The sequence below is a fragment of the Osmerus mordax genome, chromosome 5 (genome assembly GCF_038355195.1).
Source record: "Osmerus mordax isolate fOsmMor3 chromosome 5, fOsmMor3.pri, whole genome shotgun sequence".
Lineage (NCBI taxonomy): Eukaryota > Metazoa > Chordata > Actinopteri > Osmeriformes > Osmeridae > Osmerus > Osmerus mordax.
In genome coordinates, this window is record NC_090054.1 from 19,012,084 (window position 1) to 19,260,645 (window position 248,562).

Here is a 248,562-nt window from a genome sequence, read left to right on the forward strand (position 1 = left end):
AACACACACGCTCTCGCACACACACAACACCGAATCCCTGAACACGCGTCACACACACACGCGACGTGAGAAGCGTCAGAAACGTGTTGGCCTCACCTCGGGCTATAAGGACATCCAGCTGTGCTGCGATGACAGACACACTGTAGCCTAACCAGATCAAGCAGATGTCAGGCCTTATATCATGACAAGCTTTCACGCATCCAAAGAGTCTTACTCAAGGAACGATTAGCTAATAAGCATTTTAGCAACAACAACTTTAAAGAGGCCCATCTCTTGTCCTCTTTTGTATTAGCCAGCTAAGTATGTCACATGTTGGAACAGCACACAAGGGCACCAAAGCGTCGTTGGGGGGGAAGGGGTCTGTTAACTAAAGTGAGGAAAAATCTAATAATTGTATCTGTCTGGGGGGGGGGTATTATTGGAGGGTATTATTACTCTTTCTTTCTTTCATTTTGCCCTCTAATTCTGCAGAGAAGGAAACCTTTTTCTACAGAAGAAAAGAGAATGGTGGGGGAGAAAGAGAGAGAGAGCTAGCTTGCTAAAGTATGTCTTTGTAATTACCACAGTATTACTGCTCTCACAAAGCAGGGGTGCTGGGCAGGTCTGTCTGTGGACCCTTCATTTCCTGCCTCTAATCCTCCTGCTCATTGGCAACGCTTAGCTTTCAGCACCCCCTGTCTAGCGCTTGACCACCTACACTGGTGACACGGCCAGAAGAGAGCCAGCCTACAGCCAGGTCCCCTATTCCTAGGTCCCTATTGTATTCATAGGCTACTTAACACTGGGTTGGACTGGTGGTGTGTGTGTGTGTGTGTGTGTGTGTGTGGTGTGTGTGTCTGAATGTGTTTTGGTTAGCCTATAGGATGACAGAATCTGGGGAAACCTAAACATCGTAACACTTCCTAGGATCTCTGAGGTAATATCACCTTTCCTCCTCGAGGGACCGAGATGAGGGGCCGGGAAGTAGACCAATTACCTTCAGTTAAGTCAACTGGCAAGTCTTCCTCTGCCCCTTGAGGGCAGCCGACTCCAGCACCTCCCTCAGTGGCATCAGGCACAGCCAGGGGAACACACATAGCACAACACACACATCACCACCGTCACTACCACTGGATATTGTCTGGGGTTTGCCTAATCAAGTGCATTGTGTTTATAGACGCCACTCCCAAGACAACACCGATGCTACTGGCTAATTGCTTCATCCTCCCATGAGTCCAAGTCGTGGTGTGTACTGTTTGGCTGCAAGAGTCTGTAATAGGCTGCGACAACACACACTTTATTCAGCCACCTTCTACAACCAGTGTTAAAGGAGTGAGGCCTTATATTTAGCAGTGCAGGCGCCATTTAAAAGAGGCTTGCCGACTAGCTGGTTGAACAGTTTGCCGGAGCAGTTTACGATCCATGTTGAGTGTTAGGGAGGCCTGTCACACAGCGGAGAGTATAGGCTATAAACAGAACAGGGGGGACCTTAATTACTGTCACCGACACAAGAGTTAAGAGTTGCTGAGTGGCAGAACTGCAGCCCCCAGCCCTGCTTAGGCCCCATGCACCACCATTGTCTACCAGGCTATAATTAGCACTATGGCAGAGGAAATTAGCATAATTATGCAAACAGGGGCAGCTAAAGGGTTGGCACAAGGAAGGCTCCGGGTGGTGGAGGGGAGGGTGTGGGGGGGGGGGGTGGAGGGGGCACTTCTTAAAGCACACACACACACACACAAGTGTCTGTAAGCACGCAAGAATACCGTTCCGTAAAACACACATTTATAGTATGTAGACCTACATCTCTCAGATGTCATCTAAAAAAACACAAACACAAACTTCCCTTTGGCGTGTGTGTGTGTGTGTGTGTGCGTGTGTGTGTGGTGTGTGTGTGTGTGGTGTGTAAGCTCTTGGCTTTTGGAGACGGCAGGAGGGGTTGGTGTCAGTGGGAGATAATGAGGATGATTGAGAGACTAACAGAGTTGTAGCCACAACTGACAATGCCTGGCGTTGTAAAGAGGCCCTATTAAAGGTCGTGTCTCTCCAGACCCTGCCGTGTCACAGGGAGCTTCTCTCTGAATGGACCTTCCACCCCAGGGTCCTCCACCCCACCTGCCCCCCTGCCAGTGTCACCATACCATCGCACAGACACAAGCTACTCCCCCCCGCCCCTGCCGCCCAAGGCTGCAGTCAGGTGAAACACTAACAGTTTTGGAAAGGAGAGGAATGTGCTGATTAGAGCTGGTGTAAAAGACTCTTTGGGGCTGGTTCTGTCTGCCACGTTTCTATGGTTGCATTGTGTGTACTGTCGCACTCTTGCGAACCACCGTCTGGTTTGTCTTTGGGTTAGGGGTGGGGAGGGGAGGAGAGGGGGCGATCTTTCAATCTTTCAATCTCCAATACACACACACAAACACATGACTAAGTGAACGCAGCAGTTGAGCTGACGGTCTGAGAGCATCCGCCACCTCTCCAGAGCATGTGTCAACAAGGCTCTCGTCTCGCGGCTAAACCCTCTTCAGCCCTCCCTGCCCCGGAGGCTTGCATTGTGCCCTGAACCCTGATCCTCGAGGGCAACAAGGGCCTTTAAGCCCCCGGTATTCTGAGCCCCCCATGCAAGCCCCCCCCGCCCCCTCCAGCTACAGAACAGTCAGGGACACCTACGTCCACACATTTGGGGTACTAATCCTGTCCAGCGTTTTTGGGGGACCATTCAGAAAGAGAAGGAGTCGTAGGATTTAGGCTTGTACTCACCTCAGGGGGCGGTCAAGGGATTTAGGGATGTTCGATGTGAGGGGACGGGGGGTGGGGAGGGGGAGTGTAAGGGGCACCCCTCCACCCTGTCGATCTCTCTCTCTTTAGACAATGAGCTAACCCCTTATTTCTCTCCCCGGTCTTCCTGACAGGGACTTTGGGGGAGATGTTTGGGCTAGCAATGCGTGAGATCAATTAGGACTAGGTTGAGAGGAGGGATTGAAAGGCACAGAGGTGACCCTGTCAAAGCCCGAGGGGGGGGAACAGAGAAAGCTCTCTCCTTACACATAGACCAAGGGAGCACACACACACATGCACACGATCGCATACGCACATACAACACGCATGCACGCGCGCACACACACACACACACTTCTGTCCTATACACACACACACACAGGAATATCTCTGACATATCCATCCCCATCTCCTCTGCGTCTTCTGTCTCCGGCTAATCCAGCGGTAACAGATCCACACATCCATCTGGACTAGGACGGAACCAGAGCACCAGCTGGGAGCTTCCAGAACCCTGTTGCTTCCTTAAGGTCACCTGACCGGGGTCAGGGAGCCGGGTCAACAGGGGCTAGTTAGCTGGGGGTCAGGTCAGACTCATATCTGGACCCCTACATTCCTTACAAAACCGAAGGGGGGGGGAGGCCTTGGTGTTAGGTATATCCTCAATTATAAACCAACTAGGCTTTCCAGTGCTAATGCTAATACCCCCATTGAGCTGGGCTGTGCCTGCAGGAGTCTGGAGACCCACTGGGTCAGTCTTTAGGCTGAGGAGAAACTGCTTATTTCTGGATACATGCTTCCATCGTTATGAGGATTAGCTTTTCAGACAGAGATGACCAGCTGGGTCATGATCTACCCTAATAATGCTGTGGGGCCGCTCAGAGCTGGTTCAGAGCCAGCGGTGGCCTCGACCTCAACTGTGACCCCAGCCGTGACGCCTGAGCAGCCACCTGGGTCACGCTCACACACCTGTCACCTCCCTCACCATGACGCCGTCACCATGACGCCGTCACCCGGGAGCGAGGCTGTGATGAGGGCTCGGCAAATCATCAAACATGACTTCATCAAACATTCAAGAAGAAATCCTTTAGCAATCTAGATCAGGTGTAATGCAATTAGGCTGCCTATGTTTAAAATACGACCTTTGTGTTACAATGTCACAAACCACGGATGTAAACCAATAAGGGGAAAACCCTGTTCATGTGGAGGGAAAAATCCCCTCCTGCCTCATATCCAGGCAGGCAAGAGTAAAGCCTCGTTGTACCTGAAACTATATCAAATACTGCTGGAGCCAGGCTGGTTTGCTCCCCAGTGCTGCCTGCTAGTGGAGAATAACAACACACACAGGGTTTTTTTTTTCTTTCTGGAGGATGCCTCTGTGACACACCTACTCTCTGAATGACCAATCAGCGGCCTTACATTAGAGGAAATAAAGAGGCCGTCCCCGTGGCAACTGAAGACGCACTTGTTTCGGTCACCGTGACAACGGCTGACACCGGTAAACGTTGACCTTTGTCCCCACTTCTCGTCTCCTTAGAAACGTGTGTTTGATCTGTTTTATAGTGACTTCCGGTTTAACAAAAGAGAATTGTGCCGCATGAAAGGACGTTAAATCCATCACATTAGAGGTATTTTCCCATTTGCAAAGCAGGTAGAAATAACCGTTTCTTTCTCTTTCGGAGAAACTGAATCGCTCAATACAAGTGGGATAACAACAGTGCAATAGAGGTTTATGCAGTGGGTATACACACACACACACACTCACACACACACACACAGCTAAGATACTGAAGAGATGCACTTACAGACATTTCCGGTGTTATCAAAACTGGTGAGGACCTCGTCCACTCTGATGGGCCCAAGGTTGTCTCTGTGGAAACAAGAGAGGAACATTGATGTTAGTTAATGTGAGTGTCCGTGAGTGTGTGTGTGTGTGTGTGTGTGTGTGTGTGTGTGTGTGTGTGTGTGTGTGTGTGTGTGTGTGTGTGTGTGTGTGTGTGTGTGTGTGTGTGTGTGTGTGTGTGTGTGTGTGTTTGTGTGACTTACCTCAGTAAGGCACTGAACTCAGGGAAGGAGGTACTTCTGTATTCAACCCACTGGTCCTCAGAGGGCAGGTGTGTCCCTGTCAGGTGTTTCCCTGTCAGGTGTTTCCCTGTCAGGTGTGTCCCTGTCAGGGGGTCAGTGATGAGGCTCCTGGTCCTGGTGAAGAGGTTAAAGGTGGAGAACCTGCGGACCGACACCTGCTTGACCTCAGAGCTCACCACCTGCTTCTGTCTCAGCACCTGAGCCACACAAGAGAAGAAGAAACATATCTGAGCCACACAAGAGAAGAAGAAACATATCTTGATCATGCGATGACACACCCACACACACACAGGCTCGAGTGTCCAGCGATGACATGTCCTCTCTGCTTTTTCTCCCATCCTGTTGTTCTTCTTCTGAGGTTAACCAGGAGCAGTGGTCAGGCATGTCAAGGTGGCAAACATAGCTTAAACAGCCTACCCAACTCATAGTGAATGACATGGATAGGGCTTCTTGTCAATACAAAGGGTATTTAGAAGAGGAAGGAAAAGGCTATCTGATCACACTGCATTGTGTTGCCCCTGAAACTGATCTTCACAGTTCCTTGGGTAACTCTTAGCTTGTCACAGGACACCTCTTTGAACAACTTACATTTCCCTCTTGTCAAATACAACGTTAATTATTTAATATTGACAGTGTCCTTCAAATGTTCGTTCATGTCAGAAGTTGCGTCACGCCTGTTTCATATGCATATGCAAATACCTTTTATTAAGTCAGGAGTTTGCATATCAGTACATAGGACAGTACTATGGGGATATGTCAAGTTGCAGGGGAGCCGGGGGGCTGGGGGAAATGTCCTTTCCAGCCAAGTGAGTCATTGGAATGCTGCCCATATATGGAAAATTCTTCGAGAAGCTAGCTGGTGCCCAGAATAAAGTTCAACCGTAAAATCTGATTTGTACACGTTATATCACAAGCATGAGTGTGTGGTGGTTTCCATTAGATTATAGTGAATGTAATGTCAATGTAAAAGATAGATAACGGTAGGAACAGACAGGCCAAATATCGATGAGGCTTAAATTGTTTTGACGGCACATTTACCTGTCGCAATAGAGTCCATCTCGCACGAGCAACATCGGTGCCACAGCTTGGAGTGTCCCGGTCGGGTTGGTGGTTTGTGGTGGTCTCTTGTTCATCCTTTCTGGTAGAAGAAGATGATGCCGGTTGGTGTTGATCTTCGTCTCTGCTATCTGTCACCTTCCTTTCCATTTTATCTTCACAGCTTTTGGCACCCTCTATAATTTGCAATCACAGTGTGTAAAGGCCACTACCTGATAATTTAAGTGATGCAGCGGTTGTCACATGAGAGACCAAAAGTGTATCCGGGAGAGGCAAAAGAATGGATCACTCGAATCTGATACCGCTGGAATCTGCTTAGGAGAAGCACGCTCCTTCCGTACACTATTGTTATTCGAGACGTTGCAATTCATTGCCAACATAATCGAACTCCGTATACGGTTACGAGCTCATTGGGGGCAGATTGGGGATTGATTTATTATGTCTGGCCGACCATTCTTACGCAATCAAAAAGCGCCCTACATCTTTGTTTTGACAAGCACGTTGAATTAAGTTGAAGCTGGCTGTTTGGTGTCACCACAAACGATGTGTGGAATGATACGAAATATGACAGTAATTAGATATGTATATAAAGGACGGGCTTTCATATTGGGATTTTCAGTCTTTATATGAAGAGATGACTAGGCTAGGCTACGAGAGAAACGTGCTTCAAAATGAACATTCTTCTGACGTTTGTTGTCCGGTTTCATCCGCTGTTCCTCGGGAAAGCCAGAGCATGGACTGGTTTATCAGCTGCCCGCTGTTACACAGGGGTAAGGGTGTTGATATCCGCCGTTCTCGACCAACCCGGACACAGGACCTTCGCTCCTTAATGGCATTCATCTATAATGTAGCTGGCTAGGCTCTGTGGGTATCTTACCTCCTCTACAAAACTAGTAATGTAACTTAGATACTAAAGATAAGAGTGCGGATAACCCAACCTCACTGGTAACTTGATAAACTTTAGCTTCAAGAGTGTTTTCTAGGAATTTGATTATTAACTCACACACAACAACAACGTTGAAGTTCAAATATGAAAAGTTACGCAGGAACTAAATCATTGGTTTCCAACAACTATATTGCTCCAACCTACAGACAAAAATGTAAAACAACACCATGTTTTTTTCCTAGAGCCCTTTTAAGTCTGATATTCAGAAATACAGGGACTTGGAGAGATACTTCAAGAGAAGATTAAGAGCGATATATTCCAAGTACGCCGACGTTCCTCAAAAGACGACGGTAAAGCTGTAGGCTACTATCACTAACCACACCTACATCTGTAAATGCATTCATTTAGACTTAAATGCGACTGTCAAGATGTAGCGCATAATGAGTGAAGAGGAGATTATATGATGTACATCACTGATTCCTATCTCTTCTCAGGTCCATGGGCGTAATCATGTGTATTCAATGGAATCAGAAGGCATCTACAGAATAGATACCAAACATGGTAGGCCCACATGCTGCTACTATGCAATACACAATACAAATGTTTCCAGATGTACCTAATAATAATTTCAGCACAATTAATAGGAGGTGGGGGGCATTGCTAGTTTATGAATCACTGTCATGTGTTACATCCTCAATAAAATAGTCCACTGTGACCCTGTGTGCAGGTCAGTCCTGCCCAGAGGAAGTGCTGCGTTTGGGGCTTGGCTCCTCTCTGGATGGGGCCTGGAGGCTCCAGAGGGTCCGCCTGTCCCCCGGGGAGAAGAGGCTGGCTGCCACGGTGAAGACCCCCCAGAGGGAGGAGGCCAGGTGTGTGGTGGTGAGGCTGGGAAACGCTCCTCTGCACCCCCCTGAGCCAGTCCTCCTCCTGGAGGACGTCTTCAGCTTCGGTGAGGGACTGCTCAAGTCCCTGTTACTGTACCGCTGCCAGTGTGATGGAACTACAGACTCTAACTGGTGTGTGGGTGTGGGTTTATTTGTGTGTGTGTGTGTGTGTGTGTAGAGTGGGCCACAGATGATGTCCTATTCTACACCAGTCAAGAGGGACTCCAGTGTCGCTGTGTGTTTCGTGTGGAGCTGACTGCCTCAGGGCCCAGGACCACGCTAGTGTACAAGGAGGAACACCCCGAGTAAGCCGACACGCATCACTTCCTGTCTGTGGGCGTGTGCGTGCTTGTCAGTAGGCGTTTCTACCTACGGGGGCGTGTCTCCCCATAGGTCGACACCACGGCTTTTCCTTTAGTCTTTCCCCGTCTGTTTACCTGTGTCGTGTATTCACCTCTCCCGTGTTCCTGTGGCTCCAGTGTGTTCGTGGAGGTCAGCCTATCAAGAGACCGCAAGCTGCTCGCGCTCAACTGCAGCAGCAAGCACAGCTCAGAGGTGTGGCTCGTTGACACGGCAACACCCCTGACGGATCCCGCCCTCCTCCAGCCCCGCCTCCCCGGTCTCCTGTACCACGTGGAACACTCGTTGGGTCAGCTGATCATTCTGGCCAATACCGGCCCAGGTCAGGAGTACCAGGTAGCTTGCTTGCAGAGTGATCACACACTCCAACACACACACACACGCACACCTGATTTAACATTCGTCCTCCTGTGTAGGTGTTAAGCGCCCCTCTGGGGGCCTCGTCTCTGGAGGAGTGGGTGCCGGTGTGTACCCCTGGGCCTGGGACAGCTGTGAAGGACCTGGAGGTGGTTGTGGATCAGTGTGTGCTGGTTACCAGGGAGCTGTCTGGCCGGCTGGCTCTGCTGCTGGTCCCGCTGGGCCATCCAGCCTGCAGCCGCACTGTACAGGTCAGAGAGACGGCTCACTGTTTATCTCTCCAAGTCTTCCTGTCAGTGTGCCTATTTCTTTTGTATTTCGCACGTCTAATGTGTGTGTGTGTGTGTGTGTGTGTGTGTCCCAGCTCCCCCACTGGGTCTGCAGTATAGAGACCAGGAGGGCTGGTCTGAGGGAGAGCGGTTACTTGGATCTCCTCCTGTCATCCCCGGTCCACCCCCCGGTCCCTTACCTCTGCTCCCCCAGGGAGGGGCTCCTCATACGGGGAGAGGAGGAGAAGGACTGGGCCCCCCGGGACCTCTACCACACCACACGCCTGGAGGCCCCCAGCCAGGTAGGCTTGAACTGGAGGAGACGAGCTGTCCTACACGCGCACACAGTCACACACAGTGCCTCCCTGAAAGGATATCGAAGGGGAAAGAGTGATAGTGATCTGAGGTGTGTGTGTGTGTGTGTGTGTGTGCCTCTAAGCCTCTGGTGACAGCTCAGCCTCCAGGCCTGTGGTTTCAGTAAGCCAGGCCAGGTTTCATTACAGGGTTCTAAAGTGACATGGGGATGTTTACCTTAAAGGTTACAATTCTGTTCATTTGCCCCCCCCTCTCTCCCCCCTCCTCTCTAGGATGGGACCATGGTGCCTGTCACCCTCCTCCACGCAGCTCCCCTGGAGGGTCTGAAGGGGGCGCCACTCCTGGTGCACGTGTACGGAGCCTACGGCCAGCACCTCAACATGGACTTCAGCCCAGACAAGAGGCTCCTGCTGGAGCAGGGCTGGGCGCTGGCCTACTGCCATGTCAGGTAGATGACTACAACTCCCAGAAGCCTTTGCAGCATGCAGGTCATTTGTGTACTGTTGTCGTGTCTGTACAAAGTGTGTGTGTGTGTGTGTGTGTGTGTGTGGTAGGGGGGGTGGGGAGCATGGTCTGGGCTGGCACAGGCAGGGTCGTCTAGGGGGGAAGCAGAGGGGTGTGGAGGACTTGTGTGCCTGCATCCTCTTGCTGTTTGACCAGGGGGTCTCCAGTCCCCGTCTCTGCGCCCTCACTGCCCGCAGCGCCGGGGCCATCCTCGTGGGGGCGCTGTGCAACCAACACCCTCACCTGCTCCGGGCAGTCACCCTGCAGGTGAGTTAGCTCAGGCATGGGCCTGTTGTTTATCATTGACTACACACACCTCAGAGACTCAGGGACACAAACAGACAGTGTAAACAGACTCCAGTGGAACAGAGCTGGGTTTGTTGAGCTCTGTTCTCGCGCCAAGGCCATAAAAGGGCTTTACAACTGTCCGGCGTGTAGCATGTCACGTGTTTGTGTGTAAACGAGGCGACCCTGGAAAGTTCCCTGTGAGGGGGGGGGGAGACACCTGTGAAACTAGCACATCATATTACCTCTCTCCCTAGCGTGTGGCATTGAGCCAATCTCTCTCTGTTTGGCTCACCCTCTCTTCCCTTTTCTCTCTCCCCTCTCTCTCCTCTCACTTTCCCTCTTTCCCCTCTCTCTCTCCATCTCTCTCCCCTCCCATCTCTCTCCTCTTATCTTCCCTCTGTCTTTCCCCTCTCCCCTCTCTCTTCTCTCTCTCCAACAGGCTCCATTCCTGGATGTGCTAGGCAGCATGCAGGACCCCGGTCTGCCCCTGACCGTGGAGGAGAGGGGCGAATGGGGCGACCCTCTGGCTGAGCCCCTCCTCCGACACGCCATCGCCTCCTACTGCCCCAGCCACAACATCACACCCCAGGTGAGCTCCCTGGCTGTGTACCAGCCAGGAGGGGCGCTAGGACAGTTACACTTAGGAGCAGAATACCAAGCTCACAGTACACTGTGTGTGTGTGTGTGACAGCGGTACCCGTCCATGCTGATCACAGCCTACAGGGAAGATTCCAGAGTGCCCGTGGCCGGGGTGCACAAATACGTGGACCGACTGAGGACTGCCATACACACACACCTCAGCTACCACCCCGAACCTGGTAAACACACACACACAACCCTGACACCTCCTAACATAGTCTTATATAGAAAGATGTCATGCCAGACTTACCAGAAACAACATAAAGCTTTGTTTTAAGATGATGGGGGGGGGGGGGGGCCTGGTGGAGGTGTATCTCAGGAAACTCCCAGGTGATGGATCATGGGGGGGATGGTCCAGAGCAGAGCACAGGTCACCTTGTAGCTGGGATCTCTCTCTCTGTGAGGCTCTGTCAGCAAATCAACCTCTTATCACTTACCCCCCCCCCCCTCCCCCTCCCGTCAGAGACTTGAGTCTGAGCACTGTCTCTCTCACTCACACACATTCTCATTTATAATCTCAGTTTCACACATTGGCTCTGTATCCCTCTTTCTCCCACACAAACACACTTTCACACTCTTTGTCTCTTAACACACTGTATTATCTGTCAGATTTCCCTAGTAACACCCCACCACACACACACACACACACACACATTTAGACAGCGAGTGTCGCTAATCTCTACCTTCTCGTCCGTCTTCGATAAAGTGCTGATGGCACCCACCACCCCCACACACACACAGCTGGGCCCATTAGCATGTTTGTCAGATAGGGTATCAGCCGGAGAGATAAGGAACACAGCGCAGGGATCTGTCAAGGTCAGGGCCCTCCTTGTGAAACACTGCACAGAGACAGGAGAGAGAAGAGGGGGGAGAGAGAGGAGAGAGATAACAGGCAGGGGGGAGGAGAGATGGGGAAGGGGGGGCGAAGGGAGGGATGAGGGGGAAAGGGAATGAGCGGAGAGCGAGCAGGCCTTGGAGAGCAGAGATAAGTGAGACATGACGGAGGGCTTCCGAGGATTACAGTTGCTCTTGGTTCTTCTGCTGAAGTCTGGATCCCTGTAGGAGGAGAGAAGCCTTTAGCACTGAACCAAAGGCGCTAGACTGCTGCAACGCAGCGCTGGCAGGCTGGGTCACGGCCTCTGAGGTGTCTCTGTGTCTCCAGATCCCGTGCCGGTTCCTACTGTGGTTCTGGACCTGCAGCCCGGGGGCGACCACTTTGGACCCGAGGACCAAGAGCTTGTCTTGGCTGAGGTATCAGCCACACTACAGCCATACTGTTTATAAATAACACCAGTTCCCTATCATTAACTTTATGGACTCATAAAAGACAGATCAGAGATATTGAGCTATGGACTCAAGTGACTATATTAGTCATATAGCATGTCGTTGTGTTATGTAAGGACGTCTCCACATTGGGGTTGTGTAACGACATCTCCAGCCTCAAGACCCAGTCCTGACTCTCCTCTCTCCCCCAACAGAGCGCCCGCCAGCTGGCCTTCCTCCACGCTGAGCTTGGCCTGGGCCTGGATCACCTGACGCCACGGCGGAAGAGGAGGAGGTAGCAGGATGCTAAGGACCGGCGCTAACAATGTTACACAACCGGACACATTACCTCGGTTGGATAGACTGTTTGAGACAGGAATGCATAGTGACAGTTAGGAGCTTAACAAGTGTCAACGTTGTAAATATTAAAATGACATCACATGAGACTATGTACAATTGCTTAATACATGTATTTATTTGAATGGATGTATTGGATTATTGTAAATATTTTTAATATTCTTGTAAAAAAACAAATCAAATAGATTAATTGTAAGCAGCAGATTACATTTGGTCATTTAGCAGACGCTCTTGTCCAGAGCGATGCTGTGCTGACTGGTGTGGTGGTAGGTCAGGGCCGTCAGCACTTATACAGCAGGTCCAGCGCTCCCAAGTAGCACGTCTTCTCTGACACATAGCACTGTGTCGGGTGGGCGGGGTTATACCGGACATGCGTGGAGTATTCCAGAAGAAGCCCCTCCCCTGCTGCCGTGGCGATGTTCGACTTCCGCACCACCTTTCCCTCGCTGGCGAGGTCGGTGCTCATGTGCACTGTCAGCTGTTCCGGTAGCTCCGCGACGGCAGAGAGGTCCGTCACGGTGTCCTGCCCGAAGTTGAGCAGGACCAGGAAGGCTCGGCCCAGGCCGTCGAGCTCCCGCAGGAAGGCGAAGACGTTGGCGTCGCTCCAGATGTGGCACATCCAGCCGCGATGGAGCGGCAGCTGGGTCTGGCGGAGCCGGCTCAGGGTCTTGTACTGGAACATAACCGAGCCTGGGTCACCCTGCTGGGCCTGGGGAGGGAGCGACGAGTCACGGGGCTTAGCACGGATATTATTACATAACGTTTCTCTCGTTCTGTGAGTGTTAAAAAATATATTCAAAAAATTTTTAAAAAATATCTAAGAAAAAAACAATTCAAACCCTTACCCGAGTTGAAAAAAAGTTTCGAAAAGTTGTAAAAATATTTTCTAAGAGTTTTGAAAGGTTGCCAAAAAACTAGTTTAGAAAAACAAAGTTTAGAAAGGTTAAAAAATTTAATAATTAAAAAGTTACCTTAACGTTGACTGTCTGGAAATCTGGGTGGAGAGGTAGCCAGGTTCCGTTAAGGCTGTTACTGAAGCCTGCGTTCAGACCTTCTTCCCACTGCATGGGGGACCTGCTGGGATCACGAGTGGAGTTCTGGAGAAAGAACACAACTGCCACGTCAGGTTTCTATTATTAGGATCTTACTTTACATAACTTCTCTTTCTCATTTTAGTCGTTTAGCCAGGAGCTTTTATCCAGCGCGACTTACAGTAAGTACAGGGACATTCCCCGAGGCAAGTAGGGTGAAGTGCCTTGCCCAAGGACACGTCATTTGCACGGCCGGGAATCGAACCGGCAACCTTCTGATTTATAGCCCGATTCCCTAACCGCTCAGCCATCTGAACCCCCAACTTACAGGGTCAAATTTGCCGAAGGGGTCCTGGATGTCGGAGATGTTGACCTGGATGTTCTCCATGCCGATCTCCTCTCCGTAGTACGTGGTGGGCGTGCCCGGGAGGGTCAGCAGAAGCATGTTAATCACACGCTTGTAGCCCGGCCCCGCGCTGGAAGTTATACGAGGTTTGTCGTGGTTCCCTACCTGGTGACCAACACAGAGCTCGGTAGGGCGCTTTGGTGTCCAAAATGTACAACACAAAAGGAGTCCTTCCTAATATTAAACTGTATATTTACGATGGGTGAGATAAAAGGTGCTTCACACTCCAAGGCAAAATATAAACTCCAAACCTACCAACATTTCAGTCGTGAGCTGTCTTTGTCACATTTAAATGTCCCTGTCAGCACCTCTCAACTGCGTGTGAGCCTTTCAGGTCCTTAGAGTCAATCTAAGGACCTCTAATATATGACTTAGAGTCATATGACAACCATAAAAGAAGTAATTACAAAAACACCTCTCTTGACTCACCACCCAGTTTGGCCACTTGCCCTCAGGCATGTTGGTCATCCACAGGTTCACCAGGTCTCTGACCCAGTCCCCAGACATGTTTTTGGGCAGATCTAACAGGTAGAAATTGAAGGGGAAGTCACCCTCCTTAACCTGGGGCGTCCCATAGTACATCATGGTCTTATCTATCTCCTCATAGTCATACGACTCAGTGACCATGAACCTGTCAGGGGAAACACCAAAACAGATCCAAAATCATAAGCGATACCTTATCCCTAGAACCCTATAGTGTAGTCTCCATTAATACACCTGTCATCTCAGATCCCCACAGGTGCACAAATAACAGGGACAAGATGTGGATTTTATCCTTCGCCCCCTTGTTTCATCTTGGTATTACGCGATAATGTACGTTAACATTAACATACTGGCGACACCAGTATACCAGCCCTGGTCTCAGCCCTGGCGACTGCAGTCAGAGGGAGTACTGGGAGAGGGGGTGGTCTGCAGTACCTGTATCGCCCAGGCTCTCTGCTGAACTGGTCCAACACAGCCCTCCATTCCCTCATGATGTCATGCAGGCCCAGCTGGGTGGTGGTGTAGTCGTGGTGCAGTTCAAACTCTGTGTCCACTGCCTCCTAGGGAGGGGACACAGGGAAAGAGAGATTTAAAAAATGAACAGAGATGGAGAGAGAGAGAGGGATAGAAAGACAATATACAATATATTTATTTTGCGCTTTAGAAGGGTTAGGGGGGAATTGAACCTGCGACCTCTGAATGCTCGACCCACTGGGCTATACCCTCCCCTGAAAGAGTGGTTGTGGTATCAGTGCACTCCCTGACCCGTCTTCACAAGGCTCAGACTGGGTGTAATTGAGTAGCATTAGGAAAAATCACAGTAACACACAAATCCACAGAAGTATGCCAGATGTAATCCCTTCTCTTTGAGTGTGTTAGAAGCCCCCGCCCCTCTCCCTCTTCTCTAAGGGTTCACTACCTATGAACCGATCACTGCCACTAAATACTTCTGCTCCAGTCAAGCAGTGGTAGAGTTATGGATGATAGAGGGAGAGGAGAGAGGGTGTGAGAAGAGGAGAGAGGTGGTGAGGAGAGGAGAGATCAGGAAAGGAGAGAGGTGGTGAGGAGAGGAGAGATCAGGAAAGGAGAGAGGTGGTGAGGAGAGGAGAGATCAGGAAAGGAGAGAGGTGGTAAGGAAAGAGCTGGTGAGGAGAGGAGAGAGGCGGTGAGAAGAGGAGAGAGGAGAGATCAGGAAAGGAGAGATCAGTATAGGAGAGATCAGAAGAGGCGACACTCACAGGAGGTTGGTTTGGATCGACCTGGGGTTCGCTCCTCAGGTGTTTGGCCTCCAGCATGTGCTTGACTGCATCCATGCGGAACCCATCCACTCCCTTCTCCAGCCAGAAACGAATAATGTCCTGAGAGAGAGAGAGAGAGAGAGAGAGAGAGAGAGAGAGAGAGAGAGAGAGAGAGAGAGAGAGAGAGAGAGAGAGGGCTTGAGCACGTATAATAACACATGGATTAAGCTTTCAAAGGATCACAGCCACACTGCGTTTGGCTTTTGTTTTGGCAACATTTGACATGAATTTGTATGTGAAACATTACAACCGCTTTTTTAAGCAACAATCTGATATAATCTCAATGTCCACCAACTCTCATCTACTGTATATCTCACACAACCACATGCAGCCTCTTTAGACAGGTCCTTCTCCTGCACTTTGGGCTCTGGGTGTCCAGTTGTAAATGCTTGACAACCAGATTAACGACTCAGGGATAATGTCTAACCTAGCCATCAAGACAAGGGTATCAAACATCAACCAATATCAACAGCAACCCTAGCAACACATGACTGTAACACCTGGTATTGTCTATTAGGCGTCTGTTTACTGAATTTGATCCCTGTGCATACACCAGAAACCTTTTCTGAAACAGAATTTATGAGACATGAGTAAAAAAAAATGACAGTTTACGTACCCTTATCTGATTAGCACCTATTCAGGGCCACCAAGATTACATAATTCACCTGTTTTGCTCTGGCTTCTACCAGAGCTTCTCTATGACTTTTATGAATATACTGTATATTGAAATGGTCCAGATGAACATTGAGCAGTTACTGCATGTGAGACCAGCCTTGGAGAGCACCAGAGAGAGAGACCAGCTGGCTGTGGGTGAGGGAGGGGAGAGGGGTTTATCAGGAGGTGTTAGGTGGGGCCGGAACCTCTGCAGCTCTGGGCAGAGAGCCAGGCCAAGCCTCCATGCCAGCTACTTGGGTATAAAGGATTCTCTGTGAAATGTGTGAGACACCAGGCAGTGTCCGTAGACAAGCCACCCGCCCGCCCCTTCTCTCTGCCCAACCAGGTAATACAAACTGCATGAGAAGAGAAACCGGAGGAGAACGGGTCTTTCGCTCTCCGGCTTTTCATCACTCTCTCTCTCTTGACTCTCAGTCTATCCATCATCGCCTGTAGCAGTGGGCCTCGCCATCATTTTGTTTGTGTGTGTGCCAGCCATTGTGTGTTATTTGAGTGTGTGTCTGTGTGTGTTACCGAATGCATAGGTGACACCAGTATCTTACAATCATCTCTTTCTGGACTTGTGGGTTGCGGAAGTTAAGGTCTGGCTGCTCTTTGAGGAACTGGTGGTAGAAGCACTGACCTCTGACCTCGTCGTACGTCCACGAAGAGTTCCCAAAGATGCTCACCTGCAGGGACAGGAAGGGGCCAGGCTCGGGTCAACACACCGGACAAACAGGTCACTAAGTTCACAAATCATTCAAATCCACCCAGAATGTCATGTTGCATGTGCCCCCCACACTCAACACACACACACACAATTGTTTATGTCTGAGCTGTGAATTTACACTCAATCAACTTCCTGATTGAATATTCTGGAATCCGTTCTTCTCCTTACCCAGTTGTTGGGGGGAGTGATTCCGTCGCAGTCCACCCAGATGTAATAGTCTTTATATTTCTCCTCTCTGGCCTGGCTCCTCTGGAACCACTGATGCTTGTCGCTGGTGTGGTTGGGGATGAAGTCCATTATCAGCTTCAGACCTGAGTTGGAAAGAGAGGAGGCGAGAGAAAGAGAAGGGGGGAATTGTTGCAGGTTTATGTTATTTATCATGGGGTTTTAGACACTGTCAAGAGCTGAACCAAAGAATTCCAATGTCACTATACCCTTACTTGTTAAAAAATGGCAATTAACTTAAATCTTAAACTCGAAATGTTGACATAGGGCCTACATAACCTTGAATGGCAACAGACTTGCAGAAATGATTCCTTCCTTATAGTCAACTGTAGCTTTTGACTCACCCATGTCATGCATTTTGTTGAGGAGGTCGTCAAAGTCTTGCATGGTGCCAAAGAGAGGGTCCACAGACCGGAAGTCTTCCACATCGTAGCCAAAGTCAATCATGGGGGATTTGTAGAAGGGGCTTATCCAGACAGCTTTAATGTTCAGGTCCACGAAGTGTTGCAGTTTCTCTGTGATACCTGGACAGAAGGTAGGAGAAAGATCTGCATCCTTCAGGAGAGGGACAACTATTTTGTCGGCCCCCACGGGACGATCAATTGAAACTTGCCCTTTGACACTATCTTAAGGCCCTAACGAGAACAGTGCTCTTCTTCACTGTGCATACTGAGCGCAGTCTGTTTATGACTGTAGACAAACACGAATCCCATATTCATGTGGACATTTAGGTATCATTTATAGCATGGTTGCCCATATGAAAGGAAGGTAAATTCTGGTTTAAAAGCATAATATGGACACAATCTGAACAATAAACGACACCTGGTATTTGTCACAGAAGTGCTATGCACTGTATTATTTTATCAAACCTTTCAGGTCTCCGACGCCATCGCCGTTGGAGTCCTTGAAGGAACGCGGGTAAATCTGGTACACAGGAGATGATTGCCACCAGCTAAGACACCGCGGCGAAAGGGCTATCACCGTGATGGTTAGCGCCACCAGAGCCAACGTGCACAGGATCGTAAGCCAGAACAGAATTTCTCGTGGAACCCGGTAACATGCTTGGCGAGAATACAGTAACAGGACGTCTTTGGGCATTCCTGCGTACGGCTTGATTTGGGTATAGGCACCATCCGATGACAAGTCGACTTCTGAATCCTTGTTCTCGGTTCGGGCTCTCGTGGCATCTTCCGCCTCGCCATCCTCCTGAAAACCGATATTTTTGATGCCCTCCACCAGCTCCACACTGGTGCCATTTGATACCTTTCCTAAAGTCATGACTAGGACTTTTTTTCTTAGAGTGCAGGGATCGGAGCGAAGCGAGGTCGAGCGACACTTGGGTATAATCATTTGTTTTAACAGCTTTTTATAGGTAGGTTTCCGAGTCCATAGTACAACCTCAAACTCCCCCCCCCCCCCTCCCTCCCCCTCCTACCCCCACTTACTCTGTGGAATGTGGGAAACTGGAGAGTTTTAACCGCATGGTTAGAGATTATCACTTGGCTCTGGATTTAAACATATTTGAGCCTAAAGGTGAGTCTGACCTAATACTCTACAAAACAGTCAATTTGGGAGACTGGGGAGTGATACCTCATAGATTCATAAATTCTTCCACAATGACAAATGGGTGGTTAGGTGTGTGTGTGTGATAACATAACAATGACAGCTAAATGTATCCATCATTTATTGAATATTATGTTCACTGTATGGTCTGAAACATCACAATATCATACTGGGAACTATCAGTACAAGGAGGTGTGGCCAAACCCTAGATGACCCCTGAACCCTCTGTGGCCCTGTCAATCTCACAGATGACCCTGCAGAAGATATGGGATTTATAGACACCATAACCCACACACATCATAATCTCATACCGCTCAAAATAAAGCACTTCTCTTTTAAAAAAGGCTAAAATCAGGAATAAATAAAACTGTTACTATAATAGACTATAGTAAAATACTCGTACAAATTCCTAAGGAAATTTATTTTACTAGTTCACTAAAATCACTTGGGTTAAAATCCTACCTCAAAGCTTGCAGAATCATTCTTATCACAAATCTCGTTTGCAGTCAAGCAAATGGTTACAGTTGGGGAATAATGAGGAGGTTCATTAATGTCTTCATATCAACACAAGTTGGACTTAAATATACACCCAAAACAATAAAATGCATTGGGAAATTTTATGTATCCATACATATTTGGCATTTACACTGAGCACCAAAAGTCCTTGTACAGTTACACTTTCTGTGCCAATTTCGGCTACCATCATGTTGTACTTGGCATGCAATGACTATGAGGTTAAAGTGCGAACACTGCCGAGTTTAATATGGAAAACCAAGTAAGATATAATATACAAATACTATGTTTTTATATTACTATAGTGAAGTGTTCACAAGCAGAGACCCAGACGGTACACTTCAGGTTGGAAGCCACAAGTTAACCTAAAAATAGATTATGGTTACCCAAAAAGTATTGTATTTGACATATTGTTGTAGTAGTCTTGTAAACTGTACCTACATGGTGTTTTTACAAAGTTGCACTTCAGATGTTTATTGTTATGACTGCAGTGTCATAGCGGAGCAGAAACGTGTGCACCGTCTTGTTCACCAAATCCAGACAGTTCCATGGCACTGAACACGGAAATACTGTTAGAATAGTGCACTTCTGGTTCTTGATTATCTGTTGAACTTACTATATTTACCATTTGTATGTGGCTTTGGATAAAAGTGTCAGTTAAATGAATAAAATGGAAATGGAAACAAGCCTGGAGAGTTTAGGAACTAAACATGGTTCCAGTAAAGGCTTGAAAGAGAGTAATTGCATAATGTGTCTTATGACTATGGATTGCAAACTTCAGGTAGCTCTTGCATGCAGAGAATATACACCATTACTTTTCTTGACATTTTAAAAGGATACAGAGCTAAAAATGGATGGACTACGTAAAGATGTGCTATTTTTATATAATTTCTAAATGCTTCATAGATATTTATTGACATACCCTTAAATGACACACATTTAAACTGGCACTTTATTGTACCCTATCAAACTCAAATTGCTCCAGTAGAGAACCAAAATAACAGTGAATCAGTCAAAGGACATTTGGTGCTCATTGTGTATTTCAAACAACTAAATGAATGCCAGGAAAGGTTGTCATTGAATGACCACAGGGGGGGAAAAAAGCATCTATTTTCAGTCTATGCAGCATAGTAGTGTATGAAGGTGAATTACATTCAAATAAAGCTCCCCCTCCCCCCCCTCCCATCCCTCCCCCCCTCCCTCCCAGTGTCTGCTATAGCTTAAACATCCCCATGAATATGGAGTACCCCTTCCGCATCACCCCTACATCACCCTCCTGCATCACCCGCCTGCATCACCCTCCTGCATCACCCGCCTGCATCACCCGCCTGCATCACCCGCCTGCATCACCCCTACATCACCCTCCTGCATCACCCTACTGCATCACCCCTACATCACCCGCCTGCATCACCCGCCTGCATCACCCTCCTGCATCACCCTCCTGCATCACCCGCCTGCATCACCCTCCTGCATCACCCTCCTGCATCACCCGCCTGCACTCCAACACAATACATGCACACTACAAAAAAATATACAAAACCTCATGAAAAGCAAAGCTGTTGCTGCAAAAGAAAGCACAAAAAATAATAATAATACATACACAACATTCAAGTACCTAATGGTCATATGGCACCAGAGGCTTGTGTGCCAGCAGAACTGTGCTAGGCAGGGTCAGGTACCTAACCACAGTTCGCCCACTCTACCCCCTCCTCCCACTGGCACAAAAAGCCTATTTGTTTTCAGGCCCTGGATCCAAGTGGGGTTTGAGCGCTTCATTGTCTGGTCAATAGTTTGCAAATGTTAAGAGGGAACGCGGGCGTGTCTGTCAGCATACTAAGCGTTGTACTTTTGAGGCTCCTGAACTCTGGAATAATGGTTCTCTGGAGCGGACTGGCGTGAGGCAGACTGGTGTGGAACACAGTGCTTTAGGACATTCCCCTCCGAGACACTTTGCCGACAAACGGGCTCAGTGGATCCATGACCTTCAGACTACTTTGACCTCTTCAAAGCATTTAATCATGACAGATTTATATATATATATATATATATATATATATATGAAAGATTTTAGAATGTGAAAGAATGCAAATGGAACAGCAATTATACACTATTAAAGTTACACAGCATTTGAAAAATAAAACTGTTCATCGTCATTGCCTAGACTTTTTTCCCCCCCGCTAAAACAAAAACCACGCTTACATAAAATATTGTCTGAGAAAGAAAAAGGCAAGTTGTAGAGTCTGTGTCTGTACTGATTAAGGATAGAAGGTGAGGAAGAGGAGAGGGAGGGAGAGAGGGGTGCGGTTAGAGCTTTGGTGGTTCATTAGAATCCCTTTAACCCAGACTTCCATCCGTCTCCACGGTGATGGTGTGTGCATGTGCACACACTCACAAGCACACCAACAAGCCCTCTTCTTCACTCCTCTTCTTCAAGTCCTCCTTAACACCACCCTCCTGTTCGTACACACATCAGGCAACTTCTTTTTTTTTTTTTTTACACCAGGAATGGAAAAACTGAAATAAAAAATGTATGAATTTATAGATTGATCTTCTCATGACGAGTCTACTGAATGTTATACGCCGAGAGAGCAAGTTATAAGAAACTATCACTCCCGAAACCCTTCTCCTCATCCAGGTAGCTAATGCCATGATGTAGCCAGCCAGTCTTGTCCATATTTCACACAAATGTTCGTCCCAAGGCCAAAACTGATCCCTGCCACAGCCAAGCCCCCTGACCCACCCCTGACCAAGCTCTGACCCAGCCCTGACCCAGCCCTGACCCAGCCCTGACCAAGCTCTGACCCAGCCCTGACCCAGCCCTGACCCAGCCTGTGTCCCCACCATCCCCTTGTGTCTGGAAGGAGGGACTGGGGGACCAGGTTGGGGGCGAGGCCGAAGGTCTGGACAGGGCCCTGGTGGCTGAGACCTCCTAGAAGCCTGGTGGGTCTAGCGGGGTGTGGATCTGGATCTGAGGCCCAGGGGCTGGGGCGGAAGGGGCCTGGGTCCAGGGGTCTGGATCTGGATCTGAGGCCCAGGGGCTGGGGCGGAAGGGGCCTGGGTCCAGGGGTCTGGATCTGGATCTGAGGCCCAGGGGCTGAGGCGGAAGGGGCCTGGGTCCAGGGGTCTGAAAAGAAAGGCATGCTGGCTAGCTGCTTGGAGGCTGAGGGTCTGGGATCCTGGGCAGGAAGGGTTGGTGTCCCAGACCTCTTACTGGCTGGCTGCCTGCTAGATCCTCCATCCTCAGCCAATGGGAGAAAGGCACCACAAAGTTTGACAGGGACGGCCAGAAATATCCAAACTAGGGTCTCTTCACTGGCCCATAAAAACAACGACCACAAATAAAGCAACACAAAGGAAATAAGGTCTCGGTTTCTCGAGTAGATATTTTGTTTCGATTCAAGACTACTGTTGTAGTTCCTATTCTTTAGCCAGCTTACTGTTGGTTTGTGTGTGGTGGGAGGTTGTAAATCAGTTTTTTAAGATGGGTACAATTGATCTCTTGGTATCAAGGGGGGGTGAAGGAAGGTGTAGTGAGTATAATGATCTTGTGTATAAAGGAGTCCTGGGTTTAGATCAGGCGACCTGCAGGGCGGCTACCAGGGTTCCTCCAGGTCTGCTCCGTTCTACAGGGCGAGACAGGAAGGAGAGAGGGGATAAGAAGAGAGGTGAAAAAGAAAATCAAAAAACCATTGTGAGATACAACGATACTCTTATAAACAGATGTTTAGTCTCCAATCATATCCGACTGGAAGCTGTAAATGATGACAGGACCCATAGCCACTCCCCCCACTCCACGGAGCCAATCAGGGAGCTTGTGAGAGTGAGAGCCTGCCCCATTCCCCACATGAATCAGAGAGAGAGAGAGAGAGAGAGACAGAGCAAGGTGACTATGTTAATTCTATTCATTTTTTCAGACCAGTCAAATACAAATTCTCATTCAAAAGGTGCTGAGTGTGTACGTGTACTGTGAGAAACAGTTTTTGGCTCTTTTGAGTCATAATCCACAAGCAGCCTTAACATGTCCTGTACCAGCCAGTCAGTCAGTCAGTCAGTCAGTGAACAGCTAAAATCAAAGCTCTGCACATGCTTCAGAGCAGCTAATTCCACTGACGGGGAGGAGAGAGGGAACATGGGTGGAGATATAGAAATATGGACATGTAGAGTTATATGTCAACTTACCAAATGAAACAGGAGGGCTGCGTTAATCAGAGGGGTGAACACACAGTTAGACAGGCAGGGCTCAACTCTACACCAGCTTACCCGCATCGCTTGTGTGTGTGTGGATCTTTGTTGAGATTATTAATCTAATTTTATGTGTGTTCAAGTGTGCATAAAGACCTTAACATATTGCTTAAAGGTCCTGTAATGTCAAATTAGTTTTTTTGTCCAATTTGGAAATATTAAGCCAAATTGAGTCGGTCAAGAATGATGAATGAAGATTGGCTCTAATTACTTTATACAAATCTTGAGCTCTGCCTTTACCCCTGTGTAAATAAAAAAGTGTTGTAATCGGAAATTTGTATGTAAATCATAATTTATTCGATATTTCTGTTGTTTCAAGAACTTAAACTCAGGTAAAAAAGGCCGGTTTGGCACAGTTCCAGCACTAAGACGGATTCTTTGCACCTTAAAAGTTGCAATACAAAATTCACCTAAGACCCATCAGCATTTAAGAAAGAGAACAAGGTGACAAAGCAAGACCTTTAAACAATACAAACAACATCACTTAATTAGTTACCATGTTTGGTTCAGTCAGTCGACTGCAAGTGTGTGGACAGAAATGTGTGTGAGAAGAGACACAGAAACACACTGTTCACGGACACACACAGAGAGAGAATACGTGGCTACACTTGGGCTGGACGACTGGACAGACTCCCTCGAAGACACAGACGGCACAACACATTCCAGGGTCCCAGATCCAGACCCCATGCAGCTATTGCAGACTACAGGACAGTCCAGCCCACACAAACACAAACACGCTAGTGGCCCTGTCACCCTCATGGGACTGGCATGGGACGCCAGCTAACTCCAGCTGCTTTTTACAGCTTTTCTGTGTTCATCTTCTGAACAATCCCATGATGCCGACACTCCAGGGCCAGCAGTCATGCCCCCCCCCCCACAATGCACCTCAACTCCACACCATCAAAGGAAGTGACATAATCCTCACTGGGAGACCAGGCCATAGATATATAAAGACTAGATGTCTTACGGCGGAGTCTAGAACGTCCGCACATGGCGGCAATCTTGCTACAGTCAACTCGCTCACCCATAACATTGTGTTGATGCTCCATTTTAAAAATCGGTTGAAAATTTAGCAAGTTATGGTAATTTAAAAAGTACATGTAGCATCAACACAATGTTATGGGTGAGTGAGTTGACTGTAGCAAGATGGCCGCCATGTGCGGACTTTCGACTCCGAAAGACATCTACCCTTTATATATATCTATGGACCAGGCTAACGAGGCTTTATGTTCAGCACAGCGGGCCCCACTGGGCCGGTGCGTGTTCACGCTGCAGGGTAAGGCATGCAGAGAGCCTGGGCCCTGCGGCTCCAAGGCTCTGGGGCAGGGGAGCGGCCGGAGCAGGCCCAGACCGGAGGATGAGACCCCAGCTCCGGACCAGAGAGAGGGGTCAGGACAGACAACGGCTAAACCGCACGGCCAGCAGAGCGGCCCTGGCTCCGGCTAGCCTGGCTCCCAGCTAGCCTGGCTCCCAGCTAGCCTGGCTCCCAGCTAGCCTGGCTCCCAGCTAGCCTGGCTCCCAGCTAGCCTGGCTCCCAGCTAGCCTGGCTCCCAGCTAGCCTGGCTCCCAGCTAGCCTGTTCTGTGGCGTCTTAAAGGGCCAGCTGCCCTTCCTGACAGTCCATCCCTGAGAGCTGCAGCATGCACAGACTACAGGAGGACACATGAGATGAGGAAGAGGGTCAAGCTGGTCCAATCTGTGACTGGTAGGGTTAGAAGTGGACAGGGAGCATAGAGAGCTCACACCAGAGTCCACTCCTCGAGACATGTGTTGGTGACATGTAGGCCTATTGGTCAATGCAGGTGGAGCGGGAATACCAAAAGGGGTTTGTACGGTAAGGGAGGCCATGCAGCGTGCAAACTGGATGTCATGAAGGGATTTGTGGAGAGAACATGGAAAAGGTAGGGGAAGAGGAGCCTGCTCACTAGCACACACACTAGCACACACACTAGCACACACACACACTTGTAGTACATGTCGAGGGATACATTTGAAAGGGAGACAGTCAGAGAGAGAGAGACAAAGACAGTATACTAACTAGGGCTGCACAATTAATCGAATTTTAATCACGATTACGATTTTGGCTTCCCACGATCAAATTCGCGTGATCGAGCGATATTTAAAATGCGTCATTCCATTCATAGAACGCTCCGTATCAAAGTTTTTTTTTTTTTTTTTGCTTCCTAAAATATATTTACACAATGGAAAAAGGAAAATAGTGCCCGTTTGAAGTTTTGCTACATTTTCTTTATTGTTTGATTTATTTGTATTTATTCTTTAAGGAGATGCACTGATTTTTTGTGAATAAGAGGACCTAATTTATTTTGATGCACATATTTGTACATTAGCAGGAATGTAGCACAATATGGATGTGAAAGCAGTTATAATTAGCCTATGTGACAATAACATTTGTTTTGGTTAAAATCAACAAATAATCGTGATAATTAATCTCAATATTGATCCAAATAATCGTGATGATCATTTTGGCCATAATGGTGCAGCCCTAATACTCACCCCATCCTCTTCCCTGTGTGGGTTCAGGCGGTGGTACACTGCTTCTACAACACTGCGTCTGAGCGGCAAACAGACACACACAGTCAGAAGTGCAGAGTCATATTCTCCAATATAATACACAATGGGCATGTAAAGCAGTGGGGACAGGTGGATGAAGGTGAGGAATGTGTGCGTGTGTGTGTGTGTGTGTGTGTGTGTCTTACTTGCTGGCGAGGCCTCCCCCAGGTGGCAGGTTAGGGATGCTCTCTGTGGAGAGGTGCCTGATGACAGTAACCAGGTCTGGAATCCCCTCATCCCCCGACTTCTCTATCATCTCTGAAACACAGGAGGGACAGGAGTGAGACAGGGGAGGGAGAGAGAGAGCAGGAGGCAGGGGGGAGAGAGAAGGGGGGGGAAGAGAGGAGGGGGGGAGAGAGAGGAAGGGGAGGAGAGAGAGCAGGAGGGGGGAGGAGAGAGTGTAAGGGGGAGGAGAGAGTAGGGGGGAGGAGAGAGTAGGGGGGAGGAGAGAGAGTAAGGGGGAGGAGAGAGTAGGGGGGAGGAGAGAGAGTAAGGGGGAGGAGAGAGAGTAAGGGGGAGGAGAGAGTAGGGGGGAGGAGAGAGAGTAAGGGGGAGGGGGAGAACTGAGGAGAAGAAAGAGAATAGAAAGAGAGGTCGACAGAGGGGTGGAGGAGCAAAGAAAAATGCATCAAAGGTTGGCTAAATACCACCTGCCCATCACCAGGCTCATAGAGTCATGTCAAAAGCATGAGAGGAAGAGAAGAGAGAGAAAGATGGCAGTAGGAAGAGGGAGAGAACGCCTAGGCAGTGCAGCCTAGCTGGACACTGGGCCCAGAGCCAGTCAGATGTTCAGCCAGCGCATTCCTCACTGGAGTGGCGCTGCTGGCGGCTTTCTCAGAGCCCAGCGGAAACCTCCATGCGACGTTAGCGCAACCTTGGCTCAACGTTACCTCAACCTCCTTATGGAGCAGGTTATGCAACCCCCAAAGGCTCATAGCACTCACACGCTCGTCAGATGACCCCCCCCCCCCCCCAAAAATAAATAAATAAATTACTTGGAAAGAAAAAAAGAAAAGAAAGGTAGGAAGAAGTAGTATGAAAATAAACAGACTCCAGGTCTTAAAGACACAGTGAGACAACATGTTTTATATCATGGAGAAAAAGAACTGACAGGAGAGGAGAGACACACTCAGGGATAGAGATGGATCAAGAAGGAGTGCCAGGCCAAAGAGTTCTTAACTCTGTTCTTAGCTGCTATAACCGTGGCTATGATGAGAGGATTATGGATGAGAGGACCCCTGTATGTACTGTCCATATCCTAACCTTAAATCATCTCCGGCTCCCTTCAGGGATAACCAGGCCTACGTGAGGACAGAGCCTTGGAAAGGGTGGTATACGTCTCACCTTCCACGCGAGCCTCCAGGAAGGTGTCCAGCTCTGCGTCTCTCCTCACAGCCTCCTCCGACACCGTGGGAGCGTTGGGCATACACACCAGAACCACGCTCATGTTGTCCCTGCTTCCCTGGGAGAGGGACAGACGGGCGCCAGAACAACAGTTATTGTGTGTGTGTGTGTGTGTGTGTGGGATGTTTACACCCAGGAACTGAGAAGGGAAGAAAAAAAATGGTGTGACAAGATATAGAATCAGGACTTGGTTAAAGCAAGTTTCAACAGATCCACTTTTACATCCACTGAAATGCGGAAGAACACCGAAACAAGACAAACACACCCACCTCCGACACCCTCCCTCCCGTACCTTGTGCAGGCAGGTGTCCACCACCTCGTTGCAGACCCTCTCCAGGTCGTCCGACACCTCCAGACGGGAGCGCACAAAGTCGCACAGCTCCTCGTTGCTCATCACGTCCCAGATCCCGTCGCAGGCCAGCACCACGAACTGGTCCTCCGGGGCGCGCGCTATCTCAAACACCTCCGGCTCGGGGCTGACCAGCTGCTCCGTGGGGCCCTTGCCCTCCACGCACTTGTAGTCGTAGTCGCCCAGGGCGCGGGACACGGCCAGCGAGCCGTTGACCCTCTGGATCATGACGGAGCCGCCGGCGTTCTGGATGCGCTCCTTCTCGCGGGGGTTGCAGGGCTTGTGGTCCAGCGTGGAGAAGCAGACGTGGGAGTTGCGGTAGAGGACGCCGCGCGAGTCGCCGCAGTTGACGAAGAAGATGTGGGCGGGGGAGACGAGGACGCCCACCGCCGTGGAGCCGCTGCGGTCCATGCCGTTGCGCAGGTCCGAGAAGCTGCGCATGTGCTCGTCGATCTTCAGGAAGCCCGCACGGATGCCCGCCTTCACCGCCTCCACGGTGGGGGCGGGGCCCGACAAGCCCGCCTCGGGGGTGGGCGCGGTCGAGGGGGAGGCGGCGGCGGGGGGGTTGAGGCTGGCGCTGATGATGTGCTCCAGCAGGTGTTTGGAGCAGTAGTTGGCCACGCGCGAGCCGGCGTGGCCGTCGTACACGGCGAAGAAGGACCAGTCCGGGAGGCCGTGGGGCAGCCCCAGCACGGCCGTGTGGGCGTCCTCCATCTCCACCCGCCAGCCCTGCATGGAGCTCAGGCCGAAGCGCAGGCTGTTGCCTGCCCCGTGGGCGTTGTGTTTCTCCGTCTTGGGCTTGTCAAGGAAAGCCCCCATGGCTCAGGCCACGCCTTGGGGGGAGGGAGATGGGAGAGTGGGGGGGGGGGGGGGGGTTAGAGAGAGACAGGGGAAGGAAGGGGTCATGAGGTAAGTCTATTAGACACAGAACTGTAATCTGGAACAGGAATCTTAAGTCGTAGGAACTAGCGTGTTTCAGTTGGTTTCCAGGTAAAAACACAGTGCCTGACGCAGGCTTGTCAGTTGGGGGAAACATGAAGCCATATTAAAAGAGAGAGAGAGAGAGAGAGAGAGAGAGAGAGAGAGAGAGAGGCCGTTGGAATCGCACAACATTTGTGTACACTTGGGTGTCAATGGCCTCAATCAAACACATCGCTGTGACCGATGAACTGATTTAACCACCGGGACGACAGGAGAACAGGAGAGAGGGACTGAATGGGAGAAAGTGTGTGTGTCTCCTTAAAGTCTGCGTCTGGAGCAGACAGCAGAGCTGCTGCAGGCCACCAGGGGGCTAGGTTGTGTGGCCTTTGACCTTCCAGTGCTCTAACCTCTACCTCACCACTTTTCATTCCCCCCCGGCTGAAAGCAGAAGCAGGACTAAAGTTCTGGACACGTCCTCTACTGTTAGTGAGCTGCGGCAACACTGGGTCACTCTGGCAATCACACACTCTCTCTCTCTCTCTCTCACACACACACACACACACACACACACACACACACACACACACACACACACACACACAAACACCCCACCTTCCATTGTGACAACAGTGATCACTCATCACATCCACAGATAGCAGCCACTCTGTCCAGGAAGCGATCTAGGATCACAGACAATGGAGCAGCTCTAAGCTTCTTTGGGAGAAACCACAGGGTTAAGAGCATTACCCACACACAGGAATAGACCTGGTTGTGGACGGGGCCTGGTCCACATCTGAATCAGGTGGGGTGACACTAAATAAAGAGCTGAGGCATTCATCACTTTACATAGGTTAGGCTGGGCTGAAACGGTGTGGGCTTGGGCCGGGCCTGGGCTGGGCTTGCACTACTCCCTACTCCATTGTGTGGATCCGCCAGGGCAACTGTACGGTGTTGCAGCGAGAGCGGCATGAGAGTGAAATGCCTGTCTGTGTGCGACACTACGTCTCCCTCACACCATCCCTATAAATAGGTAGCAGCTAGGGTTACACTCTCACTCACACACACACACACGCACACACCACACACACACTTCACCCAGGCCAAGGTAAGACAGCCACAGAGAGACAAGCCAGACCCAACCTTCACACTCATATACAGATACTCAAGATACATGTCATGCAGCCTCTTTGATCCACACACATAGCAGAGTCCAGGGCCAAGGCATTAGGCTACACTAGGGAGGCTATAGTGGTCGTAGACAAACAGTCGTAAGAGTTTTGTTAAAACGTACACAAATAACCTAACGGGTCAATGCTTCCGACAGGGCTTGATGTCTCTCCTCATTAAAACGTAGGGCCTTAATGTTACACTACCATTAGCATGACAGTACTCCAACTGGACCCATCTCACTGCATATGGATTCGAGTGTTTTGTGTTGCGTGATGCCAAACCAACACAAATCCCATGCAGTCAGGCCACTGCCTAACCCTGCCAGCCATTGTGGCCGGCAGGATGTGAGGCTGCCCGTTTGAAGTATAGTTACCCTGGCGACGGGGAAGCTTGGGTTTAGAACCCTCTGATGCCTCTCAGGGAGAACCGCCCACCTTGCCTTTGTTCCCCGGGCCTAGTCACTGAGGTTCATCCTCCCTCGGCTTATTACATTAAAGCCAGCGCTTTTCAACCGAATCCTGACGCCAATTAATTACAACAAAGCTTCCGCTCAGTGTTGCAGTCCCCCTGGCCTGTACGCGCACACACACGAGTAGGAACAGACAACCACCTATGGTCGGTGTCGCTGACTCTGCCGTGATGCAACAACAGGGCTGATGTCATGCCTTTTCCGGACGTCTCCATGGTTACAGAGCTGGAGTGGCAGTCGAGTTGTTTCTATAGCGACGGAGCTCATGCCACTGTAGGGGTACTGTGTGTGTAGTAGCGTACCGTGTACCTGATCATGTCTCTCCTCTTTCTGAAGTACATCAACTCTGAGGGCAAAGTCAGGTGTAGCAGCAGGACATACACAAAAGTATTTCGAAAAACAAGGCGGGTGCTAAACAAAAAAGATATTAATAAACTCCTGAAAGTGTGGTTGTGCAGGCATGTGTATGAGCGCACTGGTGTGTATGTGCATGTTTTGCCATCTCTCTCCGGTGCACTGTTAGCAGCATTCAGAGGAACTGGGGTCACGATCTGGCAACCAGGTGTCAATACAAACAAGTCAGTGATGATGGCCATTCTGTACCTCCACAGCAGTACGTACCTCCCCCTCTGGGTGACAAGTCGGTGACAAACTCAAATGAACAGTGTCCTCTTCCACCGGAGACACGGTGACCACGTACGGAGCACAGCATAAACAAGCTATTTTGCACGACAGAACACATGTACCAGTACCCCCTTGGAAAAACCAACCTCACAGAACCTGGTATACGCACTACAGGCCTTCGAGGCTATCGGCATGGCCTATGACAAACGATTCGTTGCTGATTTCGTTTCAAAACTGACACATTTTCAGTATGATTTCAGAAAAGGTCACGGTTGATTTAATTTCAGCTAGCTTGCTTGCTATATAGAAACTTGGGCGACTTTCGTCTTGCTGTCTTATGTTATGCGCTTAGAAACTAACTAATTAACTATCTATGGCCAGATCAACTATTTAACGGCGTTGGCTAGTAATTAAGTTTGAACCAAGTTGAAATATCATGTTCTCCCTCCTTACTAGCATAATGGTGTCAAGTTAACCACATACACCTGTAGCTAGCTCGCTACATTCCCAAGTCAGCTTGCTAGCTACAGTAGTTTACTAAACATTTTGTTTTGTTTTCAGTAAACACGTTGGCACAAGCAAACTAGCTAGCTAGAGTAGTTCTTAACAATCATTTAATACAGTCTGCATATTTCTAACACGTCTTGTTACCTTACTCATTGTCATGTCTGCCTACTGTAGATGTCAAACTTGTGATTAATAAGATCACAGTGTCTTGGTACTCGGCCTACAAACTGAACTAGTTAGTCTAGCTGATAGTTGTATTACTAGCTCGATACTCGATAGTTTGTTTCATGCACTAGTGTTTGTTACAAATTATGGTTAGCAATAACAATCTGACTCACTTTGACTTATTACAGCCTAGCCAGACAGGCTAGCTGTCTAGCTAATATCAACTAGTATCCAGTCGTGAGTACTTACGTTCTTGAAGGAAACCAAATTGCCACTTAACGTGTGTCCTTGTTGTAGACTCGAAGTTACCTAGGTGTATCTGCCTTGTTCAAATGTGGTATTTAACGAATCAGCTGTCAGTGGACGATTCTAGCTTTGCTAGTTAGCTAGCTAGCACTAGCTACTTTAGTGTTGACTAGCCAGCTAAAATAGCCACTTCACACGATCCCCTTTAAGCATTTTCCAGCACCGACTGTGTGTTTTTTGAAGCATGATTGGCACCCTAAACGATGTAGCACTATGAATAGCTCGGGCTGTTTGAGAACAAATGTTTTAGCTAATTTAGATATAATTGCTCGCTGGCTACTGATCGGGCTAACCAGCTAGCTACCTTAGCTAGTTCAATGCATAAAACAGATGACGTTCTCCCCCTCATTGACCGAACGCAGCATCTCTTTGCTGAACGTCCAGCACAGGGGGCGGGATATTTTCTTTTGTCAACCGTATTGGCTATAGTCTATTACATAGACGAGCAGGATTGTTTCTCGTGTATGTCACTCAAAACGACACTGCATTGACAAAATATTGTAGGCCAGAATGGTTTTAGTTGGTTTAGAGCTGAATGGCAAAGCCTTTTATAACATGCGGGGATGTACCATGACCGACACATATAAATATTAGCGGATATCATGACAGTTGTGAATGTGTTTTTTCCTTTACCGATAAATAATCATTATCTGCCACCCAGAACAGTCCTGTCTTCCTCTTGATACATGCGATGAATGTATGCGATTCTCATTGACAGTGGATTGACAATGAAAGGCTATCATACTTACTGCTATGACTGTGTATGTATATAATAGGCCTTCGATTTTCAATCTTGGATGAATCATATGATGAACTCTTGCAGAAATAATTCCGCTCTGTGCCCTACCCTTAGAAACTAAAACGCGGCCAAGTGATTGTCTTTCAGCTGTGGGAATGAGAAGAGCCCATACACAAGTTAAGGGCCACTTTTGGGGGAAAATAAAGATCTACACTACACTCCACAGTTTCCATGGCAATGAAAGGCTCTTACTCCATGGTCTCCATAGTGATGACTGTTTAATGATGGTCGCTGAGCATTGGTCTTGATGGAACTACTGTCCGGTGTCTATCCCCTTACTGACAGAGGGAGGTGTGTGTGTGTGTGTTGGTCTAGAGAGGGGCACAAGAGGAGGCATAGTGGGTGAATGATGAGATGAGGTAGCCTTGTTTACGTTCTCAATTGAGTTTCTGTCCTGTTTTCCGTTCCTACAAAATAAGTGTGTGTGTGTGTGTGCGCGCGTGTGTGTGCATAGACTGTACAAGCGCGTGTTGAGAGAGGGGCCAAGCTGCTCACCCTCTTTAATGGGATTACACTCATTAAACAGCTGTTTGTTAAACGGCAGAGGACCTCTGCCTGTGCCATTCCCAGGATTTATCCAGACCTTTTTGATCTGTAATCAGCAGGCCCGAGTGTAAGTGCTGCGGGGGTGAACATGAACGAGCACAGCTGCCCAATGCGGATTACTCAAAGGGGCGGAGCTCTCTGTGACAAATCTGTTGCCAGATAGTTACATGTGTCCATGGACATATGTCCAGGCACACCCTCTCCTTCAAACGTGGGATTCTAACGTGTGTGTCTCTTTCCTCTGTATCTTTGTTGTGGTAGCATGCCTTGTTGCCATATGTTGACAGCTGAGAGAACATAACTGGCTCTGACTACTGTATAAAACAGCAAAGTACTCACTATAATGTAATTATGTGCAGAGAAAATTAGGTGCAATTTAGGTGTAGGAACATCTGGTAAACTCCTAACTAGGATCCTGCTTCAATAGCTTTTCCCAGTTGAGACGATCTGGAAGGAGATACAGAGATCCACAATCTGCTGTACACTAATGGATTTTAATACAGTCTTTTCTGAGCGTGGATAAGTAGGCTAGGAGATAATTGCTATTCTGACTGTCAGCCTGAGTGCAGTGAGAGATGGGGAACCCAAGTTCCGAGTGACCTCACAGTGGCATGGCATCGCCATCTAGTGGCAGGGAAAAGTACTACCATGCACAACACCGCATACAGTTTTTTTGGTGAGGAAAAAGAGGCAGGGGGAGATTTTGATGTTCAAGAAATCGGAATGTTAGACCTTCCTTGTGAAAAATACTTACATTATTTAGTATGTACTCTAGGTTTGCTCAAACACTCTGACACACAGGCAGGCAGTAGCCGCTGTTATTTAGACATTATGTCATCACACTAGACATCCAAAAGCTTCATGTGGTGTCCATCCATCTAGGCTACAGCAGATATATCCACATGAAGAAGATAATCTGGGCCAAAGGAGGGAGAGAAGCACAGAGGAAGACAAACAATAAAGATGAGGATGCAAGAACTGGTTTGTCTCCTGATTCCCCCCCTACCCAGTGATTCTTCTATTTTATAAAATTAGGCTTTAGCTAGCACCTACGGGGTCCAGGTTGTGTTACTGGTTATCATTAGTACACAATTCAAATTCAACTGATTGATTGAGCTTGCTGCAAGGTGACCCCAGAAACTCTCTGGAGTGTCTCTCTGTGACTCTGACCCGTGTCCCTGCGGCTCTCTCCGACTGGTGGAGAGTTCAGCTGGAAGAAATCGTTTAACAAAGCAAGGACAGCCTTTTCCCTGAGCATGCAAAAGCCAGCCTCTGTCTCAACTTGACATTTGAATGAGCATCGATTCCTGGCAGGAAAACAAGACAGATTTGTTTGTCTGCAGATGGAGAGATGTTCAGAGTCTTCAGAGAGAGAGAGAGGTGAGAGAGATAAAGAGAGAGGGGGTAGGATGAAGTAAGAAAGAGATGAGAGAGGAGTAAAGTTCCAGGAAGTGGCATAAGTAATGGAGTGGGAGAGACGGATATAAAGAAAGAGTGGTCTCAGAGGAGTAGGGCTCGTCTCTGATCTCTCCTTCGCTTCACTCTCCCCTTCCTCCTCTGTCTTTCCTCGCTCTCCTGTCGAGCTGAGAGCTTACAGACCTATGGATAATATTAAGACCTGGAGAAGCACAGCTTCAATGTGAAACATCCACTCGTTCACAATCTTGGTTCGCTAAATGTAACGACTTAATGAGCTTCAAAACTGCAGCCGACATGACAATCATGCCACTGACCAACCTGCTTCAGTTGAAGGATTGAAGCTCACACGATGTATTTGCTTGTAAATTTTTTATGATTTTATTAAACATTCAAAAGGTTTAGTATCTCACTGCGTCACCCAGTCCTTGAAACCCCGAGTGGCAAGCTTGGTGCACTGAGCGGTGCTTCCCAGGGTGCACTGCATAGAGGGTCGTTAGCTAGCGAGGCAAACAAGGCTAACGAGCTGGCGTGGTAATTAAAGATTCAGTCTGCAGTCTGACCCACATAGTTGTATCTGAGATGCTGGCTGCACTCTGATGTCAGCCTGCTCTGCCACTGATAGGGCTCCGTCCATTATTGATGATGTCATTTAAATATGCACAAGGACAAAACAGCCCAGCTGACACAGCAAACCCCACTTCTGACTCTCTCCCTCACAGATCAAAAGGTGAGAACTGAAACAGGAGATGATGAGAGACTCTGACAACTCCAGGAAAAAAAAGTTCATGCGAGTCCTGTTGATGATTTGATCGTTGGAACAAAAAGTTTTTGCGTGTCCATGTGTTTGATGTCAGTGTGTGTGCAGTGTACATTTCTTTGTCAGAGTGTGTGTGTGTGTTTGTGGGTGTGTGTGGAGGGTGCACAACTGTGACACATGCCCATGGACGGGGCTGTGATCTAACAGCAGCTGACAGGCAGGTTTGAAGGCATTCTCTGGGGTCCCAGCTCAGTGTGGTGGCTGGAGCACTCTGTTCCACCCTCCGCCAGCACCACCGCCCGTCCTGCTGAGCTTCCAATTAGCACACACATCACTAGAGCAGCCTCCAGACGCCAACACCACAGTCTGCCCAAGACTCCTCAATACTCACCCAGAGACCAGGGCACCGGCCTGGGCCGCGGTCTGCTCAGTTAGCCCTTCTACATTTAACATGAGGCCCAGTCTGCAGCGTCTTTATTTATTCATCCTCTGCTCTGCTTTGGCCCCCCTCTCATCCTGGATAACGTGAAACGACAGCTGTGCATCTCCTTGGACTCGGTCTACACAAACACACACACACACACATGCTCGGACACACACTCGGGCACACACACATCCACATACCATAACCCCCACCGCCATCGCCCTGCAGTGTCTTTGATGTCGATATGCAGTGATAACACACAGGCCCCTCGTGGGATGTGTGTGTTTTTGACAGAGGGGGAATGGGGGGGGGGGTCGATGGTGGTGGGGGAAGGGGGGAGGGGGGGGGTCGATGCCATGATCACTGGTGTGTGAATCTGTTATCCAGCAGTGACCCCTCTACCTGGATCAGGGGCCTCACCGTGAGAGAGGTAAGGGAGGAAGAGAGAGACCACACACACCAGAGACAACAGCAAGGGTTTTCTCTCCCTGCCTCGTCCTCCATGCTGTTTCCTGAAGTGAGCACTTGTTTAATGCATTTCTGCATGTGTGCTCTCCTCCACAAGGAAAGGGCAGGGGCTAGACATGCCGAGCGGGAGAAGGTGGACAATTTTGGTGCATATCTGGTTGCTCTAATGGAACGTAGCAATCTGAACGCTCCTCTTCACTCGGGGAGTATCAATGTGTGAGTTCCACAGGGCACCGCGGCGATGGTTTTCCCAGGGTGTGTGTTAGGGTGTGAACGTGTCAAGCAGCGTGTGTTTTTTCGGGTGTATAAATGTGTTAGCTGGTGTGTTCTGTAGGGATATGATGCTGCGAGGGCTGGGGAGGGGACGGGGGAGGAGGGCTGGTGTGGAGATACACGGGTGACACCCAGCATATGATCCTGAAATGGCGTGACAGCTTCCTTCACACTCCCTCCACACCCTCTCTGACAGGCCGTCCAGCCCGTCAAAGACCCGCCCTGCAGTGCCACCGGGCCTTCCGACAGAGGGAGGGAAGGAGGGCTGGACAGAGAGAGTGTCTGTAGGCTACGGAGTCGACAGATATGGATACAGGGGTGGACAGGCACCAAAGGGCAGGTGAATGGAGGGATGGGTGGATGGATGGGCCAATGACAAACGGCCGGTTGGTCGGACAGAAAAATAAAACAATGCGATAATACCACCTCGTATCACGATACGAATGATGTTGAGCTTTCTTAGACAGGTGCATGATGGGATCACATGCAAAGCAGGAATGTTTGAAAGACAGAGAGAGAGCAAGAGGCAGATCGTGGGAATGAAAAAAGAGAAAAAAAGAAAGAAGGGAGAATGAAAGGAAACCCTTTCCTGAAAAGAGGGAGAATGTGAAAAGACTCACAGAGCCGATGAGGGGTAAAGGATGAGCTGAGTGACACAAACTCAGGGTATTGTCTGTGTTAGACTGGGAGCAATACTGGAGAACAACACATTTCCTCACCTCGTCCCTCCCCAAAAAGAAAAATACATTTCTCACTACCTCTCCATGATCTCCTGAAAACACAACCCCACCCCATTCCGGCCCGCCCCAACCCGAACCCCTCCTCATCCTCCCAAACGCCCCAGGGCTCTGTTTTCACAGGCCAGCAGAATACAGAGGCCGTGCGACAGTAATCTTCCTCCCCCCGGGAACGCAGACTCTAACTGATAAGTGCCAGAGAGAGAGGGGGGACCGATTCTGTCAGGGCGTCTTCAGCGGAGCGCGATGGCACACGGAGTCTCCTCACCGCGGCAGCGAGTAATGCGAGACGACACGGCTGACATTACACACCACCACAAATCACAGAGAGGGCTTCACACACGTCGAAACTGATGCACTGATGGAGAGAGATAGAGATAGAGAAAGTAGGGAGAGCGACAGAAAGAGAGAGTAACGATAGAGAAAGCGAGAGAAAGAGAGAGAAAGAAAGTAAAGAGAAAGACAGAGAGTAGAGAGAGAGAGAGTGGAGAGGGAGAGAGATGGATGGAGAGGGAAGTAGGATCTGAGTCCGGGCCTTGTGCATCTCTGAGACACTGGGGAATCAGGTTGGGTGATATATCATCAGGTTCACCCTTGTTTACCTACTGTTTGTTTGTGTAACAATCCAATCACGCGCTTTGTTGTGCACACGTCTCCTCAGATGATGATGACAGCGCTGATAGATTTGTTTGTTTGTGTTGTCACCCACGCTCATTAGATGAGGAAAGCAGGGCTCAAACACTGGAAGTGAAGTCGAATAGAAACATTTTTAATGAGCAAGGAGGCCCAATCAACGCTTTTCCTCTAACAACTTCAAGAAGAGAATTGACCATGTTCTTCCACACAGCCAAGAAGCCTGGAAGAGGTAGAAAACCTTTCCACATGGATAAAAAGTACATGTGTCCCATCGGTGGCAATTGGGATTGAAGTCTGGGTTGGAATTGGTTGACGTGAGAGGTGCTGAAAGGTTAAGTCAGGTAGAGCCCTCCCACTTCAGCAATGTGTTTGCGAGAGGGGATACGAGGAGGCACCCACCAAAATAAGCGGAATTGGAAAAGGGCTACATAAAGGGGCAGTTCCAGTTTTTCAAATGTCATTTGGCTCAGGGCTGTGGGTGTCAAAGGTGTGAACAGAGGCGAGGAACCTTTGAGGAATTGTGTCTGCGAGAGAGAGGAGAGCATGAGAGAGACACGGAGAGGGGAGGACAGTGCCACTGTCAGGAGAAGGTCACCTTGTCGCCAGGATGAGACAGGATGAGTTCCCTGGGAGCCTCAGGCTTTTAGCTGGCCAGGTAAAATGGCCGCCACAGCTCAGTCTGGACTATTGGCCAAGCTGAGCACAGGAAACCAATTGATTGTCATAACTAAATGTCATACAGTTTAAAAGATTGTTTCTTTGAGTGAAAAGTGCAGGACCTGTTAAGTTTAGGATTCAACTGTTGCTCTTTCCATCACGTACTGTTCACCTTTGGTTTCATGCTAATCGACTGAAGTCGAGTTCGGTCTTTCATGAAGCATGCATGAGGCAGATCCATGCGAGTGGTGTGCAATGTATGTCATTAAATAAGCGGTTGTGCATGCATGCGAGAAACCCTGAGTGCTCGGCATGTAGATTTGAGTGTGTTGAGCCTTCAGGTCGAACCTCAGGACGTTTGTGTACGCGTGTGTGTTCGTGTTTGGGTGCGTCTCGCAATTGAGAGGTAAAAGTGTGTGTGCTGCAGCTCCAGTGAGTGTGCTGCACCCCCAGTAGGATGTGCTGCAACCCCAGTGTGTGTGCTGCACCCCCAGTAGGATGTGATGCACCCCCAGTGTGTGTGCTGCACCCCCAGTGTGTGTGCTGCAGCCCCAGTAGGATGTGCTGCACCCCCAGTGAGTGTGCTGCACCCCCAGTGTGTGTGCTGCACCCCCAGTGAGTGTGCTGCACCCCCAGTGTGTGTGCTGCACCCCCAGTGTGTGTGCTGCACCCCCAGTGAGTGTGCTGCACCCCCAGTGTGTGTGCTGCACCCCCAGTGTGTGTGCTGCACCCCCAGTGTGTGTGCTGCACCCCCAGTGTGTGTGCTGCACCCCCAGTGTGTGTGCTGCACCCCCAGTGAGTGTGCTGCACCCCCAGTGAGTGTGCTGCACCCCCAGTAGGACGGCCCCTAGGCTGTCTGGGGAAGATGTGAGTGTGCTTCTCCTCGTAGGGCCTTCTTCACACTGATGTCAGAGCACCCTGTCTGAATGTGCATGGCTGAGCACTGCTTCCCCCCTGGCCTGCCTCCCCTCTCCCAGCACACTCCCTCCAAACTAATGACTTATTAGTAATCAACACCATTACAATATTATGCTAATCGGCAGTGTGAAAGACTGGAGGTATGCGTGATTACTGCAAATGCACTGCTGTGTGTGTGTTCGTGAGTGTGTGTGAGTGCGTGTGTCCGTGTGCGTGTGTGTGTCAGAGCAAGCTGGAAAGGTTGTTATTTGGAATGGATTGATTCAAAGAAACTCCTGCAATATGTATACACAGTAGGATATATGCATTCAAGAAGAAAAGCAGGTTCATCAATAAGATGATTGCTATTGCGAGTTTCACAACATAATAAAATAGTATGTGTTTGAATTCAAACTAAATGAGAAACTAAATCCTGTTTGCTGGCACTAGCCTCGAGTGATGATATAATGCACCAGTGCTCATCAATAATAAACTGCACAAACAGCTGCCGTTTTCTGTTCCTGTACTGTAATCAAAAAGTGATATGTTTGAAATTATCTATATGGTTATATATATTGCAGAAGGTCACACACCTGGTTGCACATACACTCACATATGCATAAACACTAACCAACTAAATTATACACAACTTATGCTTGTGCTCTTGTGAAGACACTTAATGCTCAGCAGTATATAAGCCTGGTTCATGCACAGCTACATGCGCTGCATGTCAGCTTTTATGAAAATCTCTTTACATTTGACATTATCATATATACTTTTCATACTATCGTACTGAGAATTCAGCCGACCACTATTTTGTGTGTGTGTGTGTGTGTGTAGGCCAGCTACAGTGTGTGTGTAGGTCAGGTACAGTGTGTGTGTAGGCCAGCTACAGTGTGTGTGTAGGCCAGCTACAGTGTGTGTGTAGGCCAGCTACAGTGTGTGTGTAGGCCAGCTACAGTGTGTGTGTAGGCCAGCTACAGTGTGTGTTGAGTGGAAGCAGGTTTTCAGCAGCAAAGATATTCACAGTTTGACATTCCCCACTTGGTCTCCCTCCAGCTATCTGCCTTCCACATGGGGTATGTGTGTGTGTCGGGGGTTCAACGCATTGTCATGGTCTATAACGTTGACTCTCTCTCTCACACACATACACACACACACCAAAATAAATCTCCCCCCCTCTTGTTCACTTGCTGAGCCTGGGGGAAACGTCCAAATCTCCTTTTTGGCCGAACCTGTGTGGATGTGTTCCGTACCTCCACTGTCAGAGACTCTGCCAGGCTCTGCACACTGTCACGCCTGCTTCTTCTCAACCTACTCCAACTGCCACTAATAGATTGTGTAGGTGTGTATGTGTGTGTATAGGGGGGGGGGGGGGGGGGGGTAGGTGTGTGTGTGTGTGGGGGGCGGGGGCGGGGGAGTGGGTGTGTGTGCAGGGCCCACTTTCTTTTATATTTTTTGATGATCTTGAATGATGTTGTGTTGAATCTTCTATAGTCAGCATTAAACAGATCTTATTCCCTGTCCACTGTTTGGATGTGAAGGGGTGATATTCTACTCATGCAGGGTTGTATGTGTGTGTGTGTCTGTGTGTGTGTGAGTATACAGAATGTTTGGGTTGGGCAGCACAGTGCAGCTTATTCTTCAGATTCTGGCCTCAGTGATTCTAACAATACATATGGGGGTGAAAGGTGAGATGGTATGAGAGAGAGAGAGGGGGGAAAGAGAGAGAGAGAGAGGCAGAGAGAGAGAGAGAGAGAGAGAGAGAGAGAGAGAGAGAGAGAGAGAGAGAGAGAGAGAGAGAGAGAGAGAGAGAGAGAGAGAGAGAGAGAGAGAGAGAGAGAGAGAGAGAGCAAAAGGGCCTGACCAAGAAGGCAGACATAATCCTCAGGTGATTATATCCAAGCCAGAGGCATCATTAAAACATTCACATACAGACAGAAACAGCCCCCTTCATTCATCCCTCCCTCCTTTCACTCTCTTGATCTCCAGACCCACATTCCTGCACCGAGATCCGGCTACATCCATCGGGCCATCCACACACACACACACACACATACATCCACACACACACACACACGTCCACCCATCCACACACAGATCCACACACCGGTGGTTGACATTGTGAGGGTAGAGGTATGGGTAAAGATGCACCCCTTTCCCCCCCTCCACCGCCATCCGCCTTCGTGTCAGCACGCTCCAGCAGGCGTGCGTGCCGGCAGGGCGGGCGAGGGGGCGCTGGGAGGACCGTGATGAGGAGAGACGTGGCGGGAAGCGGACGACGCGCGGAGAGAGATCAAGGTGTTGGAGCGTGAGGGAGCTCGCCGCGCTAATATCAATATAACGATGGACCCCGTAATGATCCGAGCACGCAGGAGTCAGATGTCACCGTGTTGTCAGATCGCTGTAACAATGTCCCGTGCTGCCCTTGTCTGTTTGGACGGAGAGCTGTCTGACTCACGCTAGGCATCTCGTCGGCCGCTGTGGAAGATGGAAGCGGTTGATAACTATCGGAAGAGACACAGTGAAACAATACACTGCTTTGTTGTTGTCTGAATGTAAAAATAAATACTTGACAGCTTCTACGTGTGTGTGTGTGTGTGTGTGACATGTGTGTGTGGGAGGACGTGTAGATTTTGTGTAATTATGGTTATTTAATGAGAGGCAGGAAAACACAGAAGCGGATGCCAAGCGATGGTTGAGCCCTGAGGAGGGTTTACTGAGGGAAAGGGGGAATGGTTTTACACTGGAGCTCAGGTTCTGCCTTCTCAACATCGTTAGTAACACTCCTGTACAGTTGGTAGGGATCAACTCCAGCTTTCAGAAACGAGATTGAAGTGTATGTACGTGTGTGTATTTGTATAAATGTGAATGCATGTGTGTGTGTGTACGTGTGCATGTTTGTGTGTGTGCGTGTCACAGGTGTCTTTCCCAAGGCCATGCCTATCAGTACTGCTGCTCTTGGCAGAGCCTGGGGCATCTTAGATTAGAAACTACAGAAAGCCTGCAGTCCCGAACAAAGACACCGTTTCCACTTATCCCTGTTTCTGTCTCCATTTCCACATCCACCAAGCGGAGACAACATGCCTGCTGCACTTTAGAGTATCGTCTCACAGGAAATATGGTTTTCACACAAACATGCACGCACACACACAATATCCCAACACTGCCGTATCTCCCTGGTGTAAACCATCCCTGTTTGGAGTGTCTGCTTTAGTTGCCACCGGTGAAACCTGTGATCTTCACACATGTGACACTTGGGCTCACCAGGGTCCAGGGAGAACAACTGTCTTCACACCAGGGGAAGTTCTGCTGCTGCAGTCACCTCCCACTTCCTGATCCACACAGACAGGAACCGCTCCCCAGGGACACAAAATTCTGTCTTCCTCTCCCTCTCTCCAAGCATCCAGTCATCAACTCCCTCCCTCGCTCTCTCTGGGGCTGGGGGAGGGAGCGGGAGATGGGGGGGGGGGAGGGAGTCATGTGATATGGTGGTTTTGAGGTCTGGTCTCGGAGGGGTAGGGTTGTGGTGGTGTGTGATGGCGGGTGGAGAGGCTGGCTCTGACACCTGGCAGGTAGAAAGCGTTGGCGTAGGCAGGATGGGAGGGAGAGAGTGTCAACGTTGGATGAAAAGACAGGAGTGCTGTGACCACACCTGGACAGGAGTTCTGTCAACACATCCGTTAGGTCACTTAGAGGGTAGCTCTCCATCTACCTGAGCATATTTCACGCTGCGCTGGCTGCGGCAGAAAGCTCCGGTCTGGGTGGAAAGGGAGGAGGGAAGGAAGAACGTAAGGAAGGAAGAAAAGAGGGGTTTGTTTATATAGATCGACTGGGCAAGGTTATCAATTAAGAGGCGGGCGGGGGAATGGCAAAAGTCTTTTAGTAAAGAAGTGAAAATAATCAGTAAATAATAGATATATAGCGATGAATAATTGATGACTTACACAGATGCATTCATGCTGTGGAAAAATAGAACAGGGCCCTTTTCTGAGGTCATTCAGTTGGAGTGATAGAGATAAAGAAAAAGAAGTGGAAGAGAGAGAGAGAGAGAAAAGAGATGTACGGGGGTGGAGAGAAATGGAGAGAAGAAGAAAAAAAGAGGGAGGGGGGGAGGAGATTGAGAAAGAGTGAGCTTTGGAGAAGGAGTGACAGGAAGATAGTTGAAGAGAAAGAGAGTTAGAGAGACAAAAAGACAAGCGGGAGGGGGATCAGGGGCTTGATGGCACCCCTCGGCCCTGCCTCCCTCCTATATAATTCAGTCCGCTCCCCAAAGCATCCTACTTTTAGCTCACATGGCCACAGAAAAGGCTCAGTTCCCCTCGGACAGGATAGCCTGCCTTCTAGATGTCTCTACAGCCATCACACACACACACAAACCCACAAAATTAAAAAAGACCATGGAGGATGCTATGGTGGCAGCACTAGTGACATACGGTGGCAGTACCACAATACAGTAGATATTATTGCCGAAGGTTACTGACAGAATTGTTATAATCACTCCAGATTGTTGTGGTTGGCAGGCCAGTCCAATCTGCAGAGAAGACACTTCGACAGCAGTGGTTCTTTGGTTGACACCTCACGGGCGAACATACTGCACATCCCTATAGCCAGGGAAGAGGCTTGAATCGGATCTGTGTTCCCCATTCATGAGCTGCTGCTTGTCCAGATCAGACCTACTGCAAGCAGACAGGAGCACAGCTCCAGAATAGGAGAGAGAAAACAAACGCCCCCTCCCGCTTGTCTGCTGCCATTCTCACCCTGCTAAGGCAGTTAGAAACCAGAATGATCTTTAATGCATGATCAGGGGGAAGATTTTCTTAGGCTAAATTATAAAAGAGGGAGTGAGGGATGGTGAGACAGGGCGGACGTGAAGAGACAGCGGTGTTTGCTTGGAAGGCTGTTGTCTGTTATCTCACGGCTCAGTACTGATAGGGGACACGCGGGGAATATGGCAACGGAAAAAAAATGGAGCAAAACAGGGCTGGAGCTTCCAGGCTCTCCATGCTGTCATCCTGAGGTCTGGAGGCTGGGCTGAGGTAGCCGTGGTGGGGATGGGTCGTACTGTGGCACACAGGGAATAAGAAGCTCCGGGACAGTACAGGCATCATGTACTGCCATATTCATGAGAATGCGTGCCATCAAAGGCTGGTTGTATCTACCAGCCATGCCCATCCAGCCTTGCTCTCCCTGGTACCTCCTTTCCCTCCAGAGATGGGCAGTGGCACTGACAGGAACTCGACAGCCCCGGCCGGGGTGGAAGAGCCTGGGGGCGGTGGCCTCTGTTCCCTGTCAGTTGGTCCCAGTCACACAACAGGGTTGCATTTGTACATCATGGGGTGAGGTGTGGGATGTGTGTGTGTGTCTGTGTACAGTATGAATGTGTGTAGAGGCAGCATGCATCTATGTGTTTGTGTGTGTGCCCCGGAGAGAGGAGGGGAAAGACTTGACACACTTCGACCTTGCCGGACCTCCGCTGGCTGCTGATGCACCACAAGGGCGACGGCCCGCCGGGCGTCAACCCACGCCTGACAACACCCCACCTGGGTGACCTTTACCCTGCTTGACCCCCCAGCTGGACCCTATCAGCCTCTCCGTACAGCCCCACCGGGAGAGACGCCCCCTCCAAAGAACCAGAAGCAGCTTGTGGGGAAGGCCTGGTGGCGTTTGACAGACGGTTGAGGTCTGAGTGAGCCAAGTACTGGCGGATCCAAGGGGTGCAGCTGCAAAAGTATTTTTTGTTTACTTAAATATGCACATTACCTATCGGGATAAATAGTATAGACTAGTAGTACTAGTACTGGCAATGCTATGCTTTCAGTTTGTCTATCCAAAGGCTCTTCTTGACTTTCATTGTGCGTCTGTCCCATAATGTTGTTGTGTCAGTTTGACTGTCCTGTTTGATGTGCATGACCAGAGTGGTAGTCTGTGTGGCGTTGTTTGATTGGTCCAGGTAACGGTTTCGTTTCTTGATCAGTCTATTTACGGGCTGCACATTACTGGCCACGTGTCATTCGTGTTGTTAATTGACCAAATAAATAAGATTAACCAATTCTACACGTTTGTACGGGACAAGAGCGTCCCCACCAGGATTTCTATGGTAACGGCCTTTAACGAACATGAACATGTTTGTACAAGCGCCAACCGTATATTGTTATATGAATGTGATGTCGGCTAGCCTACCATAGGCTACTGTAGTCGCTGACCACTCGTTTCTTGGGGACTACATCTGTATACCTATCAAGAGACATACACTGACACCATCAACCGATCAATGTTACTATAAGTGTCGTCTTCCATCAGAATATGACGTGATTCTGTGGAGATCACGCCGGTCCAACTACACTATGTAATATCGCTTTAACGTATACACCAGCAACACAAGCAGCAGAATGAAAGCGAGTTCACGTGCGTCTATGAATTACAAAAAGTGTATTATGGGGCATTACAGTTACAACGACATAAGAGGTGTACCATGGAAAATGACTAGTTCAAATATGAATTTATAAGATATATATTTTTATTTTATTTACAATACTCACATATTCATAATTAAATATTTAAACACGAGAATACCTGAAAATAACGAGTTCAATAGTGACAACGGTTTGACTGGAAACGCTCACTGCACGCCCCCACGAGCTCAAATGTTTTCGTCTGACGCACTTTGACCTACCACGTGGTGCGGATGCCCTTCCTCTGTCGTCGTTCAGGTTAAACATGGCTGCGCTCTTGAGATCAACACGGTTACTTAAATTTTCGCCTTCGGGCTTGCTACAGATTACAGGAACAAACAGAAATGGACCGCCGCTTAGCCGGTTGTTCAGCGGAACCACCGGTGGAAAAGGACTCGGTGTGTGCCCGAGACAAGTGTCCCTTGGAAACAGCAGCTTATCCAGGTATCCCATGCAGTGATGCTTGTGGGCTAACTCGCCGGTCCATGCTTGCTTGTGTCGTCCTGCGGTTGTCATTGAGAGTCAATGTCAAACGAATGCAAAATTTCACAATAAAAATTTAAGCCACTTATAGGTTGATCATACACATGGTTATCAAATTGTACTAAGGTACATCATACGACAAAGATGGCTCCCTTTTTATATAATGTGCAAACTTGATGCTTGTGTAACCAAAACATTTGAATCGTTCATAGTGCATAAGACCTAACGTAGATCTTAGAAATCTTATAAGCCTGATCCGTATGCCACATTAACACTACTTAATAAAGGTGTTGGATGTCTAGCCACAGCTAGTCCATTTTGGATTGCTTGCTAGCATGCAGTGCTAACCTTAGTGAACGAAGGAGCCAGATGACTTCGAATAGGTATCCTCGACACCACACAAAGCACATAGCTAGCAAATCACATGGGAAGATAGTCGTCCAATACTACAGGAAACAAGGGCAGCCAATGTATCATCTGGAGCTTTCACATCAAGGTCATGATTGTGTAATGATGCCCAGTTGGGGAAGATCCACATAGTTTTTACACAATGAAACATAGCTCCCATGTACAGAGTAGGGCTCGATATGAAGTACATGTAAGTTATAGACTAGGTGTTCCAGGTACTTCATGTCTCACATAATACTTTGGGCTCTCTCCGTCTGGTCAGCTTCTAAACAGGGATTTAAAGGATGAACGAATTTGTGTTCCATCTTTCAAACCACCCATATTGTCTTACCAGGTGCTTGTTGCCATATGCCGGTGTGCGTCACTACACGGTGGTTCCAGAGCAGCGTGGGCCCCCGGGCGACGAGGCCAGTGTGGGGGTGCGCTCCAAGCAGATCAAGCAGTTCGACTGGGCCCTGGCCAAGCTGGACAACTCGGTGAGGAGGACCGGCCGCGTCACCAAGACTCTGCTGATGCGCGTGTTCCACGACCTCTGCAGGACAGGTACCGTGCTCCCGACACCACACACCAGGGTGCGAGTTACGGGGGGGGGGGGGGGGGGCTCTGACCCCCCTAATTAAGACTTGGACCCCCCCAAAAGTAGTAAAAACAACTGGTCGGGGGGGTTGATACACGCCCGGGAGAAGATGTTGACCCGATTGTCATTGTATGATTGGCACTCTGCCAGACACACCACACACCCCACACACTCTCTGATCAGCTTCCCTGCAGCCTCCACGTTCCCTGCAGCCTCGTTCTTTCAGTTCTGTTAGCATTCGCCATGTAGCAAAAAGTTGCAAAAAGTCACTCACCTTCAATGCTCTCTCCTCCCCCTCTCCAGGCTACCCTAGTGGCAACCAGGCCCTGCTGCTGTTACGAAGCTGTGGCTCCTTGTTACCAGAGATGCCCCTGGAAGAGCGCACCGAGCTGGCACACCGCATCTGGGACAAGCTCTTAGAGATGGGTAAGAGCTAGTTCCTCTGACGTGGTTGGGCCAGCCTGGATGGGTCTCTGTTTGCAGGAACATGGTCATAGCTGTCTTTCTTGGATTCGTCATGGAAACTATTTGGGAATTTCACTTTGTTTTTTCTATAACTGTGTTTGTACTTTCTTGGTCCAGGTGCCTCGTATGATGCCAGCCACTACAACGCTCTGCTGAAGGTCTACTTGCAGAACGAGTTCAAGTTCTCCCCCACTGAGTTCCTGGCTAAGATGGAGGCAGCCAACGTCCAGCCCAACAGGGTGAGTAACCAGGCTTCTGGATGGTTCAACTTAAAAAAAGGATTAGCAGGATTAAAACCTAGTAGACTAGCTGTGCTGATTTGCTATCATGATGGCAACTATTTATTGTGAGCCAGATCAGTCAATGTGAAATGTGAAATACTGTTTTGCCCCTTCTCAGGTAACCTTCCAGAGATTGATTGCTGCCTACTGCCAAGAGGGAAACATAGATGGAGCCAGGTATTATACCTTAAAGAACCTGACATCAGTATGACTTTAGAATCTCTGTATTCTTTAACTGTTGATATTGTGTTCACCTGACAGCACAATCCTGGGATTCATGAAGAGCAAGGATCTGCCAATCACAGAGGCTGTTTTCAACTCCCTAGTGACAGGTCATGCCCGTGCAGGGTAAGCAACACAAGATTCATATACTTCAATACCTAGGGTCTAAAAGGAGGGAACATGTCATGAGTGTCTTGTGATCATATTGCATAGTTTACTTACATTTACATTTAGTCATTTAGCAGACGCTCTTATCCAGAGCGACTTATAGTAAGTACAGGGTCATTCCCCCCGAGGCAAGTAGGGTGAAGTGCCTTGCCCAAGGACACAACGTCATTTGACACGGCCGGGAATCAAACTGGCAACCTTCAGATTACTAGCCCGACTCCCTCACCGCTCAGCCACCTGACTCCCCCTGACTCCCCACTTACAATTCATCTCAACCTTATTTTGTCTGTACATGGTTTTCACTGTGGTCGACCTATGTCGTGCAGTGATGTGGAGAGTGCAGAGAACATACTGCCAGTCATGAGGACTGCAGGCATCGAGCCAGGACCAGACACCTACATGGCACTTCTTACTGTCTATGCCGAGAAAGGAGACATGGCCAAGATCATACAGGTGAGAGTCCATACCTGATGTTACCAGACGTTCATCAGTTTCTTACCATCTGCTGATTGGACCATGGTCCATGTGTGTACTGCACTAGAGGGTGTCTACCAGACTCGAAATATGTCTCCCTCCCTCCCTGACTCCCTGACTCATTGCCTCCATACCTCCCTGACTCACTGCCTTCATACATCCCTGCTCCAGACCCTGGAGTCGGTGGAGGGGGCAGACTCCAGTCTCATGGACAGAGACTTGATGCAGGTGATCTTCAGCCTGTCCAAGGCTGGACACCAGCAGCACGTCCCTGCAGTGGCAGAACGCCTGCGTCACGAGAGGGGCTACATACCAGGTAGGAACCATCATCAGAATGGGTTTTATTCGCCATGAAAGTTTGCACAGACAAGGAATTTGCTTTGGCAGGAAGGTGCAAACATTAAACATATAGGAATCAAAAATTTTAATATGAGGACTAACTATACTAAGGGTACATAACTAGCAATACTAGGTGGAATTAGATTAAAATAAACTATACAATAAAATAGGTAAAATAAAATATGGTAGGAACCATCATACGATCCTACTCACTTACCAGATAGATAACATTAGTCCTCGTAGCTACTCTCTTGGTTTGCATGTACATCTAACACAGCCTCCTGACCCAAAGGGGCGATACTAGAACAATAATAATAATCAAAACAAATCTTTATTTCAATTCCACATGGTCTTTTATTATGTCGATAGTAATCATTCAGTCATAGGAAGTAAAGAGTTTGACTGTGAGATACACCTTTTGATTTTGTCCCCTCTTGCTCCCTGTAGATGCCATGAACCTTTGTCTGAGCCTGATCACACAGGGTCACGAGGACACGGCCTTCACCATGCTCAAGACCTTCCCCACCCTTCAGGCTGAAACCAGCAGCACGGACGTACCCAGTCAGGGCAATTTCTTCTTGCGCCATTGCGTCAACATGGACGTGGTGAGCACAGATGCTGAAAGATTAGGCATGTTCTGTCTTCATGGAATGCACTTGTATTTATTCTCTGTCCTTTCTCTCTCTCTCTCTCTCTCTTCTTCTTCTCTCTCTTGCAGCCTGTGGAGAAGTTGGCTGCCTTTTGCAAGGAGCTTCAAGATTCAAACCTGCACTCCACACCCCTGCAGTTCTCTCTCTACTGCTCCCTGGAGGCCAAGAAGACAGGTACACAAGAAGTACATGATGAAAATCGCCATTAGAGCTGTGTATTGGACTTCACTTCATTGCTTTAGAATAGACATATTTCTTGATATAAATACCTCTCTCTCCTTCTCTCTCTCTTGATCCTGATCTCTGGTCCTCTCCAGCTACCGCTATGGAGCTCATGAAGCTGATGAAGGAGCAGGGATTACCCATAAGGCCGCACTACTTCTGGCCGCTCCTCACACACCACCAGAAGGAAAAGAACACAGCAGGTGGGTCGGGGGGGGGGGGTGGAATGGGCTCCCACCAGACCTGAGAGTGTCTGAAGAGATTAGCTGCTCAAGTAGAGTACTGCTGGTCTGTTCCCTGTGTCAATCTGCAGACACATCCATGCCTAGTTGTACTGTGTGCACGTATGTCTGTCAGTACTGTCTAGAAGGCTGACACACTGCTAACTCCTTCACACTCTTCAGTGCGTAGGTATGCTTTCTAGACGGTCCTTGTGTCGGCCTTCACTCTAGCTGACCGACAGGCAGACGGACAAGGCCATCTCAGCAAGGACACCTGTCACTTATAGGGGATATGGACAGCGCTGTTGTCACCAGCACAGTCCACTTCTGTTTCTAGCGGGGGTTGTCGCTTTGATACGTAATCTTACCACAGGGCATTCATGGGACATGTCTGATGCTGGCTGTCTGAAGGGTCAATCAGATGATTGACAGGTAAGGGGTTTTCTTTCTTGGCTACGTGGCTCGCGTAACCACAGCAACCGAACCTGAAGTTACGGTTGCCTGTCAGAGGGATGAAGTTCTCTCTCCTCTCTGACCTCTTCCTGTTGAGCCCTCCACTCCACTTGGCTGCAAATGTCTCACTATGCTACCAGACAAACTATCTTGGAAATATACTTCTTTTAAGTGCTTCTGTAAGGAACGGTGGACCTGAAAGTTGATCTTTGAAGTTTGGGCGTACTGTTAGGTTTTTAGTCATTCTGCCAAAAAGTCGTTTTTTGAATGTTAGAGCTTAATGGGGGCTGTCATGCCCCGGGGGGGGTGTTATGAAGTATAGAAGGTAGGAGGGAGAGAGACACTAGGTGTGTGTGTGTGTGTGTTGGGGGGGTATAGAGCTGTGGTGTGGGAAGGTTATGACTCGACCAGACCTCCATCAACCCAGGGCTTTTAGAAGAACCGTCTGTAAAATATTAATGGGCATCTGAGTGGACCCACATAGAAGGATTTCACTGGAGCGGGGCAAGGGGAGGCGAATGCATTCGATCTGTGAGTAAGATGGAGTCGTAACAGAACTGATAACACACACACACCACACAGACAGACAGACAGGCTCACATCAGAGCCGTGAATTGGAAATGGATCTGTGAGACCATAGGAAAGAAGGATTGTGTCCTATGATCATACCTTCCCAAGGCCCATGTGGCTCCACAAGGGCCCTATGGAATACTTTTAAATTACTACAATACTTTTTTGGGGGACACATTCTTAAATTTCTCTTTTAAATTTGAGGGGTTGGTCCACATTTCGTATATATATATATATATATATAAAAAATGTTTTTCCATAAATAACACAATACACACTAGTCACACGGAGGACTTTGACAGTCCTTTCGCCGTGTTTGCTTCATCAAACATCAGATAGCCTGAGGGATGTTACTCCCCAACCTCCGTTCTTGGAGGCAAAGGATCAAAGGTCATTGTGCTTCCAGTGGTTCCTAGACTCTTACGGTCCAATCCCTACCCGGACAATCCTGGGGTGAGCTCAGATGGAGCCGGGGTCACGTAACGGTCGAGTATTAAAACGCGTCATCCTTGGGATCAATAGATTCTTATACCATTCTTGTTTTGTTCTTGTTGTTTTTTCGTGTAAAAATCTGTTGCGTTTTGAGAAGGATTTTTGTAACGTTCCTGAAAACACCTTGGAAAAAGAAAATCACAGATGGCTATCGTACCGAGTCTGTGTTAAAATTCATGAGAAACAGTAATACGGGCGCTGTCAAAGGAATTCAGTCATGTTTAATGCTCTAAGTGCAGATTAGGTGACAGAGTGCGTAATTTTGCTTAGCTCTCCCTTTTGCACCCCACCCCCGCCCCCACCTCTTTCTGAAGAGTTATTAAAAAGTAATATTTCCCTGTTGCTTAATTGACGGCATTTGAGCTGGCAGCTAGCCGGAGTCTCATCTGTAGACCAGCGGAGATGTTGCAGACTCGGCAAGCTGCACGCTAGCGGCCCCCAGTCTGAACACACCGGACATCCATTTAGTTGTCAAAGCGCTTAACGAGAGCGATGGGGAAACTTCTCTCTCTCTCCTGCACACACCCGTTCCCTGACTCCGTTGTTAGCCTTAACCCTCATGAATGATGCAGCCTCTCTCTCACTCGCTTTGTGTGTGGTGTGTGTGTGTGTGTGTGTGTGAGAGATTTGGCGGGCACCGTGGTGGAGGTGATGTGACTGATGCGGAGTGACTTGATTTCATGTAAATGCGAGCGCTCTGAGGGAATTCACTTTGGATTACGCGCACCACTGTGCACGGCCATGAAATATTAAGCGCCATGACACTTTCTGTCCACAGGTGTCACTGGCGGGCAGGACCACGGCCGAGGAAAAACTTTGCATTTTGATGAGGTGTGGATTTGGGCAGGCGAGTTTGAGGAAGCATATGCTTTTGCTTTTGTCCCACCAGCCGCGAGCCACGGCCGCTTGTCACTCCCGAGCAGGGAGCGCGCTCTTATCGCTTGTGACACAGCAGCATTAGAGAGGCGAGGGATGGAGGGAGGCAGACTGCCCTGTGTTTGGCTCCGCTACGAAGAGGCTTTTATGTTTAGGACGAGGAGATCTTAAGCTCCCGCCTGACCTCCTCATATACGCCTCCGCAATCGAATGTACACCCCCCCCCCCCCACACACACACACACACACAATTAATGGGGCAGAGACTAGGACCCCTCAGCACTGATTTCATCAGACGTCACAGCCACCTGAACATGCAGAGAGAGAGAGAAGGAGAGAAAACAGTGGAAGGGAAATAGAGATGTGACAGGCTCTCTCCAAGGACAAGAGGGGAGGGCAAGAACCAGTTCACTGTCAGGACACTGGGCCTCTTGGGCCTGCTTTTGAATCTTGTTTTTCTCTCTTTCGGTTTCTCCCCCTTGGTGTAGCTCTCTCGTGGTAGGCTACATCATGAGAATGACCTGTGTGTACGATGTCGGTTATCCTTGTCATTCAGATGTAGTAGTTTAGCCTGTAAATCAGAGGCGTAGGCCTGGGTAAGCAGAGGCCTATCCAAATTGTTCTAAGGCCGACCCAAAACCGAAAATATCAACGAAAAAATGTGTGCACCGGGTGCACATCGCAAAGTAAATAAGTAAAAAAAAAAAACTGAAAAGATGCCTATCCATATTTTTCTAGGCCTACCCAAAAGGACTATTCTGGCTACGTCCCTGCTGTAAATGGTAGGAGTAGCAAGGCGTTAAATGTGCTCTTATTGAAACAGTCTGATCCATACATTAGCACATTTTCTTCCCTCAACTACTGTTCATACGTCACATTCCACACTATGTAACTCATATCGTCAGTTTCCAAACATTGGTGAAATCAAGTGGAGCTCGCAAGAAACATTTGCTATCTAGCTCACTCTGCTGTTCCGCGGATATGAATGTTGAACCTCTGCAGATAGTTTATGAACTAAAGTTACTGAGACATGTTTACAGCGTCTCCCGAAATGGCGTTTACTGACCCAGCAATGCCGTTTTAAAAGCGGTCTCTCACGCGCTAGCTAACGCGTTCGCGGAAAAAGTGCTGACCGCGGAGTCTCACGTGAAAACGAGGACACGTATACATTTACCGGCGCCATTCACATGTTTCCTATCCGTCTGTCTTCTTCAGAAAATGGATCATGGATAATTCAACAGGAAAACAGGTGCGCTCTCTCTTTCATAAAAAAAGACTTGAGCGAAACCAGGATGGGGGACGATGCTCTCGGGCTCCATTGAGAAGAAAGAGGCAGATCGCCTGTTTACTTTTTCTTGAAAGCAAGAAGGGTAGTGAGCTGTGAAGGGAGCAAGAGGGATGAATGAATGAATGAGGAGAATGGAGATGGGAGTGATGTTGGGGGCTGCCTGCCTGGTTATTCAGGTGCTCTACCTGAGTACCTTAACCCCCAACCCCCCCTCGGTCCGGGGGTCCTAAGGAAGGTTTTAATGGCATATAAAAGCCTAGCTGATCTTTTATTCAGGTGCGTAGGGCCCGACGCAGGCTATTGCCAGGTGAACATAGACCTCCCTTGAGAACCAGGAAACTCAGCTGTGTGTTATGGCCTGAAAGAAGAGTAAACACTAAAACACACACACACACGTGTCTCTCTCCTTCTTGCTTTCTCTCTTGACATTGCAACACTTAGCTCCACCTTGCTAAAGAATGCAAAGGAACACGGTGTGCAGGTAAACAACGTAGCCACAAACGGCACACATATACACGTTCGCTTATCTCTGTGCGGTGGAACGGCGCAGAACCGGCTGTTCCATATGCATGGGGCTGTTGTGAGGCTCTGCCCAGGGCCGGACCCCAAGGGGTAGCTGCAAAACAGGGTGACAAGTCCCCCTTCAGCCTCTCCCCACAGCCAGCCACGACCAGACTGGTGTGGTGGCACATGCATTATTATTCTAATGGGGAGGTGTGTGAGAATGTGTGCCAGCTCATTTATTTTCTAAGACACAGATGTAAACAGCACAAACCAAGCTGTGTGTGTGTAAGGGGGTGTGTGTGTGACTGAAAGACAGGCTATAGCCTGGCACACATTTTTACGACTTACTATTTATGACACTGGACCACATCTGATTCTCTGTTGATGTAGACTATGCTAGAGTCTATATTCTTCGATGTTGTATTTTTCTATATTCTTGGCTTTTCTAGGCTCTCCTAGTGTATTGTACGTGGACTGTTTTCATACGAAGGCTTGTGTTATGTGGCGTTTTCTAGACTGTTCTGCCTCTTCTCCTCAGGAGTTTTGGAGGTGATAAAGGGCATGCAGATGCTGGGGGTGCCAACCGACACGACGACCTTCGACACCTACATCCTGCCTACCTTCCCCAACGTTGACAGCGCCGCTGCCGCTCTCAAGGTAGGGTGTGTGTGTGTGTGTGTGTGTGTGTGTGTGTGTGTGTGTGTGCGCGAGTGAGCGAGCGAGGGCTATTTTTCCAGCATTCCTATTGTACTTGAATAACTGTATGTGATTGTGTGTGTGTGTGTGTGTTGCAGGTAGATGAATAACTGTGTGTGTGTGTTGCAGGTAGAGGAATAACTATGTGATTGTGTGTGTTGCAGTTAGAGGAATAACTGTGTGTGTGAAGGTGTGTGTTGCAGGTAGAGGAATAACTATGTGATTGTGTGTTGCAGGAAGTGGGCTGCTCCATGGACTCTGACAACGTCCTGTGTTCTGAAGTGCGTTCCAAGGCGGCAAGTGGTGACCTGGTGGCCCTGTTGACCATGTGTAAGCACACGCCTCCTACGGTTCTCACAGGAATGTTAAAGGGTTCGAATCCCCCTCCTCTCGCCGCCCCCCTCCCAACACTGAAATGGCCTCCCTTTGCTCCAGAGAGCCATGATGCACTCTGGGAGTTCAAACGCCCATCATCAGCATCTGGCCACCGTTTCGCCTGAAGGCTAATTGCCCCGTCAGAGAGCTGTGTGGCTTCTTGTCTCTTCGAATGGGCCCCATGCGCGCGCACGCTCTCACTCACACACACACACACACTCCTCTCCACACTCATCAGGCCCTTTCAAGTGATTAGTGTGAGGGGGAGGAGGGAGGTGATGGGACACCTTGAGGAGGTAATTTTTTTAATAATGGAAGCCTCTTTTTCTACCCCCCCCAGTGTGCCCTCTCTTACTGCTGTCAAACCTTCCTCATGTTCTTTATCCCTCTCGCGGCTTTTAATAGTCGTGGAAGTTTTTCTTCACTTTCTTCACTTTACTTTTTGGTGCTCTACTGTTGGTTTAATGGTGTGAGTGTCTTGTAGAGTGTATGACCGTGTGTGTGTGTGTGTTCTCTCCAGTGTCAGACTCGTCCTTCCCTGCCATGGACCTGAGTCAATTCAGAGGAAATCTCATCAACGGCTTCAGAAAGTAAGTCTGCTTGCTGTGTGTGGGGGTGGGGGTGTGGCGTGTGTGTTTATTTCATGTTTATTGACCAGGGTTAAGGTAGGCCTAAAGCCAGTGTTATATTATGGTGATTGTGGCGTATGTGCAGTGTAGTGCACCGTGTGTGTGTGTGTCTCCTTGCTTGCAGCTGGCCACACAGTCCTGTGTGCCTCATACATATGGAGGCTGTCATCCTCCAGCCTCAAAGCATTGTGGGAGACATGCTAATGTAAATACACTCAGCCCCACCCCCAGGGGCAAGCACTGCCTCAGGACTGGCCTGCAGGCCCAAGTGAGGGGTGGCGGGTGGGGTGTGTGTAACTATTTACCATATTGTACATTTTCACACACACACACACACACACTAACATACATGCAGACAAGCAGACAAGCCCTGGGTTGGTAAGAAAGAGAACGGCTTGTCCTCCGTCTCTCTGAAGGATAACCTCTGAAGGATAACCACTAAAGGATAACCACTAAAGGATAACCACTGAAGGATAACCACTAAAGGATAACCTTAGGCTGCTTTTGCTACCTGGTGAGGCCTTAAGCCACGTCTGTTGAATGTTGAACTGAACTCCATAGTTCTGTCAGGGTGGGACACCCAGGAAGGCAGGTACAACCAAGCAGGCTTGTTGCTAAATTGTCAGTTTGTCTGTCTCCCCCTGCTGACTTGCGACATGATAGTTTCCTCCCTTATACTGCTGTCACCCCCACCCGCCCCGCACGCAGCTCTGAGGCACAGGCCCGACGATGCCAGTCGCCTTGACAGGGTCGTAATTGGTGTTGTCACTGAGGTGGGGGTTAGGAAAGGGGGGGGGTCTGTCACTAAGGAGGGTGGGTGCGTGGGCTGGCTGTGTCAAAGCCATGTCACTGTGAACTGGGACTTGCTCCTGTCAAAAGCAAGGTCAGGGGATAATTTAATCATTAAGCATTCCTCCTCTCTTAACGTCGCTCTTCCAACCAGCCGACAACACCATATATGTCATCCTTTATCCTGATTTGGGCAGTATTTTTGCTGTGTGAGTGTGTGTGTGTGGATGGATGGATGGGTGGTGATGCCTAGTGCAGCTGCTGTAGCTGTGCCTGTCTGCTAGATGATATTCTGTGTTTGTGTGCGTAGTGATTCAGATGTCTTGTCCTCTGCTGCCCCCTATAGGTCAGAGGATGTGGAGGCCAAGGCCAAGGTAAAGCTGCCCATCATTCCTCATCTAATCATCACACACATTTACTGTACAAAATATTAATTTATTGAGGTGAAATTGATTCAAGGAAATCAGTTTATTTACTATAAATTAATTACACTTTAATCTATGGACTTTACTCAAAGCAAATAGTCTTTTTGTGCTTGTGGAAAATTCCTGAAGTCTTTTGTTAACACTCACACACAATATTTTTATATTTCTTTGCTGAACTTTATATATATGTCCCACAGTCAAATGGATAGTAGTAACAATTTTAAATTATTTACAGCTAGATTCTGTAATTATATATTTGGGAATATTTGTTTCCTCATTTAATGTTAATTAAAAAAGTGGAAATAATACTTTGCCATCTCCAGTATGTGTGGGTGGGAAGGCAGTAAAAATTGAAATGTTAGGTTTATGTTAAGGTGCACTGAGACATAATATTCTGATTGTGGCTACAGATAACCGCCCTGCTGTTCAAAGACGAGCGTTTCACAAAAGAAGGTTCCAGACGTGGTAAGAGCTGATGTCAACACAACACACTCCCAACATGAGACCAACAATCATATCTGACAGTTGTGTGTGTGTGTGTGTGTGTGTGTGCGCGCGCGCACACATATACTGCAAATGCAGTCTTAGTAGCATTTGACTGCTGACAAGCTCACTCTGCGTTATGATGCCTGTGCCCAGTTTGTCGTGTATGTGCATATGTGTGTTTGGGAGAGCGAGCGAAAGGGCTGGTCAAAAAGACTGTCACAGGGAAATAGACTCTGGCTGTTGACACAGTGCTGAGTTGTTAAACAGCTCATGCAGAGCTGCGTGTGCGTGCGCGTGTGTGTGTGTGTGTGGTGCGGCCACGTCTCTCCATGTCAGTGTGTGTCAGCTACTGTCGTCTGACCCGGGCGTCAGCGCCGGTGTTTGTGCTGGTGGGAGAGATGGAGACGGTTACACGTGTCACATCCTGTTGCCCTCGCTCGCCCGGTCCCGCGTCACTGCAGCCCACCGCACATTACCTCACACTTCACTCACTGATCCGCCACAGAGCTGGCTCGGTCAGCAGAACACACACACACACAACTATACACACACAACTACACAGCAAAGAGAATATAAAATAGACACTCTAAGGACGGCAAGCAGCACAAGGACACTGCCTGGCCTGGGTGTCTGAGGTCTCCGCTCTCTCTCCTCAGAGGACACCGCCTACTTCCTGTACAACCTGATCAACGGCATGACTGCAGAGGAGGTGCAGGCTCAGGAGGCTCAGCTGAGGCACTTCTTCCACCTGCTCAAGAGTCTGGTACGCACACACACACACACACACACACACACACACACACACACACACACACACACACACTCACTCATATTAGACTATCAGATCCCCCGCCCCCTCCACGCACGCACGCACACACACACACGTGCATAAATTCAGACACACACATATATACACACTCATATTAGACATTAATATCCAGACAAGACCCCAAACACACACACACACATATATATTCAGACACACACACACGGATATTGAGTTCATTCATAGATGTTCAGCCAGGCCATAACCTTGGTTTACACAGTGCCGATCTGAGATTAGAGATGTGAAGCGTGTCGGGGAGTAATGAGAGCTAGAATACCCATGTTCTCAGTCTCTCTTTTCAGATTGGCAATCTGGGAGCCCAGTAGAACGATCAGGTTCAGGTGATGGAGACATGCTCGTCGGCGTGTAACAGATGATTAATCTCCATCTATCCTCTCTCTGACCCTCCCAGAATATCACCATCCCCATGAACATCTACAGAGGCATCCGGAACCTTCTGGATTCTTACCAAGCCCCAGAGCTCATCAAGGTGCTGCTTATTTTAGCCTAACCTATCTTAGTTTAGCCTAGTTTAGCCTGTCAGACCATTAAGCCATCCACGTAGTCCTATGTTAGGGTGTAAGCAATAGTAGGTATTTTATTCATCCCCGAAGGGGGAATTGCAGATGTGTTAAATGGTAGTGTTAACGTAACACCAATGTTATGATACATTGTTTCAATAATGTATAATTTATGTATAACAATTATAGCATATCATTGTGACCCTTCATTTGAGTCCACAGTCATGAACATGGGCAGAATGATACATTTCTTTAGGGTGAGGGGCCCCTTGCGTCTCTCCTCAATGTTGTCGTCTTGTTTTGTTTCAGGCTGTGTTGTTCCTGGCTGAGGGCCAAACTGACGGCCCAGAACAGTCCAGCCCCAAGCTCGCTGTAAGTGTGCATGTCATACATGCCAGGATTTGGAGGGAAGGCGAATGAGTGCGTGTGGAATATGATTGTTCACACACACACATTTTTCTTGTGTGTGTTTGTTTTGTACCAGGATGCGGAAGGCAAGGTGTCTGCGCTGGAGAGGAAGCTAGCAGAGTTGAAGGCAGAAGGGAAACCTGTGGGTCCCACTCTGAAAGCACTCGTCCTGACTCTCTGCAGTGAGGAGGTGGGCCCTAACCCTAACCTACACACCCTAACCCTAACCTACACACCCTAACCCTAACCTACACACCCTAACCCTAACCTACACACCCTAACCCTAACCTACACACCCTAACCCTAGCCCTAACCTACACACCCTAACCTACACACCCTAACCCACACACCCTAACCCTAACCTACACACCCTAACCCTAACCTACACACCCTAACCTACACACCCTAACCTATACACCCTAACCTACACACCCTAACCTACACACCCTAACCCACACACCCTAACCCTAACCTACACACCCTAACCCTAGCCCTAACCTACACACCCTAACCTACACACCCTAACCCACACACCCTAACCCTAACCTACACACCCTAACCCTAACCTACACACCCTAACCTACACACCCTAACCTATACACCCTAACCTACACACCCTAACCTACACACCCTAACCCACACACCCTAACCCTAACCTACACACCCTAACCTACACACCCTAACCCACACACCCTAACCCACACACCCTAACCCTAACCTACACACCCTAACCCACACACCCTAACCCACACACCCTAACCCACATACCCTAACCCTAACCTACACACCCTAACCCACACACCCTAACCTACACACCCTAACCCTAACCCACACACCCTAGCCCTAACCTACACACCCTAACCCTAACCTACACACCCTAACCCTAACCTACACACCCTAACCCTAACCTACACACCTTAACCTACTGACCCTAACCTACACATCCTGACCCTGCTACCACACCTCACCCTATCCCTGTAGTACGATCCTACCACAGGGTCAGGGTGAGGGTCTGTTGGTTCGACACTCTTGTGATTGGCATCTCTCCTGTCCAATCAGAAACTGGACAGGGCCCTAGAGCTCAAGCAGCAGCACGAGGAAGACATGGTTGCCGGGGGTTACGCCACCCTCATCAATCTCTGCTGTCGCCTTGACAATGTGGAGGAGGCGATGAACTTAAAGAGGGAAATGTGAGTTGACGAATGAACGTGTACAAACACACACACACACACACACACTCCCACGATGCATAACTGGGAGCTATTTGTATCTATTAAAAGTTGTTAAACACCTAAGTGTCTCTTCCTTCCCAGGAGCCGTCAAGATTCCTCTGTGGCCCTGGATCCCAGCAAGTACCTGGGTCTGGTGAAGCTGCTGTCGCTGCACGGCAGAGTGGAGGGTGAGTAGGCACTGTTGGGAGCTCAGACATCACTTTAAACGCCCCTTAGAAGTGGGCTAGCCTATTGGAAAATCCTCCTCGGCAGGGACGTAGGCCTAATGTAGGTGTTTGGAGACTTTTTCCATGCTTCTTGTAAAGTGTGTGAGAGAGAGCGAGAGAGAGAGAGAGAGCTGACATGCATCTCTCAGAATTCTCCACATTAATCAACCATTATCTGAATGCCACGGTGGATTTCTCTCAGCCTATCTACGTCCCAATTACAATAACGGTGTGTTTTTCACTGTCTGTGCTTTGTGCACACAGTGACAGCAAAAATGTCTACCCTGTCTCTACTCCCTTTCTCCTGCTACCTCTCTCTCTACCTCTCCTTGTAGAGGCACGTCACTCTCCTGCTCAGAGCCTCCCCTCCCTCCCTCCTTCCCTCACTCCCTCCCCACCTCACCCGTCAGTGGGAGTAGAGGGAAATTACAGGACTCACGCTACTTTAACAGAATTACAGAAATCGGTCCTGATACTAATGGCGTATCATATTGGTAGAAAGTGCTTGAACATTTCACACACAGATTTGCATGTGAATTCAAGCAGAGGTGTGGTGGGGGGCTGGGGGGGGGGGGGGATTAGGAATTGAGGGTGGTATGTTGAAGGTGGGCTGGGGGTGGGGGCAAGGGTGGGGGGGGGAGCGGCCATTAGCCAGAGTGAGTGCGGGGGGCTTGTCATCCACATTAGCACAGCTGGCTGGTCAGGGAGCTAGCCCGCGCTCTTCGACAGCACGGCCTCCTTGAAGATCATGCCTCCTGGCACGACCGCTCTCTGGCTCTCCGCCTTTTTAATGGCTCTGTTGTTTTCCTTCCTTATTTTACCTCCATCCGCCCCCCGCCCCCCCCCCCCCACCCCCCCTCAGAGAACACCTTGCCCCAGCGAGCAGCCGCCCTCGAGGGCAGAGCCGACTGGGTCTGCCCCTAGCGCTGGTGGTGGAATGGGCTGGGATGGGCTCGTGGAAATTAGAAGGATTAATGGCCTGTGTGATGTTTGTTTACCTGGATGGAGGATAGTGGGGGGATATAGGATGCTATCTGTCCGTCAGGGAGTTCCCCTAGCCAGGCTATCAGCCTCGGCTGGCTGGGCTGATCTGCAGGCTTGGGCTCCATTTGTTCCCATCACATCCAGACCAGTGGCCATGCTGATTAGCCGTGCTGTCAGGGAAGGGAAGAGAGGAGGAGATGATCTGTCGCGCCTCTCCCCAATATTCATGCTGATGCTTTCGCATCGCTAGCTGCCTAAAATCTCGCTCTGGCCATCTGCCTTACCAGGTTGCTAATTTACATGGGGTAGCTGGCTAACAGAGATGCTAGCTTACACTGAGTACTTGGATAACAGGTCGCTAACAAGCTAACAGGTTATCATCTTGGCTAGTCAGCTAATGAGCTGTTACATTTATGCTTGTAGCGCTAATCTATAGCGCTAGCCCTCAACACGGACTGTGATAACCAGGCAAGCTTACTTGCTTGTGTTTTTCCCATCCTTGGCCTGTCACAGTGTTGTGGTGGTCTGGAGATGCAGAGATTCACCACCGTTGTCACACTGTCAGATGGGATTCAAATCCAAAACCCAGAGAGGAATAAAACATGCCAACTGTAAGAACTTGACAACCCAGGAGTCCAAAAACCACAACCAAGAAATAGCAAAAAAATAAAAAAAATAATAATAATTGCCAGCCACTTTCCCTCACCCCCCTATAACCTCTCTCCTTCCAAACTCCCCCTCGTTTTCCTCCCAGCCCTTACCCTCTCACACACGATCACAGCCCCACCTCCCAGCCCTTACCCTCTCACACACGATCACAGCCCCACCTCCCAGCCCTTACCCTCTCACACACGATCACAGCCCCACCTCCCAGCCCTTACCCTCTCACACACGATCACAGCCCCACCTCCCAGCCCTCACCCTCTCACACACGATCACAGCCCCACCTCCCAGCCCTCACCCTCTCACACACAATCACAGCCCCACCTCCCAGCCCTCACCCTCTCACACACGATCACAGCCCCACCTCCCAGCCCTCACCCTCTCACACACGATCACAGCCCCACCTCCCAGCCCTCACCCTCTCACACACGATCACAGCCCCACCTCCCAGCCCTCACCCTCTCACACACGATCACAGCCCCACCTCCCAGCCCTTACCCTCACACACGATCACAGCCCCACCTCCCAGCCCTTACCCTCTCACACACGATCACAGCCCCACCTCCCAGCCCTTACCCTCTCACACACGATCACAGCCCCACCTCCCAGCCCTTACCCTCTCACACACGATCACAGCCCCACCTCCCAGCCCTTACCCTCTCACACACGATCACAGCCCCACCTCCCAGCCCTTACCCTCTCACACACGATCACAGCCCCACCTCCCAGCCCTCACCCTCTCACACACGGTCACAGCCCCACCTCCCAGCCCTCACCCTCTCACACACGATCACAGCCCCACCTCCCAGCCCTCACCCTCTCACACACGGTCACAGCCCCACCTCCCAGCCCTCACCCTCTCACACACGATCACAGCCCCACCTCCCAGCCCTCACCCTCTCACACACGGTCACAGCCCCACCTCCCAGCCCTCACCCTCTCACACACGATCACAGCCCCACCTCCCAGCCCTCACCCTCTCACACACGATCACAGCCCCACCTCCCAGCCCTCACCCTCTCACACACGATCACAGCCCCACCTCCCAGCCCTCACCCTCTCACACACGATCACAGCCCCACCTCCCAGCCCTCACCCTCTCACACACGATCACAGCCCCACCTCCCAGCCCTTACCCTCTCACACACGATCACAGCCCCACCTCCCAGCCCTTACCCTCTCACACACGATCACAGCCCCACCTCCCAGCCCTCACCCTCTCACACACGCTCACAGCCCCACCTCCCAGCCCTCACCCTCTCACACACGATCACAGCCCCACCTCCCAGCCCTCACCCTCTCACACACGATCACAGCCCCACCTCCCAGCCCTCACCCTCTCACACACGATCACAGCCCCACCTCCCAGCCCTCACCCCATCCCGGTTTCCCTTTTTACCTCATCAAATCTGTGACAGTCACAGAGCCTGTACCTGATTTGCATAACAACAGTGGGGAAATGAGTGGAGGGCGTGGAGATGGAGAGGCAGACTGGAATTTGGATGCCAAAGCACTCACCAGTGGCCCTGTGTGTGTGTGTGTGTGTGCCCGGTGTGTTTGTGACTGTGTGCGTGCCTTCCAGTGTCATCGCCTTCACCACTGAGTGAAACAGTGTGGATTAAGAGGTGTAATAGCCAGGGAACTCGCCTGCCAGGGGCATTGTTGAGGGATCATTGGATCTGAATGCCTCCCACACCTGGGTGCGCTGCTCGGCTAGCTGGCTGGCCCTGCTCTGGTACGGGAGAGTCAGCCCCACAAGCAGCAGGAGAGAGGGGCAGTTTGAACACATGCAACTCCAGTGAAGCTGGAAGTTGCATGCCAGCAGTTATCAGGGCCAAAGCAAATGATAGTACGCTTTGTTGTTGTCAATGTTGTAGTACTCTCTTTCCGTGTTTTGTGGGTGTGTGTGTGTAGATTCTGCGGTGTGTGTAAATGTGGGTTCTACGTGGTGCGGTTGAATGCTTTGTTGCTCCCTCTCTCCCTCTCCCTCTCTCTCTCCCTCTATCTCTCCCTCTCTCTCTCCCTCTATCTCACCCTCTATCTCACACTCTCCCTCTATCTCACACTCTCCCTCTCTCTCTCCCTCTATCTCACACTCTCTCCCTCCCTCGCTCTCTCTCTCCCTCCCTATCTCTCTCTGCGTCGGGCCAGGCTGCGATGATTAGTATCGCGGGTGCAAACAGACCCTATCGGTATCAGCCCATTAGCTGGCCTTTAAACACAGTGTAAACACATCTTAATTATCTGGCCCTGCGACAGAGCAGCTGCCTCTGCCTGCTCTCCATCTCCCTCAGCCAGATGGGAGCCCGGCCCGCTAAAAAGCACCCATTACGGGGCCGTGTGGCGCCCGTGCCCGCCGCCAGGGCATGGCGAGGGCACGGCGGGCACCCGGCGCATACCTATAATTTACCCTCCACGCTTTCCACACGGACACGACAAAAAACGGCCCCCATTGTGGGGGCCCGGTAATTGTAGTCTCGTTTAGAAATGCAAGTAGCAATTAGCTGGGAATTGGCATTATACGGCCAGATTCGCATCCCTGCTGGGTGCAAAATGCTGTTTTAATAGCAGTTTGTTTTCCCCACATGAAATTATCTAAGGGGCCTTTTATCACATTCACACACCCTTCTCTCCCTCTCTCTTTCTCCTTCTAATCCCCTCTTCTCTCTCTCTCCCTCTTTCCCTCCTTGCTCTTTCTCTCACTTGTTCTCTCCCTCCCTCTCTCTCTCATTTGGGAGAACGGATACTAGGCTCAAAAAACTCTCCCAAACTGCCACATAAGAGTGTAGCCCTTAGGATAAGGATTGTCTTTTGTGCAAAGATATCACAGTTGGCTGTGCATCCTACGCCGTATCGTTCCCTAACCCTCATACTCATGTGGGGATTCCAGAGACGAGAGGGGGTATAACCGGCCTAGAGTTTGTAAATGTATTGTCCCTTTCGAACATCTTCAACTTTATCCTCCCCTCCCTCTCCCTCTCCTCCGTTGCAGAGGCGGTAGACATGCTGAAGGAGATGAAGGAGATGGAGGTGGCCATCACGGACACCACCGTCACCTTGATGTTCCACGTCCTTAATGCCACCAAGGAGAAAGGCCCCGACGTGGTCAGGAGACTCCAGGACACCATCTTCGCTCTGGGATTGGCCAAGCCCTCTGCCAACCTCTGCTCCCCTCTCATTTCCGCCTACCTGCAGAGGTGAGAACATACAAGACTGTGTACACACACAACATTTAGTCATTCAGCAGACGCTCTTATCCCCCCCCCCCGACTCTGCGTCCTTATTGGCCCTGGGATCGGTGCCAGCCCGCCTTCTACAGTTTGTCCCGACGATCATGACCAGAGGTGCATTCTGGGTCAGCGCCTCAGACAGAGAGAGGATTTGGACACGGCCTGGGAGGGGCTGGGTGTGGGGGTAACATGGTTGGGGTTGGGGGGGGGGGGTCACAGGACTGCTTTGTGCTTGTTTGTGTGCGGAGATCAACCAGCAGCTGCTGCCCCCCCCTAACCATGACCTCCCTCTCCCTCATTTCCATAAAGCAGAGTCCTGCTAGCATTACCGGCGATGGCTATCAATGCCTTCTCGCTAAAACGCTAATATGCAAATAGGCTTCTTTGAGCGTTGGCCTCACGGCCCCTATAGCCCCGCCCCCTGGGCCTGTATTCAGCTCTATTTGTCAGAACGGCTTTTAAGTAGATCATCTCATTTGCATGTTAATTATGTACCGAGCACTAATTGCTGGACTTGCCACAGCCGTGCAGTGCTCTGCAAGAAGGCGCCCCCCCCCACCTACACAAACACCCCGACTCACACGCACACCCCTGACCCTCAATGTACCCCTACATGCAGGGGGAGAGAAAGGGGGGCCAACTGTGCACCTTCACACAGTTTGTTTTCACACACACTGCGTGCCCCCCTGGGGTTGTTTGTTTTGCTGTCAGTCACGGCTCCACAAACACAGCGACCAGGTTCGCACGTTAATTGCTGCCGTCTCTGAGATTAGCTTGGTAATTTCCCCCCCCCAGGTTCATTAGCAGCTATGAAAACAAAGGAAGAGATCTCTCTCTCTCTTTCTCTCTCTCTCTGTCTCTCTCTCTCTCTGTCTCTCTCTCTCTCTCTCTCTGTCTCTCTCTCTCTCCCTCTCTCTCTCTCTCTCTCTCTGTCTCTATGTCTCTCTGTCTCTCTCCCTCCTTCTCTCCTCCTCTGTAGTTGGTAGATTGTCATTATTTTTTTTACTGTAGCCATCGAGCGTGTAAAAGTTTCATCGAATTTAGCAAAAAAAAAAAAGGAAAGGTAGAGAAAAGCCACCATTACCCGTCTGTCAGGGTGGCGGGGGCTTCTGAAGAGAGTCAGGTTTCTCTTTCTATTCACGTTTCGTTCCCCTCTTTTTTTTAACGTCATCTTTCATTTTTAATCGCTCTACTTATCCGTCCAAATATCCCCCCCCTTCTTCCCTCTCACCCCTCCTCTCTCTTCTCCTCCCTTTCTCAGTCTCATCCCCTTCCCGCTCCCACTGTTCTCTCCGTCATTCAGCGTCGGCGTCTTCCGCGGCGTGAGGACAAAGCGCCGTGTCACTCTCCCGCCGCTGTCTCATCACTGTGTCAGCAGTAATGACTTAATGAACACTTCTCCCCCAGATTAGCGCTGACAGCCCGTCAGCGCGTTCCTACCGTTAGCCTGGGCTCAGCCCCGCGCTGCAGAGAAAGGCTATCCGCTAGGCTAACCGCTAGGCTAACCGCCTCTCAGGAGTTATAGCCACGATTAACGCCCCGGATGCTAATGAGCCTAACAAAGGGAGGATGGCAGGAGCTGTTCTTGTGCAGTGAGAGAGAGAGGAGGGGATCAGATGAATAGACAGACCGTGAAGAAGAGGAGGAGGAGGAAGAGAGCTGTCAGAAGACTGCGGATTGGAGATGGAGAGCAGCGCAGGAAGAACTCCCACTCCCTAGCGATCTATTCTTCCGACGTAGACTAGTGTGGGACAGATAAATAGGCTTACCTCAAGTGAGGAGACAGAATGGCGCAAGCTGCATTTCGTGTGTGTGTGTGTATGCGTGCGCTCGCACGGGCTCGTGACAACCTGACACTCAGCGAGCTAGAAATGTCATGATTGGCGCGCTCACATTCACACAGATCCTTAGATCCAGACCTCTTTCCTGAGGGACAGTGGTGTGATAACAGGTCTTCCAGTCTGCAGGGAACAAAAGAGGGGAGAGGGGCGAGGAAGAAGGGAATGAAATGAAATGAGCTTTCTTGTCTAATCCTTCAGGTTCTTTGGGTAAAGCACTTGCCTCTTCTTTTTTCTTTTTTTGGTCTATCTCCTTCTTTCACAACTTAATTGGTTGGAAAGTGCTTGACATGCAAAGTTGGTGACATTAACGGAGGGTTGGGGGTGGGGGGGAACGACGTGTTTGAGGAAATCGTAACGCAAGTGACAGCTAAATTGTACCTAGGGGAAATTATGAAGCCTTCAACATGGTTAGTTCCACTCTGGAGGGGAAGAGGGGGCATAATTGCGATGCCGGTCGCTTTTCCTCAACTGACTGGGGGGGGGGGTTTCTTTCCCCCGTAAGAAGGGGTCTAGTGAGGTTGGGAGGAGTGGGATCGGGATGGATGGAGGTAGAGAGGTTTAAACCATCAGTCAGCTATTCAGACCTGGTTTTCTGGCTCAGGACACACAGAGAATCACAGTGCTTCGTTCCAGAGGCGGTCTGCTCTTGTGGTGCACACACACACACATAAACACATATGCTACTCAAGCCAACGTCCACAGGATTCATTTCCAGGAAAGTTTCTCTCCAAAGCAAAAGCTTTTTCTTTTCTTTTTTTTTTTGATAAAGCCGAAAATGCTTCCCCCCCCCACTCACTCACACACACACAAACACCCCCCCCCCCCCCCCAGCACCCACTACGCACAAACACAACTGAATCTCTACATTTCTCTCCTCTGTTGCTGTTACTGTCACTCGCCCCTGAGTGCTGTTCAATCAGGGAGCTGCTGGTTGAATTGGCTCTTGACTCTCCCGGTTGATGAATAATGTTGTGCCTCTTCATTTCAATTAGAAGCGATTGCCTGAGAGCCCAGTTGACGTTCCCGACTCAATCACTCATCCTGTGTGTGTGGTGCCCTCCCTCCTCCATCCTCCCTTTCCCCCCCTCCACCCCCCTCTCACCGCCTTGTTGAGGCCCCCACAGCAAGGTCACTCTTTCATATTTTTCACGTGTAGGGTGGGTTTAGACATGGTTCTGGGCCCCAACTATATAATCTCAACAGTTGAAAACACTTCAGAAATTACACCTGCTACCGCCCCCACCCCGCCACACACACACACCCCTCCCGCTCGCTTTCCTGACCCCCCCCCCCCCCCCCCCCTCAGCCTCCAAGCCGAGCCCCTATCTGCTTTGACCTCTGTTTGATTGGCATGGTAATAAGCCAATCAGCGCATTGACGGAGGCACAGTAACAATAGAAGGATTGGAGTGGTGTTTTCCCCCCGACGCCCCGTTCTCTCTCAATCTCTTTATCTCTCCATCTGACCTCCTGTCAAGAGGAAGGGAGGAGGAGGAACGGGGGGGGGGGGGGCACATTTTGTTGCCATGTTCCTTTAATTCCGCAGCTGGGGGGAGAAGTCAGCGAGGAAGGGGTGAGGTCAGCGAGGAAGGGGTGAGGCCCGGGAAACTGACAGAATTGAGATACAAGCAAGAGGCTAAAGATCAGTAGAGGTCATCTCTCCTTTTTCTCTCCGGTCATTAGCCGTGCCAGACAGGTGTGTGTGTGTGAGAGTGGGTGTGTGTGGGTGGGTGGCTCTTGTATAAGAACTCATCTCCTCCTCCACCTGTCATAGATTAAAAGACCCCTTTGTTGCTGCAGGTCCCAGTGTTCTGTATGGGAAGGTCAAAGGTCAAGGCTTGGAATAGACTTGTCTGTGGCTCCATAGAGCTGGACATGTTTAATTGTAACGTTCTGACAGCCTTTTTCCCTCTTTTTGTCTGTTTGTGTGTCCGTGTGTCCGTGTCCGTGTGTGTGTCCGTGTGTCTGTGTGTCTGTGTGTCCGTGTGTGTGTGTGTATGTCTCAGTAAGGACCTGTCTGGGGCCCTGGATGCTGCCACAGAGTGTCAGAAGCAGTACGGTCAGCTTCCTCGTATCCATGACATCATCGTCGCCCTGGTGGAGACGGGAGACACCGAGCAGCTGCAGAAAGGTTCCTCCTTCATCTCTCCTCATCCCTCTCCATCTCTCCTCATCCCTCTCCATCTCTCCTCATCCCCCTCCATCTCTCCTCATCCTCCTTCATCTCTCCTCATCCCCCTCCATCTCTCCTCATCCTTCTCTCCTCATCCTTCTCTCCTCATCCCTCTCCATCTCTCCTCATCCCTCTCCATCTCTCCTCATCCCTCTCCATCTCTCCTCATCCCCCTCCATCTCTCCTCATCCCTCGCCATCTCTCCTCATCCCTCTCCATCTCTCCTCATCCCCCTCCATCTCTCCTCATCCCTCTCCATCTCTCCTCATCCCCCTCCATCTCTCCTCATCCTTCTCTCCTCATCCTTCTCTCCTCATCCCTCTCCATCTCTCCTCATCCCTCTTCATCTCTCCTCATCCCTCTCCATCTCTCCTCATCCATCTCTCCTCATCCTCATCCTTCTCTCCTCATCCTTCTCTCCTCATCCCTCTCCATCTCTCCTCATCCCTCTTCATCTCTCCTCATCCCTCTCCATCTCTCCTCATCCTTCTCTCCTCATCCCTCTTCATCTCTCCTCATCCTTCTCTCCTCATCCCTCTTCATCTCTCCTCATCCTTCTCTCCTCATCCCTCTTCATCTCTCCTCATTCCTCTCCATCTCTCCTCATCCTTCTCTCCTCATCCCTCTCCATCTCTCCTCATCCTTCTCTCCTCATCCCTCTTCATCTCTCCTCATTCCTCTCCATCTCTCCTCATCCTTCTCTCCTCATCCCTCTCCATCTCTCCTCATCCTTCTCTCCTCATCCCTCTTCATCTCTCCACATCCCCCTCCATCTCTCCTCATCCCCCTCCATCTCTCCTCATCCCCCTCCATCTCTCCTCATCCATCCCTCTACCCACCCTCTCCCAGGGTGTGGAGGGTCTTTGAAGAGCGCATGAAGAGTTGTCAGTGCGTTACGTTCATATGAGTGCCTGTGTGTGTGTGTGTGTGTGTGTGTACGCACACACGTGTGAGAAGCAGTGATGGAGTGATGAGCCACTGGGGCCTTTGGCTTCGCTGGTCAGCCATCCCCCTGCCACCCCCTGTGGTGATCTTTATTAAAGAGCCGCTCAGAGCAGGGGCCCAGGGCCACTCTGAAGGACGGAGCCCGATCATGAATTTAATAGTGTGGTGCTCTCGACACGAGGGCGGCCGCAGGGTTAACTCTGCCGGGCGTTGGGGGGCGAGTGGGTGTGGAGTGTTGGGGAGGGGAGGACCTCTGCGTGTGTCGAGCACCACTCCAAACACACACACACACACACACACACATAGCATACCCCGCCCTCCACTCTCACCCCTGAGAGGGGCATTGCCCTCAAGGGGGGTCAAGCCTATTGATGCCCTCTTTAGGTGGAAACGTCCCCCTATTTAAAAACACACTCCTCCTCTGCTCTAGTCTGGGATCTCTGTACCTAAAAACACACACTGCTGGCTCTGAATCAGCTTACCCGCTCCACACACTTATCTCTGCATATCAGGTTCTGGCCAGATGTAGATGTTGGAGCTCACACACACACACACGCACACACACACACAAAACTCACACACACAAAGATCAGCAGTACACTTACACATGCGACCAAACACACGAAACCGACAATTATACCCAGACAAGCACACACACACCAATGTTGTGTGTGTGTGTGTGTGTGTGTGTGTGTGCATGCAGATGAGCTCCCACCTGGCTCCACCTGGCCAGAGCCTGATATGCAGAGATAGGATTGAGAGCTGGAAGTGCTGACTGACGCTCTTTGAGAAGTTCAGGGCTCAGAAAGCCAGGCGGCTTAGCTGTTCAATAGGGAGTGGAAGAATGCAGAAGGAGAGAGAGCGAACATGTGTGTGTGCGCATATCTTCCCATGTGTGTTTGTGCCTGTAACTTGTGTGTTTCATTCTGTTCCCCCACTTTCACACCCTCCCTTCATGTCTCTCTCTCCCACTCTCTCTCTGTCCCTCTCTCCAGCCATGGACTTTGTGAGCCAGGAGCGTGGTGAGATGACAATGCTGTACGACCTGTTCTTCGGCTTCATGCAGACTGGACGCTACCGCGAGGCCCGCAAAATCATCGAGGTGGGACCAGTGAGACACATTGTGACGGCCCGGCTATGAAAGGCTTTAATTACTACACAGTAATAACTTTCACCACCGAATGAGATCGGGCCTAAATCTGAACTAATTCCATTCAGAGGAATACAATGGGCCATGCTACCAAGTGGGACTGGTGTGTAAGTGTGTGTAAGTGTGTTTGTGTGCGCTACACATCTGTGTGTGTGTGTGTGTGTGAGTTAGGGTTTGTGTGAGGTAGATGTGACGTGTAACGGTTCTAGAAGAGGAGGCCGAGTTGCAGGAGAGAGTTGAAGTGGCTACACATCTGTGTGTGTGTGTGTGTGTGTGTGTGTGTGTGTGTGTGTGTGTGTGTGTGTGTGTGAGTTAGGGTTTGTGTGAGGCGCAGTGTGTGTATTTCAGGGAGGGGTTTGGTCGCAGGGGTGGTCTCTCTGGTCTAGACTGGGACGGTCTCTTTGGACTGGATGGTATCTCTCAGTGGAGAGGGTCTCTGTGGACTGGACGGGATCTCCCAGTGGAGAGCTCCCAACATGCCCCGTTACTAAAACACGAGTCGTTTTCCATGTCTTTTGTTCTGTGCACTCTTCTGCCTCCACTTTCAGCCAGCTCCCCTGACACACACCTACACACACACACACACACACACACACACACACACACAACCCAGAAGTGTGCTCCTCCGCAGTGAAACACTGTTCTGAACTAAACCATTCAGATGTTTAATTACCCAAGCATTCTAATCTCTGGTCTGAATTCCCAGTCCACCTGGAGATGACTGGCTGGATGCACGCTGGCGGAGGGATGGATTAGTGCTGAGGCCTGTGTGTTTCTGCTTGTGTGTGTTTCTGCCTGTGTGTGTTTCTGCCTGTGTGTGTTTCTGCCTGTGTGTTTCTGCTTGTGTGTGTTTCTGCCTGTGTGTGTTTCTGCCTGTGTGTGTTTCTGCCTGTGTGTGTTTCTGCCTGTGTGTGTTTCTGCCTGTGTGTGTTTCTGCCTGTGTGTGTTTCTGCCTGTGTGTGTTTCTGCCTGTGTGTGTTTCTGCCTGTGTGTGTTTCTGCCTGTGTGTGTTTCTGCCTGTGTGTGTTTCTGCCTGTGTGTGTTTCTGCCTGTGTGTGTTTCTGTCTGTGTGTGTTTCTGCCTGTGTGTTTCTGGACCACCTTTCCACATCGCCAGTCACTCCTCTCTTCCTATTTCTATTAAAGTCAGGATAGTTTCAGCTGTTGTCGTGTCTCCAAAGCCCTCCAGCCAGCCTCGACGTCACAGACGCTTCACTGTGGTGGCCGATGTTAAGATGCCTGTTCAGACCACAGGAAGCGCTGTCATTCAGTTCTTTATCTGGGCCCTATCTCTTCTTTCTCTCTATATCTATCTGAGTGAGGAGTGATGATATGGATCAACCCTGTGTTTCACACAGGAGATCAGGAGTTTTGGATGACCGGTAACACTCAAAGATTCTCAGCAGCTTGTGGGGACACACTCTGTCCTTGGATTTGGAGCTGTTATGATGGCTCCAAACCCTCTTAAGTGTCGACACGCTGTTTATTTCGGACGTGAATATCCCCGTCACAATGGGACTTAAAGGGTTGCGGGCGTCCCTGAGTGACATCCTGACCTAAGCGTGGGAGGGCTTACCGCGCTTGGAGGCTTGATGTTTAGTGAGTATTGTAGTCTCATCCCCAACCCAAGCGCTCTTGAATTGGAAAAGCCTACTGCTAAAGTGAGGGATGGAGAATTAGAACTGTGTGTGCCTGATGGAGGTTGTGTGTGTGTGTGTGTGTGTGTGTGTGTGTGTGTGTGTGTGTGTGTGTGTGTGTGTGTGTGTGTGTGTGTGTGTGTGTGTGTGTGTGTGTGTGTGTGTGTGTGTGTGTGTGTGTGTGTGTGTGTGTGTGTGTGTGTGTGTGTGGTGTAGAAGGTCACTGTAGCCAAACAAGCTCTCAGTCTTTCACCAAAGGGACCCAATGATTATCTCAGTCAATCTGGGTGAGGCCAGATGAGGTCACTGATAACTGTCATCTATCTCTGTACAGCTCTCACACACACACACACACACACACACCACCTCTACCTGTTCGTCTCTGAGTCTCGAGTGCCTTTAGCAGCAGGTTCATGTTTGGTATAATTGCGAGGTTATTAATTGCAGGTAATTAAATGAAATGCAAGAGAAATGTGGGCAAATTTCTGAAATGGTCCAGGTTAGGTGGTATTGTTGAGGGGTGGGTGCCATTAGATAGGTGTGTGTGTGTGTGCGCATGTGTGTGTGTGTGTGAGAGAGAGAGAGAACGAGGTAGAGGAAGGTTTGGAGGGGTCAGGTAGCTGTGTCCGTGTTGGTAGCAGATCACATTTAAACATGTAGAATTGAGACAATGTAGGGAGGAACATGAGGACCATTTGAGTAGCCTTTTGTGTGTGGGGGTTTTTGTTGCGCTTGCTTGCTTGCGCGTGTGTGTTTGATACAAGGCTGTTTTGGCACTCAGGCCTTCAGACTGTCTAGTGAAAGAGGGCTGATTTGTGAAAGCTACAAAGCAGCAGGCAGGCAGGAGATTGTCTTAATAATCTGACCTAGATGTCCTTTTGAGGACCGGAGAAGGCTGGAAGTGAAAAGGGAGAGTGTGTGAGTGTGTGGTCTGATCCCTGTGGGTTTATCCTATGCCCGGGAAGATTTGCCCTGGGGGGCTTAGATCCCTGGCCAGGGTTGGTGGGGGCTTCTGGGAGATTTAAGAAGCAAAGCATATTAAAAAAAAAAAAAAAAAAAAAAAAAAGGATGTACCACTCTCTCGGTCTTACTTACTAAGCAGATTAGACGCCATGGAGAAGAGAACAAATTTTAATTTGTCCCTTTTGACTGGTTGTGTAAGAACATAATGCGCGAGGCCAGCAGGCTGGACTGGAGGGTCCAGTGTGATATTGCTCCAGTAAAGGGCCCCTCGAGGGATTGAGACTGAGCGATCTCCATCCCAGCCAGATTAAGGCAGTTGGAGATCTTGCTCGTCGCAGGATTACAGGAACGTGATCGCTCCGGGGGAGGGGCAGAGGGGCAACCAACTCCTAAAGATTGATGCAGCATCCTGATGAAATCCTGATCACTGCTAACCCCCCCCCACCCCCCTAACACACACACACCTCCCCAATCAGGCCAGATCCACACAAGCCTATATCCTATCCTCCATATCATAATGCCATATCTGCCATTAATACATAACATTTAACCTAAAAGGCCCTTTTGATGTGTTGACAATGAATTATATTTGACCATGAATGCTTTCTCATCAGCACCACACTGTACTATCTCGCCTTTCCATGCCCCATCAATTTATGAGCTGCACTGAAAGACTGAAAGTTATATTTAGTTTGTGCGTTGTGTTGAATATGGTGCTGGGGGTGAAGCATGGTGGTTGGAGTCAACCGAGCCTGTTACTAGGTGATTTAGCAGGAAGTGTTGTTACCAGATGACTTCCTGTGTAACTTCCTGTGTAACTTCCTGCTCCTCCAGACTCCTGGGCTCAGGGCTCGTCCCGGGAGGTTCCAGTGGTACGCCCAGAAATGCATCTCTGGCAAAAAAGTGAGACACATGCACTTACACATCGAACCCTGTACTACCACCTTCATCACACACACACACACACACACACACACACACACACACACACACACACACACACACACACACACACACACCAGTCTGATGTGTGTGTGTCTCCTTTTCCAGATGGAGGCTCTGGAAAACATGGTGGACATGACAGCAAAGTTGTTTGAGTGTGACCGTGACGAGATGTACAGCTACATACTCCGACTCTGCAGTAAGTACACCTGGCATGACCCCATGACTAACAGCTCAACTCAGGGAGGGGTCAGGGTTAGGCAGTGAGGGGGTGGCAGTGTGAGAGGTCAGGGTTAGACAGTGAGGGGGTGGCAGTGCGAGGGGTCAGGGTTAGACAGTGAGGGGCTGGCAGTGTGAGGGGTCAGGGTTAGACAGTGAGGGGGTGGCAGTGTGAGGGGTCAGGGTTAGACAGTGAGGGGGTGGCAGTGCGAGGGGTCAGGGTTAGACAGTGAGGGGGTGGCAGTGTGATTAGATTACAGCGCTGATTGGAGGAATTGAGCTGTTTCTGTCTGAGTTAAAGCCCTCAGAGCACATCTGCTGCCTGCGGCCTGTTAGAGTCCCAGTGTTTAAGTGTTCGTCTGATGACCAGATTAGACGCTCACGCAGACTGATTGCTCTCTCTCAGCACGCCATGCCTCTCCTGCCCCCTTCTCTGCCCCCTTCTCTGCCCCCTTCTCTGCCCCCTTCTCTGTCTCCTTCTCTGCCCCCTTCTCTGCCTGCTTCTCTGCCCCCTTCTCTGTCCCCTTCTCTGCCCCCTTCTCTGCCCCCTTCTCTGCCCCCTTCTCTGCCCGCTTCTCTGCCCCCTTCTCTGTCCCCTTCTCTGCCCCCCTGTGAGTGCGTGTGGGCGCATGTTCTCTGGACGCACACTGATTACTGTCCCCTCTCTCTCTCCCCCCCCCCAGGGGACACCAACGACTGGCGCAAGGCAGAGGCCACCTGGACCAAGATGCAGGAGGAGAACATCATCCCAAGGCCCCGGACCCTGCGCTTGCTGGCTGACATCCTCAAGACCAACGGCCAGGAGGTGCCCTTCCAGGTGCCTGAGGTAAATACCACTGGGTTCAATCTGGCCCTACGACATCTGTGTAGGAGCACTAAAGTCCTTCTGGGAGTATGAACATTGGAGCCCGGTTTGGATCAACCATGACCCTTGACCCAGTTGTTGTATGGTTGTAACCCCCCCTGTTCCTTAAATGCAGTGGGATTTAGATTCCAGGCGAGTTGAGATGCATTTTGATCTGAGGGTGGGAATCACAACCACAGTGGTTGTGATTGACGCCGGACTCATTTGTGGTGGCTGAGTGCCGCTGTTCGGTCACGGTCTGCAGGCTCCTCTCCCAGCCTGGCCGTGTCTCAGAGCCCGGAACGTTCCACCCTCATGACTGCTCCCTCACCTCCTTACATCTTTAAAAGCATTCGCAGTGGAATAAATTATTCTCCATTTGGGTGGATGTGTGCTGGGGGGGGAGGGGGGAGCCCCGGGGCTAGACGAGACAGGAAGTGAAGGCTTGTTGCCCGCGGAGATGACCCCGGTGACCTCACGGGCTCCAGAGTTGTCACCCCCTGCATCCTCCTCCTCTCTCGACTACCCCGGTCTAATTTGCCCCCAGCCAGCACAACTTAACCCCCTCCCCCGACGGCCATTAGGGTGACTGAACATCGCCCTAACACGCACTCTCCACATTACATACTGTCACACACACACACACACAAACACACACAGGAAGGCACGTACGAATTTCCAGGGACAGGCCTAGCACATTGCATGGTGATGGTGGAGGGCTGGTTAGCTTCTGTACAATGGTACAGTCCTGCAGGCCATGCCCTCCTCCCCTCCCATTAAAACATGCGGGCAGTATTGCTGTCGCCGTTGACTCTCTGCTGCTCGTGCTTGTTTGTGTGTCCAGGTGTGGTACGAGCAGAGCCCGAAGGGAGAGGCCGGCCCTGAGGCTGAGCGGACGGAGGCCAGAGCTGCCAAGTCACCCAACATGCTCACTGACAACAGCAACGACCACAAGTTTCGCATTCTCACCCTGTGCAAGAAGGGCATGGCTAAAGGTAGGCAGATCAACGGCTTCTGGCAGGGAGATGCTGTTGGTTGATGAGGGAATGAGGTCTGTCTCCCATTGGTCCATAAAACTCAAACTTGGATGCTTGTTGTCTTTGTTTTCTCTCTCTCTCTCCCCATCTCTCTGTCCCTCTCTTTGTCTCTCTCCGTCTCGCCCTTTCTCTCTCCCTCTCTCTCTCTCTCTCTCTCCCCATCTCTCTGTCCCTCTCTTTGTCTCTCTCCGTCTCACCCTTTCTCTCCCTCTCTCTCTCCCCATCTCTCTGTCCCTCTCTTTGTCTCTCTCCGTCTCGCCCTTTCTCTCTCTCTGTCTCGGTCTGTCTCTGTCTGTCTGTCTCTCTAGAGGCCTATGGCGTGCTGAAGGACGCCGATGTGAATGGCGTGACTCTGGGCCCCGCCCACTACAACAGTCTGATCAAAGTCCTGCTAGCCGAGGGCAACATGGAGGACGCCATGGTGGTCAAAGACATGTAAGTTCCTGTCCCCTTCTCCTCTCAGTCTACTCTGCGTCCCCTCACCATCACTGCTCCACATTCAACCTTCCAGATCCCCTCTCAGGAGAGGGTTAGGGGTCAGAGGGTGTTTCCCCCTTCCCTCCTCCACTGTTCTGCTTCCGCTGTCCTCGTACCGTCAGAGATGACCTCGCTGAGATGACCTCGCTGAGATGACTTTGCTGTAATTGTTTTGTTGAACCCTAACCTGCACTGCACATGAACAGCAGTTGAAATTCTAAACTTACAATTCCAATTGCAGATTAATTTAGGTTATTCTGAGAAGCAGATGACTAGTGCAAAAAATGCTGTTCATCCACTGATTAGTAAAGTATTGAATGCAGGGTTTTTTGGGGGCTTTGAAGTATTCGTAGCAAGGTTGGGCCCCCCTGGCAATTGAGATTTGAATCAGGACAGAGATGACCTGCTCCTAGTCCTTGTATAATCCTCTCCTCCTTTCCTATTCCTTCTCCCTTTCTCTTCCCTTCATCTCCTCCTCCTCTCTTCTCCCTGACCCTGGCTTGTTGGTTTCTATCGGTCATTTTGGCCCAAACCCAAACAGTATGGAGAGAGGGGAGGGGTCAGTTTTAATCATGTACGAGGATGATGAAGAAGCCAGTGCAGTATTAATTCCCCAGTGTCGATAATGCCCCGTCTCAAGTGTGCGAGGGGCTAGGATAGAGAGGTGGGAGGGGGGGGGGGGGTGTGGGGGGTGGTGAGTAGAATTGAGCAGCGGAGCTCTTATGCTGAGATTAAGGGGATTGGAACAAGCGTGATGAGGGAAAGGAGAGAGGGGAGGGGTGGAGGAGGGGGAGGTCAACGATCTACTGTCTGGAGTACCTTCCCCAGAGAGAGAGAGAGGGGTGAGGGGGGAGAGAGAGAATGAGAGAGAGGGAGAGGGTGTGAGAGAGACTGAGACACAGAGAGAGAGAGAGAGAGAGAGAGAGAGAGAGAGAGAGATGGATGGATGGGATGACTACAGGGACAGGGCCGCGGGAATTTTCTTAAAACTGATAAGGATAACTGTGACCCCCGGTCTCCACGGCAATCTGTCGACGACCCGAGCTGGAGCTGGCGCTGGCGGTCGCCGCGGCGATAAGGAGCAGCCGGCTGATGCTCAATTGAGCGGCCAGATTAATCCGGTCAGGGTCCTGTAATAAAAAAAGAAGAGTTTGATTGAGGTTTTAGTAGCTGTGAAATGAAAAAGAGGACTGAAAGGACAGGGGATGGAGGGTGGAGGGAGGAGGGAGGGATGAGCGAAAGGGGGAGCAGGAGGTGGCGTGTACTATGCTCTGAGCACCGCTGAAGCTTCTGTTCCCCTGCCTGGCCCCGTACACACACACGCACACACACACACACACAGGGAGAGAGAGTAGTTGAGGATGCATCCTTCCCACCTAACAAAGGGACACTGTCCTTTTGTTCGGTCGTGACCAGACGTTACACGCAGACACAGAGAGATGTGCCCCATTTCAGTCCTGATCCTGCTCTCTAAACACATCCTCCCTCTCTCGTTTTCATCCCTCTCTCCGTGGGCCTCCGCTCTCCTTCCATCCCCTTACTCTCCCAGTTTATTCTCTACATGCTGTCGTCTTGCTGTTTTCATCTTTGAGAATGGTTCTCCGTGATATTTGCTTGTTCCTCAAAGGTTGAGAGGCGAGCCGTCCCCCATCTGAAGTGAGAATTACATCCTGCTGACATGGATCCATTTATGTGTCCAATCATTGGTCTTCCTGTCCACCCTCCCCCCCCCCCCCCCCCCCCCCACAGTGCTGTATCCCGGATCCCTCGATTCCACCTGAACGACATCGCCTCCAGCCTCCTGGTCATCACTCAGGCCAAGAAAGACCAGGTCAAAGGTTAGACAAAACACACATGCAAACCACACACTCCTTCACAGTGTCTGACTCTCTCTCCTGCTCCCTCTCATGCTCTCTCTCTCTCTCCCCCGTGTCTAGACGCCATGGAAACCTTGAGGACCATGCTCCAGACAGACCAGGTCCCGTCCCAGCTGTCTGTCACCCGATTGGTCCAGGCCCTCGGTCGGCATGGGGACATCCAGGGCATCGAGGAAGCGCAGACTCTGATGAATGGAATGGGGGTGCCCCTTAACCTGTCCAGAATGGTGTTTGTCAACAACCTAGCCCTGGCCCACATCAACAAGTAAGGCCAGGAGCATTCCAGTAGCTCACTGGGTAGGGCACGGGTTCAAATCCAGCTCGGGGCTTTTTCTGCATTTCTCCACCTCTTTCTCTCCCCTACATTTCCTGTTTATCTCAGCAGTCTGTTCAATAAAGACCTAAAAAGACCCAAAATATGTCTCAAAAACAAAACGTATGGGTGCTCCGTAGTCACCTCTAGATATCAGTGTTGCAGTATTTATTTGGTGTTTCCTGAATAAGTTCTTGTCTCTGTGCCTGGATACCTGCAGCCACGGTCAGTGGGTAAATGTAGTCCATCCTTTAAGCTGTAAGTGTCCAAATGCCCTGCAGAGCAATGTCTCCAAACAGTGGAAGGACTGGATGATTGTAATTGTATCAGTGGAGAGTGTGCAGACTCAGTGACCTGCACTTAAAATCATTGCAGTCAATCATATCCTCAGATAAAGGTATAATCTACACAAACAGGGCATCTAGTTGTGTGTGTGTGTGTGTGTGCACATGTCCTCTCCTCCTTCTCTAGCCCTCCCTGACCCCCCTCCACCCCACCCCACCCTTCCACTGTGCCCCTATCTGATTTGATCAGAGATTGCTTGTGTTGAAGCTGCTGGTTGTGAACAGACCAGAGCGTTGAATCGGGGGGGGAAATCTTAACAATTCACATCCCACCAAGCTAATCACACCAGCCCCTGTCACGCCACCAGTTCATGTGAATATTTAAAGGAGCTGTACGCGCGGCGATGGCTGTGACCGGCGAGGCTGAATAATCGAAGCGAGGGCCCCCTCTGAAAGCTTCGTCTCCTTCCCCCCTCGCCGCCTCCCGCCTGCCCCCTCAGCCAGTCAGCTGGGCTGAGCCGCCCCGGCACGCCGTGTCACAGCTGCTTAGGAGCCCCCCCCCCCTCCGCAGGGTCAGAGTTCAGCCTGACAGCCCCGGCCGAGCGGAAACGCCGGCGCTGCCCACTGGAGCGCGAGCGGTGGCTTCACTTCCGCCACCGCCGTCCTCCTTGGGTCGCTTCGTTCCCCAGTCCGCCCGCATCAGGCCCACCCCTATCCCCCCCCCCCCCCCCTGCCCACTCCCCCCCCCCCCCCCCCCCCCACACACACACACACACCCACCGAGCGTTTCACCGGATGCGGGCGTCCGATAAAAGTTTGATCGGTGGGAGGAACGTTGAGTGTGTTTCTTTTCTTTTTTTCCACGTTTAACATTAGGAGAATGGTATGAGTAATCACTGCACTCTGTACTCTATATCCTTGTCTGCCTTCCTCTCTGTCAAACTATCTGTTTTGCATTGTTCCCTTAGTTCTACAGTTATTTTTAAAATCTTACCGTGGAAGCTGTTAAGGCCTATATTAAAACTATGCGCACACTAAATGTGTATAATGCGTCGGAGGTGTGTAGAAGCTTGCAAAATGACATTTCCGCTTAGTTCTGTTCCCTTAAAGCATGAGCGTTACTTTCAGTAAGTATAACTTCTCAAACTAACTCGCCTTTTCTCTCTCCAACCCCCTCCCCCGCCCTTCCCAGTGGTGACCTGGAGGAGGCGGTGGAGCGCCTGGAGGCGGTGTACACCCAGGCCAGCGACGAGCCCGCGCCCAGCATGTCTTTCGTCTTCCGGAAAGTTCTGGAGATGAACAACGAGGCTGCCCTGGACAAACGTACGATATCTACACCCAACACACACACCACACACACACCACAGACACCACACACACACCACACACCACACACACACCACACACACACCACACACACACCACAGATACCACACACACACCACACATACACCACACACAACACACAGCACACACACACAACACACAGCAGCAAACAATCCAGACACAAGGACTCAGGATTCACCCCTCTTTCACTAAAGAGAGCTGTTTATGGGTGGCTGTCTTGGGTGTGTCCTGTACAGCGACTTGAAGGTTGAGTTTCAGGTGTGTGATCTAACTGTGTGTGTGTGTGTGTGTGTGTTTGTGTGTGTGTGTGTTTGTCCAGTCAGCGCCATGGCAGAGAGACTAGCCAATCACTTTGCGTCGTACAGAGCCGCTTCCGATCTCTTTCTGCAACTACTGGAGATGGACCGCGTAGAAGATGCCAAGTTCATGCTGGCGGTGAGTGTGTGTGTGTGTCTGCTCTCACGCCTGTGTGCTGACATGTCTCTCTGCGTGTCTGTATTTACACATGTATGTGTGTGAAAGAGAGAGGGAGCAATTTCAGCCTTTTTCAAATTGCCCTCAATTTCTCCAAACTGCGTTCCCTGACTCTCGTCCCTGGTTCTGAAAGGGTGCTGTATGCGAGCGAGATGGATTTTCCACGGTTCTGTGTCACTTAGCGTTCCCCAGAGTGGCGTGAAAACACCGAGCGCTACAACGCCTAGCTTCTCCACCTTAGCTGCTCCACTTCACTGGGAGTTCCAACACCGCTCCATCAGGAGCCGTAGTCCCCATCCACATCCGTAGGTGGAGATCAGCCAGGATTCCTCACTTCCTCTGGGTTAGGGTGGTGCGTGATTTCAGTTAAATTGCTGCATCATTTGGTGGAGCAGTCCAGTAGAGGATGGCCTGGTCTGGGATGGTGTCTGGTGTCATGTGGTCCCGTAGTGGTCAGATCTGATCCAGCTTAGTCTTGTTCAGCACAGGTCTGGTGTGGTACTGTGCTACTGTACCAGGCCCCTCTCCTCTCTGCTCAGACCCGGAGTCACTTTAAGGTTGTGGAGAAAGTAGCAGGCAGGCCAACTTTTACAGGCTGTCGGAACCTAAACGGCAAACTCCTGAAAGCCTGTAACTAGGCCTAGCAGAGGAGGACCGGTCTGTTGTGAGGGGTGAGGAAATGAATTCATTAGTGCCGAGTGGGATAAAAGGTACCTAATGAAGCAGAGTGGGATACAGGGGGGGAGGAGGAGGTCCTTACGGACGTTGTATGAGGTTCATAGTGAAAGGAGGGATGGGGGGTGGGGGTGGTGGAGAGGTTAGGGGGGAGGGATGCTCCCTAGCCGTCCAGAGCTTTTAGGCGTTCGTCTGGGAGAATGTGGGGGGGGGGGGGGGGGCGCAGTCACTGCTAGTCAGACTGTCGGGACCACCCTGGAGGGGGGGGTGGAGAAAGTGGAGAATGCAGCGGAACAGCGCTGTCTAATTGGCCGATGGTACCGAAGGCCTTCTGCGTCTGAGTGGGGGCGAGCAGCGTTCTTGTTTTAATACGGGCCGCTGTTAAAAGCCTGCCGGGCCAAGCGGCTTTTAATTCACCCAAGGAGAGGGACGCACATTGTTCACGACTGGCTTGTAATCCCACCTCATTGGCTGTGAACTTGCTGCCAGGAGTCTGAGCACGGCAGGCTTTAATGCACCACTTATAGGCATGCAGGCGTACACACACATCCCAAAACACTTAGCAGAGACTTTTATCGTCTCAGAGGTGAGGTACGGGCTGGATTGTTGGCTTGAACAACTCTGCGCTAACATTTAGCTTTGGGTTTCTACGGCGCACACACACACCCATCTGACTCGCTGGCTGGCTCGTCACAGGACCGCCCGTCACCCCCTTGTCAGCTAGAAGTGAGGGGCTGCCCTGACACCCCCCCCGCGCCTGCTGCACCCCCTTCACACCAAGGTCACGACCTCTCGCCCCTCTCCCCTCATTAACACACAGCTAACTTCCTCTGCCTCACTTCCTGCTCTCCGCTAATTGGCTAAATTGTCGTGGAGAGCGAGCGACTGGTGGTGAAGTCGGGGCTAAATGCAGATGTAAATCGGGCGGGGGGGGCCCTTTCATATGACTAAGTGTAGATAATTATACTTTTGAAGTGAACAGCACTGTGCATTTTAATTTCATAAAGAAATACGTAGTTATCTAGCAGACACCCTATTAGCAATGTAATTAACCTCTGTGTTCAGAGGGCTGTGTGGAGTGTACAGAGATATGATGGTGGGGACGGGCCAGTCAAAAACACTCACAGGACCCCAAATACAACACGCACAGAAACGGTGTGTGTCTGTGTAGTTTTGTAGTTCTGGTTGTAATTATGTTTCCTGTCCCCCCCCCCCCCCCCCTCTCTCTCTCTCTCTCTCTCTCTCTCTCTCTCTCTCTCTCTCTCTCTGTCTCTGTCTGTCTGTCTCTCTCTCTGTGTGTCTGTCTCTCTCTCTGTGTCTCTCTCTCTCTCCGTAGCGCTGTAACGCCGTAGCGGAACAGAAAGACTTTCTGGTGTCGTACATGTCCAGACTGGCCCAGAAACCAGGACAGGTATAACACACACACACATACACACACACAAACATACACACTCACTCACTAGCAAGGAAGCACATTTAACCATTAATATTTGTCCCAGGGATACTCCTTGTTTACCAGGCTCTCAGTGAACAGTCAGATATTGCTTGTGTGTCAAGTTTCTCTCTCTCTCTTCCTGTCCCTCTCCTACTCCCTGTCTGCTGTAGGCGGGCAAGATCAAGACCCTGGTCAACTTAATCCCAGATTTCACAGACAAGGAGACTCTGTACGCCTACCTGCTGAAGTGTTACAGTGAGTGTCAGCGTACACCTGTGAGGCTGCGCTGCCCTCACACGGAGCTTGTCCCAGGGGCTAACTCCTGGATATGAACCGGCTCTTTAAAAATGCATCAATCAGGGCAGGAGTGAGGGGAGGGAGGTGTTCAGGAAGGGGAGGAACACATGTCAGTTAAAGAGCTAGCCGTGCAAGCTAGCCTAGCGTGCTAAACGCAACACGAACTGCTACTCTCCACCACACTGGAGACCCAGCCTACATGACTATTTCATTAGCATTCATTAGCATTAGCCCCTGACTAGCGGTCAAGGTCTGGCTGGGGGGAGAATTAAAAAATGTTCTGTTCTGTCTTTTCTCTTGTTCTTTTTACCCATCTCGGGGTTGTATTCCTCTTTGTCTCTCTCTCTCTCCCTCCCTCCTCCCCTCTCTCTCTCTCTCTCTCTCTCTCTCTCCGGTTCTTTTTTTCTGACTTCTTTCTCTTGTGTTTGTGTCCGTGTCTCCGTGTTGCTCTGGCAGATGTGGACAAAGACCTGGAGCAGGCCAAGGCCCTGTACCTACAGATGCAGCAGGAGGGGGTGGAGGTGAACCAGCTGTCTCTGAAGAGGCTGGCTGAGATGTACCGCAACGCTGGAGAGACCCCCCCCTTTACAGAGCCCCCTGTGAGAACCACACACACACACACACACATGCACACACACACATGCTGGAGAGACCCCCGCCCCCCTTTACAGAGCCCCCTGTGAGAACCACACACGCACGTACACACAAACGTGTCTTTAAATGTTTATACATACCCATACAAACACACACACATAAATGTGTCTGTCTGCCTCTGTGTGTATTTATACACCCTCATACACACTAACTGTAACCCTAGCTGGCACTTCTTGCCCTGGTGGTCTAATGGCTGCCATCATGGTTGTGTTGCCATGGGGGTTAAAAGTGGTAATCTGAGTGAGCAGCCTGCCTCGCCAGAGAATCTCTCTGCACAAAGCAACTGCTTCCTTCCACTGCTGTATTTGTTGGCTCTTGTTTGTCGAGTCGTTTCCTTCAGTGTGAGTCATAGTTCTCGGTGTAGTTTACAGACTTCTGACCTGAGAGTCAATCCAGTCGAACACAGGACTTAGAGGACCCCCCCGGCTACCGTTGGGTCACACACACACTTGCGCGCGCACAGCGCACTGATGCATGGCCCCTCGGAGACAGCAGGCAGGTATAGGAGCCCCCCCCCCCCTCCCCCCCCACCTCTCAGCCAATCCACAGAGATGGAGACAGAGAAAGAACCTCACATAGTGTCGCTGCATTATTCACATCCTGTCAGAAAGGTACGTTTCATAACCACGCTAAAGAAAACAGGGGCGAGATGGATGAGGGGGGGCGGGGGGGGTGACTCTAAACCCCCCTCCATCTCCAGTTCTCCGTTCACCTTTTTAAGTTTACACCAGCCAATCTCAGGTACTGCGCCCCCCCTCCCCCCCCTCGCGTCCGCACAGCTCTGCTGGCATCTACAAAGCGCCTCAGGAGAGGGGAGATAAGGGGAGATTTGAGGGCCGCTGCCTCTCCCTGCAACATGGCCGGCGCTATTTATCGACTTTAATTACACCGTTAATAGGGGAATATACAATGTTAGAGAAACTTTAATCTTCAGAAAGCACTCACCTTCCCCACCAAAAAAAAGGCCACTTTGCAGGCTGAAAGGAGCGATTAATTAGCAGGACTAGGGGGAGGAAAGGAGGGCCAAGCCAAATCCCTTATTTGTGTATTAATCTGGATTTAACAGATGAAACAACAGTCTGATTGGTTAAAGAAGTCCATTAGTTGGGCCCAGGGGTGCTATGTGTATTTATTTGTAATTTTTTTTGAGAGAGAAAAGCAGTAAACCACCAAGCACAGAACAGCAGTCAGTTCCCCTCATCAACCATACTGTGTGAAGTGGTCATGCAGGGTGTGGAGAGTTACTTGGTTTTGGATTCTTGTCAAGCTAACTCTTGTTCCTCCTCTTTCCTCTCCCTCTCTTCCTCTCTCCCTCTCTCTCCCTCTGTCTCTCTCTCTCTCTGAAGGAGTCGTACAAGTTCTACGCAGACAAGCTGAAGGAGAGAACCAGGGCCCCGGCTCGCTCGCCTGCAGAGGAATAACACATCTTCCCTCTCCTCTTCTCCTTTTCTCTTGCTTTTGTTCTTTTTTTTTTTATAAGCCTCAGAGCAGATTTGGTGTAATACTGTGCTGCTGTCGATGTTGATGTTGAGTCCCGTCCACCTTGCCGATGATAATTCTGATGATGATGTACAGAAGTATTTATGCTAAAATAAAAGATGCGAATTGGAAAGTTCCAGTCTTTTCTGTAGCCTGATGGGGTGGAGTTTGAGCTTGGCCAGAGAGATGCACTGTCTCACCTGGGTTGGGCTGGGTGACGGAAACAAACACACCCTGCTTCTCTAGACCTCCTCCAGTCTGTCCATGTCTTCTACCCAGGACCTCCTCGCCTTCCCTCCTTCCTGTCTTCCTCTCTCTGCTGCCAGTTGGTGGTGTAGCCAAGGGCACTGACCTCCCAACACTTGTTACGAATATGACTGTCTCAGTAAATATGGCAGCTGCCCTATATCTTATCCTAGATATTATCCCGGTATGGAATTAGAGAATATTCCAGCATCTCCCTTGACTGAATGTATGCTCTAAAATTGTATGGCTTTGTATATCAGTATAGAGTTTTAGTAGAGGAAGAAATGGCTGGAACATATCTCAAGTAGACCGCTTCAAACAATTTAATCCTTTATTAATTTTGACCCTAAAGATTTGGTAGATATATTTATCAGGCTTTTGCACCAGTGCAAAAAAACTTACATAATCTTTCATCTGCAACACAAACCCCTTTTCAGAGTGTGACTTACTAAACCTCACCGAAGCTTTTCAGAGGAGCCGCTATACTGGCACACACATTGTTAAGCTTAATAACCTTACATATACAAAAAAGATTAAGCTGTATAAAAGAAGATTGAAAATGGAACAAGCAAAAGCTGTAGATGGATATCTGCCAGAGTAGCACTCTAATCATTTGCCAAGACAAAATAAAGGAGAGGAAGAAATTCCATCATTCATGAACCGTCTTCAGAGAAGGCAGTACTTGGCTGCCATCCAGCGGCAGACAGAGGTACTGCAACAAAATGATTCCTTTGATTTGAATTTCATAAAAAGACGCTCAGAACAGATTCCCAACACGTATGATCACGGTTGGAACATTTGATCTACACTTTGTGTGTAGATCAGCCTAGGTTAGGAACATTTGAAAAAATATATTTGGTCTACTATCGAGTCTTTTAAACTGCGGTTGGAACCATGAAGCTTCGGTCAACAGGAGTTGGAAGGCAATGTGAGCACGCTCTCCAGGTGAGGGGGGCCGGGTAGAGAGAGAACCCCACAGCTGGAGAGTCAAGATCAGGCTAGGGTGGTTTCACCAGTCCTGACTGGATTTCTGCTTGATGAACTTGAGGGACAGGTAGTATAGGAGCATGAAGGCCACACAGACTAGAACCAGAACCAGGTAGCAGGAGTACAGTGGGTACTGGTTCATATCCATGGCCTCCACTATCTGTAATTAGAACACACACACACAGAAAAGGGTCATTAAGCTGCTTTAGCATCGAGGGAAACTGTTGATATCCATCTTGACAGCTGATGTATACATTGCTGTCGATGTGCGGTTAATCAGGTACTTACAAATATGCCGTCTAAGTTGAGAGTGATGTTGCCGAGGGTGATGGGGTACTTGGTGTCCCGGAACTGGACCTGTAACATTCCGTCGAACCCCCATCGCATGAAGGAGGCGTGGGAGAACCATGAGGCAACTGGAGGAGAGGGGGTAGGGGGGGGGGGGGGGGGGGGGGGCATAAGGTAAGATGACAGGAAGCAGGATGTTCTCCATCAAATCTAAATGTATTTGCTTGGCCCTTTATTACAAGCACCGTCACAGAGGACTTCACACACGCCCATAGAACTGCTCCTAACCCAAACTAAACCCTCAAGGAAGACGAGGAAAAGCTCCCAGGGAAACTCATCCAGGGGAGAACCCTCGGGACGCCAGCCTCCTCACTCACCCATCCACAAGTTCTCCAGGCTGATGACAAAGCCCCCTGTCAGGTAGAAGACTGTGAAGAGGGCGTTGCCCATGAAGGCCGACGTCTGCAGGGTGGGCAGGGCCGCCGCCACGAACAGCGCCATGGCGCGGCTGCAGTACACCATCAGGAACACAAACAGGAAGTTGAGCAGGAAGCGGTCAGGGGCTGGGTTGAGGCCTCCCAGCCAGTAGATGGGCAGACCGTAGACCAATGAGAACACACAGTGTTCTGGGAGCTCCCCCAGTATCTAGGGAAGATGGAGAGACACATATTATACACACGACATACAGTGTACACACACACACACACACATATGCACCCACCACCCTCTCAATATTTACTAAGACAGGTTGCAGCACCAGTTTTATAAAGGGCTTACTGATGAATGGAGCTTTACTGACCCCTGGTGGCTGAGAGTGTAAGTGCAGTTAGGTGAATGTGAAGCCCAGGATTGTAGAGATTGGTCTGGAATTTTGGGAGTTCATAGTGGAGTTAGTGAATTTAGTCGATGTGTTACCTTGGCGAAGAAGTATGAGGTGACTGAGTACATGCCGTCCTCCAGTTCGTGGTACAACATGGCTCTCTCAGAGTGACCTGTGGGTTCAGAGATCGTAACGTCACGTCAAGATCCTATCTTGACGACAACAAAAATTCTGCTCATATAAGTAGCATCAGGATATTCCGTTTCTCCTACTGACTCAAACTTGTTTTGACTGAGATCAAACAGCCGACCGTCCTCTGGCTGGACAGGTCAGCTGCACTCACACTTGGCTATGACGTCCAGCACCACAGCGAACGGCGTAATCGCTCCGATCATGTAGAGGAGCGCTACTGTGTCCTGGAGGGACAGCCTCTGTTCCCCCGCCCCGAAGTACAGGAACCCCATCAGGAGGGCCATGAGCAGGGCCTCGAACCCGTGCACCAGCATGGTCACCAGATCCCGGAAGTCATTGTACACCTGACGCCTGAGGAGGAGAAGGAAGAAGAGGAGGAGGAGGAGGAGGATGAGGAGGAAGAGGAGAAGAAGAGGGCTAAGTAAAAGAATGAGTAAATGATGGAGGAGGAGAGGTTAAAGGGTGAAGTAACCTCCAGTCCTAATGATCTCTCCCACCTATGCACTTCTTGGGTCATTTGGGGGTAATGACCCAAGTTAGCCTGTGCTAACTTGCTGTTTGATCAGGTGATATACCACCATGAATTACATTTGTCTCTTCTTATTAGAGACTCACTAATTGGCTATCTGGTTAGTGAAGTGATAAGAAGGTTGGTTAGATTCAGGGGTAAGAACCCACCTGAAGAGGATGGTGAACTGGTGGAGCCGGCCAGGAAGACGGTCTCTCTGATTGGTCACAGTGATCACTTCCTCGTCCCGCGGCTTGGGCGGGTCGCTGGTGGGAGAAGTTTCAAGTCACACGGACAGGACTTTAAGTAGTGCTCTAAGTACATCCCCTCTGCACTGTGTGCTTGTGTGGGGACTCGAGATGTTCTCCGACTGCTAGCTCAGTCGACCTTACCTCACAACCTCCAGCGGGTTGGAAGACTCTGGTGCCTTCCACATGAAGTCCTCCATCCCCTTGACCTTCTCCACAAACTGAGTGGCCAGCACCCCAGCCCTCTCCAAACACTCTGCCTCCCTCTCTGGGCTGCGCCGGTCTATACTGATGAGATCCACTGAGGACACACACACAATCATGAAAGAATGAGGCAAAACTATCACACAGTATATACACATACTTTGTATGTCACATATCTGGGTCTATGTGTGTCTGTCTACCAGTCTTTCTGCCAGTCGGTCTCTACACCTACTCCACCAACACCGCCCAACCTACCGTAGAAGTCGGAGGGGTTGCAGTAGCGCGGGCAGGGGTGTCCCAGGCTGGTGAAGTAGGGTACCATCTCCCGGGCCGGGCCACAGTACACGGCCGACCCAGAGGAGAGAAGGACCACCTGGTCAAACAGCTGGAAGATGTCGGAGCGGGGCTGGTGGACGGACAGCAGCACCAGGCGGTTCCCCCGGGCCAGCCGGGACAGGGTGATGACCAGGTTGTGGGCTGTGAAGCTGTCCAGGCCTGACGTGGGCTCGTCCAGGATCAGGATGCCTGCCCGCACAGGAGAAGCTGCAGGTTAGCTGGAGGTATCAGGTGTGTAGTGTCTATGGGTATTGTATGTTAGTTTGGGGTGTAGTGTTGCCTCCATACAGGAATAATACTTTTTATTTTGCTGTCTCCCCACCCCATCCAACCCCCTCCTCTCCTCACCTCACCTCCCCCTCTCCCCCCTGCCCCTCCCCCTCCTCACCAGGGTTCCAGAGCAGCTGCACAGCGATGCTGACCCGCCTCCTCTCCCCTCCGGACACGCCCCTCACAGAGTCGTTGCCGACCCTGGTGTGGGCGCACTGGCGCAAACGCAGCTCGGCGATGACATCATCAACCTGTGCCGGGAGGTGCAACGAGGGTTAGCGAGGGTTCTGATTTGACTCTGTAGTGTTGAGACGGTTTCTATAAATGAGAGAATCATCAGTCTACCAGCCTTTTTGATTACCAGGCTGGGCTTATATTCACTCAAAGATCATCAAGGGAGTCAGGTGGCTGAGCGGTTAGGAAATCGGGCAAGTAATCGGAAGGTTGCCAGTTCGATTCCAGGCCGTGCCAAATGACGTTGTGTCCTTGGGCAAGGCACTTCACCCTACTTGCCTCGGGGTTGAAATGTCCCTGTACTTACTGTAAGTCGCTCTGGATAAGAGCATCTGCTAAATGACTAAATGTAAAGTTATGATCATCCGAGGGTTCACAACACTTTTTACCAATCCCATGGAGCCGTAGCTATGTGCCAGGCCAGGCCATGCCAGGCCATGCCAGGCCATGCCAGGCCATGCCAGGCCATGCCAGGCCATGCCAGGCCATGCCAGGCCATGCCAGGCCATGCCAGGCCATGCCAGGCCATGCCAGGCCATGCCAGGCCATGCCAGGCCATGCCAGGCCATGCCAGGCCATGCTTACCCGCTGGTCTCTCTGGGCGTCTGTGAAGTGTGTGGGCAGCCGCAGCTTGGCCACGAAGGTGAGCGTCTCTCTGACGGTGAGGTGTGGCAGCAGCCGGTCGTCCTGGCGCACGTGGGCGATGCTCTTCCTCACCAGCTGGGGGGTGCTGGGACGCCCGTTAATCAGCACGTGGCCCGATGTCATGCAGCCGCCCTCGTCACGACACGTGATCACGTCCAGCAGGGACGTTTTACCACAGCCTGGGACCACACACACACACACACACACACACACACACACACTGGGGTCTTTGAAATGTTCACTGCACTCTGTGAAGGTTTTGTAAAACTCTCTCTTGGAAGTCGCTTTGGATAAAAGCGTCTGCTAAATGCATAAATGTAATGTAATGTTTACGTGGAGTTGCTCTACTCTACAGGTGTGGAGCGTATCGAAACCCTTCGTACCTGAGCTTCCAATGACGGCCAGCATCTGTCCACTGTGCACACGCAGGTTCAGGTTGCTGATGGCAGTCTGCTTGTCACCCTTCATCTCCCAGGGCATCTTAAACTCTGACAACCTTTCATACCACGGGATCTGGGCCGCAGTGTTGACCTGGCATGCAAAACAAACACACCCAAGTACATATCACAGTAGATGCCACTGTAGAACCAACACATCAACGTTAACCCCCCAAAGATATTTTCATGGAGAGCATGCGTTTGGGAGGATGAGGGAGGATGATGGGGGAGGATGATGAAGAGGGAAGATGATGGGGGAGGATGATGAAGAGGGAAGATGAAGGGGGAGGATGATGAAGAGGGAGGATGATGGGGGAGGATGATGAAGAGGGAGGATGATGAAGAGGGAGGATGATGGGGGAGGATGATGAAGAGGGAGGATGATGGGGGAGGATGATGAAGAGGGAGGATGATGAAGAGGGAGGATGATGGGGGAGGATGATGAAGAGGGAGGATGATGAAGAGGGAGGATGATGGGGAAGGATGAAGAGGGAGGATGATGAAGAGGGAGGATGATGAAGAGGGAGGATGATGGGGAAGGATGAAGAGGGAGGATGATGAAGAGGGAGGATGATGGGGAAGGATGAAGAGGGAGGATGATGAAGAGGGAGGATGACGAAGAGGTTACCTCATAGTGCAGGTTGCTAACCTCCAGCTTGTTGCAGCCTCCGCTGTAGGTGAAGTAGAGACCGCTGTCTTCCTCTGACACACAGAACAGGCTTTTCTGAGAGGAGGAGAGGAGAGGTTACTGAGGGTATACAGACACACACACACACGCGCACACACACACAGACAATACAGAGGACAGAGCACACCTAGCATGACAGTTAGATGAGACCCAATAGTCTTTTCAGTGTAAAACATTTTGTTTATTACAGAATCATTATTTTAAAAACTGTCATTAACCATACATATGCTCTTCCTGGGTTATTTATCAAGGCCATTGCTGGAACAATTATCCGTGCACGTTTAACTGTCCAATGATTCCTTTGTAAATTGTGAGTGATTGTGTGTGTGATTGTGTGTACATAAAGCAGTGCGCAGGTAAACAGTCGCTGGGAACCAAACCAGATCTGGCGTCCTCAACCATCAACCCGTCAGCATGATGCAACAAACCAGTTACCTCTGAGAAATTATCTATAGATCAGCCCCGCCCAAAGATAGCAGATGAACCTAAATGACCCCCTGCTTATCTCTTGTGTTTGTTAAGTGCAGGTTATTTGCCTGTTAAACTAAGACTGACCTTAATCCTGACACATTCTGAAGATGGGAAATTACTGGATCGTAAGAAATGTGACAATCTACGCCACTTTTGTCTGACCGTAACTTTCAACTGTAATACTCACCCTCTGTGATGACCCCTTTGTCAAGGATCCCTCATCAGCCTCTGACCCCATGGTTACTGATGTCCGCGAGAGGTTGTGGTCAAGAGGTCGTCAACCCCCCTTCCGTTCACATTCGTGGATTGTTCAGGTCCCCTGCTCTTGTTTTTCCTCCTTCCTTCCTTCCTTCCTCCTTCCTTCCTTCTTTCTCTTCTCTCCCTACTTTTCTACTCTTCCCCAAACATGAAATAATGAATCCAGAACGCACCTGCCTTGGCCGAACCAAGGGTCTGGGACCAGAGACTGTTAGTTAGATTAGTTCTCCTACATCAGAGCCTCATAGCGCTGCGTTGGTGTGACAGAACAACTCTATCCGGAGCCTTGTTGAGCGCAGAGTGACAAGTGGTAGAGTGACAGACCTGTCTAGCTAGCTCACTGTAGCCAACACGAGCACAGCATGGTCTTTATACAACCACTGAGCAAAGTTCCTTCTGATAACAGACTAGGTTTATTGTGCCACACAGACACTGTCGCAACCGACTGGAAATAATCACAGAGACACATGGAATACAGCGAAACAACACAAATACAAAATCACACTAGCATAGTAAGTAATAAGTACGCTCTCATTCTGCTCTGGTCCGTGGGTGTCCGGACGGCTGAGAGATGAACGGAACGTACTCCATGGAGGCCGTTGAAGAACAGACGGCGAGTGCCATGTTGAAGGAGTCCTTCAAGTATGTCGGGGACAAGAGCGTGATGAGTAGAGGAGTTCTGGCCGAGCAGCTCGAGCCCTCCTGCGGACTGAGTGTCAGCAAGATATCCTACACTGTCAGGTAAGGGTGCCTGGCAGTCTGTTTACACAGTTCAAAATATGTAATCATTACATTTAGTAATTTAGCAGACACTCTTATCCAGAGCAATTTACAGCAAGTACAGGGACATTCCCCCGATGCAAGTAGGGTGAAGTGCCTTGCCCAAGGACACAACGTCATTTTTGCACGGCCGGGAATCGATCTGGCAACCTTCTGTTGACTAGCCCGATTCCCTAACCGCTCAGCCATCTGACTCCCTCCCTAGTCAACTACTAACTGTACCATCATTGTCAGTGTATGCCTTTAAAACCTCAGAACATATTTTCCACTTCCAGACCATGTTGTTAAAGAAAAGATGTGTTAATTTATTGTTGATTACCGGCCAGTAAAATTGAATGTTTATAATCTTTCTTAAGAAACACAACTGTTTACCACATCACTTTTAAACTTGTACCTGAACCTATGCAAACTAATTCAAAGTTACCTGTCTCTGTCTGTGTCTGTGTCTCTGTGTGTGTGTGTGTGTGTGTGTGTGTGTGTGTGTGTCTGTGTCTTTGTGTGTGTGTGTCTGTGTCTGTGTCTCTGTCTGTGTCTGTGTGTGTGTGTGTGTGTGTGTCTGTGTCTGTGTCTGTGTCTCTGTGTGTGTGTGTGTGTGTCTGTGTCTCTGTGTGTGTGTGTGTGTCTGTGTCTCTGTGTGTGTGTGTGTGTCTGTGTCTCTGTGTGTGTGTGTGTGTCTGTGTCTCTGTGTGTGTGTGTGTGTCTGTGTCTCTGTGTGTGTGTGTGTCCAGTGAGCGTTTGGGCCCCTGGTGGGATCTTCCCTCCTACAGGAAGAGGTGGATACGTCAGATCCTCAACGATGTCTCCTTCCATGTGGACAGTGGTCAGATTATGGGCATTCTGGGAAACTCAGGTACAGTATAGATAGCTATGAAGAACCATCTCCTTATCGCATAGCCCTGTACAGAACCATCTCTCAACCACACTAGAACTGTGTGTGTGTATGTGTGTGTGTGTGTGTGTGTGTGTGTGTGGTAGGCTCAGGGAAGACCACCCTCATGGATGCCATCTCAGGCAGGATTGGTAACGCTGGTGTTCTCCTGGGTGAGGTGGCCATCAACGGGAGGAAACTGAAGAGAGAGCAGTACAAAGACTGTTTCTCCTATGTGCTTCAGGTAACCCCATGAGCTCCCTCAGCATGGTGTCAGCCACACACACACACACACACACACATGCAACCTGCAGTGCACGGGCTAGTAATCTGATTTATGCTAATTCAAGTAGATAAGTTCAACTTATCTCATAACACTGTGTGTCTCTGTGTGTACGCTCTCGGTTATGTGTGACCAGACGGTTATCCCTGTTACTTATTTCACCGTAAATTCATTAGTATCGCACTTTATCTGATAAGTGATAACGGTGTGTATGTGCTTGTGTATCTACCTGCTCGTGGCTGTGTGTGTTTATGCTGGATGACATTTCACTGAGCTTTGGCCCGTGAAAGCTACAGTGGAAGAAAGTAGGAGTGGGTGAGAGGTCAAGGCCGGGGTAACTAACGGTCACGTCCTGCCCGAACTGAAGGAACTGTGGCCTGGCTGCTGGGGGGAAATTAACTTGAGTTACAGATAGACTCCTCATATGCTAATCTCTCTCATGGGTGTCCATGTGTATCCACGGCATGAATTAAATCATACCCCGGTCGCTGGAAATAATCTCTCCACTTTGGAGCAGATAAAAATCCTGCCGGTTCGTGGGGGTTCTGTATTAGGCCGGTCATTAACTTTCCGCCCTAAGCCGGCAAGGAGGCTGTGATATTAAATTTCTCAGTAATTAAGAAGGACTGAGGAGTTGGGGTTGGAAGTGTAGCAGTCCAAGCACCTGCTGTGTTAATTAAGGTGACTGGCGAAGTCACCAGGTTCACCACTGTCTCCGGTCCCTGTAGCGGAAAGAGTGCTGATAAACAGCTCTACGGTCGTTTCACGACACACACGCATTCACGGCTCTCAAACATACGATTTTTCTTGGAGCAGTTTCAAATGAACTATGAACTCATTTCATCCATGAGACAGAGATAGAGAGGGAGAAAGTTGGAGAGACTGGGATATAGTTAAAGAGCAGGAATGGTTGATCAACATAAAGTTGTTGTACCATGTAGCTTCTTAGGTAAGAGTCTCCTCCTCTCCTCTTAACTCTCTCTCTCCCTTCTCCTCGTCTTAACTCCTCTCCTCCCTTCTCCTCCTCTATCCTCCCCTCTCTTCTCCTCCTCTATCCTCCCCTCTGCTGACCTCCCCTCTCCACCAGAGTGATAACTTGTTGAGCTACCTGACAGTGAAGGAGACGCTCTCCTTCACGGCCCAGCTGGCTTTAAAGGGACACTCAGCTGAGCTCATCCAGAAGAAGGTAGGTACATTTACATGTATTCATTTAGCAGACGCTCTTATCCAGAGCGACTTACAGTAAGTACAGGGACATTCCCCCCGAGGCAAGTAGGGTGAAGTGCCTTGCCCAAGGACACAACGTCATTTGACACGGCCGGGAAACGAACCAGCAACCTTCTGATTACCAGCTCGATTCTCTAACCGCTCAGCCACCTGACTCCCTTAGTTAGTCCACGAGGCTCCCCTGGCGCCCGCACCACCCTGCTGGCATCACATCTGCACACTAAACACACCCTGTGGGCTTCTAACACAAACATATATTAAACCATTCGCAAATTCTGTCTGATATTTGAGGTGCGCTTCATTTACTGACCCAGCGCAGCATCCGCCCTGTGAGTTCCGACATTCCACAGAGCGTAGGCAGGGATGATGTCATGGGTGAATGTAAACACTGATCATGGACACACAGGTGTCGTCCGTCATGGCAGAGCTGAGTCTGGGCCATGTGGCTCACAGCGTGATCGGAGGACGGATCTTCCCAGGGATCTCTGGGGGGGAGAGGAGGAGGGTGTCTATCGCCAGCCAGCTGCTTCAGGACCCCAGTGAGTACAAACAGGCTGTCTGCGGCGGTGCCTGCTCGGAATTACATTACCCAAGAAGAAGCCTCTGAAAGGACATGAATATATTATTATTTCACGTTTGAAAATTAGAAACTCAAACTTAAAAGGGTTTGTGTATTTATGATACAAGAGCGCCACCTTGAATAAAAGAAAAATTTGATCACAGCCAGTCCGTCCCTCGTAAAGTATTAAGAGAGGTTAGCCTGCTCTGGGAATAAAGTGACTGATGGCAGCAAAGGCAAAAGGAGGGATGGAGGAAGGTGATGAAAAACAGGGTTATCACACACTCTGGATTAAGACGGATCCTATGGAGAGTGGTGGGGGTGGTCTTGGGGGGGGTCCCAGGTGGACTTTATCAGGGCCAGGGGACCCCCAGGGGGGTTGAGGGGTCTCAGGCTTCATTCAGGATTAGACAGACCACTCTACTTTTGAATAGTGGGCCGCAGTAATGAGAGTTTCCATTCGCTGCCTCTTCAATCAACCAGGAAATGAATTAATCACACACAATTAATGTTTCTGCTAATTCCACTCAGCCTTTATATTAAGAGGCAATCTTTTAATTGTCCTAATTAGAGAAATTAACAGAAAGTACATTATCTTTAACAGAACTTCCCCTTTGAGAGGTCTGTCCCACTTTAAAAAGTTAAGCTTTTAAAACTTAGCACCAGCTGATATCATTTATTTTGTATAACTTCTGTTTTGTGTAGCTTAAAGGCAGGGTCGGTAATGTAGAGATGCACTTTTTGTCATATTTGCTCAAATAAACTTCACATCCTAATACAATGATTAGACGGATGATACTTGTCTGTCTAGCTACCTACCTCTCTACTTCCCGGCATTAGTCAGGCAGATCGTTATGTGTTTTAGGGGAATGGCTTTGGAGGGAGGGATATTTGGGTTTGAATCCTTTCAAACTCAAGCCAAAATTTCTAGGTTCACAAAATGTACCAATCCTGCCTTTAATGTGCTTAACATGGCAATGTCATTACAGAGGTCATTCTTCTGGATGAGCCGACCACAGGATTGGATAGCATGACCGCCAATCAGATCGTGGTGCTGCTGGCAGAGCTGGCCAGGAGGGACCGTATCGTCATAGTGACCATCCACCAACCACGTTCTGAGCTCTTTAGGGTGAGAAAGATTGGAGATGCCTCCATCTAAACTTCGACTGTGAATCTTTTAGTGTTGATCATTCATGTGTTTCTGCTCCCCAGGTCTTCAGCAGAATTGCCATCATGAGCAGAGGAGAGATGGTTTTCTGTGGACAGCCGGGGGAGATGGTGGACTTCTTCAGCCAGAGTGGTTACGAATGTCCCGACTACTGCAACCCTTTTGATATCTACGGTACCGAGCACTTAGCTCCACCCGACTCCATTCCGACATCCGGCCTAACTATTATCTGTCATCACCCCTGACCCCTCTCTCATCCAGCTGTCCTCTGATTGGCTTCCAGTGGACCTGACGTCGGTGGACACTCGCAACAGCGAGAGAGAGGCCGCCACCTACAGTCGCATGCACGACATCACCTCGTCCTATCAGAGGTCAGAGATCTACCAGAGCATGCTGCGCCAGATCGAGCAGAGCAGTCAGAGGACAGACAAACCTGGCATCCCCTTCAAGAGCACAGAGTCTCCCAGCGGATTCACCAAGCTGGCTGTGCTGCTCAGGTCAAAACACAGCTTCTTCTTTTTTCTCCCCTCAAATTTGAATTGAGAACGAATGAGATATCGAATTTTCCATACCTTTCTCTCTCTCTCTCTCTCTCTCTCTCTCTCTCTCTCTCTCTCTCTCTCTCTCTCTCTCTCTCTCTCTCTTGTGTGTGTGTGTGTTTGTGTGTAGGAGGACGGTGAGGAACTTGTCCAGAGACAGGATGGGCGTCCTCATGCGTCTGTCCCAGAACCTGATCTACGGCCTCTTTGTAGCCTTCTTCGTCATGAGGCTGGACCTGGACGTCACAAAGGGGGCAGTGCAGGACCGGATAGGCATCATCTACCAGTCCATGGGGGCGTCGCCCTACACTGGCATGCTGAACGCTGTTGCTCTGTGTGAGTGTCCACCGTGATGCCTTACAACCGCATGCTCTACCGTACCTGACAGTGTTATAGGGTAGGAGACACTGGTAGCAGTGCAGAGCAAGGACCGATGATTGAAGAAGAAGAACACACACAGAAAATCACATCTCCACACAGAAAATCCTGAGAAATACCCCACCTAAGCACCGGTTAAAGTGAAATAATGAAGTGAAATAATTAAAAGATTTCCATCCCCCTTCCTCTGACGCTAACCCTCTGCTCTGTCTTGTCCTGTGTGTGTGTGTGTGTGTAGTCCCTGCCTTGCGGGCTATCAGTGACCAGGAGAGTAAGGATGGTCTGTACAGCAAATGGCAGATGTTCCTGGCCTACATCATCCACATCCTCCCCTTCAGCATTGTCAGCGTGTTCATATTCTCCTCCTTCCTCTACTGGTAAGAGTGTGTGTATATTAGTGTTTGAGTGTATGTGTGTGTGTGTTCACTAGGAGGAGAATACTGTTTTCATGTATGTTTTACTTACAGTACAAGCATTCTGTGTGAATGTGAAATTAAACACCAGTCCGACCTGTGAATATGGCATGTACAGTAATCCCATCCTCCTCCTCCTCTTACATTTACATTTAGTCATTTAGCAGACGCTCTTATCCAGAGTGACTTACAGTAAGTACAGGGACATTTCCCCGAGGCATGTAGGGTTAAGTGCCTTGCCCAAGGACACATCATTTTTTACGGCCAGAACCGAACCGGCAACCTTCTGATTAATAGCCTGATTTCCTAACCGCTCAGCCATCTGACCCCCACCTCCTCTTCCCTCTCTCCCAGGACAGTGGGGATGTTCCCTGAGTCGTGGCGCTTCCTGTGTTTTGCCGCCGTGATCCTGGTTCCTCACGTGGTGGGGGAGCTGCTGACCCTGGTGCTGCTCGGCGTGGTGCAGAACCCCAACATGGTCAACAGCGGCGTGGCGCTGCTCAACGTGGCGGGCATCATGGTGGGCTCCGGTTTCCTCAGGTGAGACCATGACCCAACACGTGAAGCGCTGCTGGAGATCCATGCTGGCCGTGTGGTTGTGTGGAAGTAGTCTGTACGAATGACAACCCGTCCTTCAGTTTGCTTGAGTTGATTTAGATCCTCCAGCAATGTAAAGGTTTTGGAGGTTCCAATCGTGGAATGGAACCCACAGTCAATGTGTTTGTTTTGTAACACTGCCTTTGAGAGCATGGTTGAGAGAGGAAGCCAGTACTAAGTTTGTCCCTCGCCCCCCTCCGTAGGAGCACCCAGCAGATGCCTGTGGTGTTCCAGTGGCTCAGCTACCTCACCTTCCAGAAGTACGGCTGCGAGCTGCTCATCGTCAACGAGTTCCACGGTCTTAACTTCACTTGCAGTAAGTGACACACAAAACCAATGCTCTTTCCAGTAAACACCATCACATCTGTTAAAATATTTGCATTAAAAACTAAAAAGAAATATCTTATTGTGTTTATGGCTTAAAATATACTACGCTTTTAGAGTTGTTTTAGAGCAGGGACTATCCGCTATCTAATTCCTGTCTCTTTGTGATGACATCATCCCCAGGTCAAACCAGTCTACCCGGTGCTTGTCTGATCACGGATGGAGGTCAGATCATTGACCAGGGTTACCCAGGAGCTCTCTCCCGCTTCACTCTGGACTTCCTCCTGCTCTATGCCTTCCTGCCAGCCCTGGTGCTTCTCGGGGTTATCAGCTACAAGATCAGAGACCACCTCGTACGGAACTGACAGACGACCACTTCCTGGCTGAGTCTGTCGTCATGAGCACACAGCAAAAATATGCTTGTCTTTGTACTGTAGCCACAGAAATAACGATATACACAGTCCTCAGGCTATAAGGAAATAATGAGACATGAGACAGATATAGTGACATGAGACATGGTATTTTTCCACTATCTTTAAATGCTCTGGTTTCCGGTGCTGTAGTAGGACTATTGGTGTGCATCTTCAGTTGCCATATCCTGCTAGCTCTATGTAGATAATTTACCGTATGTTATATGACAAAAGTGTGAAAGATGGATCCCAGGTATTTAAAACTTGAACAATTGTGACATTATACTGGTGAATTCACCTCTTTACAATTGAAATATGAATTTATGTAAAAAAAAAAAAAATCTGATTCGAGATTCGAAAAATTCAGGTTGCTCAATTTTCATTTTTGGGGAGCTGAATTTTACTGTTCGAATATGAGAAACCTGAATTTCTGATCCTTGAATTATTGGATCGGATTTTATTTTTCACTGAAATAAATTCCTATTTCAATTGTAAAGAGGTCTAATTCAAAATCAACAAATTCAGTGGTGTTTAAATTTCAATATTACATATTCAATTACTTTTTAAGTTCGAAACATTGTCACTGATTTGCTTCCATAGGAAACTGTTAGAATAAATAATTTATTTTACAAAATACATAAGACACCTTTTGAAGGCAAAAATATAACTCAAGCATGAATTGGTCGTTATTTTCAGGATATAAAACTAGTCTTTTACAAAACATACTACACAAGGACAAAGGAAGGTACAAGTTTCAGACAATTTCCTCTGACTATCCCGTACACGTACACGTGGCCTGTGCTGTTAGGAGTCCAGCTGTAATCCCTTCCAGGACTTTGAGGCGTTCCTCTTGTACTGCTCCAGTTCCTGTACATAGAGGACACAGTGCAATTCAACATCAGTGGAACAACACCTGCTTTGATATAAAGGACAAGCTCAATCAAAAGCAATGCACCTAGTTTTCACGAAATGAAGAGAACACATTTAAAACAAGGAGTTTGAAATTGCTCTAATGCAGTGTCACTTTAACTCAATACATTTACGAAGCTTCTCTCGATTGACTAACATAAGTGCGGCATTTTAGCAATCTGAGTTGACACCAGTGAAACTCAAGGATCAAAGAGACACACTTTGGTGGACATTAAATATGAACACACACGTTTGTGATGCATATGGCCTGTGTTTGGATAGCCTGGCAGTGGCTGGCCAGACACGTGTTAAAAGCTGCCCGACGATACAGTCTAGCTGGCACCGACAGACCTTGAGCATCTTTACTCCTATTGGCTGACCACACCCTTGCTAGCACTTGCTGTCCAATGGGGAAGCTGGAAGCACAGCCTCAGGTGAGGTCTGTGATAACACCTTGCAGATGGTTTAGGAAGGGTTACTCAAGTTTAAATACCATGGCACACTGACAGTGCCTTTATCTGGTTCCAGCCTCACCAAGACAATCATACTTAGGGTACTGCCGGTCAGACTGAAGTGATACTTTGTATCATAGAGTACAAGTCGTAAAAAAAGATTAAAATCATAGATGTAATGGATTGTTAAACTATTACTACAAAGAAGACCTTGGTTAAGTTATAACAAGGTTAAAGACTGGACCGATAAGGTATGGACCGAGTAAACCTAGAGTCTGCTGGTGATCCAGAGCCAGGTGGTTTGTACCTGATCTTTCTGGATCCTCATGGCATCTATCTGGGGTTCACTGTACTGGGGGTCCCTGGCTGGATCTTTCAGCTCCTTATGGTCACTGTTGCTCTGGCGGACAAGAAGAAACAAGATCAGGGAGTAAAACAAATACATTTAAAAAAAAAAATAAAAAATTATGAGAGAAGAAGAAAAATTATTACCTCAGGTGGGAAAATTTGCTCAAACACCTTCTTCCACAGATCCAGAGGGTTTCTGGCATGAAGGGACCCAATATTCACATCTGGCGTAGGGGGTGAACCTGCAGCAGGCAAAGACAGATACAATAAAATAAAAAAGAACTTTCTGACCACACGGGGGCGCACTAAATAGACCGAAACTCACCTATCTGGCCGAGAGAATCCATTCCAACAGGGACGATCAAGGGCTTACTGGTGTCACATGACACTGACTTGCTGATGGGACAGAGGGAGACCACAAGTTGGTTACAAATATAAGATTAAGAGTAGAACAAGGGAGTCTGTTGGCTGAGCGGTGAGGGAATCGGGCTAGTAATACGAAGGTTGCCAGTTCGATTCCCGGTCAAGCCAACTGACGTTGTGTCCTTGGGCAAGGCACTTCACCCTACTTGCCTCTGGGGAATGTCCCTGTACTTACTGTAAGTCACTCTGGATAAGAGCGTCTGCTAATTGACTAAATGTAATGTAGAACATTTTCCCACAGACGCACAGACCCTGGACCTGTCCTGAAGGCCTATTCCACCCCATACACCTACTGAAACATGGATCTGAGTAGCAGGTGCTATGCTGACTGACTCAGCAATACAGACATGGGTCTATAACAGTAGATTTGTGTGTTTATGTGTGTGTGTGTGGGGTGGGGAACAAACAAGAATATAAATTGCAGATCCACTCACCTTCTCTCAGCTCCAAAAGCAAGGTGTGTGAAGAAACTCTTGGTTTTAGACATCAGGCTCTCTGACTTGCTGCTGGTGAACTGGAGGTAGGAGGGGTGAGACGAAGAACGAACAGTGATAGCTAGTTAGACGCCGATGTTGAGAATCTATCAATATTAACTACTTGTGTTGGGTCAACTGTATTGTAGAGACACTCAAGATATTGGTGATGTTGTTGGTGGCATAGCTGGACTGAAACCTTACTATGAGAGATGCTCCGTAGTAGTGAGCAATAAACCTTAGGGTCTTGCAGATCGCCTTCCTCTTCTCAGAGTCAAAGTCCTGGAAAATAGGTTGAGGGTTAAATGAGTACAGTATATTTATAACTACATAACCCACATTCGGAAAAAGGTTGTGTAATCCTAAAATGTACCTGAAAGATATCAAACTTGGTGCCAACTATCAACAGTGGCACTGGGAATGGGTCAATCAACTCCCTGTCCTGTGAAAGGAAGCAAGCTTCTGAGTGACAAACAATAAGGCGTTTTAACACCAGTGTCTTTTTTCTACGGTCAGTGTTTTGAGTTCTTACAGGGTGGTCTTTAGGGAGGACTCGCGGGGGATTGTTCGGGGCCTGATGCTTGGAGCTAGCCTGGGACTCTCCTGTCCTGTGTGGCTGGGAGCAGGCTTTCTCTACCTGGGCACGAGTCGCTTGCAGCAGCCTCTCCATGGTTCCCCACATGGAGTTGGGTTTGGACAGGTCAAGGACCAGGACCACTGACAAAGCCCTGTGACCAACACACACACACACACATTAACAGTGATATAAATAGTATACAGACTTTCACCTTGGATATGATGGAAAATGCAAGATACACCATGTGACACCTCATTAGTGTAGGGTAAGGTACAGATCTGATTTTGCTGACCTGACATTGTTAGCCGTGATGGGAATCTGAACCAGCTCTGATAGGGAAGTACCTCCACCCAGCTCCCAGAGGTGGACAATGTCTTTAGGCTGGAATACAGAAGGAGACCCAGGCAAAAAATATAAGCACATTACAGGCCATTCAGTCAGGCCATTCAGGGCATGATGCACTAAGCAGTTCTTCTAACCCTGTACAGTACTATATGTTTGATTATATTTTCAGTCATGAATGAATAGGCTATTTATTATTTGAATTAGTTGTCTTTAATTAGCTAGCTTCTAGGGTCTCTTACTGTGTTGTGTCCTCGCGCCCGTCTGCCAAAAGTGTACTCGAGAGCTAGCGTGGGTTTCGGAGCTTCATCCCTGGGAAACACCGATATTATAGGTTATTTACTTACAATATGTACCAATATATACGGCCCAGTATGAACTCAACAGTGTTTTCGCTCATATTGGAACTCTGGGAGAACCGTTTAACACTCCTGCCTTTGTCTTATTTATTAATGCGAAATACACACTATTTGACTTGCAAATTATCAAATGCTACATTCCCGTGTCATCGATACTCACCGTTCAAGGCATCTCAGTAAGATCGAGGTTTTACCCTAAAATTGTATTGAAAAGGTGTTAAGTAGACAGGTTACAAACCCGTACCACCATTTTCAAGCAAAGGTTATCTTCAGTATTTGCAGCCTTAATTAGGTCTAGCGACTTTGGTGCTTACCCCGGCCTTATTTCCCATAAAGAAAACTGTCCTCTCTATGAAAAGTGTCCTCTCGTCCTTGCCATCCTCCTCTGCCGACCCAGTCTCCCGACTACAAACTTCTGCGGCTGCCAAATCCCACAACGTGTCACTGCTTTCCGTGCAAAAGAACAAAATGTTGAATTAGCTAGCCTACATCACCATAGCCTGAATTGGCTACGGTACAGCTAGCTTGGTAGTATCATTAACGTGACAACATGCTAGCAATAATAGCTTGCAAATAGTGCGAGATAAGTTACGTTAGCGCTACCTAGTAATATTTAGAGGGTATTAACCTTATCTTTGGCATTGAATTGACTTAAATATTTCTTAGGTCTTCGGGTAAAATTTCTCAGCCTCTTCTGACGTAAACACATTGCCGTTGCGCTAGGCAACGTCGCATTTTGATGCTTCAGTTCTGTGAAGAGGAATTGTGGGAAATGTATTTAACTTTACACTTTTTAACTGGCCTTCCTAAAAAACACACCAGATAAAACATTAGGACACATGGAAAACACGCATACAAATTTAGTGGATTTATTAATGCAACTTTTATATGAAGTGTAAAAGTGTTTTATAACTGTATGAAACCGGCTGGAAAGTCACTTGTCTAAACATATCTTGAAGCAACAGATTGTTTAAACCCAAACAAATGACAAGTCAAATTTCAGAACTTTTTAATTTGGTCTTAAGTGCTAATATAAATGAATAATAACTTGGCTTCTGGCAACTGGATTGGATCACTATTACTAGGTAATGTGATTAACAGAAAATAATCGGATAGACCATTCAAGTGGTATTGATGCCTACATCCAACATTTTTTTGTTTTATAAAAATAAATAAAATAAGTTGTTTCCCATAGCAACATTTTTAAATGTTTGCTCTCTTTGCCACAAACATGGAACATATGGACTTCCATTCAAAATGAGCTCTCCATAGACATTCTGGTAAAAAAAAAAAAAGTTTCAGCCAGTTTCAGCACCAAGCAACAACTAATTTATGAAAAAAATAAATTACATTATTTTGTCAAAGGCAGTTGACACACTATGACAAAGATCTTCCTACATACTTCATGTATGTATGCAACAGATGCACTTTACGTGGTGTCCAAGTGGCCACTAACGACATCTTTCATGTGAGTTTTCATGTGTATTTTCATACTAGACTTATGTCGAAAGTTCTTCCCACATATAGAACATGGATACGGGTTCTCCTGTGTGTGGGTCCTCATGTGAGTTGTCAGATTTCCAGACTCCGTAAAAGCTCTACCACAAACTTTACAGGCATATCCTTTTTGTCCAGTATGTATCTTCATGTGCTTGTTCACGCCAGACCTATAACGAAACCACTTCCCGCATACAATACATGGAAATGGTTTCTCCCCTGTATGAATCCTCATATGAGTATTCATATTTCCAGCCTCGATAAATCTTTTGCCACATTCTGTGCAGCCATAAGGTTTCTCACCAGTATGAACCCGCATGTGTTTTCTCTTATAAGCTGTGTGGCTAAAACATTTACCACAAACAGTACAAATATATGGCTTCTTCTTATCAGCCCGTTTAACTTTTTGACTCTGAACTACAGAAAAGGCAGGACTTATTACAAAGAGTGTCTCAGGGGTCGATTCGTTTTCCTGGGGTGCCTCTCCAAAGTTTGGTTTAATCAGCTCAGCTGTGCAACTACTGGGTTGAGAGAGTTTGTTGTGTTCTTCACCTCCAACATTAACATGTGAAGAATGAGCTTGGTCTTCTGCATGGCCACTTTCTGCATTGACATCCTGCTGTCTTTGAAGCTGAGCTTCTCTCTGGCAGCTCCAGAGTGACACTTCTTCCTCCTTTTTAATCGCTAAGAGATCTGGGAGCTCCTGATTTAGGTCTTGACGTCCGGGGCTCTTCTCACAGTGCCGTTGCTCAGGGTGTTCCTTCTCTGGTGTAGGAACTGTGAGCGACTGTGGGTCTGCACAGGGACAAGAAAACAAATGATGGTGAGTTTAAGCCTCGAATCATAACAAATGTAGACAAATTACCTGCATTCCAGATCGCACCAAGGATATAGCAATGGAACAAACGTGCAAAGAACAGGTAACCTACCCGATCTATGTAAATACATCTCGCGACTACTTTCCAGCGTTCGCCGTTGGTTATCATAATCTCTTCTTGAACAGGCAACTTCGTGTTGGTATTCTGCTATTGTTTTTTCAACCATACCGAATATCTCATCAGCTGCCGCTGCAAGCCGCTCTTTCACAATTACTCTGAGCAATTGCATTTTGGCCATGTTTGAGTAGTTAAACGACAGGGTGTGAACCCTAAGCACATCACTTGCACTGCAGTCAACCGCTGTTTTATCAATTGTATGTTGACACGCGCAAACGTGAGATTGGCCTTTATTATTTGTTGCCGGTGCCCCCTGTTGGACCGGGGTTTATCGGTAAGGATGGAAGTTTTTCCAAAAAACATTGTGATTAGAAATTAAATTCTAAAATGATGAATACAATCCTGAAATGATGAGAGAAAATAAATTCTGTGTGTTTTTTAGGGGATAAAGCTCGCTGCACAGCTGTTGAATCAGACTGGAGAATGCGCTGAGTGTCTATATATAGGCTAGTGTATTTTTTTTTATTAATGTAGGCTATTAATATGACTTGAGGTCCAGTTATCAGCGTGACATTAAAACAGGTAGTAGGCCTATAAATGGCTACCTTGTACTTAAGTAGGCTATATGTCAGAGAGCCCACACATCTTTACTTTAACTTTAGTGAAAAAGTGTAGTCAGCACTTGACCTTTTACCAGACTTTTTAAACATGAGTATCTGTACTTGTACTTGAGTGAAGGAAAAACGTTTTGTATGTACTTTAGTCATCTCTGATGTATACATGCTGCACAGTATATATGGACCAGCAAGCATGCTCAGTGTTTTATAGAAGGGAACAACTGACTAGTCAAAAAATATCTTAAAGCAATAGACTGTTTAAAACAAAACAAACGAGAAAATAGAATTCTGTTGAACCATATACATCTGGTTTATTAAATTCTGCTTATATACATGAATAATAACTTTGCTTTTAGCGAATTGCTTGGATCATTAATACCAGGTGCATGTGAGCAAAAGGAAATAATTGGGTAGAGCATTCTGGTGGTATTGAGGCCTACATCCAATGTCAAATAAATGGCCAAATGTAGTTTCCCATAGCAACATTTGAAAATGGTTTCTCTCACTGCCACAAAAAGGATGGCAAACATGTGGACTTCTACTACTCAAAAGAAGCTTTTCATAGACCTTCTGGCAAAGAAACATCAAGGAGTTTTTTGAATTATTTTGTGTCAATCTTCAAATGTGAAATCAGCACCAACCAAAAATAAATACAATTATAATTTTAAAACTATTTTAACAGAAATATACTTTCTTCTTTCATAGGCAGTTGTCATTCATGTTCCCACTATCACTATGACAAATGCTCTACTCAACGGATGTATGTATGCAACAGATGCACTTTATCTGGTGTCAACTTTGGTGTCTAAGTGGCCACTAACGACATCTTTCATGTGAGTGTTCATGTGTATTTTCATACTAGACTTATGTCGAAAGGTCCTCCCACATATAGTACATGGATACGGGTTCTCCTGTGTGTGGATCCTCATGTGAGTTGTCAGATTTCCAGACTCTGTAAAAGTTTTGCCACATACTTTACAAGCATATACTTTATCACCAGTGTGAATCTTCATATGCATGTTCACACCAGACCTATGACGAAACCACTTCCCACATACAATACATGGAAATGGTTTCTCCCCTGTATGAATCCTCATATGAGTATTCCGATTTCCCGCCTCGATAAATCTTTTGCCACATTCTTTGCAGCTATAAGGTTTCTCACCAGTATGAACCCGCATGTGGTTTCTCATGTTAGCTGTGTGGCTAAAACATTTACCACAAACAGTACAAATATATGGCTTCTTCTCATCAACACTTTCAACTTTTTGACTCTGAACTGCAGAAAAGGCAGGACTTATTACAAAGAGCGTCTCACGGGTCGATTCGTTTTCCTGGGGTGCCTCTCCAAAGTTTGGTTTCATCTGCTCAGCTGTGCAGCTACTGGGCTGAGATAGTTTGTATAAGTGTTCTTCACCTCCCACATTAACATGTGAAGAATGAGCTTGGTCTTCTGCATGGCCACTTTCTGCATTGACATCCTGCTGTCTTTGAAGCTGAGCTTCTCTCTGGCAGCTCCAGAGTGACACTTCTTCCTCTTCCTGTTTAATCACTACGAGATCTTGGAGCTCCTTGTTTAGGTCTTGAGGTATGGGGCTCTTGTCATCTCGATGCTGCTCAGGGTGTACCTTCTCAGAGATAGCAGGAACTGTGAGCGGCTGGGGATCTGCACAGGGTCAAGAAAACGTGTGTAAAGCCTCCTTCCATGACAAATATAGTTGACAATGAACCGCATTCCACATGCAAATAGCCCTAGAACAAACGTAAAGAATAAGTAACCTACCAGATCTATGAAAATAGTTCATGGAGTCGCGACTGCTTTCCATCATTCGCCGTAGGTTATCATAATCTCTTCTTGAACAGGCAACTTCGTGTTGGTATTCTGCTATTGTTTTTTCAACCACACCGAATATCTCATCAGCTGCCGCTGCAAGCCGCTCTTTCACAATCATTCTAAGCAATTGCATTTGGGCCATTTTTGAGTAAACTACAGGGTGGGTCCCCTAAACACTTGTGTGCAAACAAAGCACCAAGAACCTGTTTTGTTTTATTTTTTTATTTTATCGAAGATGCAGTGTAGACGCAAGCGCATATGCAAGAACGGACTTCAATATATGGAGCTGCTGTCCCCTGCTGGACTGGGGTTTAAATGACAAATTACATTCTAAAATGATCCATTACATTCTTAAAATGTAAAGTTTACATTTACATTTTAGTCATTTAGCAGACGCTCTTATCCAGAGCGACTTACAGTAGGTACAGGGACATTCCCCCGAGGCAAGCAGGGTGAAGTGCCTTGCCCAAGGACACAACGTCAGTTGGCATGACCGGGAATCGAACTGGCAACCTTCGGATTACTAGCCCGACTCCCTCACCGCTCAGCCAACTGACTCCCCTGTTATATGTTATATGAAGTTATATGAAGTCATACATTTCGACTACATATCTTGGGAAATGAAATTGCAAACGTGACACGCGATGTGTCATTTATGGAATATTTTATTCATAATTTGAGCAGTCGTTTTGAGCATTGTATTTCTTATTAGAGCCTTTCATTTATCTTTTAAGAATTTCATTTATCATTCGAATGTTGTTAAGAAACTTGAAAAGATGTTAAGAATGTTGAAAAGAATGTTGGTAACCTCCATATAGGAGTCTATGGAGAGGAAGGGTACTCTTCTAATCTAACAGATGAACAGTTAAACTTAAAAAAGGTCAAATACAATTGAGAATGTTTGTATTTTATTCATTAACGATGTAAAAGGCATGAATTTACAGTAACACAATAGACACAATAAAGACACAACACAGTACAAAATAAATAAAAGGGTGGTTCATACAAAACATGAGACAAAAACATCGTAAAACGCTGATAGGATAATGTGTAAACATTTGAATAGTGTACCGAGCACTTTACTTAATGATAATATAGGAATCAGGAGTTTGAAGAGCAGATGATGTAATCTACACCGTCAAGCCAGACTTGACATTACATGGTTCCGAAATTGTATTTTTGAACTCCAAAACCACAACACTGTACACAGTGAGATTTATTTGATCGTTTTTGTTATTTAACAGAAAAATGAGAAAAATAATAAACAATCCAATGTGCAAAATAATAATAATCTAACTAAACACTTTATGATTTTCTTATCTTTAAAAAAATGCCATTACATTTAAAAACCGGCACTTAGTGACATAAGAAATTCTGTACATTATATTGAACAGAATAAAAACACAGCATGTGATGGACTTAATTTCACTATTGCTCAAATCTAAATACTAATAGACCACTTGTACTTTATTCCATTCTATGACACATTTCTGTAAATCGGAGTGGCTTTGAAAATGGTAGGTGTCTACGAAATAGCTATAAATATGTAGCAAATGCATTTTGGAAGCCTTCTGTATGTCTACATGAGGTAAACACACTACCAAAACTATATGAGTGCATGTGAAGCTTATCCTTAGTATGGAAATGAAGAAACATTATTATTCCACAGCCAAGGCTGATAATGGCTCTCAATGATATTCAGAAGGACACAGACTCAAGTTTATGTTGTCTTCAATGCCCCCTATTATGCAACAATGCAGAGATAACAAAGCAGAGAGAAGAGAAGAGCAGGCTACTAAGTGCTACAGTACATAGATCTGGATCAGTGTCCTAAATGTGAAAAATAACCAGTTCAATTTACATTTTGATTAGTTTCATTTTACAAAGATACCATCATTACACTGTGTCAAAAAAAAAAATCCATCTGTAAATCACATGACGTTTTGTGTCATGCTGTTAAGGGAACAACTACTGACACAGGAAGTACTGAATTAGAGCCATATCGAAATTAGGTTTTCAAAATTGCATATTGTTGAAGCAATTATTTATTTTCTGTGAGCTATTTAGCAAAAGCTGACTTCAAAGACTTTAGATAATTATTTGCACTTGACAGGAACTAGTAGAAAACATCAAAAAGAAGTTTCCATTCAAAATACATTTGAAAATGTATGCAGTAATTCACTTGGGGAAACTTTTAAAAACAGACATATGCTACTATTAGCTTTGGTAGATTGTTTGATTAACTACTAAAGGGTAAGGACATACTTTGTTCCCGAATGCCACTGACATCTGGCACTTGTAAATAAACGATTTAGTACGTTTAGAAGTACATTTAGTGTGGAGAACCCCAACTGTTTCACTATCAATCTCTTGGTACTGAGACTAAATGCAACTTTTTTTTTTCTTAAACACACAAGTAGTCCATGTTCTCTTGATTAAAGTTTTAAAATATTTTAGAAGCATGGGGAGGCACTGGAGAAGTCAGTTTGCCTGGGATTTGTAGTTTGTTTGCAGTGCGCACTGTAGTTTAATCTGCAGACGGGTGATGAACCAACTACAAGATGTACGGTCTCAGTGTGACCAAATGTTTACCCAGAGAATCAATCAATTACACATCTGTATAATGTACAGATTCGCTCCAGGCCTGGGTCATGCAAATTCAAATCCTGACTATGGAGGACACCCTGGTGTTAGGGGGACTGTCATCAGAATCAGAATCAGAACTTTGGGACTGCCACCCCAAAGTGTCCATGTTGACTCGGTAATGTGAGGTGCTGTCCTTGTTCCATGGTAACAGGAGGAAACTGAGACTCGCTTTAAGGCTTGTCCTGTTTAGGGTCCTCACACATACTGTCCGATCTAGGCTAGTGAGGCAAATGAGATACATACATAGAGATACATACACTGGGGTTCATACCCCCATTCAATAAAACAGAGTCAGAGTCAGTTTACTCTTTTTTTTGAGGCAGATATCCCTCGACGAATTCTCAGGGATCCAGGGCTCAGTTCTTAACGGTGTCTCTATAAATGATTCCCTGTGCCACAGTCTGTTAGACATAATCCAGCCTACTCTCTATCTGAACGTTTCCACAACGTTACACGTCGGTGAAAAGTGGTCTCACTGGTTCATTCTCACTTCTGGGTGATGGCATTCTCTTCTCCGTTGGGATGGACGCGACTGAAGGCTCCGCCGAGGTCTCGGCCTGTCTCCACTGGTGGGACGGAAGGTGTGTGGCCCTTGGCGGAGCCCTCTATGGGTGCCTGGGGTCCAGGGTTGGTGTTGGGCTTGGTCGGCGTGGTGGGACTGGTCAGGCCAAGACTTGTCAGGGCATCCAGAGTACCATCAGGATCCACCATGACGTTTATCACTGCAGAAGGAAACACAAGTCAACTGTTGTTTGACCATTGCCAGACCACCTGCATGACGTGCAATACAGGCTTGCCCTGTCTCTTCCTACATTTACATTTAGTCATTTAGCAAACGCTCTTATCCAGAGCGACTTACAGTAAGTACAGGGACATTCTCCCGAGACAATTAGGTTGAAGTGCCTTGCCCAAGGACACAACATCACTCTGTACAGCCGAGAATCGAACCGGCAACCATCTGATTACTAGCCCGATTCCCTAACCGCTCAGCCACCTGCCTCCCCCTTTTCCTAGTCATGATCCTCCACGTGTCTCACCTTGAAGCTGTTTCTCCACCCTCTTCAGCTCCAGCAGGATGGAGGAGATCTCCTGAGGAAGAACCATTGGGACAGGAGTCACTCCACAGCTTCATCTTCGGATTATTGTCACGGAGAAATGAAAGAAATATAAAGATCTGAAGCTTTCTTCACTCTTACCTTGTTGGAGGTTTTCAGAAGCGGCATGTCGCTCTCCGATCTGAGTTTGCTCTCGATCTCATCCCAGTTTCGGTCCTTATCTTTAAACAAAATCCTGGAGAAGCAAGGGAAGGAAAGCTTCAATGACTCAACTCCTATCGACTTTATATATCATACAACACATAAACCAAAGTCATTTCCCGTGAATGTTATTGACTCCATATGGGAAATGGACCGGTACCTTATCTTTCCTGCGGTTTTGTCGACAGACTGTCTGATCTTGGATGACAGCTGTGACACAGAGGTGATCAACAGACTATCCAACACCGCCTGAGAAAAGACAACATTTTAAGAAATACTACAGAAACATAACAACAACAAAACAAAAACCTAGAATACATAACAAAAAACGATTTTCGTAAATAATTCTGTCCGTCATCCTTCTCCCTCTCTCCTCCTCTTTCATATTTCTCCTTTTCCCTTTCTTTTTGTACTTTCTTCTGACTCTCCCTCCTGCTCTCACCTCCTCCCGGTTCCAGGTGCGCCGGCGGAGGACGCGGGGGTCCAGGGTGTCGGGGGCGCGGGGCCGCAGCTCCACGGGGCGCCCGTTGATCTCGGGGGGCTTCGCCTGGATGACAGGCGGGATCTTCCGGAAGGTCAGGCTCTCGTCAAACACACGCTCCACCAGCTGAATGAAGGTGACGGGGGTGCAGGAGAGAGAGAGTTTTAGGAGGGCTTGGCTGTGATAGAATCGAAGAATATTTTCTAAGGATTGATGTGATAACGTCAGTTAAAAGTGAAAACATATAAAAGTTAGTATTCGTTGTTGGATGTTAGAAAGGGGAGGAGATGGAGGAGAGCAAAGCAGCACAGCACTGTAGCTCCACTGTCAAACTTGTAGAGACCAAATGCCTAAACCAGTATTTACTGCCTACTTGAAATGTCTACAGGAATATCCTCTACTGTGCTTTTCCATATTCATTATGTTTCAGCGTGTCGTAGTCCCTGACACCTAGAAGGTAGATAACGACAATATGTTATGGATTATACCTCTCACAGCGAAAGCCAAAGTAGGACTGAGGCACAAGCCCAAGCAACGAGGCACGACGGGGGGAGGGAGGGGGAGGGAGGGAGGGGGAGGGAGGGAGGGGGAGAAGAAAGAAAGAAGACTTCCGGCACCTTTCGCATGCTCTCCTGCACGTCCAGATGTGCACGCCTGCCTACCTCTTCGCGGGTGTCGATGGCGGAGCCGGGCGTGGTGGCGGCGGTGCTGGCGGTGGTGCTGGGCGCCGTGCCGGAGGAGCTGACCGAGTCGATTTCGCCAGCCACATCGTGGATCTCTCGTGCCAGGATGGCAAGGTCCTTGGCCAGGTCTTGGCTGATCCTGCGCACACAGGGAAATAACCTATGACCCATCAGACAGAGCTATGGAAAAACCGAGGCACTGACAAAACAGTACAAGACAATGAACAAACTCTGTAACTGTAAATAGATGAATATAGGTTTCTAGACATCAATACACCATGAATATACAGGGTTTCCCGCAGCACTTTTCAGTTAAGGCGGCCGCCTAAGCAACACACGCCTGCCGCCTTAACTACAAAAATAGCGATAGCTTGTCCTGTTTTCTCCCATTCCAAACAGTGACCAATGCCAGTCACCCTACCACCTTAACTAACCAATTTTCTGCGGGAAACCCTGATATAAGTATCAAGGTGGGTGTGGTTCATTGTGTGAATGAGGGATTATCGTTGCCTGTATTTAAATGTCTAACATTATGAGTGTATGTGTGTGTATCAGAGTAGATAAGTACCTGGCGATCTCTTCACTGTGGGCCGTCCAGTCTCGGATATACTCATCCTGCTCCCGCATCCTGTGTTTGAGGACCATGCCCCCGGGGCCGGGGGCGGAGCCTGACACTGGGCTGGGGGTGGCGCCGGGCAAACGGGGGCTTCGGAGGATATGGGAGGGCCTCAGGTGGGGGCGGCCATGTTTGGACAAGTTCCTGTTTGAGCCAAACTCCTCCTCGGAGGTGGAGCCGTACTCAGGAGGCAACCGGCGCCACCTGTTGGACGCTGGTAGAAGACGGGGAGGGAAGGAAGGAAGAGATTTTTAAAATCCAAGTTAAGTCAGAGGGGTATTCAGTGTTATGTATGTGTTACCATTCTGTTTGGTACAAAAGTGTATGATATTGACCCTGTCCAAAAACAGCCCCTTTGACCCATGCCACAATGTAGTTGTGAAAAGAGTACATAGCTAGATGGTAGAACTCAAAAAGTGGAGAATATGTTTGAGTGTTTAAAACCTTTCTAAAGACCCACAGAACTATTCTAGTGCAGTGGTGAGGAGCTGTGTCTGAGCAGGACCATCGTTTTGTTACAGTATTTCAGGAGTGAAAGTATGTGTGAAGTATTTCAAAGATGTGAAACTTCAATCGCATGGAGGCCATGTTGAAGGAAAGGTTACTATGGAAATCTGAGAAGCTAAAATCATCTGTCGCCATTTGGAGAAAGGAAAATGTAAGCTTTGCTAAAATAGCAACTGAACACGACAGTTATGAAAGCCAAGCTGTTAATAAGATTCCCATCACTGCACACCCAATCAGAGCACACCACACAACGCCCCTTCCCCAAGCAGAGCTGGGGCTCACACAGGAGGGTGTCCATCGCTTGAGCTCCAAAACCTGGGGTTTCACAACAAGCGCACCTAACCAAACGCACCCTACCCATGGAGGATGGCTTTGCAGTTCTTCAAATGAAGCAGAAGCTATTGTCCTTACACAATGATGACATCATGCTCTTTCTGGTAAGTACACATACTGGATTAACTAAATTTAACAGCAGGTTATGAAGTGAAAATCTATTTATCTGGCAGCCAAACATGGGATTTAGTCCAACACATGGTTCACAAAACTGCTATGTGAATGTCCACAGCTTTCCACTAGGTGGAGTACTCTCCTGTTAGTTCAGTTACACTCAATTTGACCAGCTCCCTCTCTCTCTGGCCCTGTGGCCTTGAGATAACTGCCAGATCATTCCAGGCTTGATCAACTGACTCTGGTTTTAAGAGGACGAGTTAGGATTGTGTTTGGGAAGCAGATAGCAGAGTAGAGCATTCCAGTCATCACTGCAGTGCTGGGATGGGGGGAACACACATGATACTACACACTGCAACGCTCATCAGAGCAGGCTCAAAATACTATTCATTTGTCATTCAGTTACTTCATGTGTGCTTGATTCAGTCTGCCTGGTGATTGCTCTGGAAGAAATTAGGTGAGATTTAACTTCTACTGACCCAGCAAACGTTAAATCAAACAAAGCAACGTGGGAAAATGAAAAGCATTTTGCGCGCGCACACACACACAGAGCTCTCTGTGGTACAGTACCCATCAGCTCCTCCTGCTCCTCTGTAGTGCCACCCTCAGGTTCAGGCTGAGAGCTTTCTGGACAGTGGGAACGATTTGACATTCATCACCACACACTTATCACAACACAACTCACGGGAAACACACCGAGAAACCAAACACAGATCATTAAATCGATTACAACACCGACAGGGATAATCGAGGACATCAAGACAAGGACAAGAGATTCCTGGCATAGTAAGTATAGTCAGGGCGGGAAATTGTACTTTTTTTTACACAGCATAATTAAAGGATCCAAAAAGCTTTGTGAACCCATATATAAAGGTAGGTTTTAGAGGTCATATCATGACTAATGTGTGTTATGTCCTCACCTGAGGGCAAGCCGTAGGCAGAGGTCGTGACCTTGGTCTTAGTATCGGTCAGCTTGGACACGCTGTTGGCTCTCATGCGAGGCGCCATCTTGTTGTCAGTGGGCGTGGTGGGCCTGAGTCCCAGACGCAGGGCGGTCTCAGCAGACAGCCGGCCGGAGGCGGAGCTCCGAGCTACGGTGCATTCAGAGTCACTGCGGGCGGAAATGGAGCCCAGCCGGGTCCTCCTGGGCTGGGCCAGCATGTCCAGACGAGACGGGCCCTTGCGACCGGACGGCGGCTTGGAGGTGGAGCTGGTGGTGGACACCTCCGACGCCACGGACACCTGGTCCGCGTCGGCCAGGTCTGTGTCCGAGGTGTCCCCCAGTCGGGCCCGGCGGAGCAGGGAGGCCCTGGTGGGCCTCGGCTGAGGCAGGGAGGCCTGTTTTCCAATGGACGAGGCTGTGGCAGCATGGAGGGTTTTACTGGGCTTGGTGTAGCTGCTGGAGGTCTTGCCGACTCGCCCGCTGGACTCCATCTTGGAATGCAGCAGATCGTCCGTGGAGGTGAGCGAGCCCCGGCCGTACGAGCGCCCCGGCCCAGAGTAGCTCGTCTCCTGGTCTGAGGAGAGGATGTCTGAGATGGGGAAGGATGTCTGGTCGTCGTCCGTGAGGTCCAGGGAGGGCTGGCGCCCGCGTGTGGACGACCCCGGCTGGACGGACCTCCGGGCGTCGGGACGACCGGCGTCCGTCCTGGTCTTGGTCTTCCTCTCCAGGCGTTCGCGAGCGCTGGCGCTGGGGGTGCTGGTCTTGGCCGTGGCGCTCATGCTGCTCTTCTCCCTGTGCAGGCTGCTGAGGGAGCGTCTCTTCTGGGCGGCGGCCTTCCTGTCCGCCTCTCCGGCCACCTGGCTGGCCGTGCTGGCCGTGTCCACGTCCGACTCCGGGGAGATGGAGCCGGGACGCTGGCCGGAGGCGCTCTTCTTCTCGTCCCTCAGCTTGGCCTCCAGGAAGGCCATGACGGCCTCCGTGTCCTTCAGCAGGGTCGCCGTGTCCATGCTGCCAACCGAGTCGCTCCTCTCGCGCCCCAGGCCCGGGCCCCCGGCCCCGCCCGCCTGCCTGATGCGGGGGAGGTGCTCCACGGGGACAACGCCGCTGGGCTTGTCGATTGTGAAGCTGCCCTGGCGGACCAGGGGCTTGCCTGACTTATCGTCTGACCTCTGACCCCTGTCCTCTGACCTCTTCCTGCGGCCCTCCTCCCTCTTCTCTGAGCTGCCAGACGGCCTCAGCGGAGGCTTGGAGGAGGCCGGTGGCCAGGCCGAGGCCAGGCTTTGCCTAGCGGTCATCTCCCCTCCTCCGGCCTCTACGGGGGTGAGGCTCCAGCCGTCTCCTCTGTGCTCCAGCTGGCCCTCCTTCTCCTGGGGCTCGGTGTCCTGCTTCTCCCCGATCTCGGAGCGCAGGCCCGGGCCCAGGGCGGGGGCGGAGGGCGCTCTGGTGCGGGGGTCCTCCAGGGGGAGCTGGGGGAGGGTTCTGCGTTTGCGCTCGGTGAGACTGGAGGTGATCGAGCCGGCGCTTCTGATGGACACGCCAGACTCGAAGGCATCAGCTTCTGAAAGGCAGATTTGGTATAAGGTACATTCCACGATTGTTCAATCTTACATTAATATACATACAGTACCTTACTGGCGATCATCTTTGTAATGACTTATGTTTGTTTCACTCCCATGCAAAATACAATGCACATTATTGTTTGGACTATCACACACATTTAGTCATTTAGCAGACGCTCTTATCCACACACTTGCACCTTATGTATTCGACTTCTACATAATCTGTATATTATGTATCTGTATATCTGTAAATGATATGTACACTGTCTGTACTGTTGTCTGCATTGCTTGAGAGGCACCAATGGCCGGGACCAAATTCCTGGAGGTTAACATACTTGTCCAGTGAATCAGATGTGAGTGTGTGATCTGAGGAGGCAGCACCGTACCTCTCTCCTGATGGAGGAAGGCAGGAGGCTCCGCCCCAGAGCCCTCTGGGTCCGTCCTTGTGTGATTGGCCGCTAGACTGGCCCACTGAGAGACCCAGCGGTCACCTGACTCACTGGCCACGCCCTGCAAGGGGGGGGGGGGACAGATCACAACCTAGTTAGCATTATTTCAAGCATATACAATTTTCTGTATCAATTCGGTCACTTGATACAGTCAAAATAGAGAATAGACTATGTGTGTGAATCAGAACCACATGCATTCCCAAGAGGGAAAATAGTATACTTAAATCAAATTCAAATGTATAAAATGAGAGCTTAATACGTATCCATGACATTTATCTTTTTTTACACAACTGCAGGTGTGCTTAAAATGTACAGATGTTGTACATCCACATGCTCACTGACAACTAATGAAAATGTTTGTACTTAAGTAGGAACACAAGTAAAACAGTTGAAATACATCGAGCTGTCTATTTGTTCAGTAGGGTGTGTGACCAGTAACAGCACTAGGAAGCTCAGCTATGCTGCTTCCTCGGTGTCCTGCTGGCCCAGCCTGTCCACACCCCTCCCCTGCTCTCCAGTGAGTAGGCTGATCAGACTAGAGACTGACCTAGTTCATAGGGAGATAAGGAACTGTACTCTCTTTCCCCAAGGCAGCTTGCCGTGACAAGAGGGAGGAGGCTGTGTAGTCTACAGCAGTGGCTCTCTCCCTCTCTCTCTCTTCCCTCTCTGTCTTTCTTCCCTCTCTCTCTCTCTCTTCCCTCTGTCTCTTTCTCTCTCTCCCTCGCTCTCTCTCCCCCTCTCCCTCTCCCTTTGTGCATCTATGTCTCTAAATAAAATGTTGTTCAAACAGAGATAATCCCACAGTGGTTTAACTGTCAACAAATATTCTTGTATCCAGAGGCGAGCATTCCTCCGTACCTCAGCTGGAAGGCAGCTTGGCTTGGCCGTCTCTCCAGCCTCTGGGGGCTTGGCCGTCTCTCCAGCCTCTAGGGGCTTGGCTGTCTCTCCGGCCTCTGGGGGCTTGGCAGAGTCCTGCTGCTTGTCCGCGGGTCTCGGTGTTGAAGAGTCCTGGCTCTGGTTCTGGTTCTGCTCCACCCCAAACACCTGAGCACAAACACAGCAGCACATCCCTGAGAGCGCCGCTCTGGACGGCCTTGCACAGCGCTCTGCATGCTGGTGCACCCCCTCTGCTTTGTCTGACTAACTCGCAGGTTCGCGTCATAAATTGTGAATAAAAAAGCTCTTTGAATAATAATGTGTAAAAAATCCCATCCTTGTTCACGTCCTCTGCTTAATAAACTCTTTCCCACACATTGATCAAAGGAAGTGTCCTATACTTGATCGAGTCACACAAGACCAGTGCCATGGCAACAGAGCGGGGGGGGGGAAACACACTTAAAGACCATGCAAGAAAAAAAACAGACAGCGAGCAACGAAGCAGTCTGCTTATTAGCGTGTCACTTAATTATAGGAATCACCATAATCGCACCTCTGGTTCAGAGAGAGCTGATGCTAAATAAAACCAGCTAAGAAGTAATACCCACTCTCTATTCCACAGCTCTCAAGTACCATCTTTTAATCCCCTGTAAAATGTTTATTGGACAGTTTATCTACGATCTTCAGAGTTTATTTCTGGAGATCTAGACTCCCTTCTCAACAATAAAAGCCTTCTTCCACAACAAGCCTTGAAAGGTTGTCATATAAAAATGTATTCATGTAACCCTGTGTAAAGGCTAACCTGCTGCTGGCACCATTAGGAGACAGCGGTTTGAATCCCCCCCGGGGCATAACTGAACAATGGGCAGAGCTTGTCTCAGAAGGCCATTACCAAGCCATTAGCTTTCAATAGAGGATCTTAGCGGTCAGAGAGTCACAGGAGGCCGACAGTTACTGTCAGAGAGGGGGAGCAGGGGGGATTCCCACCAGAGGACCTGCCCTCAGGAGCGAGATTCCAGCTCTCGTCTCTTCGTTCATGTTGAATCTAGTTAGGATAAAATGATGTTGTGCACCCGAGAAGCACAAAACGACTTCACTACAGACGCCCCGTGTTTGTTAATGAAGACCAGAGATGAAACTGGAATGCTTGGAGAACGGGAGGTGACATGAATTGTGTTGACAGGTTATTGCAGACAGTGCTCAAAAGCTCCGTTGGCTTGGAGAAGGTTGTCAACGATGCCAGTGTGCTGCCGACCGTGCCTGTCTGACTGCCTGCCTGCTAACTTGACCCGGGTCAAGACACTCAATTAACCTACATACAAGAGATGCCTCATCTTACAAATGTCTCAATGCAGATACATCTAGACTGTTCCTCGTGTCACTGGTATTCCTGCTTCTATGTGGTAGAGTGCAAAGGAAATTCACACTAGACCTCATCTCAGCCAACATGTAGATCCAAAACAAGCAAACATGGGTTTCGTGGGGTCAAAACATGCTTTGCGGCTTTGAATGTTACAGGTAAAAAATTATAAATAAATTACAATCAGCACACTAAGGTCACCCGCCACCCTTCAGCATAGCGCCCCCCTGTTACCTTGTCTATCATGCGCCTGGCCTCTTCCTCCTCCGGGTTGCGGTTTTCCAGTTCGATGGTGTACGTCCCCTTGTCACTCTGGTCGTCCTCCAGCTCCTTGTCCCTGTCCTCGGGCCCCCTGGCCGTGTCCTCGCTGGGGCTGGTGGTGTGGTGCCCCGTGCTGGCTGAGCTGCGGCCCAGGCTGGGGTCTTCAGACCGCTGCTTCAGCAGCACGCGCGCCGCCGTGGGTGCCCCTGCCACTATGGCCGCCGATATCGTCGCGCCGCCCCTGGTACAGTCCGTGGTTGCCGTGGTGCCGGCGGTCTTGGGGTGGGAGGGGGGCGTGGGGCAGAGTCCCTCCCCGGTCACGCCCCCTAGCAGCGGGGCAGTCTGGGAGAAGGAGTAGGAGCGCCGCTTGCGAGTGTTCTCCTCGTCGTAGAACTCGATCATGAAGGCCGTCCTGCTGCTGCTGCTGCTGGGGGCGCAGGCGGCCCCTCCGGCCTGGCCGTGCGCCGCCCTCAGGCGCTCCTCCAGAGCCAGGCGCCGGTTCCCGAAGCGCAGGCCCGGCCCGTTCTCCGAGTCGCTCTGGGTGCCGTCCTCATGCTTGCTGCCTGGACAGACAGAGAGAGGTGGACAAAGCCATTAACCGGAGGCTGGACGGTTAGCCCCAACGCCAGCGTCACCTAACCCTAACCTCAGACGACACAGGACACACACTATCTTTTAGTGTTGAATCTGATTCCAAGTAAACAAATAACCAGGTAGAAACACATCCCACAGCGTAGTCCCTATAGTCCTGTCTGCTGGTAGGGTAGGCAGTGTGTAACAACACTAGAAACATGCCACCCACATCCAGACTAGCCCTGCCCCCTCTGTGGGCAGGACGCGAGGGGAGGGCACTGGGTCTGGAAGGCAGACATGGAGGGAGGCGGGAACAAGCAGAGGGAGAGCGTGTTTTTTTTTTGTGTTGGAGCGTTGGGGGTGGGGGGGACTCAGGAAGTAGCATGCTGCCAGAACTGACAGCGTGGGGCTTGAGAGGCAGGAATCAGCACACTGCTCCAGACAGTGGTCTTTCATGCTGCCTGGAGCAGACAAAGGAGCCGTTGGGGTCCTCTCAGAGCCGGCCCTGAGCAGGCAGTGCCGGCCCCGCCGGCCCCACATGAGTCAGACTGCTCTCCCGCCCCTCCTGCCTCACACACCAACACACACACACACACGCATTCACACATAGACGTCTAGGCTTACATCACATGTAAACATGAACAACCTACTAACCTTACACAACAAAGCAGGGTATTACAAATATTTTAGATCTCACGGAATAAAGATTTTAAAAAGCAATACCTATTCTATTTATCTGAGTAAAGACACTCAAGCTACCAAAAGATACAAATCGTACAATATCCAGATACCTAGACACTATTATGCCTGGACTGGTTCCATATCAGAAGATGCCAGACCCACCTGAGGGCTGAATATTAAACCTTCTGGCTCCCAGATTTCTCTCTCTGGGTTTATCGGTTTATCATCATCCCATCCTCATACTCACACCCACAGCTCTGAGCATGTCTTCCACACACACACACACACACACACAGCCCTGAGCGTGTCTTCCACACACACACACACACACACCTCAGACACACACACACACACACAAACACACACCTACACTCTCGCACGTACATGCCTTCACACACACACACACACACTTCTCATCAAAGTTACATGCCAAGTTACATGCCTCAATACAAGTTACATGAGACCACGCACGCATACCTCAAAAACACTCATCCTGATCGAATATCAATGAGTATAGCAACCCCAACCTTAAGTACTCTCTCTCTTTCTCCCTCTCTCTGGACTAGATGAGAACTCTCCAGTCTGGTGTTCCGAGCATCCAGCTCACGACCTGCAGCTCCCAGCAGAGCAGCCACACCTAGAACTGGAACGACTGCATTGTCCACCAGCAGCAAACGCTCTGCTCCGGCTCCCTCACTCCAGCCAGCCAGCACTTTGACTTCACCTTCCCAGCACAAGCACAAGCCTCGTAAATCTTTATTCCTATCGGCCCCTGTGTGACAGCCCCACCCCCCACCATCATAAATTAGCACCCATTTAATTATCTAAACTCCTGCCTGCCATTTCAGTCAGCGCCGCACCCTGAGACTGAACAAGCCTACTCAGCGTTTTCAGCAAGCAGGTAGGGAAAGCACAAAGCAGAGAGACAGAGAGAGAGAGAAAGAGAGAGAGAGAGAGAACGAGAGAGAGAGAGAAAGAACAAGACAGAGAGAGAGAGAGAGAGAGAGAGAGAGAGAGACAGAGAGAGAACGAGAGAGAGAGAGAGAACGAGAGAGAGAGAGAGAGAGAGAGAGAGAGAGAGAGAGAGAGAGAGAGAGAGAGAGAGAGAGAGAGAGAGAGAGAGAGAGAGAGAGAGAGAGAGAGAGAGAGAGAAAGAAAGAACAAGACAGAGAGAGAGACAGAGAGAACGAGAGAGAGAAAGAAAGAACAAGAGAGAGAGAGAGAGACAATGCAATCACTCCTACCCCAAACAGGCCCCAACGACGAAGATGTTGAGATAGAGAGACAGTGTCTAATCTAAACTTTCAAATAAAAGTGTACAAATGAGTAATCGAGCTGGATGTGGTTCTGCTTCCCTGCCGAGATACCATGGATGAGTGTGATTTGAGACTTCCTCTCATTCGTTCGCTAGCTCGCTAACTAGCGACAGTAGACTGCTGTGCTATCCCATGCTAAGCCCCGGCAGTGTCTGTCAGAGCGTCTGGAGACGGACGGGATTTAACTCTGCTGGGAGCTAATCCCCAGGAGAAGCGAAATACAGCAGAATATATTCTGTATTAAGAAAAAATGATGCCTGGTTGGGCTTAGCAGTGGTTTACCATGGAGCTCAGGGAGAGAGCTTAACAGCTGATACCGTTTCCATTCACCACAGAGCGAGAGAGAGAGAGAGAGAGAGAGGGGTCTTAGCGGAGATGAGAAAGACAGTGGAGATGACGAGAGGGAGGGATGTACCTTTCAGCCGCTTCAGGTGGACCGGGACGTCACTCTTGATGCTCTTGCTGTCGTCCTCCGCCGATTCTCGGCGCACCAGCGTGGGGTCGTTGTGAGCCAGCCAATCGGCAACCTTGCTCTCCGACGCCATCATGGCGGCCTGCAGGGTGCTCATCTCCCGTCCTCCCGGCTGTCCCACTTTCTTGGACCGCGGCCGGTGGTCGGGGGTGAACTTTGACACGTGGTCCTTGATGGTGACCTTGCCCGGGGACGTGCTGTCGAACTCAATGGTGAAGGAGGCGTGGCCCTGGGCGGCGGCGCCGGCACCGGAGGCGGAGCTTGTGTGGAGGTTGGCCAAGCCCTCCGTGTCTTTGGTGGGAATCTCGTGGATCCCGTTCTCTGCCATCTGGCCCTCCTTGGTGGGGATCTCAAAGTAGCTGGGCTCCTGTGCGTCCTCCCTGGGTCTGTCACCCCTCCCAGCCTCTCTGCCGTCTGGAGGAGGAGAGAGGGAGGGAGGAGAAATGTGGAGAAAAATAATTATTAACAAAACAAATACTTCCAAGATAAATCCTAATTTGTTAAAATGTATCGAAGTGTTGAATTGTTGAAAACAACAACCAAAACTATAAGCAGTAGACAAATAAGCAAGAGGTGAGAGGTCACACAGAATCACCAATCAGCTGTGTCTGTTTCCAGGGCCTCAACATTAGTCAGAATCAGTGTTTGGAGCTTAGGGAGGAAGCAGGCCTTCAGAGCGAGAGAGGCCAGGCCGCATGTGGCTCCAACACTGCCATCTGTGTCACTCAGACTGGGGGACCGGCCAGTGAAAACCCTCTGGGCTACTCACTAAGAAACGGTCTAGGCTACTCATTCACTCATTGGCTCTTATTAAGTGCCAGCTCTCAATGTTCTGTGATGGATGAGGTGGTTGGAATTAAGTGACCATCTGTTTTATACTAATGGACAAAGTGATTATCTGAGTTATCTACCAAAAACCAGACTTCTGGATCTACAGATGCACAGAGAATCTAGAGGTAGATGCTAATGTTAGGTGTAAAAAAGACAACCTAACTTTGAAGTTGAAGATAACCTAACTAAGTTCGAAACTGTTAACTGGTAAACACACTGGATCCAGTATATCATTTTTCATACTTCTCTAAGCTACTACAATAAGAGTATAGTCTATAGACTGTAGAACTTCCTGTTTTTAAAACAAAACAACACGTCCTGAGAGAGAAAAAGTCCCAGTGATGTCACACTCATGAGACACCCCAGTTATAACCCGTAAGGTGCTGGGGCAAATGTAGTTCGTACCACTGAACACACACATTAAGAACTCCCCACTACAGGACAGGGGAGGCACAGAACTAGACTGGCACCAGCCACACACACACCATTACATATTAATGTCACCCCTCTCTTTCGCACAGTGACAAGACCCCTTGCAACCTGTGCATCACTAACCACACCAGCCTGCACTAAAAAAACCTTCCAGAGAAAACACATGCAGTAGTTTCTTCCACTTATTAGGCTGTTTTGACTGAACATCAGAGACAACATCCACAGGTAGCCAAATGAGAAAGTGTGAGTTCAGACAGTAACTGGACAAGAAAAAAAGTCTGACTCAACAACGCCTTTTAAAACTGAACGAGTGGAAAAAGTTAAAGGAACACAGAAGCATACTTACTTCAGAGCCGCTAGCTAATGTGTGTTCCTGAGAGGAGAAAGCGGTTTGTTTCAGCGCTGAGAGAGAAGGAGTTTCTGCAGTGGCGTAACCTAATAACCCTCCCTGACAATACAGAGAGAGGGGGGCTGGGAGCTTCCACAACAGTGGCTATTCACAGACTGTTCCTTTACTACCTCTTTCTCTCTCTCTCTCTCCCTTTCACTTCCCTTCTCCAGTTAGCTCTCTGCCATTGCAAGAGGAGAAGACATGCACTTTTTTTTTTTTACTACAGATGAAAGAAATACATTTGTGAGAGATCTATTTTGAGATCATAAGATGCTGAATCAAACAACAGTCTCGATCAGAAACAGAACTGATGGGATTTAGGTTGGTTAGAAAGACTCCCGTCTGTTTTGTAAAAGATCAATGAAAACCTCAATAACTCATTATATAACATCTTCTACCTCTCCTAGCTTTTTGTTAAAAAAACAAAACAAAAACCTGTCTGTAGCCAAGTGAAGGCTGTGGATTGCTAGACTGAGTGTGTGGGCTGGTGAAAGGCCCAGGGAGGGAGAGAGGCTGGGTACAGTTGGTTAGGAGGTCTGGATATGGTGCCTCGTTTATAACAGAGGAGCTGCTGTCCTTAGGAACTTCACTTAACTGGCTGGTGGTACACTTAAGTACCCTCAAATCTCTGCTGCTTCACAATGAGCAGAGACAACAGTTTCTTTAAAATCAGATCCCCCCAAAGGAGAATGTTTCAGTGCACTGTAAAAGCCTTCTGTAAACTTATTGCTAGTTATTTTCACTTGTACGGTATCACGTACAAGTGTCACAACAGTACAACCCTACTCTAGTTGGACTAACATCACATTACACAACATGACTATGCACTCCTTCGGGTAATGAAGTCAAGCAAAGACGCAATCAAAATCAAACTGCCTTACTGAATTCCATGACGGACGTAACCGCTCCCATTCGTGATGTTTTCAAATGAGTTCTTCAAGCTATTCAATAGTGCATCTCTGTTGAGGATGCACTCTGCTCCACACAGACGCTATTCTCTCTGTTCTCTGTCCAGCTGTGATGGTGGGTTTGAGGACAGTGGTAGTCTGCTGGAGTGCTGCTCTACCTCCGCCCCGACCCCTGCACCCATTGGGTGTCCTGCTGCGATGCAGTCTGGCCTAATCTCTAATCCTGTTACTTCTGTCCGGAGCAAGTTAATGGGATCCCAGCCTTGCGATCCCAATGCACACACAGATGAACACACACACACACACACACATATGTGAGTTTGAACACATAGACTCACCCACACCAGACACACGCACGCACACACAAACACAAAGTCTGGCTGACCGAATGGCCATTACCCCCAGCACAAACAGACAAGATAAGCTGTGAGCATTACCATAAAACCAGCCTTTCACTACTTATAGAAAGTATCCTGATTTTATATCATAAAACTTTTTACTCTCCTATCACATCTTGATTATCGTATAGCACGCTTGACATCATACACAAAGACGTCACAAAACCAACACATCTTCCTGCTAATATCTAGTCATTCTTGGGTAAAACAGACATAAAAGTCTATCTAGAGCAAAGCTGAATTTAATACAATAAGATTATCCTCTATTTGTCCCATAGTGGGATAATTGCAGAATCTACACTTAAATACCATTCCTATGACTACCATCTCCAGTCCTCCCAGAGGGCTAGCTCTCAGATCTCCAGTCCTCCCAGAGGGCTAGCTCCCAGATCTCCAGTCCTCCCAGAGGGCTAGCTCCCAGATCTCCAGTCCTCCCAGAGGGCTAGCTCCCAGATCTCCAGTCCTCCCAGAGGGCTAGCTCCCAGATCTCCAGTCCTCCCAGAGGGCTAGCTCTCAGATCTCCAGTCCTCCCAGAGGGCTAGCTCCCAGATCTCCAGTCCTCCCAGAGGGCTAGCTCCCAGATCTCCAGTCCTCCCAGAGGGCTAGCTCCCAGATCTCCAGTCCTCCCAGAGGGCTAGCTCCCAGATCTCCAGTCCTCCCAGAGGGCTAGCTCTCAGATCTCCAGTCCTCCCAGAGGGCTAGCTCCCAGATCTCCAGTCCTCCCAGAGGGCTAGCTCCCAGATCTCCAGTCCTCCCAGAGGGCTAGCTCCCAGATCTCCAGTCCTCCCAGAGGGCTAGCTCCTAGCGAGGATGTGCTCACCTGCCGCTGGGTTGTCGTGCTTCTTGCTGGACGTCTTGATCTCCTGTTTGAAGGAGTTCTCGTCGTCTGCGTCCCCGTCGCCCCACCAGGACGGCTGCCCGTACAGAGGAGTCCCTCTGTGTGAGGAGGCCATGTCCCCTGGGGGCACACAGACACAAGAGGGGGTCAGGTGGCTGAGCGGTTAGGGAATCGGGCTAGTAATCTGAAGGTTTCCAGTTCGATTCCCGGCGCGACACGTTGTGTCCTTGGGCAAGGCACTTCACCCTACTTGCCTCGGGGGAATGTCCCTGTACTTACTGTAAGTCGCTCTGGATAAGAGCGTCTGCTAAATGACTAAATGTAAATGGGTGCTGGAATGAGATCGCGTCGGTCTATGGTTGAGGTTAGAGTCTTTTTTTTTGGTTTCGTGGACTGACTACGTAAACCATTAAATGTATTGGGGACTTTCTGATGCATGTGTTGCAGTAGTATCATGCATACATTCCTTTAAGATGTTATGAATCCTGATTGTGTGTGTGTGTGTAATCCCCCCTCCCCCCCCCCCCCCCCCCCTCATACTGGGGGCTCTGGTTTAGTATTATCTGCAGCACTGACCTACATACTCCAGCCAGCTGCAGGACCCAGCAGGCCAGGAGAGAGCCCGGTCTGCTGGGTCCTGCTCCCTCCCCAACACAGCGAGACCCAGTAGGATCACCTTCTCACAGCCACGCTGTCAGACACACACTCGCCCAAGAAGCACACACACACACATCCTCTTTCACTCTCAAAAACACACACACATGTGTGTTGCAGTGTGCCCCTACATGCGAGTGCACATGGAAAACATTATCATAAAACGGAATATTAGTGGGATAGCATAACCAGACAACCGTGAAGGAATAACGTTGGGTAGCACAGTGTCTGTGTGTGCGGTATCTCGGGGTGTGCTACATGTTTCCCCTCTCATTAGATCTGCTCAGCGCCAGGTTCAGCAGTGTGGGTGGCATGTGGGGTTAAAAGAGATGGACCAGAAGCAGTAGGCAGAGAGGGTTAAAGCCAAAGCCTATTGCTCCATCTGACCCGGGCAGAACATCTGGTGTTTGGAAGAGCCCCAGAGATTACGTCAATAATCAAGAACAACCTCTCAATCCATTGTCTACACAACAAACTGTAAAAATATTTGTTATACTTGTTTCATATGTTAACGGTATTCCTTTGTCACATCCCAGCGCGACTTGAAATTACAACCTCTGTTATCATATTTATAACGCCTTGTAATCATTCTCCTACCGAGTCACAGAGGACCATAGGATTAGAGTAAAGTGGTCCTGATGTGACAGGAGAGAGGGGAGTGACGTCTGGATCCCAGAGGAGAGACAGGGGGGCGGAGCCTGAAAGTACACGGAGCAGCTGTCCCCATTCAACTTCCTGGATACAAATATAGCTCTGTGATTGGCCTACCCTTCAGTAATGAGAGTGGGAAGATGCGGGCCAATCAGGTATGGCGGTGGTTCAGATGGTCATGGGATAGAACGATTGCGTTTGAGGGATCATGGCTTTGTGAGATTCTGTTAGATTTATGACGTGTTATTTAAATGTCTTGAACCGAACCGTAGCTCGTATATCCCAGAAAGCCAACGAGCAGAAACACAAAGATTGGTCGTCTTTCAACTAGCAATCTAATCAAGCCCAGTCTAACTGTCTGTAGATGGTTGTTATCATAATAATTGTATACTAATTACCAATACTTTGTATGCATGACAAGATGCAAGCCGTAAACTGTCACGTATGCTTTAAAATACTGTAGATTAAACAGCAGACACTAAAATATATTTTACAGCATCTCATAGAACACAAGCCTGCTGAAATATCTACAGTCTAGTCATCATTTACTTGTATCTGTGTTGTGATACACACAACATGGTCTTATGTTGTGATATCCTCACCTGCCATCTTGTCCTCTGCCTTTAGTCTGTCGGCTGGTTTGGCAGCTGATTCTGCAGGGACCCCTTCTGAACTCTTGCCCTCGGCCGGCTTGGACCTGAGAGTCTTGGGGGACTTGGAGGGGGACTTGGTGGGAGACTTAGTGGGAGACTTGGTGGGAGACTTGGTGTTCTCCACGTTGGAGGGCTTCTTGCCTAGCTGGAGCTGGCTGGTGAACTTCTCATGCTGACAGGAAGAGGAGAGGGGGATGGAGGGGGGGGTAGTTATAAAGAGATTAGGATGGGGAGATGATAGGGCTGATGTGTTGTGTTGCTGCTCTGCATTGTGGAGGTTGGGATGGTGTGGGTGGGCGTGGGTGGACGTAGGTGTAGGGTGTGGGTGTGTGTGAGGGTGGGTGTAGGGTGGAGGCTTGTCTACCTACCTTAAGGGCCTCCTCAGGTACCTGGAGTTCTCCTATCACCACAGTGAACAGGTTGGTATGTGAAACTTGCAGTCAAGGTAACACACAGGTTTAAAGCTGCAGTAGGCCACATTTTAAAAGAAGTTTAAATAATATTTGAGAAATATGAGAAACAGCGCCCCCCTCAGATCTTGTCTGAACTTCCGTGCTTCTTCCAGCTCAACTTTGAGTGACAGTAGTTTTACAAAATAAGCCAATGACGAAGGCCCACCTTGCCGAATGGCTGAAGCAGGATTGCTGGAAGATGATTGGCTGGTAGTAGCAGGCCTCTCCAAAAGTTTTAACTGACAAAAGCTTCCTTTGTTTTTGCTTTAATTTATTTTACCTATGGTACCTTTCATCTACATCCACACACTCAAGGCTTTGGAGTGCCTTTGCAATTCATTATTAAAAATAAGGTTACGCTTCAAAGAGGAGAGCAGTGAAAAGCTTGACATTTATGGAACGTAAGTGCTAGACGAATTAGTCATATTGAACAGAGCAGGGGACACAAAAGCATAGATGATGAGCCTGTCTGTCTCGCCGAAGAGGGACGACGGAAGTTGAAGGACGTCAGCGTATAAAGGATATCATATCCAAACCTCAGCTTGTCATCGAGCTTCAGAGTGATGTACATCTGCTCCTGAATGCGGACATCGTTCACAAACGTCTGTAAGGGAACGCAAAGGAAAAGAGAGAAGACAGCACAATAAACATTCGTTCATTACTTTCATTCATTTGTTAAATTGTACATTTATTAATTCATTTTTGAATCTTGACTAGCTTGGACTCAAATGCTCTACCACGGAGCTAAAGACACCAAGACAGATAGGGTGCAGTCTCAGTCTGTCGACTGAGCTGACCTCAGCTCTTTATAGCCGGGTATCGGATGATGCCAGAAAACATGCTTGGCTCACTGGCACTAACAAACATTCCCCACCACCAGCAACACAGGGGAGGGTACAGCTCAGTGGTTAGAGCGCTCCAAAAGATGGCAGGTTCAAATCCTTTAACTATACTGTGACTATGGATAAAAGTGTCTGCTAGAGGAGTGAGAGGAGGGTGACTCAGAAAGAGCGTATGAGTGTGGCTTCCTGTCTGGGAGTGTGTCAGAGGACACATGGGCCTCTGGGGAAAACAGATGCCTTTCAATAGCTTCACAAACTCACGACTGTCCACAAGGTCAGAAAAACATTTCAGCGGTTTACTATCATTTACTGTATTTGAGTAAAGTAGCTTGCTGTTTATACAAGTTTGGGGGTCATTCCAACACAGGTTTTTCTAGGAGTATAGGAGTTGCTTCGTGAAAATCAATCAACCTCTTAGTTCTTGCTGCGAGTGAATTAAAAAGTCGATTGAATTCCAATTAACCCCAACAACCTGGTACATACTTAGATGGACCCAGTAGATTCATCAAGGTGTCGTTCCACCAACAGGATGTTAACTCCAATTGACCTGGAGATGAATCAGTTGACCCCTGACCCTTATTTACACATCCTTCCTTTCTTCCCTCCTCTCTCTCCTCTTCTTACTCACCCCGTTCAGACTCCCCAGATCTTTGACTTTGTGCTCATCCGTGGCAGGTTCATAATTGATGACCGCGTGCTGTTTGTCGACACTGCGGGACTGCAAACACAGACACAGATATAACGTTACCGTGACTACAAATTGGATTTTTTATTCCAGAATGGTTTGAGGACAGGACAGTCGGACACGGTGCTATGTCAGGAAGATGAACTACTACAGGCAACGCTGGTATCAGCACAGGATCATCTCCAGTGTCTGAGTATGCTGAAAGAACACACTATTAACAAAGGAATGCATTATCCACACTGGCAATAACCCTTTTTTTTATGTCATATGAGATTGCAATACAAAGGCATTTCAGCTCTCAACGAAATACAGATTCATATAAGTAGAAAAATACATAGAAAAACACACATCCATACAAACATGCACAAACACTAAACTCTCTGAAGGGAGAAATGAGAGAAAGTCGAGTATTGATTTTTTTTCTCCAGATATAACCTGATAACCTTCCAAGTCAGAATCTATTTGAAACCTAATAATTTCCCATCTAACTTTTCATGACTTAGCTATTGTCAAGGTCAGATACTCAGAACCTTTCAGGATTCTTAGCAAGGCAAACATACCAGTGACCAGTCACTGTCTCCAGAAACTGTAATTGGGAAAAATGTTGTGCCTAAAGGGCGATGGAATGGACTGGCTTCAAGGACGATTGTGTGTGAGGTAAACAGTGTGTGTGTGTGTGTGTGTGTATATATGTGTGTGTGCATGTCTGCATGTCAAGGGTTTCTGAAGGGCCAACCTTCCCCTGTAGATTAGGTTAGTGATTAAGGCAGATCAAACAAGATGCAATCAGATTAGACACAGGGCGCGCTTTCTGCAACACAAACCCCAACTGACACGCCGGGCACACACCCACACAGCGTCCTCGCTGGTCACAAACTGCATGCTCCGCATACGTATCCATACATATACATGACTTATTGTATCGCATCGTAAAGTTAAAGAATCCGAAATGCCAACAAACGGCAAGTTACGAATCGAATCTTCTTGAGTTTACTGTGTTGACCGCCTCTAAGGCCAGCGCTTTGCAGAGGTCCAGTAGCCATGTGATGAGACTGCAGCCGGTGAAAACTGTCACATGGGTAACACACTTGGAGTGTATTTTCCGTTGGCAGGCTAACAACTAAACAAAGTGTTGGCTCTTCTCTCCCCCCCCAGGTCACTGGAAAGACTCCAGCAGGGAAAAAATCTTGATTTCCTGAAGGGTTTCCTACATACCTCTACTGAGGATTCGAATGACATAGTAAAAGATGATCTAAACTTGTTTTTGTAGTTGTTCTGAAGCGGTTTATAGTTCTATTGTGAAAATCTGTGTGATTAAGGTTTGGGGAAATCTGTACGTCTCAATAGCAGATATACAGAGATGTAAAGTGCATTGACCTATGCACTTTTGTAAAGCTCTCTCTTGGAAGTCGCTTTGGATAAAAGCGTCTGCTAAATGAATAAATGTAAATGTAAAAATACAGGTAGTGCTGCTTTGAGAAAGATAGTTAAAAGTCGATTCTCTACAGTACTGATATATATTTGCTCCAAATAAGAAAATGATGTAGTTACAGAAACACTGGCAATGCAGCACAAACTCTTCAACCCACTGAACTTGCTAGTCAGTCAGGTTACATCAGATCTAACTCAGGAGGTATCTGCCCCACTTTCTATAAATACCACTTACTCCCTCACACACATACAGTATATAGAGGGTTAGGGATACACTCATCTAGTGCAAATAAACACACAGACAGAGTTTAAAGGACTAAACTGGTCTCTTCCAGGCTGGTCTCTTCCATCAAATAAGTTTAAAAGTTCCAAATGTGTTCCACTTATTCCACACAGGGCTGTAGTAATAACCAGGAGATTCAGATCTGTGTAGGTCACATGTGCTGTCTAAGGTCCAGAGGCAGCATGGCCGTGAGGAGGTGTTTTTAAGGTAAAGCTGAATCCCTCAGCTCACATACAAGGGTCCGACACACACAAGGGTCATGGCGGGGGTCACACACGAGGGTCACTGCTAGCTTTGTTAACGTCACATGGCTTAATCTCCAGAGGTGAAAGGTCATGTGTGTAGTTGAAAGACTCTGAGCCGTATCGGTTTCACAGCTGCAGCAGCTCACTAATTCTCACCCCGCACATGACAAACCACTGGCTAAACGAACTGCTTCATCTCAACAAAGAAAAACTGTCCTACAGATTTATGTAACTAAGCATTCTGGGTCAAAAGTAGTTATTCACTCAATGATGTTGAAATACTTTGGTTGTGGATAAAAATCTTCAGCCGAGTCATAGCAACAACTCCAAAAGACCGATGCCTCTCTGCGTGTCAGTAATAATAAGCCACTCCACACAAGGGAAATACAGCATTCAGAATCGGACTAAAAGAGACTGGCTCAGCAGAGCTTTCCTCATGGTATTCCTAGCAGATTTGCCCAGCGTTGTGGCAGTTATGGCAGTTATGCTCACCTGTAGCATGAGCTCACAATCGTCCCGCCCGACGAAGATCATCTCTCGGGGGAGGCGGTGGCGCGTTCCCCCGCTGCTGACCAGGAACCAGGAGGTCACACTCATCTCTGCTGCTGCAACGACACCTCCTCCGCCACCTCTACGGCATCCTGGAGGGAGGGGGGGAGGGAGAATGTGAGCGTGGGGGTGAGTGCATGGGTAGTGAATGAGGTTTTCAAGTATTGACCGAGACAACAAAGTTTTAAACCTTCTTACCTCTTTGCTAGCACACAATCAGATTCGTGAGTTAACTGTCTGAAACGGCAGTGTGTTGAGTCCGTTAGTGAACTCGACATCCTCCCTAGCTTGCCTCTCCACTCCTGATCATTGCCAGATGCTACAGGAAGTGATGTAGGATTCTTGGCTGAGCCACTCAGCAGCACATTCTCTGTCCCCCCCCCCCCCGCCCCTCTCCCTTTCTAAAACTTATGTTGGTCTGAAAAAGGAGGTCAGTTTTAACGGTTCCAACATTCTACTGCTTAGGCTCGAAGAAACATAATTAAGCAGAACTGCCTGGCTTTCAGACCTTCAGTCAACAGACCTTCTTCCTTGTTGACCTTGTGTCACACTGAAAAATGTAAATACATTTGCCAAGGATGAAGATTATTTCACTGTTTGTTTTGATATTTCATTACCGTTCTGTAGTAAACTTTCTCATTTGAAAACTCGGACCAGGGAAGGTTCTTGGACAAACTAAAGTCGGTGCTATCGAGCTAGAGAGGGTGCCGGCTCTATGCCATAGAAGAGAATGCCAGCTGAAATACATCAATCAGAGAGTGAATTAAATACAGATTAATGAGCTAAACTTTCAGTTGTGTGACCTTTTAAGTATCTAAACTTGACAAATCCCCATTCCCTAATCCTCAGGAAACGTTCAGATTTGGCACACTGTTTTCTGACTGCTGCTGCGATTACAGAACTACAGTATTTTCTGTAGATTGCCACAGAAAGCCACTGGAATGCTAGAGCAATTTCATCTCTATCCCTTGTGATCAACAACAGTTTGGGTACAAGAGCGAAGGTAGGTGAAGCAATACAACTGCCCGCAAATGATATCCCTCCATATATAGCTTATCCATATTATCTAACGTTGTGTTTGGGTGCTATTGAATGTTCTATAGCTAAACACTAGTCATGCTAGTACTCCAGAAAGACTCATACGTATAACATTAGAAATTGTTTGCGGTTCTTCTCTCTGGAGATCTGCTGTCATTAGACGTAGGCTTAATGAGCTTCAGAACACCCACCACAGCATGCAAGGACACACACAACTCCACAACATGGCTCAGGCTTTCCCTGCATGCCAGCCGGAGGAACGCGCCTTCCAGCCTTCTGCTTATCACACATGAAAGAGACTTCACCGCTGGGGAATGTGCTGGGCTAAGGGCGTCGGAGCACCTACCCTAGCTACGGCCGCAAACACGTACAGCACCCGAGCACCCTCACAATTAGCGCCAGATATACATCTTTATGTCAACCGCACACGTTGATTAGTTTGCTAATGAATCCTTAAAGGATTTTTGGTGGGCTAATGTCGGGGAGAACAGTAACACCGAAAAGGATGAAGCAGGAAGACCCCTGCAAGACAGGTTGATAAACATTCATGTGAGACCACACGTTGTAGAACCTACAGCTGAAATATATCACAGCAATGCTAACAAATATATTTTCTTCTCTGTCCGACTCATGCAACAACATCCTTTTTGAGGGATGAGGCATGACTTCATGGTTTTAGAGAATCCCACCCCCGACTCGAGGTCACAGAGCTGGATTGTTGTGGGCTGACTATGCTGCTTTGTGTGGAGAGGGCACGAGGAGCAGGAAGTATGCTTTGCTCTTCCTGTGGCTCATATTTGATTCGGCAGGAAGTTAGATTGACAGTTTTGATTTTGAAAAAGTCTAGGACGTTAAGCCAGTGGATGTTAAGAGGTTGCTGAGATTTCACTTTGACACTGATTAGCCATTAAAATGAATTATAACTGCAGAATAATAGCAGTATAATAAGCTTTCACTAATCCTTTTCTCGGCTGAAGACTTCCTCTTTTTCAGACTGCAAAACGTTCAGCAGATTTCTATACTAACTTCTCCATCTCTGAAAGCCAATCCAAATCCATTGACCCAGACAGGAAGTGATGTAACAGAGCTGAGGTTCACTTCCTGGTCCATCTAATGTGTGTCCCTCCTGTTCCACATGGCTCCTCCACGTAGGACGGGACAAGAGCGCGGCCAGATGATGCAACAGCCGTGAAACTGTCCTCTCCCCTCACACACACACACACACACACACTCCAAATAGGAGAGGAGAAGAAATCTGTCCACTCACACATGTATTCAGGATGCTGAGCCAAGAATCTCCGCAAAGGGCCGGCCCCTGCATGTAGAAAATATCTTACTGTCCATAAACACTATAAAGTGACTAGATTGTTAGCTACAAACCCCCATAAAAAGTAATGGCATGCGAAACTGTTAACTCAATAAATTCAAAATACTCTTTTGTGGGAACTGATTACATAAATCTATTTGATTTTGCCCTTTCTTTGGGAAAATAATACTCACAATTAATTGATTCAATCTTTTTTTGTTGTTGTTGTTGTTTTAACTCAAAGGTTCTGTTTCTCTGTTTCTCGCCTTTGCTTCAGGGAGCAGCAGCCCAGAGCTAACAACAGGCATTTACTGTGATATATGGCTACGCCCAAAGAGCAGGAGGCTATTTGGACCACAGCTCAGGGCCATCAAGAACTAAAAGGGCAGCATCATCAACCAGAATGAGACAGGCACCAGCGGGAGACACAGTCTGGTCTCCCATGACCAGCCTATTATTTACAGACAGACAAGAGACCATGGCAGATACCTCTCTGAATCCTCACTAAGACTGAAATGTCTGTCTGTTACATGGAGTAGCTAACTCAGAGGTACGGCCAGGCTATGATTTGAACAGTATCTTCCTTCTAAACACATTGCTTTTTTTGGGTGTGCAGTTGTCATGACTCCTACAATACTGATAGATCTCTCCTATCTTTTTCTCCAGAAATAGGTTTGTGATCATCCAGTCAGCCTGCAGGCATTGGCCTTAGACAACCCACCTCTTTGCTTGAAGATCTTGTTAATACACTTTTAATAAGCTATTGACAACATGAGTGTATTAATGTGGTCATTTGGGGATAGATACTGGTTTTGTTTTAGGATCAGTAAATTATCATAGTTTTAACATAAAAATTGTGGTTTCATTTTTTAGATTTTATTTCACTGCAAGGTAAAATTATAGCAGAGTTTAAGTCAGATATTATGCTCCTTTGATGGTGAACATTAAGGCCTAAGGCTGGTCAAAGTACAACCATAAGCCATGTTAAATGTACAGTATAAGGCCTACAAACACACTGCATGTTTATAAGATATAATTGGAGAAGAAAGTGACCTTTTAAATTCTTGAAGAGTCTAAAGTTAGAGTCTCGGTTGTCAAGTCCTGTTAGAGGTTAGGAAAAGTGAAGTGAACTTGCTTTGACATTGCCATCTCCAACAAGGGATGCTCAACGAGACACTGTGGAGCCAATAGAGCAGAATAAGATGTATCTGCCAAGCTCTCTGCAGAATCATCTGTCTGATTCCCCCATGTCTCTAAACAGACAACAAAGAGAGAGAGAGAGAGAGAGAGAGAGAGAGAGAGAGAGAAATATCCTAAACTTACAGTTACATTCTTCCATAACCCTTTTCCATGTAAACAGATTTATTACTTCAACAATTTTACATATCGCTATACATTATTACACTGCATCAAAGGTCCTGCATTCATGATCCTATCGGGGAATAGTACAGACTATCATCCTATTCCAGTTACTGGGTCCAGTAATCAGAAACACTCACAGAAATGATCTCCTGTTGTTACAACGGGAGAGAAAAACTGGAAGAGCAGCAGAAAATACCATATGGTCTGGAAAGCTAGCCATGCCCATCACATGTTCACAGTTCATGTGAGATGCAAACAAACAAACGCCTCCATTGACCCAGCATCCATCCATCCTTTCGCCTTGAGAAGCAGACAGCACACATGCTCACTGACCACGATAACTCGTACGACCTACATATGTAAATAAAAGCTTGACGTATATGTCTAGTCAGATATCTAAAGTGGAGACGGTGACAGTATAGATGTACATCACCTGCTTCGATATAGAAGAGCTTAATAATGATTCAGTCAGCACTGTATGTGTTGTTGTGAAGAATATAGATCAAGGTAAACTGCGTTGTAGTCCTTAAAATGATTTCCCAGAGGACATGGCAGTACCTCAAGCCGTTATATCAATCAAACAGAGCAAACATCTTCTGAGAGCCCTTCAGCTGCACTGTAAGTCGATCTGTCCTTAACAGAGACATTAGCGGTTGGGTATCCTTGCAATAACGGCATCACCTCTGACAATTCACATGGTGATAACCTTTATAATTCCTGAAGCGGATAAAAATAGTACTGAAGCAGACACTGGTGAGGGGAAAAACAACATTGATACTGGAGCTAATAGGGTGCCTAGGACGTCAGCTGAACGTTTGTCAAATATAAACTAGAAAACTTCATGGAAATAATGTCACACCCCAGAACAGATGTGAAGGTCATTATGACTTGGTTGAAAGAGTTATTCTGGAAACACACCCACATCTTTCCAAAACAGGTTTCTGATGAACAGTACACGTGGATAAAAAACGTATCTTTTCCTTGAAGATTAATAGAGGCCTTTTTGGGCTACTAGCACACAGGTTTGGTTCTATTCTTGGTGCCTGGATGCGTGTGTTATAATACCAGCATCACAACACAGAAAACTGCCACTACGGCTGTCATTCTGCAGGCACGGCCTAACAAACAATATTCAATACAACTGAAGTGAGTGGAACTCATTTCCTTTGCTTCCTTCTCAACACAATGGCAACGACAAAGCAAAGTTCAGAGACAGGCAGAGAAAAGTTTTTATTTAAGGAAAGCTTCAATAAAGCTGAAGGAAAGTCTTGAGTCCTAGGTCAGGGGCATCCTATCATTTTAAGACGGAAAAACGTGTCAGTGCTTAAACTGACTACATTCAGCATTGTGAACAATACGCATGACGTTTCTCCACCCTCTGACTATGTTAGTATTGGAGTCTTAACATGTGTATGTTGTACTATGAGATGAAGCAAATCTCAAAGAAACGACAAGAATATGGACACATGCAGACGTGTTTATCTAGAGTGTTTGGTACCTCACTGCACTGACCCACTTCTCTTTTACAGACTTCAGAAATCCTGTGACACTGACATCGTCTTTAAAAAATGCAGTTGACTTCACAGGGATCCTCTGGTTACAGTGAGAGAAAGAGAGAGAGAGCTGGCTGAGATTATTAGTTTAGTGGCACAGGCCCAAACTCTTAAATTCTTGCAGGAGGAAACAGTTAGCCAGAAGACACAGACAGTGTGCTGTCGTGCTCTCTAAGAAGAACACCAGTCTCACACCAAGATACGACTAATGGTTGTTTGATGAGGAAGGAGCTTGTCACAGTAGGCACAGCCTGTATAGCCTGAATAGATTTATTTTATTCAGGTTATTCTCCAGGACGTCAAATGATAGGTCTCCACTGCATTCGTTTGATACCAGAGTGCATTAATGCCACATGGGGGTCTGTATAAATCTAAGAACTATTTATAATAATCTTATGTTACATTAATTTGGTTATATTTACTGTCCATTGGCAAATCAAAACAGCCTGCAACTGCGACGTCCACACAAAGAGAGAGAGCGGATGCAAACCAGGCCAGCTGTCTTGACTTGAACAACAAAGCCCCCTCTATCGATAAAGGGGTCCATTATCGGGGGAGGGGAGCGGGGCAACTAAACTGAAGAATTTATCTTTGAACACCAGGCAGAATGACCAATAGTACCGAGCAATCGAAGGTTAATTTGCCCCGTGGATACAATGTCCCGCTGAGATAAAGCATTTTGTCGGTCACATTGAACTCAGTGAGCTTCGACGAATTGTTTCAGTTCTTCTGTAGCAGCAAACTGGAGCAGCTAACTATAATCTGTATGCATTCGCAACTAGGTATCTTTTATATCTGATACAGTGCAGCGGCGGTAAAGGATGTAACAAGGGGATCGCAACAATTCTACAATGCACCGCACGAGTGATCATGCTGCTATGACAATAATGAAGCGGCTTGGTCTCGCGACACAGCCAATCGGAGCTCATTTAGGTTTTCACATTCACATTGTCCCATTTTGGATGTGTTGTTTATTGCTATAGGCTACAGTAATGTAGGTGCCATATGCAATTCTGGACAGAACTGTCGAATCATCACTTATAATCCAAGCTTGGCACAAGTATTAACAATAAAGGAGGAGAAAGAATGCGTTTATTCTATGTAGAATATTTGTATCCCACGCTTCTCCACATATTGTATATTTTCCCTACAGGCCTATAAATCTAGAAAAAATAGTTACATATGTGTACACACGGGTAGCCCTCCTTAACTATAATATATGTAACATGCATAAGAGAACTCACCCTTTTGTGGCTGTTCTATAGGCTACGTCTGTCTTTTATGGAGACTGAGGCACTGTGTTGAGCTGAATGCCCTGCCCTATCCCTCACTGTGAGCGTCCTTCTCCACTCAGTTGCTCAGCAATTACGCTATTCCAACTAGCGGAGACCAACATCCTCCACGCCAGCGTATGCACTTCCAGCTAAACACGGTGGGCGGGTTTCCTGTCGCTCAGCACTGTACTATTGGTAACCGATCTTCGTAGCGTGCACTCATCTACATAGATCTTACATCATTTGATGGGTGTTACAGCGCTTTTGAGTATGGACAATATGTTTGTAAGTCCACGAAAGAAGTGGACAAATGTGCATGGAGAAAGGATAGATACTCGCCCACGACATGTTTCTTTCTATGTCGTTATTCCAAAATATTTGAATATGCCAGAAGGCATATTATTTCTTCTAAAATGTATTAGTTATGATCCAAATTAAAAATATTTGATCGTTTGTAAGAGCTTCACGATGCACCCTGTAGGCCTACTCATTTTGTAACGCAGACATTGCATTAACCATTATTGCACACTATTTATAGATAAACTACGGTTGACAAGATAAATGTAATTGCCTTTAAACTAAAACATTTTATTAGAAGCACATGGTTATTGATTGGACGACACCACCCAGTCAATGAACAACATTTTAGATAGCATTAAAAACACATATAATATATTATATTACCCTGTTTGCTAATTGATTTTATTTTTTAAATACAAAAAAATTCAAACAAATGTCACGTTTTTAAGAAGACAGCCTAGAATATTTAAGAATGCTAGAAATTTTGAATTAAAAAATGGTACACTCCCCTTTTGTTTGACAGTAGGAGGCATGGGTGAAAACCAACCGAACGAGCCTATCGTTGTTTAAAAAAACTCGATTTATATTCAAGGAGGCATCGGGGAGGAGGAGCGATCCCATTACGTACAATTTCAAATAGCTGAATGTTAAGACCCACCCCGGTTCATATTGTGTTATGAAACGACTGCTCCAGACTAGTGAAGAGACGCTGTGGTTGGCCACAATCATCCGTGTTTTGAGTGCAGCGGGCAGGGGTTTGTCCAACCTTCCATACACAAATGGCGAATACGGATGATCCGCGGGAGGTTCAAAATTTCAGAAGAAACACTAGTTCCAGATCCTCTGTTTCAGCATGCTCCTCTCTCGCTATGGAGATCAAAAGAAAGAAAATAATAGAAAGTACTGTGTTTTTGCAGTCCGAGGTAAGATTAAGAATAACGTTAGATATCTGAAAGCACGAGCAGTGCTAACTTTAGTTAGCTAGCGAGATAACGCTAGCTGACGTGTGAGGAAGCTAGCTAGCCCAGCTAACTCACCTTCTCAGCTACTGTAAATAAAGCGAATAACAATAGCGCTAACCCTTTTCTACCATATTTCCTATATCTTATCGTTAGATTAGCTTGCAATATTATCTGAAAGTAAGACGACTTTCTTGATCAAATTCAACTAGTAGGCTACTTCATGTGTAGCGTAGCTGCAGGTGCATTCCTTGCGCCATAAAACAACAGCCTTGCAGTGTTTGTGTCAGTGCTGCCAGCTACGCAGGTACAAATTGTGCTTTTGTATTGGTAATACTTCTAAAAACAGTTCTTGTAGGCGAGATGCATGAACAGATTGAATGACACGCTTCAAATTGTAGAGGACATGAATTGAAACTACAGGTAGTCAGAATTCAAGACTCAAGGGAGGATGAAGTTTACTGAAGTTTAAACGCATACAAATATCTCCTTTGCTAAAACAGTGGGAAAATGCTCTTTGACCTGCTGAGAGGGTGTCATCAAAGCTTAGTGTTAAAAATAAAATTAAAATAAACGCATACTAATTGTTTTAGCTTACAGAATAATAATAATTCATTACTAGTTCAGAGTTTGTCAGTCCATTTACATCACGCTATAGGCCATATCGTTGCTCACAACATCAAACCTGTCTAAATCAGTTAGTTCATCAGTAGCTGTTACTCATTCATTCTACCATTCATCACTGTTTCTTGTGTCTGGCACCTGGTCTGTACATCTCTATAGCTTTAGGATCACATGACCTCATAAACTGTGACTCATTTAATTTACCTGTGTACAACGGGGGCAATCTTTTTCTTAGGACACCAACATCCAGGAAAAGATTGATTTTGAGATCCGCATGCGGGAGGGTGCCTACAAACTGCTGGTGGCCAGCAGTAAAAGAGAGCAGGTACTCAACGCTTCCAAGAACCTCCTGACCTGCAACTCACGCATCAAGGCCTACCTCACGGAGCTGCAGAAGAAGAAGGAGGAACAGGATATGATGATGGCCTCCAGGAGAAGGTGATTGGTTATAGAGTGTTCTTGCCATCATGCAAGCACACATTGGGTAATTGTTTAAACTTTATTTTGTCTATCCTATAGATCGTTTCCAGTTTCTAATGATCGCGTGGCTTGTCCAGGGAAAGTGGCGATATCTGGTAAAATTCCTTGGATTTCATGTTGCTCTTTTTGTGTTTTTGAATTTGTTTATTGGAATGAATGCACTTGTGATAAACCTTTTGATTTTCTCTGCTTGGCACTGTAGGCCTGCGAATTCCGTTGATGTGGAAGGATTCCGACCATTTCAATAACAAAGGCAGTGAGTTCCCCTTTATTCCGTATAGAAAATGCAAGTGCTTTTTCAACAGCTGCTTGTTGAAGGAAAATAAACATGTGGTATGAAGAGTTCATTTCAATTAATTATAAGTCTGTGTGGTGCTTGTGCGTGTATGTGTGTTTGTATGCTTGTGCGTGCGTGTGTGTCAGAATCAGAATGGGATTTATTCGCCATGAAAGTTTGCACAGACAAGGAATTTGCTTTGGCAGGAAGGTGCATACAATAAACATATACCTAAAATTTAAATATGTGGACTATCTATACTAAGGGTACATAAACTAGCAGTACTAAGTCGGATTAGAATGCTTGTGTGTGTGTGTGTGTGTGTGTGTTCTAACAGACCCCCCGCTATCTAACTTGGTTTTTGGAACAGCTGATGACAGACACCCCTGTTTTAGGTTCACGGAGGGTGGCTGTCTTCTGCCTGATAAGAATTGGATCAGAAGTGTTTGACACAGAGATGGTGATTGTGGACCGATCGTTGACCGACATTTGCTTTGAAGGTGTAACAATATTGTGAGTAGTGATTTCGCACCACAGCTAACATGCAGAATAGTGTGAAATACTGCTAGTAGATGCAATTCGGCTGTCCTGGTTTAGTTCCACAACCACCTGAAATGAACTGGAGAAAGTTAGGACAAACGCGAAACAAAAAGGATAATGATTTTGAAATCAACGTCCACATCGATGTTCCACAGCAGTGAGGCACCGCCCCAGTTTGACCTGAAGGTGGAGCTGTACAGCTGTGCCATCGAGGACGAGACCACTATTGTCAACACCCCCAAGAAGCTGGCTAAGAAGCTGCGGAGCTCCTTCGGCCGAACCTCCGGAAGGAAACTCTGCCCCCTGCTGGAAGCAGGAGACCCTGACGCCTTCCTCCAGTCCAATCCCATCCCACCGTATGTCATTTCCTGTTCTGCAGCCCTATTGTTACTTGCCTGCAAGTGATTTCTGATTAAATAAGAAGACATAAGTTCCTGTAACCTGTATCAGCCTGTATTATTATGTAGAGTTATTGTATGGGAGTCAGATGGCTGAGCGGTTAGGGAATCGTGCTATTAATCAGAAGGTTGCCGGTTCAATTCCTGGCCGTGAATTTACGTTGTGTCCTTGGGCAAGGCACTTCACCCAACTTGGCTCGGGGAATGTCCCTGTACTTACTGTAAGTCGCTCTGGATAAGAACGTCTGCTAAATGGCTAAATATAACTGGATTGACATTTAGCATGTGTGTGTTTCTTCTTCAGAGGAGCCAGGTACAGCCTGCTGGCCTACGCTTCTCTGGGCCTGGACGAGGCTGAGGGCAGCTTCCAGTCCCACTCTTTCATCGTCCTCCAGGATGGTACGAGCCAAAGCAGTCTTCGGCAGCTGCTATCGATATTATACGGAATGTTCCTTTTATTAGTGTGTATTTATGTCCTGCTTGTTGTGCATCTCCTCAGCTGAGTCATCCTCCTGGCTGCCGCTCTATGGTAACCTGTGTTGCTGCCTGGTGGCCCAGCCCCTCTGCATGACCCAGCACATGATGACTGGCTACCTCAGTCAGGAGGTTAGCTACACTAGCTCAGTGTTGCCATACAGTGCCATACCATACAAGATAATAACAAACTTGGATGTTTTATGTGGGGGGGGGGGGGGGGAACACGGTAATAATACTTTTTTAAAATGTGTATTTTGTTGCAGCAAAGTGTGGAGGGTATGTACCGCTGCTGTAGTCTGTACTGTGCCCTCAGCGCTGGCTCTCTGGCCTGCTACTACACCCCTGAGGAAATCACTGCCAAGGTGGATCCCTGGCTACGCATCCCCATCCAAAAGGTTAACCACACCATGGAACCCTGCCTTGTGGAGTTTAAGAACTAATTCTGTTACTGCAGAACAGATCGAACCATCAGTCTTACCTGCAAGAGGCGTCTAAAGGTTGTTAGTGTTTCATCTCTGCTCTCATTCCAGGACACCAGGATCACAGTGGTGGATAAAGATCCAGGGTCGAGCAGGCGGTCCAACAGTCTGACCATCCTCAACCCAGCCCCAGGAGGCTCTCAGGCCCACGTCTTCAGCACCGACACCAGGCAGGAGCTGGAGGACTGGCTGGAGGCCTTTTGGCAGCACTTCTATGACCAGAGTGAGCGTTCTCAGATCTGATGGACCCACGGCCAGGTTCACCCTCTAGCTGTCTGAAAGCGATTCTCCTGAAGTCTTGTTTGCTCACAACCCTTCCATGTCTTGTGTTTCTTCCTCAGGTAAGTGGCTGCACTGCTGTAACAAGCTGATGAAGATTGAGGTCCTGTCGCCACGGAAAACCCCTCTGTTCCTCACCAAACAGGCTGACTCCGTCTACAATGACCTGAGTGGGTTTGGTTCTCGACTTATCTAGTACCTAGATTGACCTCTGAAGGATGCTCCAGCACAGCACACAGTTTTCTCTATGATCCATATAAATTTGTGCTTATGCATGATTGATTGATGAGAAGTTTCCCATAATGTTTCTGAAATTCTCAGATTTTTTTAATTTGCTTTGTTTTAGGTATCAACTCTCCTGGAAAGTTGGAGAGCATCACGGACATCATCCACAGCAAAATTGAGGAAACAGGAGGTCACTTCCTTATTGGCCATGAGGAGGAGAGGGAACCGCCCAACTGGTCTACTCTGTTTGATGGGACCCGCCCTATGGTTGTGCAGAAAACTGTCCTGAAGCCAATCAAAGACAGCCCCTGTCCTAGCCCCGCCTCCAGCTCCTCCTCCTCCAATGCCAACAAGAAAAGACGGGCCCCGCCCCCACCCTCGGACCAACAGCCTTACACCCCAGAAGCCACGCCCATCAGGCCAGCTAAACCTCCCCTTCCTCCTCCTCCTCTTCTTTACCAGGAGAAGGAGAACAGGGGAGCTCAGGCAAGGCCAAGAACCAAGACTGGGCGACCTTCTCTGGACACTAAGTTCTCCGCCATCATCCAGCAGCTCCAGAGGAACCAGATCCCGGCCCGGAAGAACGCCCCCCTGAGCCAGGTGGAGCCCTCCGGGCCTCAGCTCCTGCTGGGGGGGTACCAGGCTCCAGAGCAGGACGACCCCCCCAGACCGGTACCAGCTCCACGCAGCAAGATGCGGAAGTCTTTCAGGGAGAAGATTAACCCTAAAGCCTGGTGATTCGTGATTATATGTTTTAAAGGGAGTCTTTTATAGATGATTATGGAAATATTTTAAAGACAGACCGGTCCCAGGTACTGACTGTAAGCAATTAAGAATGATCAAATTCAGAATGACAGAAGTCCTGTTATGTAGTATTTTCTATAATGTACGCCACTTACGTCAACGCTATGACTAGACTGAAACCACTAACTGTTCTTTCTTAACCAGAACATGTCGCTGTGTTCTGTTGAGCACTGTGATCAAAGTGGAACTGAAGGGAATATTTGAGAAGGGGTGTCCATTTTCAGCTTGCTCCAGTGTTTTCATGGTAGGTCACAATGCACAAATCAGCAGGATGCAATAACACTGATGGGAATGATATCACTTTACATTATACTATAAAGACTAAGTGTATTAACTGGAATATCACCAATAAAAGTTAATGATCTGTAATGTAGCTACAGCACATGGGGTCTGTTAACTGTAAAATACTTTTCTATAGGACCAAAATAATGCACAGCACTCTTGTCAGTTTTTACCACTTACATTTTTGTTTACTTTTACTTTTTAGTGGAACGTAATTGAAACTTGTGGAAATTTATTGAACAGATTTTATGAAAAGGTTTTGTAGAATTATAACTTTTCATTTATAATAATTGTATATCAATAATGTTTTAGATTAATTTTGTAATTTGTCTTGCCTGTAATGTGTTTACTTGGCGGGAATTCTATCTGTTTAAAATATATTGTAGTAGATTTTTACCCCATGTGCAATTTTTACCCTGCCATTAATGTTGTAATATCTGCAATAAAATCTGTTTACTCTTTTTGGTTGTGTATTCTCATTATCTTTTAAAAGCATGCCGTTACTCTATGAATCTTACAGAATAGAATTGGGACACTAGGGGGCAATGGCTCACAATCTGCTGTTCAGCTGGAACATAAGCATGTGTTTTAACGCTGCAGCAAATACTGCTCTTATCAAGCAAGCCAAGTGTTCCTATTATATCACTTTCAAGAGTGCAGCTGCACCACAGAGCAGAATTATCCCTGATAAAACTTAACAGACTCTCAGTGGATTGTAAAGTAAACAAGCTGGGTTATAAACCTTTGTTCAAATCCTGAGGGATTTTCCATATTTGAGTTCATATGCTGGCAGATTGCAGAGTTTCAATATTTCACTGTAGCTTTTCCCGACCCCACCCATCTGTCAGAATATAGCACCAGAGCCTTTAAAGAAGAATACAAAGCAACGTGAGCGGGATTACACACAGGGACATGAGTAGATATTAAAATATTTTAATTAAATATACAGAGGGTCATATAATACAAAATGTTTTTTTTTCCTCTGGTTTGCCAGCTGGGTGATGGGTAAACAGATGGCACATCGTATAAAAAAAACACTTTAAAGGTGAACAATATGAAAACAATGTGAAACACAGTAACACAAAACAAGCAAATAAAAGTGTCCTCATTCATATCTGTAGTGTTCCTATCAGTGAAGGTGACCTTGAGATTGAGCAATAAGACAACACTACTAGATTGTGTGACCTGCAGTATGCACTTATAATATTTACAGATTATACCCTACATACAGTATACATGACAACAACAACCAATGTGTCAGAAGTCAATAATATTTACAGTATAATTTACACAGGAAATAAATCTAAAGAAGTTTACTTAGAAACTATGTTTTGAAGCTGAAATATTTAAAGGCCTATTAAGACTACCACTGTCTCTACTGGCTTTTCGGAGGCAAATGCGTAGAAAATGTACTTAATCATAAACAAACACATTAATATTAAGTGTCCTGTAAAATCTGTGGTGATAGGCTTTACAACGATCTTTTAACAGCACGTGTAGCAGTGTTTCGAATGTCCTAAATCCCCATTAACAGCAGTTTTGGAGGCTGTAAAAACAAGACCAGGTGTTTTCCAGTCTTCAGGCATTGCCCTGCAGTCTGACCAGGGGAGGATCTAGACCATTTAAATCGGGGGGGGGGGGGGGGGGGGGGGGGGGGAGGGAGGGGGGGGCAAGCTGGGGCCATTTGTACTGTTAAGAGGGGCCAGTTACATTAAAAACATTTGTTGTCATATAGTTTTCTTCAATGCATTGCAGGCATTAACAGGCAAAAGGTCATGTTTATCATGATTCAGACCCTACATTTAGGGGGGCCACAAGGGTGTCCAAGCTTGTTGTCACAGGGGCACTGGCCCCCCCCAGAACTGCCCCTGTGTCTGACATAAATCTCTTTAAACCTTTGTTAACCCTAAATATCCCTGCCAGATGTATAACAAATGATGGATGACAACTAGGTAAATTCATTGTTTAAGGGTGTCTCCATGTCACTTAGAGTTAAAGAGAAATCCTTGTGACCCTGGTGCTCTGATAAAAGATTGTAAAAGGCACACATACTCCCAAAGCAATCTCATGACACATTCAGTGGTATAGAAGGTCACTGTCCAATGAGGAAATCTGTTTGTAACAGTATTTCAAGTCAATGAGCATTTAAATGTACTGCATAAATTGGAGCATTCCACAGTAGATCGCTGCTTCATAATGCGTCACAAAACAACGTTCTGCCAAGAACGAGTACAGCACCTCAGCACATTGTGGTTTTGAAGTGAACAGCACCATGGTTTGAGCAGTCATTTTGTAGAATCCAGGTGGTTTCACTGTAACATGAACAGGCTACAACACTGCACCAGAGACAAGTAAAATGATAAAAAAAATAAAAAATAATACATTGATTAAAAATTGAGTAATGTTCTACAGCTGCATGGCATTTCCCCCCTTGGTAAACCTTAAGCTTAAAGAGTTTATTTTGAGACATTCATGGCGTGTTTTCTTTTTCTTCTTTTTGTTAGTGTTTCAACGTTATGATGAAATCCCCAGAACACATTCAGAGGGGACTTCTGTTGTTGGTACTACAGTGATGTTGCTCATGGATCCAAAACCTTTTAGAAACCCAGCAAATAGGATTACCCCTCTCGGGTGTGTGCTGTCTGCCAATGGCTTTTCCATGGCTCCCTCGGCCGTCACAGATAGTAAGAAAGGACCTGACTTATACGTGAGAGAAATAACCTGCTTGGTGGAACATTACACAAACACAGTAACATGATGTGCAAATGGAGACAAACATACCTTTAGGCTAAGTGGGGTTACGAAGCAGTGCAAACGGTACACACAAACAAATACACGAGCGAGGGAGACAAAATCTTTTTTTTTTTCTTTCTTCTTTTGCCCATCTTAACGAAAAGAGTTCATCCTCAACCTTCCACAATCTGCTCATGCTCAACGGAATCATAGAACACAACAACAACAACAAAAAGTTCCACTGTTCCAGAGATATAAAGAAAGGGGACGTATGGGTGGGAGGGAGATTTAGTAGGGGCGCAGCTCGGCTACTAGAGTCTGGTGCTGGGGTGCACGGACGACAGCGGAGGGGGGGTGAGGGTGGAGAGGGGGTAGAGGTGGTGTAGGAGGTCCCCGTACAGAGCTGCTGCCCCTCCAGGGTGTCTGTAATAATGGTGGGGGCTTGGCCCCGACGCCATCAGCTGCCTCTGGAGCATCATGGAGTGGAAGGCCAGGGGGGGCATGAGGGGGGAGACAGCTGTCTGGCTCTTCAGGTACTGGAGGGGGTGTTGCAGGGTGTCCTGCCTGGCATGGACCAGTGACCCTGGGTACATACCGGGGTAGATGGGGGCGTGGGCAGGGTAGGTGTGGCCTTCCCCGGGAATGTGGCTGTTGAGGTGGATGGCGTGGGCCGGCTCGGCCGGTTTGAGCTCCTCGCCTTGCGGGTCGCTGCGGCGGAGCGAGCCGGCGGGGTGCATGGGCGTGACCACACGGATCTTGCGGTCGGGTAGCCCCTCGTTCTCCAGTTCCCCCAGGCTCCGCTTGCAGGGGACTCGGGTGGGGAGGGACTCGGAGGAGGGTTTGCAGCTGGGGTACAACTGGGAGGCGTCCTGGCTGCTGTGTTTGGGGGCGGAGATGGTCATGGGGGGAACCCGACATGCCTTGGGGTGAGAGTCCAAACCATGATGCATTATGGGATATGGGAGGCCACAGAACGAGGGCTTGGAGAAGGACAACCTTTGAGAGACCGGTTTGGAGATGCTGAAATCCCGCGGTTCGTCCTCCAGAGCTCTGTCCCCGTGTGTGTGTGTCCTCTCATGATAAAGAGGAGCTCTGTAAGCCAGGCTTTCTCTGTCAGTGGTGCCGGTGTGGAAGCCCTCCCCGTTTTCACAGTCCCTGATAAAATGCCCCCTTTTATCTCCACCAGGATATCCGCACATCCTCTCCTGATTCAGGCAGTTCTCCGTCTGCCGGTAGAGGCTGTGCAGGTGAGGAGAGGAGTAGCAATCGCCTCTATAGCTGGGCGCCTGGGGGGGCACCTGCATCAGCTTCTCCCCAGCATTCTCCACCCCATCCTGGGGTTCAGGCCGGTGGAGGTAGGGGTGCCATGGAGGGTTGATCCGGGTCTGGAGGTGACTCACCCGGCCGGAGTAGGACTCGGACAGATCCCCTAAGGGGCTCCTCTCCTGGGGTAGGTGGGGCTTGATGCTCTGGGCGTGCTGGATGACTGACGGCCTGAAGACGGGAGCGATCTCTGGGCTGTCTGGAGAAGAGCCCTGCCTCTGGCCCACTGCCTCCTCTACCCTGTCACAAACATCGCTGATCATGGGAGGAGGGCTGAGGAGAGGAGGAGCACAAGGAGGAGGAGGAAGAGGGGGAGGAGGGGCACTGAAGGAGTAAGGATTGGTCTCGCAGACCTGAGAGAGAAGCTTCTTCTTGGCTAGGGGCGACATGACCCCAAGGTTTACCTTCGAGTACACCGGAGCTGTAAACTGACCCTGACTGGACTCCTTCTTGCAGGCAGAGTCCTGCTTGTCTGCCACGGGGTCCGTGGCGTCTGAATGCTGCTGCTTTGGGGGTGCTGGTGGTTGTTTGCACATGGGCAGCACCTTCCCCACCCTGCCTCCGTGAATCTCTACAGGCTCCTTGGTTACAGGAGGGTCCAGTCTGCCTGGTTCTGGGGGACAGCTAAACCCAACTGGCTTGTTGTGGTCCCAGGAGGGCGAGTACTTCCTACTGGGGAGCCTCTCAGACTGGTCCCGGTGGTTGGGGCTAGGCTTGTCCGTCTCCTGGCCAGAGGCCCTTGGGGGCTGACATTCGGGCAGGAGGCACGGGTCTCTGGTGAGGGGGGCGGGTTGAGAGGTACTGCAGTCTGAGTCTGGAAGGAGGATGACGAGGGATTTGTCCTCGCTCAGAGGCTCCTCCTTCTTGAGGGTGAGCTGTAGCTCCTCCTCCTCTGGCTCATCTCTGGTCGAGACTTCCTGGTTTGCGACGGCGGGATCCGGTGTATCCTCCTTCACCTCGTCCACCTTCGGGGGGGACAGGACACCAGAGAGCCACGATTAGTTCACACGCACAGAAATTGGGGAAAGTGAAAGGATGAAAAAAATATCCAGACAAAGAGAGAGAAATGACGGTGACCAATCTGTAAAGCCAAAGGCAGCTTTTCCACATTTGTGAACAATAAAGATTGAATTGAAAGAGAAAAAGAGTTACAGAGAGAGAGTGAGAGAGAGAGAATGAGAGAGAGAGAGAGAGAGAGGGAGAGAGAGAGAGGGCAAGTTAACAATCCTGAGACTGACCTGTGTTTGCTCTGTGGCTGTGATCGTCTCATCCTTCTCCCTCTTGGCCGTCTGTCTCTGGTTCGCTCCACTCTTGGTCCTCTTCACGCCAGCGACAGCCTTCGGTTTGCCGGCCCCCTCCACCCCCCCGCCTGCCACCTCCGGCTTCTTAGACTTGGCTGAGGGGAGGGGCTTGTCTTTCTCTCCCTTGGTGTGCCTCTCGTATGGAAGGAGGAGTCTGGAGAGGTCAGGAGGAAAACGCTCAGAGTTAATCAACCATAGTCCAAAAGGTGAGATTTACCACATAACTAAACTGTGGCAGAGGAAAAACTGGCTTCCATTACCTCAGAGGCAACAGCAGGGAATTCTTTTCACAGTAGGCTGACCAAAATAATACATTTGTGGGCGTGAATGGGTTTGTATGGAGCATGGTTCAACAGAGCTTGTATGTACTAGTTCTGTTGGCAGACATACAGTGTGCAGTGTGCACTAAAGCAAGGCATATAAGTGTGGTGATCTTCAAATCATATTACCATAAAGACAGTTAACAATTTACAGCTGTGTAAACCTTCTAAAATAACTTATTCTCAGTTCTGCTCAGAATAATGAAAAAATTCTGGCTTTTGTTACTCGGCATGCTAAATGAATATAGGATATGTGTCAGAATAATGTGAAGGGATATGTGAGATGTATTGAAAACAAATATTCTAATGGTTAAATATTCTTTTTAAAAGCCGTTCCAACTCCTTTGTGAAGATAACAATCTGAAAAACGATGCAGGAAACGTTTTTTATGGTCATGAGACAAGAATAAAAGCTTTATCACATGTACGAATAGTACACTGACTAGTTGCTCAATTCCTTTTAAGGGACACTGCTGTGGTTAAACAAACAATAAATCAAGAGAGCTTCGTCTCCTCTTCAAAAGAAACAAAAATCCCTCAGAGAGTTCAAGTGTCTCCGTGGGATTTTTGTTATTTTTCCTCGGAACAAAAGTGCTGGCAAAGAAAGCGGTAAAACTACATTTCATTCAGCTGGCACAAGGCCCCAGGCCAGAAAAGGAAATGTACGATTAAATGTGACTTATTTGAGAGAAAGAGAGAAAGAAAAAGAGGGACAGAGATGAAGGACAGATGTTAATAGAGCACAAAGAAAACGATTCTCCATAAAGCACCGCTCCGCTGAGCCATAATGTGCTTACTAAATATGACTAACTACCGAAAACATACATATGTATTTATATACTGTACATAGTAAACACATTCCTATTCCCTGACTGCATCCCTTTCTCTGCACACATGATCAATGGTGGAGGATATGATCTATTGTAGGGATGAACATCACCCAGCACCATGTTGTGTCTGGCATTTATAGTGCGGATAGCCTCACACCAATCACACCCCTGTGTGGATTGAGTATCTACATATATATGTAGAGACAGGGATGGTAATAAAATCATTTTTACATTGTGTTTCAGGCACTACGAACACACCAGAAAAGACCAGGCATTTTTATCTTTCGATGAAGAATGGCTGTCTTGCCCTGAATCAACTCTGTGGAATATCATTATGGGTCTAGGAGCCACTGTGTCATACATTTCTGCCAATTGCTGCTGCTACCTTCGACGGAAAACCCCATTAGCAACCCCTGTCGTATGGCACTTTAACAGAATCAGTATTCTGGAGCTGCCCTCCATGTAATTTAACTTTGAATAACAGCATCTAACAAAGCAACTGTTAGCCTCTTTTTCCCCTCGTGTTCAAGCCGCAGGAAGCCTGCTTCTTCTGAGATTGGAATTGAACCATCGGACTACACATAGCACCCACACTGGGAGAGACAGGGAATGAGTCTGGGCTGTGCATATAACCGGTCCACAATCACATAATACAGCAATGATAATAAAATACTACCACTTATGTAAGTAGCAATTTCCTGAAAGCATAGAGCAGGCTGAGGAGGCTGTCTGCATGTATATTTCTGTAATTTGGGAGGCTAGGAAAGGAATTCAGGTGTACACTCTGTGATGAGAGTTTGCTGCCTCGATGCAATAAATGTTTCCTTACTCTTCAGGCGATCCTGCATAGTTCAAAGTAGGAAGTGCCCCCTTAAGGAATACCTCTAGTAATGAATACAACAGGCCAAGGCAATTACAAAAACAGATGCAATACACCAATCTGTGCACTAGAGGGCAGAGTGAGCACCGACTGAAAGTCCCAGGGAAAATGAGAAGGGGAGTGCTTATATTTTTATGGGATCAATAAATACTTTACTTCCGCTTATGGCAATGTTTCACTATGGCTTTGTTTGAGAAGCCATTTTTCTTGTACATTACACTTTGAAGCATGTCAAAATTACCCAATAAACTGAATCCAGGATGTTGTACAGGCAAGCACATTTTGAATATCTGTCACATTCAACTTGTCATGATAATCGAATCAAGCAAATGCTACCATAGCCTCCAACATTTAACTTTTCTTTTTTACTGATCCCAAAGTCAGTGCTTTTTTATTCAGTGGCTCAAATGCTTATAATAAATGCAACAGCAGCAGCTATGCAAAAATACACTCGACTGGCTCACTACCAATGTAATGGTTGGTCTAAACTGCGTTTTACATTACTGCACAGGCTGACTAGTGTGTGGAATCCAAGAAATGCCTAAGTCACCAAATCAGTGGAAAAAGACTGCAGGCTATTCCATTCAGCACTTTTACTGATGTAGAAATTAATTTTAGCTGGCGTTGTGTTTAGTTTACAACAGTCTTTTCATGCGTTGAAAAAAAAACTTTGCTGGTGGACAGTGCCTTAGGCTGTCAAACTATTCAGAAGAAAAAATATATTTTTTTTATTACAACCTCAATAACAAAATAAGTGTGGAAGAAATTGAAAGAAAAAATGAAATCCATATTTATCAGCAACTGTTTTGATTAGACCGCTTCAAAGGCCTGGCAAAACAGTAACTCCTGTCAGTAGAAAAGCAAATAGCATGTGTTCAGAAGGGATTGAGCGGAGGGATAAACAGACATTGTTCCCTTTTAGCTTTGGAAAAGATTTGGCTTCAAAGCTCCTCTTTTGTCGAGAAGTCAAACCACTTGAAGTGACCCTGATTCACGCCGTTAAACGGAGCTTGAGAAGGAATGTAAAACTAAGGCCTTTGTCAAGTCTGGAAATACCCGCTCCAAACTGACCTTTACCATTCCCTCCAGGCTAACCCTCATTAACTACCCACAGTAAACGTTAATCATGGCAGGTGTTGGGCAACACACCGACTGAGTGGTTTGAATTAAAGGGACAATACGCAATGTGTTCCTGCACACCTTCACGGGAAGAAGCAGAACCAGCAACATTCCTTCTTTTTAACCTTCTAAACTTCCATATATATGCATGAACATATTTCATTTGAAGCTATATATAATTTGTTTACAAACTCTTCCCAAATTATAAATAGCACCAATCTATTTTCATAAGTATCAGATTGCCATCGGTGAACAGGGAACACTTCATCTGTTTTGCATAGAGGAACACTTAATGACTATGAGTAAGGGATACGTTTCAGGATCATAGCTACTCTAACATCAACCACAGCGGGGAGAATGACCAAGAGCTTTCTAATCTTGTCGTGAGCCTATGCACTAAGCGCAGTATTCGCTCTCTCTCTCTCTCTCTCTCTCTCTCTCTCTCTCTCTCTCTCTCTCTCCCTCTCTATTTGTCTCGTTCTCTCCCTCTTTCTGCAGCCTGGGCGAACACAGCCACATCAATACCACGAGGAGTAAATCAAATTAATCGATAGGAGATCTGTCAGCCTACAATTGGATGTGACGTGCTTGTATCCAAAAGACACAAACCCAAGATTCCACATCACCTGGGATACGCACAGAGTACATCTGGAATTCATCTGATAAAATAACCCATATTAGCTCACGATGAGAGGAATTCATAAACTTCTCTGCGGTTTCTTCCACTCCGCCTGACCATGGGAGATTTAAAATAGTAAATTATTCTAAATGGCTTCACTGTTGCCATGGATATCACCCCCCACCCTCTACCCCACTCCCCACACTGCAATTACAGTAATATGCTTCAACATGGCAGGTATTAAAGCTCTAATAACTGGAAGCCTAGAAACGCATTACATTGGTGAAAACATATACGCTATATGTAGGGTTTCTGTAACACAGATTGTGTATGGAGCCACAGATTAAACATTTAAGAGCAGTTAAAAAGCATTGACCTGTATAATCAAAGAAACCAGTGTGAAGCCTAAAAAGGGAGAGAAGCGCAGAGAGAGAGAGAGAGAGAGAGAGAGAGAGAGAGAGAGAGAGAGAGAGAGAGCGGGAGAGAGAGCGGGAGCGAGGCAGTCTATTTCAAGGTTATTGATGCCATCTTTTCATGACCTCATTTTTAATTCAGAGAGCCAGGCCTGACAGCTAATCTGGGAAACGGTTTAAATAAATATCATTAGAGCTTTTCCCAGCTGGAGTTGCAGACCTTGGTTGGATGTTAAATATTGATTTTTCCCTTTAAGCTAATGAACACTCAGATGACCGCAATGAGCAACTTTGGAAATGACAATTACTTAAGGTTATCGTGAAGCTCAATTCTAACTCTGCGCTCTATTATCCTGCTTGCACAGCCACTCTGGAGCAGCATAAATACAGTGATTATGTCTCCCCATATCATTCACAATAATGTCTCCTAGGCAACCATTTCAGATGATCTCCATTGCAGTGAGGTAAATGGATAATGTGGATCATTTCACATTAGTCAGAGCTTGGGATGTCCAAGGTCTTTAGCAAAAAAAGACCAAGCACTGAATGTTCACTTAATCTAACCCAATTACATCCAAAATGTGCCACATCTTTCGGGGGGGGGGGGGGGGGGGAGGGGGTTATTCCAAAACAAAAAGTTGTAAGGAACGTTCCAGAAAAAAATCTTGATTGTGTATGTGCACGAACGAGTGTGTGTGTGTGTGTTTCCTTATTGCTGAGTAATCATTAGGGAGAAACAAAGCCTCCACAAGGGAAAAAACATACACTTCAACAAACACACAAACAGGGTCATTCATCATACGCTTCCAACGCAGGGAGGTGGAAGGAAGAATAGCTTTGTTTGCTGAGATAATACAGTGAAGTTAATTGCCCTCAGAGCAACTGAAACAGTGAGCCTCAGCTAAAATCCCTCCATGTTTTTTTGGTTTTTTTCGCTGATATTACTACCATTTCTCTCTCTCTCTTTCTTTCCCTCACTCTCTCTCTATGTATATCTCCCTCTCCCTCCTTTTTGACAGGGTGATATTCACCCCGCAGTGTGGATTATTATTGGTTTGTTTTGATTCAGCACTATTTCTCAGTATTTCTGTGGCTGGAAAGAGTGGGGGGGGGAAAAGCCAGCGCAGCAGTCACACCTCACTGGCCCCTTCGTCCCTCTCTCAGCCCCCCAGCCTCCCACCTCCCACTCCCAGCCCTGTGCCCCCCTCTGGGTGCCCCCCCCCCCCCCCGTCTCCGCCCCCCCCCCCCCCCCCCCCCCCCGGGTTCCCACCATGGTGACAGAATACAGCACTGGCTTGTACAAGGAAGCTTAAAGGCTGAAGATACCGTTGAAATGCTGAACCGTATCCAATTACCGGGTACACCGCACTGCTTTTATCACATTCAAGGTGATATTTACCGTAGTAACCCAGAGATGTTATTGAATTTAAAGAGCCAGCCATTCAAGTCTAATTGTAACCACCGCGCTTGTCAATATTGCCTTGCATTACATCTGCACCCATCACTCATTCACACTTTAGAACCTTTATTCAGACCAACTGTGCTTGTCATTTTGCTTATTTCCACAGATGCTCTGTACCACAAAAAAAGGTTCCTGTGCCCTCAATATTGCTCAGTGCAATATTGCTGGCTAAGCTGTCTTTTGACAGGTAAGTCTGTTTCCGCGGCGATGCCGGTGCCTGAACGGGAGGAGCCCAGAGGCCTCGCTGGGGCTTAATCGCCCGTCGGAGAGAGGCTTTCTGAAAGAGTGGTTTTCTGCAGCCAGGCAAACTGCATTAGCCATTTGTTTAACCTTGAGAATCTGTGTGTGCGTGCATAATGCAGCTACGGAAGGACGCTGTTCACGTGTTTGCTTGGGTTCGAAACCCCCCCTAGATAATGGTGTCAGGTTAGAGAGAGGCCGAATGGAACTGTTGGGTAACCATGGTGAAGAGGTCTGTCCTTAAACCATTGATCAGTTAACAACAATTAAAGATAATGATTACTTTATTACTTCTATACTGTTTGAAATGTTCTGAATATACAGTAATAAACAATGTTTGATCTATACCTTGCTATATTAAGCTCATGAGCACATAACCCTTGGTTATGTCCAGGACAGAAATATGCAATATCTAATATCTATTAACTATGAATCGAACCAGCGACCTTCTGATTATTAGCCCGATTCTCTAACCGCTCAGCCACCTGACTCCCTATGCCTGCATAGCCATAAGTTAGGACTTTGTAAGGTGTGACTAGGAAAGGCCTGGGTCACTAATGTAAGTCAGAGGTCACAATATTGCCAAAGTGTATAATACCATGCAACTCTGAATGAGGAAAATAGAATGGCTTGCTTTCTCAGTTTCCTTACAGAAGCAGGAAGACACAGAAACCATATGAGTGTATTGTTGATTAGGTCAAAAAATACATATACAGTATGTAGCCCTAACAACTTGATGAATATGCAGTGTGCTTCTGAGGAAAGGTTGCCTGCCTTGGGTGTATCCCACCAGGGTATGTAAAAGTTGGAAGCATGATGCGCAGGGTTGGATGTGGAGAAACTATCTTCAGACGGGAGCTGAGGTGCCAGCCAGCTGATAACTCACCTCTCGTAGTGACGGCGAGTACATGTGGCGGCACTTGTGCTTCCTGGGTTGCCACCCAGCTCATCGTATACATTTTTCCACTGTCGGCGAACTGTGATCTGAGAGGATAGAGAGGAAGAGAGAGAGAGAGTGAGCGTGAGAACTTAAGATAACTGTTTCTCCTGATGCAGTTATTCATACAGTAACATCTTTAGACACATGTCTATGTCCGGGCGATACGTATTGATCCTTGTACAGAGTGAGCTGCTGATATCACAAGACACACTGTTCTGTTATGTAATCAATCTTGTCAGCACGAGGAAGCTATGGATAATAGCTGTGGATAACAGCATCGCTACAACTGGGGCAAAGACAACACTGTGGTTATGATGCTTCTTTTAGAAGCCTGACTGCCTGCCTGAATGATGAGCTACATCATTGAACAGATACAAACCACACAGTTTCCTGCTCACAAAGACAAACATGAAAGGGTGATAATCAGCAACAGATCAAAAACGCTCCAATAAGAAACAAGTCTCTATTACACGAGCCGTTTCCTGTTTATGGTTCGGCTGGCTGTCTATTTGTATGACTTTAACGCTGCTAATGAAGTCAGAGGCGTTTGCAACTCACATCAAAAGGCTCGAGATTTGGAAACACTTTTTGTATGAATAGCAGGTAGCTCAGCTGCCAAGTCAAATGTCTTTTCTTTGCCATCTGACTTGAATATAGCAGTCCACTTTACGGCCCCAACATGGGAAAAAGTTACAGATTTGACCAATTTCCTCTGACAGAGGAGAGAAACATGTGTTTTCCACTTAGAGGGGGTTTTAAAACAACGGCATCATTTTGCGAAATGTGGGGCTAACCAAGAATTTCTTGGGACTATACGACTGTGAGGGAGACTGAAATGAAGGGGGGAATGGTGCAGAACATGTGTAAACACTTACCAACTCATATCCCCCGAGTCTTCTGGCTGCTTGAAACATAGTCCAAAGGTTTACTGTTAAAAGGACAACAAACAATGAGGTCAATGGTGAAGGAGACTAGCCATCAGATACATAACACTGTCAAAATCACAAACTGCAGTAGAGACATTACAAGGAAAGATATCATGGCAAAAAATGGTAATGACACACCAAAAAAAATCTTTGAAAGACTTCTTTGTCTCTGAAGTTATACATGTAACGAGTAGCACTAGGAACTATTTGGAACAAAGTCTGTCATTAAAACCATTGTGTTGAATTCTTGGAAGTACACACAGAATGAGCGCAATAAACATTACAATATCAGTTTCTGGTAAATGCTTTTCAAACTACATCGTTAACAAGTACATGCCAACTAATTAGCCATTTTATAACAATAAGCTGAGCATTACTTCAGTGAATGGGTATGAATCAAGATAATTATAAGCATCCAGTATAAAGTATATTTGCGCCCTCAACATCAGGCACAAATGCAAATGATAGTTTGCATATTATATCCAATGCAAACCCGGGCAGACAACATGATGTGAGGATTGAAGTACTGTGCAACGCAAACGATTCTAAGGTAATCAAAATCCTGCCTAATAAAAACCTTATAAAAGCCTGAAATCTCTCCATATCTGACATTGTATTTACCCGCAAACAATGAACTTAGGTTATTGTGCGATTTCCCCCCCAAACAATGACATTTGTATCTGCTTTCTGTAACATCATTGTTTAACATTTTTATATGAAGACCTATAAATAAAAAAATAGGCTCGCCCAGGGAGAAATCCATCAAAATTCAATCTGTGCGTACACAAAGGCTTGCATTTGTCAAAATGACATTTTCCTATCTCCGCATTTGACAGCATTGATTTTTTTTCTCCCTCCTCTCCACGACTGTTGTCAATGCACACACGGAATAACAAAGGCAGCAGGCTGGGTTTTTCATTTGAACTGAGGAGACCGGCTTTGTATTTTCCTACTGTAGAGCTACTCTGGCCTATTAACTGCGTTGTTGTGCATCGACTGTAATTACCACACCGGCGTCCAGAATTAGGAAGGACAGACAAGAGAGATAATACAAAGAGAATCTTCTTCTTAGATGTGTCAGTGCCTGTAATTTTTTATTATTAATTCCCTCCATTCAACAGGGGTAATTATCAGAGAGATAAGGATAGCGAAACAGGCCAACACAATGTACCCCTGAATACACACAACCTCAATTAGACAGAGAGGTACAAGAACCTCTATTAAAGGCACATTTAAATTAATTTTCAACAACAATAATAGATCAAGGACATTTAGAATGTGCGATGTGATTTAAACACTCAACTATCTCTCTCCCTCCCTAGTCCTTGCTCAGCCTTCCCAACCACCCCCCCCCCCCTTCTTTACTCCCACCCTTCCAACCACCCCCCCCCCCCTTCTTTACTCCCACCCTTCCAACTAGCCCTCCCTGGACCCTTCCCCACTCCTATCTTCCTCTCATGCTCGCATTGGGAATGCAGTGCCATTATTGGGAGTAGCTGTTTACCCAAGTGAATGGAAGATAATGAAACAGCCTTTTGTCATGTGGCCTTGTAGTCATCAGAAGTGCATTTATCTCCTGTCTGGGGCTGGGCTGGGCCGAACGGCAGACCTGGATACCTCCTAGAGCTCCTGCTAAACATAATGCTTCCTATCTATTCAGACAGATAACAGACTGAACTGTGGGGATGTAGATCAAGCAGACTCTCAGCTAAAACCCACTCCATTCAAATAAAAGTGGGGATTGATTGATCAGTCTTATGCACTATTTCTTGCCTATCTGTGCTCCACTGTCTGGTCTGTATTGAGCTTCCATGGGAGGAGGTATTTGTTGCTGTCTGTGTGTGTATTTGAGAGCCAAAGGCGAGAAAGGAAGATGTCATTGAATAGACTGTGTTAACAATCCCACAGGAGTGTAGGAGGGAAATTAAACTGAAAGTGACAGGAATACTCTACCATGCCATTCAAACATCATGTGCTTTGCAGTTATGCTTAATTATAGATTAACTCATGAAAGCAAATGGACGAAAAGAGGCACATATTTCAATTTTCATTACGGAAAATGTTTTCCTTTGATGCTTAAAAAGCGGTTGCAGTGGTTAAAAAGGAGTAAGAATAGCTGATTCCATCTGAGGATTTGTTGTAATAATTATATTAACTTGCTACCCCCCCAACTCTCTCTTTCTCTTTACATGTGTCTGAATATTCCTGCTGCCAATTCAAGGACAAAGTTTAAACAGCATTACTACCAGTCTGTAATGAGGACTCTTCTCTTATGATGTGGCTGAGCTTGTAATTCAAAGCATGCTCTGTATGTAAAACAGTTGGCGTTTCGCCTGCTACACAAATGCTGTGGAGGAGACAGATATAACTACAGTAAGAGTACACCGAGACACTTTCATACTTTCTCAACCACAATGACCTACTTAGCAGCAAAATCTCTTGTATTGAGCATGACATTTGTCAAAATATCAGTACAATGGTGTTCTGGCCTTCATGTCAGGGTTAACCACAGCTTTTGTGTGTCGAAGAGCTTTTCAAGTGAGCATTACAGTACAGAAAGTGTCATTAAAAAAACACTCATCTTCCTAATGCACAAATTGCTCTTTCCTAATGCTGCATTGCTGCACATCGAATGTTGAATGGTCCTTCCTGTACATGGTTTTCTACAAAAGGCATTTCCTCCTAATGTGTACAGTGCAGGCCCGACATTTCAAGGGGAAACATCCGACCTACATACGCCTCGTTTGATCTGATGTGTTTTACTCTGCCTGTGATGAGGAGTCAGGTGGCTGAGCGGTGAGGGAATCGGGCTAGTAATCCGAAGGTTGCCTGTTCGATTCCCGGTCATGCCAACTGACGTTGTGTCCTTGGGCAAGGCACTTCACCCTACTTGCCTCGGGGGAATGTCCCTGTACTTACTGTAAGTCGCTCTGGATAAGAGCGTCTGCTAAATGTAATGTAAAATGTGATGCTTCGATACTGCTAAGAAAGTGTTTTGGACCAATGTGAGTCGTTGCTACAGGAAGACAGGTGTTCCTGCCTAGTCATATGAACACATGCAGCACAGCACCTTGACCCTTGTCATTAATCATCAGATCTGTGTCATCCGGTTCTGTGTAATTATCTTTTAGATTGGGAGATGACTATACTTTATTCTGCCACACTTTATATTAGGGTTACATTAACTACCATGCAACCACATTGCAATACCTCTAGTAAAAACACTGTCGGTAAATAGGAACTGCTATGTAAATTATGTCAATTGCATTAAATGTTATTGTAAGCTATAACAAAAGTGAGGGAAGGCACATTAGAATCGGGAGAATACCTGGTGGGCCGCTCTGCCCGCTCATAAATTGGGCCGGCAGATCGCCTTCTTTCTCTTTGTTTTATCACAAACCGAATAAAACTATATGTGTAAGTTTGTTAATTTACTATGTGACTGATAAGCTAATAGGCTACACTAGGTTTTAATTTAAATGAGCGTGTGATCAGACATTGCATTAAAAAGTGCCGTTTTCAGTTGTCGTGCACATGCTCTCTTTCTCAAACACAAGCGTGTGTACCAACGTTGTTGCCATGGCAACAACCCTAAACCATCATTTATTGTTGTGGAGGGAGTTAGCAAGTTTAAGCTGATGCGAAAAGAATAAAATGGATGGGAAAAAGATGCCAGGAGGAACTGAAAAAGCCAGGTAAAAAAAGCAAGATCTGTCACTTCATAAATCTAGGTTCCTGCAAGGGTGGGAAAAATATGTTTTCTCAAAAGCCCTGAATCTTTCAGGTAAAAATCTGTGTTGTAATTTCCGGCAAATATAACAATATGACTCCCAACGTAATGTTTATATTGCATAAAGCTCAAAAAACTATTTTGCACTGAAATTAATGTAAAAGATCTTGCTACGCGCGCGTGCATTAAGTTGCGATTTCAGCTCACATCACAACCTTGACTAGGTCTTAGGTTCACGCTAAGCCCTGAATGTTCAACGTATGGCTCGGCCCCTGGTGAAGATGGTCTGGTTTTGGCCACTGCCGGTCTGAAAATGGGTCCCACTCTGGCCCTGAGCCACAGTGTGGGGGAGTGGTGTGAGGGGTATGTGGATGAGGTAAAGAGGCCAAGTTACCAAAACAAGATCAATGTTAATCAATGTTAAAACAAGATCAAAACAAGATCAATCATCCCTGGAAAGCCCAACCTTCCCGTTTCCAAGTATCACAAGTGTTACAACTTGTGCCGTTAAATCGTAATAAAGTGTAACTACATAGCATTTCAATGAACTACTACAGTGTGACTCTAGGTATTGGTATGTAGTTACATGATAGTTAATGGCAGTTTAATGTGTTGACCTTATGCCCATATATAATCGTATGGTTTAAAACACTACCAGTACCTTTATGGTTTGAGCAGTCTTATAAAAGACTAAGAATAAGATATTAGATCATATGATAGGGAGTCAGGTGGCTGAGCGGTGAGGGAGTCGGACTAGTAATCCGAAGGTTGCCAGTTCGATTCCCGGTCATGCCAACTGACGTTGTGTCCTTGGGCAAGGCACTTCACCCTACTTGCCTCGGGGGAATGTCCCTGTACTTACTGTAAGTCGCTCTGGATAAGAGCGTCTGCTAAATGCCTAAATGTAAATGTAAATATGATAAGCGTGGATGAGAAGTTAGAGAGCCTGACTCACTCTGCTTGAACCCCAGGAAGGGGATCCTCTCGATAGGAGTCTCCCTGTCTTTCATGTACTCATACAGAGCCACCAGGAAGGCCTGCTCCTCTGCGTCACTCTCCTTTGACGATTCCTCCTCTCTCTTCTCATCCTTCTCTTCCTTCTCCTTCTCCTTCTCTTCCTTCACCCTCTCCTTCACCTTCTCCTCCACCGGGGACTTTTTACAGATGCTATTGCTCTTGGGTTTGGCTACTGTTATCTTGATGTTGGGGATGGATACCTTGCAGTTGACTTTGATCTGTGGGTAATGCAAATGAAGGAAGTTTCAGAGGCAAAACTGAACAACGAACGGTGGTGGTTCCACGGGTGATTGGTTCTTTCATACAAAATAACGTGTCATTAGCATCGGAAAAGCATTCTTTTAGACGGTTTGTTTTCCTGTGGTTTTCCAACTGTACCAAAAATAGTCTAATAACAGTCTAGCAACTGAACCAAACTCAACAAAGTGAACATAATCTCAACTTCTAGGGGAGTTTGTACCTTTGTTGGGGACTTTTCTGGGCTGCTGGAATCCTGTGACCCCAGTGACCCCTGTGACCCCTGAGTTTGACCCTGGGAGTCTCTCCTCTGGGAGACTGACAGCTTCTTCTTCCTGGGTCGACCTTTCAGGTTCGGGGCTGAGAGGAAGACAACAGAATTAGAGAGACGTTGCAGCGGCTGTAGTAACTTTAATACCTTTAATACTTTTAAAGGATTGTTTTGTTTTCATGAAATGTGTTTATTAAAACAAGAACTCTTGCGTCACTTTATCTCCCTGTACTGTAGCGCTCGCATTTGAGCTTGTAAACATTGTTAATTAAAGATAAATACGAAAAATATAAACCTGCCAGATAAGATTTATCTGTTTGAGAGAACAAATAGAGAACAAAAAAAACACCATCAAGTATTTAAAACCTCCAACTGTTTGTACACCCACATGTCAAGTTAACTAGTATCAACAGCAATGCAGTGACCTTCTAGAAACCTATGCTCAGAGGATAAAGGAGTCACTTGATTGGAGCCAGTTTCAGTCAAATATTTCACAGCAGCATTCCTAAAGCAATGACAATTAAATCATATTCAAGGTTAGAGGCAGCCGAGGGGAATCTCAGATTGCATTTTCATAAGGAAAAAAAAACACAAAAACGAAGCTAAATGAAATGGAAGGGGAGGAAGTAATTACCGGAGGTGAAACTTATAGTGACTCAGTGACCTATCACATCATGTTATTTCCAAAACAGCCTTAGAAAATTGCATGGAAAACCACACTTGGCCTTTAGTGACAATCTTGGCAACTGCATGTTCACAACAGAAGAGTATTATACTGCACATACTATTTTCCTTTAGTTTGTTCTCTCTCTCTCGTTTTTCTTTCTTTTCTTCTTTCTGTATAATGTAGAACTCTATCAATAACATCAAGTGCTATGGTATTCCTTTTAAACGTTGTGTCTGACTCACGACAGTTAATTCTTACAAGTTGACCTGAGTGTGTCACCAAACAGAGCTTGTTTTCTCTCTCTGTGACATTAGTTTAAACAGGCCAAGTCGTATCTGGAACAGGCAAGCTGTACTGTAGGCCCCAGTGACTTCATGCTCTGAATCTGGGACTGTTTTAGAAAGCCAATCTGTAACCTTGTTACATGGAGAGCTGCACTCAACAGTGAGTGTATTACATAACAGACCATTATGGTGAGTTTACACTTTTTTTCACACCAAATGTTCCTTATGAAAAACTAAAGAAAAAGATTTGCCTGATTTCTTGTTCTATTTCGAGGTATAGGATTACACATTATCTTGAGAGAATTACATTTTGTTAAAGCAACAGTGGTTGAATAAAAACAGTACATATACATATATATTCACTGTTTATGTGTGTGTGTTTTGGACGAAGCGGAACTGTGGTGATATGCTAAGCTCATGTGAAATGGGAATTATTGAACGCCCAATGACTTTATCACAATACGTCTGTGCTCACGGCTATACAACATTAATTACACTAGTTGCAGAGCAGCTGGAAACATATTAGAAGAGGAGAGAACCCCAGGCCAGACGAACCAGCAGGCAGGACCTTTCGGATGTCAGCTCGGAACGAGCCGCAAGGTCAAGTGAAGGAATGCAGGGAATCTGGCTTTATTAGTATTCCGCACTGAACTAATGACGTCTCCTTCTTCATGGCCTACTGTTCCAGAAAACACATCCTTTGTGCAGCACATGCACATGCTCGTAGGTATCAGCATGACTCTGCCGTCACTGTTATCTGGGTCACTGTCGTGACTTGAGATGACCAGAGAGAATCGCTGGTTCAGGTCCCTGGAGGATCACTTGCACACAGCTGTTAAAGGGTCTCAGCAGAATCTCACTTTGGATTCTTGTACCTTGAATGAAAGAGCTCCTCTTGGCTAAGGCGCACATAGGCTAACCACCTCAGGGGGGTTAAATCCATCACGCCTTGTCATTGAGCAGAACCCAGAAGGCATGAAAGTCACAATGAATTCACCAGCGTGGCTCAGTCTGACAACTTGATCTTTTGATGCATTGCAATGCTCCTCTTAATGTCTGACAGTGCTTTGTCTAATTATTTCCAATTCAATTAAGGGCTCCCCATACTTCATTATCATTCAGCGAACACTATCATTGAAAAAGCCATTAGAGCCCCTGGAACGGTTTCTGACGCCACACATTGACGGTGCTGCCATGGGGAACTGAAAGAAACATCATCAGGAGAGTTGGTTTGACGGCTAGTCTACCACTCACTCAACACTGGTTGATTTGAAAATAGAACTCTCTGTGGGCTTAACAATAGCACACACCTCTTATACAGTACTGGATATGACCATGAAAGCTTCAGCTAATTGCTTTAATGGGCAGAAGGTCATCCTTCTGTCAGAATAAATCATTTATATCGGAACCGTGGAAAAGTGCTGCAAGCAACGCAACAAAGATACAGCGCTGCTCCCCACTGCAACGTCGAGTTAAAATGCTGCTGCGCTCGCTAAAACGATTTCTCGACCACATACAAATTAGCTGCCCCCCTTCACTGAAGGAATGCTGATGCAAGGAGCCCCTTTGACTTTACCAGTCCGAAATAGCAACTTGTCGGTTTTTATACCCACATGATTCTATAACCAAATCAGCAGAAGAAACCTCTGTATAGCAATGATGTCTAAATAATGCCAATGAGTCTTTTGACATATTTCGCAGAAAGAAAAAAGAAAAAGGATGGGTTTTCCTCCAAGCCCTGGTGACACAAATTGGGTCAGAGTTCAAATGAACAGGAGCAAACCACAAGGAAAATGGCTGTCAGCTCTGTAGAAAAACATGCTTTGTCCCTCTGGTTGAAAACCACTTAAGCACTGACATCAAGTCAAGTGTTATTAGGATAACAGAATTAGAGAAAAAAAACAAGGCTAGTGCCCTATTTAAAGTCAACCTCTATTTCGGCTGTGTCAAAAGAGATATTAGCGTGTGGGTGAACTGCACATTAGACCTGTGTTATTAAGTTATGAACAGCAGCCAATATCAGACTTGTCTGACATGCCCATAATTTTCACTGTGGCACCTGACAGGGGAGTTATTATTTCTCTACTGTGCCCTTTGGCATATTTCCATGACAACCATATATAAAATACTGACAGTGAAATGGGTCACATATCGTAATAATAACTATGATAATATTCCTAGGAATTTATAAAAGAATTATAGATATATATATATACTGTATATATATAAATGGAACAGATATACACATATACAAAATGACCTACTTACTAGGATCAAAATATACATAAATACACATTTTTTCTGCAAAACGATACCAGATGAAGGTGTTATTTGTACAGTTAATGTGGTCAAACACAATCAGAGAGAGCACTTGGTATGGCGTACACATGAAAACACTTAGTTAACTGGCATCACAAAAGAGCACATTATTGTATGGCTGGGAGCTCTTCTAAATTTAATGAGGAATGTGGTACGCTTATTCTTAGCCAAGGCAGGGGATGCTGTTAACACACAAACCCATCCAAATTATGTCAAGCATGCAAAATTTCCCTCCAAGGTATTGCCCTGGTTGTCCATTACCCAGTAAGGAAAATATGGGGGGGGGGCTGAGAGAGAGAGACTGAGAAAATGACAGAGATACTTAAATGACGGTAAAATGGAGGAAGTGAAAGGTGGAGGTTGAAAGAGAGGAGGATTTGCATACACAGTCTCCTGTTCATTTCCATTATCTGTTAGTGAGCGGCCATTATTCATGACTTCTGTTTGCCAATTTGCCTCCAACATTCTGCACATGCACTCCCCCCTCTGACACAGAGAACAAGAAACAAGCAGCAAAACTAGACTAGACGATTGACTCTGACTTTTACATATGCCAAAATCATTGGTGGTAATTTATTTGCAATGGTGGGAACTAACTGTGTTCCCAAGGTGACAATGGATTTTTACCCGGTTAATGACGCGTTAATGAGCTTGTGCCTGGTGATCAACGTGTGTGTTGATATACCACACGAGACATTGAGTCTTTCTGGATTATAGATCCCACAACATGACCCCATCACAGTGTCTGAATATGTCATGTAAGAAGAGTAACTCCATCAAGGACACAACACTGTGTTACATGTGGGAGTAAACCAAATAACGTTTACAAATCAAGTAAATCTCATGTAAACAGCCTCAAGGTAGCCAGCCCAGGAACTGGAATCTTCCTTTCACACGCACATGCTGTGCACAGATTTTAATACACATACAGTACTTGACTTCGACTATAAGACGGTCACTCTTTAAATGTGTTTATGCTTGACTGATACCATAAATCGCCCCGCAAAATTCACCCTTCTCTACTCTTACGTTTTACATAAATGGACAATATCCCAAACCACTATTTATTTGATCAAATTGTTCTATTGTCCTTCTCATTCCACTTGAGATCCTATTCCCCTGGGGATGCAACTGGCAGAAGAACACGATCATTATCTCTCCGGCAGAACCTCCTATGCATGCAACTCTTGTTGAGTGTCTCCTTCTAGTCTTGTGTGTGCAGTACACACCTTCATACCAACAGCACTTAGCATTCAGACCTCTGGTCTTCGTAATGTACTAGACCTCACTCACCCTGTACTTCATGCACAGGGGGATACGTACACACTGTGCAGGCACAGGAAGGGAGGACAGGTTCTGCACAATGAACAAAGACGTCGTGGGGTATAGCAAGTTGTGGATATGTCGTTTGATACTTTTAAGTCAATGTATTTTTCTAAAAGGGTACTGTGATGAGATTGCCTAAAATTGTTTGATAATCATAGTGTTTATGGAAGATAACATGCATCACAACATAATGTTCTCATCTCAGAAATGGATGGACTAGATTGGGTCTCCACTGAATAAAAAGCCATTGCTACAACCGCCATTATCAAGTACTCTAATTTTAATATGCGGCTATCACCGTCACAACATGTTCGTCTCCTGTTTGTTTCAGCAATTTGCAAATGAAATTCTGCCACCATATTAGATGGGTCACATCAATTCATCCTGAAATCGATTCTATTTCTGGCAACTTCTATCACAGAGTGAGCAAATGTAATTACAAGACAAAATGATTGCTATGCCTACCCAACAAACGTCTGTGCGCGTGGAACATTAAAAACCTATTATGAAAGGGAACAATTTGACAGATATATTGTGGAGGGCAAATCCAGCCATATGTTTAGTGAAGATGAGGACAAAAAAACAGGTAGTAATTATCAATCATCATCGAAAATGCTGTCAAAACAGCAGGGCAGTTTGGACTCCGGTCCCCATGGCAACGAGCCCAATCTCAGCGTGTGTGTTTACAGGATATTAAATAGTTATTTTTCAGTTCTGACTCCCTCTAAGCTTTTTTACAGGTGGACACAGAATGAATCTGCCTGTTTTTGGAGCTACAGGACACTAATGTGTAAAACCACAGCAGGTTGGGTTTAGTGTGTGTGGAGGCAAAGAGAGGGTAAGGGGGTGTAGACTCATGTCATATGGCCACGACCTGATCACACTCACACACAAACATTACCAATTAGTCAGCAGATATGCAAACATCCACAATAGCTTGTATTCTCTCCAACGAGGGTTAGTCAGTGATAACTTATTAAGTCAGCAGATATTTGACAGGGTATTCAAGAGAGAGCTGTACTGTTGTGACTGATGTGGCCGATAATGACACTGAGGTTCATGTTTCCCTCCAAGATCACGATCTCTTCCATGATCAAGTCCACGTCTCTATTTTAATGCGACGTCCACCAGATACCTGAATAAGTATCCACTACTGGCCAATCCATGACGTAAAGGCTATTCACAGTCCTGTCTAACATAGCACATCAGCATGTGTGAATTTGAACAGATCGTATGTCTGGGAATGTTTTTAGTACGCTGCCAAATCGGCGCGACCCTCTGGTATACATCACTCTTACTGTATGTCCCAGTTATATCAACTATCCAAGAAGTAATATTGCATTCATTTAAAAACACAGATTTGCTAACTAACGTGATTAACAAATAAACATAAAAGCAATTTGAGGAGGAATTGGCAGAAGTGCGCCTGAATTTATTTTCCTTGTTTATCATTGCAGTCATTTGCAAATGGCAGTGTTATTTATGCGATGTTGTTTTGCTTGTGCCCCCTCGGGAAAGAACATTACTCTTTCATCAGATCAAATGAAGTGAAACGGAGCGATTCCAGGAAGAGCCAATTAAACTGTTCAAAGAAGTTTATTATTGCAAGGATTATGAAATCATTCTCACTGGATGGGAGTGTGTTGAGGGTGTGAATATTTGTGAGTATTTGTGTGCTTACTGCTGAGAAAACCTCATAAAAAAGCCAGTACACGAAAGCTTTGCAATTCAACTATGTTATTAATGTATGTATGTACAGTATCAAGCGTTACTCATTACAATGAGAAATAAATCCTTCTCCTCGAAAATGAATGCAAGATACTGAACACGGTATGTAATCACGTACACTGCCTCATCACGTGAATATATTTTTTTTGCTATGTATCCTTTCTTCATTTAATTCGGTTTCTATCTCTTTTTTCTTCTATGTGTTCTTCTCCTCAGCTCATGTGATACACTCTTGATCTCTGTGGCAAGTCATTGACTGGTCCTCATTAATACATATCATCCTGTAGACTATGCAAGCTTTCAACCGGGCCGTACTGCCAGCCGGATTGAGGAATACGGTGACCTTTGACACTGCAAGAACTTGATAACATCAAATCTCATTTAAATCATGACATGGGGTGTGATTGCAACACACCAAAGGCACTGGCTACAGTTCATAAATATAAATCCATCTCTTCTTCTTAGCAGAAACGCACAATTGATGCCATGTTGTCAAACGAAAGCTACCATATGAAATGTATACATTCAAACTGCTCCTATGTGTAAAAATTAGGGGTGGGAAATATATAATTGAAAAAATCGATTCACATTCGAATCACGATTCAGTCTTCTAGCGATTCACATCGATTAACAAATTTAAAAAATCGATAATCGATTATTATTTTTTGTCTTCTAAAATCTTGGAAAAGTCGTGAATCGATTTTTTATCGTATCGTGACCCCAAGAATCGATAAGAATCGTGAGGTAACAACAGATTCCCAGCCCTACTAAAAATACACAGCAGATGACATGTCTACAAAGTTTACATGTAGTTGGGAGGCAGATGGCTGAGCGGTGAGGGAGTCGGGCTAGTAATCTGAAGGTTGCCAGTTCGATTCCCGGCTGTGTCAATTGACGTTGTGTCCTTGGGCAAGGCACTTCACCCTACTTGCCTCGGGGGAGAATGTCCCTGTACTTACTGTAAGTCGCTCTGGATAAGAGCGTCTGCTAAATGTAAATGTAGTTTTAAGTTCTGTCTGAGGTCTTGTGACTGACCGTTGGCATGGGTTGTCAATGGCCATTGTTTAAGAGAGTAAAAATCCCTTTAAGGGATGAAAGGAAAGCTAACTGCACACAGACAGACCAGACCAAATACGGACTGTCGTTCCAACGAGTGCGAATGTAAAACAGACAAAAAGAAATTACGTAATATGAGATTTGCTAAAAACGGGCTAACCTTCAATAACATTTCCAGATTATTGGTATTGACAGAGTGAAACAAAAACTAAATGGGGCTGAGGCTTTATGGAAATCAAACAATCTGTTTTGAATAGAACTACTGACAAATCAGAGAACAAGCTTCGAGGCTTATGCTATTCATTACAGTGAGGAGGGGGGAATCACAGCGCCCTATAAATAAATGAATGCAAGGATAAACACACCCATGCATCAATAAAATAGATATATTCTAATAGATAACGCTCCAGTTACACGAGATGGGATTGAGTTAACCAAGGACCTATCATTACGACTTTGTCAATTAGAGTGAGCTACGTATGTAGCAGTGGAGCATGGTGATTATAAATAATCATTTTAAATAGGCCAGCGCATGCTTTTCCACTGCCTTTTGTCTGGTTATGGAGCAATTTGTTCCTACGAGAAATGACAAAATGTTCCCTTCACTAAACAACACACAATCCTCTTTCTTGTATTGTGCATGTCAAGAGGAATGAGACTGCAGGCATGTCAGTGTTTGTCTGAGGTTTTTGAAGTTACACATAATCTAGGTTCAGAAAAGACCAACATGCCCCTACCTGCACCACTTAACACCAAGGCTTACACAAGCTTCTTTATCATAGGGAGGTATTAGAGAGCACTCTCACCATTAACTTCAATGGAGACTTCAGGGGTTCAGCAAATATCTTCTACAGTTAGTCAGTGAGATTACTTAGTGGACTCCAGGTCCCAGCATGCCTCTGTAGCCTCAATGGAACATGTTACTGCATTTACTGCAGGAGCTAATCCATATCAAACTCCTGGTAGAACATTCTATCTCTCTCTCTTGCTCTCTCAATATCTCTCTCTCTCTCTCTTTATGTCCAGATAAATGGTATAGATCTCTCTGAGGCTGTTTACAGGGGAAATGATGGTAATAATGCCCATCTGGATAGCTTGCATGTTTCCAATTACAACAGAAAAATAGGGAATATCATGATTCACCACATGGTCAGGCTAATTCTATCAGAGGGCTGAAAATGCTTTTATTTTTAATGCCATATGAATGTCAGCTTCTTGTTAGCATGGAAATCTTTTCAGTGACTCTTCCTCCTTCCTCAGAACCTATGTCTCAATGATGTGACACATCAATGATTGAATGCGTGGATTACACAACTATAAAGAGACCAGAAAAATCACTTAGTGATTCACCAAGTATGAGCACAGTGCCGGTTGCTATAGGATAGACGCTGCACAACCCCTGATGTAAGCTCAGGAGGAATAAAGCATTCATGATAGCATCAAACCTTCACCAAAACTCAGGTCACACAGTGTGATTTCAACACAGCAAACCAGCTCCATGTTGCTAACAGTTTAGAGAGGATAAAAATTGTTCTGTCGTAAGCAATCTGCAGCTCCACTGGGATCCAGTGAAGGGGAGTGACACAAGCACACAAAGGAAATCACTCCCTTATCAGACTGTTTACATTCAGTCCCTATCCTGGCCACGCTGGGCTGCCCTCGGAACATAACCAGCCTTTACACTTTGCTATGACTAACCCCTGAATTTCACAACCACTTTTAAAAATAGACCTCCATTCCCCCAATCTGTTTAGAACACATGCATCTGGAGAGCATTAACATATAAAGCAATAAATCTTCTTTTTTTCTCTATTTCTCTCCTCCCCACAAGAGGATTACAAAAAGGATTCCGATGGATCCCAGAAAATTTCCCCCTTTTTAATAAACATCAAACAGCAACAGTGAAACTAAAAACACTGATGGAACATAAAAGATATTGATTCTGTTTCCTTGTGCTTGAGAGTTGGAATGTAGGGCGAATGAGAAAGGGAGGCTATAGCAAAAACATGATTGCCTCACCAGCTTTCAAAATACTGTTGATTTAAGCAATGTGCACACATGGGTGTTAGGTTTCTACACAAGTGGGGGCAGGGAGGGGAGAGAAGTCAGCAACTATAGACTCTCTTTGATTACAACAGAAAGGAAACTCGCCCAGCAATATTATACATGCATGCTTTTGCGGTTAACATGCAGGCATGTAATTAATCCATTGTCAGGACAATGCACAGTGTCTAACGCCATATTTAAAAACTGAACAAAGCTATTTCCCCTCTTCATTTCTATGCATAGTAATTGCTTCTACTTAAAACACAATTTATCCTGTTATGTAATGATTCATGTCAAACCTATTATACATGTGGTTCTTACATGGAAATGTTATCCAGAATTGTGATAACATTATGCAACAGTCTCTTTCTCATTATCACCCAACAACGTCAGACATGAAAACGAATCACACAGCAGGTACAGGATGCTAAATGATGCTAACTTATGTTATGTTTCCCTAACTACAACAAGTACATGTTTGCGCAGATACAAGAGTCCATTTCTATTAGGTGCTCATATCCAAATATGTCCTCAAGGTTCTTGTAAATGAAAAAACCCACTCCTCCACCAAGCTCTTAAAGCTCTGTTCCAATTACACTACAGCGGAACAGAAACTCTGCAAAGACATGAGGCCCCTCCACCCCCCAACTCTGCACCCCCACCCTGAGAAGGGTGACATACTTTTGTGAATTAGAAAAAAGATTCTCTATCAAGGGGCAATGGCAGACTAAGACTTGGCCCAAAGATAAAGGTCAGAATTAGCATTAAAAAAGCAGAACAAACAATCGTCTCCACAGCCCTTTCTTGTTTTTTTACAACTGGCCATTATTCAGTATTCACATTCCCCTGGCACTCAACCCAATAAATTGTGAATTAAACATGGGCAAATTTAATGTTTCCCTTACACGAGTAAAACACACATTATGCGGTTTATTCAGGAAAATTGTTGTTTACCTAGCAGCTTTTCAGACACCTTCAGTCAGTCTGAAAAGACTTGTATTATATAGTATTATGAGCCAAGTGAATAAGCAACAGCAACAGGGTGTTGGGCTTGCTAGTCAGAACATATTTTCCGATGAATAAAACTGTTTCCCCTCACCTTTGCTGCTCTCTCGAAACTCAAATTACCCAACCAGTCAGCCAGCTAACTGGGAACCACAACTACTTTTTGGACCTTCCAATATTTTAAGTGAATTGAAAAAGAATACAGCTCTGTTTAATAAACTAAGTTGAGTGCTGATGAGAGATCTTATCTTCAGGTCAGTCAGACAGGGACGCTCATTAGCTGTGCTGATCTACTGATTGGGTCAATTTCATTCCAATTTATGAAGCGACTCGGTCAATAAACCGGCCAATGATCTATTTCTGGGGGGTCAGATGGCTGAGCGGTTAGGGAGTCGGGCTGTTGCCGGTTCAATTCCCGGCCGTGCAATATGACGTTGTGTCCTTGGGCAAGGCACTTCACCCTACTTGCCTCGGGGGAGAATGTCCCTGTACTTACTGTAAGTCGCTCTGGATAAGAGCGTCTGCTAAATGACTAAATGTATCTGGAAAACTTACCGAACTCGTCACACACGCTCTCGTTCTGGAGCAGCGTCGGGTGCTCGAAGGTGTCCCTGCAGTACAGGATGCGTGCGTTGCCGTGGAGGGACGCGATGCCGCCAAGCGCCAAGACGGTGTGGTCCGTCAGCAGGGCAGAAGGCTGCTCTCTGAAGCGGGCCAGGACCGAGCGGTGCCGACAGTACTGGGGGTAGCTCAGCACCAGAACCTTTCTGCCATCGTCTTCCTGACCTGAGAGAATAACAAAACATTCCAAAAATATATATCATTATATTATTATTTAGCAAGTATTTATTACATTCAACCTGGGTTGAAATGTCAGCCTACCACCCCACTGGCCATGTTAACCTAACACTTCAATGATGTGAGTGTCAATGCAAATGATCTCAACCCTCTCTTTATCTTAGGCCGTGTATATATATATATATATATAGCATGACATATCACTGCGTATAACAGCGGAACCAAAAGGGCAACAGAATGTCAAGATAAGCTTGTGGATTTTCACGTTTCGACTGACAAGCTTTAACAAGCTGGTTAAAGCGGACGGTTTACCAGAGATGGCTCACTTTAAGGGAAACAAGTGCAGGAGAAATTCTCCCCGAGGGCAGTGTTGTCGTTCTGACTCCTGCAGTAAGGAGACAACATGTGGCAACCTTGTGAAAGAGAAAACCTACCCTCGATCCATCACAATCCATGACGTCACACATGCTACACAAATCATTACCTTTATTAAAGGGGAAAAACGTCTAATGTATTCTATGGTATATGGGGATGTAAAAAACAGGTATGCCAAGTCCAAACAAGAAACTGTTGACATATACATATCAAACACACCCCCAGCCTCCCTCAGCCCAACCACAGTTGAAACATATCCTGCCAGAGTGTTTTGGATACACTGAATCAACTAGGTTAGGATTTCATTGGAAGTAGAAGGCAAAATCCCACACAATACCATGCAACCCGTATTCAGATCCTGACATGCCTTGTGAAATATCAGGCATGACACGAATGCTATATACAGTATAAACAGACCTTTTATAGGTTAGACTTGGTCTGTCCAGCAGGATAAGGACCTACACTGCAGATCAATTCTCCACAGACTGGAGAACACAGACCCCCTCCTTATGATGGCCCTCATCACACACACACATTCATCACCAGCTGTTTCAGCTGTCACACACCATTAAGGCATAGTGGCAAAGGCTTTTATATATCCAAATGTCAAGACTTTTATTATAACCAGCTACCACCAGACCTGCTTCTCTCGTGAGGATCCTTGAACCATTCATTTGATTAGACTCAATTTAAGCATTAAGTGCTGTTTGTGTGTGTGTGTGTGCGTGCGTGTGTAGCCTAATGTACACACAGCATATGTACTCTCTAAATTACATTGTTCACAGAGTATGACCTATCTAAATAAAGGACGTCCTTATCTTTACATAAGCATTTTAATTGGCTGGGTATCTAGCTTGGGTCACTTGAGAGTTGAAAGACACAGAAAAAGGAACATTATGCAATATCTCTGTCACATTCTTCGTACCCCTCCGTTTTCCCTCTTTATCTCTTTTCATCTCTCTCTCTCTCTCTCTCTCTCTCTCTCTCTCTCTCTCATACTATTGACCAAGCAACGTATTGTGTGGGTCTTTTAGAGGCCCTATAGTGATGATTAAACAACTGTGTAGCAGACTGTGGTAGGAACACATTGTAAAGCCATCACAAACCTCATAAACTCAACACAGCTTTTGTGTCATGATCATACACAACATAGAGGGCCACCTGATATCATAACCACTCATTCAAGACACTCACCATTCATGGCAGGCATCCAAGACCGTCTAAGGAACATTTGGAGAATATTATACAAGCAAAAACCAATCATATGGAAACTAAAGGCCTCCAGTGAATGAATAGTAATTTCTTGTTGAGGAATTAAAGAGCGTGAAAGCAATACTTCTCTTGGACTGACAGATGCTGTACCTGTAACATCTTTTGTTAATAATATCACGTTTGATAGCATCATTGATGTGTTGAATTCGCTGTGGGAACATTCATGGTCCTATGAACATTCAAATATGCATTGAGCATCTACTGACAGCGCTGCAGTATGAACACATTCAATGTACATTTACATTTAGTCATTTAGCAGACGCTCTTATCCAGAGCGACTTACAGTAAGTACAAGGACATTCCCCCCGAAGCAAGTAGGGTGAAGTGCCTTGCCTAAGGACACAACGTCATTTGGCACGGCTGGGAATCGAACTGGCAACCTTCAGATTACTAGCCCGACTCCCTCACCACTCAGCCACCTGACTTCCAATGTAGCAGTGTAGTATGTGTAAGGAGGTGGAGCATAGTGTGAACAGCACTGCAAAGTCTATTTTCAGCCAGGTGAATAACTTGTCTCAACAAGAAAGAGACAAATCAAATGTCCACAGAAAATTTAGCTCATGTTAACTCTCTGGCTAACATTTGAACAAGCATAAAACCCTTAAACTGGGCATGAACTCTGACAGGATCTTTCAAGCGCTGCAAACACAGTTCTGTTCGCAGGGGGGGAAAATGCTGAAAACCATTATTCTCATACTATCTGTCACCCGCTCTGCACTGAATCACTCACTCGGCCGAAATTTGCTGTTGTCGACATTTCCACATTATCTAAGCAGCCAAGGAATTTACTGGGTCTTAATGTTGTTGGGCTCATGCATGAGTCAATAACGTCACATTCATATTTGATTTAACAATTTTATACACAAAATATATCAAAACTGAATGAAGAGCTTATGTACAGCCACATAATCAAAAGGAACTCTTTCTTACTGAAACTGGAGAAAACAAATACTGTACACTAGAGGAGAGAAAAGAGGATAGGAGAGGAAAGGAAAGGAGAGGAGAGGAGGGGAGAGGAGAGGAGGGGAGAACTCTTTCAGTATTCTTCCTCCATCCTTTGCCGTTTTGCTACTCGCCTCTGTATTGATTTCAGAGGTTGCCCTGTTTCCATTTAGCCAAGACTCCTTTCATAATGTATAACACATCTCGGATTCCTCCGCCTCTCCTTCCTGCAGCATCTATGCTTTATCATAGTGGGGACGTGACACCGGGAAGCTGTAAACAGTTGGCAGCCTTGCTGTTCGTTTATCTTTATTGAAACCCCACCACAACACAAAAAAGGATAGCATCTGTTTAAAGTCACGGAGCTGGAAATCTTATTTTATTCCTTTAACGGCCAGCACACTACCCTTGTATTTGTTTTCAAGGAACGAAAACAGAGAATCCAATGTCTTCCATATTCATGAGGTACTGCGCGTCCATAATGACTCACTGGCCTTCAGTCATCCCTTCTGCATCTCTCTCAAGTACTGACTCGTCTTTACACGGCAATAATATCAAGCTGCACAGGAACCCTCCACAGTTTAGATCAGGCCTTTAAGAGCTATCAGCCTTTTACATTCACAAGGCATGTCGGCTGTGGTGAACCCCTTCAAAGGGAATCGTATTCTCACAAAAGGGCACAAACACCCAGAGGAAATGTTCTATTGAAACTGTATGAAGGGCAGAGAAAGAGACGGTGGAAAGAGAGAGGGCGAACTAGAGAGAGAGAGAGCTCTTGAAGCAAGTTGGTTCCTGTTCTTAATTATCGAAAAGCCTCTCTCAATTTGGAGGGGCGGAGCGTCCTGTAACAAAAAAGGAATGTTTATGTATTTTTCACCTCGATTTATTCAAGTGTACTGCACAAGGACTGGGCACCCAGCTATGCATACAGAAATATCTGCATACGCTGGCAAACATGTACACGCGTGCACGCACACAAAGTCTACAATTAGACTACACTGTTCTTAATTTGGTTCCAGATGTTCTCGCAGTTGACACCGAAAAAATTGCAATAAACCACACTTTCAAAAACATACTCCCATTTCAAATGGTTTTAGTGGAAAAAAACAACAGCACTTTCCTTGAGTTGATTTATGTGATTCTATTACATTAAACATTCTTTCCCCAGAGCAGGCTCTGCTCCCTAGCAACAAGAGCTAGCAGCTCTAATGTGGCTGGCATGGGGCCAGTGTAAGCTGTCTGCGTTATTGATTGCTAGATTGAAAAGTTTGCATTTAATAGGCTCTGTAATACATGATGAAATTATTCAGGGGCTTCTCGCGCCAAATTGGTTCCTTTGACTATCAAAGAGGAAGGCTGTTACAAACGAGGCAATGGAATGTTCCAAAGGGGGGTCTTTCATCCCTGAAACAAAATTATACAGCTTCAACCCTGCATCTCTACAATCATATAGGAAACTTGAAACCATAATTGCCTGTAACCGAAATAGGCGTTATTGACATTGAACAAGCAGAGCGTTGTAGTTTTCAAGACAAGAAACACAGGTTTTTTAGAACTGACCCAAACCGCTGGGTGCATGGTCTATTGTGTTTTGATAAACTGACTCTTAACAGTGAGTCTTTGTGTGACACAACCCAGAGAGATTCATACCACTGTTTGCCTTTTGCATCACAGATACTGCCCACAACTCATTGCAGTGGTACAACTACTCATTCAGCAATCATTAACAGTAGCAGTAGATGTTATGGAACAGAAATTGTTGTGTGGGAACAGCCAGTTCTGAAAATGAACAGAAGGTTATAAGGAGAAAACTCAGTGATTCCTTCCACCATTCCTAGCTAAGTCTAAAAGGCTTTTGCACTCAGGTGAAGATATTCAATCTCTTCTGACGGCCTCTCCTATTCGTCACGCCATGTTGTTCAACACAAACTCCATTGAACAGCTGTGATATCCACATCATAAACATTGTGACAGAGTTTCTAGCCAGGGCCCTATTCCCATGTGCATCCCCAAAATAAAACAGATGAGATGTTTCCTTTAAATGTACCTTAAATGGGACGCCACATTCTCATTTGAGGAGAGAATTCCACGGGAAAAAATAACATCTTATCTCAAAGATTGGGAACTGGGTCATGTGGGGAATTACATGTCATTCTTGATGAAACTAGCTGTGTGTATTTCCTCAAAGGGGCCCCATTATAAAGCCATGACAGATATCTACACATACAGGCATGCACAACGCATAAAAGAAAACATGATTTAATATGTTTTCAGTGAAAAGGACAAAAAGGCAAAGGGGGAATATACTACACGCTATTTAGGACAAGCATGTAGCCCATTTTAAGAGCTATAATAAGGGGGGGGGGGAGGGGGCCTGTCATTCAGAACAGCCCATTGTGAATTCCTGTCATTATATAAGAACTTGTGCTATCAGCAGATCTGTACAGGAAAGGCTTTAAATAAACAGCCGATAACTAAGCCAACTGGAACTATTTAAATCATTACATCCAGCAGCACAATGTGCAATTTGCATGGATTTGTAGAGGCTGCTGGCACAGCCAATCCTTCTGAACGGGTAATGACTTCAGTAGCTTTTGATCAAACTAAAGTCCTTTGTTCCCATGAGGAAAATGCTTTAATTTGGGCTTGAGAAAGAGTTTTATAGCAATATGTCATAATAAAAGTCCATCTGTTCATGAGTTGCTGTGTGTATATTGTTTAGTACAGTGCAAACACAAAGCAAATAGTGCTTACATAAGATGTCATCTACTAATCCGTTCAGTTTTTAAAAACACTGAGATTGACTTAGTTTCATGTTCTTTTACAACATAACTACAGGGTCACAATATCTCCAGTGGACAACTGCTAGGAGAGGAAATGGAGGGGAATAACATAGTGATGAATAAAAGTCATTTGCCAAGTGCCCCTTGTACAAAAGACGGAAATGAAATAATTGCCTTGACAACAGGAAGTGGCAGAATCAATGAACTATTGTGCTGTAATTTCTTTCCTACGTTTCCATGAGAGCTCTTACACATTTACAGGGCAGAGAACAACAATAAATAGTTCAATATGAAAACATTTTCCAAATGCTCGCAAGCGCAATGTGCCATTTCCAGCTTTTTTCTGACGTTGGAAAACCCCCCCAATCTTTTTCCTTAACGCTGACTTAAAGGTTGTAAATCGCACACTCTAGGGTCTGGAATCAATCAACCGGCACTGCAATTAGCCAGCGCGGCAGGACAATGGCATTGTTCCGATGCTCTGAAATGTACAGCGTGCTATTTCCATGGTATTTCTTTCTGACTGGATTTCCCTCAAAGCATGTTGTGAAAGGACTCTTGTCCAGTAACTGCAACATGCTCAAACACACCGCAATAGGAGACAGCTTGACGTGCATTCATAACACAGACAGACTAATATGTGTTCTCATGAAATATTCAGAGATATTAAGGAATGATAAAATGGCAATAAAAAGGGTGAGTCATTCCAACTCTGGAGGACGGGTTTGATAGGCTACTGTACGTAATAAAAGCCACATTTAATATTCGTAAACAAAGTGAATACACTCAGATCAACCTCAATAAATGTAATTCTAAGGGCTACTATGAGGTGTGCATTAGTGTGCAGAGCGTGCGTTTTAGATTTAAGGGGAGTCTAACTCAATTCATTGTGTGTCTTTATTGTGTTTCAAAGCTTGAATTTTAAAACACCTAATTCAATAAGGAATAAATACAGTCTGGAAATATTGGAGCAGACAATCACTCTCTGTCTCAATAACTAACTCTGTTTCTCTCTTTCTCTGTGTGCCCTCTGAGAGCTCTGCTAGCTGTTTGAGATGTCTCTCATGTTATGGGAGAGGTCACATCAATAGTGCTTCTGTTGTTTCAGACCCGACTAATGGAGCGACAGAACCCTTCATTTCCTCTGAGGTCACTGCAGTGTTCCACTCTCATTGTTAAACCGTCCAGCAGTCCAGTCATTCAACCCCCAGGGTACATGCAAAAACAGCTGGAAACACACTGTGACATTTCACACACCAAAAATAAATAATAATACTTTTTTTTTTTAAATGAATAAATATTTATTTCTGGTGTTGGAATCCAAATTTGATTATAAAGCGACTGCAAGCCAGAACAGTTCGTGGTTTACTGTCTTTCCTTCTATTGGTCCCATTCAAATTCGAGGCATGCTCAAATGCTCCCCACATCTAATAGATTTTTCCACCCCGCCACACAATTTACTGCTTACAGATTTAGAATTCTCTGGCTTCCGGCCAGGCCTCAGTCATAAGGGAATTAATGATATGAGCAGATCAGTGTAGAAAAACAGCTTGTGATTCTCTCCCCAACAGGTCTGAAAATAATGAAGAGGACATGAGCATAAACAGAAACGATCTATCTATCATTCTTTCATTATGTCTGTCTATCTATTTCTCTATATATCTATATATCTATATATCTCTCTATTCAAGTGCAGTACCAGAGCAGAGTGAGGAGCAAAATCAATACAAACACTTCATTAAATAGAAGCACAAGCTTTGGCCAGCTTCTGAATTAGTTCTGAGGAAATTGCAGAAGGTGGACGAAATGCAACAAAGAAGCAAATCAAATGGGTTCAAGTTCAGCTCACAATACTCTCATTTCAACTGTCTCTGCTGCAACATGCCGTACATATCTTCGACATTTCCAGGAGAATCCTTAGCAAGATTTTGTCTTTACTGTAAAAGATACATCTGATGTTTGTACTGCATGCAGTATTAGAAAGATTAAGCAGGTATGTGGACCAGACAGGTTCTTTTCTGCTGTTTTATCACTCCACTCTCTTGTATCAACATTAGTAATCTTTGGTATTTCCGAAAAGTCTGAGAAAAGAAAGGAAAGACTCCCAGGACCATATTAATATTAGATGTTCAGACGGGAACCCCGAATATCACCGATGGTTCGGTGTATCTGCCGGCATAGATAATGAACACTCCATTCAACATCGTACATCCGTGATTGCTAGGACATGTGCCATTTTAGTCTCAGGTGCAAGTGGAGAATGGGGCTGTGAAATTGAAGAATGAAGGTTCTGGAGAAGAGCCGGCATTGTTTTCTTCCAGAAGATTCCTCCACCACTGCCCTGAAGGTGAGCACAGTGGTGATAATATGAGGAAAGGGGGGGGGGAGAAATGTGACCTTGCATAATCTCTGTCATCGTCTCAGCTGTAAGAGCCACACCGGGTGACAGAGGGCCACAGTTTAGAAGGAGAGAATCACGGGTCTAATGGTCCACACTTGTTTTATAGATCAACCACTCACTCTAATGTTCTGGTAATGCACACAGCAATATCATATTCCAATTGTATGGCTCCATCTCCACCAAATTACCAATATCTGCAGTTATTGGTCTATGTACTGCGGCAAATTTGTACTTGCTGTTAGATATTGGTTATAGGTGGTTGAGACTATGCCACATTTTGCACCAAATACAGTTGGTCTAAACACCAGATGACGGTCTAAAAAAATCTCTGTATTTCGCCTGAAAAACCCAACTCTGCTGTCTCATGCCCAGGCTAGTGGAATGAAACAAGAAAAGCAATTTCGACAGGCAAAAAATGGGACAGTCCTCTAGGGACAGACAGTCGTAATGTTAACTTTTGTGGCCCACGTTGGTGGAATTGCTCATCTTGCAGCTGTGGGTCCATATAGGCCTAAGTGTAATATTAGTCTTAACCCTGCCAAAGCTCTCACTGTGAAGAGTGCCTTTAAAACAGTTCAGTGTTTCCCAAGATGGCACTTGAATTATGACACCAATCTTCTCTCGCCTCGCAGTTAAAGAATCACAGTGGTCGATGCTGCAGCATGGCAGGCAAGGTCGCTTGTTCTCAAATTAATTACTTTTTTTTTCTGTGTGGACCTCTGTTTCTCTCTGCCTTTTGAACCCAATTCTTTGCTCGCTTGCCAAAAATGACGCACCGTATAATTTAGATCTAGAACAATACCACTGTGACAAAATGTGTCTTGCAGCATTTTTCTTACGCTGAGAGACAAATGCAGAGTGCAGTGCCTCAAATTGGCTGTGTGCCAGGAAATGTTAGGATACGCTTGAAGGAAGAAAAAAAAATGTTTCCCTCGATAACAATGGCACACTTTATTACCTTTTAGCTCACAATTGTTTTCAATGCAGTCTGCAAGATTATAGCAGTATCCTGTTTTGTTGAACAAGCCTATGCCTGACATGGCATACTCGGGGCTAATAAATAGATAGTTTACATTTAGTCATTTAGCAGACGCTCTTATCCAGAACGTTCTGAATAGGATCAAGCAAGCAGGCACCCTTTTACGTGGACTTTAACTACTAACATGGAGGCATTCTGAATGCTAATTTATCATATCATACTCAAGGAATGTGAAAACACAATATCTATCACAAGGACATTGAGAGACACACTCAAAGCGCTCCACAAGGGCTCTATATCTCCTTTCAATAAACATTTAATCTCAACAGTCAGTGGTGCATTACACACAATATACAGTATCCTGCACTTAGTACTATAGCCTGTCCCTGAATGTTTTGTGTGAGTACGAACAATCCTTATCTTACCATGCGTTTGACTACACATCAACCCACACCACAGATCAAAGGCTGCTGGTGATGCGCTGGGCCAGTAAGTGCTGACCTGGCACATGCACTGGCAGAGTGGCACGTCTAAGTGACAAGAGCATTTATATACACGGTGATGGAATCATTACCGATGACATCACTCCTTAGCATCACAGTTATAGCCAACACAAATGATCGTCGTTATCATCAGGCTTGAGAGAGAAACGTCACTGAAAATCTATACGGGGTGGGGTGGGGGGGGGGGGGGGGGTGGGGGGGGGGGGGGGGGGTGGGGGGTGGGGGGGGGGGTCGGGGGATGGGTGGCGAGGGGGATGGGTGACAAGGGGGTGGTTACGTCTGAAACTTTACTCAGTGAATGGCCATAACACACTCAATAAGCGAAACGTCAACACAATCATTAATGAACACAAGCTGACACTGACACATGCACACACAGACAAACTCAAACACTATTGATTCCTCCTGTTGTAAAACGACAAAGTGTCCATTATTGATCTTCCCTTCCACTTTGTGCACGAGATTACAACAATGCAGAATGTATCCAAGGGCAATATGACATTCAAAGGCCAGAGGCGCAGCACTCCCCATATAGTTACTGCACATGTAGACAATGACAGACTCAATATATAATCCTTCAATAAACTATTCTATGAGGTATTGGTTCGTTTCTTTGGTTCAACACTCTTACGTAAAGGTTTTGATAATGAAAAAATGAATTATTAAGAGGCAATTAAAGTGTAATTTCAAGAAAACGGCAAGCTACTACCCACAGTTGTGGTATATATGTGCTGGTTTTGAGCACTTTATGAAAGTGCAAGTACCTTCATAAAACAATTTCACAGTGCATTACTTTACTATCTTCTTAAAGGGTAAAAAAACATACAAAGCTTCAAAGGGAAAACAAAGTTCTTCTCAATTCTGTATGAATAAAACTAAAAGTGTTTCATATCTGCAGTCGGCTTAGCATGACTCATCCAAGACTGCTGCTTTTTTATCTAGTGATTCATGTTCAATGCGGCGGTGAAATACCCCAGTGCAGAAATCAAATACATCAATGATTATAATAGTCCTGCATATGACAAATACCAGATCGGAATAACAAGTCCATAGCATGCACTGACAGGAGTGATGCACACTGTATACACTGAATGCATAAGAACAACAAGTATTACTCTACTGTAACGTAATATCCTGAATTCGCAAAAACATCCTCACAAATAAAAAACACAGCTCAAGAAAGTTGCGGAGAAGATCAAGACTCAAATACAATTACAGAGTTGCGAATTATACAATGACAAGCGGGAGGGTCAACTTCTTCTCCAGGGCGTGTATCGACCCCCCCCCCCCCCGCCCCCCCCCCCCCCCGACCTGTTGCTTTTACCTCTTTTGGGGGGGTCGAAGTCTTAATTAGGGGGGTCAGACCCCCCCAAACCCCCCTGTAATTCGCACCCTCAATACAAACACAAGCACGCGGTAAGAGCATGGCCAATCATGATCGAAATCCCTCCCAACTGACAAACGACGAGACAGCACACAGCAGAGACAGAACGGCGACACACAGAAACACACGTGACCGGCGGGCTCACCTAGCTGGGCCCTCTCTCTCTGGATGTCTCGGAAGTTGAGGCCGCTTGTCAGGGTGCTTTCCCGGTACCGGTGCAGGGCTTCCCGCCGTCCGTTGGTGCCCAGCTCTCGTAGCACGGCCGGCTTGAGCGCCTCCGCCTGCAGCCCGTGGGCCCATCCCGAGAAGTCTGGAACCGTCCACTTCACCAGGTCCTCCAGTCGCACGATGACCTTCTCTGACACGGCAATGACCTCATGCTGGGAGGAGGCAGGAGAAGGAGAAAGAAGTGTAAGGCCGGAGAGAGAGAGAGAGAGAGAGAGAGAGAGAGAGAGAGAGAGAGAGAGAGAGAGAGAGAGAGAGAGAGAGAGAGAGAGAGAGAGAGAGAGAGAGAGAGAGCGAGAGCAAACCAGCACAAGGACATCCAGAGGTGAACTGGCGTTTGGCACCTTGCTAAATTTACTCACTTTATTTACTTAGCGAGGTGCCAAACGCCAGTTCAGTAATTTTTTGGGAGGGGTGTCAACATAATTGCACTTTACAAATGTTATGTTTTGAAGGCTGTAGATCAGCAACAGCAGAACCTGCTGTATTACCGAAGTGGGGTTTTCCAAGTTGCTATTGTTGCCATCAGACTCAGGGACAAAGAGAAAAACATCACAGAGCAGCCTTTAGTTCAGATCTGATACCCTCAAGTAGGTTCCAGGGCTGTTTCTACTCCATTGAGGGAGATTAAAATTAACTTTTGTGTTTTGGAAGAACCGCTACTGCAATGGAAAAAGTCTCACTTAGAAATGTTGAAATGTGTTTCCATTTTGTGAAATAATGGGTGCTGGGCTTGTCATCAGGCTGGGCAAGAGAGGGGCGGTGGGAAAATGTTATTGAGGCCTACAGAATCTGGAGGGCAGATGTGTCCATACAGAGAAAATGGAAGAAAAAAAGCTTTCTACAATTTAATACGCATCTGTTTGTACACACATCTCCCCTAAAGCTACTGTACCTTTAAACACACATGTTCGCACACTCCCGACTGTACAGACACACATGCGCATGCTCACACACACACACTTTGTGCAGTCTGCCAATCCACCCATATCTCTCCACAAAACACACAGCAAATCCATAACAGTTAGTGATATCAAGAAAAAAAGAAAGAAAAAAAAGAAGCTGTGAGGAACAGCTTCATATATCTGTGTCTTTTCAGTAAGTGAAAACATCAAACATGAGTTCTCAGCCATTCTATAATGAGCTGTCTAGAGCTGTCAAGTGGTTGGTGGTTGAAACTGGTTGCTGCGCTGGCTGGCTCCATGCAAGAAAAAAATGTTTTTCTTTGCTCAAAAAAAGGAGGTCATTTGAATAATGTAAAACTCCAGATTTATAACCACTGAGCAGTGGATAGTTGATGCCTGCAGCTAAAAGCAACTCGACTGAAATATACTTTACTCATATACTTTAATGTAATTGCCTGGTATATGATCCCTCAAAACAGGCAAGTCAAAGGAAATATATGATATTTAATATCAGGCAGCCCAACTAAGATATCTAAATAGATTTCCCGGTATTGACTTCATACCAGATACGTTGTGCAACACAGGGAAATGTCGACAAAAACACACTTCTGCCAAACCACTCACATTATTGTGACAAGTAGTGTGCTTGTGTGTGTGTGTTTATGTCTTGTGTACTGTATGTGTCTATGCAATGTGTGTCACTTTCAGCATGCTATAACTAGCCATCTCCTTTAAGAACTAGTTTCACATGTTTCACAAACGGTTGACAGTCAACAGCTGTCAATGTAATACATCACCGGTAGATGAACAGATGAAACACAGTTCACTCAAACACAGTTGGCACACAGTCCTGTTAGTTTAAGGAGGGGTGAGATAAAAAAAAAACACCAAGCCACATATAGGGCAAAGGACATACAATGACATGTGCTCCCTCCAAAATAAACCAATTCAAAGAAGGCTTATTTACACACAGTGATGGACATGTGTCCTGATCTATATCGCTGTACAGAGTAAACATGTGTGACATGTTTTGAGAGTTAAATATATATCAAGCTCTGTAAATAAACGTTTGCAATGAACTGACTGTGGACCTATTATAGGATTTCTCAAAATACCCTCATCTATCAAGTTCATGTCAATTGTATCCCTGACAAAAACACGCTGTTATATTTCACTAACAGTGCCATAGTGCCCCTAGATTGTATCATCCAATTAAAAGCCCTGTGACATCCATATCACTATCCTATACTCTGGCATGGGACGGGACACTGGGGTGTAATTTGGAACAGTGTGGGACATTCCAGAATGTCACCATTTTGAGGCGTAGCGTCACATTGGTTGGACAGGCCTTTGAGTCGAGGAGTCAGGAGGCTGTTGGCCGTGCCCAGTCACGCTGAGAAGGTTTCAGGCTGCTGGCCCAGGGGGTCAGCCCAGGAATTCCTGGGGCTAAAGGAGATTAGTAATTGAGTAATGGACATGGTGACATGAACAATGCTCCTTGGTGCGCTCCATGGAGAGAGTGAAACACAATATGAGTTCATTATCTATCCTCCTCTGGACTGACCTTGGCTACTCTGTCTCAAAGCAAACTCAACCTATCTGTTATAAAACAGCCCTCCAGTGGGCACATTGCAAGTACACCCCAGTCGGGTTATACTATTATTCATAAGCTGTTAATCATTAGCTTCTAGATTACAAGTAAGACTGAGAATGATTATTGTGGCTGACTGTTTGGTTGATTGTATGGCTGACAGTGTCAATGGTTCATAAACGGGTTAATCATTTCATTTATAGAGTTATACTTTTCTATATTTTGTATAGACAACAAAGGCCGCAACGACATTGAACTAAACACAAAATGTCATGGTAGCCTACCCGTATTAGATGTGTTTGGACAGTGTGTAATTAAAACGAGCTGAGGAGACACTAAAACCCAAACTCACAGCTGAATGTTTGCTATATTATTTTGTCTGTGCGGTGCATAATCACAGTTTTAAAACACAACAAGCTGAAACGGTGCTAGGAGCCCTCGCTGAAGAATGAAAATATAGCAGGCACATTCAGTAAGAACCACTCATCTGTGGTTTCGTTCTTCCAAAGGTTATAATGATCCACTATAGCCCCGGGCTCCCTAGTCATGCATTATGGGAAATGTTTTGATGTTTAAGCGGTTAGTCAATGACAAAGTGTAAACCAATCTGAAACAGTATAGGCCCACCAATCTCTCGTGTTGAGAGAGAAGGCTCTGTCGTCAGTTGTAACGTATCATTATGCTGTATGTATATAACAAAACAGTTCATTTAAAACCAAGTTGTGTGTGGAAATAACACAAACCAGTGGGATGTGCTTAAAGCCATTTCTAGTACATGGTTTTCTATTTAAATGACCCTGTTCAATCCTAAAAACCTGACAATAATTTACATGCTATTTTCAAGACGCAAAAGGAATTCACTTGAGGGCAATGTTCAGAGTTAATGGCTTTTTCTATTGGGGGGGGGCTGACCCCCCCTACCCTGCTTTAAATTCCTGTCATTGTTGTGTGCATAGGAAGAGTTGGTATAATATTCCCTGGCTATGAAAACAATATGAATCTCTCATGAGCCTTTACATGTAACATGCCAAAATGAACTGCGGGTTACAAGTCTGAACCACTTATGTGCTTACTAACTGAACCCAACCACCATCCCAAAAGGCCAGAATTATCCATTATCTAAAATGAATCCCTCCAGGAATATACAATAAGTAGCAGATGAATACCATCTAGTTTCCCCCACAGACTGGTTCCAGGCACTGCAACAGTCATGCACTTGTGCCATCAAGCCAAAGATGTCTCTGGATAGCTTCCAAAGTGTTTTCCAGAGCGATCAATACTCCTGCTGCAGTTATTGCTGTGCCGTCTCACTGTTTTTTTTCACTTGGAATGAAGAAGAGACTACATTGTCAGATGGCTGAGCGGTGAGGGAGTCGGGCTAGTAATCCGAAGGTTGCCAGTTCGATTCCCGGTCATGCCAACTGACGTTGTGTCCTTGGGCAAGGCACTTCACCCTACTTGCTTCGGGGGGAATGTCCCTGTACTTACTGTAAGTCGCTCTGGATAAGAGCGTTTGCTAAATGACTAAATGTAAATGTATATTGTTACGTCCAAATTCAGAGGCTCAGCTTTCAGGGAACATTTCGAGTTCCAACATTTGCACTAACCGTGAAACCTGGCAGAGATAAAGCTCAACAATTAGCTGCAGCGCAACTGAAGTGGCTTTAGTGCAGTAAGCATGATCTAAAACGGCTCTATGTTAACACAAGCCTAAAAACAAACTGGAATAGAAGCCAACATAGACATTAGAAGGGCATGAGAGACAACATTAAATACTATGTCACTCCATAACCAGTTTAACCCATGGCATGTGACTGTTATTTTGGGAGTGTGTGGGAGAGACATGAACACTAAATATTCAGACCCCGCAAATAGAAACTTTGTTATAAAGGGAACAAACTCCCGAAACACAAACTGCCTTGACACAGGACATCAGCTGCACTCCTAACCCTGAAACATACACTTGAAAACCCCCCATTCTCAAACACATTCAAAAGCCTTGGATCGGTGCAAGAGGCTGTCTTCCATGTTTCCTCCACCAGTTCTTTTCATTCAGATCCATTAGGGGAGGTGAACAAGTGGACAGAGAAAGGTGGAGGGGAGGGACAGTTGTCAGTGGAAGGTGAATGAGCTCAATGGGAAGGCTGTTGTCACCCTGCCGCACTACGAGGGGGAGCACAGAACAACAAACATACCAGAGAAATACTCAGGAAATTCATTGAATTCGAATTCAATGAATTCATCTGCACAGATGACACCAGGAGGGATGTCTTCAGAGATGTATAGATTTGTATCCGTTGGAGAAAACATGTATGTGTTTTTTTTGTCCTCATCTGCAGTCAGCTGTGTACAATTAAAGTTCACTACAGTACAACTATAAGTCATGCACACAAAATCTTTTAAGCTAGTGGAAGATTAGTTGACTCATGATATTTCTGTTATTATGCGGTAGAGCAAGTCAGATTATATTTTATGTGAGTGAAGGTCATAAAACTGACTGGAGTTGTTAGAGGAATCTCCAGTGTAATCAGACTAGGGCAACTTTTTGAAACATGTTCAATCAAGTTCCTTTGATTTGAGTCAGCAGAATAAACAGTACACTTTAACATATTGTACCTCTGGGCGACTGAGAGGATTTTAAGAGGGATAAGCGTTCATCCAGAAGCTATATTGGTATCTGAAGGCTAAACCCCTATTATCGTCAAACAAAAGTTAAATCACACCTCATTACTTCAGGCATGTTCTGAGTAAGTTTATTGATTCTCCAAAGACAACACTCTGGGCATTGTCCTTTGATCCTGAAATGAGTTGAATGATATTGTCCAGACATCCAATCCAGAGGAATGTCACCACTTTGCTATGCAAATCAGAGCTCTCAAGGGGCGGTGCTGACTTGTCCTTATTGCACGAGCTCGTTCCTAAATCGACACCACGTTTACAATCTGACGTTACGATACCTTTAGGGGCTAAATCTATGATTGGTCAAAGCAAATACCAACTAAAACCAAGGATTTGTTCAATTTACGCAGTGTAGAAATAGCCTACCTTTCTCGTGAACAGGAAACGTGATACCTACTGTATTACTCAAGAGGAAAGAATGTAAAGCATCAGCAGAATAGTCATGTCCAAGCGGGGCTTTGTCCTTTTCCAATGACAATTACAACCGCAGGCAAAATTCATGTGACCTCAAAACATAGTGATCAGCTGAAAATTGTTATGCTCATCGGTCACATGAATTGGCAGTAGTGACAATGATAAAACATTGTTATGATATTGCTAATAATAACACCTTTAGCAACTTATCACAGCCATTCGTCATTTGTTCCCCATAACACGGCGTCACATTTAGCCACAGTTAATCGTATTGTCACTGCCAACAATATCGAGATATCTTTGCCATCGAGTAGCTCGCTCGTGGTGCAGTTAATGGTGCAGTTAATTTCAGTTGACATTATCATATTTTCAGGAATGCCAATGACTTTATGGAAATTATGCAAATGATTAAGTAGTTTGACGTGTTTCCACTTGCTTCAAAGACTGGGCAAATGTTTCGAACCACTGACAGGCAAGAAATATATAAATAATGTTTACTGGAGAACGTTTATGATCTCATGCATTCATTGCCATTTCTCAATTTCCGTTCATATGTCGCCATTTGACAAGCATCTTACAGAAAGATAACAACACTGCCATACGCGCTGGATTCTTGCGGATTTTCTTCTCTAATACAATTAACCCCATAGAGCGCACGAGCCTTATTGCGCGCAGCTGGACATATTGAAGTGCACATTCAGCAGTTGACACTATGCAACGAACACATAAACGGTAGTCTAGCTTAAGTTGACAAAAATACTGCAATGGGTCAATCATTTGCTGTTTTTAATAGATCAATGTCAGTACGTCAATGTAAGCAGTGTCACTGTGACACATGTAGCATAAAGGCTGTAAGGCTATGCCACATTGAATGCTTGGGATGAAATAATGATGTTATTCATTAGAGGGAGGAGAAGTTGTAACAGGTTTGAGAGAATAAAGCGCGTTGTTACCTCTCCGTGTTTTACAGTCCTTCCCAAAGGAGTATTCTCTGGTAAAAAATAAAGTTTGGAGCTTGATAAAAGTTGTTTGGTGGTTCTTTCCTCCCACAGCAGCTGTAGCTCCGCTATGCAAATCGGGTCCTCTGGTTTACATCTCACGAAGAAAAAGTCTCCAAGGGACAAAATCCTTGGTTTACCGTTCCGATGAAATTTAAACGCCTTGTAGAATATATATGGTCCATGTAAACCGCAAGATGAGCCTACCCACTGTTGGGAAACAACAAAAAATGTCATTAGTGAATTGTTCATTGTATAGTAAACAGTATAACAGGAAAGACGAAACATTGACAATGCGCAATTTAGCATTTCGTGGCAAAAAACATATTGCTAAGGACTACCACCTGCACACGGTTTTAGGACCGGGTAGCCTGTATTCAGTATAGGTTTTCAATAATAAAGCTAACTATTTAAGTTATTAACATGATTAGCCAATATATGTATATCTCAAAATATGTAAAAGTGTGGGTTATACCGCAAAACACATTGTAATAGTAAGCGAATAATGTGTACAAATATACATGTTAAAATGCTATAAATGAATTGTTATTAACACATGTATTACCTTGAGTGAGTTCCGCTCCATCTTGACGTTCTGAATTGATTAAACTCAACACGCTCTCCAAACTTGTTGGCTTGAATGGATTGCCGAAGGTCCTGTAAGAACTGTATATTGTTTCAAGTTTAAAAACTCGCTGGTTTCAAAATTACACACATTTAGATTTTTTTTCTGTTCACAGACGTGATATAAGTATCGCAATGTTAGATATAGTGTGTCCATTTGTTGATGAAAAAAGCACAATTGACATTTTAGACCCAGATAAACCTCTACATTCACTATTGCAGAACATACTTGGCCATGACACTTAATTTTACTAAAGATTTAACTTTAGAAGTTATTGATAAGAGTGTATTATTCATTTAATCAGCTGATATGTAAATTGCTGTTGAATTAACAAATATTCAACAACCAAATTAAATGCATTTGTTCAGTTTTTAATTATCTATCTTACAGGACCTGTGTAAAGACGTTCTCTATGAAAGCACATTTCTCACAGTAATGATACAAGGGCGCTTGCTGTGGATGCCTTCAAGAAACAATGTAACATGAAAGTTAATAGGGCTATCAAATGTTTCCTCAAAAGGAAATGTGGGAAGCGGGACGTTCGTTATTGCTTTGAGGGAAGTTGGTCCTGGTAGGGGTGCGTTGGTCTGCTGAAAATAATTGCTTTATCGAAACGTTTGAAGGAATATCTCTGCCCGAAATGGCAACAGCGTCATGATTTTATTAAATTCATTAGGCATTGAATTTGGCTGGAATAAGTCAATGCCAGAAAGGCAAGCCTGCTATTCGCCAGAAACCCTTTAAAATAGTGCTTAGAGATGCTAAATTCATACACACGGGGACTGGAAGATGAATTAAGAAAATATTTGTAAGCTAGTTGTAGTTTAACACCCTTGTCATTAAAGCACTTCTATATTATATAGGTTAGAAGTAGTTTATAGTGTAACATTTCCTGAATGCCCACAGTCCAAGCATTTTAGTCGCATATGCGCGGTAAACACACTGTAGGTCATTCATCGATTGCTAAGTTCTTCAGTTGGCTACATAGCTGTTCATTTTCCTCCCACCCTTGCCCTTTTGTATCCGATAGAAAAGCTCAGAGCAACAGCGACATTTTTCTGACACCGGTTATTTTAAGTACACGATTACGCAATATGCTTTTTGAAATTACAGGGACGGAGCTCATTGATCTCTATCCAGCTGAGTGTTTTCCTTCCTGAGAAAGTGACACATTTCCCACAAAGGACCGCTAGCTATGAGGATAAAAGACAGTTGGAAGACAGCGTGGAGAATCAATAGCCTGAGAGATAATTTGGCAAGCAAAATGTGAATGACCTCTATAAACATTAGAACAATAGACCAATCAGAACAACAATGGCGTGAAGGCTACTGTTTTTAAAGAAGTGTGGTTTAGCAGATCACAATTGTTATGAATCGTCGAATGGATTTGCCATGCATACAATGTGCTTTTTTCTGCAGCACAGGTTTGTTTAAGTGTGGGGTTGATTGAATAGCGAACCGTTCTCTCTTTTTGAATCCCTGGCCATTTAAATGACAAAATCAATAGACTTGCATTAATGACAGGGGACGTAATGAAGTTCCTGGTCAATCAGTGGGACTACTTTATCCCTTATCTGGTAATTAAAAGTGCTTGTTGTCAATAGAGTCCAGCGGTGATCACCACATTGTAAGGCAAATGTACAGCTTGATGTAAGGGTTGTTATAAACGAGTCACGTCCTGTAACTCTGTATTTATAGAGAATAGAAATAAAAGCACATGAAACTAAAAACATTTGAAAACAGCAAATTGTTTCACCTGCATTAAAACAGAGCTGCTGCTTGCACACATCACACTCCTAGTGGTATATACAAGAACCATTACGGACATTCAAACATTGACTTTTCAAGAAAATGACCAAAGTCAGTTCACTTATATTGGTTATCTCAATCCCTTCAGTGCATGTGGATGCAGAATGATGCTGCCATGTAGATCTTAACAAGCTACAATAGCAGAGCATTATACCGATAAAGGCTTTACAAGTTGGTATAAACATTTCAGAATCAGTGAGTCTGTTAATACTCACACAAATACTAATAAATACTTTTTGTACATACATAAAAAATGATTGCCTTATGAAATGAAATTACAGAGACGACTAGTAAGTTTAATGGGGTCATTCATTCAGAAATCCACTGTTGACTCAATATCAATTTACCATGGAAAACCAGCTTTGTGATGTCATTAAAAATCCATCAGGTAAATTTGTTCCCTGACACACGTATCAGATGTAACCTTACACCTGGGCTTTGTGTTCACATGATTAAATGACAAAGGCCAGGGTTAGCTAGATGCATTTAGACCCAGGAACAGGAGACCAGAGCTGTGCTACAATCCAAGTTTAGCCTCTGAGCTTCATTATAAAGGTGGTTTAACATTTCAAACCCAATCACATATGACCTCTGCATGTTCTTTTATGTTCTTGCTTGAGGCTTTGAAGACGGAACTGAGTGTGTTTTACTCAAAAGATTGATTCACTCACAGTTGAAGTCAAGGAGAATTTCAGTTTGTGTTTGCTGGTTCAGATCTATTGAACCTGAATAAAACATGAATAACCTTGGCTGTCTTGACAGCAGTTCATTCTCAAACAATTCAATGTACTACTAACTCTGAGCTGGAGATTACATTGTTCAATTTATATCTAAATAATATATTTTTCTCATTTTGTCCCCATTGTCTGTCTTGCAGTCTACTCTAATAATGAAACATACAGTATTAACCATATAGCCTTAATCCCACATTCTCAAAGTCTACATACACAGTTCATTGTACATTCGCTGCATGTTGTTGAACATGCATATCACATGTCTATGTGCAAGTCGGTTAAAATAACTCATAAAATAAACATTGTTTGGCATGGTGTGAATGTCTGCCATTACAATTCATTAATTGACTGCAAAATGCAATTTCACATTCACGGTCCTTATTACAGCTGAATTGTATGATAATGTCAAGCGAGTCATTTTATTAAGCATCACAGAAATGTAATCATACACTGTGGAGCTTATATTATTCAAGCGAACACGAGCGTTAACACCAGTTCGACTTTATTGCTGGCATAGCACATGTAAATTGCATCATAGAATATAAGTGCCGGGTGAATCTAAATTCTAAAACCACCAACAAAATGGACAACTCCCCTGCCATCAGCATGCACTATCGTTATATCCAAAACTGAGATTAGAATAATGAATTATGCATTTATGCAAATACACAGTGTTTAACTCACTGGAATATGAGAGTGATTGAAAAGGCACTTGTATTGCATATGAGAAGCATACACTGTAGATTCATAATGGAACTGCAGTCAGTGAACCCTGGGGACATCAAACACCAAGCATCAAGCCAGGGGTCACTGCATCCCTTACTGGGGTGTAGATTCAGCCATCAAAGCCCACCTCGCCAAATCTTTACACTTTGGTTATTCACGTTGACTGTGCACACATCAAACAGTTGCAATTGATACGTATCAGTCAGACTAGGTAGACAAGTGTAATTTTATGATGGGGATCAAGAAATCTCGCATTAATCGCTGCTCAATGTTTTGGAGCAATATAGCAGCAGGCTGTTACTCAATAGCTGGAGTTAATCTACTTATAACCACAGTCCCTGAAAATCGCTAAATAAAAAAGAAAATAAACAACGTCTAGATATTGTTCATAACCGCATGCAGCATTGTTCCAATGCAGCGAAAGGGCAAATAATGCATTATGTTGAGAGTGCGGTGCTAGCTGAGAAAAACCTCTCAGCATTAATAATTTATCTCATTTTATATGGCAATTTAGGAGTCACTTGAAGTTGCTATGGTGACAGGGGTATTTTGAGAAGGCTAATGACCTATGCCTGAAACCACTCTCTGTAAACTTTCCTTTTGGTAAATTAGACTGGAGTAGTTGCTGTCTAATACATAGATGAGAACACAATCCTTTGCTATGTTTGGACGTTTTCAACAGAGGCCTGATTTAAGTTATAAATATTAATGTAAAACATCTGTGAGTTTATTGACAGTAAATGGAGCAGAAGCTAAGCAGCAAGCCATGCAAGTCTTTGTTTTCATTCTTAACGTAGAAAACACATAGTTGTCAAGGTTATAATGATCCGACATGAAGAAGAGCAGCACTGGGTTTTTTTTATTGTTGCAGCAAATCCCTTTCAATATCGCTATTTACTTCAGCTTACGTAAAGAATTCCACATTTGAAAGGCTTTGAAGACTCGCTCTGAGGCAAATCATATTTGTCCAATAACTGCGGAGTCTGTGCAGCTGTTGAAGCCTAGAGATTGAGTCATGTGTTATCCATTTATGTCCAATCGCTCCCATGCAAATGCCTGACATGTGTGAGTGTTGCAAGAAAGGGCTTTCTGGAACACGGAGTGGATCGAGGCCAACTCTATCAAGACAGTTTAGCCACCTGTCTCACCCTTGACCCTGTTGTTCAAAGACTATTTACATTTATCATTAATCGTGTGCCAATGTTTTTGTCTTTTCAGGGTTTGTCAACAGAAAAAGAGCAAATGAGGGACGAGACAGACTTTGTGCTTGTTTACTCTAAAAGGGTCATTATTATGAAAATAAATGGGCTGCTATTGTTCTTTGAAAGGCTGGTATCTTCCGGTAATGGGAACAGATGTTGATTTTCTGTTAAATGTCCCCAGAGAAAAGAGTGGTCGATGAATGTTCACTCAACTTGCCGTTTAACTTCAGACTAACTAATTGAACATGTTATAATGTATTCATCTTTCAGTTGTATCTTGCTGACATGCAAGATATTTGAAATATCCACCCTCTCTCACCTTGGTGGGCATTGCTCCCAGAATTCAGGCAAAGGAATTACTGCCATCTGTTGGAATTTGTGTAAATTACATTCACCCAACTAAACCAGTGTTTTGTATTGAACCGTCATGGACATTTTCCATTATAACATGTTTACCATCTGGAGGCCATCACCTGTGAAATATTAATGGCGAATGTGAAAACAAACCCCTGGTAAAATGTGGGGTAAACGAGGGTTATAGTGCCGGAGGTGAACTTACCCACGCAGTGATGGCCCCTTTGGTGTATCTGGGGCACCACAGAAGAAGAAAATCTCCCCCAAAACGTTCAGTTCCATAATGCCATCCAAGACAATCAACTGCATAGATATATAGGTATATCTATATATAGATATATAGGTATATCTATATATCTATGATCAACTGTGCCAGGGATCGGCCTGACACTCATTTTAGAGCACATGAAGAAGAAACGGTCTGCTAGAACGTTCAGAAGCTGCTGTCACATGACAAAAAGCTCCCTCTGTCTCCTTGATTGCCTTTATTGGTGTTAGCGATGTTATCGTAGACTGACACAGACGCGGGGGAAACCTTGTTTATGCTTGTCAAGTGTGCCAGCTCAGCCATCTCTCTCTGAATAGACAGTTTGTTACCCTTCTCCCCTCATGATCTCAAACCAGGCACAGGTCGATCTAAAATTCCTGAGGTTAACAGATCCAATGTAGACATCAGCACATGCACCTTATCAAGAGACAAAAAAGGTCTTGATTTCACAGGGGCTTGGTAGAATTGGTCTAATAGAATTGATTGATAGAATTGGTCCAGTAAATCCAGACGTGACAAACCTGTCACCTCTGGTATGGTTTTAATATCTAACCCTGAATGGGTCAGTTTGTGAAGTTCACCCCAAAATAGGTTGCACACCGTGTCTCATGAACTGAACCATCGACGTGGAAATCACCAGGAGTACAGTGGTTGTTATTTATTTCATGTTTGATTTTCAAGAGTTTTTGTATTTTCTTGTGACATGCAAAAGGAAGGAAGGACTTTTTCTAGAATGGCTTTGAATACAACGTCCCCCAAAGTGCTGAAACTGGGATTGTAATTTCAGATATATACAGCATTGTGGATGATAGAGTCGGGAACAAAGACAGGATGAGTTCCAGCTATTTCCAAGGTCACAACTCTTCCTACTGTTTCCTCCCCAGAAACCACACTGGCAGGGAGGATGGATATGTCTGGAAACAGGCTCCATCAGATAGGCAGAAACAACACATCTTGCATGTGAGCTGAACTATAGTAGTGAAAGATTGGGTATGGTGGCATTGAAGTTCATTTTCACTTCCCTTCTAGATTTTAAGTGGAACATGTCAATCATGAATGACTGACAGAAATAAGATGCAGCATTCAAACAAACATCTTGATGTAACAGACATTGTCCTCGTTTCTTGGAGGTTTATTTGCATTTCCCACCGGCCCTGATGAATAAGACCCGTTAGGTGGGGGTGTGAAAGCGTAGATTAACTATCTGTCCTCGGGTGTTAAATAAAGTATATTCTCTGATCCGTCATAGCAAATGTATGACAATTATGCTAAATGAGTAATCGTTTGTCACTGACCTCAATCGGCCAATGAAACAATTAGAATCCTGCTTTGTAATATAACTATAGGCTATATGTGAGGCATTGGTTGCACCTTTAATTCATTAGTTTTTTTTATTCTCTGAACGATTAAAAAACAATCATTGTTTTATTTGTGCATTCATTAGTCTAAACGTAGGTAGCCTATAGACTGTGTACAAATGACTGACATCATGAGTTTAAAATTATAGGTCCATAGAATACTGCCGCCGGCAGCATAAGGAATGGTCTTTCTTTGTTTCCGCTGTTGCGAAGCTCCTTCTTCATTGTGTTATTTCAATGATTAGACTGAACATTTTATAATCGTAGCGTCACTGGTTAGTAATATCTTACACACGACTTGCTGTGTAGCCTATGGATCTTTTAGATTGTTATCTTTCTGCTAGAATGCAACACGGGGCGGAGCGTAAACTTTGGGGACTTGTCTGGGAAAATAAGTTACTCATTTGTCACCGATCAGCTGTACTTTGAAGAGTCAGTATTAACGGGACTATACGGTCGTGGGCTACACTAGCCACCTCCAACATGATTTTTTTCACATTTGTAAGTGCGATTATTACTAGAGTTATTTTTATTCTAATATCACTAATCGGAGTCTGGAGAGTGACGTGGATCAAACATGATTACATGTACTGGTTTTTGACATTCCTTTTTCTACCTCTCGTTATTGAAATGATCATAACATTAAAAAGACGCAAAGGACAAGATTACAAATGGTAAGTTATAATTCATGTATACTATAGTCTTGTTTCATTACTTGCTATCCTTCTTTTCTTTACTCTCACATGAACTGCAACCCTCCCCCACACTGCCCAGAGATCCTGTATCCTGCTAATCCTATTGTTTTACAGTATGACATGTAACTTACTGGGACAAAGTAAGATGGGGTGGTACTCTGTAAACTAGGTCTGCTTCCCTCCTCTCTCACTCTCCAGGAGAAAGTAACCCTCTTTGTTCCTGAAAAACACTGTATTTGGTTCATCAATAGTTGAACTTGCTTCAATCTCAAGTTTTATGATAAAGACTGTATGGGGAGGGAGTGCAAGCTTGTATGAGTTAAAGTTTGGTTCAAGTTTTATTTTCCTTTGGTTCTAGGTTCTCTCCAGCCATCCTACTGTTCCTCATCAGCATCATTCCGTCAATGTGGATTCTAGAGCTGCATCATCAACAGAACAAACTAAGCGACCGTCAGGTACAGGAATAGATGGATCCCATATTATATGTTCATATATGTGCGTCTATACAAAGAAATAAAGATGTGTTGGTTAACTATAGCAAATAGTTTTGCCTGTAATGCTTTACGTTCAGTTGGATATAAACTGCTTGATAGCCTTCATATGAAGTATATAATATTTATCTGACTTCAATCATCTATCTCTCAGTGCAAGAAACTAAACTCCTGGGCAAATTTAAGAAGCACGTTTTCAAACGAAACATCTGCAAACTCCACCGTTCAAAACTACCTAAATGTAAGTAAATCTCAAAGGTGTTAATGCCATTGTTTCTTGCTTTCAGTTTAGTTGTAATAGCTTGGGATGTACTACACCCAGGAGGAAATGCTTGTCTAGCCTCAATGTTTTCATCAGAGCTCAATTTAATTTTAGACTTCTAGGGAAATACAGGAACTAGAAATACAGGAACTATTCTTGCAAGGTTTTACCTACTTTTTACATTTTTGGTACAGATCTGGAAATGATTCTGTCGAAAATAGACTGACTTCCTCTTTATTGGCCCTCCTAAGACTCTTGACAAGCTGCAGTCTAGCTTTTGTCCCAACGACTGGATCCTGGCCCTCCATCAGGTCCTTCTCATCCTCCTCATCGTGGGCAAGTGGCTTCTACCCCTTGGGGGCGGAGTTACGAAAGACGAACTCTCCCAGCTCCTGCTCATCTTCGTTGGCACGGCAGCAGATATCCTGGAGTTCACCAGCGAAACGCTGTCCGATGTCAAGTGGGTTATTATTCAGTGTTCAGTCTTGTTAATTCGCCCCTTTATGCCATCTTCAAAAAGAAAGAAAAAAAGTGGTATGGAACTCCATCACTATGTAATAACAACAGACAAAACCGAAGGAAAGGTTATTAGTTAGGTGGTTAATGTGTATATTGTTTTGACCAATTAAGATATTGAACAAGACACTTCTCTGCATTGTCATTGGAAGCATGAATTTAAACCCCAAGCAGTGTATGATAACCCAGCTATGAACTTCTCCGACTTTCTGTGTGTGTGTGTCCCAGAGAGAACAGCCCCCATCTGGTCTACATCATTCTAGCAGTGTGGACCTGGAGCATGCTCCAGTTCCCACTGCATCTGGCTGGTAAGTGGCCCATTCATACCCGTATACCGTACCTCCTAAATATCCATGGTTCTCTGTGAACTACAAACACACTCACTGCCCGAGTCCTTATCCAACAGGTACATGGCTCTGTTGTTATGGAGACCGAGTTGCTCTTCTTGCTTGTCACATTCCTTCATGTTTCTACATGTTGAAGCTGCATCTGTTTTTGTCAAACTTTTCTGCTAAGAAAGGATTCCAGTGTACTTCCTGATGTTTTTCTTTGGGATATCCATGTAAACAATGAAAACAGTCTGTGTTCTGTTTGGTTATTAAGATCTGTTTAAACTTCCTGTGGCCAAACCTCAATGACCACATCACTAAAACACCCCTTATTGGGTTGAAAGGCTGCATTTGTCATTGATGTACTATGGATAACCTCAACAGGAAAGAAATACACATAAGGATTTACTCAAAAGTTGACATGGGCTTTTATGTATGTGTACAGAGATTTGGTTTCATCTATTAGTAATGTAAACACATTAGAATCCACATCTTCTCCTGCCCTTAGTGCTTGGCTGATGTGGAGTAAGCTATTGTCAGGCAGGCGGCCAAACCTGCTGAAACTCATTATGGTTGTGGCTTGTTCATTCTCTGATTCTAAGGATGCTAAGGAGTTCATTTGTAACAATAGCCCCACCCCTTATCTTCTCTAAAACCTTCTCTCAATGTATTAAATATTAATAACCTGAATAATATGGTTTCGGATAAGTGACCACGTAATCACACAAATGCATCTAAGAGTGTACAAATCATACACAATCAATATCCACAATCTGAGAAGTACTGTCTTATGGTCCTGTTAATAAGACAATGAAATGCTTTCACCCTCATGATCTTCCACAAAAATACGATATTTTGGGAGTTTTCATCAGAAAAGGGAACATAACGTATGATTTCAGTCATTTGAGTCAGTAGTGTGTTTACGCAGCAATGCGTGTACGCAGCAATGTGTGTGTTTTGTGTGAGAGTCAGCCCTTGACCTGTGTCCATCTCCACAGTGGTGAACTCCAAACCTAAGTCGGAGACCGAGGGCCAGGAGGTGGGTCTCCTGGCCAGACGCAGCACGGACATCTGGACCATAGCTGAGAGCCTGTTCCTCCAGGACGGGCCCTTCCTGGTCGTCCGGCTCACAGTCATGACCCACTTTGATGTTTTCCACCAGATGTTGGTTTTCTTTGCCATCAAGAACTTCCTGGTGGTCATATTGAACTTGTACCGACTGGTCGTCATCTGCCAGAACTTTAAGCGGTCGAGTCGTGGCAGTGCCGTCCCCTGACTGGGGAAGGAAAGGGAGAGCAGAGTTGTTTTCCCTCTGGAACCCCACAGTTCTAATATGAAACTCTGCTGATACTGGTCCTGATCATGTCTTTCTACAGTGCCCTGTCTTTAAAGGCAGAGTCGGTAAGTTTTGCGAACTTAGCCTAATCAAGTTCGGTCCGAACTAAATGATTGGTTGTGTTTAATTCACTCCTGCAATGCCCAGATATTGGATTTTATGATAATTTTACTGTCAAACCTTTTAGAATTGGTTGTTATAAGGGTGTGAAGTTTATTTCAGCAAATATGACAAAAAGTCCCTCTCAATGACATTACCGACCCTGCCTTTATGTTCAAAATACGATAAGGCGCTGAATTAGGCCAGCACTGCCTGGTAAATGTTGATTAGACCCTTTTGGCTCATCACCAAAGCTTAAATGTAATCTACAAAACGGTGTGTAACGTGTTACAGCATGTTTGTTAAGTGGAAATTGACAGTTGTGAGGTAAGCTGGATCAGTCAATGTAAACTTGCTCTACTTTTTTTGTGTTATAGTTACATAATAGTACTTGAACAATCTGGTATGCATGAACACAGAACCAAATGAATAAAGGATAGGAGACACTAAAGACAATGAATGCGCTCTACATGGAATATGAAATACATTCTTATAAAATGTAAGAAAATTCTATTCAATTCCGTTTAACATGCAGTGTCTTTGTGTTTTAGAATTTAAAGTCTGACATTTGGGAAACCTTTGACTACATGCCCTTTAAATAAAATATGCGACAGCAAAGGACACAATAGACAAAGGGTTTTCATGTGAATGCTGTCTGCAGCATTCACATGAAAACCCTCCCACTCACTATGACAGCACTTTATTTATCCAGTCTTTAGTCAGGATATCTGATCTGTTCCAAATAAGAAAAAAGTAAGTTAATAGAATGAACCCAATTACTCCAAAACTTTAGGTTGTGTAGATTATTCCATAGAAACTTTGAAGAATGTACACCTGAGACATGGACTGACTTAGCAGATCATTACTTCTACTTACGCCTACTTGTGGTGCTGGATTTAATCTCGATGCACAAATAAGCACCCTCTACTGACATTAACCTTGACTTCAAGTAGTACAGATCAAGATGGGAACGCCAGAAAATATGGTTGACTGGTCAGAAATGTAACAATATTACTAAACGACGCACAAGTCAGAGTCCAAGTGGATCTCAAAAAAGTGCACATTTATTGAAAATATATTGCCAAAACTTCTGTACATTTAACATCAGATCCAAACTTTATTCTTTTTTACAGAAATGTGTATTTACAGAGAAACTACCCATAGAAAAGACAAACAAAGAAAACGGAAAAACAAACAAACTAAATATGGATTAATATACTTCCATAATTGTAATCTGTTAGAGGCCATCAGAGTGTGGAGGTGCTGAGTTCACATCTTGACAGTGTTTGCAGGTAGAGTAGATTTGTCCAAGTCATCAAAGTAAGGATGGGTCATTGCCTGTCTTGCAGAGATCCTCTTCGGTGGGTCATAGATAAGCATTTTCTAGAAATAAATTAATAAACAGTCAATCTCAATTTATGAAAGGTGACGCATTTCATACACCACCTTTTGTAGAAATCCCACGTGACTGTGAGATCTATGGTTATGTTACAGGGGTCGTTGCATCGCTGGTCAGTAGACCTGCCCATTCCTGGGTGTGAACTTTGTTCATCTGACCAAAAAATTTGATGACCACCTCCATAAAACACCACTTTAACTAGCTATGCCATCAAAATTCTATGACACAGGTTGGCGGTATTTATACCGAGAAGTGCATGTAACCAATTAAACTCAGTTACAGTTACACTGGGAATTTAAGCTTCTGTGTTCTGTGTACTTATATGTTATGCCAGGTGCTTGCGTTATCTTGTCTTAAGAATTTCAGTGCCCAGTCTGACCTTGTGTTGTTCTGTGCATCTGACAATAAAAGACTTGAACTTGAACTAAACAGCAATTCTAGTTATAATTTCATTTCCAGAAGTATTGATAATCTCAAAACAGAATCTTACAGCGAGCAGGTCAATGCCGTTCTTGTCTAGGTTCTTCACCATGGACGAAAGGTTCCCAGACTTCCACTTGGGGAACGTGTTCTTGTAGTCTGGCAGGGACTCCACCTCCGGCCAAACATCGTTGTTGGGAGTACCCAAGGTTCTGCAGAGAAGAGAGGAAAGTAGGTTCATATGCAGGTCGTCAGTCTTGTCATGCTACTAAGTAATCGCTACAGGGAAATGTGATCAGTTGTGTACACGGACAAAATGTGTGTCGACATTTCTAGATGGCTCTCGCTACTTTTAAACTTTGAAATTAACGTAACAAATGGATATTTCTCAAGCCAGTTGACCCGAGAAACGTGGAACACTAGCTCCCTCTATATACCTACATGTGATTAGCAGTACCTTTGAAAGGGACAGAACAACAATGTTCCTGTGACAGAGAACAACTACCGCACCTGAAGATCCTGAAGAGCTGGTCAATCTCAGAGTCTCCGTGGAACAGGGGTTTCTTGGTAGCCAGCTCTGCAAAGATCGTACCGATGCTCCACACATCTACTGGGGTGGAGTAACGAGCCGCACCCAACAGAACCTCTGGAGCCCTGTACCACAGCGTCACCACCTACAGAAGCACACACAACAGTCTACTGCTAGACAAAGTACAGTAGGAGAGTAATGGTTTTTTTTGGTCACTAAGTTTTGGGCCCTATTGCTGTATACTCATCAAGCAATAAAAAAAATTATAATACAAAAACACCTTACAATTAATTTTATTGAAAGTATAACATGAATTGAAACAAATTGTAGTGTTCGTCATATCTGGATATTTCTTTCTTTTGATATATATTTTTTTTTATAGAAAGTATTTAGTATATAAACCCAACCCCCTCTCTAACCCTGGGTCTGTATGTCCATAGAAATATCTCAATATCAATAAAAGCACGTACCTCGTGAGTGTAAACCCGCACTGGTACCCCAAAGGCCCTGGCTAGGCCGAAGTCAGCCAGCTTGATGACCCCCTTGTTGTCGATGAGCAGGTTCTGGGGCTTAAGGTCCCTGTGTAGGACCCTCCTGCAGTGACAAAACAGGATGCCCTCCAGAATCTGGTAGAGGTAGCTCTGGACGGGTGGAGGGGCAACATGTGAAGAAACATTTACATGAGAAAAGTGGTGTATGAAGGTCAAGGTATGACACACAGCCTCCGAATCTCTCCTCGTTCCTTTGTTTGTGGAGCGAGTGAGCAAATGGTATGACCTTGCTCTTATTATCCTGTATGATAATTATTGAATTTGTGTTGAAAGTGTAGGTGTGGTGGGTGTCCGTACTTTAACGAGCATAGGGTCCATGTACTGTCCAGAGGGGATGGAGTCCAGGTACTTCTTCAGGTCCATGGACAGGAACTCAAAGATTAGGTAGAGTCTGGACTCCTGCATCAGCACATCTAGGAGCCTAGTCAAGATAAAACAGAGCAGTATATTCCTGGTTCCTATAAAGGTCACATGGACATCTTTACAAATACTTCAACAGCATGGTACTTTTGGGGGGGTTATTCCTGAGAGGGAGTTGTGTTCTCCTCGTACCGGACCATACACGCACACATACAGCCTTACCGTACAACGTTAGGGTGATTCAGTTCCTTTAGAAGAGATATCTCTCTCACAGCTGTGCTGGGAACTCCTTCTTCTTCACTCTCCAATCTAATCTTCTTCATGGCCACCACCTGGCCAGTCGACTTGTGCCTGCCCTTGTACACCACCCCATAGGTACCTGAAGAAAGGAGCGAACGTTGTTGACTGTAGTGAAAGCTACCACAATGCTGAAAGGCATACGCTAAAATTGTATCGAAGTTGTCCACTGCTTTGACAATGGTGAAACAGCTTGACATTAACGTCGGTGAAAGTACATCTGAACGCACCCTCTCCGATTTTCTCTATTTTCAAGTAATCTTCCATTGTTCCCTGAAAAGGAGAAAATAAGTTACTGCATCTGGTAGCAAGCCACGGATAGGTAGCTAGCTGTGTACAGTCCACATTGACAGAGTAACTATCTAGCGGCATACTGTAATGCCTAATCGTGGCAACTTCTTTAGTTAGTCAACTAGTTAAATTACCCAAGAGCTAGTAAGATTTACATCGTTAGCTACTGTAGCAAACTAAAAGAGGTAAAAACACAGATCATGTTACGCTAGTGCTTAGCTTAGCATTTGTTCGCTAGCTGGCCAGTTAGTTAGGCTAATCCCAATGTTTCGCTTCACGCCAGCCAGCGAGCTAGCTTAGCTAGCTTAGTGGCAAGTCAATCGTTCACTTGAGTTATTATGGTCACGTTTAACATTTTACTGTTAAATACATCTATGATTAATCTAACTAATAAAAGAAAGATTAAACATAACTACCTGAAGTCCGATTTCTCCGTGTAACAATTTGACTGTAGTGCTTGTCGACCTTGTGGTGAAAAATGAATGTGTGTCTGGAAAGCAGCTAGCTACAGCACTGAATGCATTCTTTCGAATTGGCCGCGGAGCCCGACGCCTTTCAAAACCAAGCAATCGCGTTGCTCGCTGACTTTCAAAAGCGCCAATCGGGAGATGGAGTGACCAAAGCGGGATGTGGGTGTCAAAGCGCGCCGGTATTAGGAAACTAAAGGTTTTGCTGACTCCCCTTGTTTAAAAGAGAACTTTACTAGTCACTATATTGTTATAATATTAATACTGTGTATTCGGAACTTTATAAAGATCCCTAGAAAACTACGATAACACTGGAATTAATTCAAGTATCAGGAAAACGATCAAAGTGGTCTTCATTCTTGGTTTTGTCCCAGTAGATGAGAGCAAGTCCAAGACCACTTTTAAAATGTAGTTTACTTAAATCGTTTTTTTTTTTTTGCGGTCCACTTAAAATCTCGAATATATTTTTTTAAATACAGTTTTTGTAATACCCTTTTTATAACACAAGATGGCACTGTTGTATCGCTTTGTTTCGCTGACAAGTCACCACAGGGGTCCAGCATCTTCAAGTATTTTCCATTATAATTTGACAGGCCAGTTTGCTTGGTACCCGTTGCGGGAGAGGCTTTCTGTTAGAGAGAGAAATTAGAGGGGGGTTGCATTTCACGGCAGGGCTGGAAATGCATTTCAGGGTAGAGCTGTATTATGTCTTGCCAGGAAATGCACCCCCTGCTAACTTTGACTAGGAAAGTGCCACATGCATGAAACGTAATCTGGTTACTCATACTAGTCCGCTCAATATACAGTAAGAATCATTTGATGCTAGGATATACAGAACAGAAATTGTACTTTTGGAATCTGCTCTTTCTCAAACTGACAACTGACCTCACCACTGACCTCAACACTGACCTCCACACTGACCTCTCCACTGACCTTATCACCCTACCAAATCCCTACTAAATGAAATAATTGATTATAAAGGTAATTAAATTCATTTGATCATGGTGTATGGATTAAGTATTCAAAACACCCTGCACATAGTCATAGTTGTATGACGTTGTCCTTGTCATTTGCATGGAGACCACCATCAGTACAAAAATATAATTTCACAAAGAAAACAACTGCAATAACTTCCTTGTAGCTAGATGGAGCCAGAGAGTCGGGTTAGTGTTTTTATTCCAGAAAACTGGGCTGCCACACCCACCCAATCACACTGTGTGCAGAAGCAAGGCCGACAGCGCCCAGACAGCCCGCCGCTCAGCCGAGGCTGAATATCAATGGAGGTGCTGGCACATTTGCACACAACAGTTTCTCATGGGAACCCTCACAAAATAGCACTGGAAATGGCAACTGAAATGTATAAAGAGATTCTGTTTGCAAAAATGATGAAATGGTCAGTCGTGATTTAAATGTAGGATAGTCTACAGTGTCGTCCTTCATAATCAGCAATATTGTTCCTAATTCAAAGCGTTTAATTCGAACATATATGTAATCTGTTTCTATCAAATTATGTGTATAATTATTGAGTCCATTGCATGTTATTAAATCGATTTTGTTTTGTTGTTCCATAAAGGTTTTGTGAGTTAAAGTGAAGACTAAACTCAATTTTTAGCTTGACCTACACCGAACTGGCGAAGCACTACGCATGTTAATAACTATTAAATTGAATTTGGGCTTAGCCAGAGTAGATCATATCTTACTTTGCACACTGTTCATATTTGGTTGTCTGTTTAAAAAAAAAAAAACAGTAATTAAGGAATTAAGAACAAACCACAATCAAGCTACTTATGCACTTTGGAATGACTAGTTAATATGCAGCTCTGATTAAAGTCAATGTATGTTATATTTTATAAAACAAATTCACAGCTAAAATCTAAGGAACTGCATTGATTTTTATGGGGCTGGGAGGTATTATTGTGTCAATTGTGAAAGAAATGTGCTGTATATGTACATATTTGGTTGGTTGGATGGGTCTAAAGATTTATTTCTCCCCTCTCTCTCTCTCTCTCTCTCTCTCTCTCTCTCTCTCTCTCTCTCTCTCTCTCTCTCTCTCTCTCTCTCTATCCCTCTTTCTCTTTCTCTCTCTCTATCCCTCTCTCTCTCTCTCTCTCTCTCTCTCTCTCTCTCTCTCTCTCTCTCTCTCTCTCTCTCTCTCTCTCTCTCTCTCTCTCTCTCTCTCTCTCATAGCATATTATATATGGGGTTTTTCCTTGTCAGTGTGGATGGAGTAACCCAGACAGGTGGGCTAGTCTTGATGAATGCTCAGCCAGTGTCACACTGTGTTTCTCACCAGGGTAGCTGTCTGTGTCTCTATTAACCCAAGGCCTATCACCACTTTATTGGTCTGGTCGGTTATAGAGGCCATAGTGTGTGTCTGTGTATGTCTCTCTGTGTGTCTGTAAAAAAACAAAAAGAAGAGAAAAAAAAGAAGAAAGCTAAACCTATGCCTTGTTATTGTATTAGTCACATCCTTCGTGTAGAGTCACGAATGTGAATACAAGCATCATTTACAGCATCATTCCTATTTGAACAGTTGGTTATGTGTCCGATGTGCCTTGCAGAAGGAGGTGTTCCTAATGCCTCTTGCGTTGTCGGTCTGTGCGTACGTGTGTTTCAAATAGCCAGAGGCCACAGCACCGCACCAGTATTCCCTTACCTCCTCCGTTGCCATGGAGAGTGCATGCCGTTTTGTGTGGTTACCATGGGGACTCCAAATCACAGCACACCTCCAGCCCTCATCTTGTTTTTGCATGTTCCTTTGTGTACCCTCCTCTAACCCGTGACTCTGTCATACACCAGTGTCTTATAGGGTTGTAAACTACACTGTAACCCTCCTTATCCTTGGGAGTTCAGCCTGAATGCAAAAATTATACAGGGATCTTTTCCATGTTGAATTTTGAAATTACTACTATAAATGCATGACTACTGTTTTAGAACAATTCACCCTTTTTTCTTACAAACGTTCGAATTGCTTAGAATTACCAGCCACAACCGCCCACAAATATGGTAATGATAGCCAAGCAGATGCATGAGATAAGGACATATTTTCTCTGACAATAATAGTCTGTGTATGTGCCGTGTGTCTGTGTGTGCGATTTTACAATGTCTTATGTTGTGCTGTGAAGAAAGAGCCAATAGAAAGGGCTGTTGGTGCTCTCCAGTATTTCACAACCTCTATTAAGGCTGATGGGCTACAACAACATACCTCTAGGCAGGGGCGTTGACATTTTCATAGTTTACCAGCTTCCCCACCATAGGATTTTCCAATAACATAAATCATATAAAGGGAAGCACATTCTATTTTGATAATAGTTCGCTAACATTAAAGATGTGTGTTTGGGTTGTTTTACTGGATATGTTTTGAAAGGTACAACTGGTTAATCACGCACTTCATTTTCTCGTCCTGCCCCAGTCCCCTGTTCAAACCTGTTACAGCCCAATTAAACACAGAGCTCCTCTGAGGCACCAGCAACATAAACTGCCGTCTGTGGCCCTGCTCAAAGCACCTCAAACCAGAGCTCCAGTCTCCAGTCTGCCTGACTGACAGCAGAGAGCCGTGTGTGTGTGGTGGTGGAGCCCGGCACTATCAATGAGTTGTCACTTCAGCCCCGTTAAGGCTTGTTCCTCGGTACAGAGATGGCATGTGTTGGAGTGTGCCTGCTAAGTGCTCTTTTTCCACGGTCGAGACCGAGTAACCGGAGACGGGAGAGGATGACAGTAAGGCTGATTACCCCTGTGTGTGGAGATGACAGAGGAAGGCTTCGTGGGCCGAATGATAACTGACATCAGACAGGAGAACACACAGGGAAGATCACTAGGTGTCATCTCTACGGCGTCATTAGCGCAGGCTCTTGAAAGGGTGACGCAAAAATAATCAAATGATATTCAGAAAATGACAGCTCTGTTGTTTTTGAAACATTCCACAGTATGTACCCTGCCAACTATGTACTTAGACAGCATGTGCTTCCCCTCCAATTGTCTTTTGACAGCTACTCTCACATGGGCTACGTTTCAAATGAGCCGTAGATACAGCTTGGTGACAAGGGGATTTAAGTGGCCCATGCTGCCCTTCTCCACCCTAATTCCCCTTCTTAAAAGAGCTCGGGAATGTCCCCTGGTGTCCTGACCTATGGAAAAGGGTCACTTCCTCTGTAATGGTACACACTCTTGGCACGGCAAGCATGCCTGTTTAGTGTGCGGGACGGTGTATTTATAAGCATCCGTGTGTCTGTTTGTGGGACTGTGGGTGGTTTCAGTCGCATTCCCGGAACTTCTTTCGGTGGGGGTGTTAAGCTGACCAAGATCCCCTCTTCTTCATTCTCCAGTGAAGCTGATAGCGTTGTACCCCCCCACCCCCCACCCCTCACACCCACTACAACCCCTTGAAACACACTAAACACTTCCGACATGGACTTGACTGTAGAAGTGTCCAGCTGGTAGACATTTATCATGGTGCTTAGAGCCGAGTCAGTCCTGCTTCCATCGCGTTGACGTGGCAAAGCACAGGACGTTTCCTTGACTCGACAACCAGGGTCAGCCCTTCATCAAAGCCCTGGTCTTTCCTGCAGTAGGCTGAACCAGCCCGCACAGCTCAGCCCTCCCTCGCACGACCTGTCTAGACCTCTTGCAAACTCATGAACTCCCCCCCCCCCTCGTTTTTCCTTGTTAATGCTAACTGTGCTTGGCCTCCTCACAGACCTTGGGTCTATTCTTGTCCTCAGGTAGACGCTGTACAACGTCAGCTCAGTACTACTGCAGCCTGGCAGGGTGAAATGAACAGCTCTCCTCGAGATATTTATGGTTTGAAAGTGTCAGGTCATGGACTCTTATTTGCTCTTTTCAGTCAGGCCTTTTTTTTTACCTGATTCGGCCTTGGTGGAGCTCTGACTAGGGAACAAAGATGTACGACATGTTGTTAAGTGCTTCTGGGTCAAAGCAAAAATGAAGTAAGTAATAGGGAGTGAGAAGGAAATTGGAACGCTGAGCCAAGGACACATGTATGGGAATTACATTTTGGTATAATTCTGGAATGTTCCCAATCAGAAATCAAAAGTGTTGACTAATAGATTAATTTGTCATGTAAGATTTGAGAAGTGACCAATTTGTATAACCGTTAATACTGCCATGGCAACTGTGGAAGTAATTAAATAATTTACCATTGTCTTATGTTAATCCCAATCAATAAATCTTACATTACATTATAATATCGATTGTGTCTTCATAATACTATATTGATTGATATTGATTCTTGTGACACAGTTTTGTACTATGTCCCCTTTTCACCCAGTGTGAATTCCCTAGTGTGTGTGTCCTGTGCTTAGAAGAAAGCTGTCAGGACCATAAACAACATAAGAAACAAGGACTGCCTTTCGTATTCATCCGCCTGCTGCTCTCTGTATACCAGCTGTTGTTTCTTATCTCTGTTCACAATTCTCTTTTTTGTGAATCTCTTTTTTCTATTTTTTAAAAGCACTGTGACCTTCATGCTCCAGAGAAACTTTACAGGGGATATTTCAGCGTCTCTGATCAATTTGATATTCTTGAGTCCTTTTTTGGTCTGGTGTTGCTCTCTCTCCATTCGGCTGACTGATGAATGTGTATGCGATCGAGAACCTGGACTGAAGTATTACTATTGGCTGGAGACAGACCTAGTTTTCTTCCAAATAACCAACAATCACAAAGGTCACGTCTTCTCACTCGGCTGTCTGAGAGTTTGATAGATAAAATGCTTTCATTACCTTGCACTGTCAGGCATTCAGCCTTTCCCCTTTCTCCCTATTCCTACCCACTCTTACCCTCTGGAATCTCCTCCTACCTTCACCCTCTCATTCCTCCCCATTCACCCTTACTTCTATCCCAACCCCCCTCCCTCCCTCCCTCCCTCCCTCCCTCCCTCCCTCCCTCCCTCCCTCCCTCCCTCCCTCCCTCCCTCCCTCCCTCCCTCCCTCCCTCCCTCCCTCCCTCCCTCCCTCCCTCCCTCCCTCCCTCCCTCCTCCCTCCCTCTTCACCTTCTCCCTCTCCCTCACTTCCTCCCTCCCCACTTTCACCCTCACCCTCCCTTCTCTCCCCCTTCCCATCCGTCCCTGCTGATTCACAGCGTTCTAGAGCCTATCCGGCCCTCTAGATGTTGGTCTCCATGGAGACAGGGGTGGAAAGGAGAGTGATGTCGTGTATCGGCAGTGAAGCCGGAATAAACTGTTTGTCTGTGTGAGAGAGTGTGTGTGTGTTTTTGTGTGTTTTTGTGTGAGAGAGTGAAAAAAAGACAGAATGTGTGATTGCTTCTTCTCGCTCAAAGAGGGGCAATTTAGCCCACGGTTTGTCTAGCAGCATATGTGAGCCAGTCAGAGAAAGATAATTACGCGACAAGTGAATGCTTGATTTAGAAAACTGGCTCACAGTTGCTAAGGTATTATCCCAATGTGAAGTTAACCGTCTATGGGTTCTGGCAAGGATAAGATGGAACAAATTCAAATGCACTGTATTTTCTAGCATCACAAAATTGTACCTGACGCAAACAATAGTCTCAGCTGTATATGATAGATATGTCCCTAAGAGAATGACATCAACAAAGACACAAACATACTGAGACATGCGTACTTAGCTCAGCCATTGTCTGATCAGACAACGCACCAAGCTGATACAATCGAAGACAAGGGGTGAGTTCGTGTTTACAAGCCCTTTATCAAATTTACTGGCTCATGATTCAACCGACACACACAAGATCTCATAAACCACTTTTACTGCTTTTAATTCCAGGAGGTGTACATGTGTATACTTAACAGTCAAGCGGGTTCAGGATAAGAATGCAGATTTGAAGGATTTAGGCACTCGAATGGTTTATTTGCGTACAGGAAGTCCTTTGTCTACAACAGCAAAAACATTAAGCCCAGGCATTGATTTGAGAGAGAGGATGAGGAGGTAACGTTGCCACTCTCCTCCATCTGAGTTCCCAGAGTCCCCTCTCTCTCTCTCTCTCTCTCTCTCTCTCTCTCTCTCTCTCTCTCTCTCTCTCTCTCTCTCTCTCTCTCTCTCTCTCTCTCCCCTCCTCTCTCTCTCTCTCTCTGTCTGTCTGCCTGACAACACAACCCGTTGGAGTCAGATAGGAGAGGGCCTGCTTTCAAAACACCAGCTGAAATTGTATGTGTTTGCTGACCTGCCTTGATCCAGCCGACCAAAAATGAGTGTCCCTGCTCTGGATGCCATGGCGACAGAGGTGTTGAGTGAGAGAGAGGTGATAATGGAGATTTGAATTGGGGAAGAGGGGGGGGGGGGGTGAGGGGCGTTGGGGGGTGTCAGATGAGTCTCCCTGTGGACTGAGGAAGAAAAGGGGAAGGGGAAAGGAGGAGAGGGGAGAGGGATAGGAGAGGAGGAGAGGGGAGGAGAATAGAGGAGAGGAGGGGAGGAGAATAGAGGAGAGGAGTGGGAGAGGAGAGGAGTGGGAGAGGAGAGGAGGAGAGGGGAGGAGAATAGAGGAGAATAGAGGAGAGGAGTGGTATAGGAGAGGAGTGGAGTGGAGTGGGAGAGGAGTGGAGTGGGAGAGGAGAGGAGTGGTATAAGAGAGGAGTGGAGTGGAGAGGAGTGGTATAGGAGAGGAGTGGAGTGGAGTGGGAGAGGAGTGGAGTGGGATAGGAGAGGAGTGGGAGAAGAGTGGGAGAGGAGGGGAGTGGGAGAGGTTAGGACTGGGAGAGGAGGGGAGTGGTATAGGAGAGGAGTGGAGTGGAGTGGGAGAGGAGTGGGAGAGGAGTGGAGTGGAGTGGGAGAGGAGGGGATTGGGAGAGGAGGGGAGTGGTTATAGGAGTGGAGTGGGAGAGGAGAGGAGTGGGGAGAGGAGGGGAGTGGTATAGGAGAGGAGTGGAGTGGAGTTGGAGAGGAGAGGAGAGGAGAGGAGTGGAGTGGAGTGGAGTGGAGTGGAGTGGGAGAGGAGAGGAGTGGAGTGGAGTGGAGTGGAGTGGAGTGAAGTGGAGTGGGAGAGGAGTGGAGTGGAGTGGGAGAGGAGAGGAGAGGAGTGGAGTGGAGTGGAGTGGAGAGGAGAGAAGTGGAGTGGGAGAGGAGAGGAGAGGAGTGGGAGAGGAGAGGACAGGAGTGGAGTGGGAGAGAAGAGGAGTGGAGTGGGAGAGAGGAGTGGAGTGGAGTGGAGTGGAGTGGGAGATGAGGGGAGTGGAGTGGGAGAGGGGAGGAGAGGGGGGGAGTTGGAGAGGAGGGGAGTGGAGTGGGAGAGGAGTGGAGTGGGAGAGGGGAGTGGAGTGTGAGAGGTTGGGGAAATGCCTGCTCGTCACACAGGAGTGTTTGATCAAAGGAAAGACTGAGTCACTGCACTTTGCGATTGCCACAACTGCTAAGCTAATACAGTAATTAAAAATCAATTTTTGTGTCTCTACCTACATTCAAATCAAAACAAAATGTATTTGTATAGCCCTTTTTACACGCAAGCATGTCACAGAGGGCTTCACATACGCCCATAGAACTGCCCCTCAACCAACCTAAACCCTCAAGGACATTGAATCTGGCTGGTGTATATTGGTCCAACCGTGAGGATTTCTGTCTTCAACCTGTATTACATAACTTCAATTAATGACCTGTCTTTTTGGATGATTCAAGTTTAATGAGTATAAGAGAGGCAGAATCCAGCACTCCTGAAATGTTGGATTGGCCATGAATATACTCAGAATGATATTTAGACAAAGTCCAGTTTTCAGAACAGAATAAGATTATTTTGGTAAAGAAAACAACAACAGACAATGAGAAGCTTTTGAAGAATTGACAACCAAAAAATTTTTCCCAACTGTTTAACAGACTGTTCAAATCAACTGTTTGATTTGATGACATAAGGATCACACAATGCTATTGTGTAACCTGGAACCTGGAAGATGCCATTTGAAAACAGCCAACTAAATGTTTTGGTCAACTACATTTTCTAACCCGGGAAAAGAAGAATTTGCCTCGTGAAAATGCTCCTAGGATTTTTGTAATTTGAGTGGATTGTTGGATGGGTTAGCCTTAGTTTAGTTGCCTTTTTTGTGTATAAAGTTCTGTACTTGTTATAAGAGGTATTATCTTCACCTTCCTTAGACAAAGACAGCCAGATAGTGTACAGAGCTCTCGCATCTCTCCTCCTTTTCCAGGAAGGGGAGACTGCCATTTATCGCCCACTCAAGCAGCCGAATGTAATTTGTCAGAGATTTAAATAAAGTTATGGCAAAATGTAATGGCACATAATGGAGCTTATTTGCTGAGTAATGGTGACAAGGTATATTTTGTCTCCCAATATAGAATGCAATACTGACGCAATAACACGGGTTACAGTTTCGTTCTACGAAACTATAATCATATTGCACAAATGCTCTTCATGTGATATTTAATATTGAACGCCCTACTATTACAAAATGGGTTCATTGTAATGACTTGAATCTTTACAGTAAAACACCCTACCACCCTATCACACTCTTAGTTTCATTAATAACTGACATGTGAAAAGTTAGTTTTTCCATTTCTGATCTCTATAGCCTGATCTTGCTCCTCGTGCAAAGGCAATTATTTACACAGAACTTGTATTTTGACAAGGGACACCAGGTTTTGATTTGGTTTGTTACAAAGGGTTGTTGTTATTGGTTATGATTTGTTTGTACAGCGGAGCTGTGAAGCGAAGGAGGGACTGCCAAGAGTTGGAGAGGCACGTGACGTGAGATGCAGTTAGCATTCCATCCCATCACTCAACACTAAAACTCCCACTCACTTTCTAGCCAACAGTAGAAAACGACACCCTGAGGAAGGAACGACTAATCTACAATAAAAGCAGCTACACTCTAGAAAAGAAAACTACTTATTTTACGGAGATGAACTTCAGGTGTGTCAAGTTCTCTCTCTTCTAGTTTTGTGGAGCCAGTGAACCTTCATTCATTTTACATTTCGTCATTTAGCAGACGCTCTTATCCAGAGCAACTTACAGTAAGTACAGGGACATTCCCCCCGAGGCAAGTAGGGTGAAGTGCCTTGCCCAAGGACACAACGTCATTCGGCAGAGCCGGGGATTGAACCAGCAACCTTCTGATTACTAGCCCGATTCCCTCACCGCTCTGCCACCTGACTCCCTTCATAGGAATGGTTCAATGTCCAGCCCCAATCAATATCTCCAATATAGCAGTAAACCTGCTTGCAATATAACAGTATTTCTCTCCTTGACAGTTAGACGGCTAGGAACAGCCCATCGTCAATCAGTGTCTCACATACAATCATAATGGGGTCTGCGATTGCCAGTTAAATTGTCTTCTTTGTGACATTCCAGTGATTGATCTCTGAGACATCTTCATCGTCTACTGGTACTTCAGAAGATTGTTGTTCTATGAAAAGTGTAGTAAAAATCATATTTCTGTCATCTTTACGGTCCCAATAATTACATTCGAACATGATTCTTGTTTTTCCCTCCCCTTTCCCCGCTTCTTTCAACCTCTCCATTCCTCCTCTCATCCTCCTTCTCCTCTCTCCTGTCAAGCTCCTTTCAAACTGCTTTGACACAAAAAAGCGAGGTGTTGCGGGACATTGCGTAGTCAGCAGAGGCATGTAAGGCTCTGACACAGGAAGTGAGTAGGCACGTACACTTGTGGACAGTTAATCTCACACACGTACACAGCACACAATGTGTATGGGAGTCAGATGGCTGAGTGGTTAGGGAAGCGGGCTATTAATCAGAAGGTTGCAGTTTCGATTCCCGGCTGTGCAAAATGACATTGTGTCCTTGGGCAAGGCACTTCACCCTACTTGCCTCGGGGGGAATGTCCCTGTACTTACTGTAGGTCGATCTGGATAAGAGCATCTGCTTAAATGTATGTCCAGTTCCTTTGAATAATCACATTTGACACGTTCCAGCGAGGGTAGTTGGCTTCTCACCAAACATCGCGTCCCTCGAAATGCTAAAACATAAAACCATGTGACACTTCTATTGGGAAATGAAAACCGAAAAATCAATGCCTTGCTCTTTGTCATGTTTGCATTCTGTATTCATATTCACACAGCAGCCATTCTGAATATTGTTTCATATAGCACCACAGACCCCGACAAAACAATGTTGTCTGAACAAATATATGAGCTACTGAAACATAGATCCATTTCTTGAGAATAAACACAGGAAAATTTAGCCAAACTGTGCAGATAATGTATGTGGAATTCTGAAGTTCACAGAGGAATGTACGTGTGCACATTTGTGTGTGTCTATAACAAGTTCTTCTCAGTTATATAACTTCAACAATAGAATACATTTTGACCCTTGTCAGTCATCCAACTCTTGTTGGGTTGGAAACAACTCCAGTTGGGCAAGATTCCTCTGTGAGCATGCCAGCTGCAGTTGATGGTTACCTTATTATTCATCAATCTGCCTTGAGCAAAGGCTTTAGAGAATACCAAAAATATTGCCGCAGGTTTCTTTGAATATGTCCCTCCTCCTCCTCCTCCTCCTCTTCTTCTTCTTCTTCCTCCTCCTCCTCCTCCTCCTCCTCCTCCTCCTCCTCCTCCTCCTCCTCCTCCTCCTCCTCCTCCTCCTCCTCCTCCTCCTCCTCCTCCTCTTCTTCTTCCTCTTCCTCTTCCTCTTCCTCTTCCTCTTCCTCTCCTCTCCTCTCCCCTCCCCTCCCCTCCCCTCCCCTCCCCTCCCCTCCCCTCCTCCTGTACCTTTCAATATCTCATCATGCAGTTTGAATGAGAGTTTAAATCCCCTAGCGACCTGAGCTAAATGCCTCTTGGTGTTCCTCTGACAGTTAGAGTGTACGTCTCTTTGTCAGAGGGGGAACACTTGTCCAGGAGTGACCTCCTTACTGGGAAAGTAGGTCTGAGTTGAACCTGTGTTGTGTTCCACTCTCAGCAGACCCTACAGAGAGAAAATTAACTCCATATATCTCTCTACAGAGAGGAACATGTGCTAGTAGATGTGTGTGTGGTGGTAAGAGAGAGAAAGAGAGAGAAAGAGAGAGAGACAGACAGAGAGAGATAAGGGTCTACCTGGCCTCATTTTAGAAGACAAAAATCTATATTTGCAATCCTCCACCCTCGCTTAAAATGCCGGTGAATTTCCAGGGGAATTCCCTTTAGATTTGACTTTTGGATAGGCACACCTGGAGCCTTACACTCAACATGAATCTGAACTTCCTGTTCCTGTTCTGAACTTACTGTTCCTGTCCCATTTTCCTATGTTACGCAACCTCACACTATAGCTCCAGAGACAACATTCATTTCATTGATGAAAACCACAAATCAGTTCGAGCTACTACAACTGACAGTGATTGCAAATACTTAGCTTGTTATGGTCGTTTGTGTCACTTTTGTATCTTCAAAGACTCGCTCCCCTTATTATTAACGCTATTTCGCACTGCGCAATGAGCCATCCATTTACTAAATAAAAGAACAGCGTTGTCGCTGCCAAACTTACAGTAAGTTAGAACATGTCCAGGCCAGTAAAATACCAACGTGGCAGATTTAAAAGGTTTGACACAAGGTTTTTTATGGCGATTTTAAAAAGAGCGGTATTTCATGAATTGACATACTATGCTTTAATGTTTCAGGTACTGTATGTTCAAGATGCAGCACTCGATCTTGGCAACAAGGACTTCTCAGCCAATGGGGAGTCAGTCACGCGGTGAGCAATTATCCAAAGTCTTGCATAAATAACGTGTTATGTCTGGGTCAAACTGAATGGAGAATCAAGACTCAAGCTCCACACACAGATATAGATTTCAGATCAATTCGAGCACACAGTGTTTTTATAAAGGAGCTATTTAGAACATAGGACGTGTGTGTTATTGTATTTGTACTTGACGCCCTTATTGAGTTTGATGGGTGTGGTGATGCATTAGAGATGGTTTCAGGGGGTGTGCTGTTAATCTTGGTGATGATTGATTTCTGGTGATGGGGTCTTGATGGCGATGAACCCCCACAGAGCAGACCCTGTCTTCGGGACCCTGTCTTCGGGACCCTGTCTTCGGGACCCTGTCTTCGGGACCCTGTCTTCAGGACCCTGTCTTCAGGACCCTGTCTTCTGGACCCTGTCTTCAGGACCCTGTCTTCAGGACCCTGTCTTCAGGACCCTGTCTTCGGGACCCTGTCTTCAGGACCAAGCCCCTAGCTAGCCATCTGTCAGTCCCACTCAGCTTCAGCACCCAGGAATTGATCGAGAAGATTCGATCGAAACATGATGAATGCGAGAGGACACTGTGGTTGTTAGGACAGCTTTAAATACCAGCCTATATGTGTCCGAAACGTCCGATTATTTGAACGTTACTGGCCAGTTTCCTGAGCTCAGAATTAGACTCCTCCATTAACACTTAATTCTAAATCAAGTTCTAATTAAACTCTAATCTGTGGTCTAGGAGTAGGACTAGGTATTGCATTGGTATATATGTACTTACACGGTGATCTTAATCTAAAGTTTTGCCACAAGCTATTATTCTACGGTACACTGTGCTCAGATTTGAGTTGACTATCAGTACTACTACAAACACTGGCTATACCAACAGAGAGGACAAACACCACATGGAGAAAGCCTGCTCCAACACGTGCATGTGGAGTGTGATTTGTTTGTGTCATGGCTTGATATCATCAGTAGAGGGCAGGCAGGAGAGGGGAGAGAGATAACCATCTGAGACGAGGAGAGGAGTGGAAGTAGGAATAAAGGGAGGGAGGGAGGGAGGGTGGGAGGGTGGGTGGGAGGGAGGGAGGGAGGGAGGGAGGGAGGGAGGGAGGGAGGGAGGGAGGGAGGGAGGGAGGGAGGGAGGGAGGGAGGGAGGGAGGGAGGGAGGGAGGGAGGGTGGGAGGGTGGGTGGGTGGGAGGGAGGGAGGGAGGGAGGGTAGTCCCTCACGTCCACACCAGTCAGCATTCCACAGAGAAACACCTTCAGATGATCTAAAATTGGACACGTTAGAGTTAATGTGTGTTCTGCATGTAAGAGCAGTTCTGATCACAGATTAAGGACTTGTGTGTGTGTGTGTGTGTGTGCTGGTCGATGTTTCTAAATCACAGGTGACATGTAATTATAGCGCTGCACTTCAAATTCAATGGGTTGAATGGAAATTGAGCAGGAGTGTGGTGGAGATAATCTCAACCACTGCCACAGAGCAGAGAGAAGCGTTACGAAGGATGTTTGCAGACTGCACACTCAGTCTGTCTTCAGCTTCGTCTGCCAGACTGTTTTTCTGTTTTTCCTCTCTCTCTCCCTCCCTCTCTCCTCAACCCCCTACCGCCCTCCTGCTAATGCTACATTATCTGAAGCCACTATGTGGTTCCACCACACCCGGTTTTTCGGAGGATTATTGCTACGAGAGGAGAAATCCGTCTTTTGAAATGGAAATGATCAATCCCCAAACTTTCACATTTCAATTCAGTGTTTGTGAATCCCTACCGGTAACAGGTAAACTGCCAAATGATTATCAAACGTTTATATTTCCTGTGGTGAATTGGGATATTCTGTAGGTATGCCAGCCTAAAACACATTGATACTAAAGAGGGTACACACTTATTATATCAGACTATCGTATTTGAATACTGCTCTTGCTCTGTAAAGTTACCATATCTTACCACAACCTCACATTTCATTTATACAAAACTAAACATGATTAGTATCAATATCCTACATATTGTTGTTTCCTAGTACAAAGTATATTAGTAAATTAGTGGAACGAGTTAGCTGGCTGGCTGAATAATCTCCACTCCCTAGTGACACAACAATTAATGACATTTTCAGATCAGCTAAGGACAGGAGCTAAAATTATAGTCAACCCAACCCCTTTCCCCCACCCCCCTCTCTCTTTCTCTCTCTCCTCTCTGCTTTTCTCTGTCTCTCATTCTCTCTCCCTCTCTGCCAGTAGATCACTTGGGCTTGGCCTGAATGTAGCTCGCTAGCTGGCATTATGTCAGCTCCTTTACTCGGCCAAAGTGTGTGTTTGTTTGTGTGTGTGTGTGTGTCTGTGTGTGGGAGTGGAGGTTGGGGGGTCAGGCAGTCAGTGACAGCCCGGGTTGTTCAGGTGGATGAAGAGATGAGGATGTGGGTGGGTGGGAAGATGTGTATTTATGGTGGTGTGAGTGGTGACTGTCTGCCTGGGCTCCTTGTGAGGGGTGGCAGGCACCTTGTGTTGGCTGGGGATGCCTCCCTCTGCTGGGTCAGTGGCAGGCAGTCAGAGCTGCCTGGCTTGGCTGGCTGGCTGGTGGGTAGTACAGTTAGTAGATTTGAGAGCCCACAGTCTGGGGATAAAGAAGCTGTTGTTTACCACGCGCTGGCGGAGAACAATCACAACAGACCGAGCCCCATCCCTTTATGACCGCTTCACCCTCCCTCTATCCCTTTCTCTCTCTCGCTCTCCTTCGATCTTCCTTCATCATTCGCTCTTTGCCCCTCCTGCTCTCTCTTCCTCTCGCTCTCCCTCCCTCTCTCTGGCTCTCCCTCTCCGTTTTCTCTGGTTGTCTGTCTCTCTCCATTACTGTGCCCTGTGCCCCCCCCTTCTCTTCCCCTGTCTCACTCTGTCATTTTCTCTCTCATCTGTGTCTCTGTGTATTTTTCACGCCTCCCCCCCTCCCTTTTTCTTCTTCCTTCTCTTTCACTTCATTTCTCTCCGTCTAACCCAGAGCTTTTTTGTCCTCTCTCTCCTTCCTCTCTTCCATTCTCCTGTCTTATTAGCTGTTAATGCAGGATTATTAGATCCTGGGGGGGTAACAGGGTGTGGTTAACTCCCTATCCCTCCCTTTCCTTTTCTCTTATTCTCTCTCTCTTTCTAGGTATTTATACTACCGTTCTATTACAGGTTCTCCTTCTCCTTCTCTCCTTCTCCTCGTTCCTCTCCTGGCCAGCCTCAGTAAGTTGATCCTGCTGGCACAAGTACACAGAGATTTCCATTTCTGGAAGGACCTGATGCATCGTGTTCATGACACACTCCCAGATCTCTCCGTCTCCCAGTCCTCTCCAGGTGGGAGTGTGAGTGTGTCAGGAGAGCAGGGTGTCTCACTCGACATGGCGCCCCTCCGAGGAGCAACCCACGACACCCAGTGTTAGTGACAGCCCGGACAAACGTGGAGTCAACCAGCCACTGATTTCAACTCTGCTCTGTCACTCGGCTGTCTGTTTCTCTGTTATTCTCACTCTACCTTTCGTTTTTCTTTTCTTTTTTCTTCTGACACTGTTTGGATCACGCCCCCTCCTCTCTCTCTCTTTCTCTCTCTCTCTGACTCTCTCTCTCTCTCTCTTGCGTGCGCTCTCTGTCTCTCACTAACTCCCTCTCCCTCACTCATTCACTAGCCCCTCTCGTTCTGTGCCTCTCTCTCTTTTTCTCTCTCTCTCTCTCTCTCTCTTTCTCTGTAGCTGGGAGAGTCTCTATCACAGATTAAGAGGGAGTTGTAGACTTCTATCTCCAGTCTCAGGTAGGCGGCACCAGATCCACTGACCAAAAAGGATTATCTACCTTCAAAGGAATACTATCTTTTCTCCCTCTTCTTCTTCCTGTCTTTACTGATCTCAATTATCATCTCCCTCTACTTCCTCACACTCCTTATTTTCTGTCTTCTCTTTCTCTCTCTCTCTCCTTCTTCCACACCCTGCCTCTGAGTGTGGTGAAGAGAACAAGCGCACAGCACAGCAGTGGGAGTGGACCGGAGCGTGTGTGCGCGTGTGTGTTTGTGCGTTTGTGCGTGTGTGTGTGTGTGTGTAAGCGAAGGAGCATCAGCCTTCCCAGTCTCTCACACACTCACACTCCGTGGAACATTCCACCCTTTTGTAAATGGACTTTTCTACGGGGTTTGAAACTGTTCTGAAGAAAGCAACACAGCCAAAGCACCACATGTTGGAATAACAAGCTGGCCAGGAGGAGATTCTAAGTCCCAAGATGAGTGAGGAGGCTAAGGATAAAGGCAGCGGCAAACCAGCACATCGCAAGAAGAAAGGCAAGAAGGTATGTCTTTAAAAAAACAAAAACATTTCTTTTTTTGGCTCCGTAAAAAAGCTGGGTTTGTCGTGGTTTGTTGACAATTAGTCTGTCTAGGTTGCCAGTTCTGTGACGATAAGTTTGAAAGGAGATAACAGTCCCATCTTGTATGTAAATAAAACTAAAGAAAGAGGCTGGATGGTGATTTTGGTGTTTGCATGTCTGGATATGTTTGGGTTTTAATTTGGATTTCTAACAACACTTCACTCAGCACTCGTCTAATTACTTTAGACAACCCTTTGATGTGCATGTCAAAACAAAACAAAATGTAGAACATGGTGTACATTTTCTAAAAGATCTTGAGGGTGTATGTGTGTGTTGCATCTGTGTTCATGTTTGTTGTGACAGTTGAATTTAACTGGGAAGCACCGCCACAGACACAGGTCCCATCTCAAACCAGTCCTGGTGACAACTTACAGGTAGTTCTGGTATTTCCACCACAAACATTTGCAAGAGGAAACATCATTATTACCCAGGCATGCAGGCAGATCTGGGGGCATGCCCAGGGGCTAGGGTGGGGGCAGCAGCAGGCTGTTGTGTCTCCTGAACAGCATCACGTCCACAGCTGCACCGTGAAGCTTTCCTGTTAAAACCCCCTCAGGGGCCAGTGTCTTTCAAATACTTTCATTAAAGGTGTCAACACGGTGTCATACGTCGAAAGCCTTATTGTTGTGTGTGTGTGTGCTCATATCTATGTGTCAGTGCGCCTGTGCTTTGGGAGCCTGCAGTGTCGCTAGCTGTGTCCCGCTTCCTGAGCTGTGTTGTCTGCGAGGCGAGCGAGGCGAGCGAGGCGAGCCTGTGACAGATGAGCCTGCTGGTCATGATCTCTGGGAGCCAGGAGTGAGGGTGTGTTCCTCTCTGGCAGGCAGGGTATACGGACAGTGCTAGACTGGGTTTAGAGTTACCCCTGAGTAAAGGTTTGAGGGTTACAGGCAGTGCTCTAAACCAGGACAGCCTCAGGACATTGGGAATATGGGTTTGAAAGCACAGGTGCCAACAAATATTTATTTCTTTATAATGGCAAGCACAGTAAACAAACCTCCCAAACGTCCATAATCATGAACCCAGCCTAACTGAATGATAACAAACTATCTTATCCTTACCCCTGACTGGCCCAGGTAACTCTATGTTAAATACAGTATTGCGGCTATAATAATAACATAGGTCACAAAGGATCCATTTGTGAGACCTACCACTTGGAAAACCTAAAACAGCACAGTACGGTCATGAATACTGAACGTTGATGATGGCATATCATTGTGAAAAGGTCAATGTCTTCTAATTAATATAATTTTTCATGTAATATACTGTATTTTTGCAGTGTTTCATGTGCATGTGTTCGTGCACAGTATGTGTGAGAGTGTATATTAGGCTAAAATGTCTCTGCGTGTGTGTGTGTTCCAGATTACCATGCCAGATGTGTTAATGATTGTAGCCATGGCAACTAGTTTCTGTTCAGAGCGAGGGATGTAGAGGGCGAGAGAGAGAGAGAGCGAGGAGAGGGGGTGTCATCCTCACCCTGTGGTGATCAGACCAAATCTATATTTCATGAGGCTGTTGACGTGAGAGAGGCTCAAGGATACAATCAAGTATATTTTGACTTGAGGCTAGAGTCTTAGAAAGAATATGACCAGGTAATAAATCAGATAGAAACATAATTCAGTATTTGGGTATGTGTGTCAAACTGCATCAGATCATGGCAACCCCAGCATTCAAAACAAACCAGGAGTGTCCTGAAAAGAACCCCCGAAATTAAATCAGCACTTGGGCAGAAATGTTGATTTTTTCCATTTAACTGATGCCTGCGGTGTCCTGTTCCTTACGACCAGACAGATAGTGGCTTGCTCTGTTTTTTGTCTTAGTGAAATAACTCCATGATGGCGGTGTTTAGAGGATTGGTGATATAAACCCTTTTGTGGAGCAGCCTTCAAAGAGCGACGACACAGAGCCTTGGATGATAACAGCGGGGCTGAGCTGAAACTGCTGACAGATTCTCTCGTGCAGTCCGCTGGAGAACCAGTCAGTTTTGTCTTTCAGATTAGGCTAATGGCCTTGGCACTGACTGTATCCTAAGAGGAATAGGTTACGCTTTGCAGACTGTATCGGGAAGTTGGTGTGTGTGTGTATGTGTGTCAGCCAAGCAACAGAGGCAACAACGGTGGATTTTCACTTTTAAGAACAGAAGTGTTTGTGTCGAAGAGAAATTTCTCCTCACATCACTTTTGTCAAGATTTTGGGTGTGACCGGGCAATCTTACCCTTTTACTTACTCCTACACACACACACACACACACACAGACACACACGCACACACACACACACACACACACACACACACCTCCAGTGGTGTATCCAGGCGGAGGGAGGCGTCGCAGGGCCAAGGCACAGCTGTGTGCCCTGGGGGGAGGGCAGAGAGATCAGCCTGTCAGCCTGGCTGTCAGAGCAGAATCAGGCTGAAATGAACTGTGTCTGTCTCCCACAGCGAGCCCCTCACACGGAGACCAGAGCATAGAGAGAGACATGGGGAGGGAGGGGGAGAGTAAGGCATAAGGATGGATTGAGGGAGAGAGGGAGAGTAAGACTTGGGGAGGGATGGGGGGAGAGAGGGCGGGAGAGTAAGACGGGGGGGGGAGGAATGGAATGGGGGAAAGAATAGACACAGAGAGGGACCTAGGGAGAGAGTGGACGGAAGCAAGAGTGAGTGAGTGAGCGAGAGGTGGTGGAAGTGGAACGAGGGCGATAAAAGAAAGCATGAAAATTGCGAGTGAGGCAGAGCAAGGCATGGAGAGGGAGGCAGAGCAAGGCATGGAGAGTGAGGCAGAGCAAGGCATGGAGAGTGAGGCAGAACAAGGCATGGAGAGGGAGGCAGAGCAAGGCTTGGAGAGGGAGGCAGAGCAAGGCATGGAGAGGGAGGCAGAGCAAGGCTTGGAGAGGGAGGCAGAGCAAGGCATGGAGAGGGAGGCAGAGCAAGTCATGGAGAGGGAGGCAGAGCAAGGCTTGGAGAGGGAGGCAGAGCAAGGCATGGAGAGGGAGGCAGAGCAAGGCATGGAGAGGGAGGCAGAGAGTGGCGAGAAGTAAGAACAGAAAACAACAGAGTGAGGCAGAGCAGAGAGCGAACGAGAGCAGAGAGTGTATATTTACAGCACCATAACCGGCACTAAATCATCGTCAAGCCGCGTGGGTCTGTTGCCATGGTTGTGGTATGGCTGCTTAAAGGCAAGGTACAGAGTGGATGTGTTTGTGTGTGTACAGTAGGGGGTTAATTAATCAACTTCCTCCTAACCCTCGCCCCCAAAGACGGGTGACATTTTCCTCTGGTGCTGTAAGCCAGAGGAGCACAAGGGATTCTTCCTGCTGCAGCACGACAGCCCCAAGGGCAGGAAGTGACCCGGGGAGACCAGGAAGACACCATCTGGACAAACGCCCCAAAGTCTATTGTTGTGAAACATTACAGATTACACCAATATGCTAAGATGTGAATCTATCATACAGATATCCCAATCATATCTCCAACAGGGGTTATGGTGTTAGGGGAGAAAGAAAGCTGAACATTTTCCATGTCCTCTATCCATCACCCAGCTTCTCAACCTTCTCTCATCCCTTCATCCATCCTCCAGTTCAAGCTCTTCTCTGTTCCTCCTTGCCATCGCAGCAGAACAATTTGGACAAATTTCACGCCCTGCTGACTTCCATGCTCAGCAGAGAGAGAGAGGGAGAGAGGTAGAGAGAGAGAGAGGTAGAGAGGGAGAGAGAGAGAGGAAGAGAGAGGATGTTCCGATTTGTCCTCCGCTCAGCAGAGACGAGTCTCACTCTTGGCTCCTCTTTGTGCTTGGCCAGCCCGACGATGATGTCATGCAGGGGAAGGCTGCTGACGACGAATCAGCAAGCAGATAGAGCAAAAACCAGGCCCACGACTCAACCTGCGCTGACACAAGCTTTGATCTCACCCAGCCAGTCCAAACAGTCCCTTTATGCTGTTCCGTAGGCAGATCAAGGAGCTCAAACCTGGGACCTCTCTCCTCCTTCCCTCGAGTGTTTTCCGGAAAGTAATTTTGGTGTAGCCCTCTCTCCCCCTGCCCTGTAAGCCTCCACTGTGTGTGTGTGTGTGTGTGTGTGTGTGTCTGTGTGTGTGTGTCTGTGTGTGTGTGTGCTTTCAGTCAGCTTGCCACTTCACAGGTTCCAGAGACCTGTCGTTCCCAAGACGTGAGTCAGCCAAGACGTGGAAACCCTTTTATCAAGTCTGAGATCTTCTAGAAGGTCTCCTGTCTGCGTTACCACGGCAACGGGCAAATAAAAAAAAAAAAATAAAAAAAAGGGTTGAACAGACAAGACAAAGCTCTATCTTTCCTGAAACATCTTTTCATCCATCACCGGACATTGGTTGTGCTGGATCCTAAGGCTCTGCTACATGTTTCAGCTCACTCGTTTTTGCTGGCAGTATTGATTCTAGGGAGGAAGCTACTTTCCTCTTTCAGAGCCTCCTTGGAACATTCACATCTGTTGTGTGTGTGTGTATGTGTGTGTCGTTTTGTGTGTACACCCTACCTCCCCTACGCCTCTACAACCCTCAGTGTTGACCTGGTTGAGCCAAACAGCCCCCCCCCCCCCAGTCTGAGGGCCGGTGTAACCCTACTCTCTCTCCCCCCGGAGCCGTCCAGAGCCCCGAACCGCTCGGCAGCCCTGGAACCCCAAGCCTGTTCTCAGGCTCTCTGGTGTCGGCTGGGCAACATGATAGGCTGGCTGCTGAGACAGAGATGAGAAGGGAGGGGAATGAGGGGTATGTGGTCTGAGGGGGGGCGGGTCTTTGGCCCCTCCTGCAGGAGGAGGGAGGAAGCCGGAGGCCGTAGATCTAGGGGGTGTTAGGAGATGGAACCTGACCTCAAAGGGAACATCACCTGAGGAAGGCTACTTCATAAGAGGAGGACGGAGGGAGGGACAGGAGAGGGAGAGAAAGAGAGCTCCAGGTGTATGACAGGTCCAGTATCAAAACAGCACTGAGGGGGGAGATCTCTAATACTAACTCTAAACTGACTTGTCAAAAAACGTATGTAAAAAATGTTTTGCAATTACTTATATAAATAAACTAAATATAGTCTGGCGGTAAGAGGACTGACGCAAGGTCCGAAATAGAGGGGAAAGGTAGCGCAGGATTCTCACACACGCGACTAAAAAAAACTTCCAGAGGCATGCGATCCAGATTCTCCGTGGATTTCATGAGCGAACGACCCTATGGAACGCTAACGGCACCGTTCTGTCACCCAACCATGCAGCATCTCAGGGCCTTTTTAAAGACTTCCAAATTAACCATGTCCTGCACTTGTCAGATGCTATTTCTGAACAAAACTCGCTATGTGACTTGTCATATTTAGATGGTATCATTAAAGTCAATCTTTGCTAACTATTGCCGACAGGAGGAATCGGACGAATGACACTGCAGTTGATATCGATGCGTGTGCTAATGGTGTAGACAGCCTGTCTTGATGCGGTTTTCATCTTTTTATCGGCTTGTTGGAAAGTGAGCGGAAAGAAAGCGCCTCTCTGTCATCATTTATATGGTTTGTCTGAGTGATATGCTGCCGACGCACATTACATCTACATTTAGTCATTTAACAGACGCTCTTATCCAGAGCGACTTACAGTAAGTACAGGGACATTCCCCCGAGGCAAGTAGGGTGAAGTGCCTTGCCCAAGGACACAACGTCAGTTGGCATGACTGGGAATCGAACTGGCAACCTTCGGATTACTAGCCCGACTCCCTCACCGCTCAGCCAACTGACTCCCACATTAACCTGAGGCAGCTCCTTTGCCTAATGCTGCCTTGGCTCAAAGTTCATACACAAACACACACACACACACACACACACACTCAAAAGAGTTAATCATTCTGAATCAGAAAAGCCTCGGTTAAGATGTGGCCTCGTGATGAAATCAACATTTGTGGCAGCAATGTATTTCATTCCGTTTCCTGTCAAGCTTAAGTTTGGGGCTGCCCGTGCTCACGCTGAGCGCGATCTCCAGATCCTTCACATCGTCACACAGGCCGTAATCATCTCTCTTCGGAAACGCTAAGACGTGTTTTTCCCTCCGTCGTCTCTTCTTAATTCAACTGATCAGCCGCTTGACAGATCTCATTAGTGGGTATTATAGCCAGAATAATCAAGCAAATCCTGACCATAGAAGTTGAATCCGCTCGTCCCCTTCTATCCCACTAAGATCCTGTCCGAAAATCCCCTCTGAAGACTTTTTTTTAGAGAGCAGGCCTACGCGACACAGAATGCCGTAAAAGATGGACATTTATGTGAAATCGACAGCCAAAAGGACAGCTTCCTCCCTTGTTATCTGATAAGAATGTGATGTCTGTCTCAAACTGTTAAGCCATTATTTGCATAAACCAAACGTAGGAGCCGATTTCAAAGGGAGCAGAAGTCTTTGTTAACTCGATTTCAGCTCGCCTTCTGTGCCTCAGAGACATCTCCCAAGGAGCACGCGGAGTCATCGCATTATCAAGTCACAAGGCCCAAGCCCATCAATAGCAAAGGCGGTTTCCGGCTAAACACAAGGATGGCTTGACTGTACAAACTCAATTAGTGTGATGTTTTGTATGGAAATTCTAAAATCTGGATATTTGAAAATATAACACAGATGGATGCTGCTCGGCATAAAAGTTTATTTGAAAATGTCTAGACAGGGACATCACTGCTTAGAACGGGCATAATCAAATCCATATTGAATAACTCTGCTCAACATTTATGAATCATAAAAACAGACTTGTTGAACAGAATATGTTCTTCACCCTGAGATAAGAGGCATTTTCCTCTAAACTGTGGACGTCCTGATGTCAATACAGGGATACAGCCAATATTGCAATGCACTCTGGAGGATTCGGTCTACAGGCTGTGATCCAAGGTTATGTGCTTACCTTGCACTTTGACAGAGATTGGTTTAAGAAGTGTATTAAGTGCTTGGATATGGAGCTTGTAGAATTATGTTTTGTGTAGATTAAGGATCACACATATACATGCACACACGCACTCACACGCATACACACGAGCGCACACGCACCCACGCACGCACACACACACACACACACACACAGCCAAATACATGGTCAGTCCCAGCCATATAAGGAGAACTCAGCCTTGTAGTATTGGCTGTCTTTCCCCACCCTGCTGTTAGGAGTGGGATGTCTAAGAGAATTAATGGTACCGCACCCTCAATTTGAGCAAAATGGACTTCAATTTCTCCCTAGTCCTCCTACAGCTCCATTACTGTAGTGGCGTGCTCCTACAATGCTGAAAGGGCTGTATTTCGTAATCTCAATGCTGACTTTCCAGCCATATCACATCTTCCTACACGTCTTTATGTAACACCTTCCCCGAATGGTAATTTGACAGGTCAGAGATTTCCGATGTACTTTTTCTACATGATATTGACAATAGGGCACATTGATACCGCAGTCTTAGAAACATGGAATATTGTGGAACGTGGAGACCTGATGCACACAGTAATTGGATGAGCTACACAGAAACAGGGGTTGTGGCCAAACCCTACTTTTGCCAGCCTAGGAAAACCAGCGAACTGATCTCCACTGTGATTTATTCATGACACAAATGGGTATGAACCCTCTTCCTCCTCCTCCTGCTTCTCTCTCTCGTTCCTGCCTTCCCTCTCTTACCCCCCCCCCCCCCTGCTCCCCCATCCACCATCCTGCTTCCTAAGACACCATGACATCATCACCAGACACCCTCCTCCACCCCACCCTCCTCTGTCCTCCACGCTCGCATTAATCACATCATATCAGGAAGTGTCACAGGCGATTCAGCCTCACCGTCTGTGTGTGTGAGGCTCGGCAGTCTAGGACCTCACCGGGCACGCCACGAGGGGTTCCCAGTGAGGACGGCACAGTCTTAAATCCCGGTCCATACCGTCTGTGGGATAATATGCGACTGCCTCCCACAGGCGTTCAACTACAGCATTTTGGCTTGGCGTACACTTCTACATTTGATTTTTTTTTTTATATATTCACCCACAGTCCAAACATGCCCACACATTTACCTAAAAAATAATTTGGTGGATCTTTTTTATCCCGTATTTATGGAAACATGCCTGACAAATGAGAGTCGTGTTGGTTTAGAGTGCAAGCATTGTCTCTGAGGTGTTTCATTAGGGTCCCCACAGACACGTCCATGCAGACACAGCTCTCCCCGGGGTCTCTCATTAACACACTCACACAGACTCAGCAGGGGGCTGTCTCACTCCGCTGTCACACTCCGCATTGACCACAAGCTGTCGTCAGTGACAACAACAGTCCACCACCACTAGAAATTACCTCAGACTCCCCCAAGCCTGACCCAGGGCTCAATCTCTCCTGTAGAGGCTTCACACGGACAACTGTACCACCCAACCCCATTCTTCTCCCCAACCTCTACAAAATAGGGTTAGGGTTAGCCCTAAGCCGAACTCTGCAGTTCCTGAGTGTTACGGCTAATTGGAGAGAGGCAGGCAGGGGGAGGAGCAGGTATTGCGTGTGGAGCACACCTGTGACCTGTGTCTTTGGTCGTTACAGTAAAAGTTGGCCGCTCCCATAAGGGACAGCTCACTTTACAAACACACATAGATTATTCTTTGCTGGCAACCCTTATCTTGTGTTTTACACTTTCCAGTACAGTAAAGGGACAACAATCTAAACATACATAGACCACAAACCACTCTGATTAACAGTCAACTGTACCTGTTATGACCTAGGTCAATGATAGTTTGATTAATGAATCTCGACACACAAGGCAAACCTACATCCACCCTCCACCCATCAATCAAACATCAGTGTGCTTCTGCCTGCTATACACAGGGAAGCAAGAAAGAAAACCTTCAGGGGTTCACACTGGCTCTGTGAAGTAACACATAGACTGACCTCCTTTTTCCCTCTCTCCTCTCCCTTTCCTCATGCTCCTGTTGAATTCATCACTGATGTCTCTCTCTCTCTCTGTGCATATGACAGACACAGCAGTCTACCTATCCATTTGCACTGCACCGACCGAAACACAGACACAAGTCTGGACATCAAAGGGCTCATCATCCTTTGGCTGCCAACAAGCAGTAATCAGTGGCCGACAGACAGAGATTTGTGTGAGTTTGTGTGTGAAGAGGGGTGAGGGTAGTGTGTGTGAGTGAAGGGGCGAGAGTGTGGTGTGTGGGTCTGTGAAACTGCAGGAGTTTGAGAAAATGTGAGCAAGCCCTTAAATCTTCCCCTGCAAGTGTGTGTGCATGCTTGTTTAAGATATATTTTGGGGGGAATTTCTGCCTTTAATATCTGTATAGTGACAGTGAACAATGACAGGAAATGTAGGGCGAGAGACAGATGCAGCAAAGTGGGGTAAGGCCTTTGCCTACATGGTACGCACATTTATCCAGTGAGCCAATGGGGTGCCCCTTCTGCTTGCTTGTTTAAGCCCTTGTGTGTGTTTCTGTGTCTTGATACCTTTCATGAAGCCGCAGCGGAAGCAATGAACACTCTCCACTTGTCCGAGTTGACATCTATTTCCTCTCCTGGCAAGGATGCGTGTTGCTGAAAGCTGCATCTGAAGTACTTCCTGAAGGTCTGCTTCCCCAAGATCCCAAGAGTATGTAAAAGTATAAACAAGCCAGTGTGTGTGTGAAATATGTATTTTGGTCATTGTGTGTGTGCATGTCACTCAACCTTTGTGTGTGTGTGTGTGTGTGTATGTGTTATTCAACCTGTGTGTATGGTAAATGAGCCCTTAATTAAAGTGAAGCTGATAGCTTGTAGAGTGATATGGGTCAGACTGCGCGAATGGCTTCACCTGCTGTTGTTGTTGAGCCTCCTCTCTTTCTCCCTCCCACCATTGCTCGACACCAGCTACTGATACTCCTTTCCAAAACATTAATCAGTGTTTCTGAGTGTCTCATTGCAATGGCACAGCCCCAATTTAAATACAGTTTAAGTTGAATTATCGACATCTGGCAAGACATCATCCAGGGGCTGTAACCAGTGCACATGCATAACGCTGCTGTCAAATTGGCTCCAAACCTAGAATAAGAACAGCCACTTGATGAAAAATCACCAGTTGTGACTGAAATGAAGAAGCGCTGGCAGTAGAAAGGCGAGTCTAATGCATAAGAAATCGTCGCTGGCTTTGTGACTGTCAGACAGCGGAGGCGTATGGTTATGGGATTTGCTAAAAGCGTGCGGCCAGATGTGCCAAGATAGAATCTAGTAAAAAACAATTACTCAATTAATGTGACTTTTCCCTGGTAGTGTGACTGTGGTCACCACATTTACAGTATTATTCGCACATACACCGTGCCAACGTCAGTTCCGTTGCCAATGCCATACAACTTGTAGAGCTAAATGCTCACGCTAGCTAGCAATTTTTTGGGGGAAAATCAAAGTAGCTTTGGGATCGGGATTCACCACAGTATTACAGCATCTGCAACAGTTAACAACTTTTTAAATTTATTGTGCCCTTCCTCCCTTAAAGAAATACTGTCGCAGGTAACGTAGCTAATCTAGCATTGTAGCTAGAGCAAGTCGTGCTCGAGCTTGCCGTCCGGTGCTCGCAACCCTTCTCTGACCTGGTCCATTGTGTCCTCCTGGGTTCCTTCTGGCCGGGACTCATTTGTTGATCTCCTAACTAGATTAGCACTTGGCTGATTAACTCACTGTAAGCCTTCTGTCACTTGCAGTTAAAGTGGGTTGGGCACAGGATGTACACTCCCACGCTCATCCTCTTTTCTTTGGTAAACAGTAAACACACGACCACACTTTCAGCATTGGCAGCTTGTCCAGAAGGGCGAAGAGTTAGCTACTCTAGCTAGCTAGCAAATTCACCGTGCCTGCCCTTGTGTCACCGCTACAATGTAGTTGTCCGCTACTGACCTAAGGATGAGAAAAGTATTAAAATGGGTAAGTCTTGTGCATTGCATTGCAAATGCTTTGAAACTAGTAGCTAGGTTTCCAAATCATGTACCCTGTCATCCGGCCAATACATCCATCCTTTATTAGGCTTCCTGTGCTGACAGGCAACGTCCACAGGTAGGCTACATGGTTAATTTAGCAGCACATCTGCATCACCCGCAAGGTATTAAAATATAAGTCATCAGGTGTTTGAAGAGAGAGCGGAAGGATTCCTGAGGTCAGGACAGACATAAAGCAGGTGGGCAGGTTACTTGCACTATTGGAACAGCGTATACTACTAGAATTTGAGCGTGATGCTGTGACGGATGATGATGTAATCTGTAGGCCTACAGGATATTACAGTCACGAACAATTTCCTTACATTCTCATTGATTTGGTTCCCAAATGTAAAACAAGGTCAGTGTGTAGTGGATCTTAAAGATGGACTGTGATGATAACGATCAAGGATTTTACTCTTAAGGAAAAAATCTCAAAATGTCATGACAGTGACCTTTGGGGAACCATCGAGTTTCTGTTCACCTTTACACTTTCACCTTTTCACTTCCCCCGTGGCTAAATCGCAGTGACAGGATTAGGTCAGGGGTGGTGAGGATGCAGGGATGGTGCGGCTAGTTTGGTCTAGAGTAGTCATACGCACCGTTGCCCAAATATTATCTCAGCATTGAGGTGGAGATGACAGCCATGATGTGGGGGAGGGGAAGGAAGAGTGTGTGTGTGTGTGTGTGTGTGAGAGAGTTAGTTTGTGTAAGTAGTACAGTTGTGTGTGTGTGTGTGTGTACAGTATGTTCTTAGGAGGTGTCCTCCCTTATCTGTCACTACATCCCAGTACCACTGGAATAATATTAGAGAACATTTTCCACTGATGTCTGAGGGCTGACAAAGGAGAAATGGTTGATGGAATTAGTGGACTAGAGGAAGATTTATGATGCTTATCAGATGTCAGTGAATGTGTGGAACATTGATAAGCGCCTACAGTACATCTCTCCTTCCCCCCTCCCTCCCCTCTCCCCCTTTCAGTTAGCCTGTAGCATTTCAGAGATGGTGAAGATGATTGGCTCTCTCTGCTGTTGGTAGATCAGGGATTTAAAATGTTAGCGTGCTCAATAGCGGACCCTAAATCTAAAGTCTTATTGATTGCTCTTCAGTTACCATACTTGACAGACTTAGGCTCGACCCAGATACAAGTGTTGAGCTGTGTTTGACATTAATTGTCAGCGGTATGTTTGCCTTATCTTAGTAAGGTTGAATGACATATACAGTCTGTACGTTTCAGTGTGTGTTATATAAGTGTGGCAGTTTTCCAGGGCCCTATCCTGGCTCCTTGTAGGGGTGTGTTCCAATGTGGGACCAGGGGGACTGAGAGGAAGAGGGGTAGAGTTCGTGACAGGGTGTACGAGGCGTGTCAAGCCCTTGAGGCGGGTAGAGAGGGCACGACATTTATGCCACCTCTTCTCTTACACCTCTCCAGTGAGTGTGCGTGCTAAAGTGTGTTTTTTGTGTGTTAATAAAATGTGTTAGAACACTATGAATTATTATATTTATTTATTTTATTTTTTGATCAGTAGATCAGACTGTTTTCTTTTTTTAATAGCTTTCCATGCACATGGCCTGAAAAAGAGTAAAGAAAAAGACATGGTTGAAATACCTGAAATTGTCTGTCATTCACTTGTTGTTTAACCTTGCTAACATTTTGGCTAGCAGTCGCAATAGTGAAATAGCAGAAGCCACGTTTCCATGAGCCCTGGATGCAACTCAAGCCCACTAGCAGCTCTGGATAACTCCAGTAGCCTCCTTGCCAATCAGTGAAAGCTAAACCTGCATGCCACAAGCAGCCCAATGCGAGCAGCTAGCCGTGCTATTGGGTCAGAGGTCAGCTGTGAAACATACCTGAGGGGTTGAGGCCGAGACAAGGCTGGGCGTTGTATTCCTGTTAGCGCTTTTCTCTCCTCAGAACTAGTGGTTTTATAAGACGAGTTAACGTGGCGTGTTTATTGCGAATATGGCCACTCGTTTCACTCCCACCCCTCCACCCCCCTCTAGGTGTGCACATACACACGCTGACAAGGTGTGAGGCAGCCTTAGCTTTAAAGATGGGAGAAACCATATAGAAGATAGCATGAGGGTACACACTGTGTGTGTGGTTGTGTGCGCTTGTGTACCAAAGCCCAGGACAGAAGTTCTCTCTGTCCTTCTACTCTTGCCAGCTGTTTGCTGTGCTGGGTGTACGTGTGTGTGTACGTGTGTGTGTGCTGATATGGAGACACAGGACAACTTTAGAGGGGAGAGAGTGTGTCCCCTTGCAGGGAGGGCTTGGCGCTGAGCTGTGATCCCATCGCCATGGGAAACTCGACACTCAGGATATTCCACTGCCCACTAGCTAAAGCATGCTTATGAGAGTAATAGGGTCTGATTGCAGTGAGCACACGCACGCACACACACACACACACACACTTTTCACACTTTTACACTTACGCACGCTCGCTCGAGCAGAAATGAACCCAAACACCTGAACAAACACCCACACGCCTACATGCACATTCATTTGCCGACCGCCGCAAGTGCCGAGACTTACACACGTTCTAGTCACGCGCAAGTGCACTTTCAGTTACACACACTTTCAGTCACTTGCGCACACACACACACACCTACCTTGTGACTAAGCTAATGAACACCCCCATCTATGAGCAGACAGAGAAATGATGGGCCCAGAGAACACATGACACCAGCAGAAAGCAGGCATATGGCGTGTGGACCCACTGATGGGCACACACATATGGTGCTGGTGGTTTGTACATCGCAGGGAAGAAGAGACTCTTGCATTTGATGAGCCTCCCAAACATAACAGTCAAGCTCGCATTCAGCACCCACTTACAATGTGTTGTGTAATAAGTTTTGGTTGTCAAATTCAAAAACGATTTCTATAGCGCAGTGTGTATCAGCCTGCACATTGAAATGGATAATACGTTCCCAAAGAGAGAGAAGGAAACATATAGGAGCTAAACCTCAACCATCTTTATAAAATACTGCGCTTGATTTTTAATATGTGAACACAGGCTAATAAATGCGCCTGCACAAATGGAATTCCTTTTTCATGAATAGTATTTGCATAACAGTAGCTATTTAGATGCCACAGTAATGCGAGGCTTGTTGTATATGAGGAGTGTACACACAGAAAACTGATCTCAGGTCAGATTTAATTTGGACTCCGCACAAGTGAGGCTCTAATGGCCAAATCGGGCTCTGATTGCCATGGCAACCATTGTTTGCTCGCTGTTCCTTTGTGTGAAGGTTCCGGAATATCCCGGCGACTCGTTGGTCACATCGCCCACCAGCGTGACTAGGGGGTTTTCATGACAGTTTTGGTGGCTGTCGTCATGGAGAACAGTCGCCATGGAGACATGCTCTCTGAGAGGTTCCTGTGAGCAGGGGTAACCAGTGTCTGAACCCCGGAGGGGGCAGGGTCTTATGATGGGAGGGGGGGGGGGGGTTCTGTGATTGGTTGGATTGACGGGGTTGTGACTCTGTACTTTGACTGTCACATTTCTTCAACACTTCCATTTTAACCCTCCCACTGGACTGCTGCGTCGATTTGGTCCAGTTTCAGCTTGCCTCAGCATCCGTCCTGCGCGTCTCTCTCTCTCTCTCTCTCTGTCTCTTTGTCTCTCCCTGTCTCTCTCCCTCTCTCTCTCTCTCTGTCTCTTTGTCTCTCTCTCTCTCTCTCTCTCTCTCTCTCTCTCTCTGTCTCTTTGTCTCTCTCTGTCTCTCTGTCTCTTTGTCTCTCTCTCTCTCTCTCTCTCTCTCTCTCTCTCTCTCTCTCTCTCTCTCTCTCTCTGTCTCTTTGTCTCTCTCTGTCTCTCTCTCTCTCTGTCTCTCCCTCTCTCTCTGTCTCTCTCTCTCTGTTTGTCTCTCTCTCTCTCTCTCTCTCTCTCTCTCTCTCTCTCTCTCTCTCTCTCTCTCTCTCTCTCTCTCTCTCTCTCTCTCTCTGTCTGTCCCAATGCATCCAGTCGCCCATTTAGTGAGTCTAACTTCAGTCAGAAAGCCACAGGGCACTCTGCAGCATCATTAAGATGATGTGACAACCAAGGGTTGGTGGTTTTTAATAGACACTTATGGTTTCTCGTCGGCATCAGTGAGCTCATCCCAGCTGGGTCTCAACTCATTTCCATGTGACTGTAAATTTTCATTTACGGTCTGATCTACAGTAATGGGACCAAACAGTTCTCCTTTGGTTAGTTTTTTGGGACAAATAGTTTTTGTAATCGGTTGTAAATCCCTTTTTTCTCAGTCTGTTTTCATGCACTGATGTATTATCTTCATAGGAAGGGGGTTTATCACAATATACTCTATTGTAACTGTCTCAAGTGTAAGTGATGAAGCCTTGTTTTATAGCTGTGTGGATCGTTATGTAAACGGGCCTTATGAATAGGAAACGTGATCTCCGACTGTGAGTGGCAGTGAATTACCCTCCTCATTCAAGCGTGAAATGGTTTATTCCTTTTATTATTGCCATTTTTACAGGAAGCAGAAAGGACTGATTCCCAGTGGGGGGTGAATGGGGCTGCTCACTACAAGCAGAAATTAATTCCCATTGATTTCGCAAAATTCCCCAATCAAAAAACAAGTCAATGTGTTCATTGACTATCCCAAAGGAAAGTGTTTAGGACGAAACAGCAACGTCGAGGCAGGTTGGCAGAAATCAACTCGCTACAAATGCAAAAGGCGATGTGAGTCTAATGGCTTTCAATCCTCTAATCTGTTTTGAGGTTAGGGTTTCGAAATCATCTATCAGCCATGACAACCATTCCCCATGGTCAGAGCTTTCAGGGGTACACCATCTGTTGCGTGCAGGAAAAATGTAGGATGACTTAAAAGTGGTCAATATATGACTTTGATACTTATTAAGTTGCTAAGAGTTACCGTGCTTGGTTTGGCATCGGCAGCTCCTGCGCTTCGTTTGATGCTGGCTGATGAGAGTTTTGGTTGCCCCCGGCAGCAGGTAGATCTTTTGACTGAATCCTGCAGGAATTATCTTCTTTTTTTTTTAAACCCCTCTCTTTGATGATGAAGTTCATTGAAGTGATATTTCAGAGCTTGTTTCTTCTCAGAGATTGAACAGTGTTCTGCGTTGGAAGTCCAAGAACACACTTTATTAATTGATTGATTCCTTGATTGTAACTTTGCGCTTCATAAGCTTATCCCGCATGGTTTGAAAGATCCCAAACTACGTGGAGTACACACTTTGCAGGGTTACAGTTGAGGCTTTCTGATATATTCAGTATTTTTAGATTGTCTCCACAGTGGAGGTGTGTGACCCTCGGCCTGCCCTGGGCCTGCCCGCCCTGGGCCTGCCCGCCCTGGGCCTGCCCGCCCTGGGCCTGCCCGCCCTGGGCCTGCCCGCCCTGGGCCTGCCCGCCCTGGGCCTGCCCGCCCTGGACCTGCCTGCCCACACAGTCTGGCTGCCCCTCTGTGGGCAAACCAGAGAAAGACATTTTGGTCCCCTTTTTGACAAGACTGAATGTGACACACATTTAGGTAGGTTACTCCCTGTTAACTGGGTTAAACCTCTCATCGCGTGGTTCATGCGAGCCCCGTTCTCCCAAGGGAGACGTTAGAACGTGGACGATGATGCGGCGGTGGAACGGACACCGAGAGGAGAACCTGTCTGTGTTCTCTTGACCTGGTTTCCGCCGGAGTCGACCACAGCGGACATGATGCTAATGAGGGGGAAGTGATGGAGGGTCGTAAACACACGTTAGCCCTCAGTGTGTAAATGACCTGGATGTTTTACCGCTCTGGATGTTTTTAAACGAAGAGATTAAAATCTTGCAGTGTCGCTCCAGAGAGATGTGTGTGTGTGGGGGGGGGGAGACAGAGAATTGATTTATTTTTGAACTATTTCCTGTTTTATCACCCCGTTTTTTAGTCACCTACTTTGTGTCATTTATCATCTTTAAACTTGTTTTGTAATTCAGACCTTAAGCCTTCCTCTCTCTCTGTCTCTCTCCCTCTCTCTCTCCCTCTCTCTCTCTCTCTCTCCCTCTCTCTCTCCCTCTCTCTCTCCCTCTCTGTCTCTCTCCGTCTCTCTCTCTTGCTCTCCACTTTGAAAACAAATATCATTCTCCTTTATTTTCCTCATATCATTTCAGCATTTCTCGTCTGAATCTCTCCAGCAGTCAGCCCCAGCCCGGGGGGGGGGGCTCAACACGCGAGTGGACAGATCTATTTCCTGTCCCTGTCACCTCCAACCTCTCCCTCTTCCTTGCATGCTGTGCCCTGTGGCTAGACGCCCATGCAGACAAGAATAATGCTCTGTACACTCCTGTGTTCATGGTTGCATTGTAATAACCAGCCTAGTAACCCCACCTCAATGGTTGTAATGAGTATATTTTCCTCAGAGGACTACAAAAAAGATTAAGTGCAGTTGGCCGACATAGGGATTTATTTGTTATTCTAGTCTTTTGTAATCATATTGGTATTAGTCACACTACTACGTTTACAGAATTGTAATACTCATGTGCCATGTGAGAAAAAAAATATTGTGTCACTAGGTGGAAATTGTTCAACAGCAAGTTCCAACCTTTGACCACTAGAGGGGGTCAGAGAATGAGGAAAGAAAGCGGTCGTTTCACAGAAGAAGGCTTCAAGCTCTTTCATGACATGACCACATACACTCCATTGTTATGGTTAAGAACAAACTGACATTGTTGTCTTCATAGGCAGAAATTTGACATATGATTAGAATTCTGTTTCTTCTTTCTGTGATAGCTTCATCCACGGAGAGAGAATTTGCTTCTCCTTTTACCCCCAAAATAGACAATCAAAGCATTATCTGGGCTATTCTGTGCAAAATTGTACATGTTTACTGTCCGAACAGTTTCAACTGTCTTCAATACGCCATATCTCTTCAAGTTCTATTCAGATTGTTTCCTGGTGCAAAAATACAATTAATTTAAAAATCACCTTAGTCTGAGAATCAATAACATATTGGGCTATAGCAGAATATATTTTTCTTCAAATATTTATCTGAAAATGTAAGACATCTGTGCTTTACAGCTATCAACACCACTCCGGATATTGTGGTATCTCGGTTAACCTCGTCCTGACCTGGAGGCATCGCCGATCACCACGCTGCTGGCTTTGTCTCCAGCTGCTGCTTGGTGTCAGCATGGACCGCGTGTTGTGGCTGCAGAGGTCAAAAGGTCAACGGGTACGAGCGCACTGGGATTGGTTCAGTGACCCCTCCTGGGACAAATAGACTGCACAGGTCTAGGCCTGTAACACCGTAGATAACTCACCAGAGATGAAGGTCTGTAACACCAATGGAGGGAACGGGATCACAGAAAAACAGCATTTATACTAGTTTTATTCCAACAGTATTTGGAATACTTCATATCGACCCTCTCTCGTGTATTGATGTAGTAGCAGTGTTTTACTATGGTTGTAAATCCCATCGATACAGTAGCAGTGGATGTGGCAGCCTGCCTGCAGACGGGGAGAAACGGTGCCGTTAAAGACGAGCCCCTTCTGGAACACACCCAACTCTGCCCAAGGTTATGGCACGGTGGCTGTGTCTCCACCCATGCCAACACGAGGAGTTCTGGGAGCCCCGGAACTCCTCTTTAACTGAATCTCCCCTCTACAAATGCCTTTGGCTGTGATTTAATCGGTCGATTCGTTCTAATTGTTTTCTCTCAAGTGACATAGCTTATATTTTATAACTTGCTGAAATGTGTTGGTTTTGAAATGTCACTGTTTGTGTTTTTGCTCCTTCGAAGCTGTGTACGGCAATGTATTTAGATTGAGCGTGGAGATAATCTTCACTCCTCTGTGCTTGCCTTTATTCAGAGAAGGAGAATTTAGGTTAGGCTGCCTTGAGTCTTCCTCTGAACAAACCCCCAACTGGTGCTGTTACCTTTCCATGCTCCCCATCATCTAGCCTCCCCGAGCAAGCCCATTGGCCCTCGCTTAGCAACAACATGATAATTTGGCATAATGTGACACCCCCCTGATGCATGATGGGGCACGTGGGGCCCCGCCCCTGATGCTTGTGTCTGCACGGCCGTTTGAAAAGAAAAATGAAAAAGGGGGGGATGAGCAGAGCACAGAAAAAGGGATTTCACGCCAATTTTGGTTTCATGGCTGGTGTCCGCAGAGTAAACCTGTTATGTGTCCCTGGTGCCTCTCATCTCGCTCCGACTACAATGAGGGATGAGATTTCTTTCGTCTTTTCGAGTCCTTCCCTCCCATCTGCACTACACACACACATGCGTGCAGAGAGCGGAGGCAGAGTGAGGCAGACAGGCATGCGCCGGGGCAGCCCGTGTGCGGCAGAGGACCCACGCAGCCTCACAGGTGCTCTGACGCAGACCGAGCAAAACAAAGATGGCCGCTGCCCTTCCACGTTTCCTCGTCAGACTTGAGCCAAGCGGTGGTGAAGGACATTGTGAATAAGACATCTCGCTCTCTTTTCTCTCTCTCTCTCTCTCTCTCTCTCTCTCTCTCTCTCTCTCTCTCTCTCTCTCTCTCTCTCGCTTCCATTCTTTAATCACAAGAATCAAACCCTGTCTATTGTTGTGGTTCACCCAGCTCTGTTGATAGCCTCCCCCTCCTTCCCTCCCTCCGTCCCTCCCTCCCCTCTCCTTTCAACAAAGAGCCTTTCGATTTGGTGAAACAAAAGCTTCCCTGATCCTCTTTGACCTCTCCATCAAACATGTCCCCGACCCCAGATGGTAGAATGACCACAGTGTCAGAGACGGGGAATCTGAGGTATTTTATGATCCGATAGGAATAACTGATGGCGACAAATGTCTTCGAGGACAATAAGAGAATAAGAAAGCTAGCATTCTTTCGTTTAATCATCTGTTTGTTTTTGTGTAGAGAAGAAATGCCCATTACAGTGAGTTCGCCCTTTTTATTTTTCCGATCACGGACCTCATTGTCGTCGTTCCAACACACTGACAGGGGTGAGGTAGTGTGGCTATTGGCTTTGTGTTCATCCATCCTCAGAAGAACAGGTTGATGAGGGGGAACAAGGCTCAGCTCTGAATATGATTGGACAGGTCTGTTGCCTCCTCTCCCTCCCCCAACCCCAGTGCGAGTCTGTGTGTGTGTGTGTGTGTGTGCGTGTGTGTGAGCATGTCTGCACTGAATTACCATCAGGACTGTCCCACCTGCCCCCTCCCCCCACAGCTTGTTCTCTACATGCCCCCCCCCCCATCTCCTCGCTCACTTGGGCACTTCCAGCTGGTGGGGGGGGGGGGGGGGGGGGATGGGGGTGGTACACACAAAGTACATACACCTCCTTACTCTCCTTCACTCCCCGCTCCCTCCCTGCCTAGTCTTCCCCAGCTGGCTCCCATACTCTCCATTCATACACAGCCACCCTCTCCCATACACACGCACACACACACACACACACACAGGGGCAGCAGGGGTGCAGGTAGTGGACCACGGAGCAAGAGGGGACGGGAAAGAAGACGGCCAGAAGCCCAGCGTGGTTACCGTAGTAACCGCTCTCCTCTCTCGCTTCCCCCCTCTCTCTCTATCTCTCTCACACACACACACACGCTCGCTCGCTCGCGCTCCTCCACCTCTGTGACTGGTGATGCTCATGTCTCTCAATCCCGGCTTCTCCTCTCTCACTCCCTCGCTCCTGGATACACTACTGGATGACACAGAAAGAAGAGGAGAGGAAAAAGGCTGTTTATCATCTGCTCTGCTTCTTCTGAAAGGGACAAACCAGGAGGGATACCTACTCTCCCACACACTCCTTGTCAGGAGGGGAATCTTGGCGTATTTCTTCTCCTTTTTTTTTTGTTGTCTTTCTCCTCTGATTTTTTTTTTTCTCCCTTCCTTCTCTGAGATCGTTGGTGAGTCCACCCTTAACTTCTCAGGGGTTTTGACAGGGTGTGCGTGCATGTTTTTTTCGCCATGGCGCACGCCGCCTCCCAGCTGAAGAAGAACCGGGACGTGGACGTGAATGCTATCGAGGATGAGAAGGAGAAGAAGAAAAAGAGCAGGAAACTGTCCCGGGAACAAAAGAAAAAGGTACGAGCTGTCATCAGCAGAGCGCGACTTTCCCCTTGTGTTTGAATGGGCGACATTGTTCAGTACGCCGTACGCGCCCACACACACACGCGCGCGCTACTTACTGTGCAAGGTAGAACATTGAAGGAGCCTCCATTTTCACCCAACCACAGATACATCTGTGGTTGGGTGTCAGTGTTGCCATCTCCTTCCCTGCTCAACATGTCCTGCGTGTGTGAGTGTGTTTCTGTGTCGGTGAAAACACCCTGGTCACACACACACCTGCTGTGTGATTGGAGAGTGATTTCACCTGTTAATCAGCGTGTAGCTACCTGGTCTCGTTGGCGGGTGAGGACGTAAGGTCATACTTGGCATGGCGCCCGCTTTCAGT

At 46.5% G+C, this 248,562-nt stretch overlaps 15 protein-coding genes across 19 annotated transcripts in view; 6 read left to right on the top strand and 9 right to left on the bottom strand.

Annotated features, from left to right (window-relative positions):
• The window catches only part of camkmt (calmodulin-lysine N-methyltransferase), a 23,875-nt gene extending 17,833 nt beyond the window's left edge, over nucleotides 1–6,042 (bottom strand). The window contains exons 1-3 of the mRNA XM_067235726.1: nucleotides 5,875–6,042; nucleotides 4,798–5,033; nucleotides 4,557–4,621 (exon numbers count right to left, since the gene is read on the bottom strand). Of these exons, the coding sequence (XP_067091827.1) occupies nucleotides 4,557–4,621; nucleotides 4,798–5,033; nucleotides 5,875–6,042 (469 nt within the window). The remainder of the gene's footprint in view (nucleotides 1–4,556; nucleotides 4,622–4,797; nucleotides 5,034–5,874) is intronic.
• Nucleotides 6,043–6,403: 361 nt separating this feature from the next.
• Nucleotides 6,404–12,126, top strand: prepl (prolyl endopeptidase like). The gene is made up of 14 exons (XM_067236974.1): nucleotides 6,404–6,662; nucleotides 7,021–7,128; nucleotides 7,273–7,339; nucleotides 7,506–7,727; nucleotides 7,841–7,967; nucleotides 8,142–8,358; nucleotides 8,439–8,630; nucleotides 8,744–8,950; nucleotides 9,236–9,411; nucleotides 9,518–9,734; nucleotides 10,195–10,344; nucleotides 10,447–10,573; nucleotides 11,557–11,645; nucleotides 11,873–12,126. Exons 1-14 carry the CDS (start codon nucleotides 6,564–6,566, stop codon nucleotides 11,954–11,956), a joined length of 2,082 nt encoding a protein of 693 aa, XP_067093075.1. The 5' UTR covers nucleotides 6,404–6,563; the 3' UTR covers nucleotides 11,957–12,126.
• A 53-nt stretch (nucleotides 12,127–12,179) lies between these two features.
• slc3a1 (solute carrier family 3 member 1) lies at nucleotides 12,180–18,125 on the bottom strand. Its single transcript, XM_067236973.1, has 10 exons — nucleotides 17,711–18,125; nucleotides 17,186–17,365; nucleotides 16,785–16,927; nucleotides 16,450–16,575; nucleotides 15,173–15,292; nucleotides 14,370–14,494; nucleotides 13,881–14,082; nucleotides 13,374–13,556; nucleotides 12,986–13,111; nucleotides 12,180–12,723 (listed from the first exon to the last, which is right to left on the bottom strand). The coding sequence occupies exons 1-10, from the start codon at nucleotides 18,117–18,119 to the stop codon at nucleotides 12,295–12,297; spliced, it is 2,043 nt and encodes a 680-aa protein (XP_067093074.1). The 5' UTR covers nucleotides 18,120–18,125; the 3' UTR covers nucleotides 12,180–12,294.
• A 3,589-nt stretch (nucleotides 18,126–21,714) lies between these two features.
• ppm1ba (protein phosphatase, Mg2+/Mn2+ dependent, 1Ba) lies at nucleotides 21,715–31,974 on the bottom strand. 2 transcript variants are annotated; one of them, XM_067236622.1, is made up of 6 exons: nucleotides 31,588–31,974; nucleotides 27,426–28,315; nucleotides 27,074–27,191; nucleotides 25,876–25,987; nucleotides 25,673–25,730; nucleotides 21,715–22,540 (listed from the first exon to the last, which is right to left on the bottom strand). In XM_067236622.1, the coding sequence occupies exons 2-6, from the start codon at nucleotides 28,299–28,301 to the stop codon at nucleotides 22,511–22,513; spliced, it is 1,194 nt and encodes a 397-aa protein (XP_067092723.1). In that variant the 5' UTR covers nucleotides 28,302–28,315; nucleotides 31,588–31,974; the 3' UTR covers nucleotides 21,715–22,510. The 2 variants fall into 2 exon arrangements, with proteins under 2 accessions (XP_067092723.1, XP_067092724.1); XM_067236623.1 differs by lacking the exon at nucleotides 31,588–31,974 and adding an exon at nucleotides 30,664–30,791.
• A 14,001-nt stretch (nucleotides 31,975–45,975) lies between these two features.
• On the top strand, nucleotides 45,976–87,068 carry lrpprc (leucine-rich pentatricopeptide repeat containing). The gene is made up of 38 exons (XM_067236873.1): nucleotides 45,976–46,156; nucleotides 46,938–47,146; nucleotides 47,484–47,606; nucleotides 47,763–47,884; nucleotides 48,045–48,103; nucleotides 48,188–48,274; nucleotides 48,643–48,769; nucleotides 48,962–49,106; nucleotides 49,577–49,734; nucleotides 49,848–49,953; nucleotides 50,097–50,204; nucleotides 54,943–55,061; nucleotides 55,337–55,430; nucleotides 55,996–56,065; nucleotides 57,240–57,267; nucleotides 57,729–57,783; nucleotides 58,461–58,567; nucleotides 59,043–59,120; nucleotides 59,461–59,523; nucleotides 59,636–59,749; nucleotides 60,619–60,749; nucleotides 60,873–60,958; nucleotides 65,637–65,841; nucleotides 69,721–69,845; nucleotides 71,828–71,934; nucleotides 75,416–75,484; nucleotides 75,632–75,722; nucleotides 76,426–76,568; nucleotides 77,431–77,581; nucleotides 77,932–78,058; nucleotides 79,850–79,938; nucleotides 80,038–80,242; nucleotides 81,767–81,897; nucleotides 82,241–82,356; nucleotides 84,407–84,481; nucleotides 84,676–84,760; nucleotides 85,259–85,401; nucleotides 86,803–87,068. Exons 1-38 carry the CDS (start codon nucleotides 45,978–45,980, stop codon nucleotides 86,875–86,877), a joined length of 4,305 nt encoding a protein of 1,434 aa, XP_067092974.1. The 5' UTR covers nucleotides 45,976–45,977; the 3' UTR covers nucleotides 86,878–87,068.
• Nucleotides 87,069–87,516: 448 nt separating this feature from the next.
• On the bottom strand, nucleotides 87,517–93,757 carry abcg8 (ATP-binding cassette, sub-family G (WHITE), member 8). The gene is made up of 13 exons (XM_067236678.1): nucleotides 93,697–93,757; nucleotides 92,979–93,074; nucleotides 92,297–92,444; nucleotides 91,854–92,092; nucleotides 91,153–91,285; nucleotides 90,684–90,953; nucleotides 90,369–90,525; nucleotides 90,147–90,242; nucleotides 89,620–89,819; nucleotides 89,372–89,448; nucleotides 88,834–89,101; nucleotides 88,457–88,584; nucleotides 87,517–88,328 (listed from the first exon to the last, which is right to left on the bottom strand). The coding sequence occupies exons 1-13, from the start codon at nucleotides 93,745–93,747 to the stop codon at nucleotides 88,191–88,193; spliced, it is 2,001 nt and encodes a 666-aa protein (XP_067092779.1). The 5' UTR covers nucleotides 93,748–93,757; the 3' UTR covers nucleotides 87,517–88,190.
• A 581-nt stretch (nucleotides 93,758–94,338) lies between these two features.
• On the top strand, nucleotides 94,339–101,490 carry abcg5 (ATP-binding cassette, sub-family G (WHITE), member 5). Its single transcript, XM_067236887.1, has 13 exons — nucleotides 94,339–94,508; nucleotides 95,276–95,397; nucleotides 95,523–95,659; nucleotides 96,786–96,884; nucleotides 97,332–97,464; nucleotides 98,474–98,613; nucleotides 98,697–98,826; nucleotides 98,936–99,149; nucleotides 99,322–99,527; nucleotides 99,808–99,946; nucleotides 100,337–100,522; nucleotides 100,783–100,895; nucleotides 101,087–101,490. Exons 1-13 carry the CDS (start codon nucleotides 94,339–94,341, stop codon nucleotides 101,266–101,268), a joined length of 1,971 nt encoding a protein of 656 aa, XP_067092988.1. The 3' UTR covers nucleotides 101,269–101,490.
• Nucleotides 101,491–101,975: 485 nt separating this feature from the next.
• Nucleotides 101,976–105,904, bottom strand: dync2li1 (dynein, cytoplasmic 2, light intermediate chain 1). Of its 3 annotated transcripts, none has more exons than XM_067236650.1 (13): nucleotides 105,825–105,904; nucleotides 105,511–105,643; nucleotides 105,357–105,391; nucleotides 105,080–105,149; nucleotides 104,788–104,876; nucleotides 104,451–104,646; nucleotides 104,292–104,360; nucleotides 104,123–104,200; nucleotides 103,880–103,959; nucleotides 103,348–103,418; nucleotides 103,167–103,264; nucleotides 102,982–103,074; nucleotides 101,976–102,180 (listed from the first exon to the last, which is right to left on the bottom strand). In XM_067236650.1, exons 1-13 carry the CDS (start codon nucleotides 105,836–105,838, stop codon nucleotides 102,118–102,120), a joined length of 1,089 nt encoding a protein of 362 aa, XP_067092751.1. In that variant the 5' UTR covers nucleotides 105,839–105,904; the 3' UTR covers nucleotides 101,976–102,117. The 3 variants fall into 3 exon arrangements, with proteins under 3 accessions (XP_067092751.1, XP_067092753.1, XP_067092754.1); XM_067236652.1 differs by having other exon boundaries at nucleotides 105,511–105,640; nucleotides 105,825–105,891; XM_067236653.1 differs by lacking the exon at nucleotides 104,292–104,360.
• Nucleotides 105,905–105,989: 85 nt separating this feature from the next.
• LOC136942757 (gastrula zinc finger protein XlCGF57.1-like) lies at nucleotides 105,990–110,182 on the bottom strand. Its single transcript, XM_067235727.1, has 4 exons — nucleotides 110,029–110,182; nucleotides 109,091–109,911; nucleotides 106,735–107,012; nucleotides 105,990–106,002 (listed from the first exon to the last, which is right to left on the bottom strand). Exons 1-4 carry the CDS (start codon nucleotides 110,072–110,074, stop codon nucleotides 105,990–105,992), a joined length of 1,158 nt encoding a protein of 385 aa, XP_067091828.1. The 5' UTR covers nucleotides 110,075–110,182.
• An 803-nt stretch (nucleotides 110,183–110,985) lies between these two features.
• Nucleotides 110,986–141,956, bottom strand: cep170aa (centrosomal protein 170Aa). The gene is made up of 20 exons (XM_067236513.1): nucleotides 141,952–141,956; nucleotides 135,392–135,540; nucleotides 132,884–132,973; nucleotides 131,939–132,017; nucleotides 131,330–131,388; nucleotides 130,911–131,133; nucleotides 128,986–129,123; nucleotides 125,149–125,619; nucleotides 122,137–122,726; nucleotides 120,525–120,710; nucleotides 119,604–119,727; nucleotides 117,636–119,216; nucleotides 117,286–117,342; nucleotides 115,714–115,975; nucleotides 115,125–115,284; nucleotides 114,424–114,588; nucleotides 114,142–114,230; nucleotides 113,922–114,015; nucleotides 113,763–113,814; nucleotides 110,986–113,447 (listed from the first exon to the last, which is right to left on the bottom strand). The coding sequence occupies exons 2-20, from the start codon at nucleotides 135,494–135,496 to the stop codon at nucleotides 113,212–113,214; spliced, it is 4,761 nt and encodes a 1,586-aa protein (XP_067092614.1). The 5' UTR covers nucleotides 135,497–135,540; nucleotides 141,952–141,956; the 3' UTR covers nucleotides 110,986–113,211.
• Nucleotides 141,957–143,046: 1,090 nt separating this feature from the next.
• Nucleotides 143,047–148,520, top strand: rtkn2 (rhotekin 2). Its single transcript, XM_067236484.1, has 12 exons — nucleotides 143,047–143,204; nucleotides 144,100–144,302; nucleotides 144,384–144,439; nucleotides 144,547–144,600; nucleotides 145,017–145,134; nucleotides 145,317–145,517; nucleotides 145,864–145,958; nucleotides 146,059–146,165; nucleotides 146,300–146,431; nucleotides 146,567–146,738; nucleotides 146,857–146,964; nucleotides 147,141–148,520. The coding sequence occupies exons 1-12, from the start codon at nucleotides 143,061–143,063 to the stop codon at nucleotides 147,755–147,757; spliced, it is 2,007 nt and encodes a 668-aa protein (XP_067092585.1). The 5' UTR covers nucleotides 143,047–143,060; the 3' UTR covers nucleotides 147,758–148,520.
• A 1,266-nt stretch (nucleotides 148,521–149,786) lies between these two features.
• Nucleotides 149,787–195,737, bottom strand: LOC136943531 (AT-rich interactive domain-containing protein 5B-like). The gene is made up of 10 exons (XM_067236886.1): nucleotides 195,711–195,737; nucleotides 195,101–195,355; nucleotides 188,479–188,713; nucleotides 177,452–177,682; nucleotides 166,418–166,554; nucleotides 165,896–166,175; nucleotides 161,160–161,212; nucleotides 160,231–160,328; nucleotides 153,400–153,616; nucleotides 149,787–153,126 (listed from the first exon to the last, which is right to left on the bottom strand). Exons 1-10 carry the CDS (start codon nucleotides 195,729–195,731, stop codon nucleotides 151,150–151,152), a joined length of 3,504 nt encoding a protein of 1,167 aa, XP_067092987.1. The 5' UTR covers nucleotides 195,732–195,737; the 3' UTR covers nucleotides 149,787–151,149.
• Nucleotides 195,738–202,655: 6,918 nt separating this feature from the next.
• On the top strand, nucleotides 202,656–206,469 carry tmem26a (transmembrane protein 26a). The gene is made up of 6 exons (XM_067236202.1): nucleotides 202,656–202,895; nucleotides 203,275–203,371; nucleotides 203,562–203,648; nucleotides 203,921–204,129; nucleotides 204,414–204,493; nucleotides 205,513–206,469. The coding sequence occupies exons 1-6, from the start codon at nucleotides 202,705–202,707 to the stop codon at nucleotides 205,788–205,790; spliced, it is 942 nt and encodes a 313-aa protein (XP_067092303.1). The 5' UTR covers nucleotides 202,656–202,704; the 3' UTR covers nucleotides 205,791–206,469.
• A 580-nt stretch (nucleotides 206,470–207,049) lies between these two features.
• cdk1 (cyclin dependent kinase 1) lies at nucleotides 207,050–210,286 on the bottom strand. Its single transcript, XM_067236203.1, has 8 exons — nucleotides 210,213–210,286; nucleotides 209,736–209,778; nucleotides 209,431–209,587; nucleotides 209,146–209,269; nucleotides 208,768–208,938; nucleotides 208,279–208,442; nucleotides 207,839–207,980; nucleotides 207,050–207,332 (listed from the first exon to the last, which is right to left on the bottom strand). The coding sequence occupies exons 2-8, from the start codon at nucleotides 209,770–209,772 to the stop codon at nucleotides 207,219–207,221; spliced, it is 909 nt and encodes a 302-aa protein (XP_067092304.1). The 5' UTR covers nucleotides 209,773–209,778; nucleotides 210,213–210,286; the 3' UTR covers nucleotides 207,050–207,218.
• Nucleotides 210,287–226,502: 16,216 nt separating this feature from the next.
• The window catches only part of ank3a (ankyrin 3a), an 86,979-nt gene continuing 64,919 nt past the window's right edge, over nucleotides 226,503–248,562 (top strand). The window contains exon 1 of one of the 2 annotated variants that reach the window (XM_067236045.1): nucleotides 226,503–227,177. In XM_067236045.1, coding sequence (XP_067092146.1) covers nucleotides 227,112–227,177 — 66 coding nt within the window. In that variant the 5' untranslated portion in view covers nucleotides 226,503–227,111. Of the gene's footprint in view, nucleotides 227,178–248,075; nucleotides 248,193–248,562 lie in introns of those variants that run through there. The other variant, XM_067236044.1, reaches the window with a different exon arrangement.

Coding starts and splice junctions, on each gene's coding strand:
- prepl (XM_067236974.1), top strand. CDS start 6,564: ATGAACATTCTTCTGACGTTTGTTGTCCGGTTTCATCCGCTGTTCCTC. Junction 7,728..7,840: donor GGAGGACGTCTTCAGCTTCG/GTGAGGGACTGC, acceptor GTGTGTGTGTAG/AGTGGGCCACAGATGATGTC. Junction 9,735..10,194: donor TCCGGGCAGTCACCCTGCAG/GTGAGTTAGCTC, acceptor TCTCTCCAACAG/GCTCCATTCCTGGATGTGCT.
- slc3a1 (XM_067236973.1), bottom strand. CDS start 18,119: ATGACTTTAGGAAAGGTATCAAATGGCACCAGTGTGGAGCTGGTGGAG. Junction 17,366..17,710: donor TGGCGTCGGAGACCTGAAAG/GTTTGATAAAAT, acceptor CCTTCTGTCCAG/GTATCACAGAGAAACTGCAA. Junction 16,576..16,784: donor TCACTCCCCCCAACAACTGG/GTAAGGAGAAGA, acceptor CTGTCCCTGCAG/GTGAGCATCTTTGGGAACTC.
- ppm1ba (XM_067236622.1), bottom strand. CDS start 28,301: ATGGGGGCTTTCCTTGACAAGCCCAAGACGGAGAAACACAACGCCCAC. Junction 27,192..27,425: donor TGGACACCTGCCTGCACAAG/GTACGGGAGGGA, acceptor TCCCTCTCCCAG/GGAAGCAGGGACAACATGAG. Junction 25,988..27,073: donor CCTGGAGGCTCGCGTGGAAG/GTGAGACGTATA, acceptor CCTGTGTTTCAG/AGATGATAGAGAAGTCGGGG.
- lrpprc (XM_067236873.1), top strand. CDS start 45,978: ATGGCTGCGCTCTTGAGATCAACACGGTTACTTAAATTTTCGCCTTCG. Junction 49,107..49,576: donor CGAGAGGGGCTACATACCAG/GTAGGAACCATC, acceptor TGCTCCCTGTAG/ATGCCATGAACCTTTGTCTG. Junction 59,524..59,635: donor AGTCCAGCCCCAAGCTCGCT/GTAAGTGTGCAT, acceptor GTTTTGTACCAG/GATGCGGAAGGCAAGGTGTC.
- abcg8 (XM_067236678.1), bottom strand. CDS start 93,747: ATGGGGTCAGAGGCTGATGAGGGATCCTTGACAAAGGGGTCATCACAG. Junction 89,102..89,371: donor CCTCATACTTCTTCGCCAAG/GTAACACATCGA, acceptor CATCTTCCCTAG/ATACTGGGGGAGCTCCCAGA. Junction 88,585..88,833: donor CCTGGAGAACTTGTGGATGG/GTGAGTGAGGAG, acceptor CCTCTCCTCCAG/TTGCCTCATGGTTCTCCCAC.
- abcg5 (XM_067236887.1), top strand. CDS start 94,339: ATGAACGGAACGTACTCCATGGAGGCCGTTGAAGAACAGACGGCGAGT. Junction 95,398..95,522: donor GGGCATTCTGGGAAACTCAG/GTACAGTATAGA, acceptor TGTGTGTGGTAG/GCTCAGGGAAGACCACCCTC. Junction 100,896..101,086: donor CGGTCTTAACTTCACTTGCA/GTAAGTGACACA, acceptor CATCATCCCCAG/GTCAAACCAGTCTACCCGGT.
- dync2li1 (XM_067236650.1), bottom strand. Junction 103,419..103,879: donor GCTTTTGGAGCTGAGAGAAG/GTGAGTGGATCT, acceptor CTGTCCCATCAG/CAAGTCAGTGTCATGTGACA. Junction 103,265..103,347: donor GGATTCTCTCGGCCAGATAG/GTGAGTTTCGGT, acceptor TGCCTGCTGCAG/GTTCACCCCCTACGCCAGAT.
- LOC136942757 (XM_067235727.1), bottom strand. CDS start 110,074: ATGATGGAAAGCAGTCGCGACTCCATGAACTATTTTCATAGATCTG. Junction 109,912..110,028: donor GAACTATTTTCATAGATCTG/GTAGGTTACTTA, acceptor GACCCTGTGCAG/ATCCCCAGCCGCTCACAGTT. Junction 107,013..109,090: donor AGTCTAGTATGAAAATACAC/ATGAACACTCAC, acceptor AAGAGAAAACAC/ATGCGGGTTCATACTGGTGA.
- cep170aa (XM_067236513.1), bottom strand. CDS start 135,496: ATGAGTGTGACCTCCTGGTTCCTGGTCAGCAGCGGGGGAACGCGCCAC. Junction 119,728..120,524: donor CAAGCTGCCTTCCAGCTGAG/GTACGGAGGAAT, acceptor CCCCCCTTGCAG/GGCGTGGCCAGTGAGTCAGG. Junction 113,815..113,921: donor TTCTGAAAACCTCCAACAAG/GTAAGAGTGAAG, acceptor GTTCTTCCTCAG/GAGATCTCCTCCATCCTGCT.
- rtkn2 (XM_067236484.1), top strand. CDS start 143,061: ATGGCGAATACGGATGATCCGCGGGAGGTTCAAAATTTCAGAAGAAAC. Junction 143,205..144,099: donor CTGTGTTTTTGCAGTCCGAG/GTAAGATTAAGA, acceptor TCTTTTTCTTAG/GACACCAACATCCAGGAAAA. Junction 145,959..146,058: donor TTTCATCGTCCTCCAGGATG/GTACGAGCCAAA, acceptor GCATCTCCTCAG/CTGAGTCATCCTCCTGGCTG.
- LOC136943531 (XM_067236886.1), bottom strand. CDS start 195,731: ATGGAGCGGAACTCACTCAAG. Junction 195,356..195,710: donor TGGAGCGGAACTCACTCAAG/GTAATACATGTG, acceptor GTTTCCCAACAG/TGGGTAGGCTCATCTTGCGG. Junction 177,683..188,478: donor GAGAGAGAGGGCCCAGCTAG/GTGAGCCCGCCG, acceptor TTATTCTCTCAG/GTCAGGAAGACGATGGCAGA.
- tmem26a (XM_067236202.1), top strand. CDS start 202,705: ATGATTTTTTTCACATTTGTAAGTGCGATTATTACTAGAGTTATTTTT. Junction 202,896..203,274: donor AAAGGACAAGATTACAAATG/GTAAGTTATAAT, acceptor CTTTGGTTCTAG/GTTCTCTCCAGCCATCCTAC. Junction 203,372..203,561: donor ACAAACTAAGCGACCGTCAG/GTACAGGAATAG, acceptor TCTATCTCTCAG/TGCAAGAAACTAAACTCCTG.
- cdk1 (XM_067236203.1), bottom strand. CDS start 209,772: ATGGAAGATTACTTGAAAATAGAGAAAATCGGAGAGG. Junction 209,270..209,430: donor AATCACCCTAACGTTGTACG/GTAAGGCTGTAT, acceptor TATCTTGACTAG/GCTCCTAGATGTGCTGATGC. Junction 207,333..207,838: donor ACGGCATTGACCTGCTCGCT/GTAAGATTCTGT, acceptor ATTTATTTCTAG/AAAATGCTTATCTATGACCC.